Genomic DNA, 238,942 nt, shown 5'->3' with positions numbered 1-238,942 from the left:
GGTGCTTTAATAAGGTGTCTAGCTCATAGATTAGTTATGGGTGACTGTTTGGTTTTGTTTTATCGACAGTTTGTCCGTTTTTTTTTTTTTTAACTGTGTTAAATGACATATAGAGGATCAGAGGTTTTCCTCATGCTAGATGTTAGCTTCAAAGTGAATTGGAATATCAGAGAAAGGCACAAATACACGTGAAACTAAAGTGATGCCACAGAGACAACAATATAAATATGATGACCTCGTTCATTGTGGCCTCAGCTCTTATTATTTCCTGGATTTTCTTTTCCCTCCCTGACCTCCAGGATTGTTTGGTTCAATGCGTTTTTAGTTATATAAATGTAAAATCAAGCTAAATGTGACAGCAGAGGAAACAGTTTTTTATCAAGAAGGAAGCTAAGATCTCGCTGTTGTGTCCAGTTTCGGAAGTGGCCACTGATAAAGAACAGATCTCAACCATGCAGCACTGAAATTCAATCGATTGTCCCACATACGCGCGCGCGCACACACACACACACACACACACACACACACACACACACACACACACACACACACACACACACACACACACACACACACACACACTCTCTCTCTCTCTCACTCTCAGATCTTGCTCCTCTCCTTCTTGTGTCTCAACACATCAATGTGCAAAGTCTCGTAATTAAGAGCATTATCCACAAACTTGGGATCACAAGACTATCCTGTCTCATCAGTGGACTTCTGTGGCTACTTGGCACACACGAGGTTTGATTTGATAATCTCTTTAAAATCAGACAAAGGGGAAGAGTAACCACAATGACCATGGGAGTACTTGAAGAGTCATATGGGCTTCACTGAGTTTGTTTTCCCTTCTTCTACCTCTCAAAAGTGTTCATCTTTGTCTGCAGTTGATGGAGCTGAGCAGGAGGAAAGTGCCTTTGTATGTAAGTACGTGTTTCGTTTTGCATCAGTTTCAAGAGCATTTGCTCCAATTAATCGGCTGAGCTCTCTGTCCTTTCAGGAAACGTTACAAGTTGCGAGATGAGCAGCCTAATTTGTAAAAACTGAACATCATTGGCAACAATGTGGTGCTGAAGTGTCTTTTTTTAATCTTTTGTCTAATTTTTATTTTTAATAGCAGCTCACATTTCATTATATGACCATGCAATGGCAAATACATCCATCCATCCATCCATCCATCCATCCATCCATCCATCCATCCATCCATCCATCCGTCCATCCATCCATCTAGCTTCAGGAAAGGTTCAGCACATGTATATGAAAGGATTTAGTTACTGAGGCTAGTTTCACTGTGATGGATGAATTTTTTAGCTTCATCTGTGTATCAGTTAGGTTTTGCTGCTGTTGATTCAGTGTTTCTCAGAAAGAAAGAAAAAATGTAATCATCACTGTAGTGAAAACAGTTGTCCCGTGTTAACAACTAGCAAATCAGTAACTCTGGGATTCATTCATGGTGGTGCTTTTTTTTTTAATATTTGTTTTTCACTCACTATGAGTTGAAAAAGAACTTGTGTTTGCTTTACCTTTGGATTGTGATGCGTCTGGATGTGTGTGAACCTTTGAAAGGACTTGTTTGAGCTGTTGTCAAACAGGGCAGGACTGCAGACAAATACTTTTTATAGCCTTTTTTTTTAGGATCTGAACAAAGTAATTCGCACACAGATTTTAACAAATGCCTCTCTTGAGATCAAACAAGTACATTTATCACAACCTTTTTAGGTCAGTATTTTCTGTTTTGACATAGTTTTGATGCTGTTTTTCTTTCACTCAAGGAGACATAGAGGTAATCAAACAATGGATGAGGGCACACCACCTTGTCCTTTCTTTTTTCAGATAAATAATTTATTTGAAAACTAGATATAATGTCAGAGAAATAGTACAAAAAAAGTGGGAGAAATTCATGGATTTTCTTTGATTCGAAGCCTCTAACAACCCCATTTACTCTCATAACCTCACCTACATCTGTATTGTCTTTACTGGCAGGAAGTAAAAAGATAGAGCACTTGCCCACATACAGTCCTCCACTCACTTCCCTGCTGCTGTAGTTGGCTAAATAATGCCAATACTACGTAGCTGAGGTGAACATGTGAGTGTGGGAATGTCGAAATAACCCGTCAACCACCTGTCAGAATCCTTGCTTCCCAGAAAATACCAGCTGTGCAAGGCAGCGGTTCGTAAAGGTGGAGAAGGGAGGACGGGGGGCTGAGCCAGAGAATCTGACCCCAGTGAAATGGTCTTGTTTTGTGAAGGTAACGTCTTAAGAGATGTTGACCAGGTGTTTCATTATTGGAGGGTCTCAGGAGGGAGCCCTATGAAACTGGCCAACCTGGCCTGACTCTGTGCCTGTTTGCTATATAGATCCGGTTCATGTTTTCTGATGAACCCCCCCCCCTTCAGACAATCCGAGATGTTGAATATCCAAGAGACAGCTTGGACAAATACAGATCACCCACATCTAAAGTAAACTCTTACTTCACGATACGCAATTTAAAAGCATTGTGAATTAAATTGATCTTTGTTAAATAACCGTCTATATTCAGGCTATAGGCATTGTGTGAGGCTGAGAACAAAGTTCATGAAGTTCATGCTGATGTTGTTTTTTTATGTACTTGAATAACATAGTCTTTGATCGGCTGTCTGGCATTGCAGTCCATTCTGATGGAGTCATAAATCAACGTAAACTCTTTAACACACAAACATGTGTCATTCAGCTTATGTTAGATATGGAAATCTTCAAAACCTTTAAAACCCGTTCTATTTCTTCTTAGTTTGGGTTGACTCATGAAGCTCCTGCTATCCATGTCTGATTGGTGGGGTTTCAAGGTGAAAGTTGATAGCAGCTCATGCCCACTTGGCACACATCATCTCACTCATTGAAACATGATTCGTTTTGTGTTTCTCAGTCTGTTTCCAGGCACTTCCTACTGATACAGGCAGTATTTCATCTAGTAGCCACAGCGTCATTAGTGGTCACCATCTGGTCAGTCACACAAATGTGAGGAGCCGTAATGAGGGCACAGCAAAGGCTGGGAAAACGTTTCAAAACTTGTGGTAAACCTGTTTTTTCTTTTCTGTAAAAGAAAAGCCAAAGAGGGGTCAAGAAATGGGTGAGTTGGACTGGAAGGTTGGATTAGGCGAAAGACAGAGAAATGGAATCTCTCCATCTGAGACGGGGAAAGAGAAAAAGAGAAAATCCTCTCAGCTTCGTGGCATGAGAAATCAGGTCGGCTGTCGATGCGATGCAAAGCTGATAGATAGACTCCCAATAGAAAGGAGATTGAGAGAAGACTTGAAATCTGATTGTAAATCATCAAGCGCAAGTCAATCCCATTTATTGAATCTCACATTTAACCTTATCATTTACAGTTTCTCAGCCTGTCTCCTCTGCTGCTGCCCCAGTCAGTCGTTTGATAAGTTTCCCAGAATAACCCACACAGTGTGCCTTATGGCCTCGATTCAGTGGTCTATTGAGGCCACTCTCGGTGGGTAAATTGAAATCATCTACAATAGATTTTGCCCCCAGTCACTGTTGGATGGTGGCAGCTCTGTGAAACAGGGTGGTTATAGTGGCACTGGAGATGTTCTGAGGTTACGTGGAACCTGCGTTCCAAATAGGGAGTGGATATAGTGGAGTCTTTAGTTGAAGGTTGATTATTGAACCTAAATTTACTGAAATCGCACAGACAAGTCCAACACAAGGTGATTGCTGCTCATATATAGTTTTGATATGTGAATGGGGAGTGTCTATGTGATTGCTGCACGTACACACATTTTCCTTAGAACTTGTTCAGCTGCCACTACAATTGAATGAATTATTGAAGTTTGAGTTTTAAGATTAATCCAAAGTGTTGAAACATTTAAGTGAAAACGTTTAACATACCTCTGCCATCTATATTAGTAAAATATATACTGTTATGTATTCATTGATAAATTTTTTTGATAATTTTAGTATTTGTTTTTAGTATTTTTTATCAAATTAGGCCATATAACACATTTTCTTGATTTCATTTTCATTCATTCATTTCATATTTGCCCTTGAGATTTCATTTAAGCAAGATGTTACAATCAGTTGTACCTGCTGGTAACAATTATGAAATGAGCTCAAATGTTGCCTTTGTTGACTTTGAACCTATTAGTATTCTTAAAAAGTATTTTGTAATACATTTTTCTTTGTTTTATCAATATCTCATAGTATATCTGAATTATGTTTCTTGTCCTTACAAATTGGCCTTATATGCATGTGTCCTGTGAAGTACTTTGGATTATAGAAACCATATATGAATGAATGTGAACGGCATTACATAAAATTAACTTAGGTAGTTTGGGATATTTATTGTTTTTTTTTTTTTAAATAGAATTTTCATACATTCACTCATCAGATGATTATATAAATACCCGTTGATATTGTAATGAATTTAACCAGAACCTAAGCAGCCCCGTTGGAGCCTTTTAACCAAGTATTTTACAGTCTCAGGAGGCCAACATTTTTTTTTTTGTCTTTTAACAAAACCAGTATTTGACCTTCAGAAAGTATTTTAAAGACTACCAATTACTCTATATATCACTGTGACTGTTCTGCTCTGTTATATTCGGTCGTACCTAAAACCAGGACTTTAAAGTGTTCTGGCCTGTTTGGATCAGTGCAGGTTTTTGCTGTAAACATTGAGGCATTCCTACTTTTATTGAGAGGGCATGTTTTATTGTACCCTCAAGAAAGATACTGTCGGAGGATTTGGTGAACCTTTATAGAAATGTAGAGCAGTTTAGCAGAAAAAAAAGGTCTTACTCCGAAGTGAGCTGTTATATTGAAGAAGATATCTTTTTTTTTTTTTTTGCTCTCTTTTTTCCCCCATTTCAACCTTCCCTATTTCTCTTTATCTCAGGGCGAAGCAAAGGTATTTGCTTTGCTGGAGGGTTTGGACTCCGTGCCTGAAGATGCAGAGGTGTATATCGTCCTGGAAGGATCCACGCTGGTTCACGTGGCCAGAGCACAGAGTGATGTCATGCTCTGCTTTATCGTGCCTGGTATGTGCCGCCATACATCTGTAGCATGTTTTATTACCCAGGTGTTCCAAAAAAAAAAACTCCACCTTCAGCTGTTAAAATGGACATTTCAATAATGTTTCACATGCTTGTCTGTGACAAACTGATGTACAGTTTTTTTTGTATACTGAACAATAATATAAACTCCCATATTTCATGAGCTGAACTCAAAGATCTAAGAGCTTCCTTGAGATGGTTTCTGACAGTTTGTGCAGAAGTTCCTTGGTTATGCAAAGCGATTGTTGCAGGTCCCAGACAATCATGAAGGTGGAAGCTGCTGGAAGTGGAGGTCCTGGGCTGGTGTGGCTACACATGCTCTGCGGTTGCGAGGCCAGTTCAGTGGGCTGCCAAATTCTCAGAAACACCTTTGGAGATGGGTCATGGCACAGAAATAAACATTATTTTCACAGGCACAACCTCTGGTGGACATTCTTGCAGTCAGCATGACGATTGCGCCCTTGGTCAAAGCGTGCACCATCTGTGACCTCATGCTGTGTGATAAAACTGCACATTTTAGTGTGTCCTTCCTTTTATTGTGGCCAGCTTAAGACGTCCAATCAACATCTTGATTGCACTTCCTTTATTTAATTTATATAAACTTTGAGCTTTATATTCAATGATTTTTATTTACCAGCTGTATTTTTAATACGCTATGAGAGAAGGGATATGCTGATCTTCTTCTGTGATGATGTTTTGTTTTGTTGTGTCTCTTTAGGACACAATCTGGCTGAGGTGGTCTCCGTTCAGGCCTATTTGTGCTCTAAAACCTCAGTCCTCACCTGGGTCGGTGGAGCCTCGCTGGAATATGTTCATGATGATGCTCAGGTAAGGAAGACATGATCCAGCTCAAGTGTTTTTACTTTATGTACCTGGATGAGGCTTTACATCAAAGGCTTGCGTTGTTTCTAAAAACTGGGGAGGTTGATAATATTTTAAAACCTTAAACATGGCTCTTTATTTTGGCTTTTTATGGAGAGCTCATTAATTTAATTATATTTAATCATATTTAATCATTATTTATTGTACTTATTTGCCTCCAAGTATGTTTGGCATTTTTCCCCTTTATAAAGTCCGTATATTCCTTTTTAAAGTCTTCATATAAGCCCTTTATAAATAATTTAAAAAGAATCATGTTTATTTAGGCTTTTTTTCTTTTACTATCATTTTAGATATTTTAGTATATATTGTTTTATACATATCAGAATTGCTTCTATTCACATTTTTACTCCTCCTTTTATAGATTTCCTTTTTAATTTTCTTTAAAAAAAAATTTTTTTTTACCATTTTACAATATTTCCTTGCTTTTTTCATTCAACTGTTGATGTGTATGTCCATTGTAATGTAGTTTATTTCATTAACACATAATTCTTTTTTGCCTCTTTGAATGTGTGTATGCATGGACACATATGTGCAGATGTGTGTGTGTTAGCAGATATTCTTCCTTTAAATGTTTTATCAATTGTTTGCGAATCACCTTTTGTGGAATTCTATTGTCTAAAATGTGTCATTTAAGTTGATTAATTACCTAAAGCTGGACTGTGGATTAGTGCTTATGGAGTATAACACAATAGGAAAATGTCTGATCTGTTTATTCATTGTAGAATTTGTAAAACTAAAGTTCTGTATATTTTTTCCGAGAAAGTATGTAATTCTATTTCACACAAGGATGAATATCAGTGTAGTTGACTGTTTACAACCAGATTAGTCTTGTCTTCACACCAGACCACAAATCATCTCTAAAGACAAAAGAAAAACCAAGAAAATATTGCTTGATAAAAGAATGAAGTTATTTTGAGGCCAGAAATGGAAAATCCTTTTCTCCCCTGAAGCGATAAATGAAAAACAAATATGCTTGGTTGAGATTGGAAATATTTCTGAATGATTTCCTCCCCAGTTAGAAGAGAATCCAAAAAGCAGTTGTTGGACTCAGTCTGCATGATTCTTCAGTTATATCTGACGGTATCTAATTTACTCTCAGGACCTGGCAGAGCACCTGGTTGTACATGGACACTGCCTGAGCTCCGGAGATCACAAAGAGCTGAGCAGCCTCTTCAACCTGGGTCAGAAGGGCTCTCGCTGGGCGATGGATCGCCGCGTGGCCCTGGCCATGGCCAACCTGGACATCCCACAAACCTGGAATGTGCTGGGGAGCCGCAGTGGAGACGGTGAGAGCTGGACAGTTTTTTGTTGTTGAATGAGCGTCCCTGCACAGACAAGCGGCTCAAAGGCATTTGTAATTTGTAAAAATGCATTCTTTTATTATGTAATGTTATACTCTGATGTGCAACGGGGTCCATTTTATTGGATTGAGCTGCTGAGCACAAAGGCACAATTTGAGATGGATTTTTCTGTAATTTTCCTCTTCACATGTTCATCCTACAGCAACAGAAAGTAGAAAGAGGACAGTCATTGTGTAGAAGTGCAGCTCGCAGCCTTTGTTGATATATTTATGGCTTGGTATTGTACATGAAACTTCAGAACAGCACTTTGCAAAGAGAGTGAACTCTTCAACCCTGCTACCCCTCCTTCTCCTCTACCATCATTCCCATTTTCCATGCTCACCGAGCTGAAATCGGAAGTGAACACGGTCACATGTCTGCTCCTGTTGAATTCATCAAAGCCAATTAAGCCGCATGTAATGTGGTTAATAGAGCCTTTCCATCTGGAAGTGGCCTGAGGCAGAGCTCAATAAATCTGTGTGTTTACGTGGGTATGTGTGTGCATGTCTTTGAGTGTGTGTGTGTGATTGTGTGTATGTACATTCTGGGTGTGTGCTGACCACAATGTTTACGAGATGCCACCATCTGTTTGTGTGATCCGAGTGTTCGTGTAGGGCCACCTACATAAATAACAAACTAGATTTCGTCGTAATACAGTTATGGCAGTCTGTTTCATTGTAACGTCTCCTGCTAAAAGTCTGCAGTTAATCTGATAAGACTGCTCATGACATCACTCCAATACTGATGCACACGGCTCAATTATCAATTGTCAAGTCTATTTCAGTTGTCTCTGTTTGCTCACAGTGCAACTGGCACTGTTACAAACACTGGGAAGAATTTTTAAGAATCTCTGACATATGACTGTAAATCTGTTCATTTGCAAAACATTTCTTTAATGAAGTTGTCCTGTAGTAATAACATTTATGTCCCAGCAACAGCTGAAACCCAGAGGCATCTTGTTTCCTGGCCGTTCCATTTCTGGATGCTTGATATTCCAGAAACGCAGGCCGGTTATTCAAATTCACTCCCATTAAAAAAAAAAAAATTCTGATTAGATTTTCATGGTCGGAGATCACCGTCATCATAAGCTTGAACTGCAATGTCCCACAAAGGCTTTCTGTTTATCACATCAAACTTAACACCACTCAAATGGATGACTCATTATAACTAACGAACAAATAGACTTTACTGCATATCTTTATATTAACGTCCATGAATACGTTCCAATACACACTGACACCAAATGTAGCTTCTCTGGTCAGCTAAGGGGCACAGTTCTTGAGATTAATGTAATTTCTTTTAAAAGAGAAATTAAGTCGTTCAGAATTGTTGAAAAAGTTTGCTAAGTAAAAGTAGAAGGAAGCCTGGAGCGTCTTTTAAAACACAACACAGTGTTTCTGTGAATCTTCATTTTCCTCTTTGATTATTCTTCTACTCTTTGCAAAAATCTTAAATCTTAGTATGTTACATATGACTGAACAATGCTGGAGCTCCACTGTCACCCTCAAATCTTTAGTATTCCTCATTTGGTGCCTTCTGACTTTATGAAATGCCACCTTATTTTTTAGTAAAAAGTCTTTTGAAAGTTTGTTTCACACGGAATTGTGCACAGGTGATTCATTCATTGCTAATCTAGTCCACTAAGAAATACAGAAACATTTTTACTGCTTGAGTTTCTCTGGTAATGATTTGTGCTTTTGGTGTTTATAGATAATAACTCTGTATTAGTAGAAGTACCCAGTGTAAAACCGGATCTACTTAAGATTCACTATCATTTTCTTTTTAGTTGCATTTGTCAAATTCATTTAAAAAACACCACTGTAAATCTCAAAGGCATTCTTACTCAAAGCATTTGCTTCTTTTATTGTGTGTCAGTCGGGACAAACGAGGCTCCTTTGACATGGAAATGAATTTATTATATGAGAACGTGTTAATGAAAGCCGTCTCACAGGATTTATTATTCAGCTTAATGTGACTCATGATTGCAGATGTCTTTGTAATTGTCATCAGTCTCAGTTGAAGCTGAATTGGTTACAAATATAAGCAATTTTTAGAGTGACATGGAAGAAAAAATATAATAACGGTACAGTTAAATTAACATTCTGTTTTGTTTACGTTAATAAGTGGTTTCATTGATTTCTTTCAAGTTGTCCCCATGACTGAAGACTAAACTGTTCTGGGTGCCTTTATAATCTCAGTATAATCATATTATAAGTCTGAAAGAAATCACCAGGAGTGGCATTTTCTTAAAAGATTCTATTTTCTTTTGTTGCAAGTAAAGCTTTTTTCCAGTAATTCCATTTTGATGTTTGAAAGATGCTGTTTGTTGTAAGGAGCTGTTTGCTGGTGATTGAAATCATGCAGAACAGTTAGCTGATTACAGATCATGTAATCTGCCACACTAAGTGGCAGAGGCAGAAAGAAGAACCCGTCACTATTGTGTTAAAAGCCTATTATTGCTCCAAAGTAGGTCAGTGGAGCGCAGGGATCCAGGGCTGTGCAAGAAAATAAATCCATGACTGACAGTTTGTGCTGTTCGCATCATTAGAGGTCATGAAGGCAAGACTCTTGATTTATTAGTTGCCTCCTGTTTTTGGTTACATTTCACTGCATTCGCTTGTGAGAGTGTTATTGACGGAGGGGTTTTTTTTCCCTCTCCTATTCAGAGCACAGTCCCAGAGAGTCTCCCCTCCACCTGGCCGTGCGATGGGGCCTGTGTCGGCTTGCAGAGCTGCTGCTCTGCCAGCCGGGTGGTTTGATGGCTGTCAGTTTGCCAAACGAAGACGGAATCACACCGCTGCAGTTGGCACAGGCGTCGGGCAACTCTGAGCTCCTGGAGCTGCTCTCACAGTAAGCTCATAAGCTCCGACGGGGCGTTTCGAGGAGAAACACTGGAGACTGAATCCCTGTTTTACTGTAATATTATACATCGGGTGTAGAGGGTCTCTTCACAGAAAAGTAAGCTATAGCATTCCTTCACAGTGCAAACTGGGTTTAAGATAACTATTAACCCAGATTTCAGTGTCAAATACTTTAAATATGCTGGTCAGGGTGCTTTTTATGAACATATAAAATGCTAAACACCTGTTAGAGTGACCTCAGGCCAATAAATCAACTATGGTACAGTCTGGATCCATAAATCTGGAGTACAGTTTCACAATTCTGTTTATCTGTCCTGAACCCTCATCGGCGTTGAATTGCAGTACAATAGGACCAGTCTGAATAATCCCGTAGAAAAGTCTTTCTGTGCAATATTAAAAGCAGCAATTCCTGAAATCTGTGATCCTGATGCCTCGTGTGGGGATGCAGCCCCCCGAATCCTCTCGCCACCCCTCCAGCAGGGCTATCCCAGGTGTGGGCAGACCGGTCCCGCCTTCTGAGGTTCTGTCACGACACCAGGAACCTGACGCTGACCGTCCGTCAAAACCTGAGGTGGAGCTCAGAGGAGAGCCGCCACGCTGACATCCTGCTCCTCAGAGGGCGACTCCGAGACGAGGCCTTCCTCAGAGAGGTGAGCTTCAGGTTTACCTGGGGGCAACGGTCATCCTTTTTATCTTATTGACCTCTCCATGTGCCCCCTGATTGTTGTTAGTCGTACGTGAGGTCAGTTAATGTGTAAAATAGCCACCCATCGTTATATAATAAAACAGATAAAACATAAACTCTAGAATAAAAAAACTTAAGACTCGACATCTAATGTGTCCTTGATTTGATTTGGAGAATATCTCTGTGTCTTTGTCACTGTAAAAACAAAAGAACTGAAGTGTGACAATGTGTGATACTTCACTATGCTAAAGTAGTGGAATTGTGTGAAATAATGGTAAACGTTAAATAGATCAAATACTGCCCTGAAAAAATCTGATATCAAAGAAAAACAGGTTTGGAGACATTCCTGTCAAAAAGCAAAAAATATATACATAAAGATGCACACACACCGACGTGTGATGTTACTTTTCACTTACAATTCCCCATGTCGCTCTCAGATCAGATCCCTGAGGAGGGAAAGGGTGGAGACCATCTTAGGGAAGGAAGAGCTGGTGGACGATCCCGAAGACAACGGTATCTTACGTGTCCTCATCTCCTCAGTTCTGTGGTGTGTGTGTGTGTGTGTGTGTGGGGGGGGGGGGTTCCTTTTCCCCCTTTTTTTAGTAAACCTTTAAGACTAAAATGTTCTTTTTAGTGTAGCAATCATTTGCCTTGTTTGATGTCTTACAGTACTTTCTTGAAAGCAGACAGAAACAGGCTGCCCTCCAGTGTGCATGCATGAGTACTGCATGCAGGGAAAGTACAGTGCCCACATGAAAGAAGTTGTTAGATAAATGAGAAAATAAATTGCAATATTTTTTACAGATTGTGGACACATTTGTTCCAGGTTTTTGGGGGGTTTTTTTTCAACAGGAGGAATTTCCTGTGTAACAAATGCATTTGATAAGATCTGGTTCTCAAGTTTACAAGTTATGTGTTTTTAGACTGTGTGACTAAACCAGAGAGCCAGAAAAAGCCCATACACGCACAGAGAGAACATGGAAACTCCACAGAGAAAGGCCCTTGACTCCAGACTAGCACCCTGTTGTGAGGCGAGAAGAGGATAACCACTCCATCAGTGTCCGGCCCCATATTACACACGTTCAAGTCCGTCAGATAGCTGTTAACAACCTGCTGGGGGTGCTAGAAGAAAACGTTACAGTTCAGATGAATCACCACTCAATGCTGCTTCAGAGCATTAAAGAATCTGAATTTTACCATGGTACAATTGTATTTCAGATATATCATTAATGTACCAACATGCCTTTCTGAAGCCACACCACTGGCCTTTAAGTGAACTACATAATGCAAACTGTTGCTTCTTCTCTCTTTTTTTACGCTTCAAAGTTCATTGGCTTTTTTTTAAAGCATCATCACAGTGAACTAAATTCAAAACAGCAAACGTGTTATGTTGTGTCACATGTAGTGAATGAATAAGATAATCGGATGTGCTTTGCTTTATTTTATATCCTCTCCTTACCATTTGCCATTATTTCCTTTTACTTTCAGCTTAGATTAGTTTTGTCTCTCACTTTCTCACCCTGCTTGTCTCTCCATTGCCAGTTGCCACCACTTTCATCCCCTATATTTCCCACTTTTACATCTTCACATGACTTCAGGCCGCTGATCAAACCACCCAAACACTAATATTGTGTGTTGCTGCTTGTTTCTCATGGGCGATCATATGCCGTGTCGTTTGATCTGGGATGCCTGTTGTAATTAAGTGAAACGAGCGAAGATTAAGCGCACACGACAAAAATCCCCCTAGGTTATGAAAAACAAAGACAAATTGGATTTTACATGGTGTTACAAACTAACAAACATCTGCACCTAATTGAGTCCCTTTTGAAGCTTTATGGCTGCGTCTGAATATGTTTTTACCCCTTTTTTTTAGCACTGTATCCTGACTTAAGTGGAGGAGACCCTGCTGTTGAAGACAATGTAAGTTTATTTTACCTGATAGTTCGAGATTTTCTTGTATTAATAAATGTCCTCAGTGTGTAACACTGGGTACAGATGTGATGAACATATATTACATTTCTCCAATAAATAATCCGAAGAATTTGTATTTAATTAACGTAACTTGATGAGTACAAAAATTGATTTAGTAACCTGCAACAATTCTTGAATTTCTGCCTTTTAAACAATGCATGCTGCTTAATCCATCAAGACCTGCAGTGGCATTACCTTGTTCCTCTCAGGACTGGGATGCCTGGATTGAGTTACCGGTAGATTTTCTTTGGCTGTAGATCTGTCAAATATGTCACGTGAGTGAGTGCTTCTGCTCCTTTTTCCAAAATATCTTCCAATATCTGGCAGGTCTTGACTATTATTGTGTGTTTTTGATGATAGCTCTTGTTACAAATGTCTTAAACGTCCGTGATTGGATGGTCAATCACGAGAGCCAATTTAATAAAAAGTATATGAACTCAAAGCTCTGGGGAGTTTTTGAATTTTCTTGATATTATGGGTATGAGAAGTGAACATGCCACATCACAATGCTGCATCTGAACAACATGTAGAGCCCGAAAAAAAAGACCCATACTCTTCTTGTATTTCCCAAATATATGACAGGTACAAGTATACTGACAAGTTTTTTTGTTTATTGTGTTTGTAAAAAAAAACAAAAAACGTATAACTTGAAAGCAACTTGCATTTCATCTTGAAGTCTTTGTCCCTATTTATCTCCATCTGTAAAAAACAAAACCCAAAAAAACCCAACAACGTAGACTGAGGTACACAGATGCTGAAATACATCCTAACAAAATAAGCGTGTTTTTGATTTGGTGAAAAAAAAGACGAGAAGAAAGTCTAGGCCAGAGCACAATCGCTGCATGCTTCACTTCATGAGTAAAATATTCTCAGTGTTATTACAAGTTGCAGTTTAATACCCTTCACTTCGACTCGGTGAACATCTGCAGCTCGTGGCAAGCTGTGGTCAAGGCCAGAGGGCCGTGGCTGCCCTTCAATACGCCACATTGTGTCGCTCTCATTGTTGAAGTGCTGCTGTTGGCACCTTGCGCACACCAGTGAATGGCTGACTTTGTGCGCGGTCAAATGTGTGTTTCATGTTTTGAGAGGTGTGGTGTGCACATGATTCACTCCTCCAATAGGATCTGTTAAATGCGATACAGATGGTTAACTAATTGAACTTTCTCACACACCTTCGGCACAGGCCAAGCACTTGTGTTTTTGTACTTAGCTGCACTCACCGGTTGTTGTTTTTTTTGTGGTGCGCCTGTAGCTCATAGTGAAAATCTCACAGTTGTTTTCTTGTGTGAAAAAAGGCTCCCAGTTTCTTCGGTGAGGGGTACGAGGAGCCGCTGATGTTCTGCCTGAATGAGGAGGACGAAGAGGACGGCCCTTCTCAGTCTGTCTCTGGTAAATATTACGAATCCTTCAAGACTTCCCTGCAAGCATTGTCACTCTGACAAAAGTCTGTTGTTGAATATGGTTTTAATTTTAGAGCTTGCCGAACCTCATCTATGGATCATACCCCGTGGAGGCTGAAACTGATCATTGTTATTTTGAGTGGTGTTACATTCGTATGGAGTTATCCAAGTAGCTTCCAATCATTAGGCAACTCCAACGGCAGGAAACATTTCCTTTCCTGAACAGAAACTGGAACTCACCTCTAATCCTCGACGTTGGCTGTCTCCCATCCCCGCTGACTGTAGGATCACATTTCAGGCCCCTGACTTAGTTTTGCCCCCCCTTCCCTTCTCTCTGCAGTTTTGGCATTCTTGTCAACTCTGTGTTTACGGTTATTGTGGCACTGAGGAGAAATCGTTTTATATGACATGTTGACAGCACCCTCGTAGCAAATCGTGAGTCACCCTTGTTGGGCAAACAATGAGTCAGGGGAACTGAGCTGAGCTATGGTAACTCCTAACAAGGTGTCTGAAGGTGGCTTCAGGAGGATCTGCCTTCACAGAATGAAGGAGTCAAAAGTGGGAACATCCTGTGGGTTAATAATTGGCTTGTATTGCTTCAGAGTAGACTGATGCCTCAACATAAGAATGCTGTGGTTACAAGTTGAGGCTTCAGGCTTTATAATACTTGGCAATGGACATCTGCAATCTCAACGTCCTGTGGCTGGTGTAGTTTTCCATGCTAGATGCTTTAGCCAGCTACTCCTCTGTATGCATGTATGTTAATGTGAATTTCTATCTGTGTTTGTTGGCTGGTTGAAGGTTTTCATGTTTTCTGCATAGCCTTTGAAGGCTGCTTCCCTGTGACCTCGACTGACCCCTTCAAATGACTTTTTGTGGCTGAATTTGAAGAATTATGGTCTGCAGTTCAGTTTCTCTTCAAGTTTCCCCTTAAATAGTATGTTTGACTGAGAAGACAGTGCAGACTGGAAGTGACTCAGGTTTTGTACATTTTTCCGGGATAACAATGTTCATTTGACCCTTGAAGAATTTAAGTTCTTCATCAGACATTCCTGATCTGTCAAGCAGCGCGAGTGATCGGCAGGTTTTCTGTCTTTCTCCCCACAGTAGCCAAGCTTATATTGTGATTCCACTCTATTTGTTGACACTTGCAATATGGCTGCTTAACTCGGGCTAATGCGTCATCAAATAGACAGACAGAAGTTGTGTAGCCAGAACCTCAGCAGGGAATGAGGAATTTAGAGGGTAGATGTCATGTTCTCTTGTTTTCTTGATGTCATCTTTCTTCTCTTCAGTTCAAATTTTCTGCAACACTACTGGCAAGACTGTGACTATAAATGCAATTCATAAGTAGGCTTTTATTTGTTCACAGCGTGGATACCATATTTTTGATATTTCAAGAAGATGCCTCTTTCTCCTTGGGACTTAATCTGACTATTCCCTCCTCTTTCTCCCCCATCTCTGCCCTCCTTTTGCCCCCAATATCTAAGAACTCCACCCAAAGCACACACTTGCACCCATATACCTACACACACACACACACACACACACACACACACACACACACACACACACACACACACACACACACCACCCCACCCCACCCCACCCTCCCAGGTCAGCATTTTAATGTGAGTTTAGTGAACAAATAGCAAAGGCCACTTCATCCTGAGAGGCTCTGCTCTCCACAGCTGAAGAGAGGAAGGAGGTCATTGTATGTGTATGTCGTTGGTCTGTGCGTGCGTGCGTGAGCGCGTGCATTTAGAAAGAAGAATGCAGCAGGGAAGAGCGTTCTGAAGGGGGCATGGGGTATAGCAAAGTGAAAAAAAAGGGGTGTTTGTGGCTGAATGGGGGTTGCCAGGGCTTTGCTGAATGCAGTTTTCCAGCAGCATTTTGAGATCCCCAGGGAGCGGAGAGGAGATGATGTGTGAGTGAGTGTGCATGTGTTTTGCACGCAAAGCTGGGGAAAAGAGAGACGAGGGGTGGGGGTCAAAAGAAAGAGATTTATGATATGGATCGTTTTGGCTGGGTGACAACAGACGATAAGTTTAACGCCGTGAGCGCCAACAAGAGCCTCCGACCCCGACCGAGGGATCTAATTGGAGAACGGAAAAAAGGATTAAACCTCACACAGACCCCACAAAGGCAGCATTAATGTTCACCGGTACAGTGCCAACACCCCCACCCCCATTTCCCCACACACAGACACACACACACACACACACACACACACACACACACACACACACACATCCACATACAGACACATAGACTCGCACACACACTGCTTTCTACAGTCACGGTGTACCTATTTTCTGTCCATCTTTTTTCCCATTCCTTTATTGATGTGCATTTATAAACCCATGTTTGGCCTCTTTCCACAGTCCCATTGTCTCATGTGTCTAGTAAACCCCATTTGCCACCCCTTTTGCCAAACTTTACTTGAATCTTTGCTGCACCGAATGGGGCACTGTACTCTTGCAGGTTGGCAATGGGATGGTGGGTAGGGGGGGGTCACTGGGGGTGTAAAAACATGTTAGAAGAAAACAGCAGCAGCTCTCACTGCTGTCTCCATGGTGAAGCGGCTGACCTGGCAATCTACCCCCCCCCCCCCCCCCCCCCCTCCTCCTCACCCCCCTGCTTGGCTTTGACATGCTAAAATATAGAGAAAGAGAGAATGGTGAGAAGGACTCTCTTCACATGTGGCACTGGGCGCGTTCAAGCCGCATTGCTCGCAGGCTTGAAGTGTGTGGAGTGTGCAGCTCTGCAGCCTGTATCTCACAATCATGAACCCGCGAGGTTAATGATTTCCCCCGTGTCTGAGACTCACCTCCGCTACGCCGTCTGCCTCCATGTTTGTCTTCGCTGCAGGTTCTGAAGTCACTCCTATATTTGACTTTGTCTCCCTCCGTTTCTCTCCCTCCTTCACTCACTCTTTCCGGCCGTCAGGACCCTCCTCCCCCCTTTGCTCCTGTCAGCATGTGTTGATCTCTCTTCCACTCACTGGGCCCTGTGTGTGTTGTGAGTGACGCAGGGAGACATCGAAAGACTTATAGACTGAAAGAGTTGGCGCAGATTTGAGATGAGCAGGAAACGGCGGTAGTTAGAGGAAGAACTCCCAAAAAGAAAAAAAAAGAGGAGAGGAAAAGGACAGGGTCCAGTCCAGTTGATTCAGAGTTGTGGCAGGGGGAGGGGGAGGATTTTAGGGGGAGGGGTAGTTTGGGGAGACAGAGGGGAACATGCTGGCTCACTGCTGAAGTGTCAGAGTGTCTGCAGCGGGTCTCTGGAAGAAGTGCTGCTGCCAGTCCGCAGTCTGTTCAGCCATGTGGGAATGGATGTAATCTGAGGCGCCGTTCACCCATTTATCAAACACCTTCAGCTGTTTGGGGGGATTTTCTCGAACACCGAAGAATCATGGATTCTGACTCAGACTCTCCTTTCAACTACTCCTGGCCTTCGTTTCCCAAGATGAGGATGCGGAGAAAGACGGGGAAAAAAGGTAAAGTAGCAAAAGAAAAAAAAGAACTTTTTTGTGTTTCTTTCACGTCAACACCCACAGTTGCGTGAGTTACCACAAATATTGAAGACAGATATTCCTTTAAAAATGAGCTTGACACACGTGCAGTCTGCAGCATTTGACAGACACGACATCCATTTGGTCTAATTTAGAAGAGAAAACCGTTGGCTTAACAAACGACCATATGGCTCCTCTGTGTTAGAGATGGCAAATGTGAGACTGAACTGCAAAGCTGCCCTCTTGGCAGACATGTTTCACCATTCACTGGTGGAACAATAAAGTTAAAATTAGACTTTTCCCATTACACACTCTTACTCACAGGCCTCCACTGCAGCAGTGAGATAACTACATGTTTGTCAGTGATGTAACCTGATATGTGACAGTACCTTGGGGAATGTCAGATGTCCACTCCAAGGCTGATTGAGTGGTTTGGTGGGGGACTTTTGACATCTTCAGCCCAGACTACTCTGTGCATGAGTGAACCCCCACTGAGGAGCCATGCCCTCACGTGACTGCTGGTGTGTAATGCTAAAGGGAAACTTGATATGCAGCTCATAGTGGCATTGAGTGTGCGACTGAAGTGGAAATTCAGTGGTTTTATGTGAAACTGTACCAAGTATAAATGAATACTGACACTTAAACCTGGCGTACCTATTTTTTGCTCCATTGTGAGTCGTGGGAGAGCTGAAGAGGATGCTAAAAATAGTGCAAAAATAAACCAGGGTGGTTAAACTGCTCCTTGGATGTCTGCAAATGCTGGTGTGCTTGTTGGGAGAAGAGGGTGAAGAACAGAAAGAGAGACACCAGGGAAGATTATATTACTGTCATGGCTGTGTCATGGCTCCACTCCAGTGGTTTTCTCCTCATCTTTCATTATAAACCCCTGGCAAGGTGATCCATGTTATTGCTCCTTAATTGTGATTGACATTGGTGTATTTAATATCTGCTCTCCTCTGCTGAGGTGCTCAGACATACTCACCATGCATGTCTGGAGCTGCCCATATGAACCTTGAATGGACATTTTTAGAAATTGCCTCCTGAGTGCAACGATGCACCTGCAAAGTGAAATGTGATTTCAGGTGTGTGTGTGTGCGACCGCAAGTTTATGTCTCAACTCTCAGAATTGATTGTTGCTCACTTTGGTTTCAGCTCTGCCTGGATCTGTGTGGCAGAGTGACGCTTTAAAATGTAAACACAATGGGAATGTGATGCTTGGATCAGGATGTTTTACCACAGGTGTCATAACTCAGAGCGGGTTTGTGGATTTTGGTGGACAATTGCTTTAATGATTTAAACGGCCCAAGCACTAAAGCTGAATAATTGCATTCCCCTTGTATAAAATAACACCCTCTGATTTTATTTTTGTATCCATGGCTTGTTATTTTAGTTTCGACATCATTTCTTGCAGTGACCGTTGTGTAGTACGGTTTTGAGAAAGCAGCTTACATCATAAAAGAAGGGAGCCGGTAAGCTCTTCACCCTTATAATAAACAGGCCGAGGTGTTTATACAGTTAATAATTATGACCATGTTTTTATCTTTAACTTGCTGTTATGTTCTACAGTCTCTGAAGAGAGAGGAGAGTTTGAGAAAGAGCCCTTGTAATAGCCCTGCCTCCCCCCCTCTCTTCTCCATCGCTGTCCTCAATCTCTCTCTCTCTCTCTCTCTCTCTCTCTCTCTACCCCCCCGAGGGGTGTGCATGGGTTGAAGGGTCACTTTCTGTGTTTAACTACCCTGGTCTGGAAACCTGGCACTGACTGCTGTCTTTGTCTGAGTCTCTGCAGTCTCTCTTTCCCTCTGTAGTGACTCCAAGCACTGCTACTGTATAGGGTTGGCTCTCACTCGGGGACACACTATGAATATCACACCACTCCAAATATACCTTAAGAGAGCAAAAAAAGTCCTGTATAAATAGCCCCCCTACACACACACACACACTGCTCCGCATTTCTTGAAACTTGTGTTTCAGGTGGCAACCTGTGGAAAGTGCTCCCTGTGTGATGAAGCCTGCTCCTCTGGCAGAAAGATGGATTTTGTACTGCTCTCACTTCTTAGTAATATGAACTCCCTGCTTCTCTGCTATTCCCTCAGTTAACTAATGTTAAACACAGATCACACTGCCCGACAGTAATGTTCACTGAAGTGGCGTTTATGGATCAGAGACGTGTGAATGATTGAGCCATGGCGGCCAGCTGTGGCTTTGGACCTGGCCCAGAACCTGAACCATTAGAGCTGTCTGTCAAAGGTCTGAAGTGGCTGCCTATGAAATGATACCTGCGCTCCAACAGCAGATCAACCCACATCATGGAACTGACCCCTTCTGTGGATTTGATGTTTTACTACAACTAATCCCGTGATACATGGTCGAAGGTCTAACGTGATTCTGTGCAGGTATTTGGGATTTAAATGCAGGTTCATATACGGTATATTGTTTTCATTTGAATCTAAGAGCATCCAGATGTTTTCCATCAACAGAAGTTGTAACATTGTGTCATTTTCTCTTTGAAAGACTACTTAAAACTTTTCAGATATATGATTGATGTGGTCTTTCTGTGTCCTTTCATCATTGGACTTGAGTTAATTCGTTTATATTTGATGTGGATGTAACGGGAATCATCTGGTGTCCTCATCAGTGTCTGAATCCCTGTTGCCTCTCAGATTTATTGGTCTTACCGCCTACAGGAAGCAGAGCCAATTGTTGGTCTGATTTATTTTCTGTTGCAAATGCTGGACGTCTCTTCTGCTCTGTGGTGCTGGCAGCCTGGAAGCGATGGATAAACTATGGATTTGTTTAGAAAAAGAGCTGTTGAGTCTCGTTTTGATGACTGCTTAAGGGCTTGAGGTCAAACTAGTGATGCCAAAGATGTGTTTTTCTCTTGCTGGCACAGCTTGGCCAACATAAGGTGAAACGGTCCCAAAAAGCACAATAATATAAAGTGAGCTAAGACAAGTTCTGAAAAATATATTTCCCCCTGTGAATGGCAAGCTCATAAAAAGCCGCATTTCCACAAAATGCATTCATAAAGTTTGAACCACTGAGTTTATCTACAGTGTATTTCTGCATATTCATGAGCTCGCTGGAGTTTCAAGGATTAGTTGATGGATTTATGGATGGCTGGTATGTTCCTCATGATTTAGATACTAAGAATGTTTTGTTTTTGTTTTTGCAAGAAATGTTCAGATGTTTACAAGCTCAATTCTTGGACATGGTCAGTTTCTCAAAATTAAAAGTAAAGAGTGATTTGTGGATGTGTTTCTCTGATTCTCACTGTGCTGATAGCTCAGCGAATGTGCCACAACAATTCACCTCCATGCACTCTATCAAGACATTCCTTATAGAGATAAATCTGTTACTTTGAAAATGAACTTGTGTATTAGAAACAAGTAATTATTCGACTTCATAGAGGAATGACTAGTAACTGTATTCAACTAATGTTCCCATTTTAGCAAATGACACTGTTTAAAACCACAGGTACCTAACCAGAGTCCGAAAACAATAGTTTTCATGTGTTTCAAAGTTCATACACTGTAAACAGCTGTTAACCTTGATGTGAATCTCGTGTCACAGTTGGAACTTCCCCAATTATGTATGAAGTAGAAGTGATACTGTTTCGATTTCACTGATTTTACTGAAGGTTTCATTAATTATAATTTTAGAATTATTATATAGTTTTTGCTTTGTGCGTGACAAACTGTTATTAAGAAAATAACAGTAATAAGTGTGGTGTGACTCGTAATGTTAGGCTCCTTTGTTTGCATGCAAGGCTTATTTTCTAGCTTGAAATGCCTTCTAAGAACATTTGTTGTGGAGGGGGTGTGCTTAATGCAGGGCAGCATCCCAGAGGGAGCTGCATGTGTTTTGAGAGCAGGAGTGTTTTCCCCTGTTTAACTGCAAAACCAGGCGACCGCTCACAGTGACTCCACTGTGTCCGACGGGCTGCTCTCAATGCTACTGTGTGCTCACCGGGAGTTATTTCCACTGAACTGCTGTATCGAAGGCAGGGTGGGAAAGAAACATACCCACAGAAGTCCACTCACAGCTCCATGCACAGCCATTCACGTGTGTCTGCAAAGGGCCACTCCTAACACACTCGCACACACACACACACACACACACACACACACACACACACACACACACACACACACACACACACACACACACACACACACACACACACACACACACGCACACACACTTACGCATTCACATGTGCACACGTGCACAGTACACACATGCACAGTACACACACACTGCTCCCTCACCCAGAGACTCCTGGTCTTGAACAATGACATGCAACTTGCCCAGGATGTGTATGTCACTTCCTGTGTTTGTGAGGAGTTATTTGGTGTTGCTCTGGAAACCAAATGCAATATTGAAAAATCCCCCCCCCCCTCTCTTTTCTACTCTCTCTCTCTCTCTCTCTCTCTCTCTCTCTCTCTCTCTCTCGCTCTCTCTCTGCTGCTTCTTCACTCTCTGTAGAGAAAACTCAGTCCATAAGGGAGAACCAGGCCTCATCCCCAACTCTGGCTGCGGCTGCCCGGCTCTCAGCGTTGATACACGGCAAAGACCAAGTGTACGCCAACGCCATGCTTGTGGACCAGGTGAGTCCAGTTAAAGTGCCTGTTTTGTTTCTCATGATTACATCAACTAATCAGATGAATGGTTATTTTCCATTTCCTTTTGACGTTTGTGTTCCAGGTGGACGAAGCTGACATTAAATACAGATCTCCAGGGGAAGAAGAAGTCAGCCCCACGTCCCATATTGGCAGCCCTTGTTGGGATTCCTTCTCCATGACTCCACCGTATTCGGGGAGCTGCCCCCAGAACCGGCACCCATCCTCACCCCATAACGAGCAGAGGGGAATCCAAGACACCAGCCCGGAGAACGACAGGGAGCCATCGCCTCGGATCTCTCCCCCCTCTACCTTCGCCTCCTCCCCGTATTTTCCTTCCTCTCCCCTGGCTTCTGCCTTACGGTTGTTCGAAGGAGCGCAGAGGCGTCAAGCGGAGACGTGCTCACCAGTCTCTCCGGTTTTAAATCATAGAGGGTTCAGCTTGACGGAGGCGAGCCAGGGCCTGAGGTAGGACACTGCTATGCTTGATTCTTCTTAATTGTAAGAGCCCTACAGTCGGTTGAGTCTTACATGTTTTCGTGAGAAAAAAACCCCCCAAAAAACAAGTATGTTGTATAACTTCTTGTACTTATTGATATAATAAAATCATTGCAGCTGAATATGAAACATTTGCACAGTAAAATAACAAACAAATAAAGCCATGTGTGCTGTGACCTACTTATTTAAGTACAATTTGTCCTTTGCTAATCTATACCAATGTACTTAGATGTAACCTCTTGTGAAACCCAGCAAAATTCTGGCCTTTTCAGTGATTGTAGTCAGCGAAGGTTCGGAAAGTGACAGGAAGCTTGAATACAATTGAGCTGTTTATGTGTTCCATGTTCTACATTCCTTCCAGTTTCCTCAGTCATGCAGGAAACAACAGAATTGATCAAAAGCTACATGGTGTTCATATTTGTCCATGGAGGCCATTTGCCATTATCTAATCTAAATAATTAGGTCTATCATGATCCATTATGTTGTCATCCACCATCTTCTTGAACCTTTGACAGGATAGAGACATAATTATCCTCAGATGTGATTTTCATGATTTAAGTGGGAACTAATCTGAATAATATCTCTGTGGTTTTGTAATTTTCTCAACAGAAGCCTAAACATTGTATTTTTTTTAGACTTTTATTCAACATGAGGGTGCATGGGATGCCAAGATTTTTGACTTTGATTAATCAAGTCTACCAGTTTGTTTCCAATGGAAATATGTGTGTCTGTGTGTGTGAACAAATAGCCCGAGTCTGGAGTGTGACAGTGGAGAAGAGGACATACTGGGACATTCCTACCCCTGCGCCTCTCTGAAGCAGAACTCCATATTCCTCTCCAGCTCCGGAGAAGAAAGGGACTCTTTTGATGCTTCACCCGATTTCAATCGCACAAACTCAGACAGCACGCACAAGTCCACCAAGGTATACCCTCATCTCCATGTGTGCAGAATTATCTAGCCTCCTGGCTCACCAGCATCTCTTCTTCAACTCTAAATCAAAGCAGTGTGTACAACTATTTTTCTCTTCAGGCAGGGAATTTACAAAGCTTTTAGTTGTTTCTCTTTTTGTTTTCATTTCAGACTATTCGCATAATAGTACAACTGCAGCAAACAAAGTCACCTGTGTCTATTTTCAACCCTGTTTTCATTCCATTCAAACAATGCCCTCCTGTCTATACTGCACTCACACATTTAATTAGCAAATTGCCTGCAGGATTTGTTCTGAAAACATTACTTTCACATTGAAATACCAAAAAGCAAATACACCTAGCAATGCAAAATAGGATATTATAATGGCCTCAGCTTGCCACACAGACAGTCATCAGCAGATAAGCCCGCACTGTCAACAGTTCGATAACGTGAACAAAAGGTCAAGTGCTCGTGGCTCCATTGGCCATGTTACCCTCCAATATTCCTGTTGACTGAACTTGTGAACCTCTGCTTACTGCTCTGCTGATCTGTTCCGCCAAGAACCCAGAAGAACCTGACGTCCGTCTGCGCTCCTACTCCTACTCCTCTCCTAAAGCCAAGCCGTCACGGCCGCTGCTAAACCGAGACGCAACTATCACTGATCTGGCAGAAGGTGAGTGAACTTTAACCTCTGTGCTCTGTAGCCTCTTCATTCCCAGGGACCATCTGAACGGACAAATGTGCCACATGTCTTTACTGGGGCTGGGGGAGGGGGTGCACACCAGACAGGTGTCATAAATCAGCCGAAACTCTATAAAGTACACATGTGTTTACCGTCAGCGCTGCTTTGAAACAGCAACGCACACAGTGGTGTTTGGGAGTAGGTTGAAGGTGTGTGGCATTAAGGCCATGCTTTATTCCATGTAGATGGCGCGTTCAGCAGCAGCGGTCGTTCTCTACTTCAGGCTTTATCCCTTTCTAAGTCCCTCTCTCGTCTCAACCATGTTAGTAAGTACAAGAGAAGCTAAAGTGAGACACTGCTGGTTGGTTGCTGAAGGCATTTAGTTCGGTATTATCACTCCTTGTGGTAAGCTATTGGGCAAACTGGTGGTGATCAAGACCTGCACAGTTTAAGGCTTATCTTCAAAGGATTTGTTATATTTCTACATGACTTAAAAGAAATAATTATTCATAAAATGTCCACAAATAGCATTCACTATTGTGGAATGTTTGCAAGACCTTGTTGCCCAAATTGTGCAGCTCTGTATCTGTGGTAAAGTTTTATTCCTGGTGGTGAGCGTGACGTTTACATTCCGCACAAACTATTGCCTCAGTCAGAATTAATGGGGATCAAGTAATTAAAAGCAGGCTTTTCCTCTTTAAAACTTGCTCAACTTCTCCAAATCATCTGAAAAGCTCGCTTCTAACTAAAATATCTTTCACTTTTGGGTACATGGGTACAATTTCATTCATGTTTTTGATTTTTTCTTTTCCACCTTTGCTGTCTTGATTTTTTTTTTCTTTTAGCATAACTTGCCGCATTGGTTTTTCTCTGTAGCTTTGTTTGCGAGACCTTTTCATAGACCTCTGTATTCCAAATCAATTCTAATTGGGGATGATGGTTTTGAAATCTGTCAGCTGATTTACTTGGAATGCATAATATTATCTCTAGATTAGCATGTACTTTTGACTTACTCACTTGTTTGTCCTCATTGCTCCACGTTTCAGAGCAGAGAGCGTTCAGCCTGACTGAGACGGCCAGAGAAAAGAGGTAAAACCAGTGTGTCATTCCATGGGCTTAGTCAAGACCCGACCCATCTGTGCAGGATCCTGCCGAGGCGTTGCTCCATATTTACCCATAGCTGTTGACCAGTGGTCAGATTGGTTTTGATGGGGCCTCCATGCGTATGTTTGTGTGTGTGTGTGTGTGTGTGTGTGTGTATGTATGTGTTTATGTCTCTCTCGTGCGAGGCCTGTGGTTAGGGTCTGAGTGAGCAGGATGTGACATACTTCCTGTTGCGTGGATGGATCCAGAATCAGTCTCTGATTGCAAACCTCAAAATAACCCTGAGTGTAACAACTAAACTAAGGGTTTTGTTGGATGTTAGACCTCAAAAACATCTTGCTAATTTCCGGACCACATCAATGTTACTGAATTTGTAGCATGCACATATGGTAGTATTCATCCTGCATATACACTTAAACAATTGTTCTTAGTTAACAGTGCGTCTCATAATTCTAACATGTAACGCAACTTTGCTCATCTTCATTCCGCTTCATAAATGTCGCGAGCCATGTTCATTTTATGGCTGATTTTATTTCACTGCTTCACAACCCCATCATGTGCTAATTCATTTTTTTCCCCTCTAATAGCTATGCTAACAGAAGAAATAACAATAGAGCAATAATGTTAATATATCACGTTTTATTTTGTATTAAAACTACAATAAATCATGTTAATGCACAATATTGACATCAGTCTGATCAGACTCTCAACTATTTGTTAATTTGCGATGTCAGTTTTGATCCTTTAACAATATGTGACATTGCCTGTGCCTTAAGCAATCATATGTTTTATGTTCTACTAAAAACCGTATGTAGCAACTTACACATCTTATTCACACACATAGTTTGTAGCGTTTAATCAAATGTTCTGCAAACATTGCCATTGACATTTTGACTTGCCGTATGAGCAGAGACACAACAACCCGGTCTGAGGTGTTTTATATCCGTGCAGGGTTTTGGGTTTCCGTAAGCGGGCCCAGTCAGCAGAGGAGGACAGCAGCGCATCACTCCAACACCTCACCCTCACAGAGTTCCTCAAAGAGTATGTTTTCATCAAAGCAGCCTCACAGCCATGCATGTGTGGCTTAGCTCGTTCTAACCCTGTCGTTAAAAAAAAAACAAAAAACATTCCCCTTCTCATTTATTAACCACATGAATTCTTTGCAGCTGCATCTGGTGATGTAGGAACCTGTCCATTAAATTAACACTCTTTATTCAGGTTGCTGCAGAGGCTTTATGTGTTTCTGCATGTTTCTCCTTTGTACTGCCTGTCTGTTGCCTTTCACCTAGAATGTGTGTCATAGCATAAGTTACTGTAAATAGTTGACACATTATTAATTGCATTTTACCAAGGTCATACTATAAATAGCATCCTCTAGAGACCATAGAGACTTACAAGCATGCCAAGCATGTTGTTAAGAGTAATAATCTGTAGACCAGGGGTCCTGGAAGTCTGTCTGGACATTCTTTCATTCCAGCATGACACCAGAGCAGCTGGTATCCAATGCTTTCTCCTCTTCTAAAACTAAAATAAAGACAAATTCATTAAAGGGTGTGCATGTTGGCTATGATACTGCAGTCTTACACCAGCCAAAGTCATAAAAGCCGTTTCTGACTAATATTTTCTCTCTGGCACAGGATCGAGGATGAGGAGTGGGATAAATACATAATCCCATCTAAGGTCGAGTCAGAGAAGTACAAAGTGAGCCGAACTTTCAGCTTCCTCAAAAGCAGGATGTCAAGCACTCGCAGCAAGACCAAGGTGAGACGCCACAGTGGATTTTCCTCCAGTGGAAAACATGCTGGCAGTGGTTTCCCCTGCATGTTTTCTCAGACACGATTGAAGATCTCCACAGTTAACTTTTCTAATAAAAGAAAAAGTCCAAGTTGGAAGGCTTCCCAAACTAGTGCAGTAAAAGGTTTACCACCACCCCCCAGACAAGCCAGGTCAGAATTCCTGTACTGGAGGGGCCATTGTTTGAGCGCTGTGCCTTTATTTGGCAAGGCAGACAATTCTCTCTCTTCAGGTCTTAGCAACAGGACACAGTGAAAATATTCTCTTACATAACACGTAGATCACCCCTCCGCACAGCACGAGGAACCAAAACACATTCCGTAGTATACGCTTCATCTCATGACCACGTGTACGTTTTTTTTTAAATGTATGAACACACACAAAATGCACACCAGCCATTAAAAAACAAACACACACTCTTCTACTTCCTTGCAACATTTGATAAGAAAATAAACACTGTGCTATCGCACGCTTACACTGAAGGATCCCTGTAATGCTCACCCCCCCCCTTAAGGATAGAGCACCATAACAGCAGCCGTCCCCGCGGACCTTAACAAAGTAAACAGAGAAGCTCACGCAGAGGCCCCTTCATCTCAACTAACTTCACTTTAACAGGTGTGTTTAAGAAAAAGATAGCCTGCTCAGTCCCTCTCAGTGTCCGCGGCTCGTATTCATGTAATTTCTGCTCCAGTGGTTTATACAGCATTGTGGCATCAACCACAGGCAAGTCAAGCTAAATGAGTAAATTAGAAATATTTATGACTGACATCACAGGTCAAGGGGAAGGAGACGAAGGATGGAAAGGAGAAGTCAGGAGCTGCTAATGGACACCAGTTTGTTCCTGTGTCTCCATGTGGCCCAGCACTCTGTGTGGCCTGTGAGAAGTCTGTTTCTGGGAAGGAGCTGTTGCAGTGCTCCAGTAAGTATTACACTGTCAATGCTGTTGTTTTTTGACATCCCGCAGTGGCGGCACTGTTTAGGGTGTGTTTAGGTTTCGTTGCACGTGCTGCCTTGATGTTCTGTTTTGAAGGAAGACCTAAAGTTGATCCTGTTCGTCAGGAGCAGTGCAGTCAGTAATGAGAATAGTGCAGCCAGAGATGTGATTATTCTGCTTTTTATTGTTTGGCGTGAAATTAAGTTGAATTTTGTCCATCCTTGTTTGCAGACTGTTTCCAGAATGTCCATAAAAACTGCAGAGAATCTGTTGCTGTTTGTGGAAAGGTAACTGTAACTGTTTTGTATCTCATTTAAGCTCTAATTTAGGGAGAACAAAAAAAAAATGCATCAAAATGATTAAACCTGAGGGTTGATGAAACATGGGCTTGAACACAGAGTGCCACCCTAGGCCTTAGTCTTTTACACAGCACATACTTTGTTTCACACAAAGTAGTTGTGGTTGAATATTAGGCTTTGTCATGTTTTTCACATTATAATATATTATTGCTAACAGGTGTCCATAGGAAAAAAAAAAGCCCCGCAAGTCTTCTCCGGCAAGTTAAACGCTTTACTTATCTTTTTTTCCCCCATCTGATAAAACTGTTTGGTTTACACTAAAGCCTATTACCAACAGTCAAAATTACTTCTCAAAATCAGTTTTAATGAAATCTTTAGTATTTTAACTCTCCAATAAAAATAATTATCATGGTTTCGTCTCAAACGCTAAAAGGATCCTGTGGGGAAATGGCATCCCTCCCCCCGATCCCCAGATTATTTCTGCCGCTGCACCAGAGAGCTGAAGTTGTCTGCTGACCTCAAACGAGGCCTGCTCTGCAGTTTACAAGCCACTGGTGTGAACAAAAGTTTCATCTTTTATTACAAACAATAGGCAAGGCAAGGGGAATGTATCAATATTTCATCATTCAGACACAAGGCAATTCACAGTGCTTTAGAAAAGGTTTATAAAGAAATAAAAGAAATACTTTACAGCAAGCAATTAAGAATCATAATCTCAAGGGATTCTGAGTATTATATCCTTTACAACCTCTCTCACGGCCTCATCCTTTTCATTGGGTCAACTTTACTTTGTACTTTTGGTATTTGATGTCCCAAATCACCTACAAATATAATGTCCTCTCGTCAGAGAACCCCATGCATCACTAATTACATCAGTTCCATTGAGGGTTTTATTGTTGCGACGTTTAGTGAATGAAAAGTCACTGAGGGGCAACGTCTTCCGTGAAAACCTGCACGTTACTCTGTCAGTTGAAATCAAACTCATATTTACACATGCAGATTCATTACTTGTCATAGATAGCACTGTTTGTACTGTATAAACAAGCCTGTTTGCTTGTTCTTCTGTATCATAAAAGAGGTGGTAACACACTTATGGAGACATTGTTACACAGCGCTAATGGGAAGAAAAAAACTTGCTGGCTCCCTTTAAGTACCAAACGGACATTTTCTGATCTGGGCATGTGTGCATGTGCAGAAAACACACAGGTGATAGAGGCTCTGCACTTTTCTAAAACAAATATTTGTAACTCAAAATTATTATAACTTCTCGTCCATCTGACTCACAAAGGTTTTTGTTCCTTGTTCCTGCTTGAGTGTTTGTGAGGAAATTCATTATGTAGTAGATTTCATTACGAAACATGTCAGACATTTAGATTTATATTTACTTTTACAAAGAATCAACTGCATAAACAATGGTTGCATTTTTCAGTGAAGTTTGTTTTGCTTCAACTACCAGAAGTGCATTACCAAATCTCAATACTTTGTTCTTAGACACATTATGAAGTTTTAGCACGTACAAAATATAGAATAGCTTTAAAATAATATGAGAATTTCATGTTAAATGTAGTTCCAAGTTTTGTTCAGTATTGTGTTGTTTTGTTTTGTTTTTATTCTTTATGTAGTGAAGTTAATTGATTCAATTTTACAACAAATATAAAACTTGTCATTGATCTATTGGTTGTCTAGCCCAAGTGTGACATTCCCTAAATCTCCCTGTGTCATCTGTAATACTGAGCTTTGCAGTCCAATAAAGGCAAAATGCCAGAAATAAGATAAGTCAGTCATTTATGGAGGCAAGTGGAAAGGACGTTTGTAACGCAGGAAGAGTAAATTCCAACACTTGGTGACAAAGGAACTCCGGGAATGTGTTGGACATCACAAACCGGTGATGCATAACCACAATATCTGAGGGCAGCTGCTCTCGCTGTACTTTTGTGTGTGTGTGTGTGTGTGTGTGTGTGTGTGTGTGTGTGTGTGTGTGTGTGTGTGTGTGTGTGTGTGTGCGTGTGCGTGTGTGTGCGTGTGCGCGTGCGCGTGTGCACGTGTGCGCGCGTGCAAGACAGAGAGAGGCCAACATCAAAACTTTATTTTCAGCGTAAACACAAGGATATGCAGCTGTTGATGTTAATATAATTGTCTTTTTTATTCCTTTTTTTGCCCCAGAAGCCGCAGGAGAGGAATGCAGTGCTGATGAAAAGCAAGACCTTGTCTCTCCCACAGAGTGAGTGACCACCAGTAATGTCCTCCCTTGGTTTTTAATTCATTTAGCTTTCACCTGTCCTCCCTTGTTTGTGCAGTAGTGAATTAAGTAAGGCATTGGTCCCCACCTCCTCTCCCTCCCCTCGAGTTCTAATCCTGTTAGGGGGGAAAAAGTTACATTTTAATCTGACTCAGTGGGAGATCTGGCCTAGATTGTTGTTATGTGCATGTTTGTGCATGTGCAAAAAGGTTGCATGTCTTTCACAGGGCCTTTCTGTGTAGATTTTGCATGTTCTTCCTGTGTGTGTGTGTGTGTGTGTGTGTGTGTGTGTGTGTGTGTGTGTGTGTGTGTGTGTGTGTTTTCTCAAGATGCTTTGATACTTCAATTAACTGCCTTTACATATCACAGTTTTGACAGTTTTAGACTATGTATAGAAACTTTCAAAATATAAATATAAAAAAGCATTTATTTAGCATTAGACACATTCCCTTAGCTTCCCGTGGATCCCAACAGCTTTTAACAAGAGAAATAGGTAAGTTAGTTATTGCACATTTAAAAAAAAAAAAACAACAACTCTGTAGCCATACAATAAGAATCAAAGCGGTAAAATGTTTTATGTAGCCATTAAAAACACATCAATTCTCTTGGTCAATGACAGACAGGATTTGGTACATTTTTCAGCCCACATAATTTTAAAAAGGAAATCGTCAGGCTTTCAAAGGTATAATATTTATTGAAGAGAAGCAGTGTTACAACAAACAATAATCTACAAACAAATTTTTTTCCCTATTCTTTGTATGTACGGTAGTTAATACTAATAGGCTACATACTCAGTTCAACAATGAAAGATTAAAGCTTCAGACATCCTCCTCTAGTTATAGTCGGTGACTTCATGGATGTAAACAAGGCATGTAGAAGCTAAACAATACCTCGAGGTATTTATTTACAGAACATAAAAAACCCTCAATGTGCAGCTGATTCCTCTTCCCGCTGTTTTTCCCTTCAGACTGCACGAAGGATAACTATCCAGCCTCCATTTTCCCTTCATCATCGTCCGCTTCACTTCCAACAATGACCAGGGAGAAAAGAGAAACTGTGGCCACTCTCACCAAGAGCCTCACCATCTCTATAGACACCAGGTAGGGCAGCAGTGTGACAGACATCATGGTAACGCTTCCATTTTGTACTTTGATTACAGCAGTCGCTACAAAACGAGAATATGAATATATATATATATATACATATATATATATATATTCATCTTTAGACTGATGTTGTATTTTTTGTGAGTTTTCTCAACAGATGTAAATTCTGTGGTTGTAACTGATAAAATGTTAGGTGAGACAATTTTCCAGAAGGTGTTATATCGGAACTGATTTAATGCATCTGGTCTCATGTGAGCTTTTGTATCCATGAACTCTGAGGCACAACTGGATCTAGAATACTGAACAAAAAGAACAGCCAAATATGACTTCATCTTCCAAAAACTACAATCTGTTTCAAAATACCTAAATGAATAAAACATAATGCTTCTAGGCACGGGGCCACACGCAAAAGCACTTTTTTCTTTCTAAAAATCATCGTCCTGTTTACCTCTGGCCTTCTTTGTTCCTCCACAGGCGGCTGAGTGACGCAGCAGGGGTGGACGCTGAGTCTGGCGTCACATCTTGTGCGAACAGCTCGATGTCTGACGAAGGGACACCGGTCACACTGACACCACCCTCCACTGACCTGCCAGTCACCACACAGGGTGAGGAAAAAAGACTGGATTCAGGATTTATTCCACTCCTGAGATGATTTTTTTTTATCATCACAATTATGACGTTGGTCATTATTTTTCTTATTACAGATACCGTTGATGCTCCTCTACTCAGCGACTTGTCAGCTGACCTGTTGGGGCTTGAAGCGGAGTCGTGGAGTCTTGTTGTCAGTCCAGAGTTTTGCAGGCAACACGACAGACACACCATCAAGCGACAGGATGTGATTTACGGTGAGCTCACCCTTCTCTCTAGAAAAGATTGCAGAGAGAGTCAAGCGGTGATGGACGCACCCACGCAGACATATTTTTAACCACAGACTCTCAAAATAAAGAAAAATTCCATTTCTGAGGTCTTCTGTAATGTGTCAATTCAGTTTTGACAACCTAAATGTTTCAGGAAACCATAACTGGTTAAGCATCACTGTTTTAATGTCGCCTACATTAAGTCACTTTCCACCAACACCACGTGGGAATACTTGGTTTGAATTTTGCCTTCAGAACTGCCTTCTTCCTCACATTCACACCCATGTGCAGTCAAAACACACGTCATGTTCAAAAACACTTTTTTTTAGACGTTTCGAGCGTCTTCAGCTTTCTGAATTAAGTGAACTGTATTACTGCAGGAATGGGCATGGTCAAGGGAGTAAGCAGCGACCTGCTTGAGTTTTGTCGACTGCGTCCACAAATCTTTTGCAAGATTAAACTGCCTGCTCACATCAGACATATTTTTACATTTTGCCCATGACTTACCTTGCATTTCTGTCGTGGCCGATCTTAGACTTAAATTCTTTAAAAGGCTAGAGAACATTGTCCAATGCTAAGCTTATTTTCTTTCTATGATTCTGAAACTGAGTGAAACTGTTGACTAATTAAGTTTGTCTTCCTGTAGAAACAATTGTGTTTTTCTATCGAGTATTTCAATGGCGACACTCGTCTTTGGCTCTTTCTCCACCTTGTAGAGCTGATGCAGACTGAGCTGCACCACATCCAGACCCTCACCGTCATGTCGGAGGTGTTCAGGAGAGGCATGCTGGAGGAGCTGCAGCTCGATTGTGAATGTGTGGCTCGGATTTTCCCGTGCTTGGACCCCCTGCTGCTCTTCCACAGGAATCTGTTCAGAGCGCTAAACGATCGCCGGCAAGCTGCGACCCAAACTGAGAACTTCCAAAATTACCTCATCTATCAGATTGGAGACATACTGCTTCAACAGGTTGGTGATCAGTAAATCACAAATGCAGGTCGAGACATGCTGGCAATCAGTCTTATCTTGGGGCGTCCCCTTTTGCTCTCAGTTCTCAGATGAAAGTGCTGAGAAGATGAAGCAGGTGTACGGTGAGTTTTGCAGTCACCACATGGAGGCTGTGAATGTTTTCAAGGAGCTGCAGCAACAAAACAAGAAGCTCCAAATCTTTGTCAAAGTAAGCTCCTTTTCTTAGAATCTTTTTTTTGTTTTGTTTTTTTTTAGATTATTTGAGCAGCTGTCATCTGAGGCTTCAATGTTCTCCCTGTGTAGGTTTTTATTGGGTTCTTTGGTTTGATCCTGAAGTCAACAGGCATTTGAAATGAACTGCTGACTCTAAATTTCACATACTTGTAAATATAGGTGTATTATGTCATGTGTCCTTTTGTGCTGGACTACTGGCCTGTACGCTGCCTTCACCCATAGTAAATTGGGATCAGCTTATAAAACAGTGTAAACATTTTTTTTGAAAGCTGAATTTTGTATTTTGTTCACAGCAACAGAGCAATAACTCTCTTGTGAAACGGCGAGAGGTCCCAGAATTCATCCTGCTGGTCACTCAGCGCATCACCAAGTACCCTGTGCTGCTTGAGAGGATTTTACAGTACACTCAAGGTAAATCTGTTGTACTGTGTCCAAATCAAAATGACAAATCTATACAAACCTGTTTCATATGATCTCAAAGCAATGTCACAACGGACTCAGCAAAGGCTATTCATTTTATTGTTGCATACTAGTATAATACAAACAATGCACTACGCTTGTAAGCAATTAATAGTGGGTGTTTATGTAATGTGTTTTCTGTGCCACGTGCCCTGTGTGTCAGTCTCATAAATAAATCTGTGTAGTACTTTGTGATCTATTTTAATGACCTCTCTGGCCAGACGCTAACCTGCTCTCTGTTCCTGCAGAAGGAAGTCAGGAACACTTGGACCTGTCGAGTGCTTTGGCTCAGATTCGAGACATCATTGCCGCGGTGGATCTGACTGTCAGTAGGCATGAGAAGTGTCAGGAGCTGCAGGAAGTGCTGGCTCGACTGGAAAACAAGAGCTTTGCCAAGTTAAAGAATGGAAAAGTGTTTCGGAAACAGGACATGCACAGCAAACACAGAGATCTGCAGTATAAAGGACTGGTTTACTGGAAGACTGCAACAGGACGTCTGAAAGGTGTGCATATGATCCATGTGACCATCTCTCAATGGTTTTATTTTCTGTTTCCCGACAAACCAAATTCCATGTGTATTTACTTCTCAGATACTTTGGCTCTTCTGCTCACGGATGTTCTGGTTTTCCTTCAAGAGAAAGACCAGCGTTTCGTCTTTGCTGCCGTGGTGAGCGTTAGCCCAAAACAATGTTTTGAAAGCACACACATGTTACTTTTGTCTTTCTCCATTCCTTAACCCATGTTTACTGGCTGCCTCCTTCAGGACCAGAAGCCTCCCGTAATTCCTCTCCAGAAGCTCATTGTTCGGGAAGTAGCAAATGAGGAGAGAGGAATGTTTCTCATCTCCGCCTCCTCGGTGGGGCCCGAGATGTATGAAGTTCACACCACCACCAGAGAGGAGAGGAACACGTGGATGAGGCACATCCGACAGGCTGTGGAGAGGTACTTCATGTCCGAGCACATGTGGGTCAGGCTAAGACCACAGTGTCTGTCATGCTTCGGGACTAGGGGTCTGTCTGTGCCTGTTTAATGTGTGTCACTGCTGTGTCGGTCATTATCTAACCTACTGGTCGATATGGCAGTTGTCCAGAGGAAGAGGATGAGGAGGAACGAAGTGCTGAGACAGAGGAAGCGAGGCAAGCAGCCGAAGTGAAAGTTCAGAAAATGACAAAGTTCCAAGGTAAGAAAGAACCTAACATGACCCTGGTGGCGAGAACTGCTTTTTTTTTTTTTTTTTTTTTTTAATGTCCTTAAAAATGCTGATTTCATGTAATTATTTAGCGAAAAACTCAATCATTCTGTAATGATAAACAACTAAAAATTTGAATGTTGCTGCTTGTTTTGTGCAGAGACACTGTTGGGTCAGGACCAGCGGATCTGTAACAGCCTGGAGGAGAAGCTGCAGCTTTATGCAGAGCTCACTGAACTAACGCTACACTCGCCAGAAACTGTACCACACCGTCATCTGCTGGTACAGCCAGGACAGTACACAGATTGTGAAACCCCTCGACAGGCCTCCTCTTTACTCACAGCAGCACTCAGAGAAGGTGACGGAGGAATTATGTGGCCGGATGTTGTAATTGACCGCAGATAATCATGACTTACACTTTATGTATATAAGGAAAATATGGAAATTGACTGGAAAAAAATATAGATTTCTGTGATGACGAACAAGTAAAAAAACAAACAAAAAAACAATAACCACAGAATCCCTACAATCCCCAAGTGGGAAGAAAGAATTAAAGAAATGTATATGCTACTAAGAAATGCAAGAAATACTGGTAAAATCGAAGGGGGTCACAACATTGTTTATATAATCTCTTCAAGGGTCATCATGGACACCAAGGATCTACAGTTGTTTACATTGAAGTGGATCCAATCATGATATCTTGAGCACATCTGTCAGGCGCACAATATCGCCAAGAAAATGAAGTGCAGACATTACAATGTCAATTAATTTCAAATACTGATACCGGTGAACTAACCCTAATTTTAAACCGTTAGAGTAATGTCAAAGCAGAGATTGAGCATATCATATTGTAGAACACAATTTGATTTTGAATTAATTGCAATGGTTTTTCTGTTTGTTATTGTTATTGTAAGCATAGTGTTTTGATCAGTGTTTGTTGTATTTGCAGCTGAGAACTTAATCACCATTCTTCAGACTCGTGACGGCGTCAATGCACAAAGTCAGAACTCTCCTGTGCGAGGACCAGAGTGCTTCAGCTACAACAGCCATGGCAGCAGCATTCAGGAGTCTCCCTCCGAACGTGAGTCTCAGATAAACTCTACGCCTCTCTGGCTGTAAGTTTACTTTGCAGCCCACATACAAACTAAGTTCACTAATAAATTCCCCCCCCCTCCCCCCCTGCTTCCGACATACCAGCGGATTACCTGAGCACGCTCAGTATGAGCTCCACCTCTCTGGGGTCTGACAGCGAGTTAACAGGATTGGACAGTGCGCTGTGGAGCTCCGCGGTCGAGCTGAGAAAAGGAGACACCAAAGGCACTCTGTTGAAGGTTCAACCACTTTAATTCCCCATGTGCAACATTTGTTAACGTTAATGTCCATGTTCCAGTTCGACTGCTATAACTGATTGTTCCACAGGTGGTAGAGAGCGTCCACAGCCTCACCCAGCTGCTCTACAGTCTGCAGGTGAGAATGTCTCGGCTAGAATAGCAAGTTAATACCGTGACTGAAAGATCTTAAATAGTGGCGAGATTGCATGTTAGCTGATTTTGGCACGATTATGTACAAAATATAAACAAATCATGGCGTAATAACATTTAGATTAATTACTATAGTTTATTCAATCTGATTTTAATCAAGAATGGCCTTCAGATTACACAAATACACACAAACAGAAAAAAAATCAGTCAAGCACTTTATTCAGATTATACGTCAGGGAAGTCACAAGAATCAAGAAACATTTATTTATGTATTTATTTATTTATTTATTTTTTACAAATATCTGCAATAACCAGTACTTACCACTAATTGTTTTAGTTATATGTTTTGTTACCTTGAAGAACTGTGAAGCAGGCCCCTCTAGGGGGTGCCAGAGAGCTTCGGGGAGTCCTGGACAAGTCTGTCAAGAAGTTACCCAGCAAGATGTTTCCCATTAATTTCGGGGGGAAAAACCCTGATAGAAAGAAACAATTGTCGGTGGTGAAGCTATGGTTTATTGTATTTAAACACACATTTTGATTTGTGACTGTGCTGATAGTGGAATCAAATTAATTAAACCACAAGTCTATCAGGAGAAGCATCCTATATTTATAAGGGTATTCAAATTGCAAACCTTTAATCAGAACAAGAAGTTATTCAAATTATCAATAGACCTCCACCCCCGGCTCATCATCCCTCCACCTTTCAAGGCCCTGCTTCAAATTGTTGGGATTTATCCAAATCTAACAAATGTGAAACCTTTGGTGTTGTTGAGGTAAATTTGAAAGAGAAAAAAAAAAAAAGGAAAATCCCAATAAATATTATAATCATGCTTATGATACAATAAGTGATCTGAATGATTCTTCCTGTTTGCAGGCAGCAGTGACACTTCAGGACAGCTGCTATGAAGTCCAAAAACTCCTTCTCCAAGACGGAGAAAAGCCCCAGCTCCGAACCCTGCCCTCCTTGCAAAGCAGCCTGGTATCAGCCATCATGTTTTCATATCAAAATATACGTGTATTGCTTAGATCACAGTCACTGAACTAGTATTTTGAGGAAGTATAACTATAATTCAGATGTACATCTTTGGAATAATAACACAACGTTTTGGGGGATTTACTTGTTATGCAGGAGCCAGAGAAGCAGAGGAGTGCTGAAAAGAAGAAGGAAGAAACTGAAAAAAGGGGGATTGAGAGGAAAAGGGAAGAAGTGGATGAGGTGCAGAAACTCCACGTGAAGCTGAAACAACAGCAGCAGCGGTGGGACAAAGAGTGTGTGGCCCGAGAGAGACAACAGGTGAGCCTCATGCCGACACTCTGTTAGTTTGTTCATGTGTGACGATAAAATAAATCTCTATCGTCCCTTTCTGTTTCCACATTGTGACTGTTGTATCATCCCATACTTTCATCGTGACATACCGAAGTATCACAAAGAGAACTTCACTGGCTTTAAGTTTTTGAAGATGTTCTTCATGTCTTTTTTGAAGGTTTTATTTGTAGTGAATTGAGGAAGCTTTAAAATAAGGCATAAAATGTCTTTTAGAGCTTTGAGCAAGTCCGATTGCATATCCCATATAATTCCCCAAGTCTGAGAAATACCATGAATGTGTAGACTGAAATTGTCAGACATCTTGCAATTTGCAATCCTTCAGCTTTTTATATAAACATAAATGGAGGCCAGTGTGTTTTGAGCACACAAAGTCAGAGTGAGTTTGGTTTTCTGATCAGCGTGAGTTCTGTATGTGCACAGAGTGAACAGGAGAGTGTGCTGGAGCAGCGAGAGCAGCAGTGCCTCCTGGAGGCCGAGCGGCTGCGCTGCCAGCGTGAAGAGCTGGAGGCCCAGCTGCTGGAGTATCAGCAGAACCTGGACAGGCTGAGGGAAGGCCAGAGGAGTGTGGAGAGAGAGAAGGAAAAGATCGAAGCCCAACAGAGGCTGCTGCAGAGCTGGAGGCACAGCCGCCAGAGCAGCCTGCCTGTCACCATACCGATGGATGGATACAAGGTAAGTGAAGACGGGGGAGGTTTAGTCAAAGTGGCAGTATCACAAAGAGGGAGTCAGATGGAGAAATCAAAATGCTGCTAAAATAAATCATGGCCTTCTTTTCAAAGTTCCAGGTGTCTACCCACAGCCGCTCAGGCAGCCTGGACGGTAACTGCTCAGTGTACGAGAATGAGGCGGCCCTGCTCGCCTCCCTCCATCAGAACCACCTTCACCAACCCGCCGGCAACAACCAGAACCAGCACCTGCTCTCTGTGCCAAGAAAAAACCACGATGGTGCCCTGCATGGCTCCACCTACAGCACTGACCTTGGTGGCCTTAGTGCCAGCCTCTACAATAGCCTCAACACCCTCCTGAGCCAGGCGCACAGCAAACAGCCTCTGGATGCTGTAACATACCCAAATTACACCAACAACCATGGCTGCTCACAGCCCCTGAGTGACTTCAGCCACACGTTCAGCAGCAAAGTCCCCACAGAGCCACAGAAGACCAATAATAGTAAGAACTATAAGGTTCTATAAGGTCCATCCTCCAGTTCCCCCGAAACTTTAATCCGATCTTCCCTTTGACACTCTTCTGGTCTCGTTTTTTCCAGCAGACTTCAGCCCGGCGCTGCAGAGACAATCTCCCGGTCCCTGGAGGTCAGAGGTCACGGGTCACGAACTTTATGAAGGAGACTACTCAACGTCTCCCTCTCTTACCCCCCTCCTCCCCCCGCAGGCCTACCTCTCTCTGGAAGGACAGAACAGGGAGGATGGAGGCGAGGAGAACATTGTTTACCTCTGAAGGTCATGAGAATCTGCCTACAGCAGGATGGATGATGGCTCAGTTGGTTGCAGGTTCTATTCCTCTTCTCCCCCCCTGTCCACATGTTGAAGTGTCCTTGAACAAGACACTGAATCCCAACACGCTCCCAATGGATGGATTGAGTGCCTTGCATGGCAGCAGCCTCCATTGGTGTGTGAATGAATTCAATTGAATAGTGTTTTACAAGTTAAATCCATTTACCGTAACAAACCAGTTGCTTGTCTTGTATGTGTTTATCTATGTATTTAATCCATCCATGCCTGATGGATTTAAATTCATTTTATACACGCAGGAGTAAAAAGAGATTGTTAAAATGAGATTATCAACTTATGGACTTTACCTTTATCAACATATGTGGTGTAGTTTTATCATTGTGGATGATCATACCATTGTGCCTTTTGTATATATATGAAGAAAAAAAACAACCTGAACTGTAAATCAGCTTTTTTTTACTTGGAATATGTGCATTGGTGTGATTTATTAACTTGCACTTCTTTGATGGCTGAGGTACCTTTGTGTTAAAAACACTTTGACCTAAAGTACCAGGAAATTGTGACTCATCCACCGTTCCCAGGAGCACTTAACAGATAAGGAAATTCTATGAGTAGCCATTGAAGCCCTTCAACAAACTATGTACAGAGTGCTATTATTTCCTCAACATGATCTGTGAGCATATTTATAAGGGATTGTTCCAAACATAGAAATATACTGACATCATTGTATACATTTTGAATATATGTATAGTCTAATGCAAGGGCTACCGATGCAGAGAAGATCTTTTATTGCTTTCTTTACTGTTCTCACTTAAGTGCCAAAAATCTTGCTATCTGATACTGTAATTGGTTTCTGTAAAGAGTGGGTTGTATTTTTTTCCTTATTGCCTTCCCTGATAATTTATTGCATATAAAGCGCTTCATGCACTGTCAGTATGCATAATTGTTTTTATTCATGTCACTTCTATAGTTGTAACTGTGATGTGCCCTATGGATACTGTGTATATAAAAAAAAAAGATTGTGCAAACCTCAGTGTACTGAGCTTGTGTAAATTTTGCCGTCGGTGGTATATTTTTACACCTCATCAGTTTTTATTTAGCATGACGCAATCCTCTGACAGTGGACACGCTGCTGTTCACTTCACTGCAAGGCTCTCAACTTTGTGCACACTGGCGTTACACTTTCGCGTTTACTCAAATCCTCCCCTGGCAAAATGACGGGTTTCAGATTAACTTTCATGAACCTGATGTGGTTCTATCTGATTTTTCATGTGGAACCAAGTGACTGCTGCATTAACAATGGTAAGTTACATTTATCTTAATTCTCTCGGGTCATGTCGAAGCAGCCTCCATGTGTAATTTAACCTTACTTGTCTTGTATCGTTTGCCAGCTTCTCAACCCGTAAAACCAACCATCAATCATCCAAAAGCCATCAGCAACAAGCAAAGCTTGACGGTGAGCTGGTTGGTAAACCACAGTGGATCAATGACTGAGATGTTTGAGATCCAGATCAGTCGCACTGAAAAGCACAACATTGTTCACAGTGTGAGTACTGAGGAGTTCAATTATATATTAATCATGACAGTTTATATTTACAGTAATATAATATGATGTTGAGAATTAGTCATCTAAAGTGAAGATTTCCAACGAATTTGGTTTCTCATGCAATGAGAGTGAATTCACTTGAACCACATTTCAACCTAATTTATATTGTACATTTAATCAGTAGCTATATATATATATATATATATATTTTAAATTCCTCCCGTAACAGTGAAGTTGCCCATCCTTGATCCAATCAAACTCCACATTTGTCTATGGTGTGTCCTGTTTTACTGATGTAGACCAATCTAAGCGTGTCATCCAGAAAGTCAAGAGAGCACACATGGACTTGGATCTCTGAGCTGCCTCTGGAGTGTGTTGATCATTCAGTCAGAATAAGAAACATCTGCAATGGGTCTGCATCGAGTCCTTGGAGTGACTGGAAGACCAGTTCTGGTGAGTTGCCCTCAAGATATATGTATCAATTAACAGAAAAGGAACATACTTGACATAGCTATATATGGGTGGCTTTATTGATCAATATATTTTTAAAGCCCTACAAATAAAATGGTTTAGGTTAAAATATTATATAGCTAAAAAAATAAATAACTATCAGTGCAGCTGGCTTAAAAAGAAGAAAAGAAGAAAAAAACTATCAGGGTCCAGTTCCACCTTGAGGGGGATTATGATAGAGACTTTTAGGAGTCTTCAAAAAGACCACAGATGTTTGCAAAGCTGGATTGATGGACATCAGTCAGAATTAAAAATCCAATATCTGCTTTACAGGAGAGATCGCTGTGAACAAAGCCAAGCTATTTCCCTTCCAGCAGGTATTGAGGGAGGGCAGCAGTCCCACGTTCTGCTGTATCCCCCCACCGGGAGCAAATATCACAAGCATGGCTTTCAGGAACAAGCCATACAACCTCACGAGTGTTGGAGACAAAGTCAAAGCTTTTGTTGTAAACAACCTGAAAATCCCAAAAGAGCTCATAAAATCTTTGTTACTCAGTTGTTTTGTAACAAATGGAAAGGACTATAATGTCTACAACTATGTCAGCTGTGAGTATGAATTTTATATTTTTTTTCAAATTTGTTATTTTATGAAGACTTTTGTTTTTATATTCATACAACAATATGTGTTTATTGTAGTTCCTCCTCAGAAGCCCAGAAATATCAGCTGTGCAACGACGGATTTCATCTCTGTCACCTGCAGATGGGATTCAGGCAAAAATGGAGGCACACATCGTAACAAACCAACACACACTCTGCACATTCAGTAAGATGCTCACCGTAATACTCAAAAATATTTTTTTCTGCAGCCAGATGTCAAAAAAGACGTTCCTGACAATGCTGAGGCAGTTCTGTAATAACGTCAGCCTTCACTTGAAAATTTGGAAACCATACATTTTGTCACAAAATTAGAAACAGCTGATTTGTGTGTGTAACGTTGTTGCTTCATTTTCTGCTGAACACACAGAAACACAGATCATTCCCCAGTCCGCTGTGTTCGGTCAGCCTGTACATTCCCAGTTGTGCCTCAGCTTCAGGTGTACAACATCAGTGTGGTGGTGAAAGACATGCTGGGAGAGGAAATGGAAAGCCACAGTTTCAACATCTCTGAAAGAGGTCGGAGGTCTTGCATACTTCTATCACAGGATCATTAGCGTTTTCAAAATTCGGAGTTTCTTTGAAACCGAGTAATCCAGATTGCGACTTGTTACCGGCTGCAGCTCTGTGCTCATCTACCGTTCGAACAATGTTGATCTCCGTTGATTTCAACTGGTTTTAACAGTGTCACAGTTTACAAGGTGCTCTCTACCCCTGATCTAAATAAACTATGGAATATACAGCACAGGTCAATTGTATATTGTAATATTCCTTCAGTTTGTTTTTGATGACCTAAATAATGACATAATTTGCTTGTCCCAACAATTTCTGATTAGATGATCATGAAATTTTGATTAATAGTATTTATGTTTGTTCTTATTCTGCATGAAAATGTTTCTGCATGTGTTTCCATCAGTGTCTCCTGTTGTGGAGTGGGACAAAGTTGACAAAGGGGCGACAGATGCCAACGTGTCCTGGAGCATCCAGGGGAACTTAACTCAAAATAAATTCATCTGCCAGGTTTCCACACTTCAACACAGCACAACAGAGGTGAAAACTATTTACGAGTTGAGCAGAAAATGTACTGCTGAAAGTTTTACTTTATATCTCTCAACTTTCCATTTGTGTAGCAACAGAGCTGTGACAGTGCGAGAGGTTTCTGCAAAGTCAGGCTGAAACCTCTGCTTCCCAACACGCGGTACGTGATCCGGGTACGCTGCTCTGTCAATGGCAACCTCTGGGGAGACTGGACAAAACACAGATCCTTTACAACTGGTAAGTAGGAGACATCAGTTTGAGTTGGACTGGATGTGTTCGAGTAGATCCTCAGTGAAGCTTCAAATCAAACGTAGCGCAGTACTGGCGGTCACACACTTTCATCAACATAATAAAATAAAAAGCAACGTGCAGTTTCCGAGACCTGCTCTAGATTCTACAAAGTGTCTTACTTTGTAGTTGTTTTCTTGTCATGTGCAAATTTTATTTCGATAATATTAGGCTCCTTGGAAGTTGCTGACATACTGTTGTTCTACTATTTATTTATTGTGTAATGTAATAATGGGTCCTTGTCCAAAAAGAGGGCTTCAGACCAGTTTTGGATACAGAATGACTGAGGCCATATCCTTTGAAGCTTATAGTCTATTTCACTTTACACAACACAGGCTCTGAAATCGACTGTTCAGAAATCTTGACAAGACAATCTTCTTTAGATCCACAGGTGACCTTGGACGTGTGGAGGAGAATACAACCGCTGTCTGACTCATACAACCGTCGAGTTACTCTTTTGTGGAAACAGGTACATTGTATTTTTTTCTCTTTTAGCACAAATATTTGAGTGGAAAAACAACCAAACTCTTCAACTGTCTTCAGGAAATCCATGTAAGAAATGATATCAAACTTGTCCAATTTATTCCCAGTATATTGCTGGCACAGTGAACATCCAAAGGTACAGCGTTCAGTGGTCACAGGAAGGTCAAACCTGGGAGGACTTGAATGTGGATGGTGAACACAACAAAACCGAGATCTCAATTGGTTTAGGAAAGTGTGAGATCAGCGTCAAGGCTGTTCTTCACGCCGGCTCCTCCACTCCGGCCCACATCATTATCCCACCAATGGACCCTGCAGGTGAAACAATTTCTAGTAGCTCCAAAAGTGCTGATGAATAATTAAATGGTTTTTTTTTTTAATCCAATGCTGTTCTTAATAATTTACTGAGGGACAGTCTGATCCACTTCAACCATGATTCTCAGTGAACTCAGCTGAAACCTGTGTCTCTGGCTCAGAATCCCTCCCTGTTCAGAAGCTGCTGAGCAGCGGCACAGTTGGTGGTTTCGATCTATCCTGGAACGAGAACACCACCGTCACCTGTGGCTATACCGTGGAGTGGTGCATTCTGGGCCACACAGCACCCTGTCCTCTGCAGTGGATGAAGGTACCCAAAGAAAACAACACACTGTACCTGCCTGCCGGTGAGTTGTTTTAATAGGTTTAGGGATTACTCTGACTGTTTTGATGTAGGTTTCTTTTTCTAATATTCAATCTTTTCTTCTTGTTTTCTTCTAGAACATTTCAAAGCAGGTTTCAGGTACACATTTAATATCTATGGTTGCACAGAAAATGGAGACACACTCCTGGAGACACAGACTGGATACTCACAGGAACTCTGTGAGTTTTCTCACTACAAATGTGCTTTATTCATAACGCATCTCTTGTTATAAAGGTATGCATGTGGAATTTAAGGTACAGTTCTGTCTGGAAATATTACAGCTCCGATCGTGAAGTGGAAATGCTTTCAACAAACATCCATCTAGAGAGACAGACCCTCGCACATCGAGGGTCGCCAATTCACCTCACATGCATGTTTTTGGACTGTGAGAGGAAACTAGAGTACCCAGATGAAAACGCATGTGCACATGGCGAGAGCGTGCAAACTCCACAAGGAAAGGCCTGGTCGGACTTGGTGACTTCATGCAAGCCCATTTAAGGTTTTTCAATGTGGGGTTTGTACAGCATGTTCTCCATGTGTCTGTGTTAGTTTTGTCTTCTTAACCAAGCTATTCTCCTGTAATATAAACATCAAAAATCATATGTAGGCCTTCCGATAAGTGATTGTAAAAGGTTTGCTTTGTCAAAGATTGCATTTCACTCAGTGTCTGCTTGAATAGACTCAAGCTCCTATGACCCCATGAAAGATGACACAAAAAGTGATGGGGTGATTGATTCAAAACTGACTGGAACTGTAAACATTTCTGTCACGTGGTCTTTGTCCTTAATTATTTTTTCATCAGTGCACATAGTACTTCATGACTGAGTGCATGCTTGAGGCCATTTAAACCAGCTCGACGTGTCTCATAACTCATGCCATAGGAGAAAAATTAAAACAATACTGAAGAAGATAAGGTTCCGAAAAAAAACATTCTAAATTCATCTCTTATGAAGGTGGAGGTGCTGGAGTTTCAAAACAGGATGTCCTTATCGGAGGATCTAAACGCAAAGTCACACCATCACTCTTTCCTGTTTGCTAGTGTTGCAGAAAGGGGCAACAGATTGCTAGAAAGTAAGGGCAGAAAATAAGTTTCACTACAATGAAAATGACCGAATAGTCCGGAAGTCCCAAAAATAACAGAGTGGCCAGTGAAGTGGTTCTGTTTCTTGAAATGTATTTCTTAATTTGAAGCAGATTTCGTTGTTATTTTAAACACAAAACTCCAATCAGTATCTGTACAGATCCCACAACTGCTGGAACCTGTTCAGAGTACTTCCTCCTCTGTGACTCTGGAGTGGCGTTACAATGAAGATGACCCGGCCGAGCCAGCGTTCGTCACCGGATACCTGGTTACTGTGCAGGATGCAGGATCAGATGTGCTGCCAGGTAAAGCTGCAGGTGAGTGAAGGCAAAGGTTTCCAGCAAAAATATTTCTTCGTCCATTCAAAACGATGTCAGTGTAAGACGAGTTTGACTTCATGATCTGCGTGTACATCCAGATGGGTTCCAGGTATCAGTGGCAGACCCCCGGAAGAAGTCTGTGACCATCGAGGGTCTGCAGCCGGACAAAGAATATTCTTTTTCTGTGAGCGCGCTCACTAAAGACGGCCGTGGTGTACCAGCCAACATTACTATTAGGACCAAAATCAACTGTGAGTTTTTTTATTCTCTTAACTCATTTTATTTTCTTCTTAGAAACATGACTGAAATAAATGAAAATCTCTTTAAAAAGGTTTTAATTTTACTATAAACTGATGCCCCCGCTTAGATTATTCCTACTTGGCCAAGCCTCTGACTGCCATCTTTATTCTCCTGGCCTGCATCGTCCTCCTGTGGTCCACAAGGAAAACGTGAGCAGTGCCATTTTAAAATCGTCATCCTAAAAATGGACTCCTACAGAGGACAAGTTGAAAAATTATCCTCAAGCTTTATTTTATGATTTGTTTCTCTTCCAGGCTGAAAGAAGTATTCGTCTATCCCGCCGGTATGAACATTAAAACACCTGAATTTGACAGTTTCCTTCACGAGGTACGAACAAACCACCGAGATCACAATCACGCTGAAGCAACTAAAATGTTGCGCCAGTCCCACTTGTTTTTCACAAATTTGAAATGCCTGAACAAACCTGCACATTAAATGCCTGTCTTCGAGTTAAATAAAATAGAAAATCATCTCAGCCACATTTCAACAATTCCTTTGTACATTAAGATCATGTATTTAAACATGTTTCTCACTTTGATGTGACTTTCATGACTTCACTTGGTGATTATGATGATGACGATGTTTGCACAGACTGAACAGAAGCTGCAGTCCCAGACGGTGGACGACTGCACCAGCTGTGACATTGAGATTGTGACCAAATCCAATGCTGAAATCATAAAGACACCCTACTCTGCTCTGGTCCAAGAAGGCTACAATCCACAGTCAGTCAGTCTGTTCTGGGACACACCTGCCTTCAACCGAACACGATCTTTCGTGAACAAGAGTTACTTAACTACTGTGAAGGAGAATTGCTCTGAACCACAACAAGCCATATTGAGAGAAGTCAAATCCAGCTCCCCACCTTTAGATTGTCTGACTGAATCGTGTGATATCATCTCTGGTTACATCTCATATGACACATTAGAGTCTTATGATGACAAATATTGTAAATAGATGCTTGGCTTTTTGAGCAGCATGTAAATCTGCTTCAGATATGTACACATGATTTGTTTGGAAAGCGCTGCTTGAATGGTGTTTGGCCACATCTTTTGTTCTTGCAGATAACACTCATCGGGTACTGTACTTTGAAGAATGAGTTCATTATTTCCTTCCAATGACAAATCTGATGGTTCTGTTACATTGTGGACTGGATTAGAAGCTGCCCGGGTTGGGCATCAACATCATGAAGACAAAGAAAATGTGGATAAGAACTATTCATCTATCTATTTAGGATGTGCCACAGAAACACACACGCACAGAAGAAATTAGGCATGACTCATGAGGTCATCACAGTTCCTCTTTTGGATCTTCATAAATGTGAAAGTGTGAACTACAAAAGAGGAACTCGCTGTAACGATTCTGCTAAACCTTCAAGGAGTTGAGATGTTATCAACGGGATGTGACAATTTGCACCGATAAGCTGAACGGCGCCCAGAAGAGACAGAAGTCGGATGCATGTCAGAAAGGTGTGAATCTTTTTCCAAAAGTTTAAAACATTTTTCAACATGAAAGCAAACACTCCAGACCATTAGCAAGGGAGTATGTGTAGAAATGAATCAAATGCTCAAGAGAAGCTGATGAGAATCATTGTGGAATTTGTCTTTTTTTTCACTCATAAGAGATCCTGCAGCATTTGATGTTTTGTTCAAAGTGTTTCATCATGAATAGCTTGCAATACTTGAAATATCTGTGGAACTAGGAAGGTGGCTTTGCCCTTGAAAAAGATTAAGTGCAGTGGTCAGCATTTTAGTTCAACTCACCAGTGCGACTCCTCCACTAATGACAAACAGCAAAAGTGGTGTTCTTACTGTGTCAGAGGTCACCTACTATTGACGACAGATTAGTTAGGACTTAAAATTGACACCATCAATATATTATAAAAATTAAATGCTGTGCGTGTGTGTATATATAAATATATAGATATAGATATAGATATAGATACAATAAAGTGAATTTTAAGATTTGTGAAATTTTTGGATTCATGTGCTGTTCATATGGTATCTTATGTCATTGTAGTTTACTGTGGAAGGAGAGAGGGAGGACGAACGCAGGATTCTTGTCTAATCTTAAAAATAAAACATTTCTGTGTTATTACTCTGAGCGTCGCGGCCATTAGCCGAGACAAACGCCTCATTGATTTTAAAACAACTCATGTCAGCCATATTATAGGTGTCAATGTGAATCACAGCAACATGAGCCATACTTTTATAAAGCATTAAACTTATAAGCAGTTGAAGAGATTTAACAGAATAATCAAACAGGCCAAAATATTTTTTCCAACCAACTGAAACAACTTCCAACGAACTTACTGAGTCAATGCACACAATGCTGCCAGCTCAGCTACTGTGTGCAGCTACACAACATTGCTCCAGCTATGTGTAAACCATGAGGACGTTCAAAAAAGGTGAACCACAAGTTTCTATTCCAAATAACTACTTGGTTTTACTATAGAAACTGTGAAGTCACTCTTCCTTCCACTTCTAAAGAAGTTGTAATCAAATGTTAGTTATAAGTCTCCTTCAAAGCAGTTTCAAATGAACACTATGGATTAAATTGAGTTTAAGAGAGAGAGAGAGAGAGAGAGAGAGAAATCTTCTGTACAGTATTTCAGATGTGAATTTGCAGTGTGCATTTTCCAGTCATCCACACCCGGTTACCTTTAAGTTGCAGAACTGGTTCAGTGTGAGATCTCTGCCGGGATGTGATTGTGACACAGCCGGCTGCTCAAACAGCAGCCAAGTGGCTCCTGATGTATTGGTGTAACAGAAAAGGCCAGTCTGAGCATTGAGTGTCTTCTTTTACATGCAGGAAGATGTGACTCTGACTTGATGCCACTGTCAATGTCACTTATAAATTATGGTACGTTTTCCACTTTATAGCTCAGCGACATTTTGACATGTCAATAAATTGGGACTCACTCATTGACCTTCACATTTATTCATATTTACATCCACTGACTGTAAAAAACGAAAGAAAGAAAAGAAAGTCACAGTTTATTATTAAGTCACACATCACATCCTTGAGAAATACAAACACACTATTACAAAAAAAACAAAACCATCCTAAAAAAAAAAAAACAGCATCTGGAGTTCCACAGTGAATGGTTTCATATGTAGCGAGGATTATTCGTTTTCTTTAAGATAAAATCTAAATGATTAATAACCACATTCATGTTCAGGCTCATGGCAACGATTGAAAGAAAACATTGAATATTGTTGAAAAACTAATTGTTTTGACAGTTAGTGTTATTTGTACACTGCCAATGTGTAACCCTTGGTTTCTAGCATTTGTGATGTTTTTAATTGTAATAATTCATCTCCAGTTTAAAAAGAAATAAAAGCTACTTTGTTTTCACGATTGTACCATACAAGCAACAATTAAGTAACACAAAAAAAGCTTTAAATACATTTTATTTGTAATAAATCAAATATAAAGGGAATATTCATTGTTTGAATTGAACCAGACAATTTATGTATTTATATTATAAGTGATATACAATAAAGGTTTGCTTAACAAAGGTATAGCTACATGAAAACAATGTACTAACTATATGCAACTATACATGTACCAGAAATACCATAACTTTCCTCTTTCACACGGCAGAGCGGTCAGTAGAGAGAGCCGCGGCCTGAGGCGGCTCATCTGTCAGTAGTAAACCATTCACAGAAAAACGCAGCAGGAGAGCAGCGCAGTCTGACCTGCAAAAACAGTGTCTCACATCACCGTTTGTCTTGGAGTCAACAGGAAACACCCCCCACTCAGCTAAACTGAGGCGGACATCTTTTGATCTTTGGATCTATTAGAAGGATCCTCTTCAGGGAGCAAACTCAGCTCCCACATTCACACCGTCAGGATCCAAAAACGACCTGCTGACCGTTTGTAAAGACAGCCTCCACCTCCTCACACGGTCGTCCTCCTCTGCTGCACTCTGACCCGCACTTTGCTGTGCTTTCTGAAAACAGAAACAGCTGCAATTACAAGCCAGCCTAAAAAAAACAACAACACACAACATGGTTTAATAAGATGTGAAGAAAGAGCCGGTTCTGTGAGGTGATGATCCAGAGTTCATGCTGAAAGTCAGAAGACTGTTTATAAAGATCTCTTTGTCAACAAAGTGAAAGTGCAAGAAAGTCAAGTTATAACTTGTGCCTTCTTCTTCTCACCGTTTTGGCGGTGACACCATGCACTTCCAGAGAATGGCATAGAGACCAAGTAGAAAGGCAATGAACACCGTCGCTGAAATTAAACCTAAAGGCACAAAAAACACACATTTGAACATTGCAACGGCAACATTTTACACACAAGTATAATTAAAAACAAAAACAGTGAGAGCAGGAACTTTCCCCGATGAAAAGAGCTGGTTTTGTTGCTGGGATAGTTTTGGCTATTTGAAATGGGAGAGGTACCGTATTTAACAAATTGGAAAAATGAAGGCCTATTTAGAAGAGTTCACCTCCTCACCATCCCACCACACAGCCCTTTCTGACAGGGAACTTGAGGAGTGACACAGAAGCAGTGAATATTCAGAAAAGGGTAATGCCCTATCATCAATAATCACTAGTCCTGATTCTGTTTCTTGTGTGGGCCAAATAAAAATTAAATAACCCGATTGAAAGTTGGCGTTTTGAGATGCGACAAGATTTCTGTGTATTTGCTCTTGGCGCCAGAGTGAGAGGTGTTCTTGTTAGATGTGGATTCAGGGAACTTAATCTTGTAATGTTTTTCTCTTCGGGAAACAGATCTTTGAGTGTGCATGAAACCAGACGACTGTGTCTCACCAGGGATGATCCCACTGCTCCTGCTCAGAGAGTCCTCTCTCCATGGAGGCGGAGTAGCAGCAGCTGTTGTGGAAACTTCATGAGGAAGAAACCAGAAATACCTGATCACATATGAACTAATGTCACAGACGTCCATACATATAACAGTAACTCACTTTTTACTAAATGTGGGATTTAATTTGCAACAATGTGTATTAGTGAATAACTAGTATCAAAATGACTCCATCAATTCGCCTAAACATTGGCTGTGTGATTTTTTTTTTTTTTTTTATAAAGATAAAAACTCAGTACATAAAGCTCACCATTTCTCTGCTGAACAGCTGTGCGTAAAAGGTGCTCTCTGAGATCTGGGTCAACCATCTGAAATGCAGCAAAACAACCATGTTTGAACAAGAAAACAAACATGCAGGCACAGAGCTGCAGAAGAAGACAACACAGACAGACGCTGGAGTGGACAGCAGCGTTTCTCGCGCAGAATCGGGACGTTTGAGTGGATTTCGTGTGTTTGCACTGTCAGGTTAAGGAGCAACAAGTCGTGCAGATGTGGAAACTTTCTCTGCAGGGAGTCAAACAATGTGGAAGAATCAGAGCGGTGGAGTAAAACTCGACCCGACGACAGACGTGTTTTGGCGTGTCTCCGGAAAAAAAAAGAAGAAAAAAAGCACGACAAGACCGTGTTGGTTTTCCCTTGCTCACCTTGGAGTCGCTAGTGTTGGTGATGATAGTCCTGCTGTGGTTTCTCGCCTCCGTCCACATTTCAAACGTCTCACCATGTTTTGTTTCACCTCAGCAGGCGCACCTCTCCTGCTGCGTTCACGGGCCTCGGTTCAGCTCGTAATTTACGCTTCTGTTATTCTTCGTGATATATAAGAACTAATACAAACAGTATATATGAACCATAACGAGGATTTTTAATAAAATAATAATTTTCCATCCCCCCCCCACAGCCCTTTTTACTTGTTAATTCTTCCAAGACATGTCAAACCAGACATGTCAAACCAGACATGTCAAACCAGAAAAGAGGATATAAATCAGACATTAGAAACAAGAATAACATCTTTAAATCTTCTAAATCCATCATCACACAGTATTACATTTGATGTAGTTTCCTTTACAGTGAAAAACAGATATATATTCTCAATGGAAACTCATGGACATAAATTCCTCTTCCCATTACTTTCAAGTTTGAGTTTTATTCAATTGTTACAATACAGTCAGGGCTGGCTACCTTACACAATGCAACACTTGAAACAATTTCCCTTTAATCACGACTCTGTTCTGGATATTTTGACAGTTTTCCAAATAACATCTTGCTTTCTATTTATTTTCTACTTCATTTCAGCATCACCATGCTTTTCATTTCAGTTATTGTAGCTAGGATACTGAACTGCCGTTCTCCATCAAGCAGAGAGTGCAAGAGCAACACATCACATCGTTTGCCAATGAAAAATATTAGATTAAACTGTAGCCTTCCTTCATTACAGGACATCCCTGCGTCACAATTTGTAAAATAATTTTCCCTTATACTTGAGGAACAAACACACAGCAAAGGAGGTTTTTCAATTTCTAAACATGAGATGAGCTCTGAGAAATAATAAATAAAAGATGCCAAGACAAACCCGTTAGTCCAGACAGAAAATAACAGTTTATTATAATAACTTTTTGTTTTCATTTTGCAGACCACACACCTGGATCAAAAAATTGAATGCAGACAATTTTACACACTGGTCAATGAGGCTGGACCTGAAAGTAGTTACAGCATAAATTCATGGAGCTGACAGCATCAGCAAATTCAACACATTAACAGAAATTTCTTTTTTAACAAATCTCACAAATAAACTCTGGATGAGCTTTATGTGGTAGTGTGAGCCAGAAGAATCACATAAACAAACGTCAATTCATTGTCCAATTCAAGGAATATTTTTATTTCCTATACTTTAAAAAGGGACTTACGTTGACAGTCTGCAGATATTGCACAAAAATTACACTGTAAAAAGCAGTAAGAGCAAATTCAGACTATCCACTCCTCAAACACACAGGCACTCAACATCAATGCACCCTGTGACTGAATGTTGTACATCAGCAAATCATCCACACGGACAGCATAGACAAAGAAAGAGCAGAGAAACATCGAAAATACACAAAGGCATCTCTTCATCCTCAACTCGGGCGCGGTTCTCCAAAGAATATTTCTACCCAATCAGATCTACAGGTAAAGCAAACGTTCAGCTGTGGAGTGTTTCAAGAGTAGGATGTGACAACACTCAGTAGGTTTGCTCTTTCAAAAAGTCACACCCATTCCAGGAGGCATGTGGCGAGCACAGACCCCCCCAAAAAAATAAAGAGACCAGAGTGCCTGCGGCCCCCCCGGGCGTCTCCAGAATCACATCAGTCACAATCACGATTGAAAAATGTCTCAGTGATTCCAGTTTTAAGAGTTACAGGGAAGCCGCAGATAGCGCACGCCTCTGAACACAAAAACCTGCATAAGTGTTGAAAACATCAGGGTGAAAAGCGTAGCAGCGTCACTTTGAAAGGTCAGGGGGTTAGTCACACCGCGAAAAGGCTGCTTCTAACCACCGTTCTACGTCTCATCGGCACTCGATGACACAATCGCTCAAAGTGGGAATGTTAACGATTTTAACACAATCACACGAAACAGTAAAAGAAGTTTGGTTAACTAAATCCAGTATAGCTAAACATGTTGGGGTTTTTTGTTTAACCAACTCATATTAAACGTGTGTGAGATTTTAATGAGGCCTGCTGCCTCTGCTCATGTTAGTTTTAAGATTTGCCTCTAAGCTGAGGCCCATTGGAGTAAATAAACGGGGCCACCTAGATGGCACAGAAGGTTACGTCTGTGAGAAAACCAGCTTCAGAGAACTGAAAAGGATCAGCGACTCGCTGGATGAGTAGCCAAGACTGTGAGATTGTCAGAGTTGCCTTGAAGCAAAAGCACAACCGCGGTTAATACTGGTTGAAGATTTCTGAGATCAAACTGTTTGAGATCTGGTTTCAATCTGAACAACATAGAATGGCTCTGAAGACGTTTCAACGACACACCAACAATACACAATGTCACACGAGTACATCTTCAGCTGGTATTGATACGCCACACAGATGTTTACCCACTGAAAGGTTAAATTATTTGAATTGTTACTTCTTCCCCTGAACAAACCCCACCGCTCCTTCAGCCCCCATCAGTCACGATCCAGAGGTCACACTCTGACTGCCCCCCCCCCCCCCCCCAGCTGGCTCTCATCTTGTCCTGGTGCCTCGCCTTCCAATCAGACGGTGTCCGTCCTGTCTGCGTTGAGAGCTGGTGGCCGGTGCATGATGGGAGTTGTAGGAAAAACAGAAAAGGCAGAGAGAGGCGTTGTCCGAGAGGACGGAGCGGCGGCATCACATGATTTCACAGCACGAGTTCTGTTTCCGAGCCTGCAGAGTGAAAACATGCAGAAACAGTCAAAACACCTGGAGCCTGAAACACCCGGCCAGCAGGCCACACGTTTTCCACAAACCCGGCAAAGACGCTGATGTTGCAGTCAAAGAAAGTTCAAGCCCTGAAGCCCCCCCCACGCATTTTCTGTACAAACATCTAAATGACCCGTCAAGCAGAGGGGCAGTCGCAGCTGTGACACGCAGCTTTACACACTTGAGACCCCTGTTCTAAATGGTGGCTGGCTTACAGGTCTACGGCCTTGCCCGGTACTTACAGTCTTGTAGAAGGCTTTGGATTGGTTCCCCAAGTGCTCCGACTTGGCCACGAGGTCATCCAGTTTCTCTCCTCTTTCCAACAGACTTTCCATGGTGTTGTGCTGCAGGACGCAGACGTTTTGGATGAAATGGGACAAAGAGTGAAGATCAGAACTGTGAATCTGACAAGAGTCGTATGCTGACTTTTAAATAACTGCATGAACAATAGACTCCAGTCCAACAGCCAGCAGGATCCGGCTGCCTACGGCTGATGGGTTCAATGCAAACAACTCATTTTTCTTTGATGCAAGACACGGGATTCTTTTCCACTCTTTTCTATATGATATACATATCAAATTTTAAAAAAAACGGAATAAAATGGAAAAGGACATTATTAAATTAATTAAGTCATTTAAACTTTCAAAATCATCACAATTTAAATTACAACAAAAAAGCTTGAACTTTTTTGGTTAATACGAGTTTAGAAATAAGTAATAAAGGAATGAACTCCAGTACATTTACATTTTCACGTAGTCGTACATAAATCATTTGACCACGTTTCCGCCTTCGTGAGTGCAGCTTATGGGGGCTGCTTACCAAAATAATCTTAGTCTCGTCCAGCTCTGCCTGCACTTTGGTCATTGCATCTGCCTCCCTCGGATTCTGGGGGGGTGAAAAAAGAAGAGCACAAAGAGTTAAAGAATCGGCTCATAAAAACACTGCTTTAGCATTTTATAAAAACATTTCAAGTTGGTTCATATGTTCCATATTTCTCTCTGCCGTGTTTTTCTATTTCAACAAAATATCACTCCAAATATAGTTAGGAAGCAGTAAATTTATGACACAAAACGCTGAGAGCCGTCAAGATTTTCTCTGATAAACATACCTGGTATTTCGCAAGGTGAATGTCCAGTGCTTTGTAGTTTATGGTGTCAGGAGTCCCTGTGGGCCAGTCTATACTGTCCACCTGTCTTGAAAACTCCTCCAATACCTAAAACATTTCATAAGAAAGATAGAGCCAGCTCAATATGGAAATACTTCATTCCACAATGGAATATATTATGTGATGAGCCTACCTTTTCGAGTAATGTGAAACACACTCTCTGTGGGTATTCTGTGTCTGCGATGACCACAGCACTCAAATTGTCATTTCTCACATAAACATGGCACAGGTACTCTGGCGAGGAGGAGGAAACGTATATGGTCCGAGCTCAAAACAGTATTTCTGGTCTTACAACATACTGCTGATGTGTTTTGATAAGGAAGCAAAAGCAAAACCAGTTTTAAGTAAAACTTGACTCTGAACAACATATTGTCCCGTGACTTCCACTGATATTTGTTAATGCCAGCGTCATGAATTCCTTACTATGATTTAGCTAATTTATTACTCAAAAAATAAAAACCATTGGTTCATGCTTAAAAAAGAATGATGAAAAAGAAAGAAGAGACTCATTTATATCTTTTTACCTTGTTCTTTGACGGAGGCACGGCTTCCTTGAGACGATCGCTCAACAATCAAGGCACTGGTGAAGGTCATGAATTCCTGGACACTAAACAAATTAAAATAAATGAGTTAGCCAGGGAAGCATTGTATTTATAAAAGAAAATCTTATTGCTCTGAAAATGTCCAATATCAGATTCATACAACCAAACAGCACCTTGAAAACAGTAATACGTTGAAAAACGACTCAATTCAAACTCAAAGCATCATAAATTAAATGAATCGAAATGGACATTAAATGTTCTTCAAGGATGATGTGCCAGTTCAGAGCAGTGGAGCATTTCTCATGGCTTGACACTTGTCAGTTTAATAATTTAAATATATTTGCATGCCACTCCAGTTTGTTTACAGCTCGGGACCTTTCCATGTAGACTTTTCATGGAGGGCAGTTCCAAAAGAATCAAATGAAGCTGGATTGAAGATGGATGGAAATTGCTGACGCACTTAAGAGGCTTGTTTAGGAAAACTGAGCAGGAGTGCTCCTCCGGTGTGTTTACAGACATTCCAGGATGGACTAGTGGTTAAGCACTACATTTACAACTTTGATTTTGAGTTGAGACTGTTTCAGGGGGTCGCATGTTCCCCAGGTCACAAGACAAAGCCTTCATGTGTTTGATAAGTGTCACTTCAAAGTGTCCTAAATTGAATGAGCTTGTGGTTTGTCAACATTGTCCCCTGCCGCCTGTAACGTGTGGTCGGTGTGACGCTTACTTTTATGAATACTGTTTCGATGACTAGTCTACCTGTGCCTCCTAGAAACTGTTGACAAACTGTCCACAGTATGTTGAGCCACCCGACCTGAGAAAATGCGGCGTGAGACGCACCTGGAGCGCTGGAAGAAGCTGAAGGAGGAGAGGTCGTAGGCCGCTTTCAGGAGGTTGGCTTTTGTCGCGGCTTTGTGGAGGATGCTGAGACTGTATAGCTTCATGTTGCCGCTGTATCGTCGCTCAGCGGACACAGAATCACAGGCCCGGTGAGCTGCACAAATAGGCGACACAAGCACAGTCACATGAGAGGTTTATCCCTGAAGCAGCTGAGCAAGCGAGCTAACAGAAGAAACTCCAGAGGAGCTGACTGACAACCTGAGTTCCTGTCAACAAAGCACGGCTCAAACCACTCCCTGTTCAGCTGTGAAAACTAGCAGGGTACGAGGCCATTACCAGTAAAAAACACTGATAAAAATAGAATTGTAGTTCAAAGCTTGTCGCTCTCTTAAAACTAAGTATAGCTATGTTAGCAACAAAAGCTATCAGGCCGCGGCTAACTTACCAGCTGTAAACCGTATGATTCCGTCAAAACAACAAAAAGTAAAACGATTCCTCGTCAACCAAATGTCCACAGTATCTACGACGGACGCCACACGATGAAATCAGACTATAGCTGATTAAAAATGTCCTTACTTTTGAGTTTTCCTCACAGACTTAAATGACCAATCACCACGTCACGGAGCCCAAACTGCACAGCATGGTAACGAGTCCGGGTGGAAACAAACACGGCTTATTGTTCCGGAACCGGAATACACACTGCACCAATATTTTTTTTTTTTTTTTTTTAAATTCTGTTCACTTATTACTGTTATTGGCTGAATCCTCTGAAACACTTTTAGAAGTTATTTATTCTACCACCAGTTTGGCTACCAAAAAACACCGCACCCCCCAATTGATGTTTTCTCTGGTAATCTTGCTCCATTTAACAATTTCCTCTTGGCCACTTACCACAGTGTAGCTAAGTGTTTTCCATGCCAGAAGTGTACCTGTTATTCATTTCCAGGCAACACCTTGAAATCCTTTTGGCATGGAAACCAGGGAGGCTTTGGGTGCGTCTGCTTCCAGCCTGGCGGCTCCAGGAGGACTAATCAGTTTTTTTTCTTTCTTTGAACTGGTGTTGTTTGAAAGAAGATATTGAAATTACAACGCGAAGTGCACCAACCAGCGGGAGTTTTGCTTGTTTTGTTTTGTTTTGTTTTGTTTTTTATTTTTATTTTTTCTAAAAAGAGTTCATCAATGGGATTAAGCTTTTGGTTGGGCATTGCACGTTTTGGACAACGTGTGTGCAACAATGAAGATTCTCCCGTGGTTATTTTCCCATAAAGATTCTCAAATATCATCAGGGATGAAGACAAATGCAAGTGAATGAATGAAGTTTCGTTTTTTTTTTCTATATAATGATGAAAATCTTATAAGGTCTGTACAAAACTCTCCAGATCTTCTTAAATTTGACCAGTCAAGCTTTGAATAGACTGTCGATATGTAAACGTTTCTCGCAGCTGCTGCAAGGCATTATCTAATGCTGGAAATATATACATCAATGGACAAAATTCCCATGACAGGATAAAACATTTTTCAATATTTGTGCATGGACGCAGACGAGAGAAGGGAGTTAACCGCTGCTGCTGAGCACTCATGGTCCGGAGGAGACTTCGAGTTTAACCCAAATCGTCATAGGATGGATAAGGTAACAGTGTTGTTGTTGTTGTTTTTCCTCAAGAATAACTGCTTCATAAAAGTTGTACTTGTATTTTGATAATGACACCAAATGGATTTAGGCTTTGTACACATTTTTCCAACCCCGATCAACCAGGAGTAGCTATGAAACCCATTAAATCAATTAGCATTTATCTCCCCATGTAATTTCCTTACCCACAACCTCCTTAAAATAGGTATAACAGTGTGTTCCAGATAAGCAGTCAATTTAGAGCCATAAGGCTAATACATGCAAAATAAATCTGGATTTTTTTGTTAAAACCATATGGTGTTGACTAAGAGACTACTGTCAGATTACCTTTGTATTTCCTGATACAGTAGCAAAATAGAAACTATATCACTCCAACAAAAGACAAAGTACTCATGATGTGTACCACATGATCAAAATTGAATATTGCAAAATGGCTTTAAGCAAAATACACAATGGTAATTATGGAATTAAAACAAAACTAAAGATTTATTCTTATTCTTATTCTTATTCTTATTCTTATTCTTATTCTCATTCTATCTATCTATCTATCTATCTATCTATCTATCTATCTATCTATCTATCTATCTATCTATCTATCTATCTAAAGATGACAGAAATGAGACTGCAGTGAAGTGTGATAATAAGTGGGATGATGTATGATACATAAACCATCTTAAATAAATTAGGATAAGAGATGAGATTCCTAAGGCAATCATGTATTTCATCATGAATGTGATAAATGCAACACATGCTTCATCATGTGACACAGCCATGTTCACAGGTCTCCCCCTCATTGTGTAATGAATTGGACAATGAATCAGCTCATGTGCCATCGTGCACGAGCAGTGACACAAATTCCTTAATGTACAGCTATACGCGTGCGCTGAGCCTACAGTTCTCTCTTTCCTGTAATCGAATAACGCAGTTGCGCAGGCTTGGAAGTTTACTCTGTGAGCGACAGCTGGAGATCCATCAGGCGGCTCTCTGTGCAAACAGGCCAGCGGGTTAAATTAACCAGATAATCAGCTATTGACAAGCACTTGGCACACATTCAATTCTTTCCGTAAATGGCCTCATGGTAAATGTGTGTGTGTGTGTGTGTGTGTGTGAGTGTGTGTGTGTGTGTGTGTGTGTGTGTGTGTGTGTGTGTGTGTGTGTGTGTGTGTGTGTGTGTGTGTGTGTGTGTGTGTGATCTATCTATCTATCTATCTATCTATCTATCTATCTATCTGTCTGTCTGCCTGTCTGTGCTGAGGTAAATAGTCAACAGGATGTAAGTAAAAAGTATTTATCCTCAAACGATACCACATATTGTATATGACATTTGCTTTAGATGACAAATTAAATAGTTTTTTTGAGAACAACCAGTACAGTAGATACAGTTTCTCAAAAGTTATTATATGCCTCTTTGTGTGTCATTCAGTAACTGTTACTCTTTTAGTTTACTTTGTAATGTTTGTGCGGGCTTTGGGGGAGAAGATCACAGACCTCACGGACCGAGGTCACAGCTAAAATAGTTGTGCCCTCTGATCAGGTAAACTGGAGCAGCAGATTCCTTCACCTGTGACATGACATCGCTCGAACAGGAGGTCATTCATCCTTCACTACTGCTAATTTTAGACATGTTTCTAATTTTACAAACCGATGTTCAACTCTGACCCTCCATCACTGAGTAAACACTTTAGTATCGTACGATGTACTAAAAACTTACTAGAATAAGTTCAGTTGGTTTATTATGTAATTTGTCATGTAATAAAATCTCACATTAATTGCAGCTGCATAAAAAAACCCAAATAAAAGTTATAAAACATTTGACATGAAAGAAAAAGGACTTGAATTTTGGGAAATGGCAGAAACACAAGGACGACTGTTAGATTTTGGGTGTTTGTTTGTGGGGGTGTGAGGTCTGAACCTGCCAGATGGGGCAAGGTTGAGAAGGGGTGGGCATTTGCGTCTTGTGCATCCGGCCCACTTCACCTGAGCATAAAAACAGCTGAGGATGTCATTCAGAGGCACTCACACTTCACTGACTCGGCACACACACAGGGTGGACACACACTCAGCGCACGCCGAGAGACACACGCCAGTCTGCTTAGATTAACCTTTGAAGATGCCTTGCGTCAGCTCCCACGTCGACCAGATGGTGAAGGTGCCTTGTGGCTACAGCCCTGTGGTTGATAAAATCCACATGGTGAGATCTGATTATTGTCCACATCTACTACAGACAACTTTCTATAGTAGTTTATTTTCACTGTAAAGTTTTTCATTATTATACGGTATGATTGGTGGGGTAGGATTTTCTCAAAAAAAAAATTGTAATTAGTGAAAAATCAGCACCATCAGTAAAACGAAGATATAAAACTGAGGTGTCTGAAAAAGAAGACATCGTGTGTGCCACTTCTGATCTCGTCTTATCTTATGTGATGCCAGGTGGAGCAGATCCTGTCAGAGTTCAGGATGAATAAAGAAGACCTTAAAGAAGTCATGAAGAGGATGCAGCGTGAAATGGACAGAGGGCTCAGCATCGAAACCCACGAAGAGTCCAGCATCAAAATGCTTCCAACTTATGTTTGCTCCACTCCCGAGGGATCAGGTACGCAGCCAGCTTCCATATACAGCTTTATTTTACCCACATGGAAGACTTTGTGTAAGTTGTCTTACAGTGTGTGTGTATGTGTGTGTGTTATTCTGTCACGATAGAGGTGGGGGATTTCTTGGCTCTGGATTTGGGGGGAACAAACTTCCGTGTGATGCTTGTGAAAGTGGGTGAAGACGAGGAGGGGATCTGGAAGATTGAGACCAACAACCAAATGTACTCTATTCCTGAAGATGCCATGACAGGGACTGCTGAAATGGTACTTTATTAACACATGTTCTTAGTCCTTGGCAGTTATTTGTGGAACTCCAAACTGTCTAATGAAAAAAGTAAGAATAATTATACTAATAATTATACTATTCTGATATGTCTCTCTGCAGCTCTTTGACTACATAGCTGAGTGTATGTCAGATTTTCTCGACCAGCACCACATCAAGCACAAGAAACTCCCCCTGGGTTTTACCTTCTCCTTTCCAGTGCGACATGAGGACATTGACAAGGTAGGATTTACTACTGTATGTTGGATTTATTACCAAATGATGATTGTCCACCCTTTCCCAAAAATACTCATAGTTAATATCAATTAATATTAATTTTGAACTTTTTGTTAAATATGCACATATAAAAGGAGTCCTTTATCCTTGTAGGGAATTCTGCTTAACTGGACCAAAGGCTTCAAGGCCTCTGGAGCCGAAGGAAACAACGTTGTGGGTTTACTCAGAGATGCAATCAAAAGACGAGGGGTGAGTGAGTGCGTGATGAAATGGCTCCTCGATAAACAAAACACCTCCATGCAGCTGTGTGCCAATGCCAATGCTTTGTAACTTGTTGTCAGGACTTTGAGATGGATGTGGTTGCCATGGTGAATGACACAGTCGCCACCATGATTTCCTGCTATTATGAGGATCGCTGCTGTGAAGTCGGGATAATTGTCGGTAAGAAGCCGCACCACACACACACGCACACGCACACGCACACGCACACGCACACGCACACGCACACACACACACACACACAGACAAGCTCAAATCCTATTGTAAAGTACCAGAAATGACTTGACCTGAGGTCTTTTTTATTTGAAGGCACTGGTTGTAATGCCTGCTATATGGAAGAGATGAGGACTGTGGAGCTGGTTGAAGGCGAAGAGGGCAGAATGTGCGTGAACACAGAGTGGGGGGCGTTTGGAAACAACGGGGAGCTGGAGGACTTCAGGCTGGAGTACGACAGAGTGGTGGACGAGACCTCGATTAACCCTGGACGGCAGCTGTGAGTATCTTCGAGCAATCAGGTCGAACTAAAAAAAAACCAAACAAACAAAAAAACCCAGCTCATTTCACGCAACACGGCCCTCCAGCGTCATTCACTTCGACGCTCGTGACCAGTGTCAAGGCTGCGTCATCTGCACATTCAGGCGTGAAGTGTTTGGCACGGAGGGTAAAATTTAGACCGTCACTTCAAAGGTGTCACATGTTGGCTTCCTCACTGATTTGGTGTTTTCTGGATTAATCACCCTTTCCTGGCAATTCTCACCTGACCCTCACCTGAGGTCTCTGGCGAGTTGCTTAGCTACCAGCTGTTTTTCTCCGGGATGTTTGTCAATGGCCAGAGCCCTTGCACGTCACTGGTCAGTCAGTGTGTGGGGGTGTCAGATTAATGACAGTGCCTGACAGCCTAATGGCTGTTTACCTTCAGTACCGGCAGTCCCTTTAAACAGACTACACCAAAAGAGCCTCATCCCCTGCCAGCCTCATTAGCATTGCCGTCGCCTTCCTCATTTGCTCCTCTTCTTCAAATACTTCAGGGAAAAAAATATGCTATTTGTATGCAGCTTCTCGGAAGCCGTGTGATCTTGCGTCTCATTGGTTTTTCTTCACTCATGCTTTCCAAGAATGATTTTTTTTTTGTCTTTTTGATGTGCTCATTCTTCTCTCGTCACTTGCAGATATGAGAAGCTGATCAGCGGGAAATACATGGGAGAACTAGTGAGGCTCGTTCTGATGAAGTTGGTGAACGAAGACCTGCTGTTCAACGGCGAAGCCTCAGAGCAGCTGAAGACACGTGGCAGCTTTGAGACGCGCTACGTCTCGCAGGTGGAGAGGTGAGCATCTATGAAACCTGCAAAGACTTCATGCACCAGCCTGCAGCAAGTTCGTTTTCTTTTTAATGTTACAATGAATGGACAATACAATACAATACATTACAATACATTACAATACAATACAATACAATACAATACAATACAATACAATACAATACAATACAATACAATACAATACAATACTATACATCACTAGACATCACAATACAATACAATACAATACAATACAATACAATACTATACATCACTAGACATCACAATTCAATACAATACAATACAATACAATACAATACAATACAATACAATACATTACAATACAATACAATACAATACAATACAATACAATACAATACAATACAATACTATACTATACTATACTATACATCACTAGACATCACAATACAATACAATACAATACAATACAATACAATACAATACAATACAATACAATACAATACTATACTATATTATACTATACTATACTATACTATACTATACTATACAACAGAACACAATATAATACTGTACAATATTGTACAATAGTATTCACTATGATACAATGCAATTCAACACAATACAATAACAACAGACTTATTCCCCTCAACCCCATTTATTTATTCCCATAATTCTTTTTTAATTCACTTTGCCAGCTCAAGCTTTTTAAACTATTCTGTTGAAGATTGAAGTAAAACCAAAGCTTCTTTAATTGTGAATGACAATGAAAGCCATGCGCCGTCTGTTTGTCTGAGATTTATTAATTAATTTTTTTTACATTTTTCAGTGACTCCGGAGACAGAAAACAAATCTACAACATCCTGTCGTCACTGGGTGTCCTGCCCTCAGAGCTGGACTGTGACATTGTGCGGCTGGTGTGCGAGAACGTGTCTACTCGTGCGGCTCATATGTGCAGCGCCGGGCTCGCTGGCGTCATTAACCTAATGCGGGAACGACGCAGCCAGGAGGACCTGAAGATTACTGTGGGGGTCGATGGCTCTGTCTATAAGCTGCACCCATGGTAAGGAACAAGCTGCATTTCAAACCTTATGTTTGTTATGTAATTTAGATTCCAGAAGGTATTTCAATACTGAGTATTCATTGGAGGGTTAGGCCCATTGAATGGGCAAATGATTTATAGCAGTCAACAAACCACTATCATTGGTAATACATGTAAATAAAGCACCAATATTAAATCATATAACAGAATACAAAAGAAAGGATCCATGAAAGATGATTTGACGTGTATTTTCCATATCTCAGTTTCCGTGACAGGTTCCACAAAGTGGTCAGGGACCTGACACCGCGCTGTGAGATCACCTTCATCCAGTCGGAGGAGGGGAGCGGGCGTGGAGCCGCTCTGATCTCAGCCGTGGCCTGTAAAATGGCTGCTTGCCTGCTGACACAGTAAAGCGCACTGGGCCGTCTGCCTGCTCAGGACTGTGGGTCGGAAGGACTTAACTCTGACTGGAAGGTGTTGATAGCAAGTGGCGCTCAGATGAGCAGCTCTGGGCTTTTCCTCGGACTCTGAGATAAGTCTGTCAGAAAACAAAGCTTTCATCGCTGGACAAGGAAGAGACAAGGAAGCATCAAGCAGCTTGTACTATAGACCGTGTTCGGTAGTGTTAGACCAACTTGTAGCAACTTCAGTGTTTCTAAACTTTGAGAACTGCTTCAGTGTTGCACCCACAGCATTATGTGACATGAAACATCTTTTACTTTAAGGATCCTTGTGTGTCACTGCTCATTTGACTGAAGCGTCTCAGAAATGTTTCGTTGATTAAAAGTGTATTATACTGCCAGAGCAAACTTCTTTATGTATACAATTTTATAGATGCTCTTGTAAATCACGACAAAATCAAGTTCATTGGTGTGTTGTTCGATTATTATTTGTGAAAAATGAAATGTTTCTTTGGTATCTCTATTTGAATTTTATGTTTGTAACTTATGTATGTTTGGCAGTATGATGTAGCTTTTCTCGTGTACCTGAAAAAATCTGCCTTGTATATGGATAAGTGCAACTGTAAATAAAAATATTTAATTAAACTATTGTGATCTAAATGGTTTCGTTTTTGATGCTGTGTTTCTATGGAATTGGAATACTATCTTATAAGAGTGATATACCGAAACACCTCAAAACAACTTTGCGATAAGACAAAGTTGCTCAAAAATACCATTCAGGAGGCTCCCTGTTGTCCCAGCAGGACAAGCTATAAGTCCTGTAACATATCAACACGATGGAAAAAAATTCACAACGACAAAGTAAATCAAATTACCCACAAGGCTTGAAATGTACCTGGAAAGTTCACAAACTTACTTAATGGCAAAAAATGGGCACATTAGAAATGTTCGACATTCAGCTCCAGTGGATTTATATTTAGACGTATTTCATCAAGCAATCTACCTCTATTCTATGTTTTTACGTTTCTTTTCATGGAAAGTATTCAAGATAAGAAAGATATGTCTCTAAAGTTATCATGCCATTATTGCTATAATACCTGGATCAAGTTGAATTTCCTGAAGTTTCAATAAAAGTACAGATGAAACATTAATTTCTGATCAGGCTTTTGGGCTTCATTTGACCTCAGATGTCTACGTTTTTCTTGTGCCTGTCAAATATCAGAGACCACTTCCCCCTGTCTTTGCTGCGTGTCTCTGTTGGTATCTGTCCTGGCCGCCTCGCATCTTATCAAGTCCTTTGTCTGAGCACAGCCATGGCCTTGTAAGGGGCTGAGCTGCCCAACACAGGCTATTATAGGAGGGTACCAGATAAGATGGGCTGTACATAAAACCCACCCCAGCATCACACCTTGGTTGGGAGTCCACACAGGATCACCGAGAGATGGTGAGTGAGTCAATGTTTTTCATCTTTTCACACTTTCAGCCAATGATTTTCATTAATCGTCCCGCTTTATTATATTTAGGTCATTGTGAATTTAATATGCTTTGAAATACATGTAATTTCATTCTTGCCAATTGGATGTTTTAAATAATTTCAGGCAAGTAAAAAGGCTTCAAATAAGAGACAGAGAGGAGCACAGAAGTCCTGCTCCAATGTTTTCTCCATGTTTGAGCAGTCCCAGATACAGGAGTTCAAAGAGGTACATTTCAATGTCTTGTCTTTGCACAGCTTACATCTCGCTTTTGAGTTGAAAATTCAACAATCAAGCTTTTATAATTAATTTTATTCAGTGAACAGGGTGTTCTAATAAATATTTGCATGGGTGTAAAGATTGAAGTGTGACAAAGTAATAAAAAACCAAGGACAAGCAAAAACACATAAAGAACTTGCTCACAAAAAAAATCCAACTTATACTCTTTCTTCAGGTGACACAATGTTTCTAACTTAACAGAAAACATGTTACAAACGTCAAACATTTTGGGATAAATTATCTATAAGTAGACAATATACAGTGATATACAAGTGTAAAATCGGATTAAAAAAAACCCAAAACAAACAAACTTGTATTTGTCTCCTACAATTAAAGAGATTTTAATTTTGATTGTAGTGTATTTATCAACCTGCTAAACTGAAAAAAGTGTATCCCTTAAATACATTTTCAATTTAATTTGTTATGGTTTCATGACTGATTGCAGGCTTTTGGCTGCATTGACCAGGACAGAGATGGTGTCATCAAAAAACAAGATCTGAGGGAGACGTACGGTCAACTGGGTGTGCTCTCTGTTCCCAGCAATTATTTTGATATTTAAAACCTATTGGTCATTTATTAATGTTAGTTCTCATTTGCACATGGGTGTGTGTGTGTGTGTGTGTGTGTGTGTGTGTGTGTGTGTGTGTGTGTGTGTGTGTGTGTGTGTGTGTGTGTGTGTGACAGGAAAGCTGAATGTCAACGATGAGGAGCTGGATGAGATGTTGAATGAGGGAAAAGGTCCCATCAACTTCACAGTGTTCCTCAGTCTGTTTGGAGAGAAACTTAATGGTGAGGCCTTTTCACAAATATATCCAACATTACATTAAAAGAAAAAAAAAAAGAAAAATTTTATCGTACATTGTCATATTTTCTTTATCTACAGGTACGGATCCTGAAGACACCATCCTTGCTGCCTTCAAACTTTTCGATCCCAATGGGACAGGTTTTGTTAATAAAGAAGAGTAAGAGGATTTATTCACTGAGCTTATTTATGTAACAACTGTAACGTTACAGCATGTTATTCATCCTGTGTTGCTCACGCAGGTTTAAACGGTTACTAATGAACCAGGCCGATAAATTCACAGGAGAAGAGGTTTGTGATTTTCTTTTCTAATGTGATGTTGCCTACTTTCAAACAAAAGGTTTTGTTTTTTTTTTTTTTGCAATAAAATCTCACAGAGAATGTTGTCACCTTGCACCCCTTCAGGTGGACCAGGCCTTAGCTCTGGCTCCCATCGACCCCGCCGGTAACATCGACTACAAATCACTCTGCTACATCATCACACACGGAGATGAGAAGGAGGAATCCTAATGAGGACGGTTTAATATGTTTAATGATTACTGGAAAATAATCTGCTTATCTGATTCGGATGATCATAAATTACAGTAGATGATGCAGTAGTGTCTGTATATTACTGAGGATAAATTATCTCATTGTCAAAAGCTTCTTTAGTAAAATGTATTAAAATGTATAAGTGGCAAGAATAAAAACATGTTTTCATTGATCCCAAAAGAAAACAACCAACAAATGCGTTCCGCCTTTCTTTTCTGAATGTTTCTAAAATAAAGTATTGAATGAGTCTCAAATTCAAATAATATTGAAGCCCTATTTCCCTAAAGAGGGTTTATCCTCATGAGTATTTACTGAAGCGACAGTTAGGCTCAGCTAAGATGAACTTCACCTGCCAACTTTGACCCACTGAGCACAAGAATCACCATTTTCTTCAAGTTAGACCTGAATTCCTCTACGTACAATGAACCAGCACAGGAATTATGTGTGTTCAAAGCATTGGAAGGTCCAAATTTAGTTCCAGCATCATTTTCAGCTTCATTATGTCTGGTATGTTGGATTGACCTTGAAACTGGCACGTGTTCCCTATAAAGTATTCGCTCACTTTTATAATGTAATAAAGTGCAAGTTCACCCAGATACACTTTGACTGACAGGCTGGGCCACAGTTTCATATTAGAATAACTGACTATTGAGAACCTGAAGGCAAAACTAGAATTATGTGCTTACCACTGTCATGTTAGATGTCTTATTGTATTTAATAATACGCTTTCACCTAAATCACTGAAATGTAAACCTTCTCGCCCCTGATTTACAAAAGCAACAGAAGCAACAGGAAAAATCTCCAGGTCCGGGTGGTCCAGCATGTTATCTTCTTTTTTTTGTGGGATAGAGGCTGAAGTACAATGAAATGATTGTCAGAAGTGAATGAAAGATAATGTAAAGTACTGTATATGTCTGTAGACCTGTCACATTCACAGAGGCCTCGCTGTTGCTGCTCCCTTCTTTTGGGGCACCGTTGCCAAGGAAACAACAACAAACACCCCCATAAACCCCAGCAGCACATTTTCCTGCTCACACAACAAACAGCCAGTAGACGACATGGGGACAGGGAGTGAGTGTGTGTGAAATACTGTCAGGAAAGCTCCAGTAACACTCACAACAGCCGGTTTTCATCCAGATTACTTTTTTTCCATTTCTGACATCTATTGTTTGGAGGACAGAGATGCCGATTGCATCTGGAGCTGCAGGCAGGGTGGATGTGGGCGTAGATACAAGCTTAACATGGACGCCAGATGGAGTGAAGAGGAGGACCAAACCTCTCAACAGACACTGTGACTCCTATCTGCAAAGGTGAGAGGCCTGGACACAGTTGCATGATGTAATGTACACAATAATTCAGATAAGCTGTATAGTTCTATGATGATAATGATAATACCAATACATTTATTCTTTCGAATAAAACATGAGGATAGTTTTTCACAGTGACTCAAATGAAATGTCTGCCATTAAAAATGCAATCAATGAGGTGATTTAGAAATGACAACTGTGGTGTTATTTTATGTAGAGTCACAGCCAGATCATTTGAACAAATTAAACATCTGTTGAAAAAGCAGATTTTTTTTTTTTTTTTTTTTGATTTTACTTCTTGTGACAGCAGGTGGGCAAAACCCACTGTGTTCTCTTTTAAAAGCAGCACCTCTGGATTCATTGAGCTGAAAGCCTTGATGATTTGTTATATTGCAGTTTTATTGACCTCCATTGCTAAGAGAGAAAAGCAGCTCCATCCAGACATGGTCTGACTGAATCAACAGAGCCCTGCTTGTTATCTGAACCCTGCAGATGGGAGACACACATATGCGACTCGAATGTTATCAACCAAAACATTTGGTTTTCCAAACTGGGCCAGTGACAAAGAAAGATATGGGAAGGTACATTTTAAAGAAAGTAGGGACATTTTGACTGTAAATCCTATATAAACCATGCCACTCATTGAACTGTTAATAAAATATAACTCATGTATTTTTTTTTTTTTGGATGTTACATTTTCTTTGTCCATAATATTTGCAGATATCAGGAACTCAAACAAAGACAGAATAAATCTCACCTGTGGCCGGTGAGTGACGTCATTTGCTGGCTCATAAATGACCGGATTAGACGATGTCAGAAACATTTTCTTCACACGATTAAATAACATTGCTTTCACACAGGCGAGGCCAGACGTCAAGGATCCCAGTGATCACGAGCACCCTGGTGAGAATGCACATTTTGAGCACCGTGCTAAAAACTTACAATGAAAACACTTTCTTTAATTTGCTTTAAGGGTCGGAGGAGGAAAACCCACAGAACGATGATGGTCAGCCTTCAGAAGTACCGTCCAGTGAAAAGGGGTCCAAAAAGTGTGTGTTATGTGTGTTACTGTAACCATTACAGTGTAAGGTCCTCTCATATGGAAAAAAAGAACTGATGTTTTCAACAAATCCACAGCATTAAAGCATATTCAAGCAATTATTGCAAATATTAAAAACTATGTGACAGCTTGGTGCTGACCGGTGAAGTGTATGTCAACATTTAAATTAAGTAATTTTTTATTCTTAGATTCACGTTTGATCATTATAATGTTCTACTGGATGTTCAGTGATCTCCTATACAGTGTCTTGTTTTACAGACCTCCTCTAGGGTGCGCTGAAGAGTTTATAAAACATTGCGTAGAATTCCTAAGGAAAATCTGCATGTGCCTCAAAACAATTCAGATCAATAAAACTGTGCATTTGCACATCTACAACCACTTTCCTTTTATAGACAAACAGTCTACTTGGGATGTTGCGCAGTTCATATTTTGCATTTCATTGAATGTTTCATAATGTGTAAGATTTTAAAGGCATTCAGTCACAACATAGACCATAAACTATTCAATTTGCATAGTGTATTTATTAAAAAAGAGAAAAATACAGAAAGACAGTATAATGAATCATAGTTGTTTAACCAGGAGTTTCTCTGCAATCACACATTTAGTCAAGGTGTATTCCAGCATCATTAAATCAGAACAATAGACAGGTCAACCAACAGAGAAAACTATTTTCCCTCTTTTCAAAGACTTTCTTCTCCTCATATTGCACTTGCCATTTCTCAATAAGTGACACTATTCTGTTGGATGTACCCGTTTTCACCATGTGTAATTCCATGTGGCAGTGCAGTCCAAGTTCAAACAACTGAGAAAACACTGAAATATTTCCATGTATAACCTCACAGAGCAAAAAAACAGGAGCTTTGTTCGTTATGCTGAGAATGTCAATCACTGTTGCTGCTCTCGTCTCCCACCACCATGTTGCTGTACTTCTTCTGCTGCAGCTCTTTGAAGGTCTCCTTCACCTTCGCTCTCTTCAGGCCGCCATCCCTGCAGGAACAGGCGTAATCAGAGTGGGACAGAACAACAACCCTCACTGTATGATTTGTGCAATTTCATGGCTGATTTACAGATGATGGACGACACATCCCTTTGTTTTTCTTTGTAAATTCAAGGTGGAAGTTACAAAAATGGTTCAGATACATTGAACTTGGTTTTATTTGAAAGGAGACGGTGAAAAAGCGATCCATTAACAAAAAAGAAGTGAGGCTCAAGCTTACCACTGCAGATCTAGCAGACCTCCCTGGTGAGCGATGGCCGACTTCACTCTGTTAGCAAACTGGACAGCACTCTCCTCTTCCTGTCATTTTTCAATAAAAAAAATTATAAAATCAGTCTTCTTCAATGTGATACATATGTCACAATTATGCAGCACATTTTATTGAGCTATTGCTTAAAATTCCAATGCATTTACATTTGTGATTATGTGACAAAATGTGCAAAAGTTCAACGAGTATGTAAACCTTTTGCAAGCCACTGTATATAGTTCCATGGGTCACTTCACACCAAACATATAGGTCAAGACCCAAAGGGGAAATTCTGTGAAATGTCAATTTCGACTTACACTTTCAAAACACAAGTTGTAATAAATAAATTTGATGTGTATCCAAAGTCATTGCTCCATGGGTTCATTATTATTGGCTCATGAACGTTGAGACGTTATGAGAGAGCCTGTTTAATGTGTTCACCCTCCGATCACAACTGCTGTAGACAAATTAAGTTTGTCCAAGGGTAATGACCGAAGGAAACTGAGAGGTTGAAGATAAGCCAAAGGTGAGTTTGAGTTCGTGGAAACGCCAAAATTCTGATTTGGGCCTCGAGTAGAAAAAGGCTGGGAAGATCGAGGGATTATGGAAGAATGGAGGGATGGTGAATGTGATTGATCATCTTCTTTTGGGTTTAAAGGCAGTTTGCATACATAAAGTTGTATTACTGCCATCTGCTGGTTCTGTTTACAATGTTTTCCACCACGCTCGTCATCCCTGGTGACCATTTCTCCCTCTCTCTTATCAGCGGCTGTGTGAGCTCATATCCATGTGATGGATCATGTAAGCTCTATAATGGGCCATTTAGGATTAGGGTGAAATTTAACAAATGGTAAATGGACTTCACTTGATAGTTGCTTTTCAATTGTGTGAGCCCCATTCACCCATTCACACACAGATGGGAATCGAACCTGCTACGTTCCAATTGGGAACAAGCCATTTTATAAAAAAATAGGTAAAGCGGGGCTAATTATCCAAGCAGACCAAAACTGACACAAATACTCACACTTTCACACCACAGTAGCACTCTTTGTTTACGTGTCAGACTTCCGAGATGTAGAAGCAATATATTTGTGATTATGACAATGAAAAGCTTTTACTTTCAAAGTGTAAGGGTAAATCTTTACAGGGGCAACGATTTGGATGGAAACACTAAGATAATGGAAAAGGTAAATTTCTTCATAATTCCAGCCAAGCAGCAAACTTTAGATATATTCTAAATTTATTACAAAAAAAATGAAATATTGCATACTTTAAAAAAAAAATCTTTATAATTTTGGCTTTTTATGTCATGGAAATCAAATGACAAAACCTTTAAATATTGAAGTATTATGCCATAATGATTCTATTAGAATAAATGTATAAATCTTTTCAGTTTATTTGTGATGAAGTTAAAATAATCCTGATGTCATAATTTAGAAAATATGAAATGCACCTGTAAAATATAAATATTTAACTGAAATACTTGGCTCTTAATTTTTTTTTTTTTTTAAATCGGATGTCCTTTTGACATACAGTATTCCAAACCTTCCAATTTCTTCATAAACTGCACCCTGGGATTTTAGTGAATGAATGCAACATGGCGTGAGTGGAGGCATGTCTGGGTTAAGTGGCTTGATGCAGATGCTTCAGCACATGTCAAACACACCCGTTGATGCATGGCTGGCAGGTACCAGACATTGCAGACGAGGGCCCAGCTGGTCATCATCATCAGCAGGTAGTTGACCATGTTGTACTTGGAACTGTTCCAGAAAGCGTCTCCAAATTTTGGGTCATACTACGAAAAGTTCAAGGACACCGGAGATAAAAAAGTGACGCACAGACATACACATGTCAGGGAGACAGTTTGACGTGGACTAAAGTACCTTGATGGCGACTGGGTATATTGTGGCTCCGATCTCAAAGCTTCCCTTTTTAAACATCATGACGGACGTGTTGTTGATGCAGGTTCCTGCAGAAACCAGGCATCAGGAAATTTAAAAAAAGGACACAGTTGTGTGAGCTTATTCCAAAATTCACAAGAAACATCTGTTCATTTGTCACAGCTCTGAGGCCATAACTACGACCAGAGCTAAAACAACACTTGGAGGCTTCTCTTTGATGATACAAAGAGGAACATCACATCTGTGTGGATAAAATAACTCTGCGGTCCACTTGGTTACACTCACCCTCTGGAAATATCAAAATGGGAAGCTTTGTTTTGTCATTCACATGATCCTTCAACCTGGAAGAAACACAATGGGCAATAAAAAACATCTCCCCTCTGCAAGTGTATGTAATGTGTCTGTAACGTGTTTTGATGCACATTTGAGACGGTGCATCAAACATCTGGAAGGATCAGAGACGTGAGAGAATGGAATCCAAACTGTCCCGAGTCATTATTCAGTAGCAAGTTCCCAAAACACATCTCATCTTGTCTGAGTAACAAGAGACGCACCAACATGAACACTTTCTACTGCCAGAAAAATGCCTACTTCCCTTAGAACCTACAATCCCACAGAAAGAAAAAAATAGCAGAGCGAGAGAGAGGGAGAAAAAAAAAAAAGACGAGCCACGACAAGCCTTTGAAGAAATGTGCTGGGGGTTGGTGAGTGTGGAAAACCTTTGGGTCACTAGGTGGCGATCTTTCATTTCTGCTCTCTCAAACCAGACATGAGGACAGGACCTCACCATGGCTCTCTGAATAACTCCCATCAGACCCCCGTGAACCTGGCCTACCTGGGGGAGGGAAAAAAAAAAAAAAGGAGGAAGAAGAAATAAAAAAAAACAAAAAAAAAAACATGTTAATACCTTGTTGACATTTGTTGATGTGTGCTGGGTTTGTGTGCATACCATAGCATAGCAGGTGTCATTACAGAGGATGACAATGTCGATAGGCGAGGTGTGATTAGCAACACAGATTCCTCCTTTTTTGGGTATGTTTTCTCTGTTTGTGCAGTGACGACACGAAGACAAGATCAGAACGCAGCACCACGCCTTATTTCTTTTATTAGAATGGGGAATAAAGGAGATTGTTTACGTACCTGTTGTGATAGCAAATAGTAGCAGAGAGTCCTCGAGCACAGATTCTGTAGCACATGACATGGACCCACTCACTGAGCCACGACTTTATCCTGAAGACAGACATTTACGAGGACAGTGATGCACAATGGAGGGCAGATCCATCGACGCCACAGCGTACGTGTGATGAGTATTTTAAGACAAGTCGTATACCTCCAGTTTGGAAGTAATCCCACAGCTGACGTTCCGATTACTAACCAGCTCAGGCCGATGCAGGCAAGTGTTATCCTGAACAGAGAGAGGCAGAATATATTTAGTCATCGATTTTTAACCAGCAAGTCAGAAAAAGAGTCTGTTATAGGAAGAGCAAGCCCGGGGGCTTTTGTGCTGCATCTGCACTTAATTATCAATTTTACATTTGACAATGATGGGAGAAGTCAGGGGCTGAAATATGAGCTCACGTATGTTTTACAAGCCATTTTCATCTCAGCTTTTCTTTTTCCTGATTTCTGGAGTAATCAGATTATTAAAAATGGAATTCAATCCGATAACATTATCTCACATATGTATGGTCTTACAAACAGATTCAGTGTTGGTAGTTAGCTCGACTAGTTAATGAACAAATCTTACAGAGACATAAAAGGGCCATCTTGTACAAGCTGATTTGTGTATTCACAACCAACTTTTAATTCCTGCGAATAGATTACCACTATTTTCTGAAAATGCATTCTGGGTAAAGTAATATCCCCTCGGCCGAGGATTGGTGTGAAGTGGGCAGCATCATAAGGCGACGATATGTAGAAAAGTTCTCAATTTTGCTTTGCAATTTCTCACTCTGAATAGAACACATTATATAAATCAGAACAGATGAATCTTAATATGAATATATTCAAGATAGTAACATCTTGCTTTGTAACATTTACAATATTTTTTACCTGATCTGGACCAAAACCAAATTCACCCACCGAGGTTGAATTTATTTTCTAATTTACTTCCTGTTCTACACTGCACTGTCTACACTGTCAGCTGATTTTCGTCAATATTTGCGTACCTGAGCGGGGCAAGGATACAGTATCTCACAAAGATACCCAGACTGTAGACCAGCGTTAGCTTCAGACTTATGTACTGGAAATCATTGTTGGTGCGGGTCAGTAAGTTCCAGGAAACCAGCTCCTCGGAGCTGAACCGCTGGGTCACCTGAATTCAACCCAGAAGCACAATCAATGAAAACACACAAAAAAAAAAACAACAACAACCACACTGGCAAATGTAGAAGCTTTGAAGTCTGAAGGCAGAATGATGAGAAGAAACAAGAAACAATTTTGCAGATCAAATAATGGAATTATTGATAAGTAAAAATGCACCTCATCTTCTATAATGCTTTCAATTCCCCGTCGAGAGAAATAGAAACAGTCGCTTAGAGTAAAATCACCTCCATCCGGCAGCTTGGGGCGACTGCGTCTCAGTTCCTCTAACTCTTCCTCCATTGAGCCGTCTTCCCTTTGAATGAGACCTGAGAGACACACGCAGACACATTTATTTACACCTGTTAATTTGGTTTTCTTCCTTGGAGGAACACTGCATTTTCCCATAAAAACAATTATTATTAATAATGCTTCAGGGAACATGTTTTGTTTTTTTGGGGGGAGGGGGCATGAGGCAATAAGAAAGCACGAAATCTATACGACCCTGATGCAAGTGGTACATGGTGGTATGATATGCTGAGGCAGATAGGATGGAGTATTCCCCCTTTTGCTTTGTTTGTGTTTGTTTTTTTAAACATCAGGCAGGGATAAATGTATTTCCCTGCATTGTGATTACTAAATAAAGGTACAACAGTATCTAAATATAGGAGAGCTGCCACCTAATATACATTAAGCTGCACTCCAAGTCATTCAATTTGGTTCAACATTGGATTTCTTACTTTTAAAAATAAAAATACTGGCCTCAATGGATGATCTACCATCAATTTGTTCACGGATGTACACATTTGTATGTGGATTTATTATTTATTAGGATCTTGCATTTGATTCTCTTTTCTTTTTGCAAAAAAAAAAAAAAAGAAAATTTCATAGTATTAATCTTACACTCTACATTTAGATTTTTTTTCCCCATCAGATTGTCCCTGATGTTGTCAAAATCAGCTCCCCTTTATACGTTCATCACAAATTCCAACCTGGATATACAAACAGGTATGAAGGCAGGTGTTGATCAAATCTCATATTACGTATTACATTAAGACAGATCTTGCTCAAACAACAGATTTTAAAACGAGAGTTTGATTGAGCCTTTGGTGACATTGACTTGCCTTCATGAAGCTTTTCACCTTTAACTGCTCCATATCTGAATCATTTGACACAGTATTTAATGTGCCTCGGGCTGCAAGGTCTGTCAGAGATAATGTACCCAGTTCAAGTCTGGGTCAGACTTTCATGTTCTCTAGGTTCTTCCTCCAGTCCAGTTAAGACATTAGATTTCTCTGCATTCAGCCCATCCTATCCAAAGCTATGCTACCGGGAGCAGTGGACTGCAGCAGTGCAGCACCCGGGGAACAGTTCCAGGGCTTGAGGACCTTTCCTCAGGTACCTAGTGTCTGCAGCCTGTCGACAGAGGGAATCGCTGCTGTGACACAAGCTCGCATAATCAACCTCAAGGCCACCACTGTTCAATTATCAGGTCAAATGGTGACTCTAAATTGATAGTAGGTGTATGAGTGTGTGTGTTTCCCTGTGATGACTGATGACTTGACCAGCTTCAACTCCATGGGACCCTGCTGTGATTTCAGTTACGCAAATTACGTTAAAACCACACAACTCATCTAGCAACTGTTAAGTCTGCCTTGACTCCACTTTATCTGATAACTCAGCAGTCACAGTCCAATATCTAGAAGTGTCACACTGTGTATCCAACATTTAACAAAACTTTCACAAGAATGCTTTTCTTATCTGTGCACTCTATTTCTCGGATTGAGTGTGCACATTTAGAAGTGCGACACTGACACACTTTGGACTTTAAGGACATGTTGCTGATAAAAACTATCATGATGAAGTGTCACAGTCCGGGATACTACCCGGTGCAGCTTCGTGACAGATAAAGACTGGGTGTAATTACATGTTGGGAGATAGGGCACACCTCCTTGAGCAGTTACACATTGTTGCCTATCATGAATGTTCTCAAGTTCACTGACTGACAGCGCCATACGGAGACTGCGCGGTGCAGAAAAACAGGTCCCGTGGTTTAAAATAAGCCATTCGATCAGCTGTGGAGAAAGACTATAAACCTGTCAGCGTGTTAGATGCATGCAAAATAAAATACTTCACAAGGAAATTGGCTGGTGTCTTAAATGAGGCAACATTGCAACATGCCTGCCCTGACTTGTCACAAAGTACATTTGGAAATCTAGTATTGCAGCTACATTGAATCCGTCACAGAACCCTGCGTTTCACAAGACAGGATATGACAATTTATATTTACTCATCTGTCAAATCCTTGGGACATATTTTTTTCCCCTCACCATTAGCTTCCGCGTGTTTTCGGGTTTGTTCTGCTGCTTTTGCCTTTTGCATCTTCAGAGTGGCCCACTGCAGGAGGAGAGCAGACAATCGTCACTCTATCTGCACAAATATCTGCTTGAACTGAATTATAAACTCGCACAAAAGGCAGTACCTCCAAGGTTTTCATCAGCATGGTCATGTAGGTCTCCGAGATGCCCAGGGAGAATCCAAACATGGCTGGGATCATGATGAGACTGACAATGAGGTACAGCCACATCTTCAGGGCCCAAAGGGCAGAGGCCCAGAAGTCCTCCATGTCCAACCTTATTCCCTGAGGTCTACAGAAGCAGGCCGCTGGATCAATCTCGTGCCAGACCTGTGGGAGAGAGTAAGGCCTTTAAATGCAATGCGACTTCACTACGAATTAAAGCATGCACAAGGTTTAAAGTCTATTAAAAAAAAAAGTTGAACGACTGGCGGAAATCAGCAGTGAAGTTTCAAGAAAACAAGCAACGCAATCACTGATTGACGCTCGCGACCATCACGCGTGTGTTCCTGCTCACCTAAACAGCAACAGAGCGGCTCTAAAGTCACACAACAACAGGCTGCACGTACTTCTTGGTTTTCTACAATCGCCAGCGGCACCCTTTTCCCGTGGGTTTTTTTCCCTCGCCTGTTCGACTCACCTGTCAAACTTCAGTCCATGTCCTCAGACTGAGCAGCAACTTGGGAGTGTTTGAGGAGCGGAGCGCTCACTGCGGACTCGCCCACTGCACACTGGAACAAAGTTCAAGGGGCGGGGACCAACAGCGACCCCCGCTGGTCACAGAGAGCACTGCAACGCAGACCGATTCTACTGGAGATGTTGCCTGCAAAAATAATGACGTGAAAAGGGAAAGGATTATCGTGAAAATGAGCGATGGGGCTTCCATGGCTTCATTGAGTGTGCACGTGCAAATCTCTGCACGCGTCCTCCTATTTTGGCCTGGACCAGGGATGCCAAACACAAGGACCGTGTGCCAAAACTGGCCAGCAGGTGACGCTAATCTTGCTCACCAAACAAATTGTACATCAAACGTGCGTGATGCAACAGCTGTAAGAAAGTTTTTTTGGGGGGGGGAAATTTGACTGTATTTTATACCAGATGGTTTCATTAAAATTGGATTGATGTTTAGATTGTTGTCAATATTATTGGCGTAGTAATTGTGTAGATTTGCCTCACCTTTACTCCTGACCCAAAAGAAAGATTTAAGTTTAAATTTATTATGGGACTATTTTACCAGTCCGGCCCACTGACATTTAAATGTAATTGGGCTATATGTCTCCTGAACTAAAATATATTTGACACTCCTGATTTGCCTCCCATTACTCTCTAAAAATTGACAGAGCAGAAGGATAAAGTAGACTTATTATTGCACTGAAGAAGCAAATGTTGAAGCTGGAAATTGGAAAGGTACAGTATACACCTGAGACAAGTCAAACGTTCATACGTGGCAAACACAGAGAGACAATCACTCACACTCATGTTAAACCTGCAGGCAATTGAGAATCACCAATTAACTTCAAATACATGTCTATGGGCTGTGGGAGGAAACCAGTTAAAACTTACGCACACACACAAGGAGAACTTGCAAACTCCACAGAGAGTCACAAATCCCAGACTCAAATCTATGACCTTCTTCCTGTGAGGTGAGAGCTCAAATCACAATAATGCGCAGCCAAAAAGGATTTGTTCAACCCAGTATAGACAGAGGGAAATAAAGAATTCATATACATGCTCTTCACAATAAGACAGAATTCACTTAACAAAAGCAAGAAGAAATGGAGTTAACTGAACCATTGTTACGTGTCTTTACCAGCAACCAGTTTGATCCTTCCAGTAGCCTTTATGTTTGTCTCCAGTATAAAGCAAGTACACATCTCTGAGTGACATAATGAATAAGTCATTAAAGCAATTATGAGTTCAGGGTCTGTCTCGGCTGCTTCGCTGACTGATGGTGAAGTTATGTCTGGTTGTCTATGAGGACTAGGTGAGATGTATGGATGACAGGAGCTCATGTGGTTTGTACTGTGTACATGCTGTCAGATTTCCTGCCTGATATTTGAACGAATACGCTTGTAGGGGCTTGTCACTGAGAGTCATTAAGAAAGACAATCTTCTCTCACATCCATTAGAGTGAATAACTGGAGGCGACTTTAACTCCCGCAAGACTGAATTAACATTTAAGAAGTATGTTTTCACTCAACAGGATTAATAATATTAAAGACACACATTATGGCCAATCTTTAGTTGTTTTTCACTTTGGACTTGACTACAGGTGTGACTCCTATGTTGTAAAAAAAAAAAAGAAAAAAGAAAGAAAAAAAGATGTGGACCTCTGTGCCTTTGCATTAAACATTTACAAATAATCACATCCATATAGTAAAATGCATTGAGATCTTTGAGCAAAAGTCCAAGCCTGCTGGGGATTGTATTATTTAGAACAAACATGCACAGAAGCCTGCAAATGGGAACTGTGTTATTTTTGGATGACAAAACACTCAACCCATGTGAACTGATGGTGAAAAGTTTAAGTTGACAACATCAGGGGAACAACATCTGCGACACTGAACTCAGCGGAACGCAATGGTCTGTTGCTGTCTCTCATGATGGTTAAATCTTATTTACGGATGGTATCCTAATCTCTGAAGTCTATGATGAAACTTCAGGTGGTGCAGACATACACATTTGACCAGATCAAAACTCGTACAACAAAAGCGGAATCTTTATGTGAAACAGAAATCCCAAAACATATCAAGAAAAAGTCTCAACTTGAAATTTGACCCAATAGAGAGAGAGAGAGAGAAAAAAGTTTGTGTCAGTGTTCAGCTCTGCTGGATAAATCTTTCACCTGAACAATTACTGAAACTGATTCTTTGTCCAGATGTCTTCAGGCACTTCAGAAAACTACTGCAAAGCAGATCAGGACATTTCTCTCTATAGAGAAATACAATGTACATACATATTTCTAAATGTAGGATTTTCTCTATGGATGCCGTGCTTTATTTTATTCAGTAGTTAAATTTTGGCCTAATATGTACTGCAAAGTGTCACATAAACAAAAACTGAAGCAAACAGAGAAATATGTTAAAGACATACTTTTACTTTTCTTTAAAATTTTGATTTAATTTTCATCTACTTTAATGACAATTTCTATGATAATTTGAAAGATTAATTGGCCCAGGTGCTTTCTTGTTCACATAAAACCACTTTAAGGCATTTAAAGCCTCAAACACATTAGCCACCACAATACAGGGAGCCTAATGAGGAATGTGGCAATAGTCACTCTGTGCTAAAGCCTCTCTCTTCCACCTAAAACTAACAAAAGGTCCTGATTATTTTCCAGGTTCAGACATTTCACAGTCTGTTGCACATTACTGTAACAGGGGACTTAAGGGGGTCAGTTTGGGTAATGTCTCTGGGAATGATAAAAGGGTGATTCATTCTGAGATTGAACTTGATCCAAGGAGCTCAGAGGACTGCAGTTTTTGACAAAGATGAATTTCACTGTAGAAAACTGTCTCACCCTCAGCATTAATGGACAGATCTATAAGTCATATGATTGTATAAATCATCTATAAATCTTTCTGAAAAATACACATCATTACTTTAAGGTATCGCAATAGTGAAGCGCTACATCGTGTCCAGTGTTCCAAGAAATGATCAATTGTCCAATAACATGCCTTTATAAGAGGTAAACTTTGCAGGAAGTGTATTAAAATCCTACCCAACAACATGCTGTTTGTCTTTTCAGGTCAGGGTGTGTTTGCTTCAGGCAGGACTTGTTAGTTCTGCTTTCTTTCATGTTAAGCCTCAACACAGAGAACCCACTACTTTTACATGCTTTTTTTTTTTTTTTTAATGCTGCAGAGTCATGTTGGAACAACTCCTCATTGTGAGCTATTACTGTTGTTATTACTATTTTCTCTTCGGGGGGGGGGGGGGGGGGGGGGGGGGTTAGTTTTACCATCAGTCTGTGAGTGTCATCACTTGTTTACAAGCTTTTATTTATCACAGTGCTCACTTTTCCAAAATTGTATTTCTAGTCCAGAAATCTGTTTATCTCTATAAAATGCTCTGCCAGTGCACAAGAAGACAGAGTTTGAAAGTAACCATAAAGGTTAGGCCTGTGGTATAGGCCCAAAGCTGTATGTCCATATACAGATTTCATTTGTACTTTAAATAAATATTTAGAGTCTCTGATACCATCAAGCTCAGTGGAATAATGAGTTCACTGTGCTGTCTGCCTCTGTGTCTCCCACAGGGGGAGACGACCCAGGAGACAATGTATCACGTCGCCGCAGCCTTTTACTCACACACAGAACTGCTCCAGGGAAAAATATCAGACAAAGAACAACTGTAAGACGGACAGAAAGTGAGAGGTTACGGCCTTCTGATGATATACAGATACAGAACGTTGCTGGGGCCATGGCATTTCTAAAAAGACAGGAGTGAAATAATATTTTGGACAGTTTCCTAAGTGGTGCAAAACAAACCCAATGTTATGTTTTTATACCAGTTCAACATTTATTTAATATTTTTCACACAGTATCTTCAAAATTCTCTCCATCTTATTTGCGTTTTATATTATAGTGAAGGGTGACAACTTTACACAGTAAATGATATAATTAGCAACAATGACAATTGGGTGGTCACACAGGGTGGCCAATCAGATTACAGGGCATTGGAGGCGGAAGCTGGTGGTTGTGTGCCTCGGAAAACCCGTTAACACAAACTCAGCTGAGATTGAAAGTGTTCCATGATTGTAATCTTCTATAGTTTACTGCAATGCTGCAGATAGGAATCTAAAAGCATGTCGAGAACAAAGTCGATTAGACAGTATACTCAGCATATACTCTGTATATGCTTTTATTGAAATCACTGCTCATGATCTGCACTGCATATTGGAGGAAGATTTTTTTCCCTTCAGTGTCAAACTAAGGAATGTGTGTATTTGCACAGAATCAGTATTATGTTTGATTTTTGTGTTTTTAGCTGCTTGGAAGGAATGTTTGCACACTTCTGTATTTCTATCCATATACTGTACCAGCTGTGACTTAACATAAAGCATGTGCATTTCCACAATATGCACTGCAAAGTTTACCTATTTGAAATAGTTTATGACGGCACTTGTGGCCCAGAGGCATCCATGAGGAACAGACCCTTGACCTGGGCTGCTCCTAGTGTCTATAGTTAAGGATAGTTATAAGTATGCAGAGAAGTGGTTTCCCTTTGGGGATTAATAAAATATTATTTCTTTCTTTGATGGCAGGCATTCAGTTTCAAAAGGAATGTGAGATGCCTCTCATAACATGCGATTACAGCCATATAGAGAGTGGAAAACACAAAACCGCTCTCCTGATGGTGAACACTGGTCAAAACAACCAATGTTGCCTCAAGGGTGCAAAGTTAACTAATCAGTGGCACGTATGGATTGTTGTTTTGATCCAAGCTAAATCAGAGGGAACACTTTGCATGTGTAAAGTTGACTCCTCTAATGATGCGCCTCTGGTGAAGGAGACAAGTCAACACAGGCCAAAGCGGCGTTTCTTCAAGTCATTGAGGCTTGTTCTCCCTCCCGCTCTGCTCCCCCCTCTCACTCCTGCAAAGGAAAGTAGACACTGGTCCAAAGAACACTCCTCCCTCCTCCTCCTCCGTCCGCGGAGTGGGAGCTTTCTCCCTCTTTAAACATGATCTGGCTCCCAGTCTTCCTCGGCGCATGTTCCCCTCCGGAGCTCGTCCATGTCATGACAAAGTGCCGCGCAGGACCGACGCGCCCCCCTCTGAAGCCCCTGCACTCTTTCCCTGCGCCCTCAGCCTGCTTACATGAAACATGCCATGTCCGCAGGAGCACCCGCTTCTTTTTCTGCTGCACTTTGTTTTGGTTTTGGCAGCTGGCCACGAACAGCTCTCGGACTACGGCAGACTCCTCTCCCTCTTTGCAGAGCAAGGTCAGTGCCGCACTCACATGCGTTAACGTAGCAAGATTTTATAGTTAATTGTACATCAACTCTAATTAGAAATAAAGAGCTGCTTTTGCCAGTGATTTACATCTTGATCCTGCAGGTCTCCCCTCAACCTCAGAGTCAGACCTGTCCATTGTCCATCCAGTGAAAATCAGCCCTGATGGGGAGTTCATCTCCCACTCTGTGTCCCATCACTTCAAGGGTGGCCGGGTCAGGCGTGACCTGCGGCCCCTTCGTCTGGAGGGACAGGTTTACTACATAGTCAACTACAAGGGTCGCAGCTTAACATTCAATTTGACTGCAAACAATCACCTGCTTTCAAACGACTATGTCCTGGAGCGGAGGAATGGCAGCAGCAACAGGACCGAGCACCGCCTGTCCCAGGGGAATTCCTGCCACCTCCTTGGCACCGTGGAAGCCTCCGGTGTGCGAGGAACAGCTGCCATTAGCACCTGCAAAGGACTGGTAAGATACTACATTGTTTAAGAGATGGGATAGGGGGTAAAGGTCAAACGTAGCCACCGTCTCATTCATCACACCGCATGTACAACGGCACACTTGTGTCTCTTTAAACAAAAAAAAAGCTCAGGTGAGGGGGCATCACTCTGGGGTAGCTGGTATGTGGCGTCGGCAGTCATTGACCGTTGAGCAAACCTCTCTATCTGACAGTGCCCTGTCTGTTAGCTTGCTCTTCAAAGACTTCCTGGCACTATTTGCAGAAGGACGGTGCTGCAGACCCACTGACGGCTGCTGTCTCTCGGCTGGCCATGAGACCCTTTCTGTCCTCTTTTGTCTCTCAGATGTTTTTCTCTTCATGGCACCCTCACTCATTCATTCATTCATGTTGCTGTCTGCAGGGACTCTCACATCCTGACTGTGCTTGCAGTGTTACTTTGTTCTCCAGTGAGAGAAAGCTTCAGTAATAGTTTGTGACACATTTTTTTATGGAGTCCAGCGATGAGCTTTATCAGATGGAGGGGCGAAAAATATGGCCTATGTTACTAATCAAAAAGAGTAGATCAACTACAAAGGTGGTGAGACAGCTGGACAGCAGAAGAAAGATTTCCTGCATATGTGGGATATTTATCATGAAAAGACAGATGTACATTCAAAGCTTTCTGGGTACAGATGACTGGGAGGGAATTTTTTCTCTCTCCCAGCAGCAGGATCTCACTCTAAACTCTTTAAAACTCTTTAAGCTCCAATCTAATATTTTGAAATGACCCACTAGGCAGAGGATGTAGGAGAGAGGGGGCGCATTCGCCTTTGAAATGATGGGACGTGTCACTTTTAGTCATGAAGAATGTTTTAGTGTTCATGTTTGATTGTGTCACAGCAGGAATGCCTCTCCTGCAGAGTCTTGCCTCCTGCCTCTGTGTTATGTTTGTGTGGGTTGCCTTGCCTCTCTATGCCAAGTCTGCTAAACGCAGCTCATTTGTTACATGTGACTCAGAACAGGGAGACTCGAATGACAGCCCAGCCCAGCCCAGCAGTGCTATAATTTATATCTGACCCACTTTACACGCCTTTAATTAATCCCCAAAGAAGAAAATCATTATGAGACATAAGTCTTCTTATCTAAAACTGTTCAGATTCTTCTTGCAGTTCCAGTTTGCCCCTTCTCCCCAGTTGACCAGGGAAACTGCTACCATGCATTCATGCCATATCCATTATTTTCTCCTTTGTGCAAGAAGGTTTATAGGAAAAACCACACAGAGACCACCAAGCAGGAAGACTCAGCGAGGCAGAAATCCCACTAGCTCCCATGGAGGCCATTCACCCTCAGGAGACAGATTCTTACCAATCATTTTTTTTTTGCAAGGCGAGCATTATTGAAGGCTAACTAAACAGGAAGCACCCGGGATACAGGAAAAACAACAGAAGAGAGAAATGACACAGATGACGCACACTAATCAAGGCTTCACAAATGCAAATACTTTACTACCATCAGTGATTTTCTGATACATATTGTTGTCAATAAACAAAACAAAAATCTATTCCAACTGTGCTTGTTTTAAAGTTGTCTAAAACTGAGAATCTTCATAGCTATTACTATCTCATATGAAATAGAAAAGAATCAATAAAGTTCCCATTTTATGTGCTTGAACCAAAACTATATTGACAATTATTCTTAAAAAAAATACTTGGCTTTGGCCAGTGCTTCCCCACCCTTGCTTACAGACCCTCTTGAGGGCGTTCCAGCTTTGCCACCTCTGAGGTTGTCAAAGTGAGATTAACACATGTCAAAGAAAACCATGATTAGACAGTTTGCAGAATCTAGAGCAGACCTGGAAACCAGTCATTACTTTTATTGTCGTATGTTATTGAGAGTGAGTGTTTTCGCTGTAAAGTTTGGGCAAACCAGATATCCCAGAGGGGGCGTCTTGTCGCCTTTCCTAAAGGATATCTGATGGAGGGCATCCATGGAAAATGTTGGGAATCACAGACTTAAGATATTAAAATAATTCAAGAGGATCAAATAAGATCATTAATGAGCAATTCTCACAACACATCAAAGACATGAAAAGGTCAAATCCCATATCGCACAGCGCTAAATCCTGAAGCTCAAGAATGCTGCAACAACTTGTGAAGACACACATTTCACCACAGATTTCAATGGTGTAATTGGTAGAAACATTTTCTTTGCTATGTTACCTGATTTTAACATCCTGCTTCTGGCCTCAAACACAATACGACATTGGAAGCAGCAGCTGAGGTTTATAACTGTGAGCTTACCTTACATTAAGTCTTCATTACATGTATGTTATCCTTCACCTTCACTGTTTATTGTACATGTAAAACCACCGGGAGCAGAGGTGAGCGGCAGTGGAGGCGTTCCCACTGGTCCTTTTTGTGGGAAAACCATCAGTCTGAGAAAAACCCAAAGCTTTCTTTGTGGATACTTTGGTAATCCCCGAGGCACATCACAAAACAAGAAAGTGCAGGTTCAAACCCATTATACTGGTATTTTCCTCACTTAAATGCATGTTTCATCACACGATGCAGATGGAAATTCGTAATGATGTCTTTGAGCTCGGAGGAAAAAAATTAGCTTGCAGGCAAAATAACCTTGTGAAGTTAAACAAAAAAAAAAAAAGGTTAGTGACACCTATGAGGTCAGTAAACAGTTGTCTGAGAATAAATTATTATTTCGTTGGAAGAAAATTATTGTGATTTATCATACAGCAGTAATTAGCATCATCAGCCCCCACCTCTGCATGTGCCCCGGTAATCACTCCTGAAGTTCGGCTCCATAACAGCGGAGACTTTATTTCAGGGCCAGCTGGCCAGTCCACCAAAAGCCACAGAAGCAGGAAATAGAAATAAAGCAGTTCCACATGGCTTGTGTATTTAGAACACAGACCTGTGTTATGGTAACCTCCCCTGGCTCTGGCACCTCACACCCAAACGACTTGCTTCCTCTAAGTCAGGGGAGGAGGGTTACAGGCAAAAAAAAAAATAAAAAACACAGAATAGGGGCAATACATGGCAGAGGAGGAAGAGGTAGTAAAGGTAAAGAGTGAACTCCATTTGGAGGTGGAGCAGCCAGATTTCAGAGAAAAAGCTGCTTCAGAAAAATAATCCCTTCTTTTGTTAAAATTTCATAACAAAACCTTTGCTGGCTTCTTTTCAAGTCGGCTTTGTCTGTTGAGGAGAGGTACAATACAGGACTTACACGTGGTAATTTAAGGCTCATATGTAACTCCATAACCACACTGCACAGGCAAAGCTTTGCAGTGTGTTGCTAAGTAGGAGTGCATTTGGTATGTATATCGTACACATCATGCAGAGCAATGGTCCGAGTGTTAGGCTGGGCCTCTCTGTAGCATTCCTTCCTGGTTGAGGTGCACTCCACCACCTGCGATGTCTGCAGGGATTCACTTGAACAGGTTTTAGTCTGGGATATACGTATAGGGATCGACAGGAAGATATGATAACAGCCAAATACCAAAATATCTCCCCTTTATGTGTTAAGCGTGAGTAGCACGTGGAGTGGCACAATGCAAATGTGAAGAACACAGATGATTATTGAATGTATCGTTCCTGTCGCACAGTGTTTGGATGAGATATGGTGCAACAGGGAAATCAGCTGAGTGGCGTCTTCACGGGGCCTCGGGGAAACTTTCCCAACTGACCATGGCCGTATCAGCTTGCATGCCTTGCACATGAGTCCACCACAATCTTTGCAGCTCTGGCTTCAGGCCATAATCTGAATCAGAGTTGAAGACTTTCTCAGCGTTTTAGTTAACCAAATTCTTGACAGAGTCAACTAAAACCGAGAGCTCTTGCAGAAGGCTATTGTTTGGTATTTGCGATAATGTTGTTTTGATTTGAGCTTCAAGTGGGAAAACAGCTATTTTGAGGAGCCCAGTTCAATCAGTTTGAAGTTCGTATTGCAGTTTATGGCCCTACATATGTTATTTTCTAAGAATTGGACAAACAGGTGGTCTAATAATTTGCACTCGCTGAACTCCCTGAATGGAGCAATGCAACACAATCGGAGCAGGCTGCTGAATGAATGGGCTTCGGGGATTCTTTTCTCTTTTTGTTCCAACAAACACATGTAAAACTTGTCAGGATGACCCAGAAAGCAGGGCAGTGAACTGCAGTTAACAGCAGGATAGATCCCGGGAACCACAACTTGCCAAACTATAAGCACTGCATGGCCTAATTCTTTACAGCTGCCTTTGGTTCCTCAAAACACTCCAAAGAAAATCCACATATCATGTACTGCATTTTCTAGGAATCTAGGTGTTTCACATGTTTGACTTGATTTATGCATGTTGTTTTTGTTACTTATCTAAACCTTGGATTCACCAGTCCATACACAGTTCCTACTGGATGCAAACATGCTTTTTTTTCTCTTTCAAAACATTTTTTTTTGCCTCATGAGTTGGTTTAGCAGACGAGGGAGGAGTTCATCCTAAAACACAGTGTGGACATGTTTGGACTCAACATGACCCACACACACACAAACACACACACACGCACACATATTTCTAATGAAAATAATTTACAACATTTATCATACATGCAATTAAGCTGCTCTAAAAGAGACTTAAGCATTTTTGTCTTAGATGTGTTGGTATGCAGATGTTGTATGTTGGCCAAACAAGACTTTTCTGTGCGTAAGAGTGTGTGCTCACCAGTAGACCTCACCGATCATCAAGTGAATAGCCTGCACCAGTAACAACATGCCATTGCATATTTAAGAAGAAGTGATTGTCTTGCCACTGCAGCAGACAGAGAATGTGCTCGAGGGAAGGAAAAGGTTTATATTCAGATCTGTTGTCTAATGATAGTTTCCGCCCATGTGGAAATTACTGTGGAGGGGCCTTTTCGGCAGGTTTTAAAGATAAATGTCTACCCTCTCACCTTTTAAGTGTGGGAATTATTGAAACACTACACTTTGACATGATTTGCAGCCCAGCTCATGAATGTTGTAGCACAAAAGCATCCTTGTTAGGCTTTGTCTTGTTTGTAACAGGCTGTGAATGCATAAGAAAACAAAGTCAAAGCTGCATTTTGACTTAATTGTGGAATTAAAAATAATCTTCCTATTCTTAATTATAGTTCAGAAATTTCAGAAGTAGAACACCATGTCCTCAGAAGCTAATTTTCAAAGATGAGTACCTTCATATTTTTATTGTAGGGAGCAAGTTGAATCAAAACCTATATTTAATTTGCCCAGGGTAAATCATTTCCCCCCATGCATATATATCCGCATTTTTCTTCTTTTTTCTTCTTCAGAGAGGCTTCTTTTCCCTGCCTGAGGGGCACTATTTTATTGAACCTGTCCAGAAACGTCCTGACGATGGTGCAGAGACTGCAGAGCCGCACATTGTCTACCCAAGATTCACAACAGAAAGTAAACGAAAGAAGCGCAGTCCTGAGCCCAAAGAGACATCCAGCCCCTGTGGAGTTCAAGGTATTTATCTGAACTCATGCAATTTTACATCCAGCCCCTGTGGAGTTCAAGGTATTTATCTGAACTCATGCAATTTTACATTAAGCTTTTTTTCTCTATCTGTCTGAGCATGTGTCAACCAAGGATAAGCCACAAGTGTGCTGCGAGTGATTTATTCTATTATGCATACTTCAGATACGCCAAGTGACTCTGTCCTGATGGAGAGGGAGAGGGAGGAATGGGAGCGGGAGCAGTGGAGGGAGAGGGAGGATCAGCCCCAGTCCCGCTCGCAGCGCTCAGTCAGCAGAGACCGCTGGGTGGAGACCATGGTGGTCGCTGACGCCAAGCTCATCGAATACCACGGCAGTGATAACGTGGAGTCGTACATCTTCACCATCATGAACATGGTGACCGAGACACATTCTGATGTTATACCGGCTGTTGCCCATCATTCTTTTCTTGGAAGGTGCTTCTGAATGAACTGTGTCGGTCAAACGTTACTCTTTTGTTGACAGGTGGCTGGGATTTTTCATGACGCCAGTATCGGGAATGCGATCCACGTCATCTTAGTGCGCCTCATTCTGCTGCAAGGAGACGAGGTGATAATAACCGTCTGAAAACGTTATTTACATCTGAACACCTTTTTACATTTCCTTTTGTCATTGGACCTTAAAACACCAAGAACTCAAGATTGCCTAAAGGAAGGGCTGTGGACTTCACAAAACACAGACAGGAACTTTCAAAATGAAAGCAATGGGCAGTTTCTCAGAACAGAAGAGACAAAGTCATGATGCCTCCTGTGTTTTTTTTTTAAAAGTTCAATTTCAAGTCAACTGAAAATTATGCATCTGTGCAGCCTCAGGCGATCACTCTGTTTCTCATATTACAATTGTCACTCCAGAGGAATTCACAACAACTGAAATGGAATAATTTTATATATCCACGCATCTTCAATGCCAATTCATCCCCTTTATGGTTTCCAGTGAGTAAAAGCTGACCACTGGTGTAGGGCAAAGTAAACCCTGAAAAGGTAACCTGTCCACCGTAGCCCTCACGGAAAAATACACAGAATCACACTTACTGATCATCTAAAGTTAAATACAGTAGAAGCAATCCAGAACAATCCAGAAATTCTCAGGCAGATCATGCAAACATCAGAGACGCGCCCCAAACCCTTCCTTTCTCTTGAGACAGCCACTGCGCTACTGCGCTGCCAGAACAGCTTGACATGTTGAGAAAAATACAATCTGCTGTGAAAACATTCATTACTGTACATTTACTTTCTCACTTCCCTGTTTGTTACAGAAAGGATTAAAGATTATTCACCATGCTGACACCACTTTGGCCAGTTTCTGTGCTTGGCAGAAAAACCTGAATCCACAGAGCGACACACATCCGGCTCATCATGATGTAGCAGTGTTGGTCACCAGGTAATTTACACCAACTTCAGTAGAGCGAATACATAAACTGAGATGTTTGAGGGTACATTTTATGTTAAAAAGAAACTAGATATTATACATATAATTTGAATGTGTCCCCTCTCCAGGAAAGACATCTGTGCAGGAATGAATCATCCCTGTGAGACTCTCGGTCTGTCTCACCTGTCGGGCATGTGTCAGCCCCACCGTAGCTGTAATATCAATGAAGATTCGGGATTGCCTGTCGCCTTCACCGTCGCTCATGAAATGGGCCACAGGTGTGTATGTACATGTGCATGTTTCCACAATGAGCTATCATAACAATGGTCAAGATGACAATGAACGCAGGTTGTTTCCCAGATCGGATGTACGTGAACAATTTCCGTGCATGAGCTCATCAGCCTTTCGTGAGATGTCTGTGTGTAAATAATGGCAACGTATCTAGTAGCCACACACAAAGGCCGTAGATACCCGAGAAGCTTTTTGTGAAGCAGGTGTAAATCTTCGACGAACAAATGAAGGAAGAGCAGTCATTGAGAAGGTTACATTTAAGTCACGTAGGAAATTGCTGCCATTGGATTTGCTCATGGAAATAATTCAGGAACTGTAATTCAGTTGGACAACTTGTGAATTTTACCACCACTATGGCGTTTGATCTAACTGAGATCAAAATGTGAATCCACCATTTGTAAGACTGAAAGAGAAGAAGACAGTCCAAAGAGAGCCCTGGAAGTTAGTGGTAGCCTCTGTCCCAGATTAGGGAAGATGTCAAAACAAAAAGCATCTCACTATCATGTGTTTTGGTTTGCATTTACATTATCGCATTCTGAGATCAAACATTTGATTGTGTGTACTTCAATCACTAGTGTTGGATGTGAGGAAACAATATCAACATATGTTCTTTTTAAGATTTATAAAGCTTTTGTTTCCCTAGTATTTGAATCCATGTGCTGTCTTGATTGATGTCACGTTGTCTTGGAGCCTTTCATGGATTGAATCCTTAGTTCAGTTAAAATAAAAGTCACACATGTTTCTCGTTCAAGGTAGAAATCAGATTCATTTCATTAGGTTTTTAACAGTTGATTATGGTTCTGTTTTGTCCTGTTTTGAGCTTTATGTGCTTGCTTTTGAAACCAACAGGGTCTTACCTCATTTGTGCTGCTGTCCTTTCTGTCATCCAGGTCATATCATGTTTGTGTGTTTCAACATTTGTTCAAGTCTGGTCTGTTTGTTCATGTTTCATGTCTTTGCCCACGTGTACTGTCCATCCCCTAGTCTCAAATGTCTTGTTGCTTCATCCTTCATGCATCTCACCTGATAGTTAACCATAACATGTATTTACCTGCGTCCCATCAAGTTCAAACTCCTCTTGTGATCAAAAAGTTCCACAACTTTACGGCTCAAAGAAACCAATTGTCTATTGCACCATACCTCCAGAGTAGTCACCCTGTGCAGTGGCGCACCACTCCTAGTGCTCCTGCCATGCTTGGAAACCTTTCCAGAAGTCTACTTTTCCAAGTGTGCCAAGCTCCATCTGTGATTCGCTCTGGATCTCTGCCACAGTGTTGAAATGGAGATCAGGATCATCGGATCACCATCAGGAACTTTGACGTCGTTTTACTTGGAACCACTCAATCATTTTGAACATACGCTGCATTTTCCTCAGTTGGCTGTTCCATCATGACAACGTGTCCACTCACAATGCTTTGACAACCTGTCAGTTTTTGGCCCTGACCAACACAGTCATCACTCATCGTCACCAGAAACTCTGGATTTGGCTCTTTGTGATTTTTTTTCCCTTCCCAACAAGATGAATTTCAAGCTGAAGATATGCTGTTTTGGCACTCTGGAAGAGATTCAGAGTGAATCATGTGATGGTGCTTGACAGACTTGAAAAAAGGATTCCTAAGGGGTCTTCAATGTGTAGCGGGAGGACCTGGAATGATCGCTGCACAACACGACTAAAAGGGGATGGTTGTGAAATTTAACTCAAGTACTATTATTTCTATTTCTATTATTCGATGTAGCCCTTGAATTATTTGATATCAGTCTTTAAGTTTCAGCCTGTCCTTGTCGCTCCATCTGTTCAGGCAAGTTCCTTAGTCTAGCTGTGTCCCCCATGGATTTCAGTTGTTCCTTTGGATAAGTTTTAAAATTCTGGTTTTATTTACACTATTTTTTTCTTTGTCTTTAATAAAGATCATATAATATTCTGTTTTTATTTTATTTTCAACATTGCCTGCATTTGGATCATCGACATATGAAATAAATAATGTAAAGCGTATACATAACTTAAGAGAAAGGCTTCATCAGCAAATCAAATCAGCACTTCTACTTTGTACTCGAGGTAAATTACATAAGATCAGTAATCTACCAACCTAAGTAGACCTGTTTTAAATCTGCAAACAACTCTCACATAGGATTGGTGAGATCCTCACTGAGGCCACCTGAACCTGATAAACCAGCAGGAGGTATTACTGTAGCCTGCATTTTTCAGATTCAGGAGCTGAAGACATTCAAGGGGAGTAGCTGGATTATGAAGGTCGTCTGTTCTTGTGAAACACATCTGTGTGTGAGAATCACATCATAAATGGTTTTTCGTATCTGAACATAGCTTTGGAATCCATCATGACGGCCAGGGGAACGACTGCGAGCTGGAGGGGAAACACCCGTTCATCATGTCCAGACAGCTGATGTACGACAGCTCGCCTCTCACTTGGTCTTCCTGCTCCAAAGAATACATCACACGCTTCCTCGAGTAAGGCCGAAATCATCTTTTATCGTGAAGCTGTACTAATTTCCTCCGTGATGCTAACAAGGATTTTTCTGTAGGTTGTGTGGGCATGTCCGAGTCTGGAAAATTGTTATCATAACGGGAGTGGTTCCAAACTACAGTGACACCTGGATACAGATAAAGAGCATTCTGGCTCACATTTGTATGGAGGGCTTGAAAATCATCCAAAACACATAAAGGGAGTGGTGTGTGTGTGTTCGACTGAAACCATAAAAACTGACATCAGGAAAAACATAGCAGCTGCACCGTTGTATATAGCGACAATGACGATGATGAGGATGAGGAAGAGGATGAGGTGGAAGTGTGGTCAGTTGATGTGAATCAGAGAAAGTAGCAAGTGACACAAAAACAGCAAAAAGAAGCTATAAGAAGAATTGGGCAGCAGCCGTCTTTACACAAACATCTGGAGGCATTTAATTTGACTTGTGTTATCAATGACAGATTGAATGATAGAATTCCTCTCATACAACAGTTTCACCAGCTTCTCCAAAGTAAGAGGTCAAAGGTCAGAGATAATCTTTTTGAACTATGAGTTGTTAAAAGTTACCTTTTGTAAAGTCATTATCTCAATTTCAGATGTTTATTTTTCACTTCTATGGTGTTTTAAAAAGTAAAGTAAACATACGTTTGGGTGTGGTAACATAACAGTTTGAAAAAAAAAAACATTTAATCTTTTATTCAAGCACAAACTTGCCATTCTGGTAGGATTGCTGAACTTCTTTCAGCAGACCTACCAGAATTCGATTCTTTCATTTTCTGTGGTCAACCACCATGGTCTGTGATACTTTCAACACACTCAGCCTTACACTTTTCTTTTAACTGCTTAGTCGTGGCTGGGGTTTCTGTTTGGACGACCGTCCTTCCAAGAGGGACCTGACGACCCCGCTGGCTCGCCTCGGTGTCCGCTACACCACACACCACCAGTGCCAGCTCCAGTACGGCCCAAATGCGACCTTCTGCCCCGAGGTTGATGTGAGTGTTGCGTCAGGGGAAGCGTTGATGAGATCTTGTGGAGAAGTGTCCTCCCTCACTGTTTTTGGATTTTGCGTCTGTTGCAGAATGTGTGCCAGATTCTGTGGTGCTCAGTAAACGGTACGTGTCGGTCCAAACTGGACTCACCCATAGACGGGACTCGATGTGGACCAGAGAAGGTGAATAAAGCTTGTAGCTTGTATCAGTGTTTAATGTAGATTTTTAAAGGTTCACTTAATTTATAATCTGGTTTGTTCTCAAACTGTTTAAATCAATCAACTTTGTATTTTTTTTGTGTGTGTATTTTTCCTCATGAAATGATTATATTCATGGATGTCATTATCTATGTAAGTTTCAAGAAAAGCCCACTGCGTATGTATGTTGCTGCACTCATTTCAGTTGTTTACTTCTAGTATTTCTATAGTATTTTGAACAGTGGTGGCCCATAGGCTGGATAAGTGGTTCACAAGTTCAAATCCCACAGCAGTCCTTGAGCAAGACTTTTGACCCCATGAGCTCCTCATTGCACCCTAATGTGGCTGCATTGTTACAAATAGGATGAGTAAATGTGGGAAAATGAATTTCCCCGAGTGGATTCAATAAGTATTATTAGTTTCCTATTACTTATCAGAGTTGGAAAAGTATTCACATTTTCTAATTATGTAGAAGTACCTGTATTTGTGCAATAAATACTTAAAAGAATACAAGTAGGCAATCAAATTACCTGTTTTACTGAAGTCACATTTTAAAAAAGGCCTCTGAAATGTTCTCATCTTCACTGATATGCAAATACTGTCTTTGCTTACTTGTGAAGCACTTTGAGGATCATATTATTGTCCCAATGTACAATATAAATGATTGATTAATTGGTTTATCGATTGATCCAAGCACAGAGAGACAACTAAATGTCTATTAGTGATCTCAACATCATTTTCTCCTGCAGTGGTGTATTTCCGGGGAGTGTGTGATCGTGGGTAAACTCCCAGAGACAGTGAATGGTGGCTGGGGCCAGTGGAGTACCTGGTCTCACTGCTCCAGGACATGTGGAACAGGAGCTCAGACAGCAGAGAGGGAATGCAACAACCCAAAGTAAGAATCCACTCTCAACTGTGTGCACCATGAAGTAGTTCTGCATTGAGAAATTAATCCAAATGTGGAAATGATTGAAATATTCTGCTGTTTTGTTTCACAGACCAGAGTTTGGAGGCAAGTACTGCACCGGAGAACGGAAACGTTATCGCACCTGTAACACAAAACCCTGTCAGCAGGACAAGCCATCGTTTCGAGAGATGCTGTGCAGTGAGTTTGACACTGTGCCCTATCACAACGAGCTCTACCAGTGGATTCCTGTGGCTAACCCGAGTGAGTACTCAATTACTCAAATATACATCAATACACAACACCGAGAAATTCATGTGCCAGATTGCTGCAACAAGACAATTTCCCTTCGGGGATGAATAAAGTAATTATCTATCTATCTATCTATCTATCTATCTATCTATCTATCTATATGCAAATCAACTTTCCTCACCCTTTTCTTGACACCATGTGTAATTATATATTTCATTCAACAGGGGGCAGCATTTACACTATAAAACCCTTATCTTGAAACTATCGCAGTGAGTCCTTGGCACTGATCAGCCATAACATTAGAACCCATCTAATATTGTGCATATCCCCCTCCAAAACAGTGTGATTCACCGTCTATTCTTTTTCTATCAGGACCAATATTTATTTCTGCAGCAATTTGTCTGACCGATTAGACCACAGACTTCTGACCGTCATTCCTTACATGCATCATTGTGTCCCAGCCAACCATAACCCTGTTGCTTGTTAACCGCTTTTCTCTTTCTTAGACTATGTTTCATACTGACCCACATGGGCTGTAGCTAATTCTCTTACATTGGTATATAAGCACAATACAGCCCATATATGATTAAAAAATAAATAAATAAAAACAATTCAGAGTTGTTTATTTAATCTGTCAGTGGTTTTAGTGTTGCTGAGCCATGTAACATTTCAGTCAGTACTGCCTTTTTTTAATGAGTCTCTCACAATGGTGGGCCCAAATAAACACTAGGCGCTTAAGTGAGATTCAATTTAATGATTATTGTTGTTAATGTTTAATTATACATCTGTGTAATATATGCAGCACATAGAGTTAATGCAACTCAAGAAATAAACAAAATCTGGATGCAGGTGTAATTCTTTGTTAAGTATCTGTCAACCACACCCTCTTTCAATAAGGTCCTGCAGTGTAAGTCTAAGATTTGCCGATGGGACTTTACGTGCAAAAACAGTGTGGGCACTGTCAACATATTTCCAGATCAGAAATCTGAACTTTGGATAGAACCAAAGGACACATGATAGTCAAAGTTTTTTACGGAAAGGAAATTGTGGTTTCTTTTCTCCAGTCAAAAATAAAATTGAATAATCTTGAAAGGATGAAATGAAATAAAGTACAATACTGTGATGGCCCTCGTCCATAGTCAGCTGTGATCGTCTCAAGTTCTCCTTGACCCTGAGCTGAATGGAATGGCACAGAAGACTGAAGGGATGAATTAAATGAAATTTCTTTTCCTTAAAAAAGAATAAAAAGAAAAACATGACTGTAAATGTCTCCTTAAAGTTATCCCACATTAGATTATGAAATGAAGCCTCCAGTGGCTCTACACACAGCACATGTTCTGCAAATATCTCGGTGGTATTCGTTTGTGTTTATAGATGAATTGAAATCCATCTTTTTCTATTCACCCACTCGTCACATCAAGGCAATACATTGGTACCAGTTTTATGAAGGTTCTTTTCACGAACTTAAACAGAAAGGTTACCAGGTTACTTCTCTTCCCCTACATGCAAACAATCTCAGTGAATCCCTGTGAGCTGCACTGTCGGCCAGTCACCGAGTATTTTTCCGAGAAGCTGCTGGACACGGTGACGGATGGAACGCCCTGCTTCATGAACAACAAGTCCAGAAACATCTGCGTTAACGGCGTGTGCAAGGTAGTGTGGCTGGGTAAGAGACGAGTAGAGACTGGGAGGGGGTTCTAGTGGAGCAGGGTGACATGCTGCAGAGCAACTACAGTAAAACAGAAGGAAAAGATTTCCTGCATAAACTTTCATTACGCTTTAATTTGTTTTTGGTTGTGTTTTTAATGTGTTGTGTCTGTGTTTTGCCCGCAGGAGGTGGGCTGTGACTATGGCATCGATTCAAACGCAGTGGAGGACCGGTGTGGAGTCTGCCTGGGTGACGGCATGAGCTGTGAGATGGTCCATAAGGCGTTTGATGACGAGGACGGCTTTGGTGAGTGCAGCACGAGGGGCCATTTGACACAGCTGGAGAAAGAGTCAATTATGTCAGCATGATAAATCATACAACTATTACGTACTCACACAAACCAGACAACCAATTAATGAGGAGCCGCTTTGATGTACCGACCAAAAGAGTGTGAAAAAAGCTCAGAATTCAAATTTATGTCCACGAGCGGAGAGTCATCTCAGGACAGTTCATCAGCATTACACCATTGTGTTGTTTCTTTGTTGCCATGGCAGCCATCTTGTCTACAATGTGCAGCTGTTTGTCCTGTTTTACTTTGGCCAGTCAGATATATGTGTGTGTTTGTGTGTGTGTTGATGCATGTCTCCAGCTGATTTCACTGTGCTTTGAGGAGTTCATCTCACTCACTAAATCAACGTGCCATAAGGACACATTAATAGGGAAAGAGTCTCTAAAACATTAAAAAAAGGAAAAAAAAAAACTATTATTCTTCCTTTTTTTTCTTCTCCTCTCTTATTCATTCTCTCTGTTTGCCCGGCAAAGCATCCTTTCCAGATAACCAGCCCAGATGTTTAAGACTTCAAAAGACTTAGACCGAGGGCAAACTTCCCCCTCCTTTGACAAACACAGAAACACACACCTTCCCACAAACATCATTAAACTCCAGAGACCCACTCATTGCTGCTTTCGTCCTCCCCCCATCTAGCACCCCCCCCCCCCCCCCCCCCTTCCCATCCACACACAATAAAAAACAGAGACAGGACCATGCCCCCCACGCCGAATGTGCACGTGTACAGTCTCTTTCTCTCTCTCTCTCACACACGCACACACACGCACACACACACACACACACACACACACACACACACACACACACACACACACACACACACACACACACACACACACACACACACGCACACACATGCCAACCACCCCTGCAGACTGAGCCCACCCTCTATTAAAGATCAGAGGGAAGCTGTCTGGTAGTCTGGATGTGAATGTGGTAGCAGCCATGGTGGGCCATCCATTACCTCGGTGTGACTCTGACTCCCCTCCCGACTCTCCCAGGGTACGTGGACGTGGGTGTGATACCTGTGGGGGCGCGGGACATCCTGGTAAAGGAAATGGCGGAGGCAGGTAACTTCCTGGCTCTGAGGAGTGCTGCGTCAGAGGAGTACTTCCTCAACGGCAACTACATCATCCAGTGGAACGGGGAGTATGAAGCCGGCGGCACAACGTTCTTTTATGAACGCAGTGGGAACATCGAGAACCTCACCGCTCCCGGACCCATCACTGAGCCAGTCATGCTGCAGGTAAGACGCCATAGGACGGAGGATAAACAGCTTGCTGGCTTTGCATGATGAAATATCACATCATCCATAATTCATACTATTATCTCGCGTTTGTTGACACTGATTGATTTGATCACCAGGTGTCTCATGTTTAAAAATGTGCAAAAAGTTTCAAAACCCGGTCATCCTCTCATAACAAAAATGAGTTGGTAAAATCAAAAGTAGCAAATGTTGCCTCACGGCTGTTCTTGTGGTCATCAGTTGCTGTTTCAGGAGAGAAATCCAGGTCTGAAGTACGAGTACACCTCCAAGAAGACCAAAGACAGGCAGAACGAGGTCTTAGAGCCTATTTACCAATGGAGACATGGGGCTTGGACAGACTGCAGCACCACGTGTGGTTTAGGTTAGGGTTATATATGACGTGTTTTAGTCATTTAAGCTACATTAACACAATTTCAGTGAATTTATTTTAACATTTTACAGTACAATTATATTTTTTCTCCAAATGTTGCCCATTTGTAGGTGAGCAACATCAGCCTGTGCGCTGTTTTGAGGTGGATGTGGGTGTAGTGGACGAGTCCCTGTGTGACCCAAACACCCGTCCAGAAGACAAACACAGGAAGTGCAAGAACATGGACTGTCCTGCTCGGTGTGTACCCTCTAATGCTTGTAATACTCTACAATACTTAACTACTTTATATATATATATATATATATTAGGTTTTTATTATTATTTTTTGCAATTGTAAATGATGTGAATAAATTGTCATTTCTTTTATATACAATTTAGATAAACTTAAATGAAACAATATTTTATACATTGTGTCTGGCTGCTTTCTCAGCTGGTCATTTAGAGTTTCAGACTTCATAAACACTTCGTAAAACTAACGAGGAATACATTTCTTTTAAAAAAAAATAGAGAAGACTCAGGAAAATAAGGATTTTAATTTAATGTGGGTCACCTCACAAACACTTTGATTTAAGATGAAACTTTATTATTATTACAAAGAATGCTGTCAACCTATTATTTTTTTATATATTGTCTGTATCAGTTTTTTGGTCTCAAACAGACCTGTATTCAGTTCATTCATCAGCCATACCACTTTATAAAATGTAAGATCACAGGGTGCTGGAGCCAGTCCCAGCTAACACTGGATGAAAGCAGGCTATATCCTTTACAGACCAGTATATCTCTATGATTAAGTCATTTTGAACACTCCATATTTTTTTTAATAAAAAAAAAAATATATATATCAATGTGATTGCTTAATCCTCTTCACAAAATGGTCTTAATTTTAGTTTGTAAATGCAACATAAAGTTTGAGTGTAAATCTGTTAAATACATGATAAGGTCTGTATGGTTTTCATGGCTGCAGGCACATTTTGTTTGGTGGGAGGACAAAATGATCCATTGGCTATAATGGTTGCAGACTAGAGGATTGTGTTCCTGGATTAATAAAAAAAAGCAAGACATTTTTCATATGGTCTTCATATGATCACTGTGACTTTCACCAAACATTTGAAGAGATAAGAGCTGATTTTAATAATTGTTTATCCAATTTCAAATGATATCTTATTCATTTAAATCCGTTGCACAATTCCTGGTACTATGCTTATATTTAACCTTTAGAGGGTTTCCTTTATTTATTTTAAAAGGATTTTGTAGAAGGGCATGTGTTTTACTCCAAGCAAGGTATTTAAAAAAATGCATTCTTTTGGTTTTGGCACTGAAGCTCTCGTAATTTAATCGCAGCTCTAAAAGAACTTTAAATGATACTGACTAATTTATTGTTGGAAAAAGATGATAATGTTTGTCCTCTTGCCACGTACTCCTCGTTTATCTTTGGTTGCCTTTTTCGGCATGTCCTTTTTCAACCTTCCTGGCCTTCAGGTGGTGGGTCGGGGGTTGGCAGCAGTGCACAACCACCTGTGGATCTGATGGAATGAGGAAGCGAACGGTTCTCTGTGTCCGCACTGTTTCAGGAGAGGAGAGAGTGCTCCACCCTGTGGAGTGCAAGCACCTCCTGAAACCCAAGCCCGTGGTGCCGTGCAACCGAGACGTACCCTGTGGACGGGAGTGGTCTGTCAGCAGCTGGGAAGATGTGAGCCTCCTTTTCCTATGATTTCCTCTGTCTTACAGATACCAGACATAACTTTAATACCTTTATCCATTTCTTTTATAGTGTCCCATCACGTGTGGAGGAGGCGTTCGCTCACGCACAGTCACATGTTCTCTGGCGCCTAAAGCGACTTGTGACCTCGCCACTAAACCTCGATCCAGATCCCTGTGCGGCTTGCAGAGCTGCCCCAACTCGAGCCTTCGTAGGCGACCTGGGCCTGTGCCGAAATATCGCCGCATATACCCACCTAAGGTCCAATCCACACAGCATCCTGTTTCGCCTGCATCGACCCCCACGACCACCACGACCACGGCTACAAGGAAGATAATAACCACCAAAGAAACTACGACTGTTTCAATCTCTACTACCATTTTCCCTTCAACTCTCGAAACCTCAACTCCTGGAATCATAAATGCGGATGACTATGAGTACAATGGTACGAGGAAAGATGAGGACAAGAGAGGGAGCATTGTCCCGACCGAATCCAATTCATCCGAGAAAGATCGAAAAACCAGTGAGGAAAAAACAGAAGAAGAAAGGGAGGAAGCAGAGGAGGGAAGCACTCCAAATGTGGTGATGTACTCTCCAGGATATGATTATGTTGTGGAGGACAGGACAACAGAAGAAGAGGGGATAATTGACCTGGATGTTTTTACCACAGCTGCATCACACCAAATGTCCACCACGCCACCGCCACATACACTCATCACACCCACTTTACAAACAAGTCCACCGACGATGCCCACAACCAGAGCTACATCAACCACAGCTACCTACTCCACCCCACAGACCAGCACCGATACACGGACAAAGGCCGTTCGCCACTCGCCAACCTCCCGCATCACCACACGTGTTAATACACGCAATAACTGGACACAACAGGCTCCACGCACCACTCCTGTGTACAAGGGCCCTTCGGTCACATCTAAAACTGGCCACCACACTAAACCAGTTCCCACAACAACCCCAAGAAAACCGTTCACTACCCCTGCATCACCACAGTCCACAGTAAAGATTATTAAACTGAAGAAGCCGGCTGTGACACCAAAGAAAAACAACTCTGTCTCTCGTGGGAAAAAGCCGCCCCCCCGAACTAAAAGCAGCCACACCAAGAGCCAAAACGAGCCACCAGCAGTCCCTGAGGGAAGCTCCACCAGCGACCAAGGTAACGTGATGGCCCGGGAGCCCGTCACCATCGACTTATTCTGGATAGTCGGGAACTGGAGCGAGGTGGGTGAAGACATTTTATCCCTGTATTGACTGACTTTCTACAACATGATTCCAGTAGATTTTTGAAACCACCAGAGAGCTTTACAGGGAGAGCAGCAGGGGAAATACATTTTTGAGAAGATAAAGAAATCATACAATCAATTGTGGAGGCTAGAATTATTTTTGACTTAATCAAACACATTGTTTTTCAACCTGAATTTATTGTAAGTGTAATGGAAATTATTTAAAGTGATTTTGTGATTTGTGTAATAATTACACAGACTGTGAAGGCTCACTTGACAAGCTTCATTCACTAAATAAAAGAATCCCAACAGTTTCAATTAGCAATATCCTTTCTTTTTTTTTATCGGGGTGTGATTTTCAACAGATAATGGGAAGTATGGTGGGGATTAATGCATAATATTTTCAAACACATCAGAGTTTTGACGGCTCGACTTTGCTTGGATTTTTAAAATACGCTTATTTAATGCGTTTTATTCGATCTGCAACTTTAATCACTCTCCCATTGTGTCCAACAAATTTCAACTTGCTAATAATGTCACAAATACTAGAAGTCCAGTTTTGAACCAAAATTGACTACTTGGCGTGAGAAAAAACACGCGTGCAGTGAGAGATTTTTTTTTTCATTAATGCGAAGATGATGTGATATAAAAGCAACAATTGTTTGCAGGACTTGCTTTTGATTTTCCTGAAACATCCATGTTCTATTATTGTGTAACTGTTATCAATTTGTTACTCTCGTACATGGGAACCCTGGCCAAGTCTAATGAATGAATACTCCCTCTTCTTCTTACACCAGTGTTCAACCACATGTGGAATCGGAGCGATATGGAGAACAGTCATGTGCAGCTCCCAGAACGAGGAGGACTGTGCCAGTGTGAAGAGACCTGAGCCTGCACGTACATGCCACCTGCAGCCCTGTGCCTCTTGGCAAAGTAGCACCTGGACTAAGGTGGGTAACTTTAGATTTCATCCGGTCATCAAATCAGGTAATTACACATATTGCTTGCTAATTCCACATGGCTTCCCGTGGTCTTAGTTTTCAAAATGATGTAATGACTTTTGTTTCTGCTGCACCACTGAGTTGGCATCTGTTTCTGAGCCATTTGTTTGCACCGTATTACCACTAGTGTCCGGATGACTGTGCCGCGGCGGGACGGCGGTACCGCGACATCCAGTGTGTGGATTCTCAGAGTAAACGACCCCTCAGACCTTTCCACTGTCAAGCTGTGATCAGCCGGCCCGTCAGCTCCTTGACTTGCCCCAACAAGACCTGTATGAAATGGAGTGCATCACCTTGGGGGCCGGTAATAGCTTAATTTCCTAAAATGTCAATACGTCACAGTTTTTTATTGAGTCATAGCAAAAATCCCAGTCACTTCTGTCAGTACTGTCTATTACTTTGAAAATGTAGGATATCTTAATTGTACAGTCACAACCTGCCCTTTTTTTTGTTATTTATGTACCAAATATTAAAGATGAAACATTAAAAAAAAAAAAAAAAAAGTTTTTATTTGGGACCTGATTTTTACTTCTGCATTTCTTCAGTGCTCGGGCAGCTGTGGTGAAGGTATCAGGGAGCGGCTGGTGTATTGCCCTGAGCCTCATCGCTGTAGCGCCACACAGAGGCCAAACAGCTCCGAGCCATGCAGTTTAAAGCCCTGTACACACTGGGAGACCGGGGACTGGGAGGAGGTGAGTGGAGCGCAGCTTGCTCAGAAAACTCTCAATACTCTGTAATACAATCTGTCTCCCTGCTTCATATCACTGTGGATGCTTCTGATTTTAAGCAAATAGCAGGTTACTAGTCTATCACAAGGCTGTTACAAAGAGTCTCACACACAAACACACACACATACACAACCTACAGGCCATTTACGGTAGAGTCATAAAATAACCCATCTTTGAATTGTGAGAGGAAACAGTGTTATCCATAACAACATTGTGCACCCCACTTTGCAATACCGTACATATTTCATTCATTAATTCCTTCGCTAAACTCGGGGTTTGTATTTGTGTCCATGTGCGTCCACAGTGCTCTGTCAGTTGTGGCGGAGGTCAGCAGCAGCGTGAGGTCCACTGTGTGAGTGAGCTGGATTTGGCCGTGATGCCAAACAGCCTCTGCGAAAAGATTTCCAAACCCGAAATGCTCAGAAAGTGCAATATGGAGGAATGCAAGGCAAACACAGGTTCGTACGCACGACTCGATAAGTCTGTATGTTCATCTGGCTAAGCGGAAGATTTGAAAAGCAGATTCAACTATAAACACACACACACACACACACACACACACACACACACACACACACACACACACACACACACACACACACACACACACACACACACACACACACACACACACACACACACACACACACACACACACACATGTGATTTCTATTACATCACAAGCTTTTGTGTTCACATTGTGTTCCTTTGCATGCAGTTCCAGCTTGCAGGAAGAACACCATGTCCTCTCGCTTCTGTGACAAGCTGAAGCTGTTGGGTCGTTGCACTCTCAGGTCGGTGCAGCGACAGTGCTGCGTCACCTGCCGGTCCAAGTCGGAGCTGGACTCGTCATAATTATACCACGTACTGTACCCTGGTGGACAGCCATCCACAGACTGAGAACCCAAAAAGAACAAAAAAACACTCCAACAAGCACAATTTTAAACGGCACAACCAAAGAAAACCCGACACACAGATGCAAAGAGCCCATTAACATGTTTGTATCTCTTCTATTTCAGTCTTTTCAGCTTTTCTTAAAGATAAATTCTCTGGGAAGTGAGCAGCGTCGTACACTAAAACACTCAGAAACACACTGGAATAATGTCACTTTCACATCAATATGTTTGAATCAGATCCGATTTAAATAGTTTTTTGTTTTGGTTTTTTTACTGCAAATTTGATTATTTTTGATGCATGCAAAACTCACGTGTATAGTCCTTGTTATTTAACCGGTAAACAATGCTATACGTTACATATAAAGCATCTCATATCCCAGAATTTAACCCAGAACTTGCAAAAACTCATCATGAGTGTGACTGCTTCTCTTCTGTACAGTATCTGCCTCGTCACATCATAAAAAACTCTATATTCTGTACATCTCTTTCTTTACCAATGGTGCTTTCATAGCTTATAAAGGTGACTTTTTTTTTATACAACTGGCAAAAAATGAATGTATATAAAATATTTTTGACCTCTTTAATACATTGTTAATAGTACTGATTTAAGAAAAAAAGGGTTGTTTTTTTTAAATCCAAATTTTTTTGCTTGAAATATGGTTTATTTCTCAGAGCTGGCACTTTTCTTTTCTTTTTTTCTTTTTTCTTTTTTTTACATTATCCTCTGCATAAGTTCCTGCCTTGGTCTTTTTTCGTTACCCTTGTCAGTTGTGCATGACTCATCTGCAGAATGTGCACAATGCTGCAGTCAAACCTGTGGTGCTCCTCCTCTGGTGTAAGATTTGCCAATGAGAAAGAGGTGTTGCAGGTCATCCCTCTCAGGTCACTCCAAAGATGGCCACTGTGTTTGTGTGATGTTGTACTATTGTCAATGTCATGTGTACGCTACGTCCCCACCACTGGTTTGTCCCTCCCGTGTCACCCATCAGTGAATATAATAATATTCAAACTGTTTTGTAACTGAGACGTGAAATAAAACACTTTTTGAAACGTGTTTAATTTGTTTGCATCCTCCAACTTACTTTATTCAGTATACTGGGCGAAATTACACACACACACATTCACACATACAATCAAACATGTACTTACCAGTAAATTGTGTGAGGGATCCAAAAGACCCAGAGAAAATCCACACTGGCAGAGAGAGAACATGTAAACCCCACAACAAAAGTCCCAGGCCTGAGAACACAGCAAGTCTTTTCACTGTGAGTTATGTCACTATGCCTCCTCGGTTTCAATACATTCAAATCAATTATTCAGATCATGTCCGAGGTTAATACAGTCACATTGTGAAATACTGTTTCACTGCTGTTTGGTTAGATGCGGTTTAAATAAGAATTGTAACAACCAACAATGTAATAATGATCAATGATTGAACTTAATGACTGCCATTAATAATTTTGGACATTTTGAATGTTTAAAAAAGAATAAAAAATGCCGTAACTTGACTGTATAATTTTACTATGAATGAGTATGGTGATTGCTGCCCACTGCCCTTAATTTTGATAAGCAAACTACACAGATCCTGCAAAAAAAAGGTCAAATTTATAAAGTTTTCCATTGTTTTTGGCTCTTGAAATGTTTATTTAATGCTCCTTTTCATGTATTAAATTACTAGCATTCACTTATTATTGACAAAATTGTATTATGATTTTGCCTCAAATATCTTATTACACTTCTGACAAGTTGGTACATTATTGGCTTCATTACATTTAAAATGACCAAAAATTATTACATTACCAGCATGTACTACGTTCACAGCTGCTACATGAATATTGACACCTATTGCACCAAGCCCTTCTTTGCAAAACCTTCTGCTGCTGTGTGACCTTTCGTGTTGACAAGGTCATTCTCGCCTGAGAGTGCCACATGCTACTGAGTGTGTAACACCCGAATCAACGACACCAGGGTCTGTTTCAGGGATCAGGTTCAGCTGGCCCAGATCTCCCAGGCTCCTCACTGCCAGATAACTTGACACGAATGGACATTGGTCAGCTCCACACACCCTGCTGCTGTCATTCAAGACAGAGACCAGGAGTTAGTCAGCAGTAATGGAAGGAGTAACATAATGCTGGGTCACTGTCGAGCACTGCGTTCTAAAACCTGCCAGTGTGTGTGTGTATGTGTGTGTGTATGTGTGTGTGTGTGTGTGTGTGTGTGTGTGCAAGACAGAGAGAGGGCAAGAGGGACGTGTTTGTGCGTTATCATGACGATGCAAACAGCAAACAGCCACATTACCTAACCTCCTCTCTCATTCTGTTATGTCACTGTATGTTGCACAATGTGAGGAAGCACTTCAGCTCAAAATCTATCTATCTATCTATCTATCTATCTATCTATCTATCTATCTATCTATCTATCTATCTTTCCCAACTGAATCACAAAGTCACAAATCATAGAGAAAAGCAAGATAGTAATTTGTTGCACCACTCATCTTAATAAGGAAATTAATATAATTTCCGATTGATAAAAAAGATCTTGCTCATGAAAGTATCGCTGCCGCGTCCTATTAGTCACAGTTCAAGTTCAGCTGAATCAAAACAATCAAGTTGTTCTCCAAAAAGGGCAAAATGGTCATAAAATTACTCTAATAGCAGGCACAAAATAAACTCCAAAGCCAAACAACTGTGGTTTTGGATTGAAAAGTCAAACACTTTTCCAGACATTCCCTGCAGACGGCAACAGTAGCAAACAAACAGTGCCCACAAAGACTTGTTACTGTAAAGGCAAATTCCAACTCTGAAGTATGCCATACAAAACCATGGTAACAGGGACAATGTTTTAGCACTTTATATAATATAATAATGTATTTTTACAATATCTACCACCAGCATATTTCCTACAAAATATTTTATTCTTTACAGACGCTATCAATGATATCAGTCAAAGATGTGGAAATAAAAGAAGTGCAGCATTAGAGTCTTGGCTGTGACATTTTACCCAGGTTTTGGAAATAATACTTCCCTACAATTTGAATAACCAGAGGTAAATCCATACATGCGACCGGGAAAATTGCATCCATGATGGTCTGATACATTCAACATGGCAGACAGTTTTGTTTTTATTTTTTTGTCCTTATATTTTGTGTTTCCACTTTGACTTTGAGCAAAAAAAGACAAACAACTTTCCAAATTCTGAAATTGGGGGTCCAGAGAGGAAGATGTAAAGCTATTTCGTGTGATTAAATACCTTTTCATGATGTCTTTACATAACTTGGTTTCATTGATTAATTGATTGATTGATTGATTGCTTGATTGATTGATTGATTGATTGATTGAATTTGATTAAAATATTTTATGGAGCAAATTATTTTGTTGTTAGTAGCTATACGCATCAATATATCCCCATTGTCAGGATTATATAATATTGATAAAATCATCTTCACACTATATTATATCAATTGTCTTCTATGTAATGATGTACATTCCTTTTTTAATACTAAAATGCATTCTCTTAATACATTCGACAACTTAAATTCCCATCTATCCAATTACTTTATTTTAATCTGCACATTTGCTCCACTTCATGTTTTGTTTCATACAAAATACTCATACTCTCCTGTACCGTCTGAAATATTCAAAAACGGCAGCTGCATTTATTTTCATTAGCACAGTAAAGCGATAGTTAATTATTCCACATTGTCACCTCATATTGCCCTGAGAATGATTGAGGACTGTCGATCCAGTGTCTGACCTGTAAGTAAATTCCTCGGTCCCCTCTGAACCCGACACTCAGCAGAGGAGGATGATGATGTAAGTGCCTGTTCGGGATGGGGAAGATAACATGACAAACATCTATTGATCATCGTAAAGCAGGAAACAGCAACCTCATCTTGTAGGTTACCAGACACCCCCCCAACACCACGGCCAGGAACACATTAAATATTTACATTTGATGACAAACAGAAAAAAAAAAAAGAAAAAAATCCAGGTCTCCGGCTTGAGCCCGACACATGTTCACATGTTATCTCCTCCAAGCATGAAGTAACATATTTTCCTGTGATCTGTGAAAAAGCTTTAAAGTACCATTTAAGGAAAATGTTACTTTAATCCTGCCGCTTACCTTTCAAATCCTCGGGTAAACCCAGAGACAGGCTCGTGGAAGGCAGCGGCAGCAGCGGCAGCAGCAACAGCAGCAGCAGCAGCGGGACACAGTTCGTGCACCAACAGGCTCTTTTCCAGAGGAAGAAGTCCAGTCTGGTGGCTCTCATCTGGACCCCATCAGGTTGCATGTCCCCAGGCAGTCCGACTGGCATCCCTGTACCAGGCATGCTTCTTTATTAAAGCCTCGGCCTCCTCTGACCCAGCACACACAGATCGGGCCCCAGGGAACTCAGACAGAGACACACACATGGTTCCCATAGGTCAGTTTGGTTGTTTGTGAGTTGTGCGTTTGATTCCCTCATAGACCACATATGGATTCGAGCTGGAGTAACTCGGAGTGAGGTGCTTTCCTTTGTAAAACATCTGCTTAATGATAGTGTACCAAAAGGGAGGAGCCGCTATACTCACAATGAGGCCAAGCAAAATCAGAGACACATGACTTGAATAAGGTGAATTTCCACAATTTGGGCTGCTAATGTGCTGCAGTGTGCAGAGCAGAGGGAACAACACATTGCAACAGGCTCGTTGCTGGTTACACCTGCTGCAGCAAGGGTCCAATGGAGTAATACTTTAATCCAGAAACAGGATTGGAGTCACTTAAGCCGTCGTACTATGAAAAAATGAACTCACCAATAGCATTGTAACTTATAAATATGTTTGCATCAGTCTTTCTGAGTTTAGAGGTATTTCTGATCCACTATTAATCTTATCTTTGGTGGAGTAAATGGGCCTGTTAGCTGTTAATACGGTTCAAACTACATATCTTTTACTTATCCTCAGACTGCACAGCACTACATCCAGAAGTAGCCTCAGACTGTACACAAAAGATAAGAGTAATTGGGCCTAAACTACTACAACTATAAGAATGGGTCGAGACTTGATATTGTGAAGCAACACTGTCCAGCAGATCATTTTAATATAATAGGCTCTAACAAGCAAGCAAAGCCACCTTTGTTGTTATTGATGTTCAAGTTATTATTTGTAACAATGCTCAGGACATTTGTCACGCTTTAATATTGGCTTTTGATAAGCATTGTGGAGTTAGTTACTCATTGAAATACGCAAAGTTACATCCAGCTGGTCAAGCATTTGGTGCGACATCCGGACTGAGGTGAGGCCTTGATGTCCGAGAAAAACTTCGCTTCACGCTAAGTAGCAACAGTGTCATCACTTGGCTTGTACTGCCTGGTGAAAAAGCTCTTCACTTTTATTTGGTAAACAGCAGTTTGTGTACAACAGTGCATTACACGTGTTCCAGTTCTGTGTCTGGGTCTGATCTGGATCACACATGTAGAGCTGGACTGTTGTTTGTCCTGCACAATGACTCTCAAACTGAAACATGCTGGTTGCTGTGTGACATTGACACGGAGGCTGGATGATTTGCATTGAAGGAGACATGCACTCAAACAAGTCTACCTAAACAAGCCTTTTTATGTCAGGGTAAAGATAGTAGTGTTGAGATTTATCCTTTTGGTGTTTTGGCCTGTGATATTTGTTAGGACAACCAGTACTGCAAAGACTGTTGAACAAAAGAACACAATATGTCACATTTAATGTTTATTTTACTATCACTTTAGGTATTTCCAATCAATGTAGACACCGTGTATAGGGCCATCCTAAGTCACTAAACACATTGCTGACAGCTTCAAGATCGTCAGTCAACAGTCCAGCCTTGCAGGTCCCCACTAGGAAATTGCCCATTTGCCCCTTCAGAAGCTCCACCCCTCTGCTCAGCTAATATACAGACTGAGACTTAAAAAAAATGAATCTATATTGCTAGCTACATTTAGAGTTGAGCAAGTCCTCATTGGGAAATTAAGTCTTTACACAGGTGCAATATATTCATATAGTATTCCATAATGATGAAGGGTAAAGATTAAAGGGCTGACATGTCCTTCAAAATAACTTCCCATCATGGATTTTTAGAGTAAAACAGACAAAATAAAGTATTTGTTTATTTTATCATTTGAAATAATATAGCATCCAGATATATTTAAGGATATTTAGGCTAGGCAAGCAAGTCTGTAACCAGAGGTTTTCTGAATTGAATCCCACTGCCAGTGGGTCCATGAGAAGCCCTTAATCAAAACCTAGGGAAGGTATCTGATATTTTCAACAACTGTGCCAAATCAAAATACATGCAAATCACATGATCCACTGTGTTGACCCTTGAAGGTAGCCGCTGAAATGCAATGATTAACATTTTATAGCAATCAGCCAATTATGTTTGCTCTAAAACTGGCAGCAAATCTCACCAACGATCACATTCAGTTCAGTTGAAAATGAGTATTTTGGTTTCCCGGTGTTGTTCAACAACCTCACTAATAACTTAGTGGATATAAACTCTCCTTTTTTTAAATTAGGATTACAAGTAGATCCACGTGTGTACACAAAACACAAGACCATGTAATCAACATATTTCCAAGGTTGGTCATGCATGTGTGTCAGTGAAGCAATTTTTTTTGAAGTCTAGCGATAAATAAAGAAACAAAGAAAGAGTTAATAAGCTCAAAGATGAGGTTGTCTGATCTGACGTTTGGCCAAAAATAAATTTACCCTTGATTTACTAGGATTCTTGATAATGTCTATCTTGCTGCGACCTTACAAACTGTGTTGTGAAACACTTTACATTCAGTATCAGGTACACACTGTGGACACCAAGTCATCAACAGACTTCTCCTCTTCGGGTTCACAGACTTCTTGGTGTGTTCTCATGCTTGAATGGGGCTTAACTAAAATAAAATCAAATAAAACTGATCCATGCATATACCCACTAGTAAGTGTAACAAAAGCAACACCTGTCAGCTTTACTACTTTGCCAGTGTAGGAAAATTAAAGACTTTGTTTTAGTCAAACTCACTTAATTACAAAAAGAAATAGAAAAAAACTTTCCCATGAGCATCACCTTGGTTCATTTTTCTTCTTGGCAGCTGCTGCTGTGTGATTCAAATCTCCACCGATGTGTGTAAATTTCCGGTATTTTACTTCTTGCTGCCTTTACTGTAATTATTATTATTTTTATTTTTTTCAGAATAGTGTAAGAACGTAGCAGTAGAGCCTCAGCCTGTGGGGAAGGATCAAAAACACATTTGTCGGATCTATTGTCTGCAGTCTGGAACTTTGAAAAGTAATTTGAGGAGATGGATCTTCACAGATTCACTAAATGCTAAAGCTGTGGAGCAATGGGGGAGATGAGTCCATCTCCAGACCCTGCAAATCTCACTTATATTGTGTTTAGGAGGGAAAAACCCGGGCATGGCTGTGTTTGCAAAGAATGCGCTCCTCGGCCTCTAAAGAAATCCAGCAAATCTTGTAAGTCCATCAGCATTATGTAAAGCCTGGATCTCTATGAGGCACCTACAGAGGACATTACTGTCTTAGAGTCCAAGGGAATATCTGCAAAAGCACATGTACACTGTGTGGTTCCTTATATATCTACACTCATCTTCAAATCTGCATGTAAATTGATTTAAAATAATACAAATCTGTTCTTTCAATGGGAGCTCTGATAACAGCACGTAAACCCACTTACATTTCATGTGTCATGGTCTTGTGAGCACAGAAATATAATTGAAGGTACAGATTAGGTTGCCTTTTTAAGATTGAATATTTAAGATTTGTTTTTACGTATTTCAATATGACATCATTATTATTATTATTGTTAAACCATTAGACCTCACCTTTATTAAACGATTTTTGAAAGGTGATGTCTGGTTCACTATTCATCTGAATAAACGGAAAAAAGCTTGGCAACATTTTTTGACGATAGGGAAATATTCATGCATTAAAATTCACATAAACCAACTCACTCAGCACCAATTGGCGGCCTGTTAGTGCTCCCCAGTGTGTGCTACAGCAGTGATCAATAAAAACAATGCCTGCTTTTCCCAGCTCTGTGTCCTCTGCACTGATTCAGGTTATCATGGTGGGAAAAGACACCACAAAGGAAGTGCTGATAAGATTGTCTTCTTTGTATCCTTAGATATAACCATGCCAAGACCAGAGTCAAGAACTGGCGGATGGTCTGGACCTAGATTGTTGACAGACATTAAAGCAGGCACTAAAAACTGGGACTTAAGGAGAGAAAAGCCGGGGACTGGACAAATGCTGACATTAAAGACGCAGGGATCAGGAGGGGAGAGATAAACTGCCAGCAGCTAGTTGTGTTTACCACATTGGATTGTTAAAAATGTAATTTTATGGACCCTGATCATTGATATTGCCTAGATAAGCCATGAAAATTCAAACTTTTATTAGGTTGCTGCCTATGAATACCTGAATTGTACTTTCTATTATTGATGTGTAATTGCCATTTTTGTTTTACAAAGAACAAGCAGCAAAATCAAAAATAAATCTCTTGAAGTTAAAGTAGTCATCTGCTTTTCTTCAGTGTGTAGCGTGAGAACATGACCATACCTAATAATCTGCACATTTACTGCACAAAATTGAACATTGCTGTCTAGTCCACTATGACATTGTCCATCCTGTGCCTGCCATGCCTTTGAGGTGAATTGGTACATAAGAGAGTCTTGCTGGCTGATGGCCACTCAGACACCTGAGTCACAGTGGAAGGCAAAGGTCTGGTGAGTGAAACTGGAGAGCTGCATTGCATTGCAGCACTGCAGGAGAGATAACGTGCCACGATAAAGGGCCTCGAAGGAAAAAGAGAGGCCTGAGCGAGATTGCAGTGATAAGGCAGCATCCAGACTCAAACCGGCACTCGTAACTTAATATGGTTTTTATCAGAGGAGATAGAGGAGGATGGCCACTTGTCAGGATTATAACATTTTAATGGGCAACAAATGAGTCCAATTTAATTTGTAATACTTATCCTCTTCACACTCAGCCCGACAGGCACATGTGCACACCAGATAGCAAACTTCAAAAAGACATCTTGGAAAATGCAAATAGATCACATGTTTCCAACGAGTCATGGTAGAAACATGATGACACCTTGATTAACTAACACAACCTTCCATTGATGCCCAACTGCAGCTGTAGTGACCAATCCAATCCATTACTACCGGACTGCTGCTTCCTGGCCTGCAGCATCTCCACAGATAAACCCTCTTGTCACCTCTCACGCTCATAAGTAAGTTTTGCATGTGCGTAGTCAGGCACACACACACACACACACACACACACACACACACACACACACACACACACACACACACACACACACACACACACACACACACACGCACGCACACAGAGAGAGAGAGAGAGAGAGAGAGAGAGAGAGAGAGAGAGAGAGAGAGAGAGAGAGAGAGCACTACTTGCTCCCATATGTGCGAGGGGAAGTTGAGTAAAGGAGGGAGGGATCAAATAACCAACAGAGTCACACAGCCACACACAACACAGTCATTTTCTGTGATCTCCTCCTCAGGTGGAGAACTTCTCAAGTCAAGGAAAGGAGGCAAGTCGCTCTGACTCAACCCTGAGACAGTAAGACCTCCCCAGACCGTCATCTCGATGCTGGACGAAGGTGGAGTCATTTAGAGGGTGAGAGAGAGAGAGAGAGAGAGAGAGAGAGAGAGAGAGAGAGAGAGAGAGAGAGAGGGAGAGAGAGAGAGAGAGAGAGAGAGAGGGAGAGAGGGAGAGAGAGAGAGAGAGAGGAGCAGGGTAACCAAAGAGGGCAGATGGATTATTTGACATGCGCCTGGATTGACTAACGTTTCTATTTAAGACTTGAATCCTGTTTTTTTTCTCCAGAGTTTAATCTGGAGATGCTGCCCCTCACAAGTGGAGCCCGGTAGCTTTCAGACAGGTAGACTGGGTGATGCAACACTTTTTAAAACATTTTTATTTCACTGGAGTTTGGGATTTTTATCACTGCATTTTGAAAAGTTTCTTCTTGGATACCAACAAATTTCTAACTATTTTGGATGTACATTTTGAATTGTACATCTGCCTGGAAATACAAGTGGAACACCGGAGCCAAGAATAGTTAAGATTTCACAAACGATTTAGAAAGAATTACAAAAAACAAGGAAAGTGGAAAAACAGACTTGTTTTACTGGAAGGCACACTTGGTAATTGGTGAGGGTTTTTTTTTTCCCAACTCATAATCTTTGTTCATCTGGACTGATTTATTTCCCTAAACAGACTTGGACTCCAAACTTTCTGACAATCAGCCTGAATCCTTTGAACAGTGAGGAAAAGAAACCCAGAGGAATCAGCTTTCACCACAGAGGCTTGTTGAACCAGCAAAAATCATTTGGAATTTCCAACAGGTGTGAAAAAACTTGGACTCTACGGGGAGACCATCCACACCGGCCTGGACGGTGGAGGGCTCCCCTCCCTGCCCTCTCGGTCTACTCTCGCCCCCAGCAGCATGTCCCAGGCTCCGAGGCTGCCTGTAGTCCTCCTCACAGCACACTACCATGATCAGATGGGCTGCTGGAAGGAGTAAGCCTGCCTCTGCCTCGTCCTGTTCCCGGGCTGGGTTTGGGGTTGGAGCTGGCTCTGGGGCCATCTCCAGATTAACGTCATTAACACTGCTTTCCCCGTTGTCTTTTCCACTGCTGGTCAGCCTGGTGATTTTCTCCTTGTCCTTACCGGACGCTGCCTGCCACCAGCTCCGCAAGGACAGACTGAGGCTCACCAGCCCACAAACTCTCAGAGTGCCCGTGAACATTACAGAGACTGAGCTGATCTCTAGACCCAGAGCCACTGGGGGACCCCCAGGAAGGACTGGGGGACCTCAGGGCAGACATGTGCGCAGCTACAATCATCTACAAGGAGACATACGGAGGAGAAAGCTGTTCTCCTTCCAGAAGTTCTTCCTGAGGATCGATAGGAATGGAAATGTCAATGGAACCAAGAGCAAAGATGATCCCCTCAGTAAGTAACCAAATGAGTAGACCAATGAATAAAAATAGGCAAAGAAGAAGAACTACAGCATTGATGTTCTGACTACTTGGGCTGACAGCAAGCTGTAAAAGTGAACCTCGTCAAGGTTAATTTTGAATTAAACACATTAGTCAACTTTAACTTTTCACACAGTCAAAGTAAAATCAAATAATTCATATACTTTCAGTCCCATATAACAAATATTAAAGCACTTGTTGGTTGCTTCAATTCAGGCACATTTATAGGCCCAAGAGACCCTCTAAATAATTGTTTATTTCTAATATTTTAAAAATGTAACTGTATGTTACCTAATGCAACACATGTAAATAAATATTGTTTATTGTTAACATTAACTTCCAAATTCATGAACCCAATAACTGTAATTTTTCATTTATTCCCGGAGATTGCCAGACTGCTCCTTGGTTGATCATTGGTTGGGGCCATTGCCAATTTGTGTCGTCTTTTTGTTTTAAACCAGACGTCCCACTGGTATCTCTGCTGTCCAAACACTCAGCACAATGATGGTAGCTCTCAGATGGTTTAAAAAGGAGCAGGGGCAGATATCCCGGCCATTATCACGGGGTCTTCACAGCCCATGGTAAACAGGACTGATAACAAACAAACACAGGAGGATGGGGGAAAGGACAGGGAGGGGGAGGACATGGATGTCAGTCTCATTGATGCTTTTAGCCTCCCTTTGCTTCTCCGTGTGTGTTTCTCTCTCACTCTCCCACTCAGATTGCCCTTCTGCCATCCAGCATCGAGCAAATTACATACCCACGGTCACAGATCAGACATTTGTTTAGAGCAGTTTGACGTGCTCACTCAGAGAAACATGTCTTTAAAGTGATTACATGTTGTATGTTTCAGTATATCAGTCAGTAAAATAGCATTCTCATTAGTCTCCCCAGCATTCCCACCAGGCTACGTGTGTGTGCCTATCAGCCAGCAGGCACTCACATGCTTCAGTGGGTGTGTGATCATATAGTAGCCAACGACGACACATGTGCACACACACACGTATACATCTCCCTCACTGTCGCATGCTTCCTCTTTCACCTCGTTCTCGCTCTTCCACAATCCAGGAGCGAGTGTATATGAAACCTTTAATGTTCCTCCTGGGAGAGCTAAACCACACTTTCAATCAAAGTGACTTGGGGGGAAATGGCACAGGGAGGCAGAATGTCAGTGGAGATGTTTGTTTTGACAAGGTCATGACAGAAGTGGCTTTATTTCCTGACCATACTGATGCTTTTACGACTGCCTTTGTTAATAGTTTCTTTCAAGTTGTAAAACTCAAGTGGCGCGAGGAAGTCTGACTCAATTTATCATAACAGCAGCAATGTGAATTCACCTAAAGTTTATGTGTGTTTGAAAGATAATTTACTCTTCTGACATAGTTTTTTGTTTTTTTTACCACTGGCTCAAAATTCACATTTTCAGGAGGCTGTTGGTTTTTCTTTTTACAGAGGTCAGTTGGAATTAGCAGGGGGATTGAGCATCAGGGAGGAAGGTGAAAAGGAGATTCTCTAGAGGTACAAGTTCATGAATGACATGCCTGAGCATCATTGTGGCCACATCAAAGCTGTGCAACTTCAGTATCAATGGTGGTGCCATCAAAAAGCTGTGTCCTAAGGGGGTCTGCGGACACTGTGTGTGTATTATGTGCCCTCATATCAGGTTCACATGGTAAAGGATACTACACAACAGCAGCTTCAGTCTTTGCACTGGCCCCTAGGGCTAGACATGATCCCAGGACTGACGTCCTTTGTCGACCATTCATGGTCCCTTAAAGTGACAAATATCAAGCTATTTTTCTTTTTTTCTTTTTATATGTATAGAAGATGTTAAGCCTTGTCTGAACCAAAAGTTCCACTTCAAAGACACATTGTGTTTTAATTTAATTTTTAATTTTTTTATTTAAATGTATAGGCGACATGAAAAAATTAAACTTTGTCTAAGAGCTGTATTGGATGTGTAGCTTTTAGTGTTGGGTGCTGCCTGTAGACCTGGCTCACTGTCTCTTCGAGAACCGGTATCCAGCCTCCCACAGATTTATGGGGATGCCAGTGCAAAACTGTCCCACATGGCTCTCCAACCCGCTGGGAGCCTGTGCTGAGGTTACAGAGATGCAGAGAAAAAAGGGAGGGAGACTGTGTTAAAGTCAGCTAGGTAGCTACCTCCATGGCCGAAGTGCACAATTAAGATATCTATGAATCACAGTTGAGTTCGCTTAGACTTATAGACAGCGGACAGCTTTTTAGACGCCAGAGAAATGTTGCTAAATGACATTAAAACACCTGGCTTGCTGTTAATCGGGATGTGACATTGTGAGTGAGCTGCGAGTCTGAAATGTGGGAGTAAGAGTGTACGTTTGTGGACATCTTCAGTAAAAGCAGTGGCCTTTTTGTGAGGAAAAAAAAAAACAGATGGTGCTCTTACAGAGGCCTGAGGAGGGAGATGTAAGGAAGATGTATAGGTTTTCTCAGAGGTGGGAAACAGGCTGGATCTCCCTTCTAAGTAAATACAAGCAGTGTGGTCCTTATCAGGTGTTATTACTATATATCCTGATTTACGCCTCACTCCACTTCATTTTTCTGCACGGGAATGTTAACGATCGAAATTTAAATTCTGGCAAAACAGCTGAAGTGTTATTTCATGCAGACCAGAACATCCTTTTAAAAACCTGCCAAAGCAGGAGTGAGAAAGAATAACAATAGAAGCTGCAAAGCGCAAGCTTTTTGGCATCCCACGGTGGAAAAACCACCTTTTAATCCTCACCGGCATCTTGTGCCTCCATTCCACAACCAATGCACCATTTACTGTTGTAACTCCAAACAGAGCGTATCAAGTAAGCCACACATTAGGAATGAGCAACCAGCATGCAAAAGAAAAACGGCTGTCTCTCCAAGTAAACAGCTCAACTTGGCTGCCTCTCCTCAGACTCCATCTTACATATGGGGTCTGTAAAACGTACCCCATACAAAGAGTTGTTATCACCTTTGAGGCTTGCTGTTGTACTCCGCGGAGCGCTAAATGAAGAGCATATTTTCTGCTACGCTATTTTCCCATACTCACAGCCATAAACTCATTACACTGTGCTTTGGGGTCAAGGCTGCGCGTTCAACCATTCAGCAGAAAACAGTGAAAGGAGATTGTGTCGTTTCACAGCCAGCTTGAGTTTGCAAGATGAGTACAAGTGCACATTCACCTGCTACATTAAACTTGTGTGCGTGTGTGTGTGTGTGTGTGTGTGTGTGTGTGTGTGTGTGTGTGTGTGTGTGTGTGTGTGTGTGTGTGTGTGTGTGTGTGTGTGTGTGTGTGTGTGTGTGTATACAACCTGTCTCGCCCCTGCCTCCGGTGGCTGACTTTGATCAGTGATCATTACAGCCTTTCTAATCCTCACTCCACCCCCAGTCTCACTGTCATGGCTCCTCTGTCCTCCTCTGTTCTCCTTCCTTTCATCCCTCCCATGTTTACAGAGCAGCCAGAGACTGCCATAGATTGTCTTACATCCTCACTCCATACCCGACATCTGATCCCATACAGAAACCAGCACCTCTCAGATCTTCAATGGCCGTTGTGTCACAGTCCCCACCGCCGCCTTTGCAGCTTCAGACCTCACTGCCCCGAGGTGCCACTGTTTGAACTAGAAATCGATACAGTCAAGACTTCATGGATGAAGAGAGGAACCGCTGTATATTTAAGAGAGGGCTTGTTCTTTTGGGGAGCACACCTGCATCCTCCACTGTCCACTCATGTACAAGTTTGGCAGCCTCGGAGGCCCCCAGCCCCGGGAGAGCGGGACTGACAGTAGAGCCGAGTGCCACACAAACAGTCATCAGACAGAGGAGGGGCCGCTGATGTGATCAAAGGATGTCGTTGACTCTCTGGAGTTCACGCCCCCATGCTGAAGTGTGTATGTGTGTGTGCTCACATATGTGTGCTTATTGGGATAAAATAACGACAGCTCACAGGAAGTGGGGAAAGGAAGTCAGGGAGGGCGGCACGAAATCAAACATGCCATGGGAACCAGCGGGGCTCACACACACACGCACGCACGCACGCACACACACACACACACACACACACACACACACACACACACACACACACACACACACACACACACACACACACACACACACACACACACACACACACACACACACACACACACACACACACACACACACAACGGCATAAGACGAGACAAGTGGGTTCTGTGGTCAAAGGACACATTAGGAAGTTATATCTCTCTGACCTCTGATACTGAGACCACACAAATAACCCGGGCTGTCTGCTGCAAAAACATGCCCTTGTAAACTGAGGTATAAATTAACCTCTCTAATAGCCTACGAGAAACCTGAATTATTTGTAGAACTTGGAAACCTAAATACCAAACAGAACATAAACAACCTGATAATTTCATTGGAATCAGCCTATTAATTTTCAGACTAAACAGCCTGCACAGCTGGAATTTGTTACACAGGTGTGGGCTGTAAAATAACTTTATAATATCACAGAAATGATAAATGTGCACAAGAGTAATTGTTACCTTACACAGAAATTCCCACACATACCCACATGTAAATGTCCTGACTGCAGTATGCTGCAAATCATTTCCCTCTACAAGAATTGGAACATTTCTGGTGTGCAAATATACAAATAAGATTCAGGAAAACATTCTTCCTCACATGGGTTCGAATCAGCTTATTTTGCATATGAGCACATGATGATTTACCTTCTTTTGCACGATCCTAGGTATTCTGGAAATCACATCAGTGGACGTGGGAGTGGTGGCCATCAAAGGGCTGAACAGCAACTACTATCTGGCCATCAGCAGGAAAGGAGAGCTGTACGGAGCGGTTAGTATCCAAGTCAGAGGTCAATCTGAATGCTCCAGAGAAAGGGAGATAGTACTAGATCCTTCGGTCCTTATCAAAGGAAGCCTTATCTCTACTTCTCTAGCTGCTGGGTGAACTCTGAATCACAACCAGACCAGTGCACACATGTGAACCTCTGCTCAATTTTTCAAGTGTGCAGACGTTACTACACAAGTCTGCACAACAGAGCATGCAATGCAGATTGGAGAGCAGCAAATAAACATGGCAACACGAACAACCACAATAGCTTTACACAAGAAAATTATGTGTTCTGCTCCAACCAGAAGCGTAGTAACATTGAAATGTGATACTCACTGTTTCTCCAGAGAGAGTTTGGCGTGGACTGCACCCTGAAGGAGCGGATTGAGGAAAATGGCTACAACACGTACGCGTCGGCCGAGTGGAGGAACAAGAAGCGGCAGATGTTTGTGGGTCTAAACGTCCACGGGAAGCCCATACGGGGAAAGAAAACCCGCAGGAAGAACACGGCCACCCACTTCCTTCCGATTATGGTGTGAACGAGAGGATTCACCTGGAAAGGGGGGGGGGGGGGGGTTGGAGAACATGCAGCACTGGACAGAGAGGTTTTCAATTCTAAGACGCTGTAAAATAAAGACTTTCACAGAGAAATCTCTCATTTGGAACAAAAGGCACTAACACTGTCACATGAAAAAGAAGTCTCTGCTCGTGGCTTTGATCGAGATCATGTGTTTTATTTGATGAGCGGTGGTGATTTCTGTGTTACCAGAGGCACTGAATGCAAAATTTATCATTTTTATTTTCTGTGCCAAACGGTGTGCAGCTGTGTGTGATGTGGACAACACAGAAGATACTGTCTGAGCTAACGAGCTGTAGTAGATGCAGACATATCTTGTTATTTATAATCCATTTTCTCCCGGGAGACATTTAAAAAAAAAAAGAGATAGGGAATAAAGAGGGAAATGATCACATTTTATCTCGACAGCATTAAATAATAGAGGATTCAACACATTTAAAGAAAATGTTTAATACGTAACCACTGTGTTTTGACTGAATTGTAATGATTTATTTATTTTGTGAAATATTTAACTGGAGGGGAACCCAAGAATTCCTGCGCTTTCTTTACTTTTTATAGGAAGTCTATTATGTGAAAATAAAATCCCGATTTTTCTCCTCTGCAATGAAATTAAACTGTCTTCCTTCTTTCACCAAACCCTTGAGAGCGCTGCGGGAAATGCCGAATGTTTTGACAAAAACATTGGGAAACCTTGGCTAACATTCAGGTCATGGTAAGTCTACTCTTATCTGGCTCTGTGAGGTTGGAAGGGACAAACGGCAATCATTAAATCTTCGCCATATATTCCATGTGGCAACCATTGCACTAATGATTTGTCCCCCAACAAACGGGAAACATACAAGACCAACCACAACAGAATGGGAGGGAGGCAGCGTTCTCCGTACGGCCTGTAAGATGCTGACATCATTTCTAATATCATGCCGTCACCATGTGAGATGCAGCACTGCCCGACTGCAGGAGGGCTCGCTAAAGACAGCTGCTAAAGCACCTGCTGATAATACAACCAAAATTATGAAAACATCTATGTCATGTTGACCTGCATTGTTGCCCATGGGCTTCTTGAGTGCCCCGAAAGAGGCTCTGAACCTGTGTGAGGGAAGTAATGTGCATGAGGGAGAAAGAGAGATATGACCTGAGCCTGACCACCCACTTCCCTCAGTAATCATCCACAAACACACTAATCAATGACAGCTGCCTTGATGCTGGATCAAAAGATTGCAGGGAGAACGTTAACACCACAGGCTTCCGGGCCTCATGTTCTCTTATCCTGCCGTCTACAGCATCTATCTGTGGACAGGCATGAAAAATTGGGAAAGCAGAGGAAGATACTTAGGAGAGAGAAGAACTGCAAGAGGGAACGACCTTTATTCCCATATGCCTCCAAGTTGCCCCGCGGCTGTGGCTCAGGACTGAACGGAGTGAAAAAAAAAGCAGAACTGAAGGAACCCACAGTACAGGAAAGCCACTGCCTAAAGCGATACTATATTGCTCTTTAATGTCTGTTTAAGGAATCACCGCATCGAATGATTTATACTGAAGAATGCTGCAGCGCATTCCACCATGACAGTCAGGGCCAATAGCAACATATGGCTTACTAGTTTAGGATCATCTCTGCACCATACACAATGCTATCTATTAAGGTTTTGATGCTTGAGCGTGACCGTTTCACTTCTGAAGCGAGACTCACGGTGTTCTGTTCATCAGGTGCAGATGTCACCTAGGAAGAATTCAGAGTTCAACTCAGGCTGTGGCTTGTAAATGTTTTCAAATTAATTTGTCTCAGATTAATTTGGAGGTTTCAGACAACATTGGGTTAATTTGACTTCAGTCCAAACTGAAACTATGTGGTTTCGTTCATTATTTGTCTTCAATTGCTTTGCATAATGCACTTATTAAATTATAAGTAATATACACCATATAATGTCTGCTGCTATCCCTTTCTAACACACTCATGCATACGTGCCTGTAAGAACGCATCCACACCAATCACTGCCATTTGCCGTCTGAAGCACTCTCGAGACCCGCAGTCGTTTGAACTCCCTCCAAGGGACTGGCATGGAGGGGGAAACAGCAATAACACAAAATAGGTTCAGTAATCTTTTATCAGAGTGGGTCTTTGCATTTCTAGGACTGGAATCCACTGTGGTGGAATGTGATCCAAGTTTGGGAAACAAGTGGAAAATGACTGGAGGCTAAAACAACTAATGAATACTTACACTGAGATGTCTGGAGCAACACATGTTTGTTGTGGGCAGCTACTGAGTGAGCATGGCGAGAGAGGCCATTCTGAAGGAGGGGTTCCACAGGATTTCAAATGAGGGGTGACATTAAGCCCTTGCAGCTTGGCCAGATATTTCAGATCAGTATACGGTGCATTTTTTTTTTTGTTGCACTGGCTAATAGCATTTCTTAAACCAACAAACAACTCAGCGGCTACAGCTGCAGACATGGAGGCCATGCCTCCTAAACCAGTATGCTGAGTTTTGAAAACCTTTTCTACATTTCCAGTCACTTTCCTTCTATGAATAAGAGTTTATTAAAGCAAGCCAAACTAAAATATTGTAATAAATATATCTTCTTTTTTATTTTCATTTATCACTGTGAATGCTTCGGAAACACTTGGTTTTTATCTACAGTAACTTCTACCACTGTGTATCTTTATTTACATACAATGACAATGAAAATGAAGGGCCTCTATTTTATTCTCCAACTTTAAGTGACAGTCAAGACTCATCATTTTGAAGTCATAACACATTTATTAACTTTTCCTGACTGTACCTTTTAATATACATGTGTATCTAAACAATATTGAATTGAAACGTCAGCTATTTGTCTGTTTTTTTTTTCCAACCTCACAACAGAAAATCTGGTGTCATGTAAATAAATTAATTTAAATGCACACGCACACACTGATGTGCAGTGTCTGACACAAACATAGTCACATTAAGGATTTTTTGCACTTCACAAAAAAGAGCTAAAACAAATGGTCTTATGGATGAATGATTCCAAAATCACATTAAAAAAACGAAAATCGCATATTTAAATAAGTTGAGCCTGAGAAACAAGTATGACATAAAAATAGCGTATGGGAGCCGAGTAAAAATTGATTCAACAGGATACTAAAACAATAACATACCTTCACATAAAATGTAAGTCTATAAAAGAGGGGTTCTAGTAATTGTAAAGTAATCACTGATTCTTTAGGCTTTATTTCTTAAAAAAAAATTAAAAAAAAGCTTCAGAAGGCCCTGATAGAAAAGATGCGAAATACAATCCCTCTCGCTCCAATAATAATAATAATACTAATAACTTTATTTATTTAGCATTTTTTAAAACAGTGCTACAAAGTGCTTATGATGATTATGAATTATGATAGTACCATGTATTTGTGATAAGTTGGTGGTGGCCTTTGCACATTGCCTTTAATTTTTATTGACTTGTTCTGACTTGTGCATTCTGCTTATAACCTTACTGCTTTGACAATACATTTATCAGGGTCATTTGTTTGTGTGGATTTTTGTCTTGATGCTGCACTTCCACCCCAGGCCGTTAGAGGGAGATGTACTTAATTGAAGTACTGTGTCCAGCGGCAGCGGGTTTGTTGTTGGAGGAAGTGGAACCAGAAGTTGTGTGGTGTTATGAGCCGTGATCATCACCGATGGAGAAAAAAACCCTACCATGAAAGAGAGATAGAGCGTGTTTGATAGAGATTCCCCCAACAAGCAGCCGCCGCCCCGCTCCGCACCTCGCGCAACGGCGGCTTTTACCGCGCAGTGTCCGCACCTCAGATGCTGACCGAGCCCGACCCGCACGCAGCAGCCATGAACGACAACTTCGACCGAGCACCCGGAGCGGGCAGGACCCGTAATCTGCCAGTTGACCCCGGGCTTCTGAGCAGCGCCGCGGTCGGCGATGCTACAAGCTCACTGTTCAACCAAAGGGAACTGAGGCAGCCGCGGACCTCGCCGCCGGTCGTTGAGAACAACCTCAGCGCGGCCCCTGGAGGTGGGTATCGCGCGCTAATGTCCACAACCTGCGTCAGGTGCTAGTTTCACATTCGATTTCATGGAAGTGTCCCTCCCTGCCGAGGTCACCGGCGGGAAAAAGGCAAACGCCTTTTATCTGCTCCTCGAAGGTGGAGCCTCCTCCGGTTGACATTTCCTCCTTGAGGGTCAGTCCTTTAATCCGGATGGGTTATTAGCGAGCGAACCGCCACACGGGAATGCTAACGTTAGCTTCCTGGGCGCGCTGGCCGGCGCTCATCGCGGCGAACGCAACATCTAAATAAAGACCCCGCTCACATGTCACATGGTTGGCTCTTTATGTGCCAAAATTACACGATTTTGGTGGAGTCGCTGCGTACGGAACGTGGCGTTGGTAAAGACCGCGAAACCATATCACAGGCTGAATAGCATCACATCAATTTTTCAATGTTGTCACTCCTGAATCATTACACCACTTTCAGCCCTGCTCGGTGATAGGTCGTCTTCGTTGAGATCTGATCTAATAATAGTTGTGTTAATGTCGTACCTGATCTTTAATAGTGTCACGTGGTGCACAGCACGTTGAATGAAAAGACGCTGGTATAATTCGGTGTTAACGTATAATAAGCTACCCTCAAATAGCTTGTTATTCAACACAGAATCAGTCTAAAGGGATTTTGAGATGGTTTATGAAAACATATCCAAGAGCCCGGAGTTTATGTAGGACCACGACGGTGTGATTACTAAATATGAATTATTTAATATAATTGAACTTGTCATGATCAAAATGACTTAATTTTTCACCTATTCTGAGCTATAATGGCTACTAAATCTCTCAAATATTCTATATTGGTACATCAGCTGGAAATTGAAGTCGCATGACTTCACTGAACAGCCTGCATGATTCAACCATTCACTGAATGGAGCATCAGACAGACTTGTACAGTCCTCTGTCCTTTTTTGAAAGCGTATATAAGTATAGATATGAGTCAGTTGTCTTCCATGACCACCAGAGTGTATCCCCTACATTGTTTTCTTTTTTTATCAGTCCCTGAATTAAGGCTTTCTTGGACCACATTTGGAAATATTTCTTATCAGGAGTTCATTTATCAACTGGTGCAGTATTTAATGTCTTGACTTTTGGTTTATCAGTTGGCACAATGTAAAACCACCCACTGACACAAGATGTGTTACATTGCTTCCACAAATAAATGAATATTGGAAATGATATAGCCTGCTCTTTAATCCAATTCAGGGTCGGAGGGTCGCCTATTCATTGCAGAGAAAACACAAAACTACTCGCATCGCCACTTACCAGCAATTTTATAGTCACCAATCAATCACATACACATGTTTTATTTTGTTTTGTAGGAGAAAACCCACAAATTCAAAACTCAAGGCTCCTGAGCTCAAACCACCAGGCCGCTAACCCGATACTGTGATGCCACTCTGACCTAAACTTCAAAAGATATTTCCTTGCCGTAACAAACCATCCTTCTCCTTTACAGATTATAGGCGACCAAACAAACCCCAACAAAGTGTACAGCCCCACAACCTGTCCGCCTCCAGAGCGTCAAAGGATGTGGATGTTTTGGTCAAATCGAATCTGTCAGCCACAGCTCCCGAGTTTGTCCCCTCTGGAGAGAATCTGTATGACGTAAGAATATATATACTGTTTATATGTTATTGTTTTTTTGTTTTTTTTTCATTTCCACTTTTACAATAGTTGTTACTGCTGCATTGTTTAGTTTTTTTACTTGTATGTTCTTTCCCTTCTTGTGTGTTAGGACTCGTCTTATGAGAACAGTGAATACTACGAGGAAACAACACTCGCTGACATGGTCACAGACTTCCTGGGACACCTGAGTTCCTCGCCGGGCTCCTTTGACTCGGATGTTGATTACATGACGTCTGTGCTCAACTCTTGGGTCACGACTGAGGAATTATTGCAGGAGCTGGTGGAGCTGATCTACACCCAGGTTGGGAGACCGACACTCGTTCCTCATTTAAGCAACTTTGGACCATTACCCCCTCTGACAGAAGCGCATAACTATATGAGGTGGCGTAGTTGTTTATTGTTTTGGGCTTTTTTTTGTAATTGCAGTCCACTGCCATCCCAAACTTCTCCTACACTGGAGCCAGGCTTTGTAATTACCTGTCCCATCACCTGACGATCAGCCCGTCAAGCGGGACCTTTCGCCAGCTGCTCCTGAAAAGGTACGTTCAATTGAATCCTGTGATCTGTGCTTGTATTGGATTCAGAATACAGCTTTTGACTGATGACACCCCTAATCGGCATGACATTTTTGAAATTTAGGTTGCCATCTTTTTATTTGTTTGATACAGATGCAGAATAGAGTATGAACAAAGAGATGCAGCGGTCCGAGGGGACACAGAAACCCGGAAGAAGTTCCATTCTTTCGTGTTGTTCCTTGGAGAGCTTTACCTGCATCTGGAGGTAATAATACACCTGTGTTGCCCCGCATATGTGAGGTCCTCTTTTGTCATCACCTTTCAGCTCTACAATTGGTGTGGCTGCATTAGAGCGTTGCTTGAAATACACACAAAAAAGACATTTCCACAAATGTTTCATAATAATATTTAAGATTGTGTACAATTTTAAGGGTGTCTAAAAACGTTTTTCCACCACTGTAAATACATAGCCGTTCTCATTATATTCATTCATATTGAAGGAAAAAGTCGTTTCTTTGTTTTTCCGCCATAATAAACACATGTATTGATGTTATTTTAAGGTTAAGAGCTCCAAAGGACCTCCGACAAGAGCAGAAATCCTCCTGAATGGTCTAAAGGACCTGCTCAACAGTCTTCTGTCCGCTCCTGTCGATGCAAATCTCATCTGTGCTGTAAAACTGCTCAAGGTGCAAAATCTCTTTCAAATGTGTTTTTTTAAATGCTGACACAACTGTTGAAGGTGGGGCTGTCATTCATGTCGGAAAGCACAATGTGTTTGAATCTTGCAGTTGACAGGATCTGTGCTCGATGATACTTGGAAAGACAGTAGAAAACCACACATGGACGAGCTGATCCAAAGAATAGAAAATGTCCTGCTGGATGCTGACTGCAGCAGGTGCGTATGTCACTACGGTCATCTGTGTGGCATGCATGCCAAAGCTTATCATCAGTACTTTATATTGTCTTCGCAACAAGGCAACTTGAGACACGACGTTAAAAACATCTTTTGATGATTGTTTATCATCAAGAGTTTAAATAGAAATGATGGTGCTATTTAATAGATGCACTGAAAGCGGTCCTACCAATGAGCGGGACGGTCACAAATGGAATGTTTGGCTTTATTTTCTTCTCAGAGATGTGAAACAGATGCTTTTGAAACTGGTGGAGTTGAGGTCTAGTGACTGGGGCAGAGTCCGTGCCGCCGCTGCCGACAGCAACGCAACACCAGACAACGACCCCAACTACTTCATGGTCAGTGTCGACTTTGGTTCACTGCGTTTTCTCAGCTGACGCGAATTCACCCACATCTTTCCTGTCCTCGTTTGTGCGCGTCGGGTCACACTCGGGTGTTTCTCTTCCAGAATGAGCCAACCTTCTACACAGAAGATGGTACTCCCTTCACAGCAGCAGACCCTGGTGAGTCCATCTACATTCTCTGATTCTGAGCTTAGATCAGGATTCCACAACAACAGCTGGAAGACAAAATCACTCGGTAGAACGAATACCTTCTCCAGCGCCACATTTGTTTGCAGAATCGAGTTTGCATCGCCAGCATGATGGCCATTAGCTCACCTGACGCTAATGAGGTAGATCAGGTAGCGACATTGTGTGAGACATGACTTGTCCCTATCAGCTACCGAGTTTCTAGGTTACGAGGTGACATAACCTTCTCGGCCAACTTCGTTGTTGAAAAAAAACCTAGAAATATCACATTGTTAATATTGACTCCAGGGATAAGTCGTTAGATTGTTCAAGCTGTGTAACCTCATGGTGACTGAATACTAGAGACAATCATTAAATCAAAAGTTCACAAATGTGAAAAAATTGTTATGAGACTTTGTGTAGCTCTGTTCTTCTTGTGTGTAACAGTAACAGTCTTTCAGGAAAATAACATGTCCTATAAAACTTGTTCAATGAGGGGCAATGTTGAGATAACATACACCCACTACCTTCTACTGCTTTACTCTGCAGTCTTCAAGTCCACCTTGACTCGCACAGATATAAGCTGCTACTTGTAGTGCACAGCGCTCTTTATCAATCGCAAAAAAAAAAAATCATAGTGAAAATTTAAAAAATTTTCACAAACATACTCAAGACAAAAGTCCTTGCTTTAGGCACTCTTTGCCTTGAGATGCTGGAAAAAACATGTGAAATGTAAATATCTTTGTGCCACTGTGTGTGATGTTGTATAATGTCCTTGTGTTTTGACAGAATATGCTGAAAAATACCAGGAGATCATGGACAGACAGGATTACTTCCATGATATTGATGGAGAAAACGGAAACGAAGAGTAAGTACACCAAGGAATATTCAGAGAAAGATGTTGACGCAATAATACTCTTTTCTTTTCTGAACATAATACATATTTTAGTGAATACGTGTGATAATTGCTAATCTATTTAGATAATTTCTTTACATACATACATACATACATACATACATTGGCGTCTGCAGCCAATGTCCAGACTGGGAATACATCACGATGTGGGATCATTTTAGATGTAATAAATGGGAATATTTACAAGCCTCAGTACTAGTTATATAATCTTTAGAGTGGTTTTTATGTCACCATAGTCCCACCTGTCGGTCATGTGATTTCACCATCCAAGTCATGTGACCCGTGGGCCTCTGGGCCCGGTGAATGTATCGGACTAACCCACAATGCAACAGGGTTGACACCGGGAGGCCAACCTTACATTCAGTTTAGTCAGCAGTTGGGGGTGAAAGAGGGCTTAACTCACTCCTCTCCTCTCTCTCTCGCTCTCACTCTTGTCTATTCAGTTAATGGTTAACTGGTTTTGTATGACGCCAGGCACTAAAAATCGTGAAAGCACTGAAAACAATAAACGGTGTATGTGCCTTTAAGAAACTTTTTTTTTTTCCCCCTTTCGTCCACAGGTACGACTTTGAAGACGAGATGGAGCCAGAAATAGAGGAGGCATTTGAACATTTTTGTTTAGAGTCCGAGAGGAAGAGGCAACAATGACTCGCGTCCTTCGATCACTCCAATCACAACCCACGCAACCAAGCTAGCGTCAGATAGGCTAAGGCTTTTATTTACGGCAAAGAAGCATTTTAACAAGAAGCTTTTTCTTAGTTGCTTTTCTGACCAGCTTCAGTGTTGAATAGGAAAAATTGGACAACGCACCGTTTGAAATGTGGAGCTTGTAAGATTTTCTTTCTCTTTTTGTTTTCAACGGGGAACTTTCTAACTTTTCTTCTTTGTTGTTATGGAAGTTTTAAGACATCTTACATTCATGCCTGAACTAATTGCCAAGAGGGAACTGGTGTGCAGTGAATTTTGTAGTTATTTTCTGTTCGGCAGATACATTTGACCATACGTGTGCATAATTGGTTAAATACTAATTGGCGCTCCGCACATAATCGGGCCGATCTTTATGAGCGGGATGGTCGTTATTACCTGTCGACTTCAAGTACCTACACAGCCTTTTTCTCCAGTGTTTCTTGTCAGATTGCTATTTGGACACTGCTTTTCATTTCTCTAAAGCTGGTCACTTTATTCTGAAACCATTTGCTGGAAGAAGTTGATTTTAAAAGTGGAAAATCAATTCAGGCCATGCCTCTTTGTTTTCCCTTTTTATTTTTAGTCGTTGCCTGAAGGTTTTCAAGAGATATTGAGCTCCGAATAGTGACCTCCAATACTCTGTTCATTTCCCCAAAAATGGTTGGAAGTCATGTTCATATTTCGCAGGTCAGGTTTTTTCCAGACTGACCCAACTGTTTTACCAGAGTTTCATGAACCCCCCCCCCCCCCCCCCCAAAAAAAGAAACTTTTTTTTTTGTGTGTGTGTTTATATATTATTTAACGTAACATTTGCCTGCAATAAATCCTTTATAATGTGAGGTTGTACTTGCTTGAATTTTCCAGTCATGTTCAATGCTTTAGGTGACTTTGGATCGGCCATGACATCATGTCCACTGACAGGTGAAGCGATACACGAGGCGGCAAATCAACATTCTCTCCTACAATTTCAAATGACTCGACGCATCTTGTATGGTGTTTCCAGCCTGTCGTAGTCCGTATCTGTAAAGAGCGATCCGAGGATGGGGAAGTTTAAAGCCAGTGAGGCCAAAGAACACTGAAGCACAGCAGCGGCAGAAGCTGGCCTGTGTTTTTTTTAATGCAAGTTCCAGTCGCTCAAACTGCTGCAGAAGTTAGTGCTCGTTCTAATAGAAACATGTTAGAAGATACTGAGTATAACAGCTTTTTGTATATTGAGCAACTTGGCTGCTCCTAATACCCTGGGTGATTCATGTCCATATCATATTCAGACGTTTGTAGAGCATTTTTTTCTAGAGAATCTGTGTTTTAAAGTCTTTAGGTTTTTCTTATTGGTAGATTATGCTGTGCAGTCTCTATAAACTGGGTTCAGACAAAACACTGGAAATATTTTTCTGATAATAATATACAATATTTGAATGCAACGAGGCATCATTCCTTTGAAATGACCTGTGAGGTAACTTGAAACTTTAGAAAAGTAGTTCACCAGTTAATTGGAGGGATTCATTGTCTCAAAACTTTCTGTAAAAGAATGGAGTATGCAAAGAGAACATTGTATTTGATTGACGAAAGAGATTTTATTTTTTTTTTTTATTGGAGATTAGGGTGTAATTAAGCTTTATTTTGTTGCTGTCTCTCTTTCCCTCAGTTACAAGGGCCAAAATACAAAAGCACAATTCTGGTCAAAGTCTGCCATCAACTGGCAACTGTATGTTTGTGCAGCCGCTCCGAGACAGGTTGGTGAGCATTCCTGGTTTCTTTTAAACATCTTTAAAGATTAAGAAAAGATAAACCTCTTAGTCCCACAAGAGGGAAATTGCAATATGACAGCAATTGCTCAGTGGATCATATCAGCTGATTGGCACCTGATTCAAAGCAACCATGACTTCATTTAGTATCAATTGGTAAGAGCACCCAAAATACAAAGATACTTTTTTTAGTAGACCAAGTACTGATCATAAAGTATGTAAGCATGCATGTATGCATGTATGGACGACTGCAGGTAAAATAATAATTTGTCTCATAATTGCAACATTGCAGGTTCACTCCCATCTCGCTCTCTTCATACGTCCCAAGTGTCCTTGAGCAAGACATTTTACCCCAAACTTTACTCCAAATATTTGGATGGAGTATGTTCGATCACAGCTTCTTTGGAACATTGGAGTGTTTTTGTTTGAAAGTTCCGGAAAATGAAAAGCAAAACACAATATCTGCTGTCAGATATTCACCCATCATTTCCTCCTGTTGGTGATAAAATTATTGCTACTGTGAGTAAATAAACATCCTCTTTCTTAAAACACATCTGAACATCTGGTTTGAGGTATTTACAGGAAAGCCTTACGAGAAGCCCATTGCAGAGCATCAGAGAAACGCAGTTCAACCCTCTGGCCTTCCTGAACTGACCAGTAAGATGAATAATCTCTGTGGGGGGTTGAAGCCTAATTTCCAACCCACAACAAAATTAAGTGTTTTTTATCAAGTCATGTTGTGGCAACGATTTACGATCAGTATTCATTGGCAGTTAGAAATTAAAGAACTGGGGAAATTGTAGCTGTGAGGAAAAAGTTCTAACCGCCACTAACCTTCTAACCTTCTAACCTTCTAACCTTCTAACCTTCATAGGGCGGTAAAAACTGGAGTCAAGTTCTTCTTTATCAAGGCAGAGCCTCCATCTATACACAAGCATGAGAAAAAAACCCTGAGAAGCCCTCATACGCTCAGGGAGAACATGCAAACCACACACAGAAAGGACGTGGCCAAGATACAACCCAAACCTTTTCCCTGTGAGATAAAATTACTCGTGACTGTGCCAGCATTATGCAAAACTTACATTTTGCAGGTTTAGATTCCCAACTAGATGTTGCTCTGCACCTTGTAATAGAATGAACAAGTTGTTGTGGCGCTTACCTATAGCAAGGCATGATCATTTAATGCTGCTCTGCTGTAAATAGATAAACAAGGTCTTTTAGAAAACAGGAAACAAGTATGTGCCATCTATTTTGGTGTTAAGGAAGGACACTGCACTTGAGAGATATATTTATCGGCAAACAGCAAATTCATGGGCAACATGTCCTTTTGCATCATCAACAACACACTAGGACTTCTTTCTTCAGATGCTTACACCAGAGCTTCGCTGGAAATGTACCTCTGTGAGAGAAAGGGGGGGTCGTCTGGTCATGTGACACGATGGCAACTTCACCCAGAGTCACATTAGCAGTGTGTCTGTCTGTGTGCAGTCACTGACTCGTGTGACCGCCTGATTCACAATGCAGCGGGGCCTGAGATTCCCATTGGTCAGCAGATGGGTGTGAAAGAGGGATTAACTCTGTACTGCAATCCTGAGCTTAATGAGTGCTCTTGTGTACCAGTACGAGTCTCTCCTCAATAAAATCAGTGATTCTTGAAATAATATAAACACCAATAGAGCGATCAACTACTGAACGTTTGTGCTGTTGCTGAGATGGAATTATCAGTAAAACTAAAGTTGTTAAGAAATTGTTTAAAATGTTCTGAAGTGTTATCTTTTCTTTATATTTGAAAGGTGTGGCCGAGGGGTCATTGAAACTTAATAATTGGACAGCACCAAGAGGATCATGAGTACATTACTCGCTATGGAGTTGACAAAGAAATGTCGTTGTGACTAAGAGATAATTCTTCAAGGAGAAAATTGAGGTCGAACTGTTTTAGGGCATAAGTAAACTTAGTCCTCACAGCACACAAAAATGTGCCTCTGCAGCTGAATGTTTTTGCTTGACTGTGGGTTTGATGGTTGTTTGTACGTTTATCTGCTGAAGGGCTAAATTCATCTTTGACTTTGTGCAGAGTCTACATACATTTGTGAAAGGCAGTGCTGTCTGACTCAAATTGAAGTTAAAGCCAAGCCATCACTACATAACTAAGTTACTTAGAATATATAATCATATTTCATGGATGCTGGTGGATTGTTTTTAAGTGCTTGATAAGGTGATTGAAAGACAAGGTTTAATTAAACATCCGTGAAAAGGATCTTTTGCAATAACAGGCCAAGATTCAACTAACACTGATGGGATCAATTTTACCTGTAAACAGTGTGTTCTACGAATCAGAGATGGTGAAGCGATAGACCATTCTGCTGTGAACATTAAAAATGAAGAAGAAAAACGATGCATAGCTCCAAATCAAGGTGTTAATCTCAAAGCTTTCTGTATGATGAGAGTGCTGACGGAGTAAACAATGGTAAAACATATCAAAGATATGGGTGAAGAGACTTTTTATGAAGCATAGGCTTGGTTTTTTATTATGAATGGAGCTGGTAACACCCTGAACAACTTGGAATGATTCACCACTCTCCTCAGAGGGGATTTTTAATAGCGCGCCCACAATGCCACATTCTGTATGAGGAAAAACAGGAAAAAAGACCACAGACCCCTTCCTGGGATTGTTCAGCATGATTTAATAAAGAGCTAAAGCACACAAATGGTGGTATGTACAAAGGAGACAGTTTGTCTTATAACCTGAAAGATTCACGTACATATTTATGTTTTCTTACTTTACTTTTGCTGATAGAGCGTTTATCTTTTTGTTGATCCAAATCTTCTCAACACAGTTCTGAGAGAAACAGGCTCTGTCTTTTCCAGGAACTCCATAATGTCACAACAGCACAAAAAGCTCATTTTGAATTCTCAAGGTGCTCTCCCGATGACTTACACACGAGTCATGGCTGGACAAACACAAGATGTGGCATCAGGGGTTTTGTCTTCTGAATGAGGCTGTTTAATGTTTCTTCAGGCACCTAAATACCACTGAAACAACCGGATTGTATCAAACAAGAATTAAGTGTCCCCCATAAAAATCTATATGGAATTTAATGTCTAAACAAAAATAATCACACATAGATAAACAAGTCTTGCTGTGATTGCCACAAGTAATTGTAATATTATACTGGAAACATTCGCCTCAGAACTTCTACTGAACTTGCAGAGAAAGAAGCGCAAACAATTTGATATCAGATGGCGAGCTGATCAACCCACTGTCGACTTGATATGGGCGGGAAGCACAAATCATGAAATTCCAGTTTCACTGTCAGAGATTATCCAGGGAGGTACAGAGATTATAGAGAGGCACACAGAGTGGCAAATAACTCATTAACCCTTGTAATATGTCCTCTTACTAAAACTGTATGTTACCAAAAGCAAGGTTTGGAGGAACAAAAATGATTAAAGTATGAAAGTGATATTGAATAGAAAATACCATTCCATCATTATTCAATCCGTTAAATATTTTTACCTTACAGCAAGGAATTTATTGAGCTTAGTGAGCATTATAGATGGATCCTACATTTCCCATAGTGCAACCGCAATCGTTTATTTAACCATCCTTGCATGGTAGATGCCCACGTCTTTCAAATTCCACAGCCCCCCATTTCACAATGAAGGCTCTCTGTTAAAAGTCTGGGGCCGAGATGAAGTCATCAGGTCATTCAGTTGAACTTCCTCTTCAGCCACTGAAGACGTTACAGGCTAGGCTACTGCTTTTAGAGTGTGAGTCAAGCTTCCAGTGGGCGACTAACATTCACAGCTTCAGAGAGACTAAATGAAATTGTCACCAAGACTAACTTTTGGTTGTTTGGAGAGACAACAATATGAGATCAAAAGATTTCATTACCATCTGTATATACTGAGTAATAAGCCCCAGCTAAAAGTCTCTCCAAATTAACATTTTGGAATGAAACCACCCATTTAAAATGTCTTTCAACCACCACACCAATTTTCTTTATGAAAGGTCTTACATCATTGTTTTCCAGTAGAGGAAAACGCATCTGCACCCTCTGTTGTTTGGGCTCCATTTAATAAGTTCTTAACATCTAAAATGTTTTCATCCAGTAGTCACAACCATAGCTCTTTACAGTGTAAACATACAGGAAGTACAGGGGCATAGAGGATGAGGGGTTTCAGACTGAATCTAGAACGTTTACACTAAGCAAACATCAGAAATAGACGATGACTTTTATGGATTTGTCAACGCTTTCATGTGGATGTTACAGTAGAAATGTATTTGTTTTTTTCCTTCTTTCAAAATGATGGATTTCAAACTTAAATCAAACCTGTCTGGGTTCCTGATCCCATGCAGACTGCCCCAGCCTCGTCCTTGCACGACACCTTTGGTCAGATTGTGTGCAGGTAAGAGGCGGCGCTCGTGTCCTTATATGGTCATGACGTCCGGTGCGTCACGCTGAGTCGGCGCTGCGCTGCGAAGCCACAACTTTGACAAGTGCGCTTCATTTAATCACTTCACACAAATGGGATAAAGACGAGGATGGATTACTTCTGGGGGAACATCTTCTTCGCTGCAATAGTCTTCAGTGAGTACGGATCCTCCTTTTTCTTTAAACTATAAACGTGTTATTTAATCACTACACCGCGACTCCCTCGAGGACAGAAAGTATTCTCAGCCACTTATTTAGCGTTTTTTTATTCTGATGTTTCTAAAACAACTTCATAGACTTATTTAAGAGTAAATCATTTCCACTTTAAACAAATTAAACGTGCACCAAGCTCCAGCTGAATGTGCTGAGGAGGCTTTTTAAAAGCATGATCCGTATTACACCCGCATGTGTTTGTTGAAGATGGTTTTGTTGTTTAGTGGACCAAAGTAGAGAGGAAAGACCATTTGTACTATTTTTCCTGCTCGCTGTGGCAGCCCTTTTAATAAGTGGAGGCTTTTAAGCGGCAGACAGGAGTTTCAGACTCATGCACATCCTCCATTCCTGAAATGAAAGGAAGCAATAACATGTTTGGGGTGTTGCAGAATCCCCAGAGGAGAGCAAAGTGCTACTTTGTGCTGCAGGTAAAGCAGGCGTGGCAAGAAGCAGCGCAGTGTCCCGATATCCCTCCACATTCCTGTGCCTGCTGATGGAAATGAGGGCAGGGTCATAGCTGAGCTCTGCCTGTCCAGGCAGATACTGCAGAGAGACTGACACACACAAGCAAACTCCACCTGGGGGGATTCAGTTTCAGAGGGCTGCACCTGAACTTGGACTGGGAACACAGTTGCACATTTGTCTTTTCTATTTCATGCAATTTTCAACAATTTCAAGAGTTATCTGACTTTAGAGCTTTTTCTTGGTGTTTGGATGGGACCCATGAGTCAAGCTGGTGTGTTTTTAACTGGACATGATTCATCCACAGAACCCCCCCCCCCCCCCCATCTTGACTCACATGAGGAAGTACTGAGAGCTACGTATAACATGTTCTATAGGCTGGGTGAAGTACCTTCTTGAAAGAAATACATTTATCAAGTAATGACGGGGTGAAGATGCAGCAATAATAGAAATAAACTGCAGCCAGCATGAGACAGCTGTTACAAAAGTATGCTCATGTTTAGGTACAGTTGCACATGCAGTGGTTCCCAAACGTTTGGTCCCCCCTCTTAGAAATACCATCATCTCCAGGGTCCCCCACCCTGAAATAGACACACTCCTTTTTTGCATTCAGACTCTCTTTTTACTAAATGGTTGATACAAACTGCAAATTTACTATTAAACAGTTCAAAATCACAGTGAAATTATTGAAAGTACATTACGTTACCATTTTTGCATTGTACCATTTTAATTTTCATGATTCAAATGCTTTTGGGATTTCTTCTAAGAATTGCCTCTCCGTGAAAAATAACTTTTAAAACACAAGCAACTTCTGAGAGAGAGGGGGGGGGGGGGGGGAAAGCAAAACATTAGTTTTGTAAGCTCAAACAGGAATCCCCGTGACATGAAACAGCTGTGTGATCCTCACCCAGCCAGAATAAAACAGGTTCGTAATGAAGTTTGCTACAGTGGTTTGATCACCACATCATTGAGCGGCGCGGCGCCCCACCACATCACCTTTAATAATTGTAATTGTTTACTAGCAAAAGTCATGGGGTGACAACAATGCCTTACTTTAGAGCTTGTTGCTGTGAATTGCGTTAATAAGGTGATGACGGTCTCACACCATAATGCATCTGGACCTTCTCCTCCACCAGCTGACAGAGTGTGGCAGTCACAGTCCTTCAATGTGGGCACAGCAGGAGCCAAGATATTCAGCGGACCAGCAGCAGAAGAGTTTGGCTACACAATCCAACAAGCAACCAACCACGAAGGCAAATGGTATGATTCAAGTCCTCTCGTGGAGAATATGTTGAATATACAGTACAGTGACCTTCCTGTTACTCACAGTGAAGCTGCTTCTTATTAGCAATGTTATTTATTATTTACAAACATGTTTTATTCACGACATAGCCTTTATATTCATGGTTCTCTCTTGAACTATACCGTGTTTAGTAAGAAATGGCTTCAGTCTGCTGGAGGAATATACACAAGAAGAAGTTCCAAAGAATTCAATATGAACACAGGTGTATGTAAACAATTATGTGTACATACGTATTTATTGACTTGCCTTTCAAACTGCAGAATGTGAAATTCAACAGAGATCAAACATCTCGGAGAGTTCCACTTGTAGTTGTTCTGATGTTCTGCAGGCAAGCGCCACGCATGTAGAACTCAGTAACAAGGACTGGTTTCTGGAATGATCAGGCTGATCCCCAATACAGCTTAAAAAAATGAGGATGTCGAGGAATATTTTATCCTTTAGAACATTGTTTGTTCTCCCAGAGTGCAAAACAAGTAATGAAGGTAGAAACTTTGAGTTCTGTGTCCTCGGTGCATTACTTGCACGCTGCAAAAGAAACAAATTAAACAACAACAACTGTGCAAGATACACTATTAATTGTAGACTAAAATGAGTCAGGTTAAAAGCAACACTTTCACAATTAAATGCTTGATCACCATACACTTTTTCTTTTTGGTATAGGCTACCCGTCTTGGAATGATTATTGAAAAGATGTGGTGTCGTTACTGATGGCGTTGTCGCACAAAACATTTAGTTCATCGCGAGATCACTTGTTTCAGCATGGCATAAATGGTATTAAAATCATTAGGCAGGCGTGATTTAGAGTCTGTGCCTGTCTCCATCTTGTCTGTGAGTTTATGCCCAATGTTTTTCCAGACATGCTTTTTCTCACCTGTAGCAAGAGAGTGAATGTATGTGAAATCCAGAAGATCCCTAAAACTCATACAGTTTTGATGTGACATACATTCTCACATCTGCAAGTAAGGATTCAGACATTTTATCAATATAGATTATAAAAATATGCATCTATTTGGAACTAAACAGAAGTCTGCATAGTTCAGAACTGACAGAATTAAGGTTAATCAATAGATAGCTTGGACAATTTTTCTACATGCTTGTCCTCAGGAGTGGGGTGTATTTTCAGACTGATATTGACGTCATCTGTTCTCCCTGCTGCCCTCTTACTGTAAAAACATTACTGTAACAAAGCATAATAATGTCTAGGTTTTAGTTTTGATTTGTGCTACTATTTCACCTTCTTTTATTGATTGATTCTGACTGGTAACTCTTTCCTAAAACTGGTACAATCGAGAGAAAGGAAAGTATTTTGCTGGCTTCAAGACTGTAAATTGCATGAGGAGCATTTCTGAAGTTTGCAGATAGATAGATAGATAGATAGATAGATAGATAGATAGATAGATAGATAGATAGATAGATAGATAGATAGATAGATAGATAGATGCAATGCATGTTAATGATTGCTTCATATCAGACAGTAGATTCATCTTCACTCTGTTGTAACAGTGACTCCAAAAGTGTCTGTTTAATCATCAGCTGCTTTGTGGTACTCATTGTCGTTGGTTGCAGCAGAAAGGGCATCTCATTTGAAAACAGGCCAAGCACCCTCTGCAAATTTCAGGTTTGCTGTACAAAGGAAGCAGTAACATAGGTCTGATCACATCATGACTCTGTGGAGATTTTTTTTCCTTTGTAATACCACAGGTTGTGGGTTCTACAGCTCTGAGAATATGCCACCTTATAACCTTTGTATTCAGTGTACAATACGTGGGAACATTGCAGCCCATAACTGCAGCTTGCACAGATCCACTGATGTGACTATTGACTCTCAATCTTTTTGCTTCCTAATGTCCTTTTCCTGCTGATTTCTTTTTTTCTTTTTCTTTTTACTTTGTAGCATGAGGAACTCCTGTCTTACATTTTAGTCTGGCAAATGTGACATTTAAAATAGTAAAGAAAAATAAGAAAAAATAATGAAAAAGTAAAGTTTGTTTCAATGTGTCATCAGTTAAAACAAGTTGCATATTACAATGTCACCCACAAGGTCATTATCATTGATTTTCTGACCCCAGTCCTTGGTAAGATAAGTGTGGTGAGAGAAAAAAAAAATGAAAATGACGGTTTAAATCATGAAGGTTTGCAGAAACCTGGTCAAACCCTATTGAAAGGTGAATAATGCAATGCAGGAAATGTAGAGAAATCATCACGTAATGATTCCTCTGCACACTGTTGTGACTTACATTAGACACAATCCCTGAATAAATAAACAAACTCCCCATGTCTCATTGATGTCTGGATGTTTCCCATCTGACTCACACTCCTACAGATTAACTAAGCGTCTAGAGTTGTGTCCTGTTTGCGTCACATTTTGTGTGTTCATGATTTGATAATCGCTTCTTCGGTAGTATGAGACGCCATCCTATGTGTCACACGTTCTGCCCCCGATTTATCTACATCTTAAGTAACAACTTCAGAAACGAAATAATAAAAAAAACAACAACAGGAAAAGATGTTATGAGATGTTTTCTTTCTGTGTGAACCTGCAGCATCTTGTTTTTACTTTTTCTTTGGGAGATAAAAAGAATCACAACAAGTACTTGTTGGGTCATGTTCAAAACAGAGCCTTGTAACAAAGCTGCAAAATAAAAATCACATATTGTCTAGTTTGTGTTCTGTTTGAACTGAAATGTAATGTTGCTTCAGATGGTTTTTGATCTACAGATGTGGCCACGGTTTTGTGAACACCTGATGTGCATTGTCACAGGCAATGACGACTCTTTCTGGTTTTTTGTAGGCTGCTGGTCGGTGCTCCCTGGAGTGGTTTCAATCTAAACAGAAAGGGGGATGTTTATAAGTGTCCAGTCTCAGGATCCAGGAACAACTGTGACAAACTCAATCTTCAAGGTGAGGTCTGCTGTTTAAGTTTGTGTAACCTTTCACCTCCTGACTAAACATTTGGCTAAACAAGGGGTGGACAATTAATTTTTCCAAGGGGCCACATGAAAAAAACACAATTTAAGATGGAGGGCTGACTTTTAAGTTTTGCTCATTGAAGAAAATGGTAGGAAGCAGTTTATTACATTTCAATCAACAGATGTTGCTGCCATGTGCCCACAAACACAAAGTTTGTATCCTGGATAAATGACACACTTTCAAGAAGAAAGCGAAGCAGTTATGCTGCATCATGTGCAATAATTTTATTTTCATTTCTAATTTGTCTTCGATACTCTCAGAGCCAACCAGGCACGAGCAAAGGGCCACGCACTTCCCTTGGGCTTTACAATAACCAGGCCTGCACTCCACAGACCATTCGGAATGGTTGTAAGTTTAGTGGCATCTAGGCATGAGATCAATCTGGTAATCCTACTCTTCGAGGCATGAACGAGAACCTACGGTGGCCACATGAGCCCCCCCCCCCCCCCCCCCCCCCCCCCACCACCACCACCAAAAAATAAATAAATAAATAAATAAAAAGCAACAATGTCCCCTCAGGAAACAATGTGGTAATACACTACATTGTTATACACAAATGTGAAAATTACAATACAAAAGTGAAAATGTGAGAAGATTGAGAACCAGGTAAAGGTAAATCCAGGAAAAGACAATCCTGCAGGTATTATATATTCCAGATCGAACAAGTTTTATTCCAAACATTTATGTGATGTTGTCTTTGTCACAGATTCTGTGAGTATTCCAGATGTCAAAAATGTAAACAACAACATGTCCCTGGGTTTGACGCTCACTCGGATGCCAGCAGTCAGTGGTTTCATGGTATGTTTGTTTGCATGTTCACTTACAAAATAGTGAAGAACTCATGTTGTTTCAGAGTCGTAGGTTGTAACAATGATTTATAATCTCAATAAATAAGCATTTATCATTGATCTGATTTTGTTTCGGTTCTCGGGAGAGATTTGTTTGTTTTCTACTGTTGTTCTGTGGTTATTGTTCCCAAAAAGTTGAATTAAACGTCATCAACATGGGCACAGGATTTTGTTACAAGCTTTACATTCTCACGACACCCTCAAACAGCCATTAAGTCTCTTGTCTCTTGTTCCCTGGTGATCTGATGCAGATGTGTGGGCCTCTCTGGGGACAGCTCTGTGGCTCTCAAGACTTCTACCCAGGAATCTGTGCAAGAATGAGCCCCCTCTTTCAACCTCAGCCTGCTTTCTCTCCAGCCGTGCAGAGTAAGAAATCTTCGTTTCAATTGAATTTCATTAACAAATATTTTGAATGGTACAAAGTTGATGATCTTTCAGTTGTTTTCTGACATTGAGGTAGTTAAAGCTGAGCCAAAACTCGTATTGCACAATCTCACACACACTGGGTCGAGCCTATGAGATTAATGTCTTTTGCTTTCTCAGTGTTATTCAACGATGCAATGGTTGGAGACACTTTCATCATAAGTGCTCATTTTCCTTGAAAGAAATTGTGTATTTCACGTGTGTCTATAGAATGCTTACTTTTGCTGAACTCGCATAAATGAATGAACAAGCAGTCAGTGAGAAAGTCAGTACCTTCTTCTCACTGTAGATGGCAGGGTTGAGCACTCAGCCTTATACTGTTGCTTTCCTCTCCAGACCAAATCAGTCAAGTTTAGTATGTACTTAGTTATATAATTAGTTTTCCATGATTGCAAAAAGATGGAAGATTTGATATCCAAGCTTAAATATCTCTTAAAACTGGACTTTCACACGTACAAAAATATTGCATTTAACAATAACCCTACAATATAATAATATATCAAAATATAAAGTGAACCAGTTGATGAACTATATTTTTATTTGAAAACTGTATGAGTTAATAAACATCATGGTGAGTGGACATGTGGGTGGCAAATCAAGAACACACTGCTGTTTGTCTGAGCTGATGCAAATTTTACTTTCTTCTTTGGAAAATATGTACTTTACTTATATGTGTTTAGAATACTGATATGAGTTATAAAATAATGTCAGTCTGCAAGCTGGCGATTGAGTGATAAATGCTGAAAACAGGATAGGTTTAAAAATCTTTACGATTGAAATTGTGTCCATTGTCTTACTGTATATGCTTTGCTCTTTTTTTAACCAATCTTTCCAGCCTGTGGTGGTCCGATGGACATTGTGATTGTTCTGGACGGCTCCAACAGCATTTATCCTTGGAAACCAATGACGGACTTCCTGCAGAAATTAATCCCCTCACTCGACATCGGGCCCAGAAACACACAGGTTACACTTAACACCACACTGCCCATAGTAGATACTGTATAAGCTTGAACACTTTATAGCAGGATGGCACAGTTTGGGCCACCTCAGAAAAAAAGAAGAAAAAAAAAAAAGCAACACAATGTGCACACTCTACAAAGTAAGACCATTAAGCTCAGACTTGACCTGGGGATATTTTCCCCATGACAACATGACAGACTTGAAATGAAAAGCTTTAATTCACGGTTAAGGCATATGTCATATATTATTCAGTTTTTCCCCATAATTTAATTGTCTCATGGCTGTTCCTGCGATTGTCTTGACTTCTACACTCCAGGTCAGTGTCATTCAGTACGCCGTTAATCCCAAGTTTGAGTTCAAACTGAGTGACTATAAGACAAAAGAAGAGGCGATCGCTGCAGCGTCTGCCATCAATCAAATGTATGGTCAATCTACCAACACTTTCCACGCGATCCAATATGCCAGGTTAGTGTTGTGCGTTTTACAGCTTTCATGTATTTTAATTCATTCTTCTACCTTGTTCTTGATCTTATTCTGAATAGTCCGTTGTGTGTGCTGCTGTCCTCAGTCAGTGGGGATTTCATCACAGTCATGGCGGCCGACAAGGTGCCGCCAAAGTGATGGTGGTTGTCACGGACGGCGAGTCTCACGACGAGTCTTTCAGAAGTACGGTTATCGCCGAGTGCGAGAAGGAAGGCATCACCCGCTTCGGTATCGCCGTGAGTTTATTCTCATGATCTGTTGTCCATAGTCACACTTTCTGTTTTACCGAAAGGAGAAATCTGCATGTTGGGATCGACTTCAACATGTGACTACGGTTTGCTGCTGTGAACTCCGGAGGCCTTATTTCATTTCATTCAGTAGGATTTGCTTATATTTAAGTGTTCAACTTCTTTTTCATGCTTTTCTTTTCCCTTCTGCTAAGGTTTTGGGTTATTACATCAGAAACAACATTGACACGGAAAACCTAATAAAAGAAATCAAGTCCATCGCCAGTTCACCCACAGAGAAGTACTTCTTCAATGTGTCCGAGGAGGCGGCCCTCTCCACCATCGCTGGGACGCTGGGAAACCGCATCTTCAACATAGAGGGTGCCTATTATTTCTTCTCCTGCGTTATTGTCCCACACACTGTGTGTGTAGTTTACTTGAAACTGGAATTTCATTCATGCCACAGCATGTCTTTGAGAGCTACGATCTGAAAAACAGCTGAGATATTTTATATCTGTGACTCTCAAACTGTGGTACACGTAGCACGCTCCCTCTGCTGGTATGTGGGCTCATGCCATAAATAGTGATTTAAATGATTCTTAATCTGACGCAGAAGTAAAATGTCTGTATTTTTTGTTTCACAAGGCACTGGGAAAGGTGGTGACAACTTCAAGATGGAGATGGCCCAGGTTGGATTCAGCGCTCACTACGCCAACAAGCAGGTAGAACCACTTCAAAACAGTTCTGTGAATTGTTACGAGCTACAAATATTATGGGAGGTATCACTGGGCAGAAGAGAGTGTATTTGTGGTTTTATGCCCAAGAAATAAAATATTTCTAATATGTCATTTCAATTTCTCACCAGCTCTGATTGTCAGTAGACTCTTTGCTACAGTTAAACCAAACAATATGAGGCTGTTATGTACGGTTGCACTGATGAGCTGTGAGCAGGCTGACCTTTGACCTGTGTGTTTAAGGATGTTATGATGCTCGGAGCGGTGGGGGCTTACGCCTGGAGTGGGACTGTCGTCCATCAAACTGGGTCAAAAGCAGACATCCTCCCTTTCAGCGTCTTTGAGGCCACACTACAAGACAGGAACCACAGCTCGTTGCTTGGTAGGTGTTTGCAATTGTCCTTCATATTAATGTAGCGAACTCCATGACATGTTGTGATTTTGAGGCTTTTGAATGTTGCATAAAATAGCATGAGAAAGGGAAATTTTTTTATGGCCACTATTATGTCATTGCACTCAATTTATTGTTCAAGTCTAAAGACGTAGTACACTTCATCAGGTTTAAGACAACAGCATCTACATTATTTGGATGTTTCTGAATGGGGCATTTTCTCAACGAGCTCATCACAGCCGAAACACTGTTTTTATGATTTAAACAATTCTGCTAAGTAAAGAATCATAAAAATGCATTTTAATAATCCATACGAGCTTTTTATATCCACATTTTGTACATCTTGAAGAATTTTTTTTTACTGGAGAAAATATGCACAGCTTGACTGTTGCTATTGTTATGGTTGTTTGTAATTACCTTGTTATTTGATTTTTTTTTTTTCTGGGGGGGGGGTGGGGGTGGTTGTTGTTTTTTTTTTAAGTTATTGCCCTTGTCCAACTTTGTACACTTCCAACTGTTTTGGGATATAGGTTTTGTTTATGGATTTCACATACAATTTAAGTAAACATATAAAAATATTTAAAGATAAGTAAAAGCCTCCATATGAATTCTTTCATGTTTTAATGCTCGTTAGTCAAGAAATAAGGATTATATTTCATATTATATATGCTGGTTTTCATTATGTAGAATCAAACATTTTCCAAAGTCGAACCTTATTCTGCTGACACACAAGTTTTCCCTCTTACTTCCTGCTTCTAGGGACAATATAGGCATGTACCAACTGTTCTGCGCTTCATCTTATTGTGCTTGTTGAGGCAGGATATCATTCCTTATCATGAATAATATTAGCACATATTTTTAAGTGTTTTGATTTGCTGCATCAGCAGCCAGTTCACACCTAATCAATCAATCTTTAATCAGGCATGCAAAACTAAAACACTCCAACAAGTGTGCACAGTTGTTGTTGTTGTTGCTGTACATTTTCTAAGTGGCTTGTTGTTTTCATTTTTGAAATGGTTGTGCTCGACATCAGTATAAAAAATACAGCTCTTAATTTTTCCATGTCATATTCCTTCGGATTTTTATTCCCCAGGTTATTCTGTCACATCTGTCAGTGACGGGTTCAGAGAATACTTTGTTGCCGGTGCGCCTCGCTCCAACCACTCAGGACAAGTCATCGTCTACACTGTCAACGCCCAGAAGAAATCTGTAGTCATAGATTCAGAAAGAGGGAAACAGGTAGTCACATCAGGCATAAATGACTATTACATCCTCTCTCCACATTCAGCTAAATACATGTAGTGTAAAGCCTGGTAAACAGGTTTAACCCCAAAACTTTTTGTTTGTTTGTTTGTTTGTTTTTAGATTGGATCGTACTTTGGAAGTGTTTTGTGCCCACTGGATGTGGACAAAGATGGGGCGACAGACCTTCTTTTGGTTGGCGCTCCGATGCACATGAACGAGCTGAAGAAAGAAGAAGGCAGGGTCTACCTCTTCTCCGTGACCAAGGTAAAAATCTCACTTGTTTTTAAACTTGGGAAAGGAATGTCAGCTGGGTCATTGCTCTTCACTGTCCAGTATTGGCAGGTTGATTCAAATGACCTGTCAAGTCTTCAATTAAAAAAAGGTCCTACTGTTTTGTGGATTTCATTTTATACTTTGTGAACTGATGATGCAGAATTATTTGACTTTAACTAACCTATTACATTGTTTCTATGATATTTAAAGACACTGAAAGACGCCTACTCAGCTCCATATCCATCGCAATGTAGGAAAACGGGCATTGCTGTTCTATGAAATACTTCTATTTAACACAGAATTAGAAACAAATCTTGTGTTGAGGATGTGTCATTGGACATTTACCACCATTTGCAATATAAGAAAACATTTTTGTTTTGTTGTTTTGTAGTCCATCAAGAACACTTGAGCAGTCAGCCCATAGTAGCAAGATAAAGTCATAAGTGTTTGTTGTTTTGCTTCCTCTGCGTTCTCCTCTGAAGGGGATACTGAACGAGCAGGGTTTCCTCAACGGTCCACCCGCTACTGAGAACGCCCGGTTCGGGATGGCTGTCTCCGCTGCTCCCGACTTGGATCTTGACGGTTTCAACGACGTTGTAGTTGGAGCCCCACTGGAAGACAAAGGAAAAGGTGCAATTTACATCTATAACGGAGACAGGAAGACATTGAACAAGCAATTCTCACAGGTATGTTGAAAAACTGTTGCTTTTTGGAAATATTGCCAAGTAGGTTTGACAGTTCAGTATTTTAAAGAAAAGTAAAAGTGTTGACTGTATTTCCAAAATGGGGCAATGCAAATGTCAGCATTGTATGACAATGTGAGCGCGGGACTCTTGTCTTGTTGATAAGACCAGTTTGTCTTGACGGGGGGATGGAGGACCTGAATGTAGGTTGAGATGTAGGAAACAAAGATCATCTTTTTCTAAGATGATTTCCGTGAGAACATTAACCAATACCAGAAAACAGAACCTGATCAAAAGGAAAGTGTGAATTAATGCATGTATGCAGATGACGGGTGACGGTAATAAAATATTTTTTGTTCTTTTCCCAGAAAATCCTTGGCTCAAAACTGGATAATCAGCTGCAGTATTTTGGAAGATCTTTAGATAGCTACAGAGATCTGAATGATGACACAGTCCCTGACATCTCAGTGGGCGCCTACGGGAAAGTAGTCCAGCTGTGGTGAGTCAGAATACACAGATAAACCGAGGAATCAAAAGTGTATTGTGAATAATTCACTATATCATAGGACTTTTAAGCGTAATCATTATTTTAACTTGTTTTCAGGACCAGAGGTGTTGCGTCGGTCGATGCCTCTGCTACTTTCAACCCCAGTAAAATCAACATTTTCAACAAACCCTGTGATGTTAATGGACGCAAGCTTTCATGTTTCACCGCCCACCTCTGTTTTAGTGCTGCGTTCAGGCCAAAGAACCCCGTGGGCCCCATTGGTAAATCGTGTGTGCGTGTGTGCGTGTGCGTGTGTGTGTGTGTGTGTGTGTGTGTGTGTGTGTGTGTGTGTGTGTGTGTGTGTGTGTGTGTGTGTGTGTGTGTGTGTGTGTGTGTGTGTGTGTGTGTGTGTGTGTGTGTCTAAGAAGTCAGATAGTCAAGAGAAGCAGTGTGGTTCAGGCTCAGCGAATGAACTCATCCTGAAACATTTTCACACAAAGTAAATTTTAGGGAAGGATTTAAATTGATGATGGACATGCTTAAGGTACAGACACAGTTTAATTTAAGAAAATTAAATAATTATTTACTAAACTCAATCCCTTTGTGGAAAAACATGGGTATAAACACTTAGATTTCTTACCCTGTGCATTTTTCTGACTAAATCCCATGACATTTTAAATGTATCAATACTTCACACCCAAATAAAACTGAAAGTATTCAAGCTGTTCATCCATTTATCCAGCCATCTATAATCTGTACTCCTTGTAACCTTACAGTCCATTCATGATCACCAATCAATCTCACTTGCATGTTTTTGGACTGTGTTAGGAAACCAAAGTTGCACGGAAGTTGTACTGAAATGATGTGAAGTTTGAAGGATAATCTTTTATATTCATTTTTGAAGGGAAAATTATTGAAAAAAAACATTATTTTAGTAACAGTATTTTGATTGATTTTTTTTGTATATTTAAATGAGCAGAAGATCATGTTTTATTATTTGTAGTTGTATCTCACCAATACACAACCTCTATTTCTCACAGACATCTCCTACACTTTGACCCTGGATGCGGACTTGCAGGCCTCACGGGTCACATCAAGAGGACTGTTTGCAAAAAACAATGAACGCTTCCTCACAGAGACGGCAAAAATATCATCAGCTCCTCTGTGTCGAGACTACCAGGTTTATGTTCAGGTGACGAGAGTGAACGCTATGTTGACGTCCTTATTTTAACCAATCACGTAAAGTTTTTGTTTGTTTGTTTCCTCATTTATTTTAACCCACCATTGTTTATGTTTGCTGTCTTCTATAGGAGACACCTGATTTTGTCAATTCCCTCAGTCTGAAAGTAGAAATTGAGCAGCAGAACCTGGACGTGAATCCGGTCCTCGACAAGGACTCTCCAAATGTCCTGGAGTTCTTTGTAAGTACATGATCTGTCCACATTTCTCTGGTTCACTGTACATATTCATTTCAGAGCTTAAATCACACTGGCCCTCTAGTTTTCATGTCTAACATGCTTTGTCTAATACCAGGTTGTAATTATCCTTCTGTGCCTTATTTTCTTCACATAATATGATATCATTGTTTTGTTTGTTTTGTCTCGCTTATTTCCAATTAAAAAAATTTTACTTTGGAAGAGGCAATACAGTCACCATCACAGGAAGTATACAAAACATAGAATACTAAATATAATGTATTAAAGAAAAATAAAAGCCTTATCCAATCTTTCTATGTAGGTCACTCATGAGTGTCAAGGAGAACACAGCAAAGTTCAACCAACCAAGAGTTTGCTTGTTGTGTTTAACATCAAACCATTCACTACTGCGTAAAATAAACATTGTAGTTTTGTTTATTTTTTATCATGAATGTGTCTTAAATATCATGCTGGGAAAACGCCTCACCTTGGCCCGTGGATTTTTCCGCGTGCTTGGCCGACACGAAGCGTTCTCACAGGGGGGAGGCCGATCCCACCCACATCGGTCTGGAGGAAACAGATCAGATGAGGTGTTTGTACAGTCATTTGAAATGACATAGTACGCCTGTGTGTGATGATTACTAGTTTCTTTCACCGAGTCATGCAACTTGTCACCTTTAAACGCTGTGTGATTTCCCAGCATCAGATTAAACATTGTCCACTCAGGTAAAAACATACGATGAGTTTCCTCTGAGTTATGTTTGCTGAACCCGCTAAACTGATTGTAAAAACTAAAAGTACAATAGAGCAGCTGAATGTGCTGCTCTTGTTTTAGGTCCCTTTCACCAAAGACTGTGGCTCTGACGACGTGTGTGTCAGTGATCTGGTGCTGAGTGTGAAAGAGAAGACATCCAGGTAAGAAATCGCTGACCGGTCTCACATGTCCATCACAAGAGATCTCTCGCTTCCTGTTTAGTGTGTGCTGTATACATGGTACAGAAAGCAGTTTCTGGATAACAACGTGGGTTGACTTTGATAAAGTCAAAGGATGGTTGTTCAGTGTGTGTCGGGACAAGCTCAGGCAAGGCCGTGTTTTTCTTTACTGTGAGTCACTGGGAAATGGAGATAAGGGAATATTTCAAAAGCCTCTATAACACGTAATCTCACTCAGCATCTTACTAATAGCATTCAGTCTTTATATAAATAGGAATTTTACAAAAGAATCTTAAAATTATTTTAGATTGTTTGATCTCAGGAGGTCCTGAATTTGTCTTTTTCAATCTGCTCTACCAATGTAAAGTGTCCTAAAGTCCGAGTGTGATTTACTGGAGTCCTAAGTTAAGTGGGTGTAAATTAGTCGCTTAAGCAATCCAAAGATTGTTACCTCCTGAAGTTGGAGATGAACGAAAACAAGATGTGTTGAAGTGCAAACATATACTTGTCTGCCTCCGCCTGCTTGCTGCACAATGAGCTGCTGCTGAATGCTTGGAGGTGGTGATTCAAACCTAAATTGGTGATATTGAAGTTCCAGCTTACACGAACTGCAAACTGCCTTGGACTTGTCGGCTGCGCTATACAAGGAAATGTTTTAAAATAAAATGTGAAATTTTTTACCATAATCATACTGTAACAGACCTCCTAAAGCTGAAATCATGAGACTGTATTGTTGTAGATATGCAGGTTCTCTACCATCCCACAGGGCACGCCACAGCAAACTCACAACCTCCACTGCTAGATCAAATGTTTTAAATTATTTTTGGGGGGGTTAAATTTACAGTTCTGTCCCCTCGAGCACAATTTGGAAATAACAGCTGCTGTTGTTACCTAATTGAACCCTTCAAACTAGCTGCAGCTTCACATTTGACCCCCTGGGCTGGAAGATACAACTGTACAGGCATCAAAGCCTTGTATTTATTCCACCAGGATTGTTATTAAAGCACATGAAGGCATCTTGATATGCAGACACGTATGTGACAGGAAGAATGTGTCAACCTTCAAACTAACCTGTTAATCTTCAGCTTACTGTTACCCCGGTAACTCCCAACAACCATCACAACAGAGAGACAGACAATCACACTTACTCACTTACATCAACCTGCAATTTTCAGGTTTTAAATTCCTAGAGCAGTTAGCCCATTAAACATATCTTGTATGCACATACAGAACATGCAATTTCTCTAAAGAAAGGCCCTCAAATCCCAGATTGAATTGTGATGTGATACTGCTGTTACTTTTTTTAATTTCACACATATAAATCCTAACTTTTTTTACACATATGTGCATTTATACCCAATTCATGCATTAAGTATTTATATTCCATGAGTATTATGGTTATGAACTCGATCATACCACACATCCAAAGAAAATCACCATGCCATCCTGTTTAAAAAATTTTAGGGGAAAAAGACATTAAGTCATCCTGACATTCTTCTCGTCAAAATGTCTTGACCTTTTATTTTTTATTCTTATCTCTCTGATTAAAAATAATTTGTGCTCTGTGGCAAACTAAATGAACTCAGGTCATTGCAGTGAGCAGTAATCTCAGCGGTAATCTGTGCTCTTGTCTCGCAGCTCGACTCCGGTGCTGGTCGGCGCTAATAACCGAGAGCTGTCGTTTTACGTGGCTGTGAGGAACAAAAAGGAGAATGCATACAACACGCAGGTCCTGGTCACCTATTCCAGCAACCTGTACTACTCATCCATCTCTCCTCCTGTGAGTGAACGAGTTGGGAATCAGTCACATGAGCTCTCCTTGCATTTATAAATCTAGCAATTATTTTGTTTTGGTGGGGGGGTGTTGAACCTACAAGCCATAAAGTGATGTCCTGTTTGTAATTTCATTTTCACAGGCAGATGGAGTGAAATGCACGTCCACACAAACAGAAATGGTCACTTGCCAGGTGGGATACCCTGCACTGAAAAAAGACCAAGAGGTAAGTGCAGTCCATCAGTGAAGGTTTTAATTCAACTCCTAATATAATACGAAAACCTCTGTGTTGTTTCATTCCAGATGAAATTTCAAATCAATTTTGAGTACAATCTTCAGCACTTGCAAAACCGAGCGGAGGTGAAGTTTGAAGCCAAGAGGTGAAGTCTGATAAGAAACTGAACTACGCTCTCAATGTTTAACGCACAATGACAGTGTGTGACTTTCTTCCTGCAGTGATGGTAAAGAGGATAGACCTGCAGACAACAAAGTGGACATACTCATTCCTGTCAAATACAATGCAGGGATTGTTTTATCCAGGTGAGTTTACTTTCTCTTATAATAATATATTCAATGATGTTACATGCATTAAATGTATTGCAGAAAGTGTTAATTCTATGCTCTGTTTACTCCAGGCAATCAAATATAAATTTCTACGTAGCAGATGCTTCTGCTCCTGTGGTAACAACAATCGAAACTCTAGATGACATCGGCCCAGAGTTCAACTTCACAGTGAAGGTGCAGTAAATGAATTTCTGATCCAGGTTCATCTGAATTCTTAGTCATTATTTCAAATCCAAATAATTTGCATTATTTGCACTTAGATTTCAACAGGTAACTTTCCTGTCAGCCTCCTGTATCTGACCATCGCTCTGCCAATGACCACAAACGGTGGAAATCAGCTTCTGTATGTTACCAGTATAGAGACACAAGCAGTGAGTACTTCTTTGTTCTCCAACGTCTTGTGAGAATCAGAAAAACATCTGAACTAAAACTTCAACTTGTGATGGAAGCCAAAAGTATTGATTGCCAATCAAGTGAGCATATTGGAACCGTATTACATTGGGCCACTATGAAAACCAATCCCCATCGTGGGCTCGGTTGTCCCTTTGTCATTTCAATGGAAAGTACACAAAAAAGAAGAAAAAAACAACAACAATCCAGATCAGTTGAGTGTCATATTGTGCTCATTGCAAATAAAGACCCCTCCATGTACAGGGCGGCTCGGTAAGCTGTGATTCCAACCGGCTGGTCGATCCGCTGAAAATCGGAGGGAAGTCCCACCAGGTCTCTTTCACAGAGGAGAGCCTCAGAGGCATGGAGAAGCTGGTCAGTCTCTTTTTTTTAAGAGTTACTTTTTGTTCTGCTACTTCTTCATTCATCATATTTTTAATCTACAAATGAATGACATTTGGGACCGGGTTAGACAATACAGGTGCATCTCGAAAAAATTAGAATACCGTGGGAAAGGTTTTTGTTTCCCCCAATTATTTGCTTTAAACTGTGAAACTTTTATTTGAAATGTTAAGCCAGACACTCAAAGACCCTTTTAACCCTTTGTGCTTTTGTCTTAATTTGTTTATAGCTTAGAAGTCTTGAAAATAAAAATAAAAATCACTTTTTTTTTTTACTGTAGGCCATAGTTATTATGATTGAAATATATTGGCCACTAATATTTGATTTTACTGTAGAAATAGCTGCTAAAACAAATAACTGTTCAGGAAAGTAAATGTTTCAGATACACCTGATAATTGATCCAATATCTCAGTCTTTCTTCGTGTAACAAAATTTGTTTGAACTTTTTTTTAACAAATATTCTATAATCATATACTTCATATATACAGTTTACTATATTGAACTGTGTTTGTTTCTTTCCATTCATAGGACTGCCAGAGTGCAAAATGTGAAGACATAAAATGCCTCATCAAAGACACTGAAGTTAAGAGTGACTACTTTGTAAAGGTTAAAACTCGGATCTGGAGTGGCACGTTCATTTCGGTAAGCATGTTTAAAATTCTGGTTGTTTCGAACTGCTTTCCTTTTGGATTCACACTGATACTTCCTGTGCTCTCATTTGTGTCACTTCAGGCGACCTATCAGACCGTAGAGCTGACGTCCACTCTGGATGTGGAGACGTCCAACCCCGACCTGATCATCATCGACCTCAAACAGCTTCCTGTAAGATCAGCGTTTAAGAGCAGCACTCCTGTTGTGTAACTCATCACTTCACTGTATCTTGACTAGGTCTTCATCGATATCAGCTGCTGAGTTTCATACAGTCCGTGGGCGTTTTTAACCACCTAATCAACCAAATTGAATTTTTTTAAATATCGTGTCAACTTCATTTATAACATTACATCATATACATTTTGAGTGTGTAGTTATAGTGTGATAGAATAGCATCCAAAACAAATAAATCATCGGGTAATTCTTCGTAATTACGTTATCAAATGCTCATATTAGAAGATGTTACTCATGCCCATACGCATACTGATGAATAAATACTGGATAAACATAAGAACAGCGACGTGTACAGATAATAAACACCTAAAATAAGTGCAGTTCACCTTGTTGTTGATCTTGCCTCAGTGATTGATGTCTCCTCTTGCTCTCCTCTCGTCCAGGTGGTTGTGACAGTGAGCAAACCTGGAGTAAAAGGTGACGTTCCAGTGGGAGTGATAGTTGGCAGCGTCATTGGTGGACTGCTGCTGCTCGCTCTGGCTGTTGGGCTGCTGTGGAAGGTGAGTTTATATCCATCTGTGCATGTGTGTGAAGAGTCGTGTCTCACTTCATAGCATCATATTTTAGTGGGGAATGAGATGTGTATGTTCACAATAAAACATGTGTGCATTTGCTCCAATTTGGCTACATGTTCACAACGTCCACAGCAGTTTCGTTTTTCATTATTTTGCTTTCAGTAGAGACTGACGGACTCTGGGTTCTCAGGCCTTTTGGTCTGCACTGTCTCGTTACTTCTATAGCCATCACATTCAAACATGACATTATAGAAAGTGGAGAGGACCCTGGCATAGCCTGCCAGCCTCGACCAACAGCAAAGAAAACCCGAGTCACGGACTATTGTCTGTCACTGCATCAAGACCAGCAGAATCCACAGTGAAAATCCAGATATTTACATGTTATAGTCACACATCAACCTCCTTACAGGGTCACTAATAATATTACACACATACAAATAGAAATACACTGTCACAAATCAATTTACACTCACAAATGTGCACCTTTGTGTTCATTAATTGTAAGAAAACAGGATTAACTTGTAGCTCATCTTCAGTTAAATCAGGAGGCTTTATATTTAGCACAAATCTGGCTGGAGGAAAAATACCCAGTGCTTGTAGACATTTTACTATATGTGCTGGAATATTCACTTTTATTTTGTATGTGTTGCAACTGCCTAATCCAAACTGGTCTATCTTCTAGTTTGGTTTTTTCAAACGAAAGTACAAGCAACTTCAGATGGATATGGATGATGATGGCCAGAGCCAAGCTGCGGACGAAGTGCTGTAAAGGGATGAGAAAGTCTACAGCCTTCTGCTGTGGAGCGTGGACACCGGTACTTTTTGTAACTCTTGTAAAGTGTAAATAGACTTCAGATCAGTCACTGGAAAATTGGACATTTTAAAGAGATGGAAGCTTTGTGGGCAGCTGGGTTTCACTCCTCTGCCTATCTTACAGAGGATCACTGTCGGTCTTTATGTTCTGCTTCATGTACAGAGTATTTGTTGCTATGCACTGACTTTAGAGAAAGTAGTATAAAGTATTTTGGATGCCATCATCATACAATAGCATGAAATGTGTATAAAGCTGTATAGGCTATCAAAACATTAATACTTTGGAGCGAAATCTTGCCAATCTGAGTTTTGACAGTAAAAGCATTTCATATTTTCATCTGTATTGACAAAGATAATCCAGTGCTGCTGAAAATCAACTATCATTCACTGACTGTAGTGCCGTTCCAAAGTAATGACCTCTTTAGCACACACACTGTGGGAAGTCCCTCTGTCGCACAAACTAGCTTGAGCTCACCTCTCAGGGCTTCTCCTGCATTCGGTCTGTTGACTTCAGTAGTTTGTAAAGAAAAAAGAAACTAAATGCTGCATTCACGGGTAACTGGGAAGTGGGGACATTCTAACTTCCTGGAGGGGAGAATATATTTGAACCCTGTAAAACTACTAATGTTAAAATGATGATCTTTTAGGAGTCCAAAGAAGACTGCCTGTGTGCCTTTGTAACTTATTGAAAATAGCCAGACTACACTTGGGATGTATTTATTGGTCATTTCTTTTTTGCCATTTGAACACCTGCGACTCAGAAGTCAGACTTTTCCCAGCCTTTCCAGTTGGTTAATTGCAGCATTAATTGTGTAATTACTCTGTTATACTGTGTTTGCACTGTACATATTATATGATCAATTCATGATGTCTCACTGTTAAGTTTCATAAATGAAAAGGCTCCCGGCTGTGTGAATCTGCAGTAGCTGCTTACGTTGTTATCGATGTTTCCTTTGTTACTATATTATCAGCCACCGAACTTGACACGTGAAGTAGCATGTTTTTAAAGACTTGAGAATTTTGCGAGTGAATTACGTCGTCCGCAGTTCATTGAATTATGTTTAGCTTTTTGAATTCAAGAAAACAAAAAGGCACCACTGAAAGTATGACTTTTATATTCCCCCAAATAGTCTCAAAGCCAGTGTGGATTTCTTAGACCAGTCTTGAACCCTTCTCAGTTTGATGTCCACAAATTAGAAATTGTGAGAAATACAGAAGGTCATGAGTTCTAAGTTGTATCACATAACTGCTGCAGGATGCTCATTGGAATCTTGAGCAAGTATTGTACAAAAGTCAAGTCTCGTTCAGATGAATTTTGACCCATATTTCTCTTTGCTTCCCACATTTAACTATTGTTCACCTTGAAGTGTTCTCCATATTTGGCCTTGAAAGTTCTTATTCGAATATTTGCTACTATTATCCTGATTTGCACGAATTGCAGCTCCAACCAGACTTTGGTGCTCAAGCCATTTATGAGCCAAATGTTGCCTGGAGATCTTGTAACATGACTGCAACATTCTCTTATAATTTTACAACATATACAAAGTACAAATGTAGTATGATTTGATGTAAAAAAAACAAAACAAAAAAAACTGTGACTGAGTTTTAGCATTTTCTGTCTCCAGCGAGTCGCAAGTTTTTACAAACCAGTAAGGTTGGAGCTTTAGAATGACGGAGAAGAGGACACAAATCAACAAAGCACCGTTTTTTTTATTTTTGTTTTTTTTAACCGCTACAGATACAGTTTATTTAGGAAAAAAAAGTATTGTATCTTCACCAGATGGATGGATGTGAAAGAATGTCATTTGAAATTTGTATTGACACAGTTTCGCCACAAGATGGCAGCATGATGTATGACATGTCGACTGTTCAGTCGTATGGCACTGATTTGTGGATGTCTTGGAGATCTCTCCTCCTCCTCCTCTTCCTCATCTCCTTCCTCTCCTCTCACTGGGGAAGTGTCACAAATCATGACCGTGCCTGGACCCCTATCTGGACCACTCCCGTTCAATCTTCAGTGCGAAGGAAGTTTCCCCTCAAACTCGATTATTTTCCTCACACATTTTTGACTGTCATGCTCGCCAACTGTTCGGTGAATCTGTCCCTGGACCCTCCAGGAATGTGTTTCTGAAAGTTTCCCTTCTGGATGAGCCAGCAGCAGCACCCAGCAGAGTCTTTAGCATTGATTTTCTTCTGGATCTAGCCAAGCGGAATATGCTATTTTTCTCTAATAAGTAGCACATTTTTTTTGGGGGGGGGGGCTTGTTAGAGGGGTTATATAGCTAGCATCTGATACATGATTCAATTGCTCTGTCACAGGATTACTCATGCTCCAAGGTGTTGTGAAACTGCCGCTGGATTCTACGTATATGTGTGCAGGGACCAATGTGGAAATAGTTGGTGAAACGAGATACAATGAAAGTGCTTGTACACCACAGTAAATACATCCCTCTGAGGTTTTGCTCTGGATGATTGGCAGCTACAGTCCAGAAACTGACCCGTGCCACAGTGGGATGATCGACTGGACGATTGCACACAAATTACTGCAATGTTTGAATAAATCAAACATGATGTCATTAAATAGTCTCTAATAACTGATGCCTGTTTGTTGCATTTGCACCAAAAACTGTTATGAACAACTTCCTGCTATGGGATGATCAAGTTGTATTTTTTTCTCCCCCTATTTATATCATTTAATGCCTAATAAATTGATAATGAAAACATACATGTGCTCAAAGAAGATAATGCTGTCTAATAACTGTTCGTTTCTGTCTCAAAGTCAAATAAAGACAAGTCCCAGGGCGTGAACAATGTGTGTAACATGTTGTATCATCATTTATCGCAGTGTTCTCGCAATAGTAGCCCAACATTTTGATCACCGTTAATTATTTGCTTCACAGATCTGGTTGGGCCCAATTCAGCTCACAGCCAGGGACACGGAGTCCTGGTTGTTCTTTTTTGCTCATGCCATTAATGGCTTCAGGACAACAGCCAGCACTTTAAAGTTGATACAGCAGGGTAGAAATGTACTTGCATGTCAGGAAGTGTTTTGGAAACCTCAACTCTTCAAAGACACTGATCTCGCAAATCACTCGCACCAGACACTGAATGATTTGCACAACATAACTCAAAATGGAGTGAACATATTGGAATTTGTTGAAAGGAATGGTTGTCTCAACAGTCCTCTTTCAGATTCCAAAATAAACAGCTACTTGATAGTTTCTGTCTGACCTTTAAATGACTCGTCTGTTCATTCATTTGGTAAATGTGACCCTTTAAGTAATGATGAAAGTGACATATTTGATTCTTCACGCAGGATGAGATGGAAAGCAGTATTTTTCTTGCTTGCTAAAACATTACTGGCTTCAGAAAAGAGTGGACATCTTCCAGTGTGATATTCAAGCATTGATTGCACGCTAATTTTACAGATTATGGACACTTTTACAGAATTTATTCACAAGTTACGGCAGCGGTTTAGTCTTATTAATCGGTCCATAATACTCTGAATACTCTGTATCATAAAAGAGTTTGGTCATTGTTTTTTCTGCAGGTGATCTGCTCTTCATGTAAATATCTAGCATTTTCAGTATCAAGATCCTGATAGCACTGGGATGCCATCAGTGAATCAAATATAAGACTTCGGTATCTCTTTTCCATTTACAGCCCCTTGTTCAGACCCCTGCGCATTAAAGTTAATATTATTGTTCTTGTTTGTAGCGAAATGCACAAAGTCTCAGATGACTACAGCTCAGATTAAAACAGGATGAGCAGTTGTACTCCATATCTGTTGCAGGGCTTGTGTGAGGCAGCACTGCATGCTGCTGGATAATGTGGAGGCTCGACTGCCTGTAAGGTCATATTTTGTAGATCAATGGCGCTCGAGTGGTATTTCGCTGGAATCAAAGGAAGAGATCAGATAATGAACTGGCCGGTGTCTGATTCTCACAGCAGACACTTTGCTCTTTGCTCTGGAGAGGACAGGAGGAGAGCTGTACCCAGAATTCCGCTGAAGAGGTCGCGCAAGGACTTCTGAAGGAGTTTGTGTGCGTGTGTGTGTGTGTGTGTGTGTGTGTGTCTGTGTGTGCGCGCGCGCATGTGTGAGTTGTGTGCGTGTGTGTGCGCGCGCGTACGCACACGCATACGCATCTTCATTCAGTGAAACGTAACACCCCTCTCCTTCGTCTGAAGCCTCTTCGGAAACAGGTTTGATTATATTTAAAAGCTTGACCCGGGAGAGAAACCCAAACAACTGTCTGTTCTAATATTAGCAGCGCGGCTGCGGACTACTATGAATTCTATTATTGTCTGGGCTCGGATTTATTCCAAAAGGCAACTCTCATCAAAAGATTTGCACTTTTGTCCGCAGTTGGTGGAAAAAAATATCAGTTACCTTCAAGTAGTACAGAGAGTTTAAAGGAGTGATGGTATGTCCGGATATGTATGCTGGCTGTGGGCCTGATTATACAACATAGAGGCCTTTGTATGTATTATATGTATACATATATAAATACACACATGTAAACACACACGCAAATCTACATGCAAATACGTATGTGAAATATTTTCATTGCATACTGTACATTGTATTTTAATAAATAACGCTGTTATTATTATCATTACCCCATGATTCAACGTGTCATGCAAGCACTCCACAAGCACTGATAGATTATTGTAATAAAAAAAATTAAAACGTATTAATTTTTTGTGATTTTTCAATGAAAACCAGTTTTATATTAAAACATGAAACATTTTGTCTCATCTGCCATCTTTTTTTTTTTTTGTCCGCATGATCCCGAAATGCGATGCTTTATAACATATTCTCACAGGAGAGAAAGTTGCCCGTAACGATGTCACCTGACTGGGATTGAAAGAACTTTGGTAAAGAAAAAAAAAAAAAAGAAAAGAAAAGAAAAAAGAAAAAAAAAAGAAAAAATCTCCCCACCCCCACAGAAGAGGAGACCGCCCACCAGAGACAGTCAACCCGAGACCCCTTATAGATTTAAAAAGAGAGGCTGCATTCTCAGACTGACACTTATTCAACACTGCCACCTTAAGCAGATTACTTTTGCGCTGCCTTGTGTCAAATCCGTGGCTCACTTTGCCTCTCCATCATGTTTGGGATGCTGAAACACCACCTTCACCCGGGCATTTTTCTCTTGTTCGTATGGCTTTGTCACCTCATGGAACATCAAAAAGTTCAAGGTAAGCTCCTTTCTTCAATTTGATTTTTATTTTTGGAAAATTTCTTCAATTTTTTTTTTTTTTTTTTTTTTAATTTAAATTTAAAACCTCAGCCCGGTGTTGACAGCCGCAGAACGCGCGCAGCCAGAGATAAACTTTTGAAAGTGAGTTTCTTATTTTGTCCTTGCTGATAAGAATCGGTCCACAGCAGACAGTGCGTGCGTAAAACGAATAAAACAGGTGCCGTACGGGACACTTCAGAGTGGGACGAGAAGGCAAGTTTTGCAGTCCTAACCTGGCGCACACAGCAGAGCCGCCACGCTGCGTTAGTGGCTTTCCACAATACCTGAACACATTCGCATACTTTCTGTGGGACCGTTAAACGTTTTATGCTTTCAGTCATACAGCAAACTTTACAATAAGCATTGTGAGTTAAAGGGTGTGTTATTTGTACATTTGTACGCAGACAGCCGTTCATCATTGCGCGCAAAATGTGCTCAATTCTAGTTCAATGTAGTCATAAAAAAGATCTCTTTACAGAGTTCATTGATATCTCTAATTTAATTAATAGAATGCATTGATTGCAAAAAAAAACCCGACAAAACAAAACAAAAACATGTTTCTTCATGAACACATAATGACATGTGTGTCCATGTTGGTTTAAAGATCCTGCAGCTGTCTGGAAATTAAAAAAAAAAAAAAATTCCTGGTACAGAAACAAGATAACATTTTCACATTTTGAAACCTTATTTCAAATGTTTAAGATAAATTCAACAGTGTTTTAATGGCCGTGTCATTGTCTGGTGGGTGTTTGTCTGAGACGTCTGAGACGGCGGTGTGTTTTGCCTTGATACCTAAAGACCGTGCTTTTTCTGAAGGAGAGAGATTGGCTGCTATTTAACACTGTCTAGACACTCCAGTTTCTGTCCAGAGATAACAAGGAGACTCCGAGAATAAAGGGCAACCCCCCCTCCAAAGATCCTTCGTACTTTTTTGGGGTTTGTAGCTGCATTGTAAGGGCTGTCAGTCACAGTTGGGATAGGCAAGTGTTAACAGTCTCGGAAAAAAAAAAAAAAAAAAAAATCAGACAAAATACTGTCGGGAGGGCGAAAGGGGAGGGAGGGAGCGTCTCGGATAATACAGGCTGCGTGTGTGTCTACTGCGTCTGGGTCAGCGGTTTTAGACGTCCAGCGTGCCACATTAGATCTCATTTTGATTTTGTTTTCGTGTATACAGCTGGGAACTGCTGGCTGCAGCAGGGAAAGAACGGAAGATGCCAGGTGCTCTACATGCCCGGGATGAGCAGGGAGGAGTGCTGCAGGAGTGGCAGGCTGGGGACGTCCTGGACCGAGGAGGACGTCCCCAACAGCACGCTCTTTAGGTGGATGATCTTCAATGGCGGAGCTCCCAATTGCATACCTTGCAAAGGTGGAGGTGCACTCATTTCCCTTCATTTTCTCATAAAACTCGTCATCAGTCACTTTGCTTGAGAATTGATACTGATGATCTAATTTACGCATAACGCAATGCGTAAATTAGCCCTTTTGTGTGCACTTAATGCGTCAAAGTAGATTTGTGCACAGGGTCAATCTCCCCGCCGGCCCGACATAACCCAGACCTTTTGTTTTAGAAACCTGCGACAATGTTGACTGTGGCCCCGGGAAGAGGTGCAAAATGAACAGAAGAAGTAAGCCACGCTGCGTCTGCGCGCCAGACTGTTCCAACATCACCTGGAAAGGGCCAGTCTGCGGCTCTGACGGGAAAACCTACAAAGACGAGTGCGCGCTGCTGAAGGCGAAATGTAAAGGCCACCCCGACCTGGACGTGCAGTACCAGGGCAAATGCAAGAGTAAGTAACAATGCATATGTTGTTTTGAGATTTCACGTCTAAATTTGGTCGTTGTTTCTCTTGCATTGCGTGCTCACTCTAAATCCTGCGACGTCTTTGTCTCGCCAGAAACGTGCCGAGATGTCTTGTGCCCTGGCAGCTCCACCTGCGTTGTGGACCAGACGAATAACGCCTATTGCGTGACGTGCAATCGGATTTGCCCCGAGGTGACGTCGCCTGAGCAGTACCTGTGTGGAAACGACGGGATCGTCTATGCCAGCGCGTGTCACCTGAGAAGAGCGACCTGTCTCCTGGGCAGGTCTATCGGAGTGGCATATGAGGGGAAATGCATCAGTAAGTCTGCAACCAGGGACATGAAATAGTGAGCTTTTCCTCCCAGAGAGAAGCCTCCAGCCATTGAGTTTGAATATTGTTTGAGTACATTTTCTTCCTGGCCTGCTCTGCTGTAATTTACTGCTCATTTTTGCCAACATTCCTGTGAGGAGGGGGTTTTACAGAGAGTGTGTGTGTGTGTGTGTGTTTGGTAGTTGCTTGTGTTTGCTCAAGGATTGATAGACATCTTATTATTTCCTGATGTTGGCAGCACTCTCCAGAATGGGAAAGAGGGATGGAGAGGGGGAGGGAGAAAGCACAACAGGGAATCGCAGGGGGCCATGGAGACATGCTTCAAGTTATGAGTCAGATTGATTCCTATCAAGACTGCGATTGATTTAAGTCCCCCTGTATTAAACTGCTAATTGAAACACTACTCTTTGCTTTTATTGCAAATGCTAAGTCAATAAAGCAGGATTAGGTTTTTATTCCTGTCTTAGTTCTCTATAATACGCAGAAGTCATTTGATCCTGCTTGAAACCCACACATGATAATATACCTAATGAAAGATTTCCGACTTCCCTCTTCTAGAGGCCAAGTCATGTGAGGACATCCAGTGCAGCACAGGAAAGAAGTGTCTGTGGGATGCCCGGATGGGCCGGGGCCGCTGCTCGCTGTGTGACGAGACCTGTCCGGAGAGTAGGACAGACGAGGCAGTGTGTGCCAGCGACAACACCACATATCCCAGTGAATGTGCCATGAAGCAAGCTGCTTGTTCTTTGGGGATGCTGCTGGAAGTCAAGCACTCAGGATCTTGCAACTGTAAGTAAAAAACAAAAAAAAACAAAAGCAAAATCTACAAAAGAAACAAAACCTCCACCCTCCCTCTCCAAGCAAAAAGACAATAATCCATGTTGCTTTCCCAACAAAAATCCCCCCTGAAGTGCCCCCTCCCATGTCCCAACTTTTCACCCCTGAGCTCCCACCCCAGACACATTACCAAGCACAGCTTAAGCAAGCAGAAAGGACTTTGGAATGGACGAACATGCATGACATTGTCTTTGTCACTGGTATTTGTTCTTGTGTTCTTGTTTTTTTTTTGTTATTCGCCCTTTTTTTCAGTTCCTCTGCAAAACAAGTTGACAGGAAAGGAGAATGGAAATGGATTTTATATCATCAGGACTTTAATGAGTTTAGGGGATGAACTCCATTAAACTAACACAAATAATATACAAGACTAATTTTGTTTGCAGTGGAACAATATTGGTATTTAAAAGTAGTCACGTTTATGGTCATACCAGTGACCCGCAGAAGCAGGTTGCCTTAAAACTCATGCAGTATCTTTTAATCATTAATGGTTTTATTCTTACAATAGTGATTATATCTATACAGCTTGTCGATTCCATGGTCACATTGCTAATTTCCCAGTAATGGTGTATTTGTTTTTGTATTATTTTAATTTTTGTTGCTTTTTTTTTTTTGGCTGTAATCAATCAATTCAAAATGCACTGCCTCTTGTGACATACACCACAATGCCAACATGTCAATCAGAAGTATTCATTATAAAATATTTATTCATATGATGTGCATAAGGTGATTGTAACATTGGTGCCATATTAGCGACAAAGACGACGGATTTTAACATGAATATTCATGCGGAACATCTACTGTATTTGTAGACCAGTGTGAGCCATTCTCACACTCACAAACTGGCAGCAAACCATCGAATTGAACAAATGTCCTCAAGGAAGTATCAAATTTACATTCCAAGTTTCTATTTGGGAGAATGTCTCCTTGTTACTTTCTTTCTCCCGACTAGCTTGATATGATGTGCCTCGTACATGCAGTGGAATCCAAGGGACCAACTTTATGATCACCTCATGAGCTAAATAACTCTCAGTGTGATAATTTACAGTGTGCAGGATCAGCATACGCTTGTAGAATCGTTCTCTCCTACATCTCATCTCATCATTAGAGAAAAAGTTAACCTCCATCAGCTAACTTTGATCATTTTTGTTGTGTTGCTGTCTCCCAGAATATGAGAATATGTATCAGATAATTACAAATCCTTTTGGATTTATGAGGGACTGCCTGTTTTTTTTCCTTTTTTTTTTTCTTTTTGTATTGTCACCCTTGCGCTTGCTTGTGTGCTATTTTTTTTATGACTATTATTTGTGTCCAATGTAAATTTCTTCTGTAAAAAGGAAAAGAAAATACCTCAGAACTGTGTTGACGACCTCTGACCTGCTTGCTAAGGCCAAGCTGCCACACAGGCTCCTCCCTCCTTGTACATTTGAGCCAGAAGCTAAAACAATGATCAGAGAGAAAAAAGGAAAGAAAAAAAAAAGTGAGCAAATCCAAGAACACAAGAGCACTTTTCTGTGTCGTGTGTGTCTGCTTTCAGGAATCTGCTCAACAGTTAGCCCCCATCCCCCCCCCCCCACCCCCCCCCACCCCCACCCCTCCCAACTTACCTTGTGACCCCCTCACTCCCAACCACATAACCCTTTCTTTTGTCCGATTCTGCAGTATCGACATACAAGACGATATAAATGGATGTTGTATATTTGGGGATTCTATGTTATTTGTTGCTGCCAAGCCACATTTCATCAAATACACAAATATACAATTTATTTTAACATTCAGTGATATTTTCTGCTGTTGTGGTCCATATTCATGCAACAGCTACCATATATTCTCCCATATAGCCATTACAGAAGACCAGGAGGAGGATGAGGAAGATGAGGACTCAGACTACATGGCCTACGTCCATTTATCTTCTATACTGGACGGATAGGCTCCCATCACTAGGGGAACAGTCCTAGGGCAAGGAATCATGTCCATACTGTACATTATGTGTATGCTTATTTATTTTTTAAAGAAAAAGGAAGTATACATATAGTTCAGTCTGCTAGATGTTTATTTATACATTTTTGTGTTTTATAATTTATACATTTACAATGTCAGGCTCACTATCTACCATGATATGTGTGTTACCACTCATTTCCCCTTTTTGTTGTTGTCTCTTTTACTTTTCTTTTTTTTATCATGAAGAAATATATTTGTCCAAAGAAAAACAGTGTTATTTATTTGTCATGTTACCATGTAAGTATAAGTCCTCTACACGCTGTAAATTGCATTCCCTGAGCTGTAAAAATCTGCTTGTTTCTGTCAAATCTCTATCACAGATGTTTATGTCACACATACGGAAATGCATGTTTAGGCTGTGTGTTTATTTATTGGGAATATATCAATCATTTTATGTACAGAAGTGTTTCTGGTTTGTTTACAACTATAATAACTGACCAAAGGGATTCTCTCAATGGTTTTATTTCTTCTTATTTGCTTTTTCTTCTGTTCTTCTTCTTTTTTTTCTTTTCTTTTCTTTTTTTTTTTTTTTTTAGCAAAAGGGCCTTGTAAAAGGTGCAACACTGCAGTGGTGATATAGAAAAGAAAAAAAGAGCCATTAGTTTTTCTTTTCTTATTCCTGGGTTTGTCTTCAGTTTTAACCCTTTTAGATTTGTTTCCTCATGGAAACAACAACCTTTAGACATGATTCAATAGCATTTATTCTCTCTCACTACATTAGAGATGAGGTAAGTTTTGGACAATACTTGATTATTTTGGAAACAATGTGCCATTAACCCTTGTGAGCTGTCTTCTTGCCAATGTACTCCATATTGCTCTCACAGAGCTGAACTAGGACTAACATACTGCAGTAATCTACACTATCAGACTTCTTCACTTTGTTCCTTTTGTTTTTCTTCCCTGAAAATGCATTTTTATTTTCAAGCATCACAAGAGAAATACAAAATTCTGTTATGAATATATAGTTTTGTATTTTTTATGTAAATGTCATATGTACATACAAAGTTTGATGGTATTTGTACAGATATGAAGAGTGAAACAATAAAAGTTTTTTTTCCTTATACTTTTTTGACTCTGCTGCATTCACTGGGGGTGGGGGGGGGGGGGGGGTAAAAGAATGAAAAGTAAAAGCATATATCAGAGAAATAACGCCATTATAATCACGTTAAATGATAACTTTCATTTGAGGCAGTCTGAAGACTGAACATGTTTCCATATTTCTGGTTACATTTGACATATTTGTATCTATCGGGATTATATCAAGTTAGCATCACGCTGATTTTGTCGACAACTAATATAAAAGCACTGTATTTATAGTATCCTATACTCTGTCAAATAGCAACTGAATGTATCACACAAGTAATTCATTCTACAAATACAGGAGTGGATACACACTGTAGGTGTTGAAAAGACAAAAACATAAAGATACATTTATTTTTATTATTGTTTATTAACGTTGTCACCTTGGTATGGGACAAGGCAGTCGTGGTGTGTGTGTGTGTGTGTGTGTGTGTGTGTGTGTGTGTGTGTGTGTGTGTGTGTGTGTGTGTGTGTGTGTGTGTGTGAGAGAGAGAGACCGAGAGACCGAGAGAGAGAGAGAGAGACAGGAGAGAGAGAGAGAGAGAGAGAGAGAGAGAGAGAGAGAGAGAGAGAGAGAGAGAGAGAGAGAGAGAGAGAGAGACAGCTCCTGTCTCCCAGCACGCTCGAAACGCGGATCGTACAGTTTGTCCCTTCGCGGCTTCCGTACGTCATTGTTGACAACAGCCATGGCGTCCTCAATGTCACTACTCACTTTGGGACGTTTATCTGCTTTCAATGTAGCTTCTAAACTCCTCCTGAATCCTGTCAGGTAATGCCTTGTTTTTTATTTATTAGTTCCGCGGTAGATTTTATAGCGAGCCGCTTTAAATGTGTAACTTTGACTAAAAGACGAGGCCGGTTCAAGAGGCATAGCATGAGCTAATAGCTCTCCGGGAGCTAATTGCCTATACTAACAATTTATTGAAACATGCTCAAATATATAACCCAATATCGAGCCCCCCCGTACCAGCTTGTGATTATAACCGTGCGTCCGTGTTCGCATCTCGTCAATAAAGTAATCAGAGTGTGAAACATTGTAAAAGTCCTGACAGAAGTCAGCTAGCAAGCTAAGAGCTAATGTTAGGTCATGTTACAAACCTGAAACAGTTTCTTTCATACATAATGACACCCCATAACGCCAATATAACGTATAAAGCATAACCAGAGATAGAATGAGGTCATTTATTATATAAGTCACTAATCAAGCTGACAAAGAAGAAAAATGAATGTCAGCAGCTAACCTTTATAAGTTCACTGATTGCTTTTTGTTATTGGAACACAGTGCATCACTTCCTCTGTATTCGCATTTTCCCAAACGTTAATGTTATTGGTAATATTTTATATCTATATATCATTAAACCAGAAAGTCAGAGTGTAGTAGCAAATACTATATATGTTGAATGAGTTATTTGTTTGATGAATACCTTTTTTTGTATAGTTGCATTGCCTTGCTTTCCTGCATTGAGTCCGTTTCGGTTTGTCCTCTGTGCTGCTCCAAACTGTCCACCCACCACCACTGCACCGTTACCTTTACTTTACAGCCATCCATCCATCCAACCATCTTCTATACTGCTGAATCTTGTGCAAGGTTGCAGGACAGATCACCAGTCAGAGACAGAACACCACACTCACTCACATTCACACTTAAGAGTGATTTAGGGTCACCATTTAACCGTATGCATGTTTTTGGACTGTGGGAGAAAACCGGAATACCTGCAGGAAACCCACGCACACACAGGAAGAACATGCAAACTCCACACAGAAAAGCCTGGCTGGTATTTGAACCCATGACAATCTTGCAAAAGGTCTAACCACTGTGGGGTTGTTTTGAACACTCCTCTTTACTTCATTCTCAAAATACTTGACACTTACTGAATTGGATGTGATAAACACTCAAATGCTACAGCAGTGGAGGTTTGTCATCACCACTGCAAAGTACTTGTATTTTGTGGTCCTTGTAAGGTCTTTTTAATCTCGATATAATATTGGAAAAACAACTTTCACGGAATTATCAAGATCTTTTAGAATCATAGATTAGAGAGCATTGGTATCATTTTCAATAAATTGGGTCATCGGTAGAGTTTTGTTTAAAATCAGGCCCATTACAATTTCGTCCAAAAGCGTATTTTTGTGTAGTTCACGGAGTGGTGTTGTGGTTAGCACTCTCACCTCTTGGTGTGTTGCCTTTTTTTGCCTGAAGTTCTCCCTGTGTTAGCTGGGATTTTCTCTGGGTACTCCTGCCTCTTCACTCAATCAAGAAATATGCATTCAATCTTAATTGGTGACTGTAAATTGCTTGTAGGTGTAAATATGTCCAGGGTGCATCTGTCTCATCATTTATGAGATTTTCTTTAATGATATTAACTGAGTCTGAAGCGTTCGCTGTTCTTTAAAACTGATAATTACCTGCTAAACCTGCCACCGTCTTCCGAGCGAAACCAGAAACCCGCTGGTATCCAGAATGGGTCATTGTTCGTTGCAGAGATAAAACAGTCCGAGAAAAGGACGTTTCTCATACTAAGAGTTCACTGGGTTGTTGCAGGAATGCTTGTCCTCAAAGAGTTTTTGTTTTCTTAGGGTGTTTTCTCTTAGAGAATGAAAATTTTCTATTGCCCAATACAGATGAAGCCCTCCAAATTTTTTATGATTAGAATTTGGCCTCATGTTGGTCCAGCTTGGGTCAATTATATGTACTTTGGCTGTGTTGCATTGTCTAAAGATAAGCCTACACAGTGGTGTCTGAATGAAGATTAAAGTGTGAAATTATATAATAATTAAACGGGCGGTGATAGACTAATAGTTGAAACATTTGTTCAACAAACTCTTTTATGTGGTTTCTATTCGAACTAATCCATTTAACTGAACGCTCAAACTAAACCTTTTCATCATTGTGTGACCACTCAATTCTTTTCACCTTTCTGTAAACATTTCACTTGTCAAATGTAAGAATTACTCTTAATAGAAAATATGTACTTCAAAATGAAAGACTAATTGGATGGCACAAAGAAAGAGAATTGTGGAACGCTGTTTGTATTTATTAAGCTGAAACCGATAAATCAAGCTTTGGCGTGATTGGACACGATTAGAAGCCAGTCGAGTGGTGAGAGTTTCTCATGCCTCAAATCAAGAATGGCCCTGGTGTGAGTCAGGACTTTTCTGTGTGGAGTTTGCACCTTTTCTTTGTCTTTTGGGTTTCCTCTGAGTACTCTGCTTTTTCTCCACAATCCAAAGCATTTGCATTTGACGTTGTTTACTCTAGGTTTCCTCTGGTTGTGACACTCTGTCTCTCTGTATTTGCCCTGCGGTTGACTGGTAATCCGCCTTCATTCAATGTTATCTAGGATCAGCATCACACAACCCTGAGTTTGACCACGGAAGATGGATGCTTGGATCTTTTCCATTACAATTAATAATCTGTTGCATATTGTAGAAACTTTTTGCACCCTTGGAAAACGTATGAAGTCGTGGTTATCTCTGCGTTATCTGGAATGTGGCCTTCGCAGACCGAGCCGCGATGGTTACATTGCGGTTGTGTGACGGGACACGGCTGCACTTTGACAAAGAGCTACAGAGTCCTCATCTGACGGTTGACCACAGCCGACATTAAGCACGTCCCGTCATTAGGATGAGAGCGAGAGTCTGCCAGAGATTCACCAGACAGAACTAATTTGTGGCGGGAGGGGGTGGGTGGGTGGGGGAAATCACTGCACCCTCACCCCGCCGCATCCTCCAAGATCGTCCCGAGTTTGCGGCGGCGCATCTTATTCGCGTAATTTACCTCCTTTGTCACTTGTGCGCCGTTTGGCTGGTTTGTGCTTTGTGTGTAACATCTATCTCATGGTTTTCAGGTCTACAAGCACATCGGCATCGAGGCTGGCAGAGAAAGCAGGACAAGACACGCAACTTATCACAGTTGATGAGAAATTGGTAAGAATCCCTGTCCTGGTCAACGTGACCCACGGATTGGTGTTTGTCTGATCTGCTGGCTCCCAATTACTTTACGAGAAAAAAAGAACCCGTAAAACACTTTGCTAATGTGCTGCCAAAATGAGCTGCGACCAGACAGTGGGCTTTTGTGTCAATATGGTGCACATGGAAAATGGTATCACTGGTACTACTGTGCATGCTCACAGCTTATATTCATCCTCTGTCTGCAATCCTCCCAGATTTCAGCGACTCCGACTGTTTGACAGCTCAGCTGAATTGAGTTTGAGAGAAAAATGCCATTTGTGTTTCATGAGGAAGAAACTTTGATCTGGCTTTACCTTAATTGGACGAGGGACTCTGAAACATGAAAGCTTTGTAATCATAAACCCACATTCGGTTTGTGCAGCTTTTTAGGTACCTGATATTTTATAACTTATTGTAAAACATGATCCTTAAATAGTTTTCAACAAAAACGACTTTGGTCTCTAAAGTGACCCTGATTTTAAAATCACGACATAAAAGTATAGTTTTATGTCTATGCATCACAAACAGTTAGATCCGTAGTGCGTTTGAGTGTTCTCACTGTGTGCACCCCAATTACAATCTCACTGATTTTACTCAATGGTCGTAGCAATTAACAGCAGATTTGGGAAACTCTTAATAGAGATTTAGTCCTTGTTGAATGGTCTTTCAACATCAAGTGTTTATTCTCGTTTCTTCTGCCGGTATAGCGAACTTCAAACAATCTGTAAAGTGTGTAAAAATAAAGCGCAAAGAACGCAGTAGCTTATGCTCAGTGGAGGATTTTCTCTGGAGTTACACATCTTCGTTATCTTATTCATTATTGTTGCTCTTAATAAAAGACCTTGGATAATTATGCTTCAATATAATGGGTCTTGTCTCAAAAATGTAGATTTTTCTTTGTTCTAAAAATGGTCAGACCCTGATGTGTGATTTGGTTTTTTTCAGTCCCATTGGTTTGTATTGTTGTGTAAAACTATTGTTATTAATATTTAGGGATCCATACTAAAATTCATCAGTGAGGTTGTCAGTTGTAGCTGCAATCGCAGGAGTTATATGTGGGGATGATGTTACTCTGCGTCTTTTTCACATTCCTCTGTCATCATTTAAACCTGGATCTTATTGGACAGCTTTTAGTTCCTCTCTTACAAGATGCTTTTTCCTGTAATCTGAAGATTAGATGCAAGTAAATGCACAAATAAAAAACATCAGAGAAGTTTTAGCTGTATTTTCTTTTACCCATTGAGTATGCGACCTCAACTGTTTTCAGCTGATGTGGTTTATGCCAAGGTGGAGTAATTATAATTGTACTAAAAAATTGGGGGAATATTATATAATAGCGCGATCTTTTTCACAAAAGTATATAAGTGGATTACATGGTGTACGTCTTGGCCGATTATGATTAAAATTATTTGAAAAAAATACAATAAAAAAGAACCATCAAATACTTCATAATTACAGTAACGAGGGTATTTATTATCGGCTTCTTCCTCACACTGTGGCTTCAAAACTAATTCTATTTTAAGATTAGTTAGCAGTTAAAATGCACAAGCAAAGCAAGTCTGCAAGGCAACAGTTTGCAGTGACGACAGAGACGACATCGCCAATGAGTGAGTTAGTTTTATATTTCAGGAAATAACACCAGACGGGGGTCCTTGAAGTCTCTTTTCATTAAGTGCCGAAGCCAAAACGGCGATAAGAAAACATTTGAGGAGGTCAAGGTTGGCAATGCACCAACGGGACCAAACAAAACCCCACGTTTGAAGTTCCTGCTCCGTCATTAAAAATACTAAGGAGATACCAGATAATGGCGAAACGGGGAGTTCTGAGGAGAATGTGGGAGTCTGTTGTGGACTTGTTTTGAGGGTGTTGGCGGGGCGGGGGGGGGGGGGGGGGAGGTTTGGGCAATCGTCAGTGTGCTTTTGTCCCAGACCAAAGCTGGCCATACTGGCAGACAAACCTTTGGCTGGGCGGAGTGTCTGTCTCTGTCCTCTCAGTAGGGGCCACTGAGAGGAACAGCAGAGGAGAGGAGGAAAAAAAGGGCCTCTAAAACTGGGGAGGAGGGGGGGGGGGGGGGGTGGTGAAAGAAAAGAGGGCTTGCATGGAAAAAAGTTGGTGAGACACCCTGAGACTCGCGGAAAAAGACAGTGGCCACTTCAGTGTTGTCGGCCACAGAGGTTCCTTTGTGGCTCGCCGTTGCAGGCGGCTGAGGGAAGCACTCTAATGCTCACCCAGACAGGCCGAAAAGAGAGGCCCTCAGCTGTTTACAGTACAGTAGTCTCCATCTCACATGGAAGAGGGCAACGAGAGCGCCCTCCCTTTTGGGCATTCAGTGTCTGTCAGCACGCTACTCATTCATCAGGCTGTCAATAAGTGTGAATTGCTTTCTGGTTAGACCGATCAAACAAAGGTCTCGATCCACTCAGAGGTTATGTTGGGTTCGCACGCTGTCTCTGCCGAGCCGCCCGAGGAGAAAGTGGTGTGCCGCTGCTGCGGCTGCTGCTGCTGCTGCAGCGGTGGCGGCTGGTTCGTGGGCCGAGCACTTCTGAATAACCTCATTTCGATGAGGTTTGCATTTTGGCCCACGGAAGCGATGTTTTGAATCCCCTCCAAAAAAAACGGGTCTGAATGTTTGTGTGACGCTGATTATCTTGTCCTTACTTCTCGTCTGTCGGAAAAACGCAAAGCCTACAGGAACTCTCGTCTCGACGGTTTGTTTGCTCGTCTCTATTACAGATAAATTTATGCTGTGAAGGGCGAGATTCGACCGCAGGTCAAGAAATTCTCAACTAAATGAGACGGAGAACTTCACTGCCGACGGACAAATGATGAGCAACAGTTATTTGCCTATTAATCCATGATTAAAAGAGCTATTAATGCATGTGGCCTGAGTTTTAGATTGTGTGTTATTTCTCAAGGGAAGCCAAACATTTCAACGTTCCTTCTCTGTGTGGGGGAGAGCTGTGGGTTTTTGTATATGATATCAAATGAACTATGTTTGGCCTTCGGATTGGCGTCAGACAAAATAGATTTGACAATGTCATATGACTCTTCAAGATGCGTCTTTTATTTTTTTCTAAATGGAGTAGAATCTTAATGCCCACAGCTCGTAGTAGACCTTTTAACCACCCCTTTGTTCTTAATTTAAAAGGCTAAAGTTTGAAATCCTTTCTGTGCAAACCTCTATGGGCCATTGTGTGAATGTCAGAGATGATGCCAAACAAAAAGACCTGCGTGATGGAGCTCCAGTGCCCGGAGCTGTTCCCCGGAGTGCCCATGCCGACCTGCTTTTGTTTGTAATTACTGTTTGATTAAGCATGCTGGGCAGCTCCCAGGGTCCGGCTGGCTGGCCACTGATACACGGCTTTACACGGAATGTCTGTGACCTCCGTCAATTACAGTCGGGCCCTACGCTCCGCTCCGCTCGGCGGCCCGGCCCTCCGCGGAATCAACTGCGCTTCTAACCATAACAGCTGCCTGGACGGGCAACGCAGCATGTCCCCACTCACACCCGAGTGTCTGCAGGTCTCCTCCCGCCTCCTCCGGGGCCAAGTGCACTCCCTACCTCCACATAAAGACAACACCATAATCTTAAAGCGCTTGTGAAGCTTGTTATAGAGTTCTCCAAAGGCACTCTGGGTTTTTTTTACGAGACAGAGGAGGACAGTTATTAGACTGCGGGGAACTGAGGGAGGACGAGTGTATTAAACTGGTCGGTCTCTGCTTGACACCCGCCATAATAAAGCTGTTAATCTGAAATCTTTGATTCTGTTGCCCATCCGCAGCGGCATGCCGCCCGCCTGGCATGTGACATCACATCTGGACTAAAGATGTGGGGCGTCATGGCCGTAACGTAGTTGAGTCGAAAGGCCTGTTGTTGGTTGTTTTTTTTTGGTTTTTTTTTAAAGAATCAAATTGGAGTCAGATTGAGAGATCTTGTGTTTGACAGGTGAGATTTGTTTCTGACTCTTCTCATAAAGATCAAATCAAAGATTCAAACAGATTTGGAAAACGCTTCAACTGCCACCATCCTTTGGAGATCAAACAAGAATCGGATTAGTTTACAACAACAAAAATGTCCAGCCACTTCAGCGATGATGATGTATTTATCTGCAGCACAGGGGGTATTTTTTTGAAGCCCCCCCCCCCCTCCACTGCCTCCCTCCTTTACTTCACACATAGACAATTTAAGTGTCTGTTTTGTCTGGTTGCCCTCTCATATGGCGCACTTGTGCAAAAAAAAAAAAAAAACCTGAGCTGAAGTTTGTAGTAGTGGTTCAGAGGATGTTGGTCTCTGAAGAGTGCCAGACAAGAGGCTTTATTATGTATCATCCACTAAATAGTATTTCATTCATTAGCACTCTCTTCCATAGAGACTAAGCCTCTTAAGAGGACTCCTCAGTCCTGTCAACACTGGCCAGTTTGAGGAAGTGTCTAGCTACTGAGTGTTGTGTTTGCAGACGACGACTGTTGGCCCGCAGACGGGAAAGTAGTTTTGGTGTTTGTGCTATCACAAGTGTCTTTTTCTAGTGTTTTGCTTTGTCTCCTTAGCCGGTTGACGCTTTGTTATGATCACAATAAGAAGCTAGCGTGCCACAAATTGGGCCATTTGTTAAATCCTGAGCTCATTCCTAAACAAAAACGCAGTCTTCAGGTATATTTGTACGTTTTATTGAATCCTTCAGCATACAGTGAATACTCAGGAAGCTGTGTTCAACTTAGAGTCCCCAGCTCGATAGAGGAATACCAATACATTTGCAGACTTTGAAGTTGTTTATATATAGTTGTACTTCTATAAAATGATATCTGAGCTGCACACACAAACAAACAAGGGTGTCTGCATCCAACATGTTCAGGAATGACCCCTCCTCTGTCCTCTCCTTCCGATCCTCACCGGTATGCGTAACGCGAGACTCGAGATGACCCTCATGCCAGCTGCCTCGCGCTCCCCGGTGCTGAACCACTCCGGCACATGAGCAAGCAACATAATATTTGTTTCTATTAGAACCCCACCCTCCCACCCACCACCCGCCGCCGCCGCCGCCGCCTACCTCAAATCAGTAATTGGCACACTTTTTCTACTTCAAAGGCATCCGAAGTTTTGAACCAGCGGCGGCCGATGAGTGAAGCTGTGGGTCTGGAGGTGGCTCTGACCGTGGGGGGTTAAGGGTGATGTGTTTGGGCTTTCAGCACACGCTGACTCGACATGATTCAGCTCAGCTGACCTCGCGACCCCCTCCGGCTGCAGATTCGGTGTACAGGTGTTTGCGGCGCAACGGTCAGGACCCTACTTGTGTCGCGGCTGTCGCGACACGGGTGAAAATGAGCTGGAAAATGTTGGGCCGAGTCAGACGCACACTCGCGTTCTTTATTTTGGTCTGTTTTTGCTCAATACTCATAAAGGAACATAGACTACAAAGCCACATTTAGATTTAGAAAGCCGAACAGTGCTCACAGAGTTCTCCTCCCCTTATTTAAACATTTCTAAACCTTCGATTTGGAAGTCAATCTTGAAGTGCATTTTGTTGTGATATAGCATCATATCATGTCGTAATATAATTGAATTCAATAAGAAAATTTTCTAAAAGCAGAGACAATGAGTGATATTCTCCTTGCATCAAATCCTCTTCTGTTTTTAAGACTGGGGTCCATTTTTCAGATACAGTGTCTTTTTCAGTTAGTTTTTATGCAACTAACTACTCAACAATGACCCTAAACCTGACTTTATTTGGCCTCGGCAGATAATTCCATCAAAAGTTTGGACTATTTTCCACCTTTTTAAGGTTACATTTCTTTTTACTGTCACATATCAGATGACAGACAATGCTACATTGTCTTATGAATCTGGTTAATAAAATGAGCACACTCATTAGTTTCCCCATACAATTTACAACTTTTGTAAAGTTCTAAAAAGACAGTGTAAAAAAACTGTCTTCAATAATTTATGTAAATGTCAAGTAACTAAATTCTTAGTCATGTTCCATTCCAGACTGAGTACTTTTGTACAAATACCATATTATAACAATATTTGCTCTCTATAATTTAAGTTTATGAAAACTTGTTTTTGTATTGCCAGAAGAAAGTCATTCTTTTACATCAGCTAAAAAAAAAACCAACAAAAAAAATCTTTCTTTGGGTAGTGACAACTTTATAAATGTTAAAGATGGCATAATTTACAGTACTGTATTCAGCTCTTTTTGAAATACCTGGAATAAAAATAGTTTTGGCCTTTGTGTCATTTTGTAGATTTCATTTTTAAGAACCATTTTTTTTTTTGCCTCCTTTCCTAAACATATAATACTTTAGAGAAAACCACTGCCTTCAGCCAGTTGATCAGGTTATTCTCAACAGTTACAGTTTGCATTTTTCCAAACCACTAAATGTTCTTTGCTCCCAGGCCCTCGAGCCGATATTTTCTTCAAAATTCAATTTATCACTTAAGCAAATGATGAGCTGCACTTTGTCCCCACCTTGCATCCAAGAGTGAGATCTGATTTAATTTTTGCAAGCCACTTTTTATTCCTTCAGGTAAGTTACATTTGCAATGCATACAAAGATTCTTCATGTATTTTTTTGGGGGGGTGGAGAAGATCTGTGAATGATATGAGAAAGAAAAAAAAAAAAATACCCGAGACCACATTTCATAACATTAACCAGACAGAACTGGGTTTAATATTTCTCTGTATAAACTGCGGGAAGTGAACTGCAGGAAACGTAGACGTTCACCTGCAAATCATCTGAAGCTGACACGATGTGCCAAACGATACGGCGACTGGAAGAGCTCTTCCACAAAACAGACATCCTGAACACTTCTCTTATTCAGCAGTTGTTGTGTTGGGTGACAGCTGTTTTCCATGGTTGGAAACACGGCAGTGCCAATTGGAGGCCGGAGATGGGATTAGGAAGAGGGATGCCACCGACCTGTGCCAGAGCCGCAGAGCTGGCAACGCGTCCGGGTGAGCGCGAGAAAGCTGCAGCAGTTGTTCTAAGTCAGATCACGGGAAGAAGAAAAAAAATTATAATAATAACTGTCCAGCGATGCTTATTTGTCAGGTCAAAATAAACAGCCGACAGGGGCAGAGTATCTCTGGCAGATTATCCTGTTACATGAACGCCGGCTTCACCTGGTAAACAGAGGTGAGATATTATGGGATGATTGTTAAGGTGCCATATGTTCGCGTCGTGTCGCTGATAAACCTCCAGACTCATGTCCACCTGTCGGACAGATACACTGGAGCGCCAGGAGTTTGACACAAAGACTCTGAACCACGTAGTGTATGAGACGGGGAATGCATGTTCGCTGCTCGCTGCCAGCGTGGATCATCTGATCCGCATGTTGGGTTTGGGACAGGTTTTGCGAGGCATGCCCTTATTGCACGATAAGAGATTAAAAAAAAAAAAAAAAGGACCAGTCCAATTTCAATATTTTTATTTTATTTTTACAATAAGCATTAAAATATCGAACTTCAAGCTCATTTGTATAAAATGTAGACAATTGATGTTTTTTTGTACAAAGTTAACATTTAAATTCTATTTGAAAGTCTTAACGGTGTGCAAGTTAAATAAATATTCAAACTGTTCATTTGTCTGAATGACCAACACCTCATGCATGAGGTCCTTATTGTTGCCCCAATAGGTGTTGATAACTACATTCAGCTTGTTTCTACACGATCTGATGTTGCTCTTGAACGCCTCTGATGTCGACTGCGCCGTTCAAAGTGCAACTCGCTGTGCATCAGTACTCAACAAAAGAAATTTACACTCGAGGTAAAAACATTGCTATCGTGCAGATTTTGAAATTCTGTTTATTCTGTCTCCATGGATGATAGAAACTGTACCACTGAAAGAGTGACTCAATGAACCCGACTTTAAGCCTTGTTGGAAACCGTCTCCAAAAATTGTTTGTTTCAGTAGGAAATTCTTACAGTGAGATTCACAGATGTTTTACACCTTGCCGCTCCCTTTTGTGGTTTTGCATTTTTTTTTTTTTTGTAAATATTTAATCAGCTTTTTCTCTTTTTTCTTTTTCTTTCTCCAAGCTGAAACACGTCGAGGCTTTGTTGTGTACACTGAAGTCTCCCGTCCCAGGTCTGTGCCGGAACATTAGGGGTACCATCGTTCAGCATTCTGGTGGGCCCAGCAGCCCCACAGCGACAAGCTCCCTATGCTCTTTATTTGGCACGTAGCCTGGAGGTGTCAGAAATATCGACACGCTTTCACGTGACGGAGACTTTGCCAGCCGTTTTCCCCCCTCGCTTAAGCTCAGCATTCTGTCTGCCCAGCCAGGTATTGTAGGGCCCCATGAAGGCCCTGTGAATAGTGTCAAACTTGATAGTTCTCATTTCGCTTCCTGTACATGGCAGAAGAAAAAGTGCCCACCGTGTGGGTTTTCCCTTTGTGACGGCCCTCTCTAGTCTTCCTGGGAACACATCACATTCCAGCCACAATCATTCCCTTTGTGAATCCGGGTATTGTGGGTGAGCCTGTTATGCCGATAACCCCAGTAGCTTTCAGTGTAATGCATGCAAGTATCCTCGAAGTCTAGACTCGTACGTTTGTTTTTTTGCAAACAATGCCAAATAACGAGCCGAGGGTTTTCGGTGACGCGGCAAAGCTTTTTTGTTTTCAAACATCCTGCCGTCACTCGTCAGGGAGCCTTTGTGCTCATCCACGCCGAAGATGTGATTTAAGGTCCGCTACATCTGGAGAAATTATTGCACCGGTTTACCGTACATGGGCCTCAAGTGTCAGTTATGGTTTATGTAACGTATATACGCGGAACCATAGTCTGGCCTGTTAATCCCAGGGGCATCGTTTCTTGCACTCCGAACAGACCTGTGGTGGCTAAAGAGAGCAAGAATCCAATCAAATCTGCAAATTCTCTCATAGCGCTCGTTCGAGTGAAGTATTTTAATGGCACTTCTCTTTTCTCCAAAACTACCAGGAAATATCTCGTACCTCTCGCAGAACGCAGGTCTTTTGAGTGCTATCAATCCCGGGGGGGGGGGGGGGGGGGGGGGAGAGAAAAAACAAACAAAAAAGTATCTCCTGCTTTTTCAAAACGTGTGTGATTACCTGGTGCGGATTCCAAGATAATGGAGAGAAGCCTGGCGTCTCATTTTGTTGCTGTTTAACACCGTCTTGTGTGTTGTTGTGTCATGAACCATTACCCCCTCTGGGTGAAGAGAACATGTTTTCCTCCTTTGTGACAAGAAGGAATTGTTAAGGTTAAGTAGATAGGGCAGCCGGAAATAATTACCAAGCACTTGTGAAGTTTTCCCCCCCCCCCCTCTTTTGTTCATCTTTCCCCCCCTTTCATTTGAACAATCTTTTCAATGTGCAGATCTCGTCTTATGATTAAATTCAGTCGGGTCTTGCCCGTTAGCGGCAGTTTAGCAGTCGGACCTGTAATTTACGAGGCTTAAAGACCATTGGAAGCTCCTTTGCCAAAGGAAAGGTGGGCTTTTGTGTGGGGTTCATGCAAAATGACCCCGTCTCTACAAATCAACTGGCAGATGACAGACAATGATGAAAATTTGATTCTTTGAAGTTGTAATGGCCATTGAAATGTGTAAAATTCTTGCGGTGAAAGGAGAGGCGCTGTGGAAAGCCCTCAGTCTTGGGTGGCTGCTGCCTGCATGCTGGGAGGTTTGTCTGTTTTGTCGCCGACTTCCCATCACTTGTTTGCTAATTCTCTAAAGAACCAGACCAGATCCTTGATAGCAGCTTGAAGGAGCCCCCGGTTTGTTCAGGAATATGCATTTAGGTCCCCCAGCAGGCCCCTCCTCCCCCAAATGTGGAGCTGGCCTACTTTCACTGAACCGTCTGGAATAAATCATATCAGGAATTAGGCATTAATTTGATCAACTTACAGAGAAAACACTGTGAAGGCGACAGTTACGTTTTTTCCTTTTTTCTTTTTCTTTTTTTTCTCCCCACGTTGGTCTTTCATGTGGAGGCTGAACCGAGTTCTGCTTGTTGTGGCTGCGTCAGGTTTACCAACACTGAGAATTGTGGGTCAGGAAGCTCAGCTCCCTCTGTTTATCTTTGCGGCACAAGGACAACTTAATGTCGAAGTGTGTCAGTTTAAAATGGGGATATTTCTAAGTTCTCGTGAGAAGTTGAAAATGTGAGCACTAAGTAAACACATATCACAATGAGCAACCATCGGAGTACTTGTGAGGATCATTATTAAAGGAGGAGACGGCATGACTTTACTCTTTGTTACACATTTATGTCCCAGTGCCACTGAACCTTTCATTCTCTGGTAACTTATTGGTTATGAATTTAACAGTATCCGTCCAGTTAATATGGATGTGTGTAGCATGCAACTCGATTTAGCTGAAAAGTGTCAGAATCAGTCCAGTGAAGTTCAGCAGGGACATTCGACAAATGTGCAGTTGAAGCTCCTCTGTCTCCGCCAGACCTTTCCTGAACATTACTGTTCATTTGCTGTGGATATAAAGTATATAAAGTCATCTGCATCGCCACATGCTTACTCATGAAATGTTATAAATATAAAATCTGAGGTCCAAATCAAGTCAGAAGTCATGAAATAAAACATCATTTAATTCTATTTTAATAGTGTATGGTTTTCAGGTATTTATATGCAGAATGGGTTTTAAAAGACATAAGTCATATTCTTCAATGCTGATGTACTCGGGTTTTCTTCAAAATGCTTTTTTTAATTTAACAGGCTTTTCAGATATAGAGACTAAATGTTTCAGACAGAGTATGAACTGAGGGCCTTTTTGAAGCAAAAATATCTGGAGAATTTGATATTTTTATCCCAGGATCCTGGAAAGCTACTCAAGTAGAGTCAAAAAAAAAAAGAAAAAGAAAAGAAGCAAAACCCAGAATGAAAAATTGTATTGGTGACCTTCAAGCCCGGATCCGTCTGGCTGATCTCTGGTCATGGTCTTTGTTTCCTGACTATAGCTGAATCACTGCATCATAAAACCCAAACCACTGCGCACATGTCGTGTCCACAAAACAAGTATATGTGTTATTGACCTGTTGCTCCAGAAAAGTGCACAGTCCATTAAACAGCGTTGGGTTTTTTACAAGGAACACGTCAACATCACAGCAAATCTCTGGCAGGTGGACACCCAGCAGAAATTCACGTGTTCACAGTTTGAGCAGGCACACAACCGACCACAGCAGCGATAAAGTACGTTTTGGTTAGTTTTAGTCTATAAAACATATTCACCCCCAGATTGTTCACCATTGCTCTGAGGTGTGTGAAATCTCAAGCGGCTGATCAGAGGAGCTTTTTGTAGCCACAGTATTTTCCTAACCCCCCCCCCCAATGATGGGGTATTAATGCTTCGCGCGTGGTCTTTCCTCTCTGTCCCCGCTGCAGGACATCACCACTCTGTCTGGCGTCCCCGAGGAGCACATCAAGACCCGCAAAGTTCACATCTTCGTGCCCGCCAGGACCGCCATGCAGTCTGGAGCCAACAGCACCAAGAAGTGGAAGATGGACTTTGACACCAGGGAGCGCTGGGAGAACCCGCTGATGGGCTGGGCCTCCACGTAAGAACGCCCCCCCCCCCCCCCCCCCCCCCCACCTTTGCTCCGCCTAGAATGAAAATATTTTATTAAATTGTTGAAGAAATTACTGCAGCACTTTTTATGTCTGCAGTGTGAAGACGCTCCGTCCTGAAACTCTGCAGTAACACATTGTTGTGGCTTCTCTGCGTTCCAGAGCCGATCCTCTGTCCAACATGGTGCTCAGTTTCTCCTCCAAGGAAGACGCCGTTGCTTTTGCAGAGAAAAATGGTAAATACAATTTATCCACTTGTTTTGAAAACCCTTCACGGCCTCGGAAAACTCTTTATATATCGCCTTCAATCACTCATTATGCAAACTATAGAATATTATTAACTGTTCAGCACGTTGATCTAAATGTTTACATTATTTTAACAACAAGGAAAAGAAAATGTGTCTGAATTAAAGTGTTCCGATTACTTGCCTCCTCCCTTTACTTCCCTGAACAATATCTGGAAGTTGGTTTACCGCCCTGCACCGGGCCCCAGGACCGGGCTGGAACCGCGGCCCCGTCTCATCTGTTCTCTGGTTAAACCCGAGCATCAACATTGCTCAGTCCAGCCAGGATACTTTCAAAGAACTGAAGGAAAAAGTAACGGGACATCTATTGAAGTTAGTCTTTGTGTTAAACGGTGCAGACTTGTTCTTGTAAGATTGATGTGTGATTGGCAGCGACTTTCTATCTGCAGCTTTCTGGTAGTGAACAGTGGATGTAAAAATCCCTCGCCAGACCAAACTCACCCCTGCCTCTTGCAGCTGCCTCACAACAAACGCGACACTTTGACTCGGAGAAGTGAACCATCTGGGAAAGTTTGTTGAAACGAAGCAAAGGAAACTGGCGTCCTCTGTTTATTGCACCATGAAAACCATTAGAGGCGTCCTGACTACACACAGCCTGCCGATGTCCACAAAACACCTCATTGTGGCTGGAGCTCATCCAGAGAGAACATGCGTGAACCCCCACCCCCCCTCCACCCCAGCTCTTTCCTTCCTCCATCGCTCACTCCCGTTGCTTCCCTCCTTCAGGTTGGAGCTACGAAGTAACGGAGAAGAGGAGCGCCAAGCCCCGGGTGAAGTCCTACGGAGCCAACTTCTCCTGGGACAAGAGGACCCGGAGGTCCGCCAAGTGAACTGCAGCTCGCCATCTGTTCGCTGACCTGCGCTTGTCCCGCGGCGGACCTGTATCATTCTTGTCAATAAATGCATCATTCTATACGTAAACTAAACATTTGGGTCATTATCGCCTTTATTCTTCAAACATCCACCTCATTACTGACTACCTAACACCGTCCACGCAATTAATGAAGTGTTTGTTCTCCGAGCCGAGCCACAGTCAAACAAAGGCCTGCGTATTATTACAATCAGAACCTGTTTAAACGTGGGCATAAATACGTCTGCCGGCCAAACGCGGTGACATTTTTTCCCCACTGAGTGTTTGCCTGTTTCCCTGCAACTACATTTTTTCAGTGTTTGGAGTGCTGCACACGTGGAATTTAAATAGGAGCTTGGAACTATTTCTTTTTAGTGAAACATCTGCGCCGAGTGGTTACAGCCTCGGGTCTTTTATGAGCGTTATACAAAATTGTTCACTTTCATTTTGAATTCTTTTGCGAAATCTGCAAAGGAAGTGTGAGTTTTTGAGGCATTTTGTCTTGAGGAAAAAAAACGCTAATCGGACATCTTGTTGATCTATAAAACACAGTTTCGAAGTGTTTATCAAACGAAACGCCAGTTTTCTCAACAAATACCCCCCCCCCCCCCCATTATGAAACATAACAGACCATTTCCAGGAGAATTATTTTAATCAGATTGTGATGTGGGCATATTTCCTTTGAAGCTCATTTTCTGTGCGTGAATTCTGTGCGTCCCCTCAGTGTTGTTTTCCTTAAACCTGAGATCTTTGGAAGAAGCTGTAAATCCTCTCAACTGTGCGGCTCTTCACACTTGGGTTTGCACTTGTTGCCAGTGCTTGTTTACGCTCTTTGTGTTCAGTAAACAGTGGCGTCGCTTTGCGCCCGAGCCCCAAAACTGCGTGACTGCACTGATATTCACACACCAATCATGGGCGGCCTAATTGCTATAGACCTTCGTTAATTACCGCACTGCGTTGCAAATCTCTCGCAGCCTTGCGCTCGCTATTTACTTTTGCTCTGTCATTCGGCACATCAAAGGTCCCGATCTGATATGAGCGTAATGGTCCGGTCCGAGCAGCGGGACATGAATGACAGCATGTGTTGCTCTCTCCCTTTGAAATCCCCCCTCGGAGAAGCGGCGAGGAGAGAGAAAAAAAGAAAATCCTCTTGGCACAACTTTGAATCATAAAAGTTGAAAGCATTCCACCCGTCTTGGCCCATAAGCACAATGAATTATGGGAGACGAGAATGGCAGTGGCATTGTTCAGAGCCAATCGGCATGGCTGCGGTCGGTCCAGCCACAAACTCGGGAGTGTTTAGTGGCGACCGCAGTCCCAACAGTTTAGAGACCACGCTGATGGGCAACAAATGGCGTGTTTGTGCAGATGATTCTCAACCAACCCATCAGTGTTGTTCCTCAGACTGACTCATCCATTCATACACGTCCGCCGCAGTCCCCTTTGGACTGGAAACGGCGTGCCCAGAGAGAAAGCGAGAAGAACGCACTCGCACATGACGTAAAAGTGTTCAACCACGACGTGCTGCACCAGGGCTTAAATCACGCAGGAAAACGAGCCACAGCAGCCGGATCGCTGCAGAATTTGCACCGCCGGGCTCTGCAGACACGACAGTGCAGGTTGCTCTATTGAGCGCTGCGGTGGATACTGTTCTGTGGATTATCCAGATAAACAGTGGTTGCACTGCATATGTGCAACAGCGGGCTCGTAATCCCGCCAAGCGTCTCGGTAGGCTGCGGAAAGAGCGAAGGGAAGGCGGCTAATCTGTTTTACGATCTGACGTCCTAAATGAGGTTTTCTGACGCGTTTGAGAGTTTGGTCTTTTTTTTGGGGTTTTTGCATGACTACAGTTAAATGGACTTCACTTTACTGCTGTTTAATCTTGAAACACTTTACACGCTTTACAATGTCGGCCACATTGAAGAGACGCACACGGACCGACAGCTGCCATGCAAGGTGCTCGCTCACTCTGTGGTGAGGACGTTTTGACACGAGGTCGGAGGACGACTACACTCCCATCGTGTGAGCCGCAGCCTCTCCAACCTGTTGCTCTGGACTGCTTCCAGTCGTAGACACGAATCGTGAGACAAAACGATCGTGAATGACGATTTTCAGTTGGAACAGTAGAGATTTGGCATGTGTGGCCTAAAGGCTGCAAGAAAGTCACACGTTGAGTTTGGACAACTAGAATCGCTTGAGTCTTCTTCAAAATTGCAAATTCCTCCCTCAAGATTCACATGAAGGCTGCTTGTGATTTCAGCCCCTGGCTCAACATCCACACGACCCTCAAACACATAAACATTCACATGACATCACTTGACCGCAGTGACCAAGACCAACGGGAAGTTGTGCCGATTCGTGCAAAGGTCCTGCGATGTGTGCAAAATGTTTGGAGAGTCGCAGTGAGACGGGAGATGACGTTGCCTTCTGCAGGTGAATCGTTTGATCTGTTACCCACCAACATCCCGTGTCACTCTGAGGGGACCTGGAACGCTCCTGCCTGCGGGGTTGATTCTTCATGCTTCTTCTGCACGCCGAGTCCGAAAGAAACAAATGTATCTGGCTCTCCAAAATGAAATCCCTCATTTCTTTCTCCGCTTGCAAACATAAGTAATCAGTGAGCTCATCGCCACCTCTCACCAGAGTTGTGCATTATGCGAGTGGAATTACTTCACATTTTTAACATATCTACAGAGTCTGCATGTGTGCAGAGAGATCTGCAGCTACAGTGGAGCACCTGCTCATTATTACAACGCTTTTATAGTGTTTTCAGTCACTGACAGTGTCATAATGTTTTATTGTTTTATGGGTTAAGTAATAATTGGCCTTGCCAGCTGGAAGATACAATAAAAAAAATCTCAGCAGCAGGCCACGCTGAAGACGAACCACAGTCCGTGTTACACTCCATTCAATTCTGCGATCGAATTTTACAGCGCTGACGAGGAAATGTGGCTCCCAGGCGCCAATTACCCTCCATGAAGTTCTCCTTTGTTTTTTAAAAAGAACACGATGAACCGTGGGAGATCAGAGGGAAAAAGCTTTCCACTGACGAAGAGGTCCTCGTTCGTATTCTGTGTTGTTTTATTCACGGTTGTTAAAAGAAAAACGTCGAGCTCCCACGATTTAAAAAAAACAAAAACAAAAAACAGGAACCTCTTCCTGTCTGTTGGAAAGTGTTCAGGCCGTCATCGAGTCGAAGCTCGGCAACTGGACAGACGGGCGGGCGAGATGGTTTGAGCGCTTGCCAGGATGATATTTGTTAACGGTGCCTCTCTCTATATAACACACACACACCTTCACTCACGCGAAGCCCCTCTGTGGCCCACCATGACCTCACGAGCGCTGCAGTCCACCGTGAACTCCCCAACCCAGCCAGCCAGACACGCAACCCAGCTCATCTGCAGCCAAACACCAGCCTCCGCCGTGTGTGCGTGTGGACGTGAGCTTGTTTTGAAGGGCACAGATTGATGATGATGACGACTCCTGGTTATCCAAACAAAAGCTCACACACCAAGCAGCCTGTTTACTCAAAATGTATCTTTTTCTTTTAATTCTTTCATAATTTAAAAGTGATCCTGTATATACAGTATATATTTGTTTACTTTTTTTATGTGGTTCCTCAAATTCATTTATAGAAATTTTACTTTTACTGCCTTTAATAAGTGAAATTGATCTTTCAGACTTTGTTTAAGTGCTGGTTCTCCTACGAAATAACATCAAAAAGGAGACGTCCGTTTAAACTTCAACAGTTTAAAGCGGCTGTGTCAAACACATTTTACTTCAGGGGGCCACGTGCAGCCTGATTTTGTCTTCATCTGCTGGATCTGTAAAAAAGTTACACAATAACATTAAAAGTTTAACTTTAAAGTTTTTCTCTGTTGAGAGAGAGAGAGAGAGAGAGAGACAGAGAGAGAGAGAGAGAGTATAATTAATATGCACTATACATGTCATCAAAAAGAGAATTCAGCCCAAATGCTCCTTTGTTTGGTCCGTTTGGAGGATTAAGGTCTTATATTTGAAATAATTACTGCATTTGCATTTTAACAGAACTCAATGACGATGAGCATTAATTAAATGTTTGGACTCCCACTAGGTGCAGTGTGTTTTTGGCTGCAAAGGCTTGTTTTTGACTGATAATCTGTGGAGTAACTGGCAACATGTCCCTGGAAGAACCCTTATATATGGAGAAGATGAGGGGGTGGAGGTGAAGTAGTGTTGTTTTACCAAACATGCATTATTTCTTGTTATTTAAAAAAAAAACATGGTTTAAAATTTTTTTTTACCAAAAAACTAATAATTACTCAATTAAAGCACATTGTTAGGAGTGAATAAAATGAAAAAGCCATTAAGATAAACTAGAAGCCAGCCTGGAAGACCCAAAGACAGAGTGCAACCTTTTCCTAAATGCTCCTGAACTCTAAGAGGTTAAAATAACTTGAAGCTTTGTGCAATATCGCCTCATGGGCAATATCACACTCATTATTAGACGCATTCTTACTTTTATACTGTGCAATATTTCCAACCGACACATGGTGTTTTTCATTCTGCTGTTTTGATTTGCTGCTTTAAATGTTCTCGCGTTAGGCCTGCCGCTGAACATAACCTGCTGCTTTCACCCACCACCTTTATGTGTGTGTGAGTGTGTTTTATCTTCTTTCTCGTACTCCAGGCCACTCTTTCTCCACCTAATTGCCCCTCGGGGATAAATAAAGTTTTTTTTTCTGATTCTGCACAACCCAAAAGCTGAACAGGTGTAACAGTTGCATGGCTATATAATAAAGATTTATAACACGTCCATAGCACAGCTCAGATCCTGTTTTTTCATGTGTATGGTTGTCAGCAGGCCTTTACAATAATATAATATATGATGAAAGGAAAATGACCATTGTTTATACTGTCTTTACAGGCTGTGCTTCATTCTGGTGTTAAAATAATTTTTTTTTTAAATATGAAAGCTCCTTCCTTTTACTTTTAGAGCATAAACTGTAACTGTTCACACGCAGGCAAACATCTTTCAACCCTTTAGTGCTCCAGTTTATTTCATTTTCATTGTTTAGGTTTGTGTTGACTCTATAATACAGCAGATAAAAGCACACGATGGTCCTTCTAATGTTCCTAAAATTTCAACATTGAAGTATTTTTTTCTAAAATATCAACGCAAACACGCACCACCACCTTCCTTCGTGTGTGCAAAAAGTTCAAATGCACATTAAAGTTAACTTTGAAATATGTTCTTATCTTCACGACATACTTGAGATGTTGTCACCTCGTTACAGATTGAGCTGAATGTGTTATTTCCTCTTAACACATCAAAATGGGTTTTATCAGAGACTTTTATCAGTCTTCCTGTTGTACTTGTACTGTGGTTTTTTTATGGCCTGTTCAATCCGGAAAAGGAGATAAATAATCAGATTGTGGATAATATTGTTTATTTGCTTTAGTTTCCATTTTGAATGTGGCAGATTAAAAACAGGCGTCCTATCTGAAATCTGATGCCTCGGTGACATGCGGTCCTCACATCTGTATCTGGATAACTTATCAGGTGGATGTGGTCACATCGCAGCCAGGTGTAAAAGCCATCTGTACAGAAGGAAATCAGTCGCAAGGGTTGAAAGGTCACGTGAGTTCACAGCGTCTGACTTCGGTCAATCCAGCCAGACTGATGAAGCAGGCAGTGGCAGGAACATAACCTCAGTCCATTGACAAAAAGATAAAGGAAAGAAAATCCTGCACGGCAGCTTCACCTCATGGATGAAATGATTGTTTAAAAACTTGAAACATTAACGTTTAAATGGAATAACCTTTGACTCACATAAATATTTCTAAGCCGGTGCACTTATCAATGAAGTCTAATTGATTCACAAAGTTCAGCTGAAGGTGCATCAGTTAGTTAGAGGAAGACGCTCTATAATCTGGATGTCATTGATTCTTCAAGTTGATGGCGAGATGAAGTGGAAGCAAACCTCCTGGGATCAACTCCAAACAGTCCCAGGGGGCAGAACTCATGTCTGTTTAGGACTGATAACACATCACAGGTTGAGCGGACGGAGGCGGACGCTACAGTAACAAGTCAGTTCAGGATCAATGAGTTTACTCCTACTGTACTAAACAGGAGCTTAGTGAAAAAGTAAAATTAATCTTTTAAAGGGCACTGATCGAAATACTTGAAAATGACATATTTCAAGAGTGAGTATAGGGTGCATGCATGTGCCATTTATACTAAATGAAATCTATTGAACAGCATTAAACTGTGACCAAGATGATGTCCATTTCACATTTACTGACAGAAAACCAAATTAGTTGTTTCTTGATGCTATATTAACACATACCATTGTCTTACTATAAAGTACACGAAGGACAATAGTATGTGAAATTTAAAAAAACCAAAAACATGAACACACAGTTTTCGGTTGAATGCATTGAAGAAATGCAGGAAATTGTTGCAAGTCCTGCTTCACTAAAGGCAGAGAGCTAAAGCAGAACAACATTGCCTGCTTCTATGTGCAACAGAGTTGTTTCATCATGTTTTATTGATGATTGACACATATTTATACTTATTAATTAGAACCAAAGTGAAGAAATGTGAAAGTTGCCAAAGATACAACAATTTGTGATGTTTGCTCAGAGAGTCATCAATAAGTGTGTCAATATTGTCACATTAACTATGACTGCCAAAGTGGGAGTTGTTCCAGTTTTCTTGATAGCTGATGAATGAGAAGAGTACTTAGGGTTTCTGGATGATAAAGTTGGGTGCTCGTGTGCAGCGTTGATGAACACATCAGTCAGCGAGTTGTTTTTGGACAACGAAAGAAACCTCCTGCACGCAGACGGACGTCACCTGTTAGTGGGATCGGCTCGTTCACGCTTTCTGACAATTAGGCATTTGTCAAGTGGAGAAAGTGGAGAAAGCCAGCAGAAAGTATTTGAGGCATGCTGCCCAAGATCTCTTCAAAGGAGCACTGTTGGACGGCGCAACGTCCCCCTTCGGCTTCTCGGGTCTCAGCCAGGAGGAAGGTTGGAGGGGGGGGGGGGGGGGCCTCTCTTGGGACTGAAGGCATCCACACCATAACACCACTCGTGTTCCGCCATTTATCAATTGATCTCTTCTGTTTTCCCATTCACACACCGCTATCAGGTTGGATGTGACAGCACCCCCAGAAGGTCAGCACCCCCCCCCCCCCCCTCCTGGAAGAGGTCAATGAAGACAGGAGGTATCTGCGGTGGCTCATCCAGCCGGCCGATATCTCCACGTCTGTAGCTTCAGATAAATTGTATTGCTGAATGTTAACGTCTCATTAATGTGTTCAACAGGCCATAGAAACGTCTCGCAGCCGTCAGCAGGCAACTTAAATGTGCATAAATCACCTCAAAGCATCGCTTTTAGTCTCATTTCTGTCCCACGTGTCCATGCGGGGGCATTTAGGTGGATTACAAATTGAACGTATGTCCACGCTAATCTTCTTGCCAAAGTGAAGGTGAGTTGTTGGTTTTTTTTGTTTTTGTTTGTATTTTATCTAATTTTTTTTTTGTAAAAAGAAAAAAAAAATGTCTGGAAAAGTCATTCATTTGGCTCGTGTTTGAAGTTGTCTGACACATGGCGGGTGACGATGAATTGTCCCCCAAAGAGTTTATTGATGGAGAGGAGAAAACCTTCGGGGAGGGAAAAGTTCAGTCTTCTACCTCCCCGTCCCGTTTGAAGGAGATGTGAGTTGGCAGTGCAGGAGAGGCTCCAAGATTAATGTTGCAAAAGGGGGCTCTGACAGCCTTTCCGCTGGTTGCGGTTCTCTTGGGTGGCCCGATTGGTCTTGGATGTCACTTTTGCTACTTAATCTTGTGTATGTGAACCAGGCTGATTCAGGGGGCTGGAGGGGGCAGAGGGGACAGAGGGGGGTGGAGTGGGGGGTGTTACAGAGAGACAGACTGAGGAGAAAGCAGGATTGCCAATCCTTTAATTTTCAGCCGATCACTTGTTTTGTTTGTGTCGTGTCGTAGCAGCCGTAGTAGAAGATTTCTGTGGTACAACTTTGTTGTTTGTTTTTTTTTAACAGATTTAGTCAAAAATACTGTGCAGTTTTAGTGTGTACATCACCAGAGCTGCAAACGTACTGTTTAACACTTCATCAGATATATTCATTACATTTGAAGCAATAGGAAGCAAAACTATATATCATGTGTTTGTTTGTAATGCACAGTAAAGCTGCACTGCATGCTTTTTATTTGTTTGACCAGTCCAAATTAGACATGAAACCAAAAATAAAGAGACAATGTGTATTAGTGGATTCTGCGTACAGTTGAGTTGTTTTTAAGATTTTACTACTTCTACTACCCGTCTTCTCACAGCAACCCTGCAGCTGCACTCTGGGGCTGAGTTTCCATCTTGTCTCCATGCATGTGGGCACCAGTTTATTCTTGCTGTCCAAAAACAAACGTTTCTAACTAATAGGGGACTTTAGAATACATGTAGGCATGAATGTGAATGATTGTCTGGATGGATGGATGGATGGATGGATGGATGGATGGATGGAAGCAAGGATGGATGGGAAAAGAGAAAACAGTTTAAAATGTAGAATAATCCATGATATACCATAACATGTGGTCGTTTTTCCACAAGTTAAAATGGTTTGTTACAGTAAAGTGGTTGCTACTTTCAATTAATATTGTCACTTTTTCCTGTTTCATAAGGAGAGGCAGACTCTTCAAAAACAAACTCAAATCCTCCTCATCTTCCTGGGAGCGACTAAACATTTTGTTCTGGTTTCTTAAACAAGGATATTAAGTTCTGTTGGATGTTTGAGCTGCTGGGCTGTTCTGTTACTCATTATTAGTCACATTGGAACAACAGCGCTGATGATTTCTGTCATTTAAACGAGTGAAAATCAGTGCTTATGTCCAAGTATTGTTGCAATGTTGATATTTTAGTTTGTGGTCCAATAGCTTTTGTTGTTGTGTAGAAGATGAGCAGGACATCCAGGAAGGTAAAGTAAGTTGTGTTACAACAAGATGACTTGGATCAAGACTGCCCAACATGTCAGCGGTGTGTTGAGCCCCCCCTAGGGGGCACCAAGTGGAGGTTGAGTTATCTTTTATCAAACACATATTTGTATTACCTAATTTATTACGAGTGCAATGGAGATAAACTAAAACAGAATAAGATTTAGTTCACAAGCCCCTAAAATATATTTCATTTGCCCGCTGGAACTCGGGTCTAAAGTTTGTCCTGGGGCTATTTTCTATCTCCAAGAAAAGTCCCTGGCTGGAGAATGGTATTTTTAAAGGGTCTACAGCGCCAATATTATATTTCACCCACTTTATTTCTCTTCATTTATCACTACTGGGCTACAATTAGAAGAAGAATACTCATCTCCGGCCTACTGTCGTGTAGAAAAACAGCACTGGCTAAACATTCCACATGTTTACACTCCATCAACATGAGGAAACGGCCTCTTTGTTGCTTTTATGGTGTTGTCGTTGTTTTGTGTAATGCTTTTAAACTCATTGATTTCCCCTCTGCCGTCAGTCTTCAGGCCATAATAATACTTCAGGACTTCAGGCTGTGGTGGAAACACAGGAAACAATGAGAAACGTATTACTTTTTATTGCCTATGGATCCCAACAGCTGTTATTAATATCTCATAATGTGGAAAAAACATTAGAAAGTCCAGCATTCAATTAAAAATCACTTCTTGTCATCAGACAAAGCATGTGTGATGTGTGAGGTTTTTTTTGGGGGGGGGGGGGCTCGTTCTCCCACACCTGCTTCACAAGGTCATTAAGGGAACTGAAGTGTGTCTATTTAAACCCAAACAAAATGTAGACACAACGAAATCACAAAGAACATGTTGATAAGGATGATTTGAGAATGAACTGTAAACTAGTTGTGCCTCCAGTTGTTGGTCAGTGAGCTCCTGATCCGGTGGGTAAAGAGAGAGGACATATTTTCTTCCTCTGGGTTTTTCCTGGTGGTGAATCCCATTAGAGGATGTTTAGGCTCAATCCCCAGAGCACCAGTAAACAGAAACGAGGCGCTGCCATGTGATCCCCAAACGACGCACATATTTTTTTTTTCACAGCTCACAAATGGAAGGAAAACCTGAAATCTGCTCATCTCTTTAAATCGCTTAAATATTGTGTTTTCTTTCTTTGCACAGAATTCAAAATGCATGTTGTGTATTCATAAATTCAGAGTAAACTTCAGACACACACTCATGGTGGAATTATGTCACTGGAAAGGGCCTCGCTTTGGTTTCCTGTTTGGTAAATATTGAGTCGCTCGCCATGAAAGTATGTAAATACTCAGACTTCCAGGTTCTAGTTGAACAATTGTTCAGCGAGCTGTGTCCAGCTAACATCTCTAAGCCAATCTAAACTCGTCTCTTACTTGACCTTGCCGACATTTAACCCTAATCCTCCACACCTTAAACACTATTTCTGGCTGCGGCTCTAAGCTTATTCCCGCCATCCCGCCCCGAGTCTGTGTCTGCAGTCTGCTCCTTTCCAGCACAGCTGAATCATCCCGCCACCTTCTCCCGTTCCTATTGTTTGCTCGCATCTCGCTTGTGACTGACTGTGCAGTTTCCCGGGTGAGTCAGGTTGCGTTTCGTCATCGCTGGACGGGCCAACGTTTAAAACTCCATGCTGGACCAAATAAGGCCCCCCGGCTGTGATGGAGGACCTCCGCGTGCCAAAAGTTTGGTAAAACACAGGTGTTCCCTCTCCGCGCAGCATTCGTGTTTACTAGATTGTCCCTGTGAAAGGCTCACTTTTCTTTTTTTTCCCTCTCTTCCTTTGCTTTCACATGGAAGGTTTGTATTTTGAGAGCTACAAGCTGCCCACATAGTGTCGTCACTGGAGCTGCTTTCCCCGTAAACTGTTTGGATTCAATGAGCTAATCCACCTACAGCGTTTGGCCCGGTGCCACGCAGCGCACCAAACAAACCATAATACTGAAGAAGAAGAAGGGAAAAAACCCCACAAAAAAACGGTTCACTTTGGAGACAACTAATAAATATTTACCACATATTAGCGACTGATTAATCACCTGCGGCTGCACGCTCACTGGGTCAGCTCTTTATTGGAGTTATCAGAGAGCCATAAAAAAAAAAAAAAAAAAAAAAAAAATGCAGTGATGTAGGTAGAAAACTTTTGGCTCAGGTCTGTACGCCATGATGCTCCCACTTTGGGTTGGAGGTAATTTAAAGCTTGCATATGTGCAGCATGAGAAGCCCGAGTGCAGCTGTACTCTGCACATGTTCTTCTGATCTCCTGCAGAGAAAAGCAGTGTATGTCAACCCCCCCACCCCCCCACCCCCACCTTTGTTATTCCTGTTTTCTCAGACCTGTGACAGCAAAGTCCACAGAAACAACGGTGAACGCGTCATGTCTGTTCATCTTCAAAGAGTTATGACAAGAGAGACTCAACCAGTTAAAAAAAAAAAAAAAAAAAAAAGTCTGACAGCCATCAGCGGGACGGGGACTCCAGTAAACGAAGCGGTGAGTCTAGACCACTTGAGACGGGCATGTTAAGGTCACGCTCATAAAAGTCCCCGAGACACTGCGCTGCTTATAGGCCTGAAGGGGAAGAATCACCTGCACAGACTGGTCAGGGGCTGCTGCACTGGGAACTGCGACCCCCCAACCCCCCAATCCCTTCATTACACAGGGAGAAAGCAATAAGTCTCTAATGTGACGTGCCGTGAATCAAACTAACTGTGTGTGAGTGTGTGTGTGTGTGTGTGTGTGTGTGTGTGTGTGTGTGTGTGTGTGTGTGTGTGTGTGTGTGTGTGTGTGTGTGTGTGTGTGTGGTAGGCCTGCGAGCGACATCCTCAAAACGCCATTCCTCCGACAGTCGATAGATTTTTTTTTTTTTTTTTTTTTTAAACAGTTCCCGTATTTTGACTGAAACGTGCAACAGATCCTTCAGTGGCTGCCACTAATTGACCTTTCGCAGGAATGCAACACCTTCTCCTTGACTGACGTTTGCTTTTAGCGGCTCCTGTGGGATGGGGCAGCGGGCCGCTGGAAGGCGATAGCAGGGAGGGGGGGAGTGGGGGGGGGATCCTCTGGAGATAAACCGTCGTGGCCCCCTGTCCCTCAGACAACAAAGAAAGTGAGTGATGTTTGTCTGAAAACCAAGAGCCGCGATCCCCCTTGTTTTGATGTGTGGGCCACCTGGGATGCGGGTCTCCGTCAGCACTCGGGCCCGAGGAGAGAGGAAGGGAAACAGGACTCACACAGATCCCGTCCGCAGGACAAACAATCTGAGTGACAAGGCTGCCGGGATCCCACGGAAGTCACCCAACAGACGAGGCTTTCAAACACGCAGAGAAAACAAGAGGCGCGGAGGTTGGCCACAAAGGGCCCCGAGTAGAATTGCACCGCATGGTTTCCTCAGATCCTCCAGTGCAAACGTTGGGAGTTTGATCCAAACACAGGCAGGACCAGATTCATCTCAGTTCATCTTGAAACAGAAAACTGTGAAGCAGCGTCACGCTGAGCAGGAAAGTAAAAAAAAAAAAAAATCTATATTTTTGTGGAAATCTATACTTCTATACTACTTTCTGTTTTGAGTTATAGTATCGCGTTTAAATGTATGATCTTCTCATGAACTCTTGATTCACTGAAACATGACAGAGGTTTTCATAGTGGGAAACGATTATGATTTATTTCCCACAATTCTAGAGGCAAAACGATGCTGGGAAATCTGTAATTCCCCCCCGGAGGAGTGAAAACCACTGGAATATTTTGTAAAAAGTAACTTTAAAGTTTTATTCAGAATCAACTCCAATATAAGCTACCACATACACGGACATTATATCTGGTAACACATCAATAACAGGCTCCATGTACTTTTGATTTCATGCAGAATGAAACTGCTTCATTCTTAAAGGTTTTCTTTCATTTCTAATTTCAAATGTTTTGTAACAGCGAGACCCTGAATTGAGTCTTGATTGACATTCCGACAGTCTGGTTTGGGTTTCACATCTTTAAGTTCCACTTAAGACTAAATTACTTTGATGTAATCAGACTAATTTAATATTATCCTGCGTCCACATGGTTTTAACATCAGAAATGACAAAACCAGGTCTGATGAGGATTTAAAGTCAACTACAAACAGAAAAACCTGGAGTGTCTCATAAAAGAAAAAGGCAGGACGAGCTGACGCTCAGTGAGATTCGGGGTCTTCATCATTTTTAGATTTGAGCCACAAAGATGCAGGATGACACAGATGACGAGAGGGAACACGGTTTCGCGTCCTTCTCCAACAAGCGATCGACTACTGGGAGGTCGTTCACATTTTCTTTCGTCTCAACATTTGAACCCGAGCTACTACTAAACTGCTTCTCGCACGACGCCAATCAACTGCAGCTCTGCAACCACGGCTACTATTCAGGCAGGATTAATCCATCACACACTCTCAGCATGAGAGAAATGACCTTTTGATAAATATTTGACATGTGGGGAGACACCAGTTAAAGGTGCTGAAGCTTTTCTGAATCAATAATCCCTCGTATCTGGAGAAGATGACCGTGTTCAGGGAATATTTCATCACAGGCTTTACATCACTGATGCAGTGTCACCACTCGTGTTTGTTTTTATGACATGTGTGTGTTGTGTAAGCAGGAGTGTTAAAGAGGAAACCCCTCAGACAAACCCGGAGGTCCCGTTGGATCAGGAGACTGAAAGCAGCATCAAAGCTGATCTCTGCGTCACTGCTTGTCGGGATGCCGACGAAGAGGAGGAGGAGGAGGAAGAGGAGGAGGAGGAAGAGGAGGGTGAGGAGAAGCAGTCCTCTGCTGTGTGTGAGGAGGTGAAGCACGGCGAGTGTCCCGTGTGGAGCATCGGCCGTGGGAGGCAGAGCAGGGGTACAGGGCCCAGATGGATGTCAGGGCAACATCTGTTACACCTCCCGGCCTGCTCTTATCAGCAGATACCCTGACACACACACACACACACACACACACACACACACACACACACACACACACACACACACACACACACACACACACACACACACACACACACACACACACACACACACACACACACACACACACACACACACACACACACACACAAGATGGAGGGAGAACAAGAGGCATTCTTTCCAGAGTTTAAGAAAACATGTGCTTTTGTTTGTCTTGTAAACGAACGTCAGGTTCCCCGTCGGGTCACACATTTGCATTTCACAAAGCTGACAGGCTTCACTTTGCAGTGAGTGATTGGATGTGTTTATACTTCTGGTAGGTCGTTATAATGCATGTGACACATGGCGGTGGCAGTTTATACCAAAATATGAAAAATCCGTTGGATTGCCTTCTCAAGAATAATTTACCAACATCGATGGAGGAAAGATTATTATTTTGCTATTCAGACACTTAATGTAGGGATAGGTACTTTGTAAAAACAACTGTGATGCAGCGAACCCTCTAACAACTATAAAGTGTCCCTGCATCAGTTTTTTTGGTTGTTTGTGTGTATTTGCCTGGCTCCTGTTCTGTTTTTCTTGATTTCCCATCAGGCTTGAAGAAAGTTTTTTTTTAAGTTAATGAAACTAAACAGTTTTACATGCTAAAGCCTGGCCTGCACAGTGAGTGTCGCAGTTGAATCAGTCAGAATCCAGGCTTTTTGAGGTAATCTCTCCACTTTAAACTGTTGGCAGGTGTGAGTGTGTGCGGTTGTGTTTGCCACATGATGAACTGGTGACTGGTCCCAGGCGTACCCTGCCTTCTCCCACAGTCAGCTGGGAATGGCTCTTTTAAAAGAACAAGGACGCTACCGACTGATTCACTCATAAATCTGCAGTGGATGGGAGTCACAAAGTTCAACAATAGAAATCCGTCAAGTTTCATACTATAACAGCACATATACAAGCTGTGTTGAGACTGTTGTGCAACGTCTCTTAGTTTCGGGAATAGAATAAAGACAGTATGAAGAAATAAAGCAGCAGCACATACATGATTGCACGCTGGGAAAAAAACCCAAAACTGCACTGTTTCGGATTAGCTGAGTAAAGAAATGCACGAGTGAAAACACACAGGCAGCTACCTCTTCACTGAGTCACTCTGAGGTTGTGCTGAGAAAAAAAAAAAAAAAAAAACCCCTCTCATATAGCAAATGAGATAATCGCTTTTACAAACCCACAGTGCTTTGTTTGTGTTTGAATCAACACAGCCCATGTTTAAAATCCAATCCACATCTTGATGGAAAATTTCCTTTTGACTGCAGAACTGGGCGTGTGTGTGTGTGTGTGTGTGTGTGTGTGTGTGTGTGTGTGTGTGTGTGTGTGTGTGTGTGTGTGTGTGTGTGTGTTGTACAAGCTGTAAATAGGCTCTGAATGACAAAAGACAGACGGTGACGTGAGCACGGCGCTCTTGATGCCTGGATATCAAACGCCGGGTAGATAAATGCAGAGCCATGACGGCCGCTGCAGGATGGCATCAGCTCAATTGTGCATTTGTTTCTTTAAGTTTGACCCTTTTACACACGCTGTACATTTCTGCCAGCAGTTTGTCTTGCCATAGATTTTCAGATTTCTCAATGTTTTCCTACCTTCCAGGCAACTGCTAATTATCTCCCACTTTAAGTGAATTATGAACAGAAAAAAAAAAAAAAAACCTGCCGAGACTTGACTGCTTCTTGAGTGACTGTATCCATCACACGAAACACCACGCATCGCCTGCATTGTTGCTCAGTAACGCACAGGCCAATTAGAGAAGTCTGGAGTGCATTAGCGCAGAGTACTGCAACTCCGGAGCTTATCAGCAAGTCACACCGAAGGTCGGCTGCCAGCAAGGGCAAGAAGGAACAGTGCAGCCAGACGCCAGCAATTACACAGGTAGAGCAGGTAAAGGTTCAGTGTGGGAAGAGAGCACAGCATCGCATTCAGTAGAATTAAATCAGTTTCACACAGAGAGAGTGGGGGGGGGGGGTAATAGTCTGTCTTTTCTCCGGGGAGAGCTGCTTCACAGGGTCCGGCCTCCTCTCCTCACCCCGGTGGCTGCCTGGATGCTCCGGCTGAGGGGAGTCCTGCTTTGGTGTGAGCAAAGAGAAGCAGAGCAAGTGAGACTTGAGACACAAAGATGGGAGAGAGAACCTGAGCAAAGCGGGGGGAAGAGGGGGAAAAATAAGAGAGAAAGTGAGCGACATGAAGGGAGAGGGGGGAATGAGGAGAGGAGAGGCGAGGCGAGGCGAGGCGAGCGCAGCAGCCCATGGTTTGTATCAGGGCCGCGGCAGCTTCCAGAGCCGGTGTGCAGCAGACTGAAGAGAAGCACGTCTGCCTCAGAGGCAGAGACTGGAAAACAGGATCAAAGAGTCGCCAGGGCAACCTGCATGACACACATTGTATTAAAGCCACACGGTTAATTTGAAAAAGAGGGAAGGAGGGCAAAAAGAGAGGGGAAAGGGGAGGCAGAGGTAGCAGAGAGTGGAGTATATTTATCAGGAACTCCTGTCTCACTCGGTTAACTTTCCACTCCAAACTTTCTTCAGCCGCTCCACTTTGACTGCTGCTTCCTTTTTCTTTTTCTCCCCCCCCACCCTTAAACTTTGGCTCAAACTCTTCTGGCTCATCTGGGTTTTCCTGATTATCTTCCAGAGTCTCAGATTTCCACAGGTCACCCTAAATCACAAATCACAGACACTGAATAAGAGGTTTCCAGGGACACTTGAAAACGTTGATCTCACATATTTCAGAGTGACACAGAGTACAATTTGTTCTATTTTTTTACCGAGAATAAAGTCACGGACTCCTGCATCCTAATGTATACCTGATCTGACTAATTATGTGCTCGTATAAGTGCCACAAAGAATAAGTCACGCTGCTGGGTCGTCATTCTGTGAATCCAGGACACAGGAAATATTCAGCAACACAACAGTGAAAAGAAAAAAAACCCAAAGCATGACCACTTTGATTTTCAAAACCTTTAATTGCATTTTAAGACAAAACGCAGGATTGAATAAAAAACAAAAAACAAAAACAATTTAAAATGTGTGTGGGATGATCCAACACTGGTAAAATCTTGACATGAAAGATTAATTTACACTGAAGACAACAAATGTGCTGATCTGCTCAGTTCTCACATCAGGTACAAAAAAAAAAAACAACAACAACAAAAAAGATTTGATCTCTAAAAACCTGACAAAATACTGATCGAAACAACAAATAAAACAAAGCACATGGGTAGAAGGTGTGAACGTCATAGTGGGTACAACCACACACCTGTGGCACATTTTTAGAAGTGGGGGGGCTCCACGCGAGGGCAACTGGTTTGAAAAATGGCATCAGGGATCATAATAATTAAAAATAAAAGCAGAAAAGAAGCGGTGGGGACGGGCGGAGGAGCTGCAGCAGTGAGGGGCCGTGCTGGTGGGGATGCGGTGGGGCAGGGGTGTGCGATAAACAGCAGACAGGGAGGGGTCTTCAGACAGTTGGAAGGCATTAGGGTGTCGGACAGGGACTTGTCAGATGCAGCTGTTGCTGTGGCTGATTGATAGTTTGTATTCCACCCTGATGGGAGCCTGCAGTCACCAGCCAGGGCTGAGACGGCTCGTGTCAAAACTTATAAGGGGAGAAAACAATACAGTAAAAAAAACAACCCCCCCCCTCCCCCCAAAAAAAGAAATTAAATTCATTAAATTTTTTGACTACCTTACGGGTACATCCAGTCCAGACAATCAACAATTACTCTTGTTTTGGTCTTTGATTTGACAGAATTTAAGAGTGTGACACAAGGATGTTTGATATAGAAAAAAATCTGAACGCAGCTCTACCAGATTAACACACAGAGCTAGAAAATATATCCTAAGTTGCACATTTATAAAAGCATTCAGACTTGTTCCCACTTTCCAAATGGACTCGCGTCTCCATAAAGTCACCTAAGCACTTAGTCACATGATTAGTACTTGTGCACGGCTGCACAGGAGGGTACACAGCAATATGCCTGTCTGCATGTACATAATACTCCATCACATACTCAGACTACAACTATTCAGATTAGATATTCAGACGCAGTGCGACCACACTGATATGCAACTACCGTACATAATGTGAGGCTTTGGACTATGCACTCCAGTCACACAACAGTTCCTGTTGTTACCGAGTCGGAGGGAGAAGCACTTGACAGCCATACAGTACTTCTCAGTGGAAAGAACATCAACCATGCCCACCCAGACATCCTGCAAAGTAATTAGTGGAGATGTTAAACATATCTACAGACAACCTGGGCTCCACCGTGTGTGTGCTTGTGTGTGTGTGTGTGTGCGCACGCTTGTGTGTGTGTCACTGCTGTCAGCTTGTAGTGGTTAACTGTTGCTCGTGTGCGCTCGTCCAATTTAAAAACCGATATTGCGGCGAGGGGAGGATAAGGTACGATACACATCTCAAAGAGAGCAAGGCCGACTTCTGCCGAGTTTTCTTCTGTGTACATGTGTGTGTCTGTGCAGGGGTGTGTGTGCGTGGGCACCCGCAGGACGTGGTGGCTGTAAAGCACTAACGCCTCCTGGCATTAGCAGCGTTAGTGTCATATCCTCGCGGGCTCTGTGTCTTTGTCTTCCAGCAGGCTGATGAACTGGCTGAAGCTCTCCTTCACGGCCTCCATGTTGTCGGTGGAGCTGCCGTCCAGGATCCAGCGCTTCCCCCGGGCCAGCGGCTCCAGCTCAAAGTACTTCTTGATCTGCAGTCAGAAACAACACATGCTCAGTTACGCCATCACATGTCGTACTGAAGCAAGATGAACAGCTTTTGCATGAGCAAAACTATTTAAATATGAGATGTTGATTTTTTTTTTTTTAACGGCAAACAAGCACACCAGGTGAATTCAGTTATTATTTCATCCTCTAACATGTGGGTAGAGGTATTCCATTTTACCTTTTGCTCATATAAATTAGGAGCAAAGCCCTCGTCAGATTCTTTTTAAAGATGTTTATAGACCAGTTTAATTCTTCATCAAAGTGTAAGCTAATAAAGCAAACAAATAAATACAACAGAACTAAATGAGACAAAACGGCCCTTGTATGTGAGAAATATGTGGCTTGTTGGCTTGGCACTGCTCTCCGTAAGAGTTGATTATAAAGTTCATATGTTGGCTTTTGGCAACTCTTCGACGCTGGGGGGTGTGGTGAGGCTCGCAGAGAACCAGAACCGGCTGTTATGTAGAAACAAATCTCAGCAGAGGGAACAATGTCTCAGACCTCCACTGAAGGTACTGCAGGTTGTTAGGCACTCTGACATTTTCAAGCTGAGAGTAATGGAAGCAATTTTTTTTTTTTCCCCTTTGCCTGATGTGAATAAAGTCCAAAGACTGCACAGAGACAAATGTGTTCAGTCATCAGCTCTGAGACCAAAAAAAAAAAAAATAATAAAAAAATCTAATGAAATAACACTGATACAATAAAACTAATGTTTCTCATCTTTCTGATTTACTTCGTCACTTTCATGCTCGGTTGAGATTTTTGCAGTAGTTTAAATCAACACTAGTGCATTGAAGTGATCACTAAGCAGTTGGTACAGGCGCTCGGCATACTGCACATGCTGGAAAATATATGGATACAGACACTCCAAAGCTCAATTTCCACAGTTGTCTCTGCATGAAGAGCTTGCCAAAGTTTACGTTCTCCCTTGTAATGTGTTTTTTATCTGTGAAACGACAGGCTGGGAAGAGGACATTAATCACTGCAGAAATGCCTCGGCTGTGAAGCTGTTTAAAAACATGACATGTTATTGGCAATAATTACTCAAATGAATTTTCATGGCCAGACATCATTTCTTAGTGTTTCTTCAAATGCAAAACGACTGTCAGTAACAGCAGAAAACCGCAGTGCTACAAATTGTAAGAACAAACTTCACGAAATCGACAAAGATGCTCGTCACATCGTCAAATGACTTTTCAACTTGGAGTGAAATTGCTTTTGTCTAGACTGTGCTGGGCTGTCTGGCTGTGCCATGGTGTGTGGCATGAAGAGGATGGAGCAGAGGAGGAGGAGGAGGAGGAGGAGGAGGAGGAGGAGGAGGAAGAGGAGGAGGGGGGGTGTATTCTTTGTGTCTGCTCAAACCCAACCAGCCATGCCAGTGAGTGGGAGAGTGAGTGCTGTCTCTGCCCCCCTGAGCCGAGTCTCTGTCCGGGTGTAATGTGAGTTTAATGACAGATTAAGTCACCTCAGCCGCGTTTGGCTCAGAAGCCTGGCTAGAAAGCCGAGTGGACCCAAACAGTGTTAACAAATCTGTCTGGGTAACTTGAGCTGCCCTAGTCCAGGCTCTAGCCCCAGACCTAGACTGCAGACGATGCGGCTGGCTGCCTGTCTGGCTGGCTGGCTTACTTGTCTGCTGTAGCCAAGGCCCTCTTCTGGAAGACTCTGGCCCCTGCACTGGCAGACAGTCAAAAGGCCAGAAGTGACCTCTGTGCAAGTGCAGACAGGCTCAAGCTTCTCTCACTTCCCTTCCTTGCATGGTGAGCCAGCCGAACACGCCCGGGGGCATCTCGCAGTGTGGCAACTGCCATCTTTAGCACTTTGCAACAGACAACTGATCCCACCCACCATACCAGATGACTTCTAAAGTTTTCAGAGCAGCTTTGCAGTGGTGCGCCCATGACAACACCAGTAGTCTGCCTTACCGACAAATCCCCAACTTAGTTAATAGCCAGTTGATACCGGCTCCGCCATACGGGCCACATTTCATCGACATGGCACATTCAAGCCAGAGAGTTTAACCACACAACAGACAGGACACGTTGGCAAAAGCACCGTCTCAGTGTTACATGACTGAAGGAACCCCATGACCTGACAGCCGGGTGCATACACAATGGCAATCAACAGTGCGGCCCAAACCAGTTTCTCTGAGATTAAGTCCTCCTAAGCGCACTTAGTCTTGCTTAAGGAATTGCGTGAGGCACTGGGATGTGTAAGCCACACAAGACGTTAGTTGCCAGATGGCTCCAAGGATGACCACTGGGTCATCCAGTCTAGCTTCTTCTAGGTCATACAGAACGGGGGCCTCGCCTTGTGCATGGGAGAAAGCGGCTTATACATGCATAAGAGCGTCAAAAAATCTTTAATCACTTGTGTCTGTCTCAACTGTATCTGGAATCCAGTCATCTTAGCCAGCAGTCCGCATTGTTCTCATAAAAGGAGAACTCTTTCACAACAGCAGTGAACACGTCAGTGGTTGTGCAGATTGGAAAGGTGAGCCACTGCAAAACACATGGACTAAGTTTCTAAGTGCGTCAAACTACTCTTAACGTAGGAGTATTTTACATTTAGATAAGATATACTGCAGACTTTCTGAGAAAATCCCATTTTTACCTCCCGAACAGACGCAATTACAACCATCAATGGGGCTGCATAATTATTGTGAGTGGCACGCCAAAAGAAGCCTGGACAACGACTCTGAACTTCGACAAGAAGTATTTTTTTTTAAATCTACATGTTGATTTAAAAATACATTTCTGAAATTAGCTGTCATCAGTAGGTTGGGAGAAGAGTTCCTCTATTGAAGCTCTATTGTTACGTTTGACCGTCTCTGACCCAGTGTCTGCAGGGAACGGCTGCACGGCCAGTCGGCTAAGCTTAAGCTCCAACTTTGGCAAGCCTACTTCGGACTCCTTAAGAGAGTGGAGGGCATGCATGGCACGTGCATCCAGCCGCTTCCTGACTCTGCCAGATTACGACATGTGACAGCCACTGTTGGCATCACCTCAAGTCAAGAGGATATCCTGGCAGAATAAGAAGAGCTTTGATGTTTCTAGGAGACCGTGGCCTCCTGACCGGCTAAACAAACCCTAAATGCAGACAGATGTACAAAATAGATGCCTGGAGATGCTTTCCATATTGGTTTCTGCTCAGAACACATGTTGGTAAACCCTCCATCATATTATACGTCCTTCATACATCTAAATCCCTTGTTCTGAGCTGTTTTATCTCTTGTGGATTTAACATAGGAAGCATATGCTATGATGTTCAAATGTCATTTACCAACATTTTTTGGGGGGAAAAATAAACATTGGTTCCATTTGGATGCTGATTTTCCTTCTGTTTACATCTATAAGTACAACTAAAGCCAATCTCAGCAAGCACTGCACACTAGAAAATCAAATAAACTGACAAGCATCAATATGTCAATTTATCAAGACTGGTTGTTTAACCAGAAGTCTTGTACATATCAATTTATATGTTGAAGAGTAAGAATATCCGCTGATTGAAAAAAAATAAACAGCTACAAAGATTACAAACCATCAGAGAGAGAGAGAGAGAGAGAGAGAGAGAGAGAGAGAGAGAGAGAGAGAGAGAGGAGGAAAGCTGTACATTTTTTGAGATGAACTGACTTCATAATGACGTTTGTCAAATGGACAAAAACTGCCTTTGTCTTTGTGTCTTTGAACTAAGGGCGGTTGGTAAATACCAGTAAGTGGTATGCAGCCCAGTGTGACCCACCTTTGTTGCAGTGTTGCCACAGTGGTGATTTATTAACTTCAGAACTGCTGTAATTTGTCATGGACCATTCTCGTTATTATATCGCTGCCCTGTACATTTCCTATGGTCACTTTTGTACTTGAGGTTGTACTGAGTAATTCAAGCAAAGTACCTCCTCAAGGCTGCTGTGGCACAGGTCCAAAGCAACACAGCAACATTAACATGCCCTGTTCAGGATCCTACTGATAAAAACACAGACTGTGGTTCACTGGCTTTGTGCAATGCACATGTATTAGAGAAATCTGAAGTTGGTTTTAGCATTCTTGCAGACATTAAGCGCAAAGGCAGAAAGAACAGATGCAGGTTTGTTGACTGCACTCCTTTTGCAGATAAATATCGAGGAAAAAAAAAAGTGAAATGAACTATGCTGTCAGTTCTCAAGTTCTCATCCAGGGTGAGTTATTTTGTCGAGCTTGGCAGCGAGAGTGGTCTCAGGTTCCAAATGTCTGAGAAAAATAATCTAAACTAAATTGAATAATATCAAATAATCCTAATAATCTCTTCCTGTTTAAGTAATGCGATCATAAAAGGAAAAGGAGGAAGTGTTCACTCGAGAAGACTTTGCCTTTCAGCCATGTTTGGAGAGGCCAAAATCAAAAGAAAAGCTGATTAAAAAGACAGATTCAGGCATATAAGTTATCCTCCTAACAATTCCAGCAACTATCAAAACCTTTTCTGTGAAAGGAGCAGACCTTTACTCAATAAACTCATTGGAGGCACAGTTGTTTCAGCCTTGGGGATGAACTTCAGCAGGGGCCCATTTCCACAAAAAAACCATCCTTTGTGAACAAAAAGTGACCTAAGAGAAGCAGAAGAAACTCCTTATTGTGAGTACACGTGACGATGGCATGTAATGGAGCATAGTTTAATGCAGAGTACCTTTTTAAATAGTTGTGCCTCAAAAAACAGCAGCTATGGCCTCGAGCACTAATGTTGTTGCGTGACCACATGTCTATCACATGTCTTCACTGTCATATGTCACAACCTCACCACATGAGTAAGCTATATAACTGGAGAAGGAAGCATTAGAGGGGCTCTGAACCAGGGAAAGTGGCATACTCAAATATCCAAGACAATCAATTACACCATCCCTTGACATGTTGGCCCCTGTGAAGATATCACTCACTTGGAAAGTGGCCCACACTGGCGACTGCTCTGCAACAGGAGGGAAATGTGAGATCCACTCACCATATAATAGATATGCCTTTGTTTGCTTTTCCGGCTTACCTAAAGAGCCTTAAAGACATGAGAAAGCCTGGAGGTCCCCGACAGGGGAACACTTAGGAAGCCTGTGAAAAAACAAACATTGCACCACAAACTATGGGTGGTGTCAAATGAAACAGCACACAAGCCAGTAAGTAAAACCTAAAGCCTATTTAAGCAAGGCTGTAACACCTTGGGTAACGGTCCCGGGATTTTTTATCCGAGGAGGCTTACTGTACCGGACTGCACACATGTCGGGTAATGACCTAATCGCCTACTCAGTGAAAGTGTGAGCTGCAGTCTCACATTTGTTTACGGCTTAGAGAGAGTGAAAGCTCCGGGACCCCACTTTACATTTTGTTGGGTAAGTTAGCAGGTGGTTGCAAGCAGTGACGAGACTATAAAAGACTGAGGACGATCCTCATTACAAACCCTGAAATTCATGCTCTCACTCTCATCCATTGCAGAGTTGTCTGAAACATTAAGATATATGGAGGTAAAGATAAGTAACAAAATCAACAGCAGACACTCAGGAGAGTTGCAGGAAAAATATGTATGCATTTCTAAATGTCTTACAATGGCTACCTGTTGCTCATGGCCAGCATTTTGCCAGTACAAATATATTTTGTTCAACAATATGCTGACACTTTTATTCAAGTGACCCATTAACCATTTTCCAATAAGTTGCTGTTGCATACCACACCAGACTTTCGCTTAGTTATATTATGTAGAATAACTGAAACACCATAACACAATTAAAATATACTTTAACAATCTGGTAGACTAAAACGACGAAAACAAAGACCGTTACCCAAGCGAAGGCTTAAATAATTTAAAAAACAGCAGCTTGAGTGTGTGTGCTCAGCTCCATGCCGCATTGCTTAAGCCGAGTCCAAAACTCAGGGGGATGACTTTAATTCTGGACGATGCAGACGCCAATGTTCACTTCCTCAGTCAAACTCAACAGTCTGTTATAGAAGAGAGTTAAGAGTCTGATATAACAAACTCCTTTTACCTCTGACTTCTGTGAAAGAAAACCATAAACTTTGATTAGCAGTCATTAACCCAGATAACAAATCACGCGCAGTGTTGATCTTGCGAAAGCAGCTGTTGTGTTAAAAGTCTGACTTTTCCACATTTACCCCCCCCCCCCCCCCCCCCCCCAGTATTTGCCGCAAGAAAAAGCAATCAAAGTGCACGGTATAAAATCTGGTCCCGGTTTACACCGCATTAAAGCTCATGTGATACGCATTTTCAGGGCTGATGGTATCAATGGGGAATTCTTTAAAAAGCTCTTCTTGATAAATATAAGTGTGAATAAAGCCTCATAAGCAGAAGCAGAAGAAATTCTGACAGCGACAAAGAAACACGACATAAAGACTACGAGAATGAAGTCGGACCACAAACAGAGGGAGTGTCAAAAAAGCTAAGATTTGGACTTTGAGTGTAGTAGTTTTGCTTTGCAGTGGAAAAAGCCTGGATTTTGCCAAAACGCAACAGCACCGAGGCCACCCTGGAACCAATCCAGAGTTACAGAACTGTTGGAACAGTGATTCAGCAGGCAACAAATTAAAACTGAAAGTCCCCATGTCACAGTGCAGAAGCAGTAGATTTACTGTCCTGATCCACTCAGGTGAGACCGCCCGTCCTCCCCTGGGCTCCGCTCAGCGCAGGTTCAAAGTGATTCACCTTGCGGGACACTTTCCTTTAAAGCCAAATTGACCACTGCCAGATCAGAGTCGTCCTCAGAGGGGCTGTAAATCCAGGATGCTCGGGGGACTTTCGTACAGACTCTTTCAGAGTGCTCCTTGGTACAATGCTATTGCGTTTAAGAGCTTGCATAGTGATAATGTTCTTTCCATATAGACAGGCATTTTGAAAATATATCTGAAAGATGTCCATGAGAAGATTCCCATTTGGACAATGAACAGGTAGATGTCTTTTTATTTTTTTTGTGTTATTTTTACAAGCACAGAAACATTGCAGCAGTTCTGATGACTTCCAAATCACTAGCTGCCGCTTGGGTAAAAGATTCAGGCCTGAAGCCTGGTAGTGGCAACAGCAGATGCAAAGTGAGTTTGTAAAATGCACATAGTGAAACATTGGGGATTCGAGCCAAGCAATAATTCAACCCTGTTTATCCACCTTCAACAGAGTCCAGAGAAATAATACTGCAATGATGTGATCCTATCATGTTTGTATTCTGCACATTTCTGTTTTTCAAATCTGTGATTCTAAGAAAGACATTTTGCAAAAAAAACAACAACACAAAAACAAATAAATATATATATATATATATATATATATATATATATATATATATATATATATATATATATATATATATATATATATATATATATATATATATATTTTTTTTTTTTTTTTTTAACCTTGTATTGAGCTTGAGCACAAGTAATGCAATGCAACACAGTATGTAGTTGTAACCATTCATGTGCTGCCCGGCTCTTCAGGGCAACAGGCTAGGAAAAGACTCCCCTAGAATTAGACACACATAATGACAGAGTGTCTCTCATGTCCAAACGCCACTAAACACATTTCTGTTTGGGTGAGAGTGTGGATTACAACTGCTGGAGGTTACAAACCTGGTGACGGCAAGTAGCCTGAATGGCATTTTCAATAGAGTGCAGGTTGAGGGCAAAGCGGAAAGAAAACATCCGCTCTCTCGTGCAAGGCTGAAAAATAATTGGCAGGTTCAGTAGCAGGAACATGGCCCCTTCACCAGGGGTTGACCCGCAGGACACTACGAAAAGTCTGTGAGGGCAGACTATCTGGGATGTGTGTGCAGTGGGGGGAATGGAGTGCCCATGTTTGCCTTGCCTTATTACAGATTTACAGTAACTCAATTTATTAAAGACCAAGAGCCCCCTGACAAGGAACATCTGGTCTATGGGACTAAAACGGGTGAGCTGGCGTCCTGCCCATGCTCCCTGCTGCAGGCGCCAATGTGCCAGCACCTTCCTTTAAGCCCGCCCTTTCTTTCTTCTTCTTGTGAGGAGGGCTCCCTTGGTGTAGCAGCCCACACAGAGGGCCCTCAAAGCCCAGGAGGTCTGTCACAAGCCTCCCTCTCTCCTCCTCCTCCCGGACCTCCCCAAGTGAGACCCTCCACCCCTTTCACTGAGGCCCCCCCTTTTCACGCTTCAGCCCTGACAGTTGACCAGCTTGAAAGCTGCAGCAGGCCCCCGCTTCAGCACACAGCACGCGGCATTACAATCAAAGTGCTCCCTTTCTGCAAAAGATTTAAACCATGCGTCAAGTGAGAGTCTGTGCACACACTCGCACACAGCCATACTAACGGGGGCACACACTCACACACTGCGGGACCGTCGTGTGTGGAATCAAAGGCATCCATCTCCTGCCTTCCATAAACTCTTATATTTATTATGAAAACAACTCTGCATTGTTACTTTACATATCTGTGCTTTTGTTTGCGAGTGTGTGTACAGCCTGTAAATATTTTACAGGAAGTGTTTTTCAAACAACCAAATGGCAGGCAAATGGGACAAATTACAAGCCAGAAAACAAAGGACATAATGCAACCAAGACTTGTTTGTTCAAAATCTACATTCCACAGAAGGGATGACATGCGGCATTTATAAATTCTGACTTCCAGCAAAATGCACAACTGATATTTGTAAAAATCCACGCATGGCTTTTCCGCCGTCTATATGCAGTTTCAGCATCGAAAGTGTCATTTGATGTTGTCAAGTAAGCATGTCTATTTTTTGCACAATTACCTCCCTCTGTTAGAGAACAGCCTCTGTCTGGTTCGAATCATTACAAAGAGAGCAGAAGTGTACTGCTGATGCAGTTATCCATCTCAACCAAACGCAGGCCCTGCCACATATTAAGACTTAGTTGAACGGTGCCCAATGTGCACCTTATTCTCAGTAAAGTGTGTATATCCTAAAAAAGGCCCACCAAAGCTGAGAGATCTAAGAAGTGTTGGAAAAATTCCTCCAGCAGAATCAGTGTTTTTCCATCTGACGTGGAAAAGAAAGAAAAAAAAATCTGTCATTTTGAGTTGTGAAAAGGGTACATTTCAATGGATGAAAAACTCTATGGAAGAGAACCCCCGGAGATTCCCAGCGTTTGATCCATGTGAGTCAGCAATAGAACCTGGGGGTCAAATCACACGCTGAATAGGCTTTTCGGAAGTCTTGTCCTGGCTAGTGGCGGCCAGTCGTCCGACCCTGCTTGACCGGCAGACAAAGGGAGGGCCAATGACCACAATTGGGCTGTGGAGGGGTGGAGTTTCTTTTCTCCTCTAGTGGAAAGTCCGGTCCTCAAAAGGGTCTGGCGGGCTGAATTGCGTTCCACACCGATTTTGAGAGTAAGGACCCACTGAGGTCAGGGTTCAGCAGCATTTAATGCGGGCTATGGGAAAAAGCAAGCAGTGCCCGCACAACCTGCCGACTGCCCTCTCACCCACAGTGCCCCTTAACCTCCCTGAGGGACGGACCACCGGCCCAGGGATGACAGGATGAGAAAGGCGGTATGGGTGGGAAGAGGAAAGAAAGCGGAGATGAAGGTGGGCGGGAAGGCCGCACTGGCAGGATAGACAAAAAGAAAAAAGAAAAAAGCAATAGATAAACCATCAAAGAAACAAGAACTTTCTAAGTAACTTCACATATTGCGCTTCCAAGGCCTAGCACTCATTCTCCAGAGGGGAATGACGGATTGCTGCTTGACTGGTTTTCCAAACGTCGCCTCCCAAGGTGGGATGGATGAAGCACTGGGTGCAGGTCTGTGAGATCTCTTCCTCCATTGAAGGTCTACAAGTGCTTTTTTGTAATCACTCACACTAACACTCTACACATGAAAACAGAGGTTAATAGGCACTATGGAAATACATGCTACAGTGCCTCTGAAAGAGGCTCACCATTTATCAGGACTTAGATCTATTTACTTGCTAAAACATCTGGACTCACTACTTTCCCTCCTCGGAGGTGCAGTCTGATACGGAGGCCACCTTACAAGAGCATGGGGAAATATTAAAGACGTTATCGGGCAAATATGTTCTCACTCCTTGTTGTTTTCAAACGCCATAATGATGTTTGGGAGCGGTTTCTGGTCACCATCGCCAGGGAAACCAAGCAGCTACTTCTTTTCCACATTTTGTAAGAGGATATGACAACTGAGTCAACGACCTTTGTTCCACATGCAAAATCCAAAGTTGGCTGAGGCTCACTTACTACCACCGGCCATTAGGTTTGTTTCAGCTGTGACAAATTCAGATGAAACACGTGGCGTCACATCACAAGAGCGAAGTGAATTCCTCCCATTATTTACCCACTTGCTGAAACAACTTTCAAACATGTCGGCCTCTGCCATATTGATATATTAACTTCTATTTATTCTGTGTGGCTCTATTACAAGAATCCCCCCTGGGATTAATAAAGTATCTCTATTCTATTCAATGAAGTTGCACTATTAAATGATTAGATTGCACTGAAGCGGAGCAACGACAAGATAGCATGTAACACAAGCCTGAGAGGCAGACTGTCATTTGAAGACAGCTTAATTATAAGAGTTAAATGTTCTGTTAGAAAATCGAGCTGTCAACGCAGAGGAGATGGAGTCATCTAACTGCACATGGTGGGGCCACTGGCTGGCTGGAGACACCTCTTAAAAGACTGTCCCGCGCTGCTTTACATGGAATGTCACACTTTGTGGTGCCATACAGTACACCTCATCAACTGACAGGAGGAAACGGCACACTCAGACGCAGACTGCAGCAGATCGTCTGCGGCTATCATGCACATCAGCTAAAATGTCTGTGCTGGAGACAGCCTGCCCAATGGTGCATCATGAAAAGTTTCACCTTCACTTTTACCTTTACAGGTTCTTTATGTACAGGTCTTTTTAGTGTCACTGGAAGGTGAAGAATCACCGGCATCTTAAGCCTCTCGGTGTGGATTTGTTTGTTCACTGTAAATTAATGTGAACCTCAATCACAACAAGCTTTTGTTGGGTGAATCGGGTTGTTGCTACTGGCAGTCAAAACAGGAAGGTAAAAAGAAAACAAAATCACCCATAAAACTGAACATCAAAAGAGTAACAGGCAGCAAACTGGTAGTTGCATGTTAAATATCAGGGGGAGAGTGCGCCTTGTTCTTAAAAAGCTCTTGTAAAACAAAGGAGCATTGCATGGATTTACTCGAGTAAACAGCAGCACAATTACAAAAAGGGAGTCTTTCACATATTCAGGAGAGGGGATCAAGAGAAAACGAGGAGCTATCACACCTTTGATATTATTATTAGCCAGAAAATAGCCAAACGCCCTTATACCATTACAGGGACACGTTGAGCTTGGTGCATTGTTCCACTGTGGCCAGAATGTTGAAATAATATGGCCACAGAGCTGTTTAGCACTTGAATACAAATGGGGACAGAAGCTCTGCAAAGGCACCTGCTCCTCGTCCATTTTTTCCACTGTAGCCAGCAACTCACAAGTGTGGGGCTGGAGAGGGAGGGGGAGATTGGGGAGGGTGGGGAGAGGGCCGGTCGGTGACCGGCTTCAGTCTAGACGGCTCAATACGCAGTTGACTTTTTAAACCCGCTTGTCTGGAAAAAGAGCAGACGTGAGGTAAGAGGGGGGTGAGCTGCAGCAGAGAGGTGGCGGTGGGGCATTTTGGCTGCCATGGCCAGGAGGCTAGACTCACTGGGAGCAGGCAGCAAGGAGAGAGAGAAAGAGAGAGAGAGAGAGAGAGAGAGAGAGAGAGAGAGAGAGAGAGAGAGAGAGAGAGAGAGAGAGAGAGAGAGAGAGAGAGAGAGAGAGAGAGAGAGAGAAACAGACAGGGACAAAATATGAGGGGGGGGGGGGGGTGCTATCGGAGAGAGCTATCACAGTCTCTGGCTGTGGCTCCATTGTCAAGGTCAGTGAGCCGCGGAGTAAAAAGTCACGCCACCTGACCCCCCCACCCCACCCCCACGTCTGCTTTTCTGTTGTTCATCCTCTGTCCTCCGCGCTCAGCACCTCCGCCAGTCTCGCCTGCTCACTCAGCAAACAGCAAGGAGACCAGATCAAAGTCACTGCAGAGGAATTCTACTGTGACATTGTCGTTTCATGACAACTTCTTTTTTTTTCTTTTTTTTCTTTTTTAATGCGGTAGAATTAATAGCGCGACTACAGCTCAGGAAAAGAAAAAAGAAAAAAGAAAAAGGAAAAATCCACCACACAGGTGCAAATTCAACTTGTTACCATTTGCCATCTGAGATAGATTGTCTTTTGGCCATGTGGGCATGGCGGTGGTCCCTCTCTCTGATGCTATGTTTAACCCTGCACCAGCAGCAGCTGGACTCTTAACGATTTGAGCACATTCATCTTCATTTGGCATCCCAAGGAAAAGTTTTATTGGGAAATTAGTCGAAATCTTAAAAAAAAAAAAAAAAAAAAAAATGTCTGAGAGAAAATGCTGACTACACTTGAGCTGCAGTTTTCATTAGTTCGAGTCTTTGGCAGTCTCGCTGATAAAAATGATTTGACATTGCACAATGATCTCATCTTTACAAGACTGGCAATGAGCCCTTTTGGAAAATCTCTTAATTATTATTCTGCAGAGAGAAGACAAGAGATGGAATTGGCTCCCTTTGACTTTTTACAACATTACTTAACTCTCTTAGGGCAACAGCGAATCACTGAAGAATACTGACATCTGCTGAATCACTTGACGAGGCTGCAGCCCTCCGTTACCGATTGCGAGGGATTCAATCGAGATGAAAAGACAGAGACGGGTCGTGGCTGACAGGCTGCTCTCGTGGTGATTAAGCACACACTGCAGCTTATTTTGGCGACGAGGTGTGTGGAAAAAAACAAAGGGCAAGCCAACGCAAGTGACATGCTGTGCAGTGTTAAGCATAGCATCACTATTGTCGTGAGTGTTCACAGACGAGCTGAGCTGAGCAAACACACACATCCCCTGCAGGTCTTTTAATATCACCAGCCCTGCCCTTCCTCTTCTTAAATCAAAAGTCTGTACTGATAATCAAAAAAATAAAGCTGACTGAGGGCAGACAACACCCACCAGGACCGTCACAAGTTGTGGAATAAAGTCATTCAACGAACAGACATCTGGCATCCTCACATACAATAGCAGCGCACACTTTCCACTAGATCAAAGTTCTCATTGTCAAAGGAGCTGAGTCGGTGCCATATCAGAGGCGGCTGCGAGAGAAAACAGCGATCACGGCCAGGGACACACACATTCATCTTTTTTTTTAATGAGATTTACGTTTGATCACTGCTTCACACCATATCTGTCTTGTTTCATTGTCTGCGATTGACCCGTCTCCTCCCTTCTGACCTTCAAAAGCCTCCAAATTACAACCCTTCACTTCCAATAGAGCACACTTTAACTGAACACAGCTTCCTGTTCAAAAGTCATCCAGACACGAACACTTTGCTTCTCAAATAGCTATACTTTTCTTCTTTAGTTTTTTTTTTCTTTTTCTTTATTAACCCCTGATATCGCAAACCTAAAGTGAGAGGAGATCTGACTGAATAACAATGTCACAGGAAGTTGGGACTGGCAGCTCCTGCAAAAAACGTATTAACAGTCACACAAGCCTTCAAAAGTACTTGAAACCCCAAGACCGACGTCACATTGGTGTTTGTGACTGGTGTACAATTTTTCATTCAGATCATTATTGTAAATGAGCTGGCAAAAATTAGACATTAGCACACAGTAATGACGCAAGTGCACGGTATTGTACGGGTGATCTTAACAAGTTAGCAAAAAGCCATTTGGTAACGGAGTTGCTCACGCTGTGTTGTTTCCTTCCTTAAGGTCCATTGATTGGTCCTCACCTGTGCCTCATCCCCTGCGCGGCCAATCAGCAGCAACGGGGGGAATATGGAGGCACGAGCGTCACAGGCCACAATGACACACACACCATGTGCCAGACGTTTGACGAAAGTTTCAGACACTGGGCGCCACATGAGTCACTGAGCACAGCCACCACCCAATGAGTGCCAGGACCTGCGAGTTCACCATGTGCAAAATGTGACAGAGGACAGTGGTTGACGAGCCACTTCCGTCTTTGGACTGTTCCCAAACACAGTCGGATGAAAAGTTATCATCGCACTTTCTGCACTGTTAGGTGACTACAATAGACGCCTAACACTGTTGTTATTCGAATAACAATAGTGTTGCGAGCACATGACTAAGTTCCAAGGGATTTCTTGGAGAGAACAGCGGTCGTAAGAAGGTGAACGCGATATAACGAGCACCCCTCCCCCCGAAAGTGCAATGAAATGTATGAGAAAAAGGAAAGGCTGCCGCATATATAATCTATGAGTCATCACGAAAGTATTGATTTTGGTCAATTTTGGACCCAAAAAAACATTTATGAGGCACCCGGTAACATTTGGATCACAGTAATGCTCCGGGTTTTGGAGGGGCAAAGAAGACAGCGTTCAGAAAGCACAGAGTTCCATAAGTTGTGCAGGGTAGGACTTGCAGCAATGCAATGTGACGCAGCTTCATACGTGCTAAATGCTTCGAGCTAATTAATGGCTCAAGGCAACTAATCAGTTGGACGTAACAATCAAGCAGCCATCTGGATATTTACCTCCTGTTGTGGGTGAGTAAGAGCATTATGTGGCAAAAGAAAGAGATGCGTCATATTCATACAGAACAACAACAACAACAAAAAAGCTTACTTTGGTCATCGCCGCAACAGTAAGAGAACATCTTTGTTCCGTAGACTTATCAAAATACTCATCCAACTGGCGATGCATGTCTCATCTCTTTATGAATCTATTTACGCAGCTGTCGTCTATGCACGTCTAGACTTTCAATCATGATCTCGATTTATTCAGAGAGAGGAAATGAGAGCGCGATAGATCAATCTGTTGCATCTAGACAATTTCAAACAATCAAATGACGTGAGCCTTTCATTGATATGATAGAATTTTACACCGGGAAGCACAGATATCACATTTTCATACGGAGTACGAATATAAGTGCTGGTATATTGAGGATTAGTACTTGATAATACAATTACAATTCTTAGAAGCACTTTAAACATGTTTCTTTTAAATTACATTAAATTAGTGTAACTTTATTTTTAATCTCTGACACTGTGCAGTTATTGTGTTTTTCTAAAATACAACACCACCACATATTTCATTAAGTTATAAACACACTGTGCGTTTGTGTGTGAATTCTGGCCTGTTGCCATTCGGTATGATGCAATATAATGAAAAAAGTGAGATATGGCCTGTTAACGTGAGATATTTTATCGTTAAAATATCTCGTGCCTTTTGTTGCGGGAGCTCGCTCTCTGGTGCGATGTCTTCGGCACAACTTAACATGGACTCCATCTAAAACAGCCGTATCGAACAATGACAATGACGCAGAGTGAAGCATCGAGCTGCTTTCAGTGGAAACACGGACATTGTGGAGGTTGGCGTACCGGTACCAGGGGACAGTACTGGACGTGATACGAGCAGCAATATGAGGAAGGAATAAAACCAACTTGTTACAATGAGATGTAACAAACTTGAACTGTATTTCTATTGATAAATGAAATGAAAAGAAAAAAACAATCGTTTATGCTTGACATATGTGGCTGCTCAAAATGGACAAACAAAGCTGGACAATGAGATGATAAATCTTAAGACGGTGGAAAATTGTTACACAAAATTTGGAATTCTGTGATTTTCCTTGACACAGATCCAAAACAAACACTACACTGAGCAAAAACAATTCTGAAAAACATGTTTTTTAAAAAATGGCTTTATTTAGATGAAAAGTTCGCTTTGCAGAAAAACAGAAATAAATCTGATGGGGTGTGCTGAGTCAAGATTCTGTCATCATTATCGTAAATATATGAAAAGCATGGGTGGCAGAGTCTGCTAGAAAGAAGCAGATGGCAAGAAAAGAAAATACGAGCCCAGTGTGAGTAACCAATAATTCACATTCTCAAGCAAAGGATCATGTAATTGTTCCCTACTTGCATGCCAAATCTGCAGCAGGAACATTAAATAATTCAGTGGCAATCAGGGTGAGGTTGCAACCGACGATGTTGGCACCACTTTTGTAAGAGCATATACTATCCTTTTTTTTTTTTTTTTAATGTAATGTTAAATTGACAAAACACAAACCAAAGTTTGAACTGTAAATTTATTATGGGTGCTTTCTTTTTAAGTTGCAGACAAAAAGAGGTTCTCCATGTGGAAACTAACTTTAACATGTTTGTTATAAACTCAACTCCAGCCCCCCTGCAACCCTAAATTAGATAAAAGAATAAAGAAGATGGATGGACAAATATCTGTCTCCAATTCTTATCACAGTGTCAACGCTGTATGAAAAATAACCCCAAATGATGCATCTTAGAAAACACTGCAGAGAAAAATAAACGTGTTACTATAGTTTACACCTTCAGCCACATTAGACGTGAAGCGTTTCTATCAGATGACTCTCATGGGATTAATCTGCCATTCATGAAGGTAACAAAATGCCTCTGAGAGCACAGGCTACCAGCTACGTGTAACTGTATATGTTGTTGTGTGACATTTACAGTATCTAATTGCGAATACAGGCGAGCACCCTGAGAAAGCTCCTCTCTGCAGTTATCGGGAAATTAAATCTGATTAAGTGAAATCTTAACATTTTGATTGAGAGGATGCGTAATCAATACAGAAGAGTTACAGTTTGTCAAGTGAGCATTGTTGTGGTACCTGGATCGTTTTCAAAAACTCAGCAGTCGCTTATTTATTTGCACAAAGACCTGCTCAGTTTCACCGACTGGCTGCTTTTCTACTGCTTTAATCTCCCTTCATTCACATCCTCCGGGCTCGTCTGTTCAAATCGGTTGCAATGTACACAAGCACTACAAGGGTATCACCTGCATCATTTCTAACTAATAGAAACGCTGCTGGGAAAATGATCCAGCTCAAAGAAACATTGTGGGAAAGAGGCTCTGATTGAGGTGTGAACACAACTGGTGTGCCTGTCAAGCAAACAATAGTGGCCCTCAACAGCCATGCATCATATCAAAAGGCCTTAATTACTGGAGATTATTACAACGCTTCCGTTAAGCACGCTATTGTCCGGATGTGTACGGATTTCAGCTATGATTGTGGGAGTCAGGATGCCATCGTTCCTATTGTCAGGGACTGGCAGCTTGTGTCCATGGGTGAAAAACAGATTCCCCCTGTCCACAGGCTAGGATTAGCACAGAGAAAAGGAAACAATATCATAAATCTTGTATAGGAGAAAATCTTTTCTGCACAACTGAACAGGAAGAAGGGTGGGAAAAAAAAAAAAAAAGCTTTCAATGTCCTGCTCCATGTATTCAAACATAAAAGATTATTTTGTCTGTTCCTAGAATCACAGTGAAGGTGAAGATTCCTGTTTGTACATCTGCATCCACATCCTTAGAAAGCAGAGCAAACAACCTGCGTCGCAGCTGCCTCTCAAACACCCAAACCATTTGATTCACTTCCAGACAGTCAGTGCCCCAAACTGTTTAGCAAAAAGACGGTGTTCCGAGAGGATGTAAGCACTGAGGACCGATCATGAGTGCAGACACTAAACAGACTCCCTGCAAACTAGCCCACACAGGGTCATTCTGGTCAAATCACATCAGGGACCTTTAACATTTCACCATTAGCCCCCCATTAGGTCTTCTGGGGGCTTAGTCATATCCCTGAACATTTTGTTCATTCCCTCACAATCAGTGGTTCAACCTGAGGGGAAGTGACAAGACTTGAATGCTGACATTACACGCCATGCGCAAGCAGAATGCAAGCCATGACACACAGCCAGCGAACCGGCGTTTGGGATTTGGTGTTGCATAAGAAGAGAGTGAAGAAAAACCTATTTTATATTTAAATATAATTAAGTTAGCACTTTTATGCATCTGCCTCCAAGAGTGTCTGCACTCTGCCAACCAGCACCAAAAACAAGCCATAAAACCGGCCCACAATTTCTTCATGGTATAATGCAACATGGCACGCTGGGGGAAATGCTTTGAATTGGTGCTCACGTATCCATAACGACTGAATAGGTGGCCTTGCAAATCTGGTACATGCCGGTGGTACACAGACAAATCCCTGCTATGCCCACAGTTTAAGAGGCAAATTGAAAACAATTACCACCACCCACTTGGGACTGGAAAGAATAATGTTCTGTGTGGGAAATGAGAAAGACTGCCCTTTATACTTAGAAACAGGACAAATAACATCTTGGGCAAGGCAAAACATGCTGTATGAAAAACAACACCACCATTAGGATTTTGATGCTCTGAGGTACTTCATCACAAGATGACAAACACCAACGCAAACTCAACAGAGGTGAATTATTCACATGATCAGCAAGTTAAATGCAAAGCCCACTAAATAAATATTCCTCTATCCATCCCCTCTTTCTCCTCAGTGGGGGCCACATGGAGCTGGAGCCTGCTTCTGTTAAAGGTACAAACGTTGGAGGGTACCAGTCCACCACAGAGGAAAAGGTAATTTACACATACATTCACGTGTGTTTGGATTGTGGAGAAAACATATTCAGGAACAAGCAAACAGAGACAAAAAAGGTGTCCAGCCACAAATCTAATGATGTGAGGCAAAAGCACTGAGCCAAAAAAAAAAAAAGTGAAAGTACAGGGGTTTTGTTTTTCTAAAATATTTTGGAAACTGACATAATTTTAGCTTCTGGATGCATTTTTGTTTCGAGTCACAACTCTTCTTATTCAATCTGAAGACTGTTATTAGGCAAATGAAGAAGACCATAGCGTTTTGTGTGTCTGGGTAAACAGATGGATAAATCTCATTGTCACTGGTAGTTTACCTTTCCGCAGCTCTTTTTTGTTTGAGTTGGAAGATGTTTCCATGTGAGCCTCGCACTCAGGTTCAGGTGTCGGCCCGCGGGCTCGACTAATCCTGCCTGAAGTGCCAGTCCCATTAGACCATGTAATCAGGAATGTGCTGCAAAGCAGGTGTGTTAATAATGCTTATTAAACAAACGCCCGTTTACTGCTGTCTGCTGTGGATACCTGATGTTTGTGATGTCATGACAGACATGGGATGGGAGGGAAAGAGGAGGAGGTATAAGGTTAGTGAGGAGTATTTTCACAGACTGGCGAGTCCAGACAGAGAGGCAGAGCGAAAATAGCTCAAGGGGCGAACAAGGTAACCTTTTTCAAAAGACGCTTCAGGGGGTGTCTGCCAAGTCCCACACAATACTGTCTGCAGCGAGTGTCTGTGTTGCAGTTGTATTGCACTCCAGCACAAAATAACTTAAAATGTCTGGGTGCATCGTCTTAAGAAACTGTCCAGAGCTGCTCACTCAAGCGCCAAAAATGCATCACCCACCTGATGTGTAACTTCATATCTCCCTGCCAATTATAAAAAAAAACAAAAACATCAATATCGCCCAGAGGTTGTGACACTGCTGAGACCCTCATGTGTTGAATTGCCATCAAACTTGCAATGCAAAACTGACAGTGACAGTGAATACAGAATGCAGAAATTCCAGCACCTTAAACGGGCAGTAGACTGTTTGTCTCACAAGAAATGACCGTGAATGTGCGTGCAAAGTGATTGTCAGACCAAAAAACGTCGAGCATGAACCATCACTTTTCTACTTTAATAGCACGTTATTATGATCCTATACAACATATTGATGGTGCAGAACCAAACCTTCTCTAGGTTTTGAAGGTATCACACACATGTCATTACAAAACGAAATACATCAAGGTAACAGAGAAATGATTTGTGAATGTATGACACTGTTATTTCTGCTGCTGTCTCCTTTCTGATTTAAAGTAATCACCGTAATCATTTTTCAGTATTACAGTATTCAGTATTATCCATACAGGGCTGCATGTCACGAACTCATAACGCACATATAGAAGACTGCAGACCGGCACTCACTGCTGGTCCCCGGGATCAGTTTGAGCAAATAGAACTGTTGCACTGAGGTCACGAACACATCTAATGTTTGTGACCTCATAACCACAGAGCATGTTATGAGCACCTACGACGGGGCTAAAATCAGATGTCCTACATGGTAACTGCTGTCCAGAATAAGGCCGAGAGAATAACAGTGCCCAATTTGTTGAAAGATGAGCATATCCCTTTTAAGACATCTCCATGACTTCACTGGGGCGGGGAGGGGGCAAAGCGTACAAGTCCGGGCAGATCCATGCCAGCCGGGACATCCCCATTAAGGGGCCACTTGGTTCTAAAAGTGGAGAGCAATGGGGCATGGGGATCAAATAACCAGTTGTTTACAAGCTGTGTACCCACTGACATGCATGAGAGCTTCACACAAGAAAGCCGTCAATGCCTACCTCACTGCGGCACTAAATTCAGAGCAACAAAACAAATGACGATTTAAGGAATAAGACAAAAGAAGTGGAGGATGAAACGTGAAAAGTGCTGATGTTAAGTGCAACAGGTTGGTGGCCACATCATCCCTTTGTCTCCGAAGGCCAGAGTACATCCTCTGAGTTCCCCGACATGCTCAGGCCTCATTCAAGGGTAATGTAGCAGACAGAGTAGATTACTCCCCTTTCTTCTTTCACTCGCTTCAGCCAAAGAAACCCTCCCTGCCCCTGTCTTTTCTGCCTTCCTTCTTTGTTGGTCTGTTTGTGCAGTTAAATAATGCAAATCACATGTCTAATATAAAATGTAAAAAAAAAAAGTCCACACATCTTAACCCACTGCTCAACAAACATGAGTAAAAGTTTACAGAACCAAACTGTCCGGTCCTATTTACCGCCATTGTCCACTGTTCTTCTATATAAACAAACAGAGAGTTTGAAGTGATGGCTACAAACAGATCTCTGAGACTGAGTGATTGCCATCAGCAGCTTGTGTTTTCATAAGTCCTTCAAGAGCTATCTGAAGAGTTCCACATTGGTTCTGCACCACGAGAAATGCCGGGACCCAATGCGGTGTTTACATGCACTCACTCATCCATCTCTCGCACGGCGGTGATAGAGGAGTGTTGGGCAATGAGGCATTTACATCTAGTCCATGGCCTATTTGTCACCAATGAGCAGTGGCTGCTTACAATAAACATGTTCATCACCTGTTCCTTGACTTCAATAAGAGTAAATGGCTATAAACAAAACATGTTTGTCCTTACAATAGTACCTTGAAGCACAATGCAAGAGAAAAGTATTGACATGGGACACATCACTGCAACATTCTAGAATTTAAAGTTGTTGTTTTTTTTTGTTTGTTTTATGTTCAAATCTTTCCAGTGCATTTTTCCCTCCACAAATGATCTCATGGTGATCTGAGTGTACGTACACACCTTAAGTGAATAAAAGTTTAACAACTTTCAATCTTGTTCCAAATGGAATACAGTGCATCTATTACATGCAGATAAGGAAAACATCACATTTAATTCAAGCTTAGACAGTGTACTAGCTTAAACACACACACAGCCACCCAGAAGGCCCCCATCGAAGGACCACTGGCACCGCCATGCACTCAGACAGACACTGTGAAAGAAAGAAAAAGAAAGAGAGGATCTGGCATAGGAGGAAGGTCCACAGGTTTGGCATGCACTGGGGCTGGCAGAAGCAGAGCTAAAGATGGCTGAGTGCATTCCCAGTCCTGGCAGAACAAATGGAGCTGTTGTTTGGGTTCAGAGGAGCTGGCCCTCAGCAAGGACACCACAGGAGGGAAGTTGAGGGGTGGGCTGGCCAGACAGGGACAGACGAGGACACTGGAGCAGGGTGGCGGGGTTGCAGAATTGCATGGCTCACACCACCCACATCAGCTCCAACAGCATCAAGCTGCTCCCGGGAAGGGGGTGGGGGTGGGGGAGTTAGCGAAGGAAAAAAAAGTCACAAGTGAAATACAAAAGAGCTATGTATTTTGGAATGTGTTAAAGAAATGAAAGAGGCGGAAATACGACGAGGGAACACGACATGACTTGCTGCTTTCTGCAGGCATTTAAACACTTCAGCTGCTGCCACATCAAAGACTGTTGATTTATTTGGGATGAAAATGAACTGAATCAATTGAATTGAAGTTGTGGTGAATTTAAGACATCATTCTACCTAAATTGTCTGCTATTCATTTTGCCCTCAGCACTTTTGGGAGGGTGCACCAGATCACAGGGGGGGCCGAGGACGACTGTCTCATGTGGCACAGAAAGCCCAGGGGATTCGTCTGTCATCTGGTGTGATTAAGATTCAAATCGAGCTGGAACACTGATACTGCCCAATGCAGCGCGCGCACGCACACATGCACGCACGCGCACACACGCGCACATACACACACGCACGCACGCACGCACGCACGCACGCACGCACGCACGCACGCACGCACACACACACACACACACACACACACACACACACACACACACACACACACACACACACACACACACACACACACACACACACACACACACACACACACACAGTGGCGGAAAGGCCTTGAGATGCAGGCAGCAGCAAGTAAAGAGACAATACTGACACTGGCTGCTTTGAAAGTAGCAGGTGAGAGCAGGAGGAGTCCTTTCTTCCATTCACATCAGTCCCAGACTGGACATGGATTTGCATACTGAGCACAGAAAAGGACACATCGCTCGTGTTTGTAAAGTAAACTGCCCTGTAACTGATGGGACTCTCGTATTAAATGACAGAGGGTGTCCAGAGTGACTTTACTGGCTGGAGTCTTTTCAGCATGTTCACTGGTTGTTTATCTACTGTATTGAAAGTCAATTGGCAGAAAAAGGTGCAGTATTATATCTTGTCTTATTCATTGTGGTACAACTTTCCCATTTTACCCATTGCAACATGAATCCTGAGCAATTATGACAATGACTCCAGTGTGCAGACAAGACAACACATAAATAACATGCGTGAACACAGATGGTGTGGTTGAAACTATTAGTAAACAAATGGCGTAACAAGACCCAGATCGTGTTTTAGTCCCTTGGATGTGTGGGGTCTATTTGCAACGGCCAAACAAAAACATGAAAACACATGCGAGCTAGCGGACCACACTGAAAATGCCTCTAAATATAGGAGGGTTCTTCTTTTCTTTTTGAAAAATCAAGACGTGCATGATGAAATCCAACCCGGCCTATTCGCCGAATGGAAACGATGTGGGAGCTGGTTAATGGCATACAGATCCAGCGAGTGGAAAGCAGTAGTCAGTACGGTTCAGTAACCCCTTTAGCATGATATGTTATCTCGCTGGAAGAATGCTTGAGATAATGCAGCAGCTTTAATCATAACCAGGCAGGCTTGTGGTGTTCAAGACACCTGGCATCCAAATCCTGTCCGTCACATCTCCATTTTTGGTAGACATTTTTCAGAGCCATTAAATGTGCATGTGTGGACGGGCTGGCTATGGTTGTTTACCAGCTTTGGCTGCTGTGTTAAAAAAAAAAAAAAAAAATAGACAGAATGTTGTTTTGACAAAACAGTGAAAATTGATCTGAACGACCAGCAATAAATAGTTATTCAGGAGGCGCAGACATTAACTGTGGTACATTTCAAATTCACACAAATTTTTAACTACAGTGAATGTTGTGGGTGTTTATTTGTTAAATTCAGAGCGAAATCAAACAATGGCACTAATTAGATTAAAAAATGTGAACCACACGATCCAGACTGAACTGGTCTGAATTGTACGTGACAGAGCGATTGCTATGCTTCTACCTTTGTATTCCTAATTCTTATGTGCATTATCAACACTGACATGACATACACAATGGGCATAATTCTATCTATTTTAAAAGGTTGAGGCATTTTCAATGCACCATAAGGAATTGTGAATGTCAAAATTCACACGACTTTAAAAACTGGCAAACCTACCTAAGACCAAGTAAAACATATTAAGTGAACATAAATAGTTGTAAATATTTGACAGATTTTATTACGTTGGAAATCACCCGCTCCTCCCTCTCACTTTGCATGTCTCAAGGTTATTCTGCACTTTATTAAAATGGAGAAGATAAGATATGTAACCAATGGTTAATTCCGGTGGAAACACCTGGGTCTTTTTTTTAATCTATCTTTGATTTATTACATTTTACTGAAGATGAATGCTATGATAGTAATGTGTATTTTTCTCCTTTCTTGGTTACTCATGTTTGCGGTTACATGTATGAATTCTTGTTCAGTTTTCCTTCCCTTGTGCTTTATAACCTGTCTGTATACTGTGCTATAGTTAGCTCAACTTTACACCTTGTCTATTTATATTCTTTTTTTGTAAATCGCTGAACGGCCAAGCTTGGTTTGTGTTAGTTTTTGTTCAAGTTGTCTTTTTTTACTTTTTACCTAAAGCTTACATACAAAGCTTATGGAAATACGTACATGTTTAAGATCCTATCAAACAAATAATCTAAATGTTTCAAAACTCAATAAAAAAGTTGCGGGGAAAACTTCTTCTTCTTTTTTTTTTTTATTATTCAATAAGGGGACTTAAAAGAGACTGAAAGGTGTTATGTAGCCCACATTGTGTCCATAGCAATAATGTTCATGAGCTGCTGCCTGCTTCTCTAAAGCCTGATGCACATCTTGTGTAAATCATACATTAATTCTAACAAAATATCAAACACACACACACACACACGCACGCACACGCACACGCACATGCACACGCACACGCACACGAACACACTATTGCTTTAAACATCTCCGAGCTGTTGAAAAGGCTCAGCGGCTTTGAGGAGGTTGTCTCGGCTCAACACAAAACACCCTGACGGATATGCGCACATCCTTACAAATCCCAAAAATGCACAGGTGTGCAAAGCCAAACACACATGCCCACGAGCTTGAACGTTTGTTCGCTTTCCACACCCAAATATCACAAGTCTCTCTTCTCCCTGACAGCTACAACAGGTAAAGCCATATATTGCTGGAATGAAGGGCGATGCTTGCCGATGCAGATGAGCACCTCCCACGCAGCTACCTCACTCCCCACCTCCCTCTTGGCAGAGCATACCAATTTCCACCTGGATGGTCTTCAACTATGTGCCAAGAGGATATCACGGCAGCTCCATATCCTCTGTGTGACAGTGTAATTCCCTCTGCCCCGCAGCCATGTCTGCAAAACTCAGACAGTTTACATGTTCATGTAGCTACATTGCACCGGGGAGGAGTGAATTGCCAAGTATTCTGTGCATTCATTTGATTTCTGGCACACACGGTTTAACCCCTGCAACATGAGCTGTCACAGGCATACCAGAGTCAAAGGGGGAGGTGTGTTTAATCTTTCGGTTCAGCCGGCAACAGGGACAACCCAAATCGCCGCACTTACTGCTGAACATCCTACTTCGATACGCTCTCATCCATGCATCTGTTAATTATTTCAAATTGAGTGAGAATAAGTTGTTTTAGGGCAGAGGTCACTGGATTGTTTGATTTCATAGAGACATATCACATTCCACGCAATCAAATGCAGGTATGCAGAGGGGGAAAAGGCGTAATCACACGTCATTGTATACCTCATACCTTATCACAGCACTAAGAAAAACAAAGCCACATACTTTTCAATTGCTTTGAGTCATTGCTTAATTAAACAATGCAAAAATGTGAGACAGTTTAGTTTTTTTTTACAGTAAAATTCATTCAAACTTTGAACAAACAGACCAAAAAATTTATTAATTTAAGTAGAGAGTATTGTGTATTTATGCAGGGTAATGTGTGGCCAAGACTTTATATGAGAGGAACATTTCATTGTTTCATCAGGTGTTTTTGACCACTTTGAGCAAGTTGCATGTCTGGATGTTTGGAAATGTGTTTAAGTTTGGTGGACACTGGGCAGAAATGACTAGGAGTATCATTCAACAGACATGGTAACTCTCAGCATGTCAACATGCCAGGTTTTGTTTTTGTTTTTTTACAATAATTCCACAGTATTTATAATTTTTTAGGATTCAAATGTGGTTGAACTAACTTTCCTTCCCCATCACCTGTGAAAGCAATCACTCATTGACGGTTACAAATTGGCTTGCAGACTGCAAAGAATGAGGAGCAGGGCCATATGTGGCCCGTCAGTTTCACATGCCTACACTGTTCATAGATCATACATTATTGGTCTTTGTCAATTCCAAAAACCAGCCCCCAAACAAAAGCAACAGTCAGTTCTCCAACACTGTTTTTGTTAATTGGACTGAAAGCATAGTTATATCAAAACGTGTTGGCTTGGGAGTCCGTTTCCATAATTTATAACAAAGAGGTCAAAGCATGTGATGGAAATTATGATTGATGTTTGTATCTGAGTTCTGACTGAACCGTTACATGGCCGCCTATCAGTTGGGAGAACAACATATTCCTCATTTTTACAATTTATAACATTGTATCCAGCGAGTGTCCGCAAAGAACTGAGTGAGTGAAGGTGAAAATCCCGCCGAAGTTCCCAGACAGAAAGAACATTGGCCAAATGACCTTTGGAAATAGGATATTAAGCCTATTTGAATAAGCTTGAGACAATAACAAACAGCTAAAAGAACAAACTGAGGCATATGTCCATATGTTTTTAAACCGATTCTTCATTGCAGACAGCAGCAAATACCCTCGCCCTTTACTCTAAGCTAAGACTTTCAGACAAGTAAAGCTGCAAAAGTAAAATGACCTGGTGACTGTTAAAGCTCTTGAGAGAGTTTCTGTCTGGTTTCTGGGCTCATCTATCAATCCAGAGATTAGATTACACTGTATATACAGTCCACTGTCCCACAGCGCAATGCAAAAGGGCTTCCTCCTCTGCAGCACACAGCTCAACGATGTTTTTTTTATTTTTTATTATTGTCTTGAAAATAGTTTGTGGTTAGCATATGCACAGTTTATATATTTAATTTAAAAAAGTAACCAACAATCTATGATAACAAAACACCAACAACAACTGATCAATGAATTTGAGATTAATCGATAAGGATTTGAGGGGAATTATTGATCCTACACAGGAGAGACTGTATTTTCAATCACAAGATCGTGATGTCTGGGAAGATTCACAGGGATTCTCCTCCAGTTCACATCCTTGTCCAGTTCCATCTCCATACACAGTCTGGCCCGAGCACTGTGGTCCTGCCCTCCAGGCCTTCAGGTCAGCGGACGCGCCGATTACCCACAAGTCCTTGACACAAGACAAATCTTAGCCCTTTCATCTGTGTCGGTGGGTCGCCCCTCAAAGCCTTGTTACAGGATTGGCGCTTGCCAATTAGCACAATTAGCTTTTGGCAAGCCGCCGGGGGCGTCACATGGCACCAGCTTTGCACTGATGGTACCTGACAAGCCTGTGGATCTGTCATGATGGCCATTAGAGAAGATATGTTGGTTGCAAGATTGACAGGGAAATAAAAATAAAACAGGTACAGGTTGGATATAAAATGTACGCATATGCATCATTGGCAGCACAGCACTCTTAATAAAATATGTATTATCTTATAATCCATCACAAAGCTGCAAAAAAAAAAAAGAAAGAAAGAAAATTGAACTGATCATAAACAACCATTCATAAAGACACAAACTAAAGTAGTACATTTCTAATCAATACTACAAATATTATGGGGGAGTTCTTCTTCCCATGAACCTGCTCAGTTTTCCCTTGTTTTTTTCTTCTTTTTCTTTTATACAGCTACACAGTCATATATCCTAATCTGTCATTTGAATTTTCAACTCACGGAGAGAACATGTTTGTGAGTCCTGGTCCACCTAATGTTTTCTCCAGAATACCCAGTTGAGGGGCTCCCATGTCAAAACCTTTTGAAGAGATGAAAAACATTGGCGACTAAAGTGGCTTTATGGAGAGAAACTCTGCCGAGAAAAGCATTTCTTGCTTTTACAGATTTTTCTGCCTTACATGGGTACAGTATAGCAAGGTAACATCTGGAGGTGATTGTGCCATGAAGGAATACAGATACCTAAAGGAAAAAAAAAAAAAGACAAGGGCCTGGACAAAGTACAGACGATATTATGAGAAGGGAAGTTTGTGTACTGTTTGTATGAATGAACAAGAGTAGTGTACAGGAGGAGGCTCATCCATGAAGCCATATTACCAACAATCCACAGGAATAACTCTGAGGAGACAGTAAGCAGATGTCACGTCATCTACCGTGACTGTTATGAAAAAGAGTGGTTACCAAGAGTATTCTGGTAAATATGACAGAGAAAAGGGCTGTGGTTCACATAGTAGAGCAGGTCATCTTCTACTTCCATCGTTGGCAGTTTGATCCCCTGTTTCAGCCGGACCATGTGACTAAATGTCTTTAGGCAACACATTGAACCAAAATGTGCCCCTAATGTATGCCAGCACCTTGTATGGGAGCCGTTTCTATTGATCTGAGAGTGTGAGAATGATTGTGCATGAATGGGTGAATGCATGTTGAGATTGATATGAAACTGGTATAATGCACTTACAAAAATCCATGTAACAGGTCGTATTTTAGTGATCATGTTTGTTTCTCATGTCTAACAGCAAAAAGTCACCATAAATACTTTCAACAAGAAGTCCTTACCATCAATTCCTCCTCAGGGATTGAGCATACCTACCAAGTGACGCTGAATAAAAAAAAATAAATAAAAAAAATACAGACTCACAGGCAAAACCTGTGGCCTGGATACAATTGGCATGCTGATAAAAGAGCTCCAGACGATGGGCAGAGAGATAAGCCGAAGGGGAGGTCTGGGGCACTGACGCTCTGCCACAATACCATTCTCATGTGCAGCTTTATGTTTCCTCAGCCCTCTCGCTTTTCCTCAGCCTGGTCACTGTAATCTCTGTGTTTGGCTACACTGAGTATCTTAGGTAACACTGGTTGAGATCAGTATCTCCTCTCAAAACAAGAAGCCAGGAAGTGTTCCGTCTGTCATTATCACAATTCACCCAGCGCTGTGGTTTTCCTTTTCACATCAAATCCTCTCTTTATGGTTTCCTTCCCAGGGACTTTGTGAGACAGAATCGTTTCTTCTTTTTTTTTTTTTTTTCTATAAACCTTTCCAGCTGAGGATAGTAAAGGAGAGCACAGTGTGTGCGTTTGTGGGTATCGTATCTGTGGTTTAGTCAGAGTGCAGCAACATTCCTAAGGGTGAGCAGCAAATTGATCACATAACAACATGGTGTGTGTGGCTGCGTCACACAATGAGTGCAGGAGCTTATAGTACACAAAAAGGCTTGTTGATGTAAAATGGTTTGATTTCCGCGAGGTGCGCACTTGCAATGCACAAATGAGCACATCGGCACAGCTGCTCATGGATGGGCGTGTTGCAACACACCTTGTCTGACAACACTCCGGCGCATCTGGAGGTCTCGAAGAAGAGACGAGTTAAAAAAAACAACTTAATTATCTGGCCTGAATACCAAAGGCACTAATGAAAACATTACCATCTCAGCTTCTGCTGCTCTTCATGTCGGGTTCATGAATGCAATCCACATTGCAGAGCCAAAATAAAGAACCCCCCCCAAAAAACAAAACAAAACACCATTAGTCATTAATTGCACTCGGAAAGAAGCAGTGAAAAGGAAGGAAAACAAGCTGACCTCAATAAACCTTTTTGCAAAACCATGATTGATGTCCGTGAAAGAAAAGTCAAAGAAAGTTGGCTACAGATTTCATCTCTTCTCAGAAGTCATGAAGGCACAAAACTGCACACATTAATTTACATCAAAACGGTATAATGAAGACATTGTCTCACCCCAAAAGGGCCTGTGATATAAATTTCATTTAAGTTAAGGGAGTATCTCATGAGCACTTCTCCTGTCACTGCTGTTTTGTACATTTAACATGAATAGTTGTTAACACTCTTGCCGCACATGGAGATCGCTGCTCATTTGGCCTCAAGTGGTTCTCTGTAAAGTTTGCATGTTCCTCTGGTTTTCCCCTAAAACATTGTATTCAGACTCCTTCCAGTTTTCCAGCTTAATCATCAAACATTTGTGAGCCAGGTGTGCTAATATAGATAGCTTGTTTGCTCTAACATCCTGTCTCATGGACGTCTTCTCAGGAAGAAATGATAACAAACACCTAAGGCCAAAGAGTGATCGCCGTTTGTGTTGCTTTGATCAGAGAAAGGGTTTTGTTTGGGTTGCAAAAATGTGTCCCTCTTTGATGTTTGAGAGACTAAAATTAATAAGGTAGATTAATATGTATGGGTTTTTTTAAGCTTGTTAAATTTAAGTATAGAAATTACAGTGTTAATATCACAATGTATTGTTATTTGAATCCATCCTATTGCTTGATTCTCTTAAACATACAGCTTATTAAATTGACTTTATTGAAAGTGAATGCTGACTAATACTGGTATAACAGACACATTTCTAATGGTTTCCATCACTTTGTATAAACTCTGGAGGTGATTCATGTGTCTTCTAATGTCAAATGAATCTCATATATTATAAAATGATTCCCCTTCTCAATCCATCTGCTGTTGATAAACAGGTTCAGGAAGTATCCCTGTAAACACCTGATGTATGACAGGGTGTCGCGTAACTATAGTAACATATATGCACGTCAGCACCCATGATCCATCAGACAGTTAAGAGCGGTTTAATCTGTGGTCTGCTGGGTTTGTATCCTCCGTGTAGGCTGTTTCACTTCTTTACACCCATTAAATGAACAGAATGATGCCACAGCAATTAACCTCAGCTACTCACGCCTTATGGATGTTCTTCCTGTCCTTACCCATTCCTGTTTAGTCATAACAAGAGATTTATTGTCAATACTGACAACATGATGATGATCGTTGAGATAATGTTGAGCCAAAAAGACTACAGTAAGAATTTACCAGTCAAAATAAACATCTAAATACTGTTGGTCTTGGTGAAAGTGGCTTAAATGTCATCTGTATTTTTATCGCAAATAAGAAATGTGAAACATAACTAGAATGGACAATTCAGTAAATAATTGAGTAAAACTGCCCCAAAAAATGTGAATCATGTGTTTTTTATGCTCTTTTAATCTTTTATAATGTGATGTTTAAGCTCTTGAAGTAAAACCTTCTTAAAAACTGTATCATTTGGTGAGTATCCTGTTTAGTTTTGGCACTGACCAATGCCATTATATGTGAAAGAGTGCTATCTGGTTGTCTTGTCACAACATTAAGTTTGAGCCCTGAAGACAGAGACAGAATGATCCTCTTATTGTCATGGAGAGAAGTGCCTTGAAGACTCGGTGCACAAAAGCTAGAGGAAAGTTTGGGTAAAATCTTCTTTGGAGATAAAGTCAGAGGCCAAGCTTGTAATTGATGATAAAAGCTTGCCTGCGCCTCAACTCTTTGTACATGCAAGAGCTGGAACTATATAATGTTGCTGGAAATAATATTGTGAGTCGTGAATGGTGAAGTAATTAAAAAGAAAGCCGATTACAGAGTCCCATACATCATATTTACATTGACTTGTGTGCACGTGTGATTCCGCACGTTGTCCAGACTCATTGCACCTCTCCATCATCACTCATGTGGAAGACGACCACCCCCCTCCATGCACATCCACGCATGCTTGCACGCACTTTCCCTAAAGCATCCTCACTTGATAGTTTCCCGTCAACATCCACCCCGGTCACCCTTCCTCGAAAAAAAATCCTTCAGGAGGTCAACAGAGAGATTAAGACCCTTCAAATGGGGTCATGGAGATCAATGATCAAACAGAGAGCCGGGGCAAGCCCCATGCCCCCCACTCCACCCACGTTATTTTAGAATGTCTGATAATAGAGACAAAAAGGCTGGCTAACAATTACTTCCCTACAGCATGAGCCAAGCACCCTCTTAATCTCTGGCAGTGGCCTCGCCCACAGCCGTCACTGAAAGTTTCACTAACTTCTGATCGGGATGGGTCTATTGGTCACAAGTCTCGAGTATTAAGGACTTTTAAAGAGTTTTAAGGTGTAAACACACACACACACACACACACACACACACACTCACACCAAGACGTAACATTTTTTTAATTAAACAACTCAGCAAAATTTCGAAACTTTGATTTTATAACTTGTTGTAGTTTAAGTATTCAGTAGAGATTCAGTAATTCAGAAATTCAGTAGAGATATAACATTATTTGATTAAACAAATGACGTGAAAGGACACATCATAGAGACTGCTTATCATAAATGTAAAAAAGAAAACCCTCCAATCACATCTGTCAATTCAGTAATCTATCTCATCTCCCCCGCAGTGCAAATTCTCTTTGTTTTCTAGTGCAAGAATGCAGAAGGGACAGACAGGCTGTGGTGAAAGAGACCTCTTACACGGGAGTAACAATTTGTTGGTCGTGGCTTTTCCATCATTGTATGAGCTGCATTCCTGAAGACCACAGGAGAACAGAAACTGGCAACAAAGAAATGTGAAGATGTTCCCTCCAGAGAAGTGAACTTCCAATGAGTTATAGCTTTTCATATCGCTTTAAAAGGTTCAGTGCTCTCAGTGGGGAGAACTAGTGTTTTCTTTGGGGTGAGGACAGAACATGGGGGACATGGAACGACATTAGAGAGTAAATGCCAAGGTTTTTTTTTTTTGGTTTCAAATAAATATGCATTTAGTGCACCTTCTAATCACAGGGAAGGTACAGGACACAATCATCAGATTATGATCACTTGGAACCCACTAGACCGCTGAAGCTGTGCTGCAGTATCATGTAAGATGTTAGTTGTGAGGGTGGACCTCCATGGATTCGACCTCTTCATTCCACAGACGTTGGAGTGAGATCTCAGAGATTTGGAGGCAACTCAGTCTGCTGTTCCTGAACCATTGCTGGGTTCAATGGGTGCAAATGGGCTGCAACAATGGTTGAAACCAAAGGTTCCCCCGGTACAACACTGCCCAAGGCATCAGGCAGTAACACAGATAACAGTTGGCCATGTTGGGCATATTCTGACACTTCTTGTTCTGTCAGAATTAGCATTAACTCCTGCAATAGAGCTAAACCACATAGATCAGCTTGATCTATACAGTTGCATCAGTAACATGATTTTGTGGCTGTTTCACCACTTTTCCTTACTTGGACTAATTTAGATAGAATGCAGATCAGGAACACTCCAACTGCAACTGCAGTTCAGGAAATGCTCTGACACACTCGTCGAGAAATCACAATGCTGCACTTCTTAAACGTATATTCAAATTGACATGATACTATTTTTCAGCTTCTCATCATCATTGTTTCACCTCCGTCGAGATCATCATGGTTGCCACAGCTTGGCGGTGGTTAGATCTTTCCGACGTGGCCTGCTTCAACTCTCCAAAGTTCAGGCCAATGTCTCCTGCGACACTGTCTGGGTATGTCAAAGGTCTATAACCTCTCTTCTGGCAAGGTAATCTCCACAGAAGGATGTTAGAAATCATTTGGTCTGTGTCCCGCAAACCTGGCTCTCCTCTGTGTAACAGTTTTAGAGATAAACCTTAAATATATTTTTAGTGGGATGGCTTTTCCAAGACATTAGAAGATGTGTGGAAGTTCCATCTCGTTTCAGTTTCTCACACATCAACGGCGTGGACAAAGTAGTCAGTTCTTTGTATCAATTAACAATTAACAAGTGCTGTTATAAAGGGGTTATAAGGCTGTTTAACTGTCACTGGTCATACTGGTATAAGAGCCAGGTAGAGAAATGCATCCACAGCTTTATAACTAAAGCAGACGATTCAAGGACAGCCAGTTGTTTTGTTTTTTTCCATAGATTTTCACCACAAAGGTATAAAGGGTAACTGAGGTTGAAGGTAAGCGTGTATGGGCAGAAAAGAAAATAGTAGACAAAAAAAGCAGGACCAGTGACGGGTCATAAAATGAAGAAAAGGTCAGGGAGTTTAAACTTCCTGTTTCTAGTGTTTTATCAAGTGAACTGAAAAGATAATGTGGTTGTGGGAAACGAGCAGCGTGTGTTAAGACTTATTAAGGATTTGGGTGTGCTTTCTTTTACATGACTCACATTTTAGGCTAAAACAGCAGGTTAACACACAAATATATAAGTATGCAATGACTGTTAAATTGCAGAAGATCTCAGGAATTTATCATTTGCATTGTTTATTGATTTTACGGGCTCCTTCTAAAAGCTAGGAATCAAATAAAATGTAAAAAAAAAAGAAAAAAATGCGAATTTTTTTCTCTCCCCAAAATACAATTAAATTGGACTTTAAAACTAGAAAACTGTGTGTTTTGACAAAATGTAAACATGTGAATGAAGGGTTAAATCTGAGGCAACGAGCCAACGGTGATCTCATCTGCGCAGTACAGATGCAAAGTCTCACTGCACCACTCATCAGATGGCATTTCAGGATATGTGTAATGCTTTTTTTTCCCCGTCTATCACCCCTTTCCGAGTGTGTGTGCCTCTGACAAGTTCATACAAACACAGTATGTAAGTGTTACAATGCAGAATATAGATGCATGCCAGTCGGAGTGAATGAGAACAGCCTCAATGGCTGGTGACAGCAGGATTTCTCCTCCATGCTCTGTTATCAGAAGAGCAGATCCTATCTGTTCAATCACCAACTGTATTGTAAGAATTATTTTGAGTTGTAAGTGAGATAATCCAATTTTAACATTGCAAATGTGTAATATCAGAAAGAAAGTAAATGGATGCTGGTAATCTTACAGCTTCCACTGCCGAACAGCTCATGAGGAAAGATTGCAATGATAAACAGCAGAGCTAAATTCCCAAGGTTTTCATTGATCTCATGGGGGGAAAACGTTTTAACAACAAATACTTTTGTCAGTGAGGAAATGTACCTTTCTTAGGATCAGCTGAAAGCAGAAACATGGCACACATGAAACCCACAATGTGCCCGCGTGTGTCTGAGTGTATGTGTGTGTCTGCCTGTCTGCTTCTGTCAAAACATGGCAAATTGATGATTAATGGTCGTTTGCTTGCTGGTTAGTGTGGAGGTGAAAATTTGCCACCGTCTCTATTCTGCTCTTTCCTACAGTTGTTACTTGATTTTCTTTCAACTCAGACAAGAGATAACCAGTAAAAAAAAAAAAACATGAATACAAACAAAATTTAATGAGTAAAACAAAAAAGAAAAAGCAAACCCTCTGTTTGAGTGATTGATTTAGTAGAAACTGGCCTGCGTATGTAAAGCATGACATTGTAATTGGTGTTGTAA

The 238,942-nt window shown here is 41.6% G+C and overlaps 13 protein-coding genes across 21 annotated transcripts in view; 10 read left to right on the top strand and 3 right to left on the bottom strand.

Moving 5' to 3' along the window:
* The first annotated feature begins 17,472 nt into the window (after positions 1 to 17,472).
* On the top strand, positions 17,473 to 40,791 carry LOC308132096 (rho guanine nucleotide exchange factor 28-like). Of its 4 annotated transcripts, none has more exons than XM_080499058.1 (30): positions 17,473 to 17,675; positions 22,176 to 22,297; positions 22,395 to 22,777; positions 23,556 to 23,730; positions 24,279 to 24,390; positions 25,446 to 25,488; positions 26,455 to 26,544; positions 27,141 to 27,264; positions 28,072 to 28,216; positions 28,463 to 28,518; positions 30,697 to 30,751; positions 31,737 to 31,869; positions 32,350 to 32,480; positions 32,580 to 32,720; positions 33,449 to 33,699; positions 33,782 to 33,907; positions 34,227 to 34,344; positions 34,641 to 34,895; positions 34,983 to 35,059; positions 35,156 to 35,334; positions 35,475 to 35,572; positions 35,742 to 35,939; positions 36,531 to 36,662; positions 36,779 to 36,912; positions 37,001 to 37,048; positions 37,937 to 38,041; positions 38,192 to 38,356; positions 38,810 to 39,061; positions 39,169 to 39,556; positions 39,654 to 40,791. In XM_080499058.1, exons 1-30 carry the CDS (start codon positions 17,591 to 17,593, stop codon positions 39,842 to 39,844), a joined length of 4,512 nt encoding a protein of 1,503 aa, XP_080355184.1. In that variant the 5' UTR covers positions 17,473 to 17,590; the 3' UTR covers positions 39,845 to 40,791. The 4 variants fall into 4 exon arrangements, with proteins under 4 accessions (XP_080355184.1, XP_080355183.1, XP_080355182.1 ...); XM_080499057.1 differs by having other exon boundaries at positions 30,694 to 30,751; positions 39,657 to 40,791; XM_080499056.1 differs by having other exon boundaries at positions 17,474 to 17,675; positions 30,694 to 30,751.
* A 553-nt stretch (positions 40,792 to 41,344) lies between these two features.
* Positions 41,345 to 50,626, top strand: osmr (oncostatin M receptor; the record flags this gene model as incomplete). The annotated part of the gene is made up of 16 exons (XM_080499971.1): positions 41,345 to 41,408; positions 42,188 to 42,460; positions 42,551 to 42,646; positions 42,917 to 43,027; positions 43,425 to 43,528; positions 43,639 to 43,783; positions 44,218 to 44,303; positions 44,425 to 44,632; positions 44,791 to 44,976; positions 45,071 to 45,172; positions 46,224 to 46,391; positions 46,493 to 46,645; positions 46,762 to 46,843; positions 46,949 to 47,021; positions 47,286 to 47,420; positions 50,498 to 50,626. The coding sequence occupies 16 exons, from the start codon at positions 41,345 to 41,347 to the stop codon at positions 50,624 to 50,626; spliced, it is 2,115 nt and encodes a 704-aa protein (XP_080356097.1).
* Positions 50,627 to 53,098: 2,472 nt separating this feature from the next.
* ykt6 (YKT6 v-SNARE homolog) lies at positions 53,099 to 58,142 on the bottom strand. 2 transcript variants are annotated; one of them, XM_080499245.1, is made up of 8 exons: positions 58,070 to 58,142; positions 57,494 to 57,647; positions 56,636 to 56,718; positions 56,245 to 56,345; positions 56,055 to 56,159; positions 55,766 to 55,831; positions 55,189 to 55,290; positions 53,099 to 54,910 (listed from the first exon to the last, which is right to left on the bottom strand). In XM_080499245.1, exons 2-8 carry the CDS (start codon positions 57,595 to 57,597, stop codon positions 54,875 to 54,877), a joined length of 597 nt encoding a protein of 198 aa, XP_080355371.1. In that variant the 5' UTR covers positions 57,598 to 57,647; positions 58,070 to 58,142; the 3' UTR covers positions 53,099 to 54,874. The 2 variants fall into 2 exon arrangements, with proteins under 2 accessions (XP_080355371.1, XP_080355370.1); XM_080499244.1 differs by having other exon boundaries at positions 57,939 to 58,119.
* Positions 58,143 to 61,233: 3,091 nt separating this feature from the next.
* gck (glucokinase (hexokinase 4)) lies at positions 61,234 to 65,222 on the top strand (the record flags this gene model as incomplete). Its single annotated transcript, XM_080498983.1, has 10 exons — positions 61,234 to 61,314; positions 61,554 to 61,716; positions 61,824 to 61,978; positions 62,100 to 62,219; positions 62,367 to 62,462; positions 62,555 to 62,654; positions 62,802 to 62,985; positions 63,662 to 63,817; positions 64,599 to 64,832; positions 65,075 to 65,222. The coding sequence occupies 10 exons, from the start codon at positions 61,234 to 61,236 to the stop codon at positions 65,220 to 65,222; spliced, it is 1,437 nt and encodes a 478-aa protein (XP_080355109.1).
* A 1,654-nt stretch (positions 65,223 to 66,876) lies between these two features.
* Positions 66,877 to 68,275, top strand: myl7 (myosin, light chain 7, regulatory; the record flags this gene model as incomplete). The annotated part of the gene is made up of 6 exons (XM_080499753.1): positions 66,877 to 66,912; positions 67,409 to 67,484; positions 67,648 to 67,752; positions 67,847 to 67,925; positions 68,008 to 68,056; positions 68,171 to 68,275. 6 exons carry the CDS (start codon positions 66,877 to 66,879, stop codon positions 68,273 to 68,275), a joined length of 450 nt encoding a protein of 149 aa, XP_080355879.1.
* Positions 68,276 to 71,170: 2,895 nt separating this feature from the next.
* agpat9l (1-acylglycerol-3-phosphate O-acyltransferase 9, like) lies at positions 71,171 to 79,288 on the bottom strand. Of its 4 annotated transcripts, none has more exons than XM_080499050.1 (14): positions 79,106 to 79,288; positions 78,592 to 78,795; positions 78,440 to 78,506; positions 76,290 to 76,438; positions 75,977 to 76,122; positions 75,139 to 75,213; positions 74,949 to 75,038; positions 74,758 to 74,851; positions 74,528 to 74,643; positions 74,094 to 74,149; positions 73,791 to 73,876; positions 73,574 to 73,702; positions 71,881 to 71,960; positions 71,171 to 71,650 (listed from the first exon to the last, which is right to left on the bottom strand). In XM_080499050.1, exons 2-14 carry the CDS (start codon positions 78,733 to 78,735, stop codon positions 71,545 to 71,547), a joined length of 1,338 nt encoding a protein of 445 aa, XP_080355176.1. In that variant the 5' UTR covers positions 78,736 to 78,795; positions 79,106 to 79,288; the 3' UTR covers positions 71,171 to 71,544. The 4 variants fall into 4 exon arrangements, with proteins under 4 accessions (XP_080355176.1, XP_080355177.1, XP_080355178.1 ...); XM_080499051.1 differs by having other exon boundaries at positions 78,983 to 79,111; XM_080499052.1 differs by lacking the exons at positions 78,592 to 78,795; positions 79,106 to 79,288 and having other exon boundaries at positions 76,358 to 76,438; positions 78,440 to 78,485.
* Positions 79,289 to 84,199: 4,911 nt separating this feature from the next.
* LOC308132091 (A disintegrin and metalloproteinase with thrombospondin motifs 12-like) lies at positions 84,200 to 107,098 on the top strand. The gene is made up of 24 exons (XM_080499048.1): positions 84,200 to 84,410; positions 84,526 to 84,890; positions 90,177 to 90,354; positions 90,529 to 90,740; positions 90,849 to 90,932; positions 91,639 to 91,763; positions 91,880 to 92,029; positions 94,366 to 94,509; positions 95,373 to 95,517; positions 95,604 to 95,696; positions 96,461 to 96,606; positions 96,710 to 96,879; positions 98,387 to 98,520; positions 98,701 to 98,821; positions 99,866 to 100,110; positions 100,351 to 100,492; positions 100,612 to 100,738; positions 101,981 to 102,191; positions 102,273 to 103,439; positions 104,239 to 104,391; positions 104,570 to 104,746; positions 104,988 to 105,134; positions 105,475 to 105,628; positions 105,889 to 107,098. Exons 1-24 carry the CDS (start codon positions 84,293 to 84,295, stop codon positions 106,023 to 106,025), a joined length of 4,845 nt encoding a protein of 1,614 aa, XP_080355174.1. The 5' UTR covers positions 84,200 to 84,292; the 3' UTR covers positions 106,026 to 107,098.
* Positions 107,099 to 115,899: 8,801 nt separating this feature from the next.
* On the top strand, positions 115,900 to 123,063 carry LOC308132549 (fibroblast growth factor 10-like). The gene is made up of 3 exons (XM_080499693.1): positions 115,900 to 117,075; positions 121,849 to 121,952; positions 122,297 to 123,063. Exons 1-3 carry the CDS (start codon positions 116,616 to 116,618, stop codon positions 122,486 to 122,488), a joined length of 756 nt encoding a protein of 251 aa, XP_080355819.1. The 5' UTR covers positions 115,900 to 116,615; the 3' UTR covers positions 122,489 to 123,063.
* A 3,057-nt stretch (positions 123,064 to 126,120) lies between these two features.
* On the top strand, positions 126,121 to 132,566 carry paip1 (poly(A) binding protein interacting protein 1). Its single transcript, XM_080500078.1, has 11 exons — positions 126,121 to 126,531; positions 128,018 to 128,166; positions 128,297 to 128,488; positions 128,614 to 128,726; positions 128,856 to 128,967; positions 129,263 to 129,388; positions 129,491 to 129,597; positions 129,836 to 129,953; positions 130,064 to 130,118; positions 130,914 to 130,992; positions 131,601 to 132,566. The coding sequence occupies exons 1-11, from the start codon at positions 126,315 to 126,317 to the stop codon at positions 131,686 to 131,688; spliced, it is 1,356 nt and encodes a 451-aa protein (XP_080356204.1). The 5' UTR covers positions 126,121 to 126,314; the 3' UTR covers positions 131,689 to 132,566.
* Positions 132,567 to 138,010: 5,444 nt separating this feature from the next.
* itga2.2 (integrin, alpha 2 (CD49B, alpha 2 subunit of VLA-2 receptor), tandem duplicate 2) lies at positions 138,011 to 158,226 on the top strand. Its single transcript, XM_080498913.1, has 30 exons — positions 138,011 to 138,064; positions 139,720 to 139,843; positions 142,678 to 142,787; positions 143,563 to 143,654; positions 143,956 to 144,070; positions 144,963 to 145,090; positions 145,404 to 145,552; positions 145,656 to 145,806; positions 146,013 to 146,178; positions 146,443 to 146,519; positions 146,775 to 146,913; positions 148,016 to 148,161; positions 148,288 to 148,431; positions 148,923 to 149,126; positions 149,492 to 149,622; positions 149,728 to 149,891; positions 150,651 to 150,802; positions 150,921 to 151,031; positions 151,861 to 151,940; positions 153,597 to 153,738; positions 153,875 to 153,958; positions 154,036 to 154,112; positions 154,189 to 154,272; positions 154,368 to 154,470; positions 154,557 to 154,667; positions 154,951 to 155,061; positions 155,617 to 155,730; positions 155,821 to 155,910; positions 156,357 to 156,473; positions 157,171 to 158,226. The coding sequence occupies exons 1-30, from the start codon at positions 138,019 to 138,021 to the stop codon at positions 157,255 to 157,257; spliced, it is 3,549 nt and encodes a 1,182-aa protein (XP_080355039.1). The 5' UTR covers positions 138,011 to 138,018; the 3' UTR covers positions 157,258 to 158,226.
* A 4,121-nt stretch (positions 158,227 to 162,347) lies between these two features.
* Positions 162,348 to 168,526, top strand: fsta (follistatin a). 2 transcript variants are annotated; one of them, XM_080498807.1, is made up of 6 exons: positions 162,348 to 162,503; positions 163,719 to 163,910; positions 164,113 to 164,331; positions 164,440 to 164,664; positions 165,235 to 165,465; positions 167,352 to 168,526. In XM_080498807.1, the coding sequence occupies exons 1-6, from the start codon at positions 162,413 to 162,415 to the stop codon at positions 167,438 to 167,440; spliced, it is 1,047 nt and encodes a 348-aa protein (XP_080354933.1). In that variant the 5' UTR covers positions 162,348 to 162,412; the 3' UTR covers positions 167,441 to 168,526. The 2 variants fall into 2 exon arrangements, with proteins under 2 accessions (XP_080354933.1, XP_080354932.1); XM_080498806.1 differs by having other exon boundaries at positions 163,719 to 163,916.
* A 666-nt stretch (positions 168,527 to 169,192) lies between these two features.
* On the top strand, positions 169,193 to 185,309 carry ndufs4 (NADH:ubiquinone oxidoreductase subunit S4). The gene is made up of 5 exons (XM_080498948.1): positions 169,193 to 169,360; positions 172,440 to 172,518; positions 183,902 to 184,074; positions 184,247 to 184,320; positions 185,116 to 185,309. The coding sequence occupies exons 1-5, from the start codon at positions 169,278 to 169,280 to the stop codon at positions 185,217 to 185,219; spliced, it is 513 nt and encodes a 170-aa protein (XP_080355074.1). The 5' UTR covers positions 169,193 to 169,277; the 3' UTR covers positions 185,220 to 185,309.
* A 17,616-nt stretch (positions 185,310 to 202,925) lies between these two features.
* LOC308132547 (ADP-ribosylation factor-like protein 15) overlaps positions 202,926 to 238,942 on the bottom strand; it is an 89,824-nt gene continuing 53,807 nt past the window's right edge. Inside the window, 1 exon segment of the mRNA XM_080499691.1 lies at positions 202,926 to 203,913. Within this exon segment, the coding sequence (XP_080355817.1) occupies positions 203,761 to 203,913 (153 nt within the window). The 3' untranslated portion in view covers positions 202,926 to 203,760.

Source organism: Blennius ocellaris, assembly GCF_963422515.1.
Source record: "Blennius ocellaris genome assembly, chromosome: 7".
Classification (NCBI taxonomy): domain Eukaryota; kingdom Metazoa; phylum Chordata; class Actinopteri; order Blenniiformes; family Blenniidae; genus Blennius; species Blennius ocellaris.
This window is presented reverse-complemented; position numbering and strand designations above follow the sequence as displayed.

What these genes read in the sequence shown, in the direction of transcription:
- itga2.2 (XM_080498913.1), top strand. Translation starts at nt 138,019, where the DNA reads ATGGATTACTTCTGGGGGAACATCTTCTTCGCTGCAATAGTCTTCA. An exon ending in ACCAACCACGAAGGCAAATG is followed by an intron (nt 139,844 to 142,677) that starts GTATGATTCAAG and finishes GGTTTTTTGTAG; the next exon opens with GCTGCTGGTCGGTGCTCCCT. An exon ending in TCAGAGGCATGGAGAAGCTG is followed by an intron (nt 155,062 to 155,616) that starts GTCAGTCTCTTT and finishes TTCCATTCATAG; the next exon opens with GACTGCCAGAGTGCAAAATG.
- ykt6 (XM_080499245.1), bottom strand. Translation starts at nt 57,597, where the DNA reads ATGAAGCTATACAGTCTCAGCATCCTCCACAAAGCCGCGACAAAAGCC. An exon ending in TGCCTCCGTCAAAGAACAAG is followed by an intron (nt 56,346 to 56,635) that starts GTAAAAAGATAT and finishes CCTCCTCGCCAG; the next exon opens with AGTACCTGTGCCATGTTTAT. An exon ending in CCAAAGCCTTCTACAAGACT is followed by an intron (nt 54,911 to 55,188) that starts GTAAGTACCGGG and finishes TTCACTCTGCAG; the next exon opens with GCTCGGAAACAGAACTCGTG.
- fsta (XM_080498806.1), top strand. Translation starts at nt 162,413, where the DNA reads ATGTTTGGGATGCTGAAACACCACCTTCACCCGGGCATTTTTCTCTTG. An exon ending in GTACCAGGGCAAATGCAAGA is followed by an intron (nt 164,332 to 164,439) that starts GTAAGTAACAAT and finishes TTGTCTCGCCAG; the next exon opens with AAACGTGCCGAGATGTCTTG. An exon ending in ATATGAGGGGAAATGCATCA is followed by an intron (nt 164,665 to 165,234) that starts GTAAGTCTGCAA and finishes TCCCTCTTCTAG; the next exon opens with AGGCCAAGTCATGTGAGGAC.
- agpat9l (XM_080499050.1), bottom strand. Translation starts at nt 78,735, where the DNA reads ATGGAGGACTTCTGGGCCTCTGCCCTTTGGGCCCTGAAGATGTGGCTG. An exon ending in GGATTACTTCCAAACTGGAG is followed by an intron (nt 75,039 to 75,138) that starts GTATACGACTTG and finishes GTCTGTCTTCAG; the next exon opens with GATAAAGTCGTGGCTCAGTG. An exon ending in CGCCACCTAGTGACCCAAAG is followed by an intron (nt 74,150 to 74,527) that starts GTTTTCCACACT and finishes TGTTTCTTCCAG; the next exon opens with GTTGAAGGATCATGTGAATG.
- paip1 (XM_080500078.1), top strand. Translation starts at nt 126,315, where the DNA reads ATGCTGACCGAGCCCGACCCGCACGCAGCAGCCATGAACGACAACTTC. An exon ending in CCTCAGCGCGGCCCCTGGAG is followed by an intron (nt 126,532 to 128,017) that starts GTGGGTATCGCG and finishes TCTCCTTTACAG; the next exon opens with ATTATAGGCGACCAAACAAA. An exon ending in CTGGATGCTGACTGCAGCAG is followed by an intron (nt 129,598 to 129,835) that starts GTGCGTATGTCA and finishes TTTTCTTCTCAG; the next exon opens with AGATGTGAAACAGATGCTTT.
- ndufs4 (XM_080498948.1), top strand. Translation starts at nt 169,278, where the DNA reads ATGGCGTCCTCAATGTCACTACTCACTTTGGGACGTTTATCTGCTTTC. An exon ending in CTGATGGGCTGGGCCTCCAC is followed by an intron (nt 184,075 to 184,246) that starts GTAAGAACGCCC and finishes TCTGCGTTCCAG; the next exon opens with AGCCGATCCTCTGTCCAACA. An exon ending in TGCTTTTGCAGAGAAAAATG is followed by an intron (nt 184,321 to 185,115) that starts GTAAATACAATT and finishes TCCCTCCTTCAG; the next exon opens with GTTGGAGCTACGAAGTAACG.
- LOC308132549 (XM_080499693.1), top strand. Translation starts at nt 116,616, where the DNA reads ATGATCAGATGGGCTGCTGGAAGGAGTAAGCCTGCCTCTGCCTCGTCC. An exon ending in GAGCAAAGATGATCCCCTCA is followed by an intron (nt 117,076 to 121,848) that starts GTAAGTAACCAA and finishes GCACGATCCTAG; the next exon opens with GTATTCTGGAAATCACATCA. An exon ending in AAGGAGAGCTGTACGGAGCG is followed by an intron (nt 121,953 to 122,296) that starts GTTAGTATCCAA and finishes CTGTTTCTCCAG; the next exon opens with AGAGAGTTTGGCGTGGACTG.
- LOC308132091 (XM_080499048.1), top strand. Translation starts at nt 84,293, where the DNA reads ATGCCATGTCCGCAGGAGCACCCGCTTCTTTTTCTGCTGCACTTTGTT. An exon ending in CCTTCTGCCCCGAGGTTGAT is followed by an intron (nt 95,518 to 95,603) that starts GTGAGTGTTGCG and finishes CGTCTGTTGCAG; the next exon opens with AATGTGTGCCAGATTCTGTG. An exon ending in AGGGAATGCAACAACCCAAA is followed by an intron (nt 96,607 to 96,709) that starts GTAAGAATCCAC and finishes TTTGTTTCACAG; the next exon opens with ACCAGAGTTTGGAGGCAAGT.
- LOC308132096 (XM_080499056.1), top strand. Translation starts at nt 17,591, where the DNA reads ATGGATTCTGACTCAGACTCTCCTTTCAACTACTCCTGGCCTTCGTTT. An exon ending in GAGGCGAGCCAGGGCCTGAG is followed by an intron (nt 22,778 to 23,555) that starts GTAGGACACTGC and finishes GTGAACAAATAG; the next exon opens with CCCGAGTCTGGAGTGTGACA. An exon ending in GATTTTACAGTACACTCAAG is followed by an intron (nt 34,345 to 34,640) that starts GTAAATCTGTTG and finishes CTGTTCCTGCAG; the next exon opens with AAGGAAGTCAGGAACACTTG.